The sequence below is a fragment of the Orcinus orca genome, chromosome 11 (assembly GCF_937001465.1).
Source record: "Orcinus orca chromosome 11, mOrcOrc1.1, whole genome shotgun sequence".
NCBI classification, from domain to species: Eukaryota; Metazoa; Chordata; class Mammalia; order Artiodactyla; family Delphinidae; genus Orcinus; species Orcinus orca.
In genome coordinates, this window is record NC_064569.1 from 52379547 (window position 1) to 52667904 (window position 288358).

The window sequence follows — 288358 nt, forward strand, 5'->3', positions numbered from 1 at the left end:
TGTAAATTTGTAAATTTGCCGCAGCTCACTTGTAAATTTGCCAGGGTGGCAGGGACACATGACTCTTAGCTGGGAGGCCTGCCAGCTATCAGAAGCCCCCAACTCTCTGGAGGTTGGGGATGGGTGCCCAGAGACCACCCTGGGTTATAATTATTTGGGGGGATGCTTGCTGGTTCTGATAGCAAATCCCCCTAGACAGATGCGGCTCACGTTGGAATGTCTTTTGGAGAATTCCACCAACTCCCCAGTATCAGACCTAGCACCTAACAAAATAAATCCTTACATTAGACCCCAGGTTAGTACAGACTTCCCTATCTAGCACTATATGTCACCTGATATTTCAGGTTCTTCTGTGTCTAAATCCATCTACCAGAAACCCCTTGTTTATTCTCGGTAGGCAGAAACCCATAATTCTTACTCATTCTATCGATTCTCCCTCTGGTCACAAATCCCCCTTGATTCCTCCTCGTTCCTGGTTACCTCATTGTCCCTTGGCCTCCAAAGAATCATCTCACACACGCAAGCCAGACAGATTAATGTCCCTAGTTCCCAAGGTGTGTGTTTGGTCTGATTCCAGGTGGCCACTGGGATTCTGAGCCGTGACCCTATCCTGAGGGGAAACTCCTTCCCTTTTCATACTGAATGTATGCATATTCTTGATCCTCAGACCGAGCCTGAAAACAAAAGTCTATCTAACTTCCTAAACATTGCTGAGAGGAAACTTAACACTGTCTTATCATATACAAACCTCCCTTGGACCTTTGAACCCTGAAAGGGAGGACAGGCCCTCTTAGAAATTTGGAATGATATGCATTATATTATTAGGGAATTTTATTTTATTTTTTGCGGTACGCGGGCCTCTCACTGTTGTGGCCTCTCCCGTTGCAGAGCACAGGCTCCGGACGCGCAGGCTCAGCGGCCATGGCTCACAGGTCCAGCCGCTCCGCGGCATGTGGGATCTTCCCAGACCGGGGCACGAACCCGTGTCCCCTGCATCGGCAGGCGGACTCTCAACCACTGCGCCACCAGGGAAGTCCTTATTAGGGAATTTTAAATCAGTATCTTTCAACTTGGGTGATTCAACCAGTGGGCATACTAAAATCAGGTACTGATGAGGTGAGCTGGCCTCCTCTGTCCCACTGTCATCACCACTGAACCCGCCACCTGGGATCTGCTGTAACAGGAACTCAGAAAAGCAAACCACCTGGCAGTGGTGGCTGAAAGACAGGCTAAGGGACACAGGGACATTGAGAAGTGTTATGTCCTCTTGAGGAAAAGAGGGGAGAGAAAGAAACAGTTTGAGAATAGCCTACTAGCATAACTTACTTTAGCCATGCTGCTCCAGCAGTCATAGTTTTACTGGGCTTATTCCTCTTTTTTTTTTTTTTCCCTGCATCCCTCCCTGGGATGTGAAAGTGGTGGGTTTTGGTGATGGGTGGCGCGGAGGCTGAGGAAAGCTCAAAAAAGAAGGGTTGGAAGTAACACCGTGTCTGGGGTCAAATGGTTGCAGCAAATGTTATCCTCCTGATTTATTGGGCTTATTTCTCCACAGTTTTTGAAGAAGCAGTCAGAGTTACGTGCTTCTTGCTTACAAAAAAAACAGCTACTCTTGGCCACTGTAGCTTTTAAGAATTCAGTACAGCTTTCAGAGAGAAAGTTGAATGAACATATTATGTGTTCGTTTTGTTGCCAATTGTGAGGCTGCAGAATTACATTCATGTCATGATATTCACCACATTCATGACTTTTATTCAGAGGAACACCAGAAATGAACAGTAGCGCTATGTCCATGTAGGGAGAATTCGGTGTCCAAATACCTAGGGCAGTGCCCCCGCTCCCATATCCCCGTGTTCTCCCCTCCTCTCCTTTCTCCCTTCCTTACCCCAGTCAACCAGAGGAAGCCATTCATCTAACAGCCTCTAAACGTAAAAAAGAATAGTTAGTCCTTGGCAAATCCTTGCCAAGCTTTGGAACTATTGTCCATTTACACTCATATGTACACATACGTGCACGCTGCAATGAGCTCAGTCATTGTTCAAAACTATGATGCGATTCAAAACAGTGTTTCGATGCTTTAATTAGACGGTAAGTTCTTGGTTTGGTCTGGCTTTCTTATTTCGTTGCCTGGGTAGTTTAGGGTGCGGCAGTGAAAGCAATGCAATGACTGGAAGGGAGCTTTAGTGGACCAGAAGAAGTGGGAACAAGCTAGTCAGAATCTTCTTTTCTTGTGTCCCCCGTGCTAATTGACACAATAGACTGTGGCCTCCTTGCTCTGCTGAGGACGCGTACAAAGCACCAGCCTATGCCCAACTATCTCCACACATGAGAGAGAAGAGGTTTTCTACAAGACTAGTGTTGACAGCGATGTTGTCATTTAATGTAGTCACAATGAACTGTTCATCAAACTGACGTCTGCACAAAGCTTTACCTCAAATTCAGACACCTGTATTACCTTCCTTCCATCTATTTAATAAAGTAGCCATGTCATCTTAAAAAAAAAACAAACCCTGGGACTTCCCTGGTGGCACAGTGGTTAAGAATCCACCTGCCAATGCAGGGGACACGGGTTCGGTCCCTGGTCCGGGAAGATCCCACATGCCGTGGAGCAACTGAGCCCGTGCGCCACAACTACTGAGCCCACGTGCTGCAACTACTGAAGCCTGTGCACCTAGAGCCTCTGCTCCACAACAAGAGAAGCCACTGCAATGAGAAGCCCGCACACTGCAACGAAGAGTAGCTCCCGCTCACCACAACTAGAGAAAGCCAGAGTACAGCAAAGGCTCAATGCAGCCAAAAATTAATTAATTGTTTATTTATTTTGAAACCTAAAGTGTTTTTTTTCTTTAAAGAGGATTCTGCCTCCTTTGATGGAGTATACTTTAGTTCTCACATACTATGGAGGCAGAAGGTTTTTTAAAAATAGATTTATTGGGCTTCCCTGGTGGCGCAGTGGTTGGGGGTCCGCCTGCTGATGCAGGGGACATGGGTTCGTGCCCCGGTCCGGGAAGATCCCACATGCCGCGGAGCGGCTGGGCCCATGAGCCATGGCCGTTGAGCCTGCGCGTCCGGAGCCTGTGCTCTGCAACAGGAGAGGCCACAGCAGTGACAGCCCCGCGTACCGCAAAAAAAACAAAAACAAAAACAACCTAAAAATAGATTTATTTATTTATTTATTTATTTATGGCTGCATTGGGTCTTCGTTGCTGCGTGTGGGTTTTCTCTAGTTGCAGTGAGTGAGGGCTACTCTTTTTTTTTTTTTTTTTTTTTTTTTTGAGGGCTACTCTTCATTGCAGTGCGCGGGCTTCTCATTGCGGTGGCTTCTCTTGTTGCAGAGCATGGGCTCTAGAGCGCAGGCTCAGTAGTTGTGGTGCACGGGCTTAGTTGCTCCGCGGCATGTGGGATCTTCGCAGACCAGGGATCGAATCCATGTCCCCTGCATTGGCAGGTGGATTCTTAACCACTGAGCCATCAGGGAGGCCTAGATTTTTGAAACCATGCATTCAAAGGTAACATCCGAGTGAAGATGAAGCATGTGCAATTTTTCCTAATATACTACAGGATGCAAAAAATCAAACTGAACAGGTTTCAGGTCTTCTTGTTTCCAAAAAAATCATCCATTTCCTGGTAGGCTGTACTTCCCAAGATGGTGGCAGTAAGATATCCCATCGCACATGGGCTTCTAACAACCCGAGGTGGACACTTCTTGGACAGAGAGGCAGAGTTTGTGTCTACTCCTCTCAAACAGGAGAGGGCCTGTGACTAGAGCAGAAGTGACACTGTGTGACTTCTAAGGCTAGGCCATAAAAGGGGATCCAGTTTCTATCTAATTCTCTTGAGACACTTGCTCTTGGAACCCTGCCACAACGCTGTGAAGAAGCCAGGCAGCCACAGAGAGAAGCCACACGTACGTGCTCTAGCTGACAACCCAGCTGTGGTCCCACCTGTCAGCTGGTATCAGTTACCAGTCGTGTGTGTGAGTGAGCCTTCAGATGACTCCAGCCCCCAGGAGTGATCCCCAGAATTTGAGCCACCGCAGCTCACACTTCATGGAGCTGTCCTTGCCGAGTCCTGCCCAATTTGCAGGTCTGTGAGCAAATCACAAAGATTGTTGTTGTTTTAAGTCACTAAGTTTGGGGTGTTTTCTTATGCACCAATAGATAACTCCAACCCTGAACTTTCCTCTCCCACTGGGAGTCTGTTGTTGGTCCTATAAGTATCACACATATAAATACCCACATATAATGAAATCATGTAAGCCAGAATCTTGAGTTTCTAAGATTTAGCCCCAGGAAAATGTGGAAGTTCCATGCAAAATGAGTCACCACCATTTAAGAAACAGAAGTTTAAGAGCAAATGCAGCCGTCACTAAAAATGCAGCAATGGTTACCATTCCTGGGCGCCTATGATTCACATCCACTGTACTAGAGCAGAGATGAACTGAGAAATGCTTCTTGACAGAGATAGTTGGTTTCAAAAGGTCAGAAAAAGAGGACTCTGAAGAAAGAAGGATGATAAGCTAGCAGCAGGCAACAAGTTAAGTCATGGACTTGGGATGAATCTGATCTTTGTATCACAGAATTTCAGAATCTCAAGATTACATGAAGCCAATTAGACTTGGTCTAATTCACCACTCTTGTCAAATCCCTGAGTCCCATCTGCAACATATTTGAAAAGTTATCATCTAGTTTCCCCTTAAATATCTTTGATGCCAGGGAGAGTCCTCTTAACTTCCCAAAGAAGTCAGTTGTTAGAGATTTCTTCTTTAGGCTAAGCTGAAATCATCTGCATGCAACTTTTATCTTTTGGTTCTGTTATGAAGTTGCATCTTTTGCAGGAGGTTTGGTTCTAAAGTAAACACAAGGCAACAACTGCACATAGCCAAACTTGGTCTTGAACGTTCTTCAGGAAAGCACCCCCATAGTCATCAGTCTGAGTCCTTAGCCAGCATTCTCTCCAGTGTAGGAATGAAGCACTGTGTCTTTAGTTGAGAACCAAGGAAAGTAGTTGGCTTGCATATAGGAGATATATGGATTAAAAAATAAAAAAACCCAACAGGTACTTTTCAAGGCTAGAGTCACACTCAGGGAAAATGCTCATGCTCTGAGAGGCCAACTAGTCCTGAGATGGGGGATTCAAACCTTTTGTCTCCTGAGCATTTGAGGGCATACATACACTCGTTAAGTGGATACATGCAGGAGCCAGCCACACTATTTAGGTTGTTATCCCCTTTAAAATGTGAATATTTTTGCAGAGCGCATGTAAATGTTGTATCCTTTAAACACATACATGACATGACATCATTGTAGCCTTGCCTTCTAAGGCTACATAAGGCAAGTCTAACATGTGTTTAATGACAGCCTTTGGAGACAGTTATTAGAACTCTCTAGACTGCTCTACGTGAAACATCATCTTCCCGCAAATGTTTCTCACAGAACGTGGTTTTGAGTCTCTCACTCTTTTGTATTTCTCCTCTGAACAGATCTGAACATATGTCCTTAAGCATAACTCCCAGTATTGTTCAGTTTGTCCATGTGTAGTCAGGTCAGCACACGACAGAGGAGACAGGCACACATACTGTCCTCAGTGCTGACTTTTGTTACTCCAGCCAAAAATTGCATTTGAGCTTTCGGCAGCTATGTCCCATTGTTGAATTATAGTTACCAGAATCCTAAATTTTTTTGGAAACTATGAAATATTGAAAGATGTAGAAAATAAAACAGCAGATACCCACAAACTCATCATCAAGATCAAGGGATGTTAGCTTGCCTTATTTACCTCTTTACGTGTGCTTTATTTCTCTAGGTCTCCTACATATTACATTTCTGCAGCCATATAACCACATCGTCAAGAGTTACTGATTCACAATTATCTACTGAATCCCTACTATGTCATTTCTGGGGTCTTAATTTTGCTATTCAAATGTATTATGTATTATCTCAGCCTCACATTATTCACAAATTTGATTAGGGAAACTTCATCCACAACATTTATTACAGCATTGAATGGGATAGGGTTGATGACAGAGCCCTGTGACCCCACCACTAAGGAAAATCCTCTCGAATAGCTGAAGCATTGTTTCTATGACCCCATGCCTTTGTTTATACTTTTCCTCCCCCCTGGAATGGCTTCTTACCTCCTTCCTCCATCTGACTAACTTATGTTAACTAACCGTTTGAGACTCAGTGTCACCTGCTCCAGAAAGCCTTCCCTCATCATTACCTGCTAAGTTAGGTGCCCCACCTTTGTACATTTCTCTACTGTAGTACTGTGCTCTATTGTAATTATTGGCAACTTGGCTATCTTCCCTTCTCATCTTTTTTTTTTTTTTTTTTTTTTTTTGGCTGTGCTCCGTGGCTTGAGGGATCTTAGTTCCCCGACCAGGGATTGTACCCGGGCCATGGCAGTGAAAGCACTGAGTCCTAACTACTGGACCACTAGGGAATTCCCTCCCCACCCCCCCATCTTTGTGCTTCAATTGAAAAATGCCCTCATATCTATCTTTATATTTTTAATCTTTTCAGTGTGCCAGAACTTAAAAAGTGCTAGCTAGTATTAGGTGCTCAAAAATGCTAGTTAAATTTAAATGTAGGAATAAAACAGTTCAGACTAATCTTCCTTCCTTTCATTACAGGAATACTTTCCACGACACCTCTAATAGATCATCACTTCTAAGCACAGAGATTTGCTACCACACAGGACAACCCATTCCTTATATGAACGGTTCTGGATTTTGAAAGACTTTTCTCATATTAAGCCCCAAGTCAGTTTCGTGTACCAACTCTTTAAGTTCTCACTATAAGTTGAATCTCTTCTCTGAATGTCAAGGATTCTTTTATGGCACTCACTTGGGTAACTAAATGGTTATTAGTGAATATGTTTTACATGGAGCTAGCAGAGCTAAAGAAATTATTTCAGTGCTCAGAATTGAGGCACTTTCTGGGGCATCCCATTAAGGATCTCTACCCTGAATTCTTTCCAGCAGCTAATGGGGTCTGTGAAGACCACAGAGCACAGGTGTTCCATGTTCTATACAGCTCACATTCCTATATAAACATGCCACCACTTTCTCGAGCATTGCAAGCTCCTGGGTGGTCTTAGGGCTGCCTTCAAAGGGAAACAAGTTGGATTGTCTCTCCTTGCTAAGCCTTTGAGGACCTGGTTAGAATAGAGCTAGACTGTATTCTGGAATCTCTGTTTCCTGAGTCCCTGCCGTTGACACCTGAGGAGAAACCTAAGTGATTAAATCTGGCTCCAAGCTTGACAATAACCAGAGCTATAGGCAAAATAAAACTGGGAGAAACAGGTAACGTCTGTGTGAAGTTCAATGCCTTTCTATAATTTCTTGATCATAACTGTCACTTAGTATGGTGGAAGCAATTTGACATTTTCCCCTGGAAATATGAAAGCAAAACAGTTCCTTAAAATTTAGGCTTTTGTCCCACAGGTGGCAGATTTTTCTAAATTGTGATCAGTTGGCAAAATTTTACAACAGAGCATTCACTATTCTCTCAGTATAAAATATCAGTGCTTCTTGTGAGTCAGGCACTGTGCTTGGAATGTCACAGACCTTACCGAATGGAACCCTTACAACTATCCTGAAAAATAAACATTATTATCCCCATTTTATAGATGAGGCACTAGACGCGTGAGAAAATTAAGAAACATGTCCAAAGTTTCAGAATTACTAAGTTGCAGAAACAATTCAAATCCAGATGCTTCTGACTCCAAAGCCCGTGTGCTTCATACCAGGCTATGTTGGCTCTCATTTTCAAAATCAGCTTCACTACACGATCCTTCATTTAGAGCTGGGCTGTGCTCACTTCCTGATCCTGTGTTCCTGGATCACCCCTTTTATCTGCACGTGGTTGCACTCCATGATAACAAGTGATAACATCTTTGCATTATCAACCAGAGTGTATCTAATTTTGTTTTAAAATAATGTGACCCTTAAGAATATCCAAGATATATGAAGGTGATTGCACGAATGTCTGCTAGATTCTCTTGTTTACCTCAACTTTGGGTTGGCCAGAGGGGAGGGGTAGGAGGAGGTAATCCTTACTGAAGAGGGCCTAACAAACGTAGTAAGAAGAAGCCAATTTCTTTTAAAACTCTTGAGTCATATGGACTGAGAAGTCAGGGAGAGCTTTTGTTGGTATTCATCATGAGTATTTTATTCATGTTATTTAGGCTTTTTTTTTTCATCCATCTCCATGCTTCATAGCAAATAGACCAGGGCCTGACCAAATCTGACCCACTGCCAGTTTTTGTAAATAGAGTTTGTTTTTTTTTTTGCGGTACGCGGGCCTCGCACCCCTGCGGCCTCTCCCGTCGCGGAGCACAGGCTCCGGACGCGCAGGATCAGCGGCCATGGCTCACGGGCCCAGCCGCTCCGCGGCATGTGGGATCTTCCTGGACCAGGGCACAAACCCGCGTCCCCTGCATCGGCAGGTGGACTCTCAACCACTGCGCCACCAGGGAAGCCCTGTAAATAGAGTTTTAATGGAACACAGCCACTTTCACTCGCTTACATATTGTCTGTGGCTGTTTTTGCACTACAAAGGCAGGGGTAAGTGGTTGCAGCAGAGACTGCGTGGCCCACAAAACCGAAAATATTTACTTTCTGGCCCTTTACAGAAAGTTTGCCTACCCCTGCTTTAGGCAGAACAAAAATGTATGGGTGTTGCAGTCCAGCAAGGAATCTCAGTGTCTAGACTAGAATGTGGAGAAATTTGGACTTGGATGGCTGGACTAGAGCATCTTTAAAGACTCTTCCAACCCTGCAGTTCGAAGATTTAAAAATTCAGCCAGGGCTTCCCTGGTGGCGCAGCGGTTGAGAGTCCGCCTGCCAATGCAGGGGACGCGGGTTCGTGCCCCAGTCCGGGAGGATCCCACATGCCGCGGAGCGGCTGGGCCCGTGAGCCATGGCCGCTGAGCTGCGCGTCAGGAGCCTGTGCTCTGCAACGGGAGAGGCCACAACGGTGAGAGGCCCGCGTACCGCAAAAAAAAAAAAAAAAAAAAAAAATTCAGCCCTATATGTGTGTGTGTATATATATATATATATATACACAAACATATACATATATATACACATATATATGTGTATATATATATATATATATATAATTTTTTTTTCTCCTGAAGTATATGAGGCAGGACCAAGATAGCAGATATAGACTTGGAGGACAATAAGCACGTTCACAACAAGCATTTCTGTTTTGCTGATTCTTACTATGTTGATGATCAAATGTGGCGACCTATGCATCCAGCACGTTAGTTAAATCCTGAATAGTCTCTCAAGCCACTTAAGGCTGGATACATGAAAGTAAGCCATGTCTGATTATATTGACATCAACAAGTATTTGAGAGAAGGCCATCTACATGATTGTATCATTTTGCTTGTTGGTGTTTGTAAAATATTATTTGTAATATTATTTGAAAACTCCCTCCAGTCAAGGAAGCTTATAACTGTGGGGATGTTTTATTAATTTATTTATTGACCAGCAACCTTATGCACACTGCTACATGAAACAGTAGAGGAAATGTGGTCTCTGCCCTGGAGGACGGCACTGCTCAATCCTTGGACTCTCTTATGTCTCAGGACCTGTTACAATGTTTTGGTTATTTTTCTTAAGGTATTTCCAAGTAATTAAGATGCATGTCTGAAAAATTATGTATAATGTCAGAGGCCCAAATCCTTGGGACCTAACGCTGACTAGATTTCTATATGCATCCCTGGGACCTCTGGCTGCATTTTCATCAGAAAACTCATCTTTTGAAATTACAGTTTTTTTAAGCCTCCTGCATTCTCTGTAGATCATCATTTAGCTCGTTGGTTAGTCACCTGGTCTTTTAAGTTGGGCCATACTTTCTCTGCATACAAGAATGATGTCAAAAGTAGATGTTTACAGACATCTGTAGATGTTTACAGACATCTGACATGTTTACATCCATGCTGTATTGCTTCAAATCATCACGCACAAATATTTTAAAAAATCTTATCTCGGTATATTTTCAAGTGTCTATGCTAGGAAATATAGACTGAAGTCAATTTTTTTCCAATTGAATTTAGAATCAAAACAGACTTATGTGAGTAAAAACAACTGAAACTGTAAAAGTACCTATTGGGTTGAGAATGATTTGCATGGGGAAAAAATGTCTTATGCTTGGAAAATTGGAAAGATGTCTGATCTGGATGGACAAAAAGACATCCTGCCAGAGGAGAGAAGATTTGCTTTCATGTGTGGACACTGGGCCTTGTGGGCATGACCCAAAAGGAGGACAGAGCTGTCTGCACATTACTCTTGTTTAGTGCCATTGTGAACTTGTTGATAGGATGTTTTTTAATTGTTCTCAAGTCAGCCAGTATATGAATATTTTGTTTGTGAGTCAGTAAGAAACAGAATTTTCATCGCATGTTTCTTTAGGATTTCCTCTCTTTTCTTCACCTATAAGTGTCTAATAAAATATTTTGTTTGGTACTTAAAAAGTATTTATTGATGAATGACTTCACTGTTTCAATTAGCTCATTGGTATATCTACTGAGAATCAAAAAAAATTGCATGAACTTAGGCTTATAAGCAAAAAAATTCCGGAGAGAAAATTTATAGCTTCTAGAATTGTTTAAAAGAGAATTTATATAATGTTCTAGATGAGTCCATTAGCATTTCCTTCACGTAATAACAATTTGTCAAGAAATCAATTGGCCCAGTGATCACTTTGTCCACTTAATGATTCATAACTTTTTAACAAGTAATAAAGTAACAGGAATGTGTGTTTCAGTCAGGCTGCTCAATATACAGCTTACTTAGGGAAGAGATAATTTCTCGGGTTTTTAAAAATTCTGGTATCAGGCAAGATGCTGTCAGCAATCTCAATGATATTTTAAAATTGTACGGTGAGTTTTTATCTTCCAATATGTTTTCATCCCAGTCTACAGCTTTTCCTATTGCTCTTGATTTACAGATTTTCTTTCTTGACCAAGAGGGGAAGGAGTTGGATTACGAGCAATTCACTGGGAATGTTTTTATACATGGATGGGGAGGGATCTTTGTGTGCATGTGATAGTGGGCGTATGCACTGATATAAGGAGAGTGTGAAGATTACAAGTGTGAAGATGCCCAACAGTGTTAAGCTTGGAATTTTTTCAAGCAATTATGCTAATAACTATAAAGCAACAAGTTCTTGGTGAATCAATAATGTTGAAAAATTGGTCTTTTGGCAAACTAGTTCTTTGATGGATTGGTAGTCAATGACTTACTACTTGGTTGATTTTCTGCACACTGGTCTACTTTTTATAAAATCATCTTCTGCCTCCCAAGAGAGACCCACTTGTGTGGAGTGCCAAAAACAGTCTCATCTAGAAGCAGGTGGAGGAAGCTTCTGCCATATTTTCCAGCCATATAGCTTTAGAATAATAAATTGTTGCACTCCACGTAAAAGAAAAATTCTCTTAAAGTGTCTTTTTGGAGAATATGAGAAAGCTTTTTAGTTACTGAACATTTCATGTGATGGCATTAAAAAAGAAGCCTTCATTTTAATCACAAAAATGGCTTTGCCACAACTTCCAGTACAGGTATGGGCTGGACGTGAAGGAGAAGAGAACTTGGATATGCATGACTGGAAGGGAGAGAGAAGAAGAATATATGTAGAAAAATGAACAATGCTTAAGGCTGCAAGGGGTAGAGGAAACATGCCTGAGGAAATAAAACAGCACAGGGCCATTAGACTTCGGTGGGTGCTTACGTACACGATGTGTGTCCTAATGTGAGACAAAGAAGGTTATGTGTATTAAAGAGATAAGGTTCATCCTCCCCAAATAGTCAAGCTTCCTGAAATACTCAGCAGCAAATAGTCAGTAACAGATGTAAGCAATTTCCAGGCTTGCTCTGTCAACCTCATCTTGTCCATATATTGATACCTTAGCAACTGAAATGGGACATGGGTCCAACTAAGATAGGACATGGGTTCTGACATTCCAATGACACTGCACAAACCACTCCACTGATGTTTTCAGTGGTGACAGCCAGAGACTAATGGTGAGAGGGTACCAGAATTGACTATTCAAATAATGAAAGGTACTAGGTGTCACTGTTGAAATATTGATCTACATTCTTTTCTCTGTTAATAGGATACTGGCATCCATGGAAGAAAGGTCTGTAGAAAAAACTCAAATATTACGTTACCAAGTTTCCCTTTGCAACATGTGTGAGGTGTCCAGGGTTTTAAATAGAACTTTCTGTTCTTTACATATAAAAGTGTTAGCTCTCTTATTCCAGGTATCACTGCAGAGCCCCAATTTCTCACCAACCTGTCTTCCCAACACAAAGGAACTAAACTTGAGATCCCTGGAAATTCTTGGTATGAGTCTTTGTCTTTCCGTTTCTTTCACCTCCTCTTGCTTTCACTGGATGGAACCCATGCCTCTCTTCAGGCCTAGGGGATCAGGAAGAGGTTTTTATCACCTCCATGATTTAGGTAGCAAGGCAGACATTGGGCAACAAGGAGTTATAGAAAACTTCTCCACCCTTTCTTTTTTTCTTTTTTTAAGGGAGCCATTACTTCAGGTAGAGGATATTAGCTAACATATTTCTGCAAGCATTGGGCTCTTTCAAGACCTCCACTGGTGATCAAACCAAATGTTTAAAAGGACATTTGCATAAACAAAAGCACGGTCTGCATTCACAAACCGTTTTCAATAAGATCTCTTTCCAGTCAAGACTCTGACCATCGGCTGCCTTATATTTTTAATATTATATTAAAATTATATATTTTAATATATATTTATATCTTTTAATATTATTCTGTCAAATATATGCTCTGCTAACGCAGGTAAAGGAATACTTGAAAAATCTGATCATACACAACTCATTGAGTCCAGATGACATGAATCCTGAAGTCTGGTGGGAATTAGTTAATGCGGCCTTACATATAGTACCCAAAGCAGAGCAGCTTCACAGTAATATTTTATCAAACCACCCTCGTTTCATGAAGTACACAGGTAGTAAAATAAATACAATCAACATTCTCTTAGGCTCTCCTGGAATAAACTGTTACCTTGGACAAGTTACTATTTACAAGGCCACACATAGGAGCTTACTCTATCACTAAAGGAAAGAAAAAAGTAGCACATCACCAAGAAAGAGCAAAAGATAAAAACAGATTTGCAGGATGGTATTTTTCTAAAGATTATAGAGGAAATCTGTAACATTATCTACTAAGGGTGGCTTTTCAAGATATAGAAAAGGATAAACCATATATGTGATGTAGCTGAGGGGGCCTACTCAGGACTGGAAGCCAGAATGACCCAGATTCTTATCCTGTTTGTCATGTGGCTGTATAATTACAGCTGTGGACCTCAATGGGCCAAAGGTAGGGATCTGACTATCTCTTCATTGAATATTGTGGTATATTAAGAAATGGCTTCAAATTCTCTGACATCCCTCTCATTGAACGCTGGGGTCTATTTCCCCTCCCCTTGGATCTGGCTGGCCTCTAACTTCCCTGACCAACAGAATCTGGTAGAAGTAACGCTATATACACCAGCTCCAGGCCTAGCCCTTAAGAAGGTTTCCATCCTGGCCTCCTGAAAGCCATGGACAAGTTGGATTGCTCTAAGGCTGCCATGTTGTGTGGAAGCCCAAGCTCCTGACCCACAGAGCCATGAGCTAAATAAAAGGGTTGTTATTTCACATCACAAACTAAGGATGGTTTGTTACATAGCAAGAGTTAGAAATAGCAGCTCCCCTTTGTACTTCAGGAAACTTTACTCCTTTTCCTTTCTGTGTTTTTCACTTCCTTTTTCCTCTTTTCCTTTTTCTCCCTCTATTCCTATATATTTTCTTATAGCCACCACACGAAGATAATTAAGCATATTTTTATGTTTGTTTGTTTGTAAATGAAGTCGATTTTGGTACTGTTTTTCCTCCTTGTTCATTATTTTAAAAGAAGGTTAGCAGTGCTTAAAACTTTCTCTCAAAAAACAAAATTATTGAGGGCAGAGTCAAGATGGCATACTAGGAGCACATGGAATATTCGTCTCCTCACAACTAGGGCACCTACCGGGCACTGGTGGGGGACCATGGGCACCTAAGGGGACAGGAGGAACCCCCAGCCACCAAGTAGGACGTGGGGTGTGGGGGGAGTGAAGGGAGAGCAGAAATGGAGGCGGGAGGGGACTGGCACCCCTGAGGGGCGGCTGGTGGAGGGGAAGGGATCCCACGCCAGAAGGGGTAAATTGGGGAACCATTGGGAGGGCAGACGATCAAAAGGGACCGTGGCCAGGATTCCCCTGCCCACTTGGGCCCCCACAAGCCTGCTGAGATCCCGGGCCTGATCCTCTGCCCACCAAGGCCCCCTCCAGCCATGTGGGTCCTGAGGGAGTGGGAGGGAGAGCAAAAGTAAAGGCCGGACCTCTGGGACCAGCACCCCAGAGGGGTGGCTGGGGGAGGGGAGGAGTTCCTACACCCAGTGGGACCCACCCACAGTTAGGGGTCGAGCGGTGACAGGGGAGACCCTGGGGGAGACAGTGGGGGAGGGACGGGAAGGAACAGAAGGGAACAGGGCCAGTGCTTTCCCTGTCCACTTAGGCACCAGGTAGGCTGTTGGGCTCCCAGGCCTAATCATCGGCCCTCGGAGCCTCCCTCGTGCCCCGCAGAGCCCAAGCCTCGCCCCTACACCCCCACCCAGGGCCCTACCTCGATACTCGGAGACCCCCACTGAGACCCCCTCCAGCGCCCTGCACCTAAACCCCACCCACACACCCTCACTCAGGGCCCTACCTCCAAACTCCCTAACTCCACACTCCAGACGCCCTCCATTCAACGTGCTGCCTCACCCTGTCTGGCAGGTCCTAGGCAGAGGTCCAACCCCATGCTTGAACGTCACCCCACGCTTGAACGCCGCCCCACCTAAGGCCCACCCCCAGGGCCTTTTCCGGCTATGTGGGTCCTGAGCTTACGCCCCGCCCCACACTCAAACGTCCCCCTGCCCACCTGCCTAGGTCCCATCCCACCCTAAACCTCGTCTCTGCCTAAGTTCCACCCAGGCCTAAACTCCACACCCATAGCCAAAGCTTTTTTTCTTTTTTTTCCTCTTTTAGATTGGTGTTCTGTTTTACCTTGTTGATTCATTGCTATTGATTCTTCTATATTTTCATTTCTCCTAATAAATCGTTTATTTTTCTAATTTTATTTTATTCTTTATACTTTGTTATTGTTCTCTCCTTTTGGCTTGTTCCCCTCTACCACCCCTCCCACCCCTGCCCTTGTTTTTTTCTTTTTTCTTCTTTTTTCTGTTATGGTTTTATTTTACCTTGCTGCAGTTGTTTCCATTATAGTTTTATTTTTCCTAATATATTTTTGACCTTTCTAATTTTATTTTTTTTTTATTCTTTGATATTATACTGCTCCTTTCTTTCTTTCTTTCTTTCTTTTTTTTTTCTTTTACTGCACCATGAAGCTTGCGGGATCTTGGTTCCCAGGCTGGAGGTCGGGCCCAAACTCCTGTGGTGGGAGCTCCAAGTCCAAACTGCTGGACTAACAGAGAACCTCAGACCCCAGGGAATATCAATTGGAGTGAGGCCTCCCAGAGGTCCTCATCTCAGCACCAAGACCCAGCTCTATCCAACTGCCTGCAAACTACAGTGCTGGACGTCTCAGGCCAAACAACCAGTAAGACAGGAATACAGCACTACCAATCAAAAAAAAAAAAAAAAATGAAACAACAAAAAAATGTGTTACAGACAAAGGAGCAAGGTAAAAACCTACAAGACCAAATAAATGAAGACAAAATAGGCAACCCTCCTGAAAAAGAATTCAGAGTAATGATAGTAAAGATGATACAAAATCTTAGAAACAGAATGGAGGAAATACAAGAAACATTTAACAAGGATCTAGAAGAACTAAAGAGCAAACAAACAGTGATGAACAACACAATTACCAAAACTAAAAATACTCTAGAAGGAGTCAATAGCAGAATAACTGAGGCAGAAGAACAGATAAGTGACCTGGAACATAGAATGGTGGAAATAACTGCCAGGGAGCAGAAAAGAAAAGAGAATGAAAAGAATTGAGGACAGTCTCAGAGACCTCTGGGACAAAATTAAATACACCAACATTCGAATTATAGGGGTCCCAGAAGAAGAAGAGAAAAAGAAAGGGTCTGAGAAAATATATGAAGAGATTAGAGTCTAAAACTTCCCTAACATGGAAAAGGAAATAGTCAATCAAGTCCAGGAAGCACAGAGAGTACCATACAGGATAAACCCAGAAACAAACACACAGAGACACATATTAATCAAACTATCAAAAATTAAATACAAGGGAAAAAATATTAAAAGCAGCAAGGGAAAAGCAAGAAATAACATACAAGGGATTCTACATAAGGTTAACAGCTGATTTTTCAGCAGAAACTCTGCAAGGCAGAAGGGAGTGGCAGGACATATTTAAAGTGATGAAAGGGAAAAACCTACAACCAAGATTACTCTACCTAGCAAGGATCTCATTCAGATTTGATGGAGAAATTAAAACCTTTACAGATAAGCAAAAGTTAAGAGAATTCAGCACCACCAAACCAGCTTTACAACAAATGCTAAAGGAATTTCTCTAGGCACGAAACACAAGAGAAGAAAAAGAGCTACAAAAACAAAACAATTAAGAAAATGGTAATAGGAACATACATATCAATAATTACCTTAAATGTAAATGGATTAAATGCTCTAACCAAAAGACACAGACTGGATGAATGGATACAAAAACAAGACCCATACATATGCTGTCTACAAGAGACCCACTTCAGACCAAAGGACACGTACAGACTGAAAGTGAGGGGATGGAAAAAGATATTCCATGCAAATGGAAATCAAAAGAAAGCTGGAGTAGCAATTCTCATATCAGACAAAATAGACTTTAAATTAAACACTATTACAAGAAACAAAGAAGGACACTACATAATGATCAAGGGATCAATCCAAGAAGAAGATATAACAATTGTAAATATTTATGCACCCAACATAGGAGCACCTCAATACGTAAGGCAAGTGCTAAAAGCCATAAAACGGGAAATCTATAGTAACACAATAATAGTAGGTGACTTTTAACACCCCACTTTCACCAATGGATGGACTGACCAAAATGAAACTAAATAAGGAAACACAGCTTTAAATGACACATTAAGCAAGATGGACTTAATTGATATTTATAGGATATTCCATCCAAAAACAACAGAATACACTTTCTTCTCAAGTGCTCATGGAACATTCTCCAGGATAGACCATATCTTGGGTCACAAATCAAGCCTTGTTATATTTAAGAAAATTGAAATCGTATCAAGTATCTTTTTGGACCACAACGCTATGAGACTACATATCAATTACAGGAAAATAACTGTAAAACATGCAAACACATGGAGGCTAAACAATACGCTACTAAATAACCAAGTGATCACTGAGGAAATCAAAAAATACCTAGAAACAAATGACAATGAAAACACGACAACCCAAAACCTATCGGATGCAGCAAAAGCAGTTCTAAGAGGCAAGTTTATAGCAATACAATCCTACCTCAAGAAACAAGAAACATCTCAAATAAACAAACTAAACTTGCACCTAAAGCAATTAGAGAAAGAAGAACAACAACAAAAAAAAAAACCCAAAGTTAGCAGAAGGAAAGAAATCATAAAGGTCAGATCACAAATAAATGAAAAAGAAATGTAGGAAACAATAGCAAAGATCAATAAAACTAAAAGCTGGTTCTCTGAGAAGATAAACAAAATTGATAAACCATTATCCAGACTCATCAAGAAAAAAAGGAAGAAGACTCAAATCAACAGAATTAGAAATGATAAAGGAGAACTAACAACTGACACAGCAGAAATACAAAGGATCATGGGAGATTACTACAAGCAACTCTATGCCAATGAAATGGACAACCTGGAAGAAGTGGACAAATTTGTAGAAAAGCACAACCTCCCAAAACTGAACCAAGAAGAAATAGGAAATATAAACAGACCAATCACAAGCTTTGAAATTGAAACTGTGATTTAAAATGTTCCAACAAACCAAAGCCCAGGACCAGATGATGGCTTCACAGGTGAATTCTATCAAACATTTAGAGAAGAGCTAACACCTATCCTTCTCAAACTCTCCCAAAATCTATCAGAAGGAGGAACACTCCCAAACTCATTCTACGAGGCCACCATCACCCTGATACAGAAACCAGACAAAGATGTCACAAAAAAATAAAACTACAGGCCAATATCTCTGATGAACATAGATGTAAAAATCCTCAACAAAATACCTGCAAAGAGAATCCAACAGCACATTAAAAGGATCATACATCATGATAAAGTGGGGTTTATCCCAGGAATGCAAGTATTCAATATATGCAAATCAATCAATGTCATACACCATGCTAACAAACTGAAGGATGAAAACCATATGATAATCTCAAAAGATGTAGAAAAAGCTTTTGAAAAAATTCAAAACCCATTTATGATAAAACTCTCCAGAAAGTAGGCATAGAGGGAAACTACCTCAACATAATAAAGGCCATATATGACAAACGCACAGACAACATCATTCTCAATGGTGAAAAACTGAAACCATTTCCTCTAAGATCAGAAACAAGACAAGGTTGCCCACTCTCACCGCTATTATTCAACATAGTTTTGGAAGTATTAGCCACAGCAATCAGAGAAGAAAAAAAATAAAACGAATCCAAATCGGAAAAGAAGAAGTAAAATTGTCACTGTTTGCAGGTGAATACTATACATAGAGAATCCTAAAGATGTTACCAGAAAACTACTAGAGCTAATCAATGAATTTGGTAGAGTAGCAGGATACAAAATTAATGCACATAAATCTCTGGCATTCCTATACACTAACGATGATAAATCTGAACAAGAAATTAAGGGAACACTCCCATTTACCACTGCAACAAAAAGAATAAAATATCTAGGAATAAACCTACCCAAGGAGACAAAAGATCTGTATGCAGAAAACTATAAGACACTGATGAAAGAAATTAAAGATGATAGAAACAGATGGAGAGATATACCATGTTGTTTGATTGGAAGAATCAACATTGTGAAAATGACTATACTACCCAAAGCAATCTACAGATTCAATGCAATCCCTTTCAAACTACCAATGGCATTTTTCACAGAAGCAGAACAAAAAATTTCACAATTTGTATGGAAATGCAAAAGACTGCTAATAGCTAAAGCAATCTTGAGAACAAAAAAAGGAGCTGGAGGAATCAGGCTCCCTGAATTCAGACTATAAAGCTACAGTCATCAAGACAATATGGTACTGGCACCGAAACAGAAATATAGATCAATGTAACACGATAGAAAGCCCAGAGATAAACACACACACATACGGTCACCTTATCTTTGATAAAGGAGGCAAAAGTACACAATGAGAAAAGACAGCCTCTTCAACAAGTGGTGCTGGGAAAATGGACAGCTACATGTAAGAGAATGAAATTAGAACACTCCCTAATACCATACACAAAAATAAACTCAAAATGGATTAAAGACCGAAATGTAAGGCCAGACACTATCAAACTCTTAGAGGAAAACATAGGAAGAACATTCTTTGACATAAATCACAGCAAGATCCTTTTCGACCCACCTCCTAGAGAAGTGGAAATAAAAACAAAAATAAACAAATGGGACTTAATGAAACTTAAAAGCTGTTGCACAGTAAAGGAAACCATAAACAAGAAGAAAAGACAACCCTCAGAATGGGAGAAAATATTTGCAAATGAAGCAACTGACAAAGGATTCATCTCCAAAATTTACAAGCAGCTCATGCAGCTCAATATCAAAAAAACAAACAACCCAATCCAAAGATGGGCAAAAGACCTAAAGAGACATTTCTCCAAAGAAGATTTATAGATTGCCAACAAGCACATGAAAGGATGCTCAACATCACTAATCATTAGAGAAATGCAAATCAAAACTACAATGAGATATCACCTCACGCTAGTCAGAATGGCCAGCATCAAAAAATCTGCAAACAATAAATGCTGGAGAGGGTGTGGAGAAAAGGGAACTCTCCTGCACTGTTGGTGGGAATGTAAATTGATATAGCCACTATGGAGAACCGTATGGAGGTTCCTTAAAAAACTACAAATAGAACTACCATATGACCCAGCAATCCCACTACTGGGCATATACCCAGAGAAAACCATAATTCAAAAAGTGTCATGTACCACAATGTTCATTGCAACTCTATTTACAATAGCCAGGACATGGAAGCAACCTAAGTTTTCATGGACAGATAAGTGGATAAAGAAGATGTGGCACATATATACAATGGAATATTATTCAGCCATAAAAAGGAATGAAACTGAGTTATTTGTTGTGAGGTGGATGGACCTAGAGTCTGTCATACAGAGTCAAGTAAGTCAGAGAGAGAAAAACAGATACCGTATGCTAACACATATATATGGAATTAAAAAAAAAAAAAGGTTCTGAAGAACCTAGGGGCAGGACAGGAATAAAGACGCAGACGTAGAGAATGGACTTGAGGACATGGGGAGGGGGAAGGGTAAGCTGGGATGAAGTGAGAGAGTGGCATGGACATATATACACTACCAAATGTAAAATAGATAGCTAGTTGGAAGCAGCCACATAGCACAGGGAGATCAGCTCAGTGCTTTGTGACCACCTAGAGGGGTGGGATAGGGAGGGTGGGAGAGAGATGCAAGAGGGAGAAGATATGGGAACATATGTATATGTATAGCTGATTCACTTTTTTATAAAGCAGAAACTAACACACCATTGTAAAGCAATTATACTCCAATAAAGATGTTAAAAAAGAAAGTATTGGTTTCTTTGTACACTTGAAACTAATAAATTATTATAAATCAACTATATTTCAATTTAAAAAAAAAGAAATACTAGTTGTCATTTCCTATCTCTAATCTAATGTACGGGAAGTTTCTCTCAGAGAGTTTTATGGTAGTCCTTGGGTCTATCTAGCTTTTGCATAAGTCTATCCTCTCCTCTCTACAGAAATCATGCATCCTAAGTTAAAAAAAAAAAAAAAGCTACTCCTCATTTTCCCCTTCCAGATCCTTTACTGAATCCAAGCATGATCCAAAGGCCAAAACTCTCTCAAAGTCAACAGTCAACATGGCTGCCATAAAATACCATGAAAATCTTTAGGGACTGTGATTGTTCTTCCAAGCTGCATCTGCTGACCTTGATAGAACCAGGTGGGAAGTGGTGGACCATACATCACCTCACTGTGTTCTCAAAGAGCAAGAGGTAGCCTATGCCACAACTTCTCTTTGGTAAACTTATTTCCAGACAGGCAATACCTTTTTACACTCACCATAAACTATTATGATTACTTGTCTGTGCATGGACAACTTATAGGTACCTCTTTGACTTATTCTTTAAATGCCCAGCAGCTAGCCTAGGGTGGGGGGCAGTGGACTTTAAGTAATATTTACTAAATTAATGAATGAATGATCCAGGACCAAATATCTGATTCAAAGGGCTCCTATCTAAAATGCATCAGGGAAAACACAGTGTCATTACTGTGATTATTTTCTGCAAGTCCGTTTTATTTAAAATAATAATTCCCTCCCAGTATAACAGAGGGAGAACTCTTTTTGTACAACAGTTCTGTGTGTCATAGACCTTTGTTTTTTTACCAGACTCCAAAGATATCTGATAACTTCTATTACAGTGAATGCCCTAATCACAAGGATGTCTCAGTTGAATCCGTGTCCTTAAAATAGTATTTTCCCTTTGGTTTGCATTATAACCTCAGGGAGATTTTAGTCTTATTCTAATGAAGCGGCTTTAGTTTTAATATGTTTGTCATTCTCCCAAGAAGATACATTCAGACTCTTTTTGTAATGCAAATTCTCAACCCCTAATTTATATGTTGTCAAGTTTGGGTGTTAGTATCCTGTACTTGACTTCCTTAAAGAAGGGCACACCTGAATTAGCTTTGGGGATAAAAAGAATACAAAGAAAATTGTAAGCAAAACATCTGATATAGTTTTACTTGCAAAGTTCAGATTTTCTGAATGGGATCAAGATGGCATGGCTTGAAATGTGGCTGAAGGGAATAAGAGAAATATGGTAAATATCTACATATCTGAAAGTGGTAGTGGTGAAGATCCTATACCGTATTTCCTGGTATATTTCTCCTTAGATATGTCCACATATGTACACACGCATTGGAGAAAGCAAATGGAGAATTTCCCTGTCTCTTCCCTAGAATCATTACTGTCCCATACATTCTTCTGTTATGTGATAATGGCTACTCTTGCCAGCATTCCCTTTTTAAAGTAGATTTTGCTTAGACTTTACCAAACAAAAAAAAGGATTGAATTTAAAAAGCAATGAAAGTCTGCTTGCTACTGGGGGAGGGACTGTCCTCAAAGCTCACCCCTCTGGTCCTGCAAAGGCCTCTCACTCCGCAGTCCAGTTTTGCTTTGTCTTTTCACCCACATAGCAGACCTTTATCCAGCAACTGCTAGGGGCTGGGGGCGCTGTGGTCAGTCTGAGTGGGATTGGGAATGGGCAATGCTGTCTCTGCCCTCACTGAGCTTATAGTCCAAGGAATGTTTGATTAAATTAACCAGTCATATCAGATAATACAGCCGATGATGGATCCAGATCAGACACTCACCTCAATTAAAAGTGATACTTATAATTTGTCCTATATTTTATCCATATCTGTCTTTCTAGAGTTTTCTTCCTTGGAGCCACACCGAATAAGGCTTATCTCTCTTCTGCAAGAAGTTGAAGGTTTTTAAAAACAGCCACCTTCTCCCTCTGAGTGATCTCTCCTCCAGGCTAAGGAGACCCAGCTCCTTCAATGCCCTGACATGATTATGAATTCCCCAAGCCTTTGTACTAGTTAGGCTTTGCTACAAGTGACTGACAACCTAACCAATAATGGTTTAGACAAGATGTGAGTATGTTTTTATGTCTAAAATTTCAGGGAGGTGATCTATGACTAGTATGACCCTGCACAACACCACAGACCCAGGCTCCTTCCAGCTTGTTCTTTTTTTGTACATAGCTTCCATCTCAAGATCTGAGTGATAGCACCCAACCTCTAAGCAGCAGGATAGAGAAGGGGGCAGAAAGGCCCAAGTGCGCCTGTGTGCTATCCATTAGGAAAGGTGTTCAGAAATCGCCAATCCTGCTTATATCTCATTGATCCAAACTCAGTTGCATGCCTGCACATCTAAGGAAGAGAGATTGGGAAATGGAATATTTTCTAGAGAGCCATATGCCCTGCTAAACCTTGGAGGTACTGCTGCTTTAGAAAACGAGTTAATGGATACTGGGGACAACCAACTGTATTTAGCATACCATCCCGTTTTTCCCTTTTGTCACTCACGAAGTGCTGTGGCCAAAGCTAGCAGAGTCATCCATTTCTGCCTTCATTATCCAAGCATATCCTTTGATTTCCTCACTTCTGGATCAGACCAGCATCATATCCCCTCAGGGGCCTTAAGGAAAATAATTTTTGCCTCTTTTGGGGGGCTTGTGGTAGAAGGAAATTTAGGCACCAATTTTTATTGCTGTTGTTCTGTTGTTGTCTTGCTTTGTGTAGTCTTACCCAGGCACAGAATATTTATTAATGCAGTCTCAGATCATCTGGACCATTTTCATAATCACATTGTACTGCTGACCAGTATCAGGAATTGAGTTTCTCTGCTAGTAGCAGATATCCAACTAGCAGGATAACTAGTTAAGGGTTTATTCTTTCATATAAAGGGAGTCCAGAGGTAGTACACTTCAGAGCTGGTATAGAGGTCCATAACAGCATCAGGGACCCAGTGCTACCTTGTTGTTTTTCTCTGACAGGCTTACTCGTGTCCATCATCAGTGATGATGGACACGAGCCACACAATGTGGCTGCTAGAGCCCCAGCCACTACATCTATTCTAGGCAGGAAGAAAGGGTAGGGCAAGAAGCAAAAGAGATATCCCTCCTACATGAGTCAGTACCCTTTAAATAGTTATATTAAAAATTATTTACAAAGAATCCCATTTATATTTCATTGTCCAAAACTTTTTTGGAGGGAAGCTGGAAAATATAGTCTTAGCTAGGCACTTTGTTGCTGCAAATAAAATTCAGGTTTTATTATTAAGGAAGGGAAAATAGAAATAGTTAGGCAACACACACACAGTCCCTGCCTACTGCACATTATTGCTAAGTCATGTGTCTGTCCTCTGTCTCGTACCTACAGTTAAATACTTGTACCCAAGCAGAGGACCCTAAACCTTATCTTATTAGAAAGTGCTCGTTTCAGCCTATGAAAATCTTTTTAGATCCAATATACTCATTATTCTTCAGAGCTAAATCATCTATAAATGAAAGTTAAGTGAGCCAGCTGCTGAAATGCTCTTTCTGACTTTATACCAGTTGGTGAAATGATGAAGAGATGGTAATAATCTATCTCCAAATATTTTTCTCTGATGCCTCAGCTTCAAAGATTTTCATCTCTTATTCCATAACTCTGAGATCTTTTTGAACGATTTTGCTTTTTCTTTTTGCAGAGACTTTTTATTGCTAGGAAGATGTAATTTTTACTTCAAAGAAAACTTTTTTAGTTTATAGTTTATCTTCCCCTTTTTTTCATTTTACCAAGTGTAAATGGCAATGCTATTAAAGTGTTACTGGCATCCACCTCAATACTGCTATGTTCTTAACACCCCCCGCCCCCCGCCTTTTCAGAAAACCTTTAAACTAAAGCAAGAATTTCTTTTTGCAGCATAAACTTTGCCTGGTCAATTATCAAGTCTCTGCTCCTTTCTGAGAGCTTTGGAATAATCTCTCTCAATGAGTATCTTTTTTTTTTCAATTAGAAATTTTAGTTCAGTGTATAATCCTCTGGGTAGGGAGTTGTTTCATTTTTTTCTTTTTAATTGAGAGTTAATAATGTCATTGATCTTGTTCCATATTTTGAGGTTTTTTTTAAGATATAGAAATAATGACATTGCAACAATAACCACAAAAACGAATGGATTATTTTGAACCTTAAAAATAGCCCTAAATAGTGGGAGAAACACTGCAATCACTAATTCCAGACCCTCTCTCTGGAGTCCTTATTTACAAAATATTCTTTCAGCTCCTTTTCTCTCACAATAGGAATTGATGGCCCTTTGCAACATTTTAAAATCTGTGTACTCTCTGTTGAGGGTAAAGGGGCCCAGCCTTCTCCCTGAGGGGAGGGGAAATTCTTTGCATTCCTTCCTGATGAATCACACACACACACACACACACACACACACACACACACACACACACACACACACACACACACACACACAAGGCATAGTTTCTCAGTGGCTCTATGGTGGGATACCCTGTTACAGGCTGAGATCTCCAGTCTTGAACTCTGCCACTTATTCACTGTGTGCTCTTGGACCTTAGTTTCCTTGCCTCTTCAATGGGGATGGTGATACCTACTGTGCAGGGCTTTTAGGGTTAATAAGATAACATAGGAAGCATCTAAAATACAGGAGATCCTCATTAAAGATGAGCTAAATAGGATGAGCTACATCTTTTTTTTCTTTCCATGTCCCATTGTCAACGCACCATGTCGAATATCGTAGTTTACAACACACTGCTTTGTAACTATTATAACACAAGAAATATTGAGCTGACCTGGTGTACCTGCACGCAGTGGTGCAAGCATTGGCAAGCAGGGGCGGGAGCAGGACAAAGCATTCACGGAATGAGTTTCTTGTGTCAAACACTGTCCAGGTGTTAGCACTTCTATTTCTCACAACCGTCTATGAATAGTATTGCCCTAATCTTGAGGAACAAGAGGCTCCAGGGAGTTAAGTCACAAAGCTAGTTAGTACAGAGTTGACAGTAAATGTCCTCTTTGTGTGTCAGAGGCTTATGCCCTATGGTAGGCAGAATTCTGAGATGGCCCCCAAGATGCCTACTCCTCTGATGTCCACATTCTGTATAATCCCATCCTCTTGAGTGTGGGTAGGACTGTGAATATGAGGGTAGAGTCAGTCTTGTGATTACATTATGGTGTTTAAGACTACTCCATCTTGGCAGAAATCAGGGAGATTCTCCTGCTGGCTTTGAAGAAATAGGCTGTCATGTTATGGCTAAGACCTGAGAGCAATCTCTAGGGCACTCTCAGCTGGCTACCCCTGGCCAACACCTACCAAGAAAAGGGACCTCAGTCCTACAACCTCAAGTTACTGAGTTTTGCCAACAATCTGAAGCTGGGAAGAGGATTCAGATGAGAGCCACAGCATGGTCAACATCTTGACTTCAACCTTGTGAGACACTAAGCAGAGAATACAGACTTGCCGTGTCAGGAATTCTGACCAACAGAAACTGAGTTAACCAATGGGTGTTGTTTTAAGCCTCTAAGTTTGTGGGCATTTATTACACAGCAACAGAAAACCAATACATACTCTTTCTACTAGGCTCTGCTGGACCCACAGTCAGGAAATGGGAGTTTCGGATTCTATCTTCACCTTCACTGGCTAGCAGCCCAGAGAGCTAGGTCAATTTATTTATTTATTTTATTAAATAAATTTATTTATCTTATTTATTTATTTTTGGCTACATTGCGTCTTTGTTGCTGCACTCAGCCTTCCTCTAGTTGCAGAGAGCGGGGGCTACTCTTTGCCGCGGTGCACGGCCTTCTCATTGCGGTAGCTTCTCTCGTTGTGGAGCACGGGCTCTAGGCGTGCGGGCTTCAGTAGTTGTGGCTCACGGGCTCTAGAGTGCAGGCTCGGTAGTTGTGGCACACGGGCTTAGTCGCTCTGCAGCATGTGGGATCTTCCCGGACTAGGACTCGAACCCGTGTCCCCTGCATTGGATTCTAAAGCACTGCACCACCAGGGAAGCCCGTCAATTGATTTTTAAAGAGGAGCCAGTAATACTTGTCTTGTCTCCTTGATATGTCTTGCCTTCAGTCCTCTGAAATGGTGGACTTTAATGTTCTTGGTGGGATATAAAGGGCTACCCAAAGTGATATTTGAAATGTTTAACAACCAGTCCAGTGCAGAGGGCAACCAATCAGAGAGGATGCTGGCCAGAAGCAAAAGGCTCGCACTGGTGCATGCTGGGAAACATACCTCATAGGGCAGGTGGAAAAGGTATTTCCAGGTTCAGATATTGATGTGTGGGAGGGAGGTTGAGCACATAAAGGAGACACCTCCATTCAGCAACTCTCCTGTTCTGTATGTCTCATAGTTTTGCTTTCACATTATTTTCTGTAAAGTCTCTCATATTTTCAACAACCATCATGTCAACATATTCCTCCTAGAATAGACTCCACTATTAGAGAATGAGCATCCCTTACCCTCGCCCCACTCCTGAGAAACGATGGGGTCGTTAGCTCTTCCCTGAGTCTGCTTGAGCAGACGGAAAGATTATTTAATGCTCGAATATATACTATTGAACAAGAAGTGAGAGGCTGCTTCTTTTACAGTGTCATTCATTTATTCCATTTGACTGCGTAGATGAAAATTCTGACCTCCAAGTTCCACCTTTTCCCTGTAGATACTTTGCTTTTTTCCTGCAGGTATTTTTGCCTTATTTCCTAGGCTCAAGCTTCCCAAGTATCTCAGTTGCTTTAGTGGCTTAATTGTGCAGTGGCATATTTAAAAGTCATTATTTTCATCATCTATTAAATGCAGCCCAGAACAGTTTAAAAAATTGGGTGAGGCATTTTTGCAAAAGCATTTATGATGTGGGCTGCCAAGGAATGTGCAGCTGCAGGAGCTTCTTTCTCTAATCTCAGACTTTTACTTGAAAAAGTATTAAGGGTGGATACCTGCGAAGAGGAACCAATTTGATCTCCCAAGAGCTAAAAGCACTGGAGAGAGACACACACTTTGTTTGAACACGCTGAATCTATTGATCCCGGGAAGTGTTAGCACTTACAAAGTAACCGTTTTATATTGAAATGAGCTGCCTTAACTTGGACTGCACCTGCTATCTTACTAGTTCTCAACAGCTTTAGAGTATATCCCGAGCAGTGGGGTATTGGCAAATGTTTAACAACAAGATGGGGAGTGGGGGGAGGCGCACCTGATTTGCTACATTTGCCAATTTCCTTGGTGCGAACCCTCCCACCATAGCTGATTTCAACCTGCCAAAGTGAGACAGCTGAACGCAGCACTGGGAAGAAATGTGCAGTGGCACCTCATCGTATAATAGATTTATCAAACAGATGCAATAGACAAAAAAAAAAAAAATCTCAAGAGCAGAGATAATAGTAAAATGAAGCGAAGTTATTAGGAAATGATGATCTTTAAGTATTTGTTACTTTCTAAAAATATATAGTTTATTTAATTGTAAGTTTATATCATTTACATTTTAATAATGGCCATGGTTAATAACCAGCTCCAGCATACCACTGAGCCAGAGTGAAGAGGATTGACTATGTAACTGGATGATAAAATTGGCATCATTCTGCTTCAGTGTTGGTAGAAGCACCAAACTCCAAGAAAAAAGCAATTGGTTCCAAGGATCCCCTGTTAACATACGAGGTGCTAGACCACCCATGTGGGATTTGCAAAGGGGCTGACCCCAAGTTGGCTCTGCCAGCATCACACCTTTTAGGTGGGTGGAAGAAGTGGGAGAGAATTTCTTTGGAAAAGTTGTGTGTGTCAGAACAAACAACAGGGACTTCCTGGGGATGTCTCAGAGAACTTATAAACGCCCTTGGAGTTTGGAAACATAAGGACTGATGTCTGACACCCACTAAGAATGGTAAGTGTAAAAGCTGTGGTGGTGGACACACCACTGTGTCTGGTTGCAGAGTAAGGAGGGCTGCAATGGGACAAACTTCACTTCAGGTGATGGTGGGAAAAAGTGAGTGTTTCCTGGAGCTCAGACTGGACCATGTAAAAGGGAGTCAGCCTCGAGTTGCCTTAGAAGGGGTCCTCCCCAAATAGCTAAGTGGCTACCTGGAGGGATGATGTGGCCCTAACAGAGGAGTAGGTGCCCAAATGTCCTCCAAGGGGCAGTGTTAATCAGACTGCTGACTATGGCATGGTGGTGGCAGTCAGAGGTCCCAGCCAAGGATCACTGTGGAGCCAGCAACAACCAGGCCTGAGAGGAAAGAATCAGCTTTGAGCACCTGCCTTGCCTGGTCCACCAATGCCATGTCTCAGCTCTTCCTTTCATCTTCTCTAGCCTTTGATCCAACCCTACCAGGGTCAGAAACAGCAGCTAGAGGAAAGATGAGAGGAGAAAGAAAGCAAGGAAGGGGGATAAAAACAGCGATGTCCATGTCCAAATAAATCTACACAAAAAGCTTTAACTTGGATAAAGATGATTTTTACAGTGCACTGGACTATAGTCATCTAATTATAGATGGGATTGTTTTAAATGCCAAAATGAAGGCACTATTCATTTATTATCCAAGAGCAATAGAAAAAGCTAGACAATATTTTACCTGGTGGAGGGAGGGAAGAAATCCAGAAATTAAATATGAAGAGTGGTGGAAGAACAAAGCTAGAGGTTTAGTGTCTCCTTACAACCTATTAATGTGACATCAGTCTGTCAACCAATTACAATGTATCTTTTTGAAGATTTTATTTACTATGTTAAGATCTTAGATACTATAACCAACTGCTGTTTAAAAGGATGATAAGTTAAGTCACATTTGTCAGTATGGAGCCTTTTTTGAGAACAAACGACAATAAAAACTTAGAGTAACTTTTGGAATTAAATATTGAAGTACTCCACAAAGATGAGTGCCAAACTTGCCATCCTCAATTCTAATTGTAAATCTTAGTCCCAAAAGGATAATAGGAAAAGATAAACTGAATTATAAAAGTTAGAGTGAATGTAATTTTCCATAGACTGTCTAAACACTACAGAACAAAGAGTTAAAAAGTGAAAATAAAAATACCTAATTATTTTCAATTACAGAACACTAAGTAACTAATTCCTTCTGAATTCCCTAAATTACAGTTTGTTTGGAACTGTACAGAATTACAGAATACACAGCCATAAAATTCTTGCTGAAAGGAATTCAACATTTATTTACTCAGTTTCATGAATGTAAACGTCATTTTAGGGTAAAAGAGTTATTTTGGGGGTATGGGCTGGGAGCAAATGTAAAAACTCCCAGGTTCCATGAAACAGTCTTATGTCTGTTCCACTCACTAGTAGAAATTATATTTGCAACAATGACTAAGCCCAGAAAATTCTGTGAGGTTACTGGTCACAGAGGCCACACATGGTCTTCCCAGGAGAGGTATGTTACCAGGTGAAAGCCTTCACTCAGACCATGTGGTCTAAAGAAGGAAGCAGGTTGGTAGTAACAACTGTGTAGTGACAGAAGCCAAAAGTGGAAGGAGAAAAAGTGATATAACAACACTGTGAGGTCCCTTTCAATTTGCAAATTGATGGGCATGCAAACTGAAATGCCCACATGGGCTAGGAACATTAAAAGAAAGACAAGCAGGCAGTTATGAGAAAAGACAACAGTACAAATGCTGCAAAAAAATAGCAACTGACACTCTGCTTCAGTGGCAGGGGCAGTAGGAAGTAGGGAGGAGTGTGGGGAACTGAAGACCGTGTGGCAGGGGACACTTGGTGACGGAGCCATAGGAGAAAGTGGATCCAGAAGCCGAGAATCCAAGATTTGTAATGCCCTGATTTTTTCAATGTTACCAACTGATTTTAAGAGTTGAGGGACTTTCCTGGTGTCTCTGTGGTTAAGAATCCGTCTGCCAATGCAGGGGACATGGGTTCGAACCCTGGTCCAGGAAGATCCCACATGCTGCGGAGCAACTAAGCCCGTGTGCCACAACTACTGAGTCTGCCCTCTGGAGCCCGCGAGCCACAACTACTGAGCCCATGCGCCTAGAGCCTGAGCTCTGCAGCAAGAGAAGCCACCACAATGAGAAGCCCACGCACCACAACGAAGAGTAGACCCCGCTTGCCGCAACTAGAGAAAGCCCGCGCACAGTAACGAAGACCCAACGCAGCCAAATAAATAAATTAATCAAAAAAAAAAAGTTGAAGATACCATGTTGACCGAATAAAAAAATGGCTGCTCTATGATCCGTGGTATGTGATCAAAATATTTTTTAGATAACAATAATGCTAATCATAACAATTTGGTATTGTTCAGATTCTTTTATAGTGCTTACTAGTGCCTAGAACTGTGCTTCACATGTTTTAATCTTTTTCATTCAAATTAACACACAGCACCACACTAACAACAAAAGTGTCGAATGTAAATTTCATGGCTTTGTTTTGTGTTTCAAGAGCAAAAATAGTTGACACATAAATAATTCTGAACATCTGTCCTCAGTCCCTGTTCATTATACCCTTAACCATTTGAGGAGGCACCTGGAATGGAGAATAGGTCAAACAGGGTCTTGTCTACCCTGATAAGATGAATATGGAGAACTGGTGAACACTTATGGAAATCCTGTGGAAATCAGACCTATTTATTAGCTGTCAGAACCCCGTGCCTTTCATCACCTTCTGCCAAACACTGCATTAGTTGTAGGAAGTACATAGGGATATAAGAAAGATACAATCTGTAATTTCTGAGAATCTTTTTCAATGCAGTATTGCCGTCTTGGTGTTTGAAGCAAAAACTCTAAGGAACCAAGTTCACTCTTGTAGAAAAGATCTATGGAGACTATTTCACTGAAATATCAAAAATCTTTATCCAGTGGGAATTAAAATGTCCCACTAAGTCATCTTTTCCCTAAATTTTGCCCATTTAAAACTCTTTTTACATAAAAACAAAAAGTGATTATTCTTTGAAAAAGATATAGCAAATGCTGAATATGATAATATGGCCTCATTTTTCTGGGTTCTCTGAGATATTATTTAAAACAGGCACATAAAGTTACTGGAGGCAAGTTAGGTTGAGAAAAGAAAAAGTTGAAGAGGTGAAGAGGAGAAGGGGGAGGACAGAGACTGAATGTATGTATTTTACTATTTTCTGTAAAGTCAGCCTTAGATTTCCTATTTTAGGAACTGAGGTCCTTATGGGTCAAAAAATTAATAAACACACACCCAGAGACATACAATGAAAATAGTTTTCTTTTTTTAAATAAAGGGCTTTTGTTTCCCAGCAAACAACTCTATAACTCTTTAATTGAATGCGTTTTCTAAGAGTACCCATAGAGATAGCATACAGAGGCAAAATTCCATTTTAAAAGTTTTTGTGGATTTTTCAAATCAGTTAGTCATAATGGAATTGGGTTTAATGGCTATAATGGAATCATCACTAGAAATAATTGTTTTCAATTTGGAGGCCTTGGAGATGAATTAGACTTGATGTCCAGTTGCTGAAGTGAGCTAGCTGGGAAGTATATTGATCTCAGTAGGAAATATACAAAGAATTCAAACATTCTTGCCCTCCCTAATTTCTGTCATTTCCCTGGGATACAATATTGCTTTTGATTTAATATTTTGGCTGGGGGGAGGGGCAGTCTCAGAGACTTCTACTTGGCCTTTCTCTGGACTCTTTGATAGCTCTGACCACACGGGCCAATGCAGAAATCAGCCAACTACCAAGTATATATCTATTCCAGTTACATTTGGGGACCAGGAAATGACCACTGGATGGGTCCATGGTCCCAGTGGGCTCACCGGTGGCCAGGACTCCATTCCTTACCTGGCCTCCATGTGACCACATGCTAAAAGGGAGCTAAGGGCAATGCTTTGGTCCCTGGGTATCAGTGTCCCTTCTCCGTAGTAACTGGCCACAGATTTCTTTAGGGAAGGACGGGGGAGTCATTAGTGTGTTCACTTGCTGTGGTGGTGTAGGGTTTTTCTTCCTGGGGACCGAGCCTCTTCTTTAGCCACTGGGTTCCAGATTTGAAAACTGGCTCAGGTTCAGACACATTTTATTGGGATGACTGCCCTTAGCTTCCTGATTATCCATCCTGGATTTCTTTTGACTTTATGTATTGAGTTGTACCCTCCTTGGCTGCCCATCTATTTTTCCATCAGAGATACTGTATTCTAACAGTACCCATAATACACTGAGCACTGACCCCTCTGTCTGCCTTTATGACTTTGCCTCTCATTACAATAATTGTGTCTACTTGGGGGGCCTATCACACCCATGGCTACCAGAGATGGCCTCTCCTACCATCAGTTCTGGCCTACAGGGGGCAGCCACCACTGAAGTTCTTAGGGGTGCTGGTGCCCCTCTCACCATCATATCCCTCTTGCTTGGCAAATGATGCTCTTCCCTTGTTCCTGTGGAACAAAGGCCTCTGGTGGTTTCCTGGTGTTACATAGCACACCCACTGCAGCATGCCCATTTCCCCGAGCTTTTAAACTCCTTCTCCCCCATCACAGCAACTCTGGCACACCTATCTCACTTAATGTGCTTCAATGCATTTTCCAGGAGGCATCCAGGAGCCATCTCGCGGGGGCCTTGCCAGGGTGTTAATCTCTATCCTGGGTAAACACTCCCTCATTCAACCTTCCATTCCACTACCCTTCAACAAGCACTCACAACATCCAGGCACGTGCACCTCTATCGGCCCCAGCCCGTTCACCTGCTCTTTGGGGGTCTAGTCCCTTTCCTCCCTCATCAAGTCCAATAAGCCCTTGGCAGGGTTATGTTGTGACTGAATTCTACCTACTGACCTCGTAGCAAGCCAGGGGAAGGGCTACCCTTAAATAAGAAGAGTGGGCCCCCTGTGCAGGCTCAGTGGGTTCGGGGGAATCTGGGAATTCATGATTCTCAAGCAAATCAATCCAGATGTCCTGTCCATGTGCCAAGGTCACTCCCCTCCTTCCCCCTCTATCCAGGGCCCTGACCTTGGCATAACAGATCTGCCTTGTTTGGGAGCTTAACCTCCTTTTGAGCTCTGCTACTGTCATGATTAAGTACTCTGGTCCTCAGCTTTCTCTGCCCTCCCTCCAAAAGATGAGAGCCACTTTAGGCTGCCACGGAGGCTGTCTCTGGCTTTCATTCTCAGCTTTTAAATGTCAGTCACTCTTGGTGTTTTGTCCTAATTGTTTTTTTCGAGAGTGTCAGTTGAGTGTGGGTATAGCCAACCAATTCCACCACCCTCATTGTTACCCTTTCTCACACATTTCTCAAACTCCTACTACACCACACCAATTAGTCACCAGTTTACCATCCTAGTTCACCACTGGCAAAGGTGTTAACAATTGCAGTGCTGCCTTGTACCAGAGGTTCCCTGGGTACCACCTACCCCAGTGATGGAATTCGAATTGCCAGCCAAGCACTCCAAAATTCCATCCCAGCCTCTGCTCTCCCGACAATTCCTGGTACGAACCGGCAATGGTTGGGTTCTCCAGGAAGCAAACTCTGAGATGGAGATTAGAATTCGAGCGTTTTACCATGGAGCCTCTTGGGATCACCTCGCAGAAGAGGAGAGATGAAAGCAGGATTGAGCAGGGAGAGAAGTCAAGCAACCACGTCTGCAGCTGACTCTACAGGGCTCTCTAAAGCTAGGATGACCTTTCTATGTTGTCCTGAGTCGACAGGAGAGGCCAGCCTTTATATCCCAACACTGATCAGTCATTGCATGCAGGCATCCTGGAAAAGGGCCTTGACCTTGGGTGAGGCAGCTCTCTTCAGCCCATGCAATCCCCAAAGGGGGCTGACCGTTGAGGGCTCTCTGCTGGAAGCACTCCCAGCATCTGGGAGAGTTAAGCCCTTCATCCCTGAAAGGGGTTCTGGGTGGTACGTCAAAGTGTCCACCACACCCCATATTCGAGACTATCTTAGACAGATATTCCTGGCTCAACGGATCACTCTTTGCAAGGTGGATATTCATATGAAACATTTGCAGATAGGAGCCAAATAACACTGTGGTTCTGAAGTTTACTTCCCAGGTAATTGCCATTCACTTTTTAGCTTCCTTTCCCAGAACCCTCTATCATCTGCGGTGCTCTCGATTCACACCAGCATTCTCTAAAACCCACAATTCAGGGGCAAGACTCTGTGCCTTTAGGCACACTAGGTCCTAAGGCTGAAACTGCCTTTCTTCCTTCTCCAACTGGTTACTCTTTAAGACCTAGCTCAAATGTCACCTCCACGGTGACACTTTCCTCTAGTCCCCTAGACCAGAGCTATTGGCAATCTTCTTTTCTACAAGAAAAGAAGCGATAGTATAGTACTTAGCGGGCCGTATTCATAGTGCAAAGAGCTAAACTTGAGAGCCAGACTCCCCCTCAATTTGAATCCTAGCTCTGACATTTAGTAGCTGTGTAACCTTGAGCAAGTTATTTAACCTCTCCCTGTCTCCTTTTTCTCATCTGTAGAAGAGGACTCTGCCTGATAGGGTTATTGTGGAGTTTAATGAGGTATAGGCACAAAGCACTTAGAACCGTACAAGGCACATAATTCAGGCTCTATGTCTCTGCTATTACCTCACTGTAACTATTCTAGATTGTGGGCTAATCGGGGCCAGGACCATTTCTTATTTGCCCTTTAGTAGACAACTCTTAGACAGCGCCTGGCACACAGAAGACAGCAATAAACACCGTTGACTACAGGTGACTATTTATCTAAGGCCTAGAAATCTGTATCACGCACCAGGAAGATAATGAATTGTCATCACTAAAAGCTGGCAATATCATACATCACAAACTCAAAGAAATACATTTACCTCGTGATGGCAGTGTTAAACCAGTGTCTCCCAAAGGGTCTTTAATGAAACACCAGTCCTGCAAAATAATCCACAAAAATGAATTCAGTGGGCAAATAAGCTTGGGAAATGGTACACACACAATTGGATTCACATCAGAATAATAAAGGCTCTGAGAAGTTCTGTAGGGATGTGGAGTGTTAATAGACAGGCACAAGTTCTTTGATATTTCTCCCTTTAAGAATTAGAGTTTATCTCCCCTCCTGTTGCATAAAGGTTGAACTTAGTGACCAAATTCTAATGAATAGATTATGGCAGAAGTGACAATGTGTTGCTCCCTGTCGTGAGGTGAGATCATAAAAGGTTTTGGAGTCTTCTCCTTGTTTTCTCGCTTGGATCACTCACTCTGGGAGAAGCCAGTTGCTGTGTGTCAAAGAAAAGCCCAGGCAGCAAAGAAGGAATGCCTCCCTCCAACAGCTTCATGAGTGAGCCTTATTGGAAGTGAACCCTTCAGTCCCAGTCAAGCCTTCAGATGACTGCAGCCCTGGGCTGCATCTTGACTGCAACCTATGAGATACTCTGACCCAGAACCACCCAGTGAAGCTGCTAAATTTGGGGGAAGTTTGTTATGTAGCAATAGATAATTAAAGCATAATGAAGCATGTTTAACTGTATATAATCCAGTGTTTGACCCTGGACCCTGTTCCATGCAGTACTCATCAACACTGCAGCCCACACACTTGTTAGAATGTTAAAAATCACTTTACAATTACATACTATCAAGTTTCTCTGAAGCTTGTTTTAAATCTTTTAGAAATAAACTTTTTTGTCTTTTTAAATTGTTCTACAATTGATACTTAAAAAAAAAAACCCACTGTCATACTATTCTCTCTAGGTTTTTCAAAGATCAGATTTAACATCTTTGCTTTGCTAAAATGCCACCTTCTCCTTGTAAGAATAGTTTACTTTACTTGCATTAACCATAAATTCATGTGTGGCTTTAAAAATACATTGCAAATTTTATTACTGAAGCGCATTTTAATGTGCCTTATTTAAATTATTTTCAATCAGATTCAAATCAAGTATTAAATATTTTATCTAAAATAAAAGAATTTGAGCACTTCCTAGAAGTGATTCTTTCTCAAAAGAAAAAAATCTTTCCAGTTTAATGATATTACTATATCAGCTTTTTAGATGCTCACTTAAAAAGAAATTAATACCTCTAAATAAATAATAACATCAATGGTGCAGGCTTTGTTTTAGTATGTTCAGATCTACGCCTCATAAATATTCAAAGGACCCTGAGGTTAATCAGTATTGTCCTTGGTTGGTTTATCAGTTTTAGGTTGTCTATAATAGGCTTGCTTTCAAGTTCAGTGCAGTCAGTGTGGCAACTGCTTAATTATAGCTTTTTAGACATTTCAATTTCCTCTACTTACTTTGCGTGAAGAGAAGCCCTTTGAAGCTCAAAGACTTAGCCACCTCCCTACTTTATAAAGCAGTTTTGAGAGAGCACAGATTTTCACCAGTTAAGGGAAAGCAGACATTTTCTGCCATTGCATTATGAGAAGAGATGGATAGAGAGGCTGAGTGGGGAGCCTGGGCATCTTTCTCTGTTCCTGAACTACATCTCCTCAGTTTGTCTTCATCATTGGCTTTGAAGTGAATATCTAGACCACCAGACGTATCAAGGTTCAAATGTAAGAACCAAACACATCCCAAAGCCAAACGTAAAGAATTTTTAGTTTTACTACTTAATCTCTGATCTTGTGTTTTACATTAACTTAATCTCTGATCTTCCCAAATAGTTTGAATAATTGAGAGGACCTAAATGACAGTTAAAGGGTACAATTTCTTCATAGTTGGTTAACTTTATTGAGCTACTTTTCTTCAGTTCCACAGTGAAACTAATGACAGTATAATATAATATGTATTTCTATTATTTATGGTTGTGGGCTTTAGAATTTTATGGAGTATCAGGGAAGAGGGATAAATTAGGAATTTGGGATTAACAGATACACACTACTATATATAAAATAGATGAACAACAAGGACCTACTGTATAGCACAGGGAACATATTCAATATCTTGTAATAACCTATAATGGAAATGAATCTGAAAAAGAATATATATATGTATATATATATATATATATATATATATATATATATATATATATGACTGAATCACTTTGCTGTACACCTGAAACACTGTATATCAACCGTACTTCAATTTTTAAAAAATAGATAAATAAATAAATAAGAACTGTACGGATTCTAAGACAGCACTACTAATAGACAGCAATGAGTTAAGCACAGTGTTAGACCATCCACATATATCATCTGTCTTTATCCCCAGCACAGTCCTAGGAGATGAGACATATTTTTAGCTCTGCTTTACAAGAAGGAAACTGAGGCTCAGAGAAGTAGCTTGTATCAGAGCTTATAGTTGAAAATAGATTTGTCTTGACGTCAGAATCACAAATAACTATAGGAGCTATTATAACTTTGTTACAGTAATTTTTGTCCCTTAAATTATAAAAACATCTGTTTATAGGACATCTTTTAATTCAATTTTTACCTATAACCACAGACTCCAATATAAAGACAGAAGGTGCAGCTGGCATTAAAGATTGTATCTGCTTTCCCATTATACCTTTAAGCACATCAGGTATATCAGTTCTACAATCAACTGTGATAACTAGAGAAACAACAAATGCCCCAGAGGAAGCATTTTCTAGTGATTATATCATAGATACATAATAATATCTTTATAAGCTAAGCAGGAAAACATTCTCAGAAGCATATTGTTCAGGTCAGTGATTTTAAAAGAATTCCATAGGATGAATAGCCCCTCTGTCAGAATAAAAGTTGTGGAGCAAATTCCATTATAATTCTCTTTTCTCAGTCACTTGGAACTTTCTCAAAAAGTCTCTTTCCAAGTGAAGCTGTCCCTGGTGGCTGCCTCCCAAATGTGATTTTTTTCTTTAAGTTAAAGGAAAGTTTGTTTCTCCATCCAAGAAGGAAATAGTTATTCAACCACTTTTTTCAAAGGCTTTTAAGTATAAATACCTCAAAACTCCCACTTTTAAATATTTAAGATTTCATGTAAAATTAGGTAGCACTCGATTATTCTTTTTGTTACGTCACATGAGAAATCAGGAAAACAATTCATCTAGAATTGTACAAAGTTCAGTAAATTGTTCCTATATTCAAATCTGGAGTAAAAGCAGGACTGGTTTTATAGAGCTACAGTTGGATTGAACTTCACTAAACATTTGACTGAAGTTTCATTCACAGTGGTTTATCTATATAACCAGTCATGGAGTCAAGATAAAGCATCACAGCTTCCTCTGTTCACATGCCATTAAGGCCTGTGACATAGCTGGCAAATCTATCCCTGTAGTATCAATATTTGCCTCTGTGCCTTTGGTAATATGCCTCTATTGAGAGGTTTTTTTTTTTTTTTTTTAAGGTGATCTCAGCAGCTGCTTAGGAACTCAGATGTCAAGGTCTCCTCTGGGCCTTCAGATTGACCAAGTAAACATCTCTACCCCACCTCCCTAACCAGAGAACGCAGACGCTAGGTCTCTGCATGCAAATGAATTCCCAAGTATCGTTTCAGAAAACTTTGTAAGGTAAGCACACACATGCAGCTATTTCAAAAAGCATTTCACTTGCAAAATCTTTTGAACTGGACATTGTCAGATATTATTCAGAACAAAGTTTAAAAAATCACTTTGTAGCATGTAAAATATAAGAAGTGTAAACCAGCCAGCAAATTCATAAACAATCCAAACTCAGCAATCTCCTGATCACCTGAGCTGTTTGCTTGTGCCCGCTACCAGAACTCTAAAACTAAACCGTGCTGCCATTGTTGTAGCACTTTATAAGCAATACAGATCAAATGGGATTGTAAATTGTATATTGCTTTAGATAAACTGGTTTGGCTGCAAATTACCAAAAAAAAAAAAAAAAAGTTGATTGAACAAGCTAGAAATATTTCTCTTGTGTTTAAAAAGTCTAAAGGCAATTGATCTTGGAATGGCATTCCCCAGTGGCAGGAACCACCTCCTTCCAGGTGGCTGCCTGGCTGTGTGAAGCTTCCATTCCAAGATCACTTCATGTTCAAAGATGGCAGCTAACGCTTCGGACATTGTATTTCCATTTCAGTCTGTGGGAAGAAAGCATGAAGAAGGGGCATGCATTGGCTCCTTTCTCCCAGCACTTGGACTAGAACTTACTCACATGGTCACACCTGGCTACAAGGGAAGTTAAGGAATGTAGCCTTTATTCTGGAAAGACATATGTCTAGCTAAGACTCAGGACTTCTCTTTTTGAGAAGAAGGAAAGAATGGTTATTTGAGGTAAAACTGTGATTAATGGATAAAATAAAATAATAAAGTTATAGTGATTACAGAAAATGAGGAGGAGTGGTAGGCTGAGATATTCGAATTGAATTAAGCAGGAACACAAAAATCTATGACTGTGGGCTACTTTCTTTTATCCGTTACTTTCACAAGGTCTTCTAAAGGTCTTGGAAGTCGAACATCTTGAAAGTTAAGATCTAGCTTAAAGATCTGCACATTCCAAAGCAAAGTGGATATTTGTCGATTAATGAGAAATTCAGATTGTGTAGTTAGCAATCTCAAGGTTGAGAAAATTCCACATTAAATCAAGAGTTGTCCTGGTTGCTACTCTATGGTGTGTTTATGCTTAAATATTTATGATCTCTCAGAAAGATCTTATTCCTAAGAAAATATGTGTCATGTCATCCTAGCTATTTAGCACTTGGCTTTAGTGTACATTGTTCAAATATTTTAACAATCTAAAATTCTCACTTTCCCTACATTTTTCTATTTAAACAAGAGAAAAGGTATTTTGTTCAATTAAATATAAAAAATAGAGTACATGCTATTTAAGAATGCAAGTGATTTCCTTAGAAAATACATAATGAGTAATTTGAATGGTCTTTAGATGGCTGTGGTTAAGAGTGCAGATTCTTCCATTAACTAAAGATGTGATGTCGGGTGATCTAACTTCTCTGAGTTTCAGGTTGTTTGTTTGAAATTTGGAAGAATCTATTTCAAAGGCTTTTCATGAGGATTAATGAGCTTATGTATGTATATTTGGCATACACTAAGAAGTCAATAAAATTTAAGGATGTATTACAGACCAATATTGTCTGTTTCAATCCAACTACTTATAATTTTATGCTCACGCTCAGCTTTTCCTTTCAAAAATTTCCAAGAAGTTGTCAGATTAAGAGTTTTCAAGCTAGGCTTATGTTTTAAAATTTGTTTAATATTTATGAAATATTATATAATTATATATAAAAGCACACATTACTATGCTCTAGTAACAAAGTAAACAGGTGGAGGTTAGAGATATATAATTATGGGGAGTGAGCGCTATCATTCCCAGAGCAACTAAAATATAAAAAGTCAAAATCAATATGCCTTTTTCTTTTAACGTTCATTTAATTTTTTAGAATTACATGTTTATAATTTTCTCTTTGCTGAAAAGGATGTTCTCTTCAAAGATACTTTAGTAGTTAGTGCATTGAAATATATCTATGTCTACATCGATATTTACATCCACGTATTTTAAAGATTTTGCCACTTGCATGGAAATTATGTCTTTTAATAACTCATCTGTGGTCCAAGACCTACAAAAGAGCCTTGTTCAAGATATAATGAACACAGGTACCAGGACTGCTTTAGCTTCCAGTTCCTAAGCCCAAGTTGTAACCGCATTTGCTATAATGGAGCAATATATTATCTTGGAATGAACGTGGAAGCACTTTTCTTTGTTGCACTAACATAAAATTTTAGAGAATAAATATATCACAGCGAAGAAAAGGAAAATGTGAAACATTGCATCATTTGTTTGCATTTTATATAAACATCAATATTGCTTTTTCCAAAGAAAATATGGAAGAATATTAATTCTGAAAAAAATAAGTATTGTTAGGGAGCCAAGCACATGAGATATTTGTCTTACAGTTTTATTAAATAAAAAGCTCCACTAATAAAGAATATTGTGTTACCTTTGGTTTCTATTCTGCAATTTTTTACATAGGCAAAACCTCCTCTGCTTTCCTGGAAACATGTTTCAATTAAGCACGATGAGCATATTTCAATTAAGGTTTATATTTCGTATGTAATTTCACAGATGTTAATGCCTACAACCATAAATACACTCAAGAGTCACATGGCTGTAAAAGAGGGTTCCATTCTCTGTTTCTGATAGTGCATATATGTAACCCCAAATGTGTACATAGCTAGCACTTACAATTGACAAGTATTTCTTGTTGAAGTCATGTCAACATAATGCCAAACCACTAAATGTTCTTGTCAAATTGTTGCCAGCTTTCCAGTCCAAAAATCTAAGCACTACCTCATCTTAAAAGTCCCTTTACATAAGAATTAACATTAAAAATCCCACTCCTGGGCATATATCCGGAGAAAACTCTTAATTCGAAAAGATACATGCACCCCAATGTTCACAGCAGCACTATTTACAATAGCCAAGACACGGAAGCAACCTAAATGTCCATCAGCAGATGAATGGATAAAGATGTGGTACATATATACAATGGAATACTACTCAGCCATAAAAAAGAATAAAATAATGCTATTTGCAGCAACATGGATGGACCTAGAGATTATCACACTAAGTGAAGTCAGAGAAAGACAAATATCATATGATATCACTTATATGTAGAATCTAAAATATGATACAAGTGAACTTACTTACAAAACAGAAACAGACTCACAGACACAGAAAACAAACTATGGTTACCAAAGGGGATAGCATGGGGAGGGATAAACAAGGGCCTACTGTATAGCACAGGGAACTATATTCACTATCTTGTAATAACCTATAATGAAAAAGAAGATATATATGTATAACTGAATGACTTTGCTGTATACCAGAAACTAACACAACATTGTAAATCAACTGTATTTCAGTTAAAAAAAAGAATTAACATTACAGCATCAATTTTAACCATTTTCTGGCTAATGGTTGTAGGTTGAAATGCTCCTAGAGATAAATGCAGAGAGAGGTAAAGTCAGCTCTTAATGATCCACTCTGTTGGAGGGATGCAGAGGCATAGGTCATCCCAAATGACAGACATTGGGAAAACCACTTCAGCAGCAGGCATTGTTGTGGTCATATTTGAATATGGGCTCTAAGAATCAAATTCCAAGTTAAGGTCCTATTAATACTACTTGCCCCAGGAACTTGAAGTAGTTGCCCAATGTCCCCAGGTTTCAGGCTGATGCTCACTCAATCATCTTCTTAAGTATTTGCTTTTCAAAGGACCTATTGGGACTTCACTGCATACAAAGTCAACAGCTGAGATGTTGACAAATATATTGGGAGGAAGATGTGGGTTTTCACTTGAAAGTAGCAAATGTGTTCCACTGGGTAATTGAATAGAAATGTCAACAACACAGGAGTCTGCAAAGACTGAGCCGTCCACAGTCATAAGAGTGTGCTGGCTGGCCTGTCCACAGAAAGGCTAATCTATTAGAGCTACTGGCTTATTTTCTTTTCACTCTGAGGCAGGGGTATAGCATGATCATAACATTAGAAGCATGAAAAAGTTATGGTCTAGCAAAAGCTTTCTGGTGATTGAATGAAACCTACCATTTGATTTTAGTTTAGGATTAAAACAATGAAGTTGACAGGTTTCTTTTTTTCCAAACTGACCATTTGACTTTTGTGTATTAAAACTGCTAAACTGATTTCATCACTACTACTCTTGACCTTCCTCTGAATGGTGTCTCTTTAGTGAAGCCACCCACATGATTTTTCTCGTGCCGTCTTTTTTTTTTAGTAAAACTTTTGGAAGCAACATAACAACCTTGTTTTCTTTTATTTGGTTTCCAAATGATTGTAAACATGACATCAGTGTTTAAGGAGAACACCCTTTACAAAACTCAACGGAAATCTTTGTAGACAAAAAGATTGTGGCAAAAGAAGTATGTTTTCTCTTTTGTTCAGTAACAAGCTCAAAATTTCTTTCTCACTGGCTTAAATGTTGATTTGGTTTGCAGTCACTTTACAGATTTTAATCTTTGATATTTTTGTTTTAAGGTACCAGTGTGTAGTGGGTTGTATGTCCCCAAAAAGATATGTTCCAGTCCTAAACCCTGGAACCTGTAAATGTGACTTGATCTGGAAATAGTGTCACTGCTCAAGTAATTAATTTAAGGATCTCATGATGAGATCATCCTACATTCAGTGTAGGCTCTAAATACAATGACGGCTGTCTTTATAAGAGAAAGGAGAGGGAGATTTGAGACACAGATACACAGAGGGGAAGATGGAGGCAAAGACTGACATGATGAGTCTGAAAGCCAAGGATTGCTAGTAGTCACCGGAAACTAGGAGAGAGGGATAGAACAGATTCTCCCAGAGTCTCCAGAAGAAACCTTCCCTGCCAATTTCTTGATTTCATACTTCTTGTCTCCAGAGCTGTGAGATAACAAATTTCTGTTGTTTAAAGTCCCCCAGTTTGTGATCATTTGTTATGGCAGCCCCAGGAAACTAACACACAGTGTATGCCTATACAGATCTTGGTACAGGTCTTTCTTTCCAGATGCAGTCAGAATATGTTAACAATTACAGCCACAGGAGGCAGAACAACTGATGCTTCACCACCAGCTGCTTTATCACAGAGATGAGTACCCATACAACCATTTGTTGGCATCAGTTGGTGGAAACACGTAGCCAGATAAAAAGCCAATGGTAATGAGGTGGATGGACCTAGAGTCTGTCATACAGAGTGAAGTAAGTCAGAAAGAGAAAGACAAATACCGTATGCTAACACATATATATGGAATTTAAGAAAAAAAAATGTCATGATGAACCTAAGGGTAAGACAGGAATAAAGACACAGACCTACTAGAGAATGGACTTGAGGATATGGGGAGGGGGAAGGGTAAGCTGTGACAAGGCGAGAGAGAGGCATGGATATATATACACTACCAAAAGTAAGGTAGATAGCTAGTGGGAAGCAGCTGCATAGCACAGGGAGATCAGCTCGGTGCTTTGTGACCACCTAGAGGGGTGGGATAGGGAGGGTGGGAGGGAAGGAGACGCAAGAGGGAAGAGATATGGGAACATATGTATATGTATAACTGATTCACTTTGTTATAAAGCAGAAACTAACACACCATTGTAAAGCAATTATACTCCAATAAAGACGTAAAAAAAAAAAAAAAGAAAAGCCAATGGTTTCCCTGAAAATATCATTGTTGAGGACTAACGGCACGATTTCTCCTATGCCTTCGAAGTACAGATTTCCTTGACCAGGTAAGGCCAACACTAACTACTACAGTTACCAACATGACTTATGACAAACCCTTGTTCACTGTGACAATGTAAGTCAGATGACAACATCTACCATGTCCTGAAGGCAGCACGTTGTTTGCCGAGCATAATATAATTCTTCTTTCAATTGTTCTTAACTTGCACGCTATGAAATGACTTACCGCCCCTGGAAAAGAAGAATAAAGTTGAAAGGAAGGAAAGAGAGAAAGGAAGAAAGAAAGAAGGGAGAAGAGGGAGGGAGGGGGAGAAGAAGGGAAGAATGCACAGAAAAAAGAAGAAAATCCGAGGGAGAGAAGGAGGGAAAAGGAAGAGTCCTACTGATATGTGGAATGTGGAAGATACCTCATTAAGCATTAAAATCACATTGCTTTGAATATGTTGTTAAACCAAACCTCTGCTGTCTTCTTAGTTGATTGCCAAATGAATTGGCACAGTTGGCCAATGCAAGATACAGGAGCCCCAAAGACAGCATTGGGAGGGAGGCCAGCAGCCCAGCCTCTTAAGAGAAGCAGCAAGTCATCACAGACTTTAACTCAGACTCAGTCCTGGGTAGCAAGGCAGGTGGGCCCCTTCCATCAGCACATTAGGCTGAGATTTAGTGCCATCACAAAGCACTTCAACGTGCTGTTGAAATTCACGCAGTCTATATTTCTCGTTGCATAGAAGAAGTGAGCCAGTGCCAGCTACCACACTGCAAGCTTCTGGCTAATCAGAAATTGTCTTTGTAGTGGTATTTACACTAACATATTTTTCTTTTATTTTTGGATGAGGTCTTTAGTAAAACAGAGGAACTTCCTCTGCCTTTTTCCTCTTCTCCCTCTACGCCGCCCGCCCCCTTCCCTCTTAATCTCATGAGTGGGGGAGGGGAAACCACAGGACAGGATATCTGGCTTTAGGCCACTATGTCCTGCAATTGAACAGTCAGCAGATGAGTCGAATGATGGTATTTAAGAACAAACAAAAGGAAAATATAAATCCTTTAGGCAGCAGATATGTGTAATTTACTCTAGTTTTCTGTTTCAACTTTTGCAAGAATGCAAGATCTTAGACAATAGCAAGTCAGAAATAGACCAGCACTAAATATCCCTCAATTAGGGTCATAACAAAAACACTATTTATAAACATATGGTGCAACTTGATAGGATGAAAAGAATCGTGGATCCAATTTGCCATCTTCATCTACAACGTCCCAGGAGTAGTGAAAACCCTCTTCCTTGCAGAGTGAGCCATCTGAAACATTTTCAGCAAAATGTTCGGAATCCCTGGGTTCCCCAGAATGACTAGATTTGCGGCTATTAACTTGGGCTTCAGGTTCCCTCTCTTCATTCTCCATCAGCCCCAATATTTATGCCTGCAAAAATGTCATTTAATGGCGCACCAGCGTTGGTGAAAACTGTAGGTATCTAAGGAAAATTAAATATCTGACATAACACCGTCAGTTATAGTGCCTCTGGTTTGTAAGCATTTGTATTCCATTCTGAGCAAATCTGCAAGATTAAAACCCCCCAAACCCAGATTTGATCCTTTGAGTCCCCATAAATAACCTTTGGCTTTTGTCAACCGTGAAATGCTTAGGTGTGGCCCAGCCTACTCTATGCCCTCACCTGCCACTGCTCCTTTCCTTACAGCCTTCTAGATGGAATAATTCAAGTCACACATAGGCACCCGGCTTTCCTACTTTCCTCTTTGACTAACTGTTCCTTGTTTGGCCTGGGCTTCTTCTCTCTCCCTGCCCCATATTTAGTCTCTTTACATTATATTTTAGAGTTATTTGTACATTGGGTCTGCTCCTAATCAACTGTAAGCTCTTTAGAGGAAGGGGCTTACTCACTTTTGTTCCCTTCTCTCCCCTTTAGCGGCACCTAGCACGCTGCTTTGCACATAGCAGACACGCCACAGTTATTTTTTGACTGCATACACAAGCAAATAAATGATGAGTTGATTAAAAGTCAGAAGATGAACATTAAATAATTGAAATAATGATTTGGGAAAGCAAAAGCAGGGAAAAGTAAATTTGAATCGTAAGTAGTTAGTACTTCGTGAGAAAAATACTTGTCCTGTGAATCACTCTACATCTTTATCCTGCGTTAAAATTTAAACTGGAGTGTTCCCACTTAAAATGTCTGTGTACATTACATGTTCCAAGGGAAGTCAAATTCATAATCAAGACTGTATTGTATTCATAAAAGGATATTTTATTATATCAGTATTAATGTCATTTTATGCTGTCTCTTGGAGAAATGTACATTTTAAGGCTAAGACTATACCACAAAAGAAATTCTATCCTACGAGACTTCCCTGGTGGTCCAGTGGGTAAGACTCTGCTCTCCCAATGCAGGGGGCCCAGGTTCAATCCCTGGTCGGGGAACTAGATCCCGCACGTATGCCACAACTAAGAGTCCACATGCCATAGCTAAAGATCTGGCAGGCTGCCACAAAGATCCCATGTGCCACAACTAAGACCCGGCACAGCCAAAAATAAATAAATAAATTTAAAAAAAAATAAAGAAATTCTACCCTAAAGTTCTGATGCCAAGCCACTAAAAATTCAGTCGTCTATACTGTGAAGCGATCCAAACACCTCAATGAATTTTTTTTCCTTGTACTACATGGTTGCTCATCTGAACAAAGAGGAATGCTTACACATTATAAACACTTGATGGAAAGATTTATTGGAAAAGGGAAGTACAGAAGAAAGTGTAAAATAGTATAGAGTCCTTGGTAAATAACTGAATCAAAAGGAAGAGTGATCTGCCTTTCTACTAGATGTCTTTTCAGGGAGTATGGGAGCCCTTGCATGCTTTCCCAAATAATGTGGTAAAACATGATGTTAACCTTTGATTTTTATTTGCTTATTAACAACAAAGGCTTTGGGTATCATGACTCTCAGTACCGAGAAGGAAGAGAGAGAAATTGAGTACGAGACAAAAAGAGATCCAGCTTAAAAAGGCACTGAAAGCACTTTCATCACCTCCCAGAGTTTCTCTCCCTGATTCTAAACTCTGCATCCACAAACCACTTCAAGTTTCAGGAAGGGAGAGAAGGTGAGAAAGATGAAATGATGGGGGAGAGGACAGGAAAATGGGAAGAAAGCGGGATGAGGATGAAGTGGGGATATTCAAGAGTGGTTAGAATCACACAGAAACGGGGAATGAAATAAAAGCTGCTGCGATCACCAGAGACGAACAAGATACACGGAAGATTTGTGTATCATGTATGACAGACTATGCCTACTATTTCTGCAGCCATAATCTAGTGGATGCCACGTACAGCACAATTCTAAGCATCTTACATATATTAAATCATTTAACCTCATGACAGACCTACAGGGTGAAAAGCACAGAAAGCCTGACCTAAACTATCTCAAACAAAACAGGGAATATATTGGGTCGTACAAATGAACGGTCCTTCAGGCAAGGCTTTATCCAGGGCTCAAAAAATGTGTCCCTCTCTCCATTTCTTTGCTCTACTGCCACTACATTGACCCCAACCCCTGGCAGGCTGCTCCTTCCTAATACCCCAAAAGCTGCCTACAGCTGTAAGTTTAGGTACATATTTCTTGCTCAGTCCTGGGTGGGGGCAATACAGTTCGAACAAAAGTCCCATAATTTGTTGCCCTGATTCACCAGATTTGGTCTCGTGATTATCCCGTGAACCAAACCCAGTTCTGAGGAATGTGCTGATTGTTTTAAGCCAAGTATAGATTAACCCTGAAAGCTGGGTGCGCCCAATTCCACCCAAACTAGATTGATGAGAAATTCATGGAACCATTAGAAAGGGGGCAAGAAAGGAATATTTATAAAGATAGACTCCAAAGATGGTAAAAATGGACATGAAAATAAATAAGTAGCTATTCAAAAAAGCAAAGACTCAGAATCTAAAATATTTTTATGATTCAATTTTTGTTAAAAGTATACATGGGGCTTCCCTGGTGGCGCAGTGGTTGGGAGTCCGCCTGCCGATGCAAGGGACACAGGTTCGTGCCCCGGTCCGGGAAGATCCCACATGCCGCAGAACATCTGGGCCCGTGAGCCATGGCTGCTGAGCCTGCGTGTCCGGAGCCTGTGCTCCGCAACAGGAGAGGCCACAACAGTGAGAGGCACGTGTACCGCAAAAAAAAAAAAAAAAAAAAAAGTATACATGTATTTTAACATATGTATATATGCATGTGCTTGTATCTATCTATACTGAATTGCAAGCAAGAGAAACCATCCCAGGCTAATTTAGGCAGAAAGGGGGAATCTTTAAAAAGGGTTTTGACTGGTTCAGAATCTCCAGGAAGTTGGTTGTCTCGGGTCAGACTGCTGAGAAGTGGACCCTGGAAGATTCGTATGCTGGTGATTTATTCAGTGATATCAGGAGATGCCCACTGGGAGTTGGGGAAGCAGGACAGGGAAGGGGGGAAAGCCCAGCAAAGGTGCAGTCTCAAGCAAAGGTCCCCAGAGTAGCTATAGCCTGATCCCACAGAGAAACTCTGTAGTGGAAGTTACACCTCAGTATGGCCCCAACCCAAGGCCTAGGGTTGGGCTTTCCAACTGTGCACCTCTAAGTCACTGGATAAGGGCTGTTCCAGGAAGGCAAACTCCCAGGACTTCTGGCTTTCCACACATTCTGGCAAAAGCTAATTCCAGGAGCTGCAGGACAGCCCTTGAGAAAAAGATGTAGGTGCTGCTTTTTGGAAGTGAAAGAGCCTCAAGATGCTGGGGAGGAGAAGCACACAAAACAGTAAAAAGGGATCCAGTGAGATCTGGGCAAAGCACAAACACAATGCACTCCTTTGGCAGAACCAGCTTTGAGCTACGCAGACAGTTACAATGCTGCAGACCACACCGTGCAGCTGCCCTGGGAAATCTTGAATGCTGCTGGTGCCCTGCCATTAACCCACTGCTGCTTCCAACTGCTGACTGCAGCCACTGCCCCCGTCCTCATCAGCATGGATTCCTTGTGGTTCCTGCTCTTTGAGTTCCTAACTTCTAAAGTCTAGGGGGCTAAGTGATGGAGGCTAGAATGTGTGTTTATACCTCTGCTGCAAGAGACACCAGAAAAGGGAATAGCTGGCATTTTTACCTTCTATATTGAGAGGCAAGATGTGCCCCACTAAGTATTAAGTGGGAGTTCCCAAAGCACAGGGAGAGGATGCTCACCTTGTGTAGCCAAAAAGAGTAAGAGGTGTTCTCTACACATAGACTCACAAAAGCATAAAACATTTAGAATTAACAAGACACTATTAACAGACATTACCTCTAGAGAATGAAATTAGAACATTTTATATCTTTCTGCAGTATTTGAGAATTGTATAAGGGGCTTGTTTTTTTTTTTTAATTTTAAAGAAGTGGTTTGCTTCTTAAAAGATCTGTCCCTTTATTAAGAACGGCTGGGCTTCCCTGGTGGCGCAGTGGTTGAGAGCCCGCCTGCCAATGCAGGGGACAGGGGTTCGAGCCCTGGTCCGGGAGGATCCCACATGCCACGGAGCAACTAAACCCGTGCACCACAACTACTGAGCCTGCGCTCTAGAGCCCGTGAGCCGCAACTACTGAGTTACATTTACTGAAGCCCGCATGCCTGGAGCCCGTGCTCCGCAGCGGGAGAGGCCACTGCAGTGAGAGGCTCACGCAACGCAAAGAAGAGTAGCCCCCACTCGCTGTAGCTAGAGAAAGCCCGCGAGCAGCAACGAAGACCCAACTCAGCCAAAAGTAAATAAATAAAATAAATAAATTTATATTAAAAAAAAGAATGGCTTTTAGGAGGCCAGAATGTTTTAATTAAATTATGTACTTTCTCCTTTCAGATTTGGTGGCAACCAATCTTTTTTTTTTCATTCATTTATTGAAGATTTACTGAATCTTATGCAAGGCCATGGGACATAAAGGTAAAAGACACAGCCTCTGCTCTCAATGAGGGAATGAACGGCTGTGACAAGGAGTGGGAATGACATGTCTTTGAATATTGGGGCTTTATTCTGTTTTATTTTCTCAAATATCAGCCAGACTTTAGCTTCAGATAATGTGTCTCAACTACGCAGCTCTAACTAGCTTTTTTTTTTTAATTTTTAAAATTTATTTTTGGCTGCATTGGGTCTTTGTTGCTGCACACGGGCTTTCTCTAGTTGCGGTGAGCAGGGGCTACTCTTCCTTGCGGTGCACGGGCTTCTTATTGCAGTGGCTTCTCTTGTTGCAGAGCACGGGCTCTAGGCGCATGGGCTTCAGTAGTTGCGGCGCGTGGGCTCACTAGTTGCGGTTCGCGGGCTCTAGGCGCGCAGGCTTCAGTAGTTGCGGCGCATGGGCTCAGTTGCTCTGCGGCATGTGGCATCTTCCCGGACCAGGGCTCAAACCCATGTTCCCTGCATTGGCAAGTGGATTCTTAACCACGGAGCCACCAGGGAGGTCCTTAGCTAGCTTTACTTATTTTTTTCCCTATAAAATGGAATTGGGGACTGTAAGTTGTATGTCTTCATGATGATTTCCAATCTAAATGCTGTTGGTATATTTGAAAGGAGTTGCTATGGAAGTATTTACACTCTCGAACTTCATTTTTTAAAGATTTCATAAGAATTAGGTAACATCACCTTACATTTTGTGTTGGATTGCAAAAGACTTATTGCTATCCAGATGTATTCCTTTAGCTGATGGTAATATAAGCATTCTCAAAGCTCCTATTTCTAAGCCTGGGATTTAACACAGAACCATAGGTAATAAAGATGTATAAAATCTAGCATCTGAATTATTCTGTCTTCCTGACATCTCATTTTGATTTATGAAACGTTTATGATATGGTCAAGCCAGTGGTAGCTTGAAGGGAGGTGCTTTATGCTACCACTCACTCTCAGCTTCCCAAAGCCAGCTTAGGCAGGCAGCTTGCCATGTGAATGCAGCAGCAGTACCCAGCCCCTTCCTGTAATCAGCTTACCTCCCCTAAGTCTCTCCTCTCTAGAAACTCTGAAACTCCATTGCTTTCAAAAGTCATCCTGGTTGACAATGGTCCAGCTGGTTGACATAAAATAATACACTACTCTTATAGGTTGCTAAAACTATATGATTTGGAATTAATTTGTTATAAAAACCACACTTGAAATCCATCCTTACAGTCTGAAATATTACATGTCAATTCAGTTGACTAAAGCAATGGTTTCCAATCTGTACTCTGTGGAACCCTAGGGTTCCATGAAGGTGCCTTGAGGCAATGAAAACCAGAGGCTGAGAGTGAGGCCGAGGGGTTAGAGCTTCAGAGCTCTGCTTCCCTGCCCAAGATCAATGCATTTTCTCTCTTAATTTTCTACATATTCGGCTTCCATGTAAAGGTTTATTTGGAAAAAAGGTTTCTACTAATTTTTTTTAAGCGACTTTAAATTTAAGATGTGCATTCTCTTCCACTCAGAAATGTAACTTTTAAAAACTACCCTGCAGAAAAAATCTCACACATGCTCAAAGATGTATATATCAAGAACTCTGTTACCATTGCTTTGTAATAGCCGTACATTGGGAACAATCTAACATTTTTCAATAGGGGAATAGATAATCAAGCTATGATATAACCATACTATAGAAAAACACTGTACAGCTGATAAAAATGAATGGAAAGATCTTCAAGACATGTTAAGTTTTTTAAAAGCAAGTTTCAGTACAATGTGCTTAGTATGGTCCAATTTATGTAAAAATAAGGCTGTATACTTGCCTATATATTTAAGCAAATGCTTAGAACAAAGGACTAGAAGGTTATAGTATGTCAATTTTTTCCAGTGATTATCTCTGGGAGGAGAATATGTAGCGTTGGTAGGCTGGTAAAGAAAGATTGTCACACTTTCATATTTTCCTCCAAATTTTTCTGAATTGTTTGAATGTTCTACACTTAGATTTTATTCCAGTATAGCTTGTGAACATTATTAAAGGAAATATTTTTTACAGAGCTTGAAACCAACTGGGTGAGATCATCATGGTGCTAATGAAACCACGAATATCTGCCTTTTTCCTACATAGGCAAGTTAGCGCCACATACAGAATATCTCCATTTGGCAAAGACTGCACCTACTAACCCCAGACCAGCTTTCACAACCACATATGCCATTGTCACAGTCAGATCAGGTGAGAGAGTGTGACTGGTTTATTGCCCTCAGCTTACAGCATGTATCTTATTGACAGGTTTGTGGCTTTGTCCTTTGTTCTTTGTTTTAAACCATACCGTACCATTTATCCATTTACAGTACACAACTCTAGTATACTCACAGAGTTGTGACACCATCACCACAATCGATTTTAGAATATCTTTATAACCCCCAAAAGACACCCCTTACCCATTAGCAATCATTCCTTATCCCCCTCCCCATCCTCTGTAAACCACAGGTCTATTTTCTGTCTCTATAGATTACCTATTCTGGAAGTTTCATATAAATGAAATCATAAAACATGTGACTGTTAGAATCTGGCTTCTTTCAGTTACCATAATGTTGTCAAGGGTCATCCATGCTGTAGCATGTGTCAGTATGTCATTCCTTTTTATTGCTGAGTAATATTCCCTTATGTGAATATACCACATTTTGTTTATTCAGTCACCAATGATGAACATTTGTGTTGTTCCCACTTTTTGGTTATTGTGAATAATGCTGCTCTCCACCTTCATGCATAAGTTTTTGTATGGACCTATGCTTTCATTTCCCTTGGTAATACATCTAAGAGCGGAATTGCTGCGTCATATGATAATTCTACTTTTAACATTTTGAGGAACAACCAGACTTTTCCAAAGAGGGTGTACCTATTTACATTCCCACTAGCGTATCCTTGCCCAAACTCGTTTTACCTGTCTTTTTGATCAGGGTCTTCCTAGTAAGGGAGAAGTAGTTCCCATATGTTCTTGTGTATTTGAGAATGACCACATGTATTAATTAGGTTTCTGCTACAATAGCATTTCATAATAAAAACAACCTCAAACTTCAGTGGTTTTAACCACAGGCATCTATTTCTCCCTCATGAGTTCACACGTTGCCTGTGGCTCTATTGGGCTTGGCTGGGCATTGGTTCTGATCCATTTCATGAGTCCTTATCGTAGGACCAGGGAGTGCTCTTCTCATAAGGGAGCTGAGAATCTCAAACAGCAAACAGAAATACCTCATGGCCTAAAACTGGCACATGTCACTTCTGCTCTCAAACCACTGTTGAAAAAATTCATGTCACCAAACCCAGCTTCAGTGGAGCTGATAAGTAAACTTGGTTTCCAATGGCAAAGGGTATGAATGTATAATTTTATTAAGTATAGAGGTAAAATGTTGGGAACAATAATCCAATCTACCTTACCACTCAACTCTCTATCTCCAGTTCTCTCCCCTTTCTTGTTTTCTAACATGGCTTAGCCATAATGTGTTATATGTTGCTGTCACTCAAAATTTAGTATGTCTCAAATCTCAGAAACCCTTTTCATTCCCCCAAAGAACTCCTCCTCCCACTCCATCTAGGCAACAACACCCAAATTTGGAATTACTGGAAGCTCAAATAATTAAGAATTAGAGTGCCCTCGTCTCATCAGGCTTTCTTCTCTTTTATATCAAACGCTGCTAGCTTCTACCCAATATTTCATTTTCTCTTCTTTCTTAAAAAAAAAAAACTGATTTTATTCAGAGTAGCAATGTGCCTTTTTCACAGCCTCCCTCATTTTGTAGCTGAGGTTGATCCTGGGACGAAAATCTGCTGTGGATTTCTGGAAACCTTTGGTTTCGTTGTCATTTTCTCCTTATCGCTGTTGTCTAGGACATGGATGTGAGACTAGAGGCAGAGTGGCAAAATTTTAGCCATAAGGGTGACCATAGATGAAAGCCACATGCTAAGAATCGGGGTGCAGAATGGAAGAAGGAACATGGAACACTGATAACCATCACAGAGTTCCGCCTCGCCTGGCCTGCCCACTTCTGGAATGTTTGTTATGTCATTCTCTTGTTGATCAAGCATCAGTGTCTCTACATGGACTACCAAATAATTTAGAAATTTTTAAAGTGGTAAGATTTCCAAAATTCTCTCTCAACTTCTAATCTTTCATGTCATGCTTATTCCTTGTTCTTTCGACCAACCACCCACCCAATTTCCATTTTTTGTCCTTCTCAGGCTTGCTTGTGCCCCACCTACCTGGAGGTCCATGCTGGTGGCTTAAGTCATCCAAGTTCCCTTGCTTGTTGGCTTCTTGTTGAGTTTGGCCACGGGAAGCACTGACATAAGAAAGCAGAGCAGAAGGAGAAAGAGGTCAGGGTATTTCTTCCCGTCTATTCGCTGCTTTGGTGCCGCTTCTCTGGCAGGGGTCACGGGCCTCTGCGACCTCAGCTCCCACCAGATAGCCCTTCCCCCAGGGCTCCAATGTTCAGTAGGGTCTTAATGTTTTTTCCTTTGCTTGCTTTGCTTAACCCTTCAGTCCTAGGGTGGTAATGGCTCCCCAATATTGCTAGTGTCTGGGGGCCTCAACATTCCTTGTTCGTTCCTATAACTCTGCCCAATCTCTATATGTGGTCCTTCCAGTCCAGTGCCTTCCCAAGAACCATCCGCAGTGAATTGTTTCCAGCTGGCCTCTGACTAATGCAGTAAAACCTCTCTTGGTATAAGTGCTTCAGTTTGCATTTCAGCAATATTTTCCATAATCTTCCCTTTGCTTGAAATCCCTTTCCTCCCATCTCTATCTAGCTGTCCTTCCAGGCCCTCTCAAACACCACTGCTCCCATGTAGCCTCCCTTAATTCCCATACCATGGAAATCTCTTCTTTCCTTGAACTCACTCAGCACATACTTGAAAGTGATTATCTTTTTTTCTGCTTTAAATTATAGTGATTTTTGTACATGTAACTCTGGCCAGTTTGTAAATTCTTTGAAGACTGAACCTACACCTAGGTCTGATTGTTTTTGTTTTTCTCTCTCTCCTGAATGTTCCTCCTTGAACTCTGCCTCCCTCCCCCCAAAGCACCTGAAACAAAGCTTGGTACCAAATGGGTGTTCTATCATTCATTTTTATTACTATTTATTACTACTTATTACTAGTATAATAGATACTAGTTACTAATTTATTACAATGTACACTTTACAAAAACTTATGGACATGATGGCACAGACTATAATTTCCCTTAGGTGGTAATGCAGTTGTTACATTTAAAATGCACAATAATCATTCACCTATGATACATATACGACAGGGAATTTTATTTTTATTTAAAAGTTTTCTGATGATAAATCTGGTTTTCTCCCAATACTTTTCTTGGGTATCAAAGACAAAAATCATGTATGGGCAAATATTCATTGGTAATTGAGGTTTTTTAACATTATGAGTTGGAATTGGAGTTACAGAGTTATCTTCTAATCCAGTCTTTTAAAGCTGTGTCCTGGGAAGTGCCAGAGAATCTTTCCAGGAGTGGGGTTATACTGAGAAGGCTTCAGTAGGCTTTCACTTGAAGAAGGATTCTGGTCTTCAAAAGGAGTGAAAACAATTTCTCTAATCTCACCTCCTACTCCAAATAGTCCCACAATGTACTTTGTTTAGTCGCTAAGTCTCTGCGTATAAACATCTCCATAACTCGGAGTTCACTGACTGTGCATTAAGATAATACAGTGTGGATTCAAACAACCCTAAATTTGGAAAGATCTAGCTTATATTTGGCTGAAATCTGATGACCCATCCTTCTTCTGCTTGAAGCAATAAAGAATATATCTAAAGTTACTTCCTCAAAATGGCAGTACTTTACAAGGGTGATCATCTTACCACAAGTCTTTCTTTAGGCTAAAAAACCCATTTCCTTCAAATGGTCTTTGTATGACTTATTTGGAATACCTACCTGGGTCACATGTTATTAGTCAAAATCGCTCTTAAAACACAATGCCTAGAACTAAATATAATTTTCCTGATGTACACTGACAAGGGCAAAACATAGTGATATTATTATCTTCTCTATTCTGAGTATTTAAAAGCCAGTTTTAGGAACTCTCGGTTTCTGAACTGGCATGTAAGGAGCTTATAAGTTGCTATTCTGTCCTAACAAGTAAAAAGCTGAACAAACTAAGAAAAAATTATTCTTAGATGCATAAGAGCAGTAAGATCACATGGCAATCACTACCTCAAAAACTGGAGACAGGTGAATATAGAGAATGACAACTTCCCAGAGCAGAAACCTCTGCAGAACCAGTACTGGGGTAAGAAAATCTGAAATGTAGTTGATGAAGTGCTAAAACAATAAGACAAGAAAAGGAAATTAAAGTATACAGATTGGGAAGGAAAAAAATAAAACTGTTTTTGTTCATAGATGATGTGATTATGCAGAAAATCTAAAACAACTGACAAAAAAACTCCAGGAACTAATAAGTGACTAGGGCAAGGTTGTAAAAACAAGGTTAATATATAAAAGTCATCTCTTTGGGGCTTCCCTGGTGGCGCAGTGGTTGAGAGTCTGCCTGCCAATGCAGGGGACACGGGTTCGAGCCCTGGTCTGGGAAAATCCCACATGCCGCAGAGCAGCTAGGCCCGTGAGCCACAACTACTGAGCCTGCGCGTCTGGAGCCTGTGCTCCGCAACAAGAGAGGCCGCGATAGTGAGAGGCCCGCGCACCGCAATGAAGAGTGGCCCCTGCTCGCTGCAACTAGAGAAAGCCCTTGCACAGAAACGAAGACCCAACACCATCAAAAATAAAAAAATAAATTAATTTAAAAAAAAAAAGTCATCTCTTTGTTATATACCAGCAGTGAACAAGTGGAATTTGAAGTTAAAACCATTTTACCGTTCATATTAGCACCCCCCAAAATGAAATACTTTGGTATAAATCTAATGAAATATGTACAAAATCTACATAAGGAAAGCTACAAAACTCTTCTGAAAGATATGAAAGAACTAAATAAATGGAGAGATATTCCATGTTCATGATTAGGAAGACTCAATATAGTCAAGATGTTAGTTCTTTGTAACTTGATCTATAGATTCAGCACAATCCCTATCAAAATCTCAGCAAGTTATTTTGTGGACTTCAACAAGCTGATCCTGAAGTTTATATGGAGAGTCAAAAGATGTAGAGTAGGGCTTCCCTGGTGGCGCAGTGGTTGAGAGTCCGCCTGCTGATGCAGGGGACACGGCTTCGTGCCCCGGTCCGGGAAGATCCCACATGTCGCGGAGCGGCTGGGCCCGTGAGCCATGGCCGCTGAGCCTGCGCGTCCGGAGCCTGTGTTCCGCAACGGGAGAGGCCACAACAGTGAGAGGCCCGCGTAACGCAAAAAAAAAAAAAAAAAAAAAAAGATGTAGAGTAGCCAGCTCAGTATTGAAGGAGGACTCAAAGTCAGAGGACCGACACTATTCTACTTCAAGATTACTGTGAAGTTACAGTTATCAAGACAGTATGGTGTTCACAAAAGAAAAGACAAGTAGATCAATGGAATAGAATAGGGAGCACAGAAATAGATCCACACAAATATAGTCAACTGATCTTTGACAAAGGAGCAAAGAAAATAAAATGGATCTAAAAAACAAAACAAAACAAACAAAAACAGACTTACAGATACAGAGAACAGATGGGTGGTTGCCAGAAGAGAGGAGGTGGGGGATGCAAAATAGCTGAAGGGGTTTAAGAAGTACAAACCTTCACTTATAAAATAAATAAGCCATCAGGATGTAATATACAGCATACGGAATATGGTCAGTAATATTATAATAACTTTGTATAGGGACAGATGTTTACTAGAGTTATCGTGGTGATCATTGCATAATGTATGCAAGTGTCAAATGATTGTGTAGTATGCCTGAAACTGATATAATATTGTACGTCAGCTATATTTCAATTAAAAAAAAGTACAATGGAGCAAAGACAGTTCTTTCCAATAAATGGTGTTGGAACAACTGGACATCCAAATGGAGAAACCTCTCAGTTGAGTCAGTCCCCTTTAAAGAGCTTTCCCAGAAGTACTTCTGAAGACTTCTGCTTATATTTCATTGAGCACCACAATCTAGAAGGGAGGCTGGGAAATGTAGTTTCATGGTTGGGCATGTTGCCATACTCAACACTGTAAGTGTTCTTTTACAAATTAGAAGGGCAGAATGAACATTAGGTGGGAAACTAGCAATATCTGTTTCTTAGTCTGATGTGTAATCCAAGGAATTGTTTTTAAATCACTTTTTCCACCCTATACTGGTATGGCTGATTTTTCCTCCTTTTGAAACTAATTCCCCTCATGAATACTTCATATTCATCATCTCAAATTATAGTATGGGTTGTTGAGACCTTTTTCAATCTTAAATTTGGGCATCAATAGAGTTAGCTATCCCTCCTACCTTTAGGATATCTGAAAATCTGTAAATTATGCCAGGATGCTGATAGAAAAGACTACCTTGGAAGTTGATGTCAGCACAAAGGAATACACAACATCCAAGCCATATTTCTTCATCTTTTCACAAGGATGTCATAAAGATTTTTATCAAGTGCTTACTTAATTCCAGGTATTCTAATATATATATACAGTAGAATACAGTGAAGCCATTAGAAGTGGTCTTGTAGAACATTCATTGACATGAAAAAAAATTCTTGATATATTATTTACATAAAAAATAGGTTATGAAACAGAATGTGCAACATGAACCTATAGTAGTTCATTTAAAGTCTAGAAGGATTCAAATGTTACAGGTTATCTATGAGTTGTGGGATAACTGGCAATTTTTTTTCTTTGCTTTTCTGTCACCTCCATTTTCTAATATAATAAATATAACTGATCCAAAAAAGAAATAGATCCTTCTAGAAGCATTGTAGAAAATGGATTTTTTAAATGTAAGACTGACCGTCAGGAGACCAGAAAAAAAGACATTGGAGTTGTCCAAATGAGAAATGGAGAAAGTTCTAGCTAGGGTAGAGACAGTGGAAGTAGAGAGTAGACAGATTGAAGGAACATTTAGAAGGCAGAAATGGAGGGACTTGGTGATCGTTTAATGTGCAAAGAGGAGGGTTTAAAGTGAGTCCCAGCTAACAGTGATTTCTAGCTAAGAAAATCACTCATTTAAAGTTATTAATTGGTAAATAAAAAAGAAATTAGCTTTAGGGGAAAAATCATGGGCCAGTTTCTATGGTTATATAACAAACCACCTCAAAATTTAGTGGTTTAAGAATAAAAACATTTATTTGATACTAATAAAATGCAATTGGGGCAGTGCTCAGCAGGGGTCTCTCCTCTCTGAACAGCTTCACATTAGTTTGGGGTGGCTTAGAGGCAGGGGTTGGGGGGGGGCCTAGAATTATCTGAATGTGTGACCTCTCCCCATGTCTCTCCACTATGGTGGCTTCAGGAATTCCAAGGTACTGAGAAGAGACAGAGATAGAGGTAGAGACAGAGATGGAGTGGGGGTGGAGAGAGGGAAAGAGGAAAGGATGGAAAGCAACACAGATGATGTGTTTCCATGCTGGACATTACTTCACTGTCAGCCCAAAAAGATACAGCAGGTGGGTGGCTTGGTAGGTGTAGTGCAAACACTTAGGACATACAGAGAAACTGTATGAGTAATTGTGTTTTTGAAGCAATCCATGGAATGGAGGAAGGGAAGTTTACCTGACCTGATCCCTCTTGTATCAGTTTTCTATTGCTGCACAACAGATTACCACAAACTTAATGACTTAACAGACCATTAAAATACCCACATACTAGCTCACAGTTTTGTAGGTCAGAAGGCAGGTATAGCTGGGTTATCTGCTTGGGGGCATCACAAGGATGGAATCAAGGTGTTGGCCTGGCTGAGTTCTCAGTGGAGGCTCTGGGGAAGGTTCACTTCCAAGCTCATTCTTGTTGGCAGAATTCAGCTCCTGGTGGTTTTACAAAGGAGGTCCCTGTTTCCTGGCTGGCTGTTAGCCTGAGGCTGCCTTCAGCTCTTAGAGGCTCCCCACATCCCTTGCCATGTGTCCTCTCCATCTTTGAACAGACAATGGACAGTCAAATCATTCTTGAGCTCCAAGTCTCTAACTTCCTCCCCTAAAGTCAACTAGAGAACATGCTCTGCTTTAAAAGCACATATATGATGAGGTCATGCTCATCAGGATAATTTCCTTATCTTAAGGTCAACTATACCATCTAATAGAATCTAATCTTGGGAGTAAAATCCATCAAATTATATTCCCAGGGATTATGCACAGCACGTACACCAGGAGGGCAACCATTCCTATATCTGACTTTAAAGCTGCTGGGTTGTATACCTAGACCAAGATTGTTTGGGGCTGACAGTACAATGTCAACAGATGAGACATGGAAATGAAACTATGCCACTTCTGTTCCACTTCCATGACTTTTGTCAAAAAGAATGTTCTGTGAAGCCTAGCGCTTTTAGGTATTCAATAACTGTTTGTTGAAGACACTATGTATTAGACGGAAGAGGATCAATGTTTGTAAGGGTAAATGAAAGGCTTAATGTAACAGGTAAATAGATTTTAAATGAGCACCTAGCTGTCTCCAAAGAGATTCTCTCCAGTTCTGAATGAATTACAATCCTGAGTCCTGAGAGAATAATAGGTGAGATTACTGCAAAACCAATTCAACATATGTTTGTAGAGTGAATGAGGGGACAAATTTATTTTGTTTGGTGACCCTTTGTCTATGGGACTAGAAGGCCTGTCCAAAACCACCATCCCGCCCTCCCCTACCAAAATGTTAACTTGGCCCTGTATATTCTTTCTTGGTGATTCCGTAGGGAAACTCCTAGAGATTATCATTCCTGCATTTCGTTAAATACTAAGCATCTTTTAAAAAACAAAATCACTAAAACTGTGAGTTTGAGCAGTACAAATGAGTTCATGTTAAAATACTGGAAATATTTTTCAGAAATATGTGTTTGCCTTGTGCTATACTAAGCTTCTATATGCTGAACATATATGTGTGTGTGTGTGTGTGTGTGTGTGTGCATGCTATTTCTGTTCAATAAACATTAGTTATATTTTTTCTGTGACCCTATATAGATTCACTTCCAAAGTATCTGGTTTTAATAAATCTCTGTTTAATTATCCATGATTAATTCAATCAGTTATAATTGAGAAATTCCTTTAATCATTCTTTAACTCATGAATATATTAAAGGTTAAATATGATAAAGTACAATGTGGGAACCCCAATATTTTCATCACAGATGCATTTTCTTTTAATCAAAATAATTTTGAAGTTATTTTAATATATGTAATGCTTTTCTCATCCTGTGGTACATTTGTAAAATAGTAACTTATTAAGAGTAACAGTTGGGCTTCCCTGGTGGCGCAGTGGTTGAGAGTCTGCCTGCCGGTGCAAGGGACACGGGTTCGTGCCCCGGTCCGCGAAGATCCCACATGCCGCGGAGCGGCTGGGCCTCCGTGAGCCATGGCCGCTGAGCCTGCGCGTCCGGAGCCTGTGCTCCGCAATGGGAGAGGCCACAACGGTGAGAGGCCCGTGTATCGCAAAACAAAACAAACAAAAAAAAAAGAGTAACAGTCACAGCAGTAAATTAGTAAGTACCGAAAATCTATTATGAACTGAACACTACCTACACACAACTGGTGCAGAAAAGAGGTGTTAGAAATACTACCTGCTTCCATGGAATTTACATGCAGTTTACATACAAACAGGACACAGAGAGCAAGATATTATACATTTTTTAAAGTCTATTAGAACTGGAAGAGCTCAAAGATGATAGTGATCTTTCAGTTGAGAAATGAGGACAGAAAACATACAGTAACTAGAAAACAAATAAATATAGCTTCCAGGAATGAAAATATATAAAACTGATATAGACAAAACCTGCTGCAATATTTGTTTCCTATCCTTCTGGTTATAAATTCAAAAAGGGTCGAAGAGTCTGATAGCAAAGTGACAGTAGTCTGAAAACAAGTGGCTCTCACCCCCATTTTTTTCTGTGCTGTTCTTCCAGTCAAGGATTAATGCAAAAATAAAATTCTGAAAACCCTTCCTTGCCGGCCTCTGCATATTTTAGAAAAATCCGAGGATATAAGGTACTCCAATTTCTAATTGGCTCGCTGAAATCTTCGGTGATTTCTCCTACATTCACCCTCAGAATTTTATCTCTAGTCCTTGCAAAAACAAGCAAACAAAAACAAACGAGAAGCCCGTTTTGTATGTGTATGTAAAATGTGCACACCACTGTGCGAATGTGATCACATTAAAGCATGTGCAAACTTGGCAGTTAGGAAACATCCCTGCAATCGTTAGTACGTGAAATTTCAATCTCTTTGATGAAGATACCATCTTTCAGCCAAGTCCTGGCAGAAAACCTTTGGTTCCTGTGAGACCCCTCCCTCCCCAGTCAGCGCAGGGCTCCATCCGGAGGGATGGGGGCTTTCCTTCTCCATCACTGTTAGGCTTTCCCAGACCCAGGAGAAACCCTGGGTTTCTGCAGGGCACTCGACGCGCAGCTAAGTGTCCCAGCTCTGCAAAGGGCAACTGGAAATGGATTTAAAATGGCAACGCGGACCAATCAGCGTTGCCGCGCCTGAGGCGGACGTTTACACGCGCCTCCTCCCTCCACAGGCACAGAGGAACCTGGCGGTGCCGAACGCCTTACTTAAGACTGTAAAGTAGGCGGTTTTTATTCCACGGTGGTCTGTATTTGGGGGAAGGAAAAAAATTCTTCCTCGGGTGAAAGTTTTTATTTTGGAATTGGTCCAAAATAATTTTGGGTGTGATGTGTGAAAATCTCAACCTAATTTTTTCAGAGCTTTTTGTTATTCAAGGATGAAAAGAGGTACATTTTAAAATGTACTCCACCTTTTTAAAACGGACTGTGGTCATTATGGTGTTCACATAACTCAGAAACAGTCCAGGCTATAAAATTAGGACTTGGCAGAAAGGGAGTTCCTAGGGAGAAGTTTAAATCGAGGTAAATTGAAGGGAGAGTTGGACAGTTGGCTCAACTGTGGAGTTAGGAAGCTATGGGGTCCCCGCGTTGGGCAACCCCTCTACCCTGCGAGCGTTGGAACCCGGGTGCATAGCGCCAGCCAAAGGGAGACTTCGCGTCGCCTCCAGTTTTTCCCGGAGAAAAAAAGCTCAGGAAAGAGGCTTGGCGCGCTCCGTGTGCCTGTGTGCATATTGTTTGCACGTGTGCCTGTGTCTGTGAAAGTGCATGTGTTTCTGCGTGCATGTGTGCATGTAAGTGCGCGCGTTTGTTTACATGTGTGTTTATGCCTGCATGTGCTGTGGGAGTGTGCACGTGTGTCTAAGTGCACGTGTGTGTGTGGATCTGCGAGCATGTCTGTGTATGAGTGTGTGTGTGTATGTGTGTGTGTGCGCGTGTGTGTGTGTGCGCGCGCGCGCGCGCGACGGGTCGTGCGATCTGCGAGGAAGGCATTCCAACGCAGAACAGGGCGGCGGGGGCCTGCTTCTACTCCTCTTCAGTCGATCCCCACTCCTAGGAAACGAGAACTCTGCCGCGCGTGCAGCCAGACGCTTCCTGCAGAGTGTTGGCTCCGCATCGTGGAGGTGCAGGTAAAGGCCAAGCCCGTAAACGCGGCTCCGGGGGCAGCCACATTTCCGCGCCTTCCTAGGACAGCCGGCCAGGGGCGACCTCGGGCGGCGGGTGGGGCGAGGCCGGCGGCGAGCTGGCCCGGCATCCCCGGCCTGTCCCTTTAACCCCGCCGCCGGGCGAAAGCACGTGAGCGGGGCTCCGGGTGGCACCCGGGCGCCGCCGCCGCGGAGGCAGCTGTATTTCGAACGCTGCCTCTGGCCCACGGCCAGGCGCCTTGGCTCGGCGGTCCGCCTGGCCTCCCTCCTCCTCATACTTTTCCTAGGGCGCAGCCCCCTCCCCTTTATCCGCCCACGATTAGAGGTGGGCACTCCCCCCCATCCCGCCGCCCCCTCCCCAAGCGCGCGCACACACACACACACACACACACATACACGCACACGCACACACACACACATACATACACACTCTCATCCCGCTTGAATCCTGGGGCAGGAACTCAGAAAACTTCCAGCCCGGGCAGCGCGCGCTTGGTGCAGGACGCAAGAGCAATCAGCCCGTCCCCCTCCGACTCCCCGGTGCCGCTGCCGCCCGCTCCCGCCACCCGAGGAGGCGCGGTGCCACCCACCGCTCCGTCCCCTGCCCGCGCTCAGTGCCCGACCCGATCCCGGCAGAATCTCCCCATCCTCCCTCTGCTTTCCGACTGCCCAAGGCGCTATTTGTTTTCTCTCTCTTTCTCTTTCTTGCTCTGCGAGCGCGGAGCGAGGGGGAAGAGGAGGAGGAATTCTTTCCCCGCCTAACGTTTCAAGGGACACAATTCACTCCAAGTCTCTTCCCTTTCCAAGCCGCTTCCGAAGTGCTCCCGGTGACCGCAACTTCTGATCCCAAACTGAGAGGGTAGCCTCCCAACTTGAAACCCTCTTTTCCTTCTCCTTCGCTCTCCGCCTCCTCTCGCTACCTCCACCGTCACCTCCACCTCCGGCACCCACCCACCCTGCCGCCGCCACCAGCAGCGCCTCCTTCTCTCCTCCTCCTCCCCTCTTCTCTCTTGTTGGCAGCCGCTGGACGTCCGGTGTTGATGGTGGCAGCGGCGGCAGCCTAAGCAGCAGCAGCCCTCGCCGCACGCCAGCTCTCGCCCAACCCGCCTCGTTCTCCAGCCCTACCTCGCAGTCTCCCGAAAGGTGCTGGGCAGATTCCGGGCGTCAGAGGCGAAGCGGCTGCAGCGGCGGTAGGAGCGGCGGCGGCAGCGGTAGCGGCGGCGGGAGGCAGGATGAGCGCACGCGGTGAAGGCGCCGGGCAGCCGTCCACTTCAGCCCAGGGACAACCTGCCGCCCCGGCGCCTCAGAAGAGAGGACGCGGCCGACCCAGGAAGCAGCAGCAAGTCAGTACGCGGGCGGGGTGCGGGCAGCAGCCCACCTCCGCTCCCTCCGCGAGGGCCCCGCGACCCGCGGCCACCCGAGCGCGGGAGTCCAGCCGCCGCGGCCGCCGCACGCCGCCGCGGGGGCGAGCTACGGAGTCCCGGCGCGAGTGCGCGGCAGAGCCCCGGGCGCCCGCGCCCCTCTGGGCCGGGAGGTGGGAGCCACGGCGGGCGGGCGGCCGGGTGCGGGCTGGAGGCGGGGTCGGGCGAAGCGCGTCTTCGGACTTTCGCTATTGTGCCCGGCCCGAGTGGCGCGGTGTCTCCTGGTGACGGGAAGCGGCCGGGTCCGACAAGTCGGGGCTCGCCAGGCACTTTCCGAGCCGCTTTGCAGTGGCCCGGCGGTTAGGGGTACTCTGGCGGGTCAGGGTTGGAGGGGCTGAAGCCTCGGGGGCCGGAGGCTCTTTCTCCCGCCAACTGGGGCTGCTCGCTGGCCGGGGACTGGCGCGCCGCAGCCGCCCCCTTGGCGCCCTCCCCAAGTTCTCGGTGGCCTGAGACTCGCGCCCTCCCGACAAAGAACTCGTGGGCCCGCCCGGTTCTCCTCGGGCTCTTTAAATGCGGCCGCTGCTGAGGTGTCCCAGGAAAGGGGCTGGCTACAGGAGACCCTGGGTCCCCACGGGATAGGATTAAGTAGTTCAGCCAAGGGCGCGGTGGCAAGCAGTGTCCGAGAGGGTGCACGGTAGCTAGGGTCACTTCCTCGCCAGGCGCCCAGTCCCCCTTTTGCCTTGGGTGCCGCGCCTCAGAGCTGCAGACCTGAAACGTCCTTCTCCAGAGCGAGTGACTGGGGGTTGGGAGGGGACGATCGAGGGGCGCCCGGGACCCCGCGGAGTGGAGGGTTTTGTCTGCGGATGCAACCAATTAAGCGTGTAGCCTGCGCTTGCGGAGCTGCGCGCAGCGCCCGGGGTGGAGGGGTTTTGTTCGCAGCAATTTCCAAGCCTCCGCGGGCAAGGATGGAGCGGGACTTGTCTATTGAGAACATTTAAACTCCGCTTCCGTGGGGTTTAAAGCTACTTCTTCGTTCTTTAGCCTTAAAGCGCTTCCTTCATGGCAAATAGGCCTATTAGAAAATAATCCTAGAGTCCCAAAGCTGCCCGAGAGCAAGGTGGGGAAGGCGAACAATGTTTGCTTGCCAGTGCGTTTTAGAAAAACTGCTGTACCTTTTTGAAATCATCAAAGGAAACAAGCCAATCTAGAGGCCCCTGAGTTTTCCCGCTCTGCCCGGGCGACACTTTACATCGCGTTAGGATCCTGTTTTACACCTCCCAGGAAGTCACTGCCCTTCCCCCCGCTCTTGTTTCCCACACGCCACCCGGCTCACTCTAACTACTAATTGCCCCCCACCTCCAAAAAATAATCCAAAAGAAATTGCAGTGGGGTCTGGAGGTGATTGGAGGTTTTACCTTTGAGTTAAGGCAGAGTTCACAAAGAAAGAAAAATGTGTCTCCTATGTGTTTGCTCCGGATGTGCCCACTGGAGCTAGTGGTCCCACAGAAGCTTGCAGGAAACCTTGCTCAGAATCTCTAAATAGGATGCGAATTTTCATTGAAGACTTTTATGCATTTTAAGCTAATTCTCATTTAATAACCGAATCTGAATGAGATGTAAATTGATGATTCACTGGATAAATATTTAGAATCTGGAATATTAATCATCGCATTCTCTTAACCACTTGAGTATTTACTACTTGGCATAGAAGCCGTTTAAAGTTTTGCTAAACCTATTGATAGTTTCAATTTCTCCTTCCCAGACACTCCCATTCCTCCTTACTACCCACCCCCCATCCCTTTTATTAGTTTTCTTCGGTACACCCCCATAAGGGTTTTCTCAAAAGAAAGTTTTGGAGAAAATATTTATTTTTATCAAAAGACATTTAAATCTAGACTGGAGACCATTCCTACATCTCCAATTGGCAGTGAAGAATTGAAGCAATTACCTAGATAATTCAAGCAAAGCCTCCCACGACAGATTTACCATAATTATTTGGAAATTTCAGGAGGAATGGAGTTATTTTAAGTTGAAGAACTTGGATAATTGCTCCAGTATTTCACTCAGTGTGTTGATTGAGTTATAACTGACCTACAATATAGATATACAGAATGATCAAAAGCCACCTTTTTCAATATGGGAGATTGTTGAAATATTTCTGATGTTAGCTTCATATTTCTGTTGTTTAAAATGCTGGTATAGTGGAGAGTAGTATTTGTGTAAAATGCTTATTATTTCTATGCGTTGCCAAATACACAGCCTTGCATATTTTACACCTTAAAATGTATAACTTTCTTTCTAGAACAAGCAACCTTTGAACAGTCAGCCTTTGTTACCTTTTTCGGGTTGAAATAGAATCTAGCTTTCATATGCGAAATAGAATTTCCTCTATGAATTCTTGGATTACAAGTATAGTTATTTCCCCTTTCTGTAAACTCTGTACCATCATCATCCGTTTATGCTTGAACTGAATGTGTTCCAACAGTTCTGTTGAGCAGCACAGGCAGAAAATACAACTATAGAGTCAGGGTCAATTTCTTTCAGCCATTCTTGCCACAGCAGCATTTTTTTTCCCCCCGAAACTAGGAGCCAACCGGTGAGCCCTCTCCTAAGAGACCAAGGGGAAGACCCAAAGGCAGCAAAAACAAGAGTCCCTCCAAAGCAGCTCAAAAGGTGAGATTTCTTACGTCCTCCCAACTTTCTCAATGCCCAGAGGAACCTCCCTGTAATTTTCCCATTCTAGATCCGCACCTAAGGATTTCTCCCAAGTGGGTAACCCAAGACTCATTTCCTACCTTTAATATTGGTGAGATTTTCAAGCAGATACTTAGTATAAAAAGTTCATGAAGATGCTTACAGTGCTGTTTTTAAACAATCACCAAATAATAAGAAACTTAAAACGGAGATGGGAGGGGGAGGTGGGGGAGTGGAGAATGAACAATTAAGATTTGCACCAGTTGTGAAATAGTTAAAAACAAATCAAAGCTATAGATTTTGTCTGGTGGTGAAGTTTTTGCAATTTCCTTAAAAAATAATAAAGATTAATTTACTTTGTGCTTATTTACATGATTATTGGAAAACCAAATCCCACTATTAAAGTTAAGTACTTTGCCAAATAGATGATAATTAGAAGTAAATCCAATTATGGGATTCTGGAAAAAAATTTTCACTAATTTTACTGCTTTAAATGTGCTGATAAAGTACCTTGTTTGTTTACAATAAACCTACAATATAATATATCATAATCTCTCAAAAGGCTTTCCACCTCAGGTGATAGAGAAATGTTCTGAATAGGACAATGAGAAATTTTTTAAACAAGTATTTGACTCATTTATTGTATATTTTTGGGCAGGATAGAACCCAACCAAGTGTAATTTCCAGTGTTTTTCTTTATAAATTTTAAATTGCAGTTTAAAAACTTCATGTTTGGTGGTATTTGAGCTAACAAAGAAGAAATATCTCAGGATCAATGCGTAGACAGAGAAGGGAAGGTGAAGATAAAATTCACATTTTTTAAGCTTTACAAATAAATCAGAAAAAAAGTTTCTGTATTTTATTTGTGGGTTTGTATGCTCGTTAAAAACAAAGGTTCAAAATTCAGAAGTAAGTTTTGATATATCTTTACAGTCGATTTGAGTACACCATGTACAGTATTTGTTGAAAATGACTGTATGCTCATCTCTTGAGGATTAATGTTTTGTGTGGTTTTCTCTGTGAGTGTGAGCACCTACCATATTATATTTGATAGTTTTCAGTGTTGTAGACTTCCATAGCAACCAGTGATACATATAAAGTTATTTAGGGAGCAACTATGAGTTCTTCTCTGTTTTGTTTTAACAGTCTTGAACAGAGTTGAAAGAACAGATTTCTGATATATTTAAATAGAACTGCTTCTCAGAGTGAAGATTTAATTGTACTCATATTTAATCACTAAACATTGAAGTAGCTCTAAATTATCTTGTCATTTAAAAGTGCCTGTGTAATCTGATATTACTAATATGAATACTTACTATTTGTTTTTTTACCTGCTTTATTCAATTTTAAAAAAGGGCCAATTTAACATAGGGGTTTTTTTTGTTGCATTAAGTTAATTTTATCTTACTTTTACTCTAATGGAATGGCAAAGAAATATCTTGGTAGCTAGCTGACAAACATTTAAACTATGATGTAATTGCTCTGAAAAATGCATCATAACATCTCCCAGGAAGAAATCTGTAAATCTCATCATAAATAAATTATTTAAAATTCAATACAAAAAAAGGGAAAATGAATTACCTCTCATATTTTACTGTATTACTCTTTTTTTGGAACGAGTAAAAAGGTGCTTCCATCACCTTCTCTTCAGTTTGAAAAGTTTGCCACTGACTAGCAAAATCTTTATTGACAAAAGGAAAGCTGAGACTTGTGCCTAATTTACCACCTAAAGCAAAATAACAAAAAGTTGGTTTCTTCCCAAGTAAGGTTTGACTTATTTTTAGTTACTTTGGTGATAGGCATTTATAAATGACCCTTTGGCTATTCATCTTTCTGATAATTCTTCATGTGTATGCACATAGTATTACAACTTCCAAAACAGAAGTAGGCTTTCTTTTTCCGAAAGAAATTTTTCTCTGAAATCTTTCATTCTTCCAGACAAAATTATTTCACACAATTCTGTTATAAAAGTCCCCTTTCTAATAAAAATGGATACGTATTTTTGCTCAGAACCTGACTGTTACATTTCTTCAGTTTTATAAATTACGCTTCATCTGGAGAAGATAACACTTTGCAAAATAATGAATGACACTGATGAATTGTTCATGGCATGTGTAAACTTAAGGTATTTTCACTTTCGAATTGGTATTTATTGAGTTTGCTAGTACCCTATGTAAACATGATTATCAAACATATATTTGTTTATTAAACATATGTTGTATTCTAACAAAACATATTTTTGTTAGGACTTTGAAAAGTTATCTTTTTTAGAAAAAGTTACATTGTTCATAACATGCTAGACTGACCAGAGTAGAGATGAGAAGTCTTCTATGATTAATAAATTGGGAATTCTCCTGCAAACTGAGACTCACCAAAATGGAAACTATATAACAAAACCTGGTAAGTATATAAGAGAACAGAACTCTAAAATTAGAGGAGATACAGTGTACACTGGGATACTGATGATGTTGTATGTTTAAAATTTCTTGCTGCTTGGAGTTTCTTTACTTACAAAGTTTGTGTTTGGACCCAGTAACTGGCCTTGGGGCATTTGAAAACAAAACTGCTTGTTGGAAAATTAGCAGTGTGACACTTGACAATGCATGAGGAAAGTTGCAAGACCAAGTGGAGGACTACTAAATTAGCAATCACTTTAATTTCAGGTCATATTCAATATAAACTTGATTTGTGTAATATATAAAACAAACATTTATAAAAACATAATTTGTTATGCCTGGAACTTTTGGAAGAGAAGATAATTATTCTTCACTTTGCTTCTATTCCGTTATGACAAATTCCCATGGATAACCATTATGTAGAAATTCTAGTTATTCCTAAGAACACCAATCTGAGTGCTCAAAGTTCATCCCTGAACCAGTTTCATATTGTTATCTTAATAAAAGAAATCAGAAGTTAATGTTTTCCTGAATAAATAATTTATTCGTGTGAGTATGTGTGTGTCTGTGTGTGTGTCTTGACCCTTTTATTTATGTCTTAGTTTGAGGTATACCTGTGACCAGTTGGCTCTTAATTTCCTTTTTGTTTTATTTTGTTTTCCTCTCCTGTTTGTGCTGGATGGAAATACTTTGTATTTTCACATTTCTCATGTTTGGAGAGAAGAAAGATACCATCTCCTTTATGTTTAGTTTAGGGCTTTTGTTGTGCCTGTTTAATGAGAGAACACTGGAGGGGTTTCTTTCACTAATTCTCCAGTTTTTAAGGTCACAAGTCAAATTCATCTGTAAGTCAGGCCAATTGTCATTCAGGTACTTTTAGGGAAAAAAAAAATTCTGAGATTGAATTAATTTTAATAGGAAGAATTGCGTATAAAAAAGATCTCAGGTGTGAGATAGCCCTACTTCATGATATCACAGATTTGCTTGAACTTCCTTTTGACTTTAGGTTGTAGTGAAGAGAAATAAAGAGCAAAGTACAAAATGAAAATACCATCTAGGTAAAGTATACTTCCAATAATGTGTTCAGGCAGACACCTAATTTATATTTTCCACTTGCCTAAACAAAGAAGACTTGATACGAATTGGATACTATAGAGGAAGATTCGTGCTCCTTTTCTAATCGTGTTCCTAGGAGGTTGGTTGATTTTTCACAAATGATTACTAACACCAAGCACAGATATTTTAGGATGAGAGAATGGGTTTTCCTCACCATTTCAGTTAAATATTAGCGCATAGATGCGGAGCAAGGACATGATTTTTTACGGGATATAGTAGGTCGAGCTGAAGAGGGGAACCAAAGGCATCGTTATAGGTAAGTCAGGGAAAGATGGTATAGGCAGTTGTCATACAATTCCAGCCTATGGCGTCTATGTTACTAGTACGAGTTATTTTGAGTTCCTCTGTGTTTTTATGGCAAGTAACTTCCACTGGGACTCAGGGCTCTATCTAAGCATACAGATAAATCCAGTCAGGTGGAATTATGTAAAGCCCAACTGTTGTCTCCATTATCTTGGTATTTTAGGCTGTCTTACCTAAACAGTTGACTCATTTTTTTTTTTTCACTTAACTTTGCCAGAGAGGACCGAGCCTTAATGTATCAGTAAATTCTCTCTCACAATGCCTTTGAGTCATCGTAGATTATGATCCAAATATGGAAGATTCAAATACATTTGAGTTATTTTCTGAAATCACTTTACTTCAAGGAACCCAGAGATCTCATTCTTTGCCAGTTATTCTTCTGAACTTTTTCATCGAAAGCCCCTCATTACTTTGACTGACTTCCAGCTCTGGTTCATTTTTATCTCAAGGTCTCAACAGATCATTTTGCTCAAGAGAACATAACAGATTGGTATTCTGTTGCATTTCAGTTCTTTTTTGAGACTAGATGGATGCTGAAGAGCATTTTATGTCAGTTAAATCATTCAGACCCATCTTATCTTGTTAGCTGACTTTCTGCAGTTTCCAGAGCTTGCTCTGGAACCATATAGCTTGGCACAAGGGTGGAACAATGAATTTTATATCCTAGATGCTGAGAATTTTAGCTCTGAATTTTTATAGTGCCAACCAGGAGAAAAAGGTGAATGGAGAACTGATTCCATTTTAGGCTGCTGCTTTATTATTCTATATTGCTTTAATCCACTGAACAACGCTGAATGGCATCTTCTAAATGATTTAGCAAGGAGTAGTCACAGCCATTTTTTTCTCCAGGATAATGTAGGGAGTAGTTTGCTCGGAAGGTCGCCCTTATGAACTCTCATATCATTGCTATTGATTTTTCTGATTACAAAGGAGGGAGAGGAACAGTTAAAGAGGAGAATCCTAAACTTTGAAAATAACTTTTCCTGTTATTTTGGCCTTGGCTTTAATTTCATGTTTGTATAGGTGAAGACAGGCATGTGTAAATAATGACATGGGAGTTGACAACAAGGACTTCCTTGGGGAAAATGAGCATGAACTACAATGGATGATAGAATTCACTTTTATTTCTTTTTTGGAAAATATGTAGCGATGGCAAACTTGTAATGTCTTTTAAAGACTAAAAATAGTTGCATGTACAGTTTGGAAGCCCATAGAACTAGATGAGCAAAAAGGTGAAGTGACAATTACTTAACATTTAATGTGACTGATTAGTCCAGTTGATTTTGATGCCAGTGCACATTGATTTACACTCTTTATATTTTTGAAAGAGCTACTAGAAGAAATAAAATGTGACTCTACACTGTTTTTCGATGGCTCCCTATGCTCTAAAGTCAGCAGGTCTTAGTCATATATACATATACATGGAAAGATACATGAAAACAAAGCCAGGTACTACTAAGCCCAAATCTTTTTCTAGCTCTTTTGTGTGTGTGTGTATACAGATGCACTGATTGATTTGGAGTGGGGCATTCTGGTTTTTATGCATTATCACAGTATGATGTGAGCATTTAGAATAGCAAAAAATTAATAGCTATCTAAATTTGACCCAGAAGTCAGAACTGGCTAATGCGCTTGGTTCCCAATCTCAGCTCTTGTCTATGTCTTTATAGGAAACTTGGAAATATTTTACTTTTAACTACTCATTTGATTTCCACCCTAGAAGTTTTTTAAAAAATTTCCCCATGGCTACTTCATTTTGTACGGGACTGTCTCCCAGAAGAACAGACCCTTTATTGCCTTGAAATCAGATGGGGTCTCAGTTCCACCACTTAAGAACATGGGCAGATTGCTTAATCGCCCATATAAACAGGGGTAGTAATAGCTGCCCTACTTAAATAAGATAATGCTCAGAAAATCACTCAGTACTTTGACTGGAAACTTACAAAATTGGGAGGTACTCCTTTTAAGGGTAACATTTTAAAATATGGCGGGAGTTAAGAAATGACATTTGACTACCTACTAAATGCTGTAGCTTTTGTCAGGCTTACCTTCCATATACATTAGTTCCTTTAATCCTTTGATGTAGGCATTATGGTCTTCATTTCACAAATGAGAAAACTGTGATTCAGAGATGTAAACTGTGACATGTCTAATGTTCAGCTCCAGTAAATGGGAGTACCTGGGCTTGAGTTCAAATCTAATTCTAAAGCTTATGATCTTTCCACTGTTATGTGGTGTCAAATATCTCATAAAGTATTTGCTACAAGGTAGATTATGTTTTCTCCAGTAACCAGAAATGTAGGTTGTAAGTTAGGTTTTGAGAAATCTTCGGAGGGGAGTTCTCTACAAGCTTATAAAGGGATTGGCAATATGTGCTTACTGCAACCCATTCCTGGCCCCCAAATAAACCAGAAGGCTATGACGTTGGAGATCATGGCACACCCAGAAGTTGTTTTATTTGTTAAATGAAGGGGCTGGATGAAATGTCTTCTAAAGCCCTACCAAGCTGTAGAATTCTAAAGGTGAGAGGGAAACAACAGGGAAACACACAGGTGATATAAACACCAGTGTTTCTTTCTTTCCTTCCTTCATGCAATAATTATGCAGTGAGCACATCTTATGCACCAGACATTAATGCTAAGCACTGTTTCCAAGATCAAGAGTTCTATTTGCTAGATGAATTTCCTTTTTTAATTAATTTTTTAGTGCTCATACATTTAAGAGCCTGGAGTACCAAAACTTCTTAGAGAAAGATATAATTACATTTCCCATTTAATAGTCTCCCCAATCCTCATGAACTTGCTTCTAAAGCATCTTATAAAATTAAATACACAGTTCTGAACTTACACTTTTTTTAAAAGGCAAAAATAAGAATGAAGACAAGCCAGGAGGGAATAATACTTTTAACATATGATCGTTGCAGACGTTAGTATAACAGGGCTGATAATAGTCTGAAATTCAGTTCTTACAAATGCAGAATTCCCACCCTCTCTCCCTACTCCCCCGCCCTGAGATAAGCAGTAAGTACTCAGAATAAGTTATTGTCTGAATTATACATGGGTTTGTAGTGTGGAACCAAATTCCACTCTGGCTAAGGAAAACCAAATATACACTTACACAGTATTGCATATGTTAACATATTAAAAACAAAACAAGCCCCCGAAATGTTTTGTTTTCTATTGAAAAATAATATTCCGAAGAGCATTAAACACAGGGAAAAAAGTTAAAGCCAGTGTTTTCCAATATGTAAAATTCCTGGATCTATGCTGGTTTACGAAGGAAAATCCTAACTGGTTTTGCAGCTTTTGTGAAGTTTGATCAGAATGATTAAATAATGTGGGTTTTAATGAAAACCTCCCAGATCGACGACACACAGCACAGCTAATGTGTTTCTTCTAGATGTCGTCTCAGAAGAGGGTTTCAGTTTACACGTAATACTGGCCCCAAGACCAAGGAGCAAGTTTGCTTTTAACAAGTCCAAGTGATAATCGTGATATTTTGCCCTTTAGTTAATGGTGCGAATTTTATTTTTGAATAGACTTTTTGTAAATGGGATGCTCGTTTTTAAGTCCTCTTGTTTGCAGGGCTTTCTCTCTCTTATGAGAGATTTGTTTTCTCTGACTTTAAAATGCAGTGAAACCCTCTTAGAAGACAACCCTCTTTTTAACAGACTTTAGATACACCCGGATCACATCATGGCCCCGGTACATAACCACCATACAGAAAAGCCTGGTGTAGCACTGTTAGCTTTTAAGATCAGCAGTCTCCTACTCTCAACCCCACCTACCATCCCCATGCCCATTAGAAAGGATTTCTATCTTCCATGTTTGTATTATTTACTACTGAGTAAACTGTGCAACCTTACAGTTGCTCCTAAAGGGTAAATCAGACACTACTTCTGTATTAGGGAATTTTGTACTCATATAACTCGTGATGTACTAGCCAGAGGGTCTCTTAAGAGCTTCATTCTTAAGGTGATCTATGGGTGTAATGGAATATTTGCATTGATTGAACCTTCTATGAGATTGGACTAACTTAAAGGAAAACTTCCCCTTTAAGAGTTCCATCTGGTTAGGAGTGAAAGAACATTTATTGAGCACCTCATTTACGGCAGCCACTTCACTCCTCACTCCTCACCGGAGGTGTTATCTCCATTTCACACCTGAAACCAAATTAAGGTTTTCAGGGACCTGCCCAAAGTCATAAAGCTAACATGGCGGAGCAGGGATTTGAATCTAAGCTTTCCAAAGTGGAATCTGTGTTCCTTTTGAGATCTCCCTCTCTCCCTGAGACAACACTCAGAAAGAGGGTGTGATTCACTGGGCCCTCCTGGCTTTCACTTAATTTAACTCATGCCCTTATGACCGAAGGTAAGACAGGACCACTAACCCTTGACAAGGAATGATTCCTTTGTGGAGCCATTCAAAGTAGTAACCCCTACTACTATGATTCAGAGTGCCCAAATCTGACTCTTAGGTGGAGCTGAGGCAGTGACAATTTTCGTTAACTAAAATATCTCCTCATAGCAGCAAATGCATGTAACCTAGAGGGAGGTAGCGTTGTCAGGACAGTGAGAGCCCTGGCTTCAGAGTCCAACAGAACTGGGTTCCAATCCCAGGCTTGCCATTTACCAGCTTTGTGTGTGACCTGAGTTATTCAGCTAGCCTTTCTAAGACTTAATTGCCCGTTTGCAAACTAAGAGAAATAATAACAGCTACCTTACATGGAGGGCTGTTGTAAAGATTAAAATAACACATGCGAATGACTTAGCCCAGTGCCTAGGGTATTTTAAATGCTCAATAAATGTGAACTAACATTATAATCATACAAAGTTTGGGTTAATTCATGGAACCTGTTAGATAGGTCAGGAAGATATTTGGTGAGAAATCTTGTGACATAAAAATCTTATTTTGTCTATGTACCTGTGTATCTTTGTATCTCTCTGTGTATCTATCAATCTGTCACCTATCTCCATCTATTTTTACCAGATTGAAGGGAGAAAAGAGAGTCATTTGGCAGTGTAGACAGTTATAATAGGTAATTTTAGTATCGTTGTACCAAGTACTTGCTGCTAACCCAGGTAACAAAAGTAAAATGCAAAATGAGTTATCCTGGCTCAGGTTACCTGTATTTTTGTGTTTATATAGCCTTGAGATGATTCTCATACACAGAAGAGGATGTACTAAGTTTTCTTTACTCTGAAAATGGAAATTAGAAACATGTATTTTTTTTTTTTTTTGGCTGTGTTGGGTCTTTGTTGCTGTGCGTAGGCTTTCTCTAGTTGCAGTGAGAGGGGGCTACTCTTCGTTGCGGTGTGTGGTCTTCTCATTGCAGTGGCTTCTCTTGTTGCAGAGCACAGGCTCTAGGTGCGTGGGCTTCAGTAGCTGTGGCACACGGGCTCAGTAGTTGTGGCACACGGGCTTAGTTGCTCCGCGGCATGTGGGATCTTCCCAGACCAGGGATCAAACCCGTGTCCCCTGCAGTGGCAGGCGGATTCTCAACCACTGCGCCACCAGGGAAGTCCCTATAAACGTGTATTTTTATAGAAAGTGCATGTGATATGTGTGTGTTGGTGTATTTGGGGATTGGAGTAGGCGTGATAAACACAGGGAAATTATAATATTAAAATTTTACTCAAAAGGGAAAAAAACAACTGTGATACCAGAAAAATCTTCTGTGAAGTAAAGCAATGAACAAACTGTTAAGATAGTTAGAAATATATTCATGTCAGGTTTGTGTTGAGTGTGGAATTGTTAATTGTTAATAATATACATTGTTTATTAATTATTATTTTTAGCATCCCTTGTTTCCATCTCAGAGAAAAACATTGATGATTTCAGCTAGCTTTTTTTTTCTCTCTCTGCTTTGGGTGAACTGATTGACAGGTGTTTGTTTGGGGCAAGGAATAGGAAATTAACTATGTAGAAGTGTGCTAATATTTGTTTTTTTGAGTTAGAAGCCTATATATTTTCACTCACATTTAGATTTGCTTTGCCTAACAATGTGGGTAGAAGTGGTTTGTAAATTGTACAGTAATATATCAATGTTAATTTTGGTAATTTTAGTTGTGATATGGAAAGAAAAATCATCATTTAAGAAACATTAATTTTCTAAAAGTCTACTTTACATAATTATGGATATGTGGGAATAATTTTTTTTAATTACAGGTAGAAATAAGGGCAAAATGGCTTTTAAAAAGCATTTTCATGCGTTTCAGAGATTACTCCAGGGGAGTCTGTTAGGGTGAGGGCTGCATAGATCTCTCTCTGCATCATGCAATGAAAAATGGAGAAGATGAACCTTCAAGGAGAAAGAGATTCTTAAAGCAATCTTAATACCTTATCTGCAAACCAGAACATTCTTACTTGAAATGTGTCCCTTGGTGCAGCACTTATAAGAAATGTCAGGTAGGAAACGATATAACTTCCTTTTTCATTTTGCAGAAAGCAGAAGCCACTGGAGAAAAACGGCCAAGAGGCAGACCTAGGAAATGGGTGAGTAGTAAGATAAAATTTCTGTTCTTTTTTAGTACTGAAAAATTTCTGTTTTTTTTTTAATAAATGACTTTTATTTTATCGATTCCATGAATTTCTAGCTTCTGATATGATGCATCTTTGAAAGGGTTAAGGCAAGAAGCATATTATCACCACCTCTTACCCTCAGGCTCCAGGAGTTTCCTCAAAACACTTTTCTTTCCTGGGAGTGTCTCCTTTTTCTATCTCTTATCAACATGAAAAGAGTCTCCACTCTTCCTTCAAATGGGGTAACAATGAGATGACTTGTTCCCTGGGTTGAGTAACTAAGGTTAAAGGGTATTATGAAACATTGGAAGTTGATTACAAATGGTGATAAAATTCAGATGAAATGTGTATGAGATAACTTTTTAACTCTTTCTTTTCATTTCTTTTTGTTGTTGTTGCCGGGATGGTTTGGCCTTGGAAATATCTCATTTTCTAGGTGGTTTGTGTTTTCCTTTTCCCGTTGCCTTTGTTAGGAAACCAGGTTTTACGCACCGGTTTTTCTTGCTTCCCTTAGTAGTGATTCTTACATACTGACGGTGGCTTCCATGCAGGTGTACCTGACCCCATAGGCACACAGATCCTGTATCTTTCTGAGGCCAGAAATTCACTGACCACTGAAGAGCTTTGTTAATTTTACCACTTGAACCTGGTTCTTTATGCTGCTACATTACCATGTTCTTCTGGTCTGTCTTTCCCACTGACCGAGGAAAAAAGTCTTAAAAACGAATAAAACCATTTCTCAAGAAAGATGAGGGCATCCTCTCTACCCTGGGTCATCTATGATGGCATCTTTGGCCTTGCTTTTCTCTCTTCCATGGTTCCATCTTCATGCTTCATCTTTTTCTGAAGTCCCTTTGCTGCTCTGCTGGATTGTATTTTCCTGTTAGTTTCCATTCTTCTCTCCTCCAGAGTTCTGCATCCCTTTCTATTTATACTTTGGTATTGCCTTTCATTCAATTTATTCATCTTGTATTTTTTTCCCTCTGCTCAACATGTGTTGGGATTAGATTTCTTAGCACAAGGAAATGGGGATGATCTTTAGATTAAAAACATCTCAGTGTTACAGTGTGACCTTAAAGTAAGAGCATTTTATTCAACCTTCTGGTCAATAAATGAATTCTCTCCAAACTTACCCACCAGGTGGTGATCATCTAGACTGCTTGATTACCTTTAATGTTAGGAAACTCACGTCCTCTTAAGGCTGCCTCTTCTTTCCTGGAAAGCTCTGAACATTAGAAAACACTTCCATCTGACTCCCTGTAACTTCTGTTCACTGTTCCTAGGCCTCCCTCCTGGGAATATACAGAGTAATTGTTATTACTTTTACTTGTGATAGCTCTTCAGATATTTGAAGGCAATTAACATATACCATTTGTTCTCTTTTCTGATTTGAATATCTCTAAGCCTTTCAGCTTTTTCCCACGAAGGAACATTCTTCTTCTTCTCCTCTGAGTATGCTTGTTTTTTTTTTGTCTTTTGTAATATGTCACCCAGAACTAAGTATCATATTCCAGGTGTGGGCTCCATAACCAATGGGTTTATTACCTCTCTTGTTAGACATATGGTTCCAGTTACCTATTACTGTTTCATCAACCACCCCAAAACTTAATAATGTAAAAAAACAAAACAACAAAAAAGCTCGGATTCTTTGGGTCAGGAATATGGACAGGGCACAACGGAAAGGCTTGTTTCTGCTTCAGGATGTCTAGGGCCTCAGCTGGGAGGACTCAAGCAGCTGGGCGTTACCTCTCATGCTTGGGGTAGAATTTGGAGGCGTCTTTACTCACAGGTGCTTTTGCAGAATTGGCTGGAAGTCTGGGTGCTTCTGGGGGTGTCCTCTGGAGCACCCACACACATGGCCTTTCTAACTTGGTGGTCTCAGGGTGGGAAGTCAGCCTTCTGACATACACTCAGGGCTCCCAGAGAGGGTGTTTTCCCAAATGAGGAGAAAACTGCAAGCAAGGCCTTTTTTGACCTAGTGTCAGAAGTCAAAAAGTCCTATTCCATTATACTCTAGTGAGCACAGTGTTGACTAAATTGGTATTGGCATACATATCAAATATAGGTCTGCCATTTTCTAAGCATCAGAACTAAAAGGACATCGTATGCCATTGAACTCATCAATAAGAAAAACCTATATAAACTCTCTTATAGGCAACAGAATAGGAAATAGGTAAGTTCTTTGAAGTCATGAGATTAATGTTGCTAAAATGAAATGAAACGCATTGTAAGCAAATACAGTGAGATTTAACCAGCACTCAGCTTCCATCAATTGTCCCCCAACCCAGCTTTATTGAGATGTAATTGACATATAACCTTGTGTAAGTTTAAGGAATACAGCGTGTTGATTTGACTTATGTATTGCAAAATGATTACCACAGTGGCATTAGTTAATACCTCCATCATCTCACATAATTACCATTTCTTTTTTTGTGGTGAGAACATCTAAGATCTATTCTCTTAGCAACTTTCAGGTAAATAATACTGCATTGTAAACTATAATCACCATGCTAGATCCCCAGAGCTTAACTTATGACTGGGAGTTTGCACCCTTTGACCAATATTTCCTCATTCCCTCCGCCCACCCCAACTCCCCCCAAGCCCCTGGCAACCACCATTCTGCTGTCTGTTTCTATACCTTTAGTATTTATAGATTCCACATATTAAGTGATAGACAGTATTTGTCTTTGTCTGACTTATTTCACTTAGCATAATGTCCTCAAATTTCATCATGCAAATGGCAGGACTTCCTTTTTTCTCTGGCTGAGTAATATTCCATGGTATATGTCCACCACATTCCCTTCAGGCACTTATCCGTAGATGGACTCTTAAGTTCCATATCTTGCCTCTTAACTGGTCTTCCTACCTTTCACCTTTTCTACCTTTGGCTCTCCGATGTTTGCCAGTTAACCTGCATAGGGTACAGTCACATCACTGCTCTTCCTAGAAACTTTCTACGGATCCACAGCTGGCCACTGAATTGACTACAACCTTCCCTAGCTCTTCGAAGTCCCCACAGTTTATACCCACCTCCCTTTATGCCTTTATTTTCCACCACTCATCCTCACACAGCCGATGTTTCAGCCAAGCTGGAATAAAATATGTAGTAGTTAAAGGATCTCTATGTGTTTAATTTTCTCAATGGATTCTTGCTCATTTGGGGGATATCTGGATTCCAGGCACCTGATCTTCATGCTGAATAAGAAGCCCACGTGAAGCACCCACCACAAATCCCTTGCCTTTCTGGGAATAATTGGGCCATCTTCATTGACCCTCATGATTTCTAGTTTTTACTGGCTGTGAGAATGGAAAATATTGTGTAGCTAATTGTTATAAGACCCCGATTTGTTCCCCAAAGAAGAGTTGTTCTACTTAGAAAAGGAAATAGAAGGAAATTGTGTATTTTTTTTCTAGACAGCGTGTTTCCTTTTTGCTTATATATATTCTGTTGGGTAGAGTGTGCGGCCAGTCACAGCAAGGCATTCAGTTCAAGGGCATTCTTTACTGGAAAGCTTGTACTAAAGAAATAAATTATTGCATTTTCCATAGGAAATGAGCCTTGTACTTTACAGTAAGTTCAATTCTTTCCAACAGTGTCATTCACTGATTTCCTTATATTAGAGATATATTTTTGAACTGACAGGATTTACTAGGTACAGGGCCTACAAGCCAAACTGGTCCCCTTTTATTCTTCTGGGTTGTTTTGTTTTATAAAGTTCTTTTGCTTTTAAAAAGAAGTCTTGTACATTTTATGGTGTCATGTAATAGGGCTGGAAGAAGATATCTGCCTTGTAACCCTCTCATCTGATGTGACTGGGATCAGTACTTGGTAGGTTACTCCAAAGTTGATTAACCAAAAGTATGTGGACATAGGAAAGAAGTTTGTGCCAGTCTTGCTTCTGCAGGGGATGGAGTGTTGACTAATCCAGTGAGGACATTAACTAGATTTTGGTTAAGAACACTTCTCTTATTTACTTTATTCCCCTTTGTTTTTTTGTTTTTTTTCTGAGTTTGAATCAGATTTCAGATCTATTATTTTGATGAGTTGCTTTGGACTTTCACATTTTTTTGGTCTGGACGAGGTGAGAGGTAAAGGAAGGAGAGAGAAGAGGGACGTAACTTTTCTACTGGTCTTAGAGTCGGGAGCTCAGGATCTGGATTCAGGTGGCTTGGGTTCAAATTCTGGCCCATCACTTGACTAACTAGAATCTTCAGCAAATTACATGACCTTTTTAAAAGCACTTTTAAAAATTATTTTAACTGAGGTATAGTTGATGTACAATATTATATAAGTTTTAGGTGTATAACATAATGATTCACAATTTTTAAAGGTTATATGCCATTTATAGTTATTATAAGATATTGGCTATATTCCCTATGTTGTACTATCTATCCTTGTAGCTTATTTATTTTATTCATAGTAGTTTGTACCTCTTAATCCCCTACCCCTATCTTGCCCCTCCCCCCTTCCCTCTTCCCACTGGTAACCACTATTTTGTTCTCTATATCTGTGAGTCTATTTCTTTTTTGTTATATTCACTAGTTTTATTTTTTAGATTCCACATATAAGTGATATCGTACAGTATTTGTCTGTCTTTATTTCACTTAGCACAATACCCTCTAAAACTTCATTCATTTTTATGACTGAGTGATGTTCCATTGTGTATATATAGGGGTGTGTGTGTGTGTGTGTGTGTATACACCATGTCTTCTTAATCCATTCATCTGTTGATGGGCACCTAGGTTGCTTCTATATCTTGGCTATAATAAATAATGCTGCTCTGAACATCGGGGTGCATGTATCTTTCTGAATTAGTGTTTTCATTTTTTTTTTGGATAAATACCCAGGAGTGGAAATGCTGGGTCATACAGTAGTAATGTTTTCAGTTTTAAAGGTCCAATTTCCTCCTCTTTAAGAAGGTGGTAAGAGTGGTACATTTCTAATAGCATCGTGTGAGGATTAAATAAGGCAGTGATGCAAAGGGCTTAATAGAAGGCCTGGCACATAGTAAGTGCTCAAGAAATGTTTAACATTATTATTAATTCCACTGTACAATTTCATGTAGATATCACTGACAGCCTAAACCCTAATAGCTTATAGCTACCTGTAGCTACACATGGAGTGAGGTGACAGTTGTGCATCAAACTCACCGAGTACCCTTGGCGGTATCATTATATCTTCACTATATCTATGCTGAATATCATCAAGTTTAAGACTTGCTTATAAATAATACGAAGGTACATTTTAAATCTATTTGTAATTAAGGAAAATTATTTATTTATTTATGGCTGCACTGCGCAGATCGAACCTGTGCCCCCTCCAGTGGAAGCGTGGAGTCTTAACCACTGGAGCTTCAGGGAAGTTCCCAAGGAAGAAAATTTAAATTGCAACTTATAAGCTTTCTAACTGTAGAGGTTCATGCCATGTGTTGTTCATCAATTTGGAAAGTAGTATTTCTGCTGTGTGCCTCAATAGGCACATGCAGAGATGTTCTGGCCTCTTAGAACCTATATAGATTTCAGTTAGTCAGTCCTTCTGCCAGTTGAAACTAGGCATTTCATATTTATTTGCATTTCTCGATTTTGGCTTTAGAATGGAGCCCATCACATAACTGATTCAGTGATGGAAAATATTTGGAAAAAGTTTTAGAGAGTAGAGCTAAGGCTCAAGAAAATACAGTGCAGTAATAACAATGTTAACCTTGTGTATGAAATGCTCCATCCAGATGTTGCTTAGTGAAGCAGCCAGTGCTTCTGGAGGAAAAGAAGGAAGGACAAAATAATAAAGAATAAATCAGTGGGAACCAGAGATGTTTTTAGGTGTTTTGTTTTCAGAATATCTTTATGAAAAAGGAAATTAACAACAGAAGGGAAATACTCCCCAATATAAATTAATGGTTTGTAAAGGAAAAAAAAAGAAATCATTCTGGAGATACTGAAATTGACCTAGAAATTGATCCAAGGACTAGATGCTGAAGCTTAACTTCAATGGGTCACTAGAAAGTTACTAACAAACCCCAGCTGTTTTCTCGGGTTGCTGATTCTCTTCATTTGGTAATGGGGTGTGTGCGGTCTGTTGATTTAAAAATATGCATGTCTATTCCATATCTTTTGGGGGACAGTTCCTTTATTAAAGAACTTGTGATACACAGGAAAGGATGTAATTTCATTTGTTAGTCAAACATTCTAGATAGGCAACAAGAGCTTTTTGTTTTTCTAAGTTTGTAGAAATCTAGAAACTTACATGATGATTTTAAAATCAAGTACGAACTAAATCGGAATAAAACCTGTTACAACTAGACTGGTTGAAACTCTTTGGATTTCTTCTAAAGCTCTCAAGCATTAATGTATTGAGGAACCTGGAAATCTAATGTTGAAGTTAAAACATTAGGTTTTCATTTCCATTACTTTTCCCCTCCAGATGTTTGTTACTTTTTTTTTTTAACTTTTAGCCATTTGTAATTTAACACTTGCTTTGTTTAAACTGAAAATATTTCTTTGATGTTTAGAGAGGAATATCCAATAATGCATATTGCAGATAATTGTAACTTTTTACTGGAGTCAGAGGGAAAGAAATGACTTTGATAGAATATCAGAAACTGTCTACTAATGGAGTGTGTGAAGACAAAACCATTTTCACTTAGAAACTTGGAAAAATAACATGCTTTAAAAACCGGGAGATGCTTCCTCTAAAGCACATGAGCTTTTGACATATGCTTAATAGTTAAGATATAAATCTTCTGATGCTTATAATGTGTTCAATATCGGTAAGCTATATTTTCTGAAACTATCTCCTTTGCAATATTTTGTGATAAAAATGGAGTTTTTTGCAAACCCTAATAGAACTCTGTGGGGAAAAGTGACTTAAGTTGATTTTCTTTTTTTAATAGCTCACTGCAAAATTCCCTAAAATGCTTATATAAAATTGCAAAATTAAATATGAAAACACTAATAAATATATCATACTCAGAAGGCAAGAATTGGATTTGATCATTAGCATTTTGATTTAGTCTCTTTTTTTCGCTTGTTTCAGTATTGAAGTCCTGTTCTTAATTATTCGGTTAATGATGTCTTTAACAAAGAGACTGATAACCAGCTCTACTTGGTCATCCAGTTCAGTTTGGTATTACCAGCTTCTACCAGATCCTGACCATTCAGGATTATTCAGACATCGACCTTGGGGTCCACTGCTCAAGTGATGCTACCACAATACCACAATAGCCAGGTGGTCTTATTAAACTATAATCAAGGAAGAATATGTTTTTCTCCCACTTGTGGATGAGTGGCAGATTATAGACAGGAGGCAGATCAAATAAATGTCCTGTTTCTCGACCCAAATAATCAAATCAGTAAAATCCTGGCCAAGACAGTTATCTCAGTTTCACTCTAATTAAATGACAAGTACTATGAAATTCAGTGACCATTTTATATGACAGTAAATGTATTTAAGACTTTATCCATACTACCATACACATATTTACCTATGTTCCCCCAAATCTGAGTATTTATAGATGGCAGTAAATATTTCTAAAACACTGGAAACCCTCATATCATATATAAATAAAACTAATATGCCATATATATATATATGTTTTTAACTAGGTAAGATAGGTAAAACTATTACTCCATATTTCAAGAGAACATTTTTGTTCTGTTTTTAAGAGTGGAATCTGTTTTTATTTTAAGATTTTTTTTTTAACCAAGGAATTCTTGATTCTAAACTCTTCCATATTTGACACAGATATTTCACTATTTTTTGGCAAAATTTCAATCCAGCGGGATTTAATCAAGCCTACCGTTTCTTCTCTGGACAGAGATAAAGACTGTTTTGATGAGCTGTGTACCTTTGGGCAGGTCGCTCAGTGTGCCCACACTTTTTCTCCTGATAGGAACATTCTATCTATAACTAATGGCTGTCAAGCATTTCGAGTTGTAAAATACAAAAACCTTTATTGCTACCACCAGCTCTATTGTCCAGGGACTGATTGTTGAGTTTGTAAAGGATCCAGCCTCCTGTCTCCTTTTTTGTGTTGTTTTCCCTGCTCCCCCCTGCTGCCTGCCCTTTGGCCATTTCACTGCTCATTAGCGCCTCTGCCAGATGGGGGGGCAGGCCCAGGAACAGGGGTCAACTCTGGTAAAAGGCTTGGTGGGAAGGAGGCTGAGAGTAATGGCATACATAAGGTTTTCAGATTATCTGTCGACTTGATACATCCAAGCCACCCCCAAACCCTGTCCTTAGGGGTAAATTCAGTGCAGCCATGACACTGAAATTTGTTTTTTAATTCATTATTTATTCATTCTTATAATCAGTGTGATTTTAGAAGTAAGACATCTTTTTCAGGATGCTATAGGAAGCAAAGTCTTTTTTTTATATTTCCTCAGTATTAATGAGTGGCTGCAGATCAGGCTTGATTTAGCAAGGCTTTGACCTTGTTCAAAGCCAGAAGAATCGCGCTGTCTGCTCTTCCATTAGACTCAGGTTGGGGAATGACAGTTCTTTAAATTCTGGCAAATGGAGATTGCCTTATGAAGCGGAAAGTGCCCTGTTGGGGTGTTAAAAGATCATAAAGCTCACCCTAGTTGTACGACCAAGGGAAGCCGTGTCATCACTTTGTGCTGTGGTTTCAATGCATTAACCCAGAAAAGGCACTTCGAGTGTCTCTTTGAACATAATATTGTGCAGAAGGCTCAGCGTGTACGATGGACACTGTGGATATAGAAGAAACTTAAGCACTTTGGTTCACTTGTTTGTTTGCTTGTCTCTTGCTTGGCCGGACCATTTAAACCCTAGGGCTCCAATTCCGAGACCTTTGATTCTGTGATTTTCCATTTGTCTAAACATTTTGCTAAAGTCTTCTGGCAATATTATGGATCAAGCCCTGTGCTAGGTCCTGGGAATGTAGAGGCCAACAAAATAGGTGGAGGCTGCCTTTGAGGTGCTCACAACCAAACAGGAAACCTGATGCCAGCCTGTTAGATTAACTACTCTGTGCTTCAGATGTTGGTGAGGGTAAATTAAATTCCATTTCAAGTATTTTGAGCTCTTCAGAATTTGAGTCCTTCTATAGAAGTGATTATGTTGCTTTCCCAATCCTAATAACTCTCTATATTATTATTTGAATTTAGCTGTATGTATAATTTATGAATTAGTTGTACTAGCGGGCCTAGAGTTATATCCTCTCATTATCACCATAGCAAATATCCAGGCTAATATCACATATAGACATGTTTGATTTATCAACCTAGTTCAGTTTTATCCAGTTAAGGTAGACTTAAAAAGATAGGTATTGGGCTTCCCTGGTGGTGCAGTGGTTGAGAGTCTGCCTGCCAGTGCAGGGGACACGGGTTCGAGCCCTGGTCTGGGAGGATCTCACATGCCACGGAGCAACTGGGCCCGTGAGCCACAACTACTGAGCCTGCGCATCTGGAGCCTGTGCTCCGCAATGGGAGAGGCCCGTGCACCGCGATGAAGAGTGGCCCCCGCTTGCCGCAACTAGAGAAAGCCCTCGCACAGAAACGAAGACCCAACACAGCCAAAGATAAATAAATAAATTTATTAAAAAAAAAAAAAAAAGATAGGTATTAAATTATTAGATACAGGCTCCAAAAAGCGGAGGAGAAATGGAATCAGAACGGCGAGGATAATTCTCTTGAGCCACCATATCAGCATATGTTGATCTTGTTTTTTCTCTTTGTTCATGCTGTGTGTGTCAAATAATTTAAAAATCACTAGGTGTTAAAACAGCTTGATTGTATACTTTAATGTTTCTGAATCGTGCTACCATTTGTATTTAAAAATTATCTCTGTGAGGTTAGAGAGCACATTGCATTTATCTTTTTTACCCTCAGCACCTAGGATATAGGAAGGAATTCAGCAAAGTGATTAAGAGTTCAGACTGCCTGGGTTCCCTTATCAGCTTATCAAGGCAAGTTGCTCGTTGTTACCAGCCCAGTCTCCCTGTGTGTAAAACAAAGGGTAATAATAGTTCTCATCTCATAGGATTATTTTGTAAGAATTAAATGAGAAGCCATCAAAAATTTTTATTCGTCGAGAGGCAAGCACTCAATAGATCATCGTCATTGATGTTAGTATAGTTTCAGACCCGTAGCTGGACTTAATAAATGTTTGGTGAATAGAATGACAGTATTTCATTAGTGTGTATAAAGCATGGCCTTTCAGTTTTTGTTTCCAGTAGCGAATGTGGATTTGAATTGCATTCTTTGGCTTTTTTTTTTTTAATTGGATGATTTGTATTTTCAAAGAGGCCACACAAGGGTTAAAAGTACAACCTGTAGGCATCAAAGCAGTGTTTATAATAATTTTGAATTCCAGCCTATGCCTTTCCACTTAAGAAGTATGCTGTGAGCCACTATCACCCAGGCCCAATGCAGACTTTGAATGCCTTGCCCTATGTTAATGTTTCCATTCCCTCACTCCTGGAAATAGCATTCTGCTTTCCAAAATAGACTCTAGTGCTGTACCTTAGAAGAATTTTTGTCACAGCTTTGGATCATCAGAAACACAGAAGAGAGCTTTGTTGGCAAAACGTCACAGGATAATTTTGAAAAGGTAGTTTCTCATTTTTTTGTATAAAAACTCATTTTAACTGCCTGTCTCCCATTTCCTTTGGTCCTAATTTTTAGTACTAACATGCAAATAAAGACAGAGGAAAATCCGTTAATAACTATTTGTTTCTTTGACTTCTTTCAAGGATATTCTGAAGCACTTAAAGTGACACATAAAGCCGTGGGGTTTATAGCTAGGGACTCATTGGGGGAAAATCTAATACCCTAGGTTTACGTCATTATAGGAATAAGGACTCTACAGTCGGAATAACATAGGTAGCAATGTCACATCAGAGAAGTTTAAGCACTAACATTACCAATAAAGGAAGTGCAGGTCGGCCAAGTTTCCAGACAATGCAAATATTTTCAGTCTTGAGGGAGCACCCTATTACAGGAAGCACCAAAGCCCAGGGAGGTGTGGAGGAGCAGGGAATCATAAGATTATAACTAATAATGTTCTATAAAATACCATTTGTTTTGCAGTCTTTTCTCATTCCCTGTTCCAAATGATTCTAATATCAGAGAAGACATCCATCACCCAGTTTGTGTCAGAAGCTGATCCCGGAGTCTAATTTCCTAATTACAGAATCTCAGTTTCAGCATTTTCTTTCCTGTCATTATTCTCTCAGACAACCCAAAAGTTCTTTAAATTCCCTAATGGATTTTGATGAAGGATTTGCAGGCCTGGGCCCCCTTCTCAGTTGGTAGATCTGGGGTGGAGCTGGAAAGTATGAACATGACCATCTCGGTGGTCTCTGATCCTCCCGAGAGACTGACATTTGGTGAGTAGTACTGTTCATGCCACTGAACTAACTGTCCATCCTATTACATTTTCATTCTTCTGTGCTCTTACTCAATTTTACATTTCTTTTCCGGGAATAAGTAATGTTTGATTTTTTTACAGCCTTGGTTCTCCTTTCTTAACTTTGGAATGTATATTTCCCACATGTATTGGATGAAAATGAACTCATTCCCAATCTTATTCTCTTCCTTATAATTCTTTTCAGAGCAATGGTATAGAGTTTACTGACGTTCCGTTTAGATTTGCCATTTAGAGTGCTCATTTCCAGCCTATCAAACCAAAACAATGGCTTGTTAAACCTGTGTTTTTATTTCGTCATGCTCCTCCTCCAGTGGTGACCTACTTCTTTTGTGGACATTAAAATCGATCAGTGAATCAGCCAGGCTTAGGGTTTTGTGCATTGCTTTGCCTGCTGTTTAGACAACTGATGAGCTACACAAAATTGTTTAAACTCTGTAATTTTATAAACAATAAAATGGTGACTTTGTCTAATACGTAATCTTAATCTGCTTTGCTGTTAAATCACTAATCTCAGTGGAGATCAATTGGGACCCTTTTTAGTAGTTATGGGAAGAAATTTTCTCTATTTTCTTACTTGCATTGTAGAAAACTTCTTAGGGTTTCCTTAGTATTCACAGGGAACTAATTCATGTCTTACTCATTGGCACCATATGGTTTCCTGCTGTGGTAAAGCGAGTGGGCTTACGTACATTATAGGATTAATAGGATACATGCATCCTGTTAATACATAGATTGTATAGTGTGAGAGGGTTTGGCTGTACATGGTCACGGTATGAAGAATTCCCTTGTGACTGACATTTGTTTTTTTGCTAAAAAAAGTTTTCTGCCCGAGATTATTAAAATGTGGTATGTATTCAGCACTACTATTTGCTGTTGGGTTTTTCTTTTTTTTTTTTTTTTTAAGATTTTTTGATGTGGACCTTTTTTTTAGCAATGCAGTTGGAAATTTAATTTTTTTAAATATCATTTCCAATATCACCAAAAATGAAATACTTGTGTATAAATTTAACAAAATATATACAAGATCTGTACATATGTTGAAAACTACAAAACACCAATGAAAGAAATCAAAGAAGACCTAAATAAATACAGATATACATATTTAATGATTGGAAGATTCAATATTCTTAATGTGTCAATTCTTATCAAATAGATTTTTTTAGCTTTATTTTTATTTATTTATTTTTTTAACTACTTTATTGGAGTATAATTGTTTCAAAATAGTGTGTTAGTTTCTGCTTTATAACAAAGTGAATCAGCTATACATATACGTATATCTCCATATCTCCTCCCTCTTGCGTCTCCCTCCCACCTTCCCCATCCCACCCCTCTAGGTGGTCACAAAGCACCGAGCTGATCTCCCTGTGCTATGTGGCTGCTTCCCACTAGCTATCAGTTTTACATTTGGTAGTGTATATATATCCATGCCACTCTCTCACTTCGTCCCAGCTTACCCTTCCCCCTCCCCGTGTCCTCAGGTCCATTCTCTACATATCTGCGTCTTTATTCCTGTCCTGCCCCTAGGTTCTTCAGAACCTTTTTTTTTGAGATTCCATATATATGTGTTAGCATACGGTATTTGTTTTTCTCTTTCTGACTTACTTCACTCTGTATGACAGACTCTAGGTCCATCCACCTCACTGCAAATAACTCAATTTTGTTTCTTTTTATGGCTAATATTCCATTGTATGCATATGTGCCACACCTTCTTTATCCATTCATCTGTCAATGGACACTTAGGTTGCTTCCATGTACTGGCTATTGTAAATAGTGCTGCAATGAACATTGTGGTACATGACTCTTTTTGAATTATGGTTTTCTCAGGGTATATGCCCAGTAGTGGGATTGCTCAGTCGTATGGGAGTTCTATGTTTAGTTTTTTAAGGCCCCTCCATACTGTTCTCTAGTGACTGTATCAATTTACACTCCCACCAACAGTGCAAGAGGGTTCCCTTTTCTCCACACCCTCTCCAGCATTTATTGTTTGTAGATTTTTTGACGATGGCCATTCTGACTGGTGTGAGGTGATTGTAGTTTTAATTTGCATTTCTCTAATGATTAGTGATGTTGAGCATCCTTTCATGTGTTTGTTTGCAGTCTGTATATCTTCTTTGGAGAAATATCTATTGGGCCATTTTTTAAAGTCGTTCTTGAATTTGTTACAATATTGCTTCTGTTTTATGGTTTGGTTTTTTGGCCCCGAGGCATGTGGGATCTCAGCTCCCTGACCAGGGATCGAACCCATACCCCCTGCATTGCAAGGCGAAGTCTTAACCACTGGACTGGCCAGGGAAGTCCCTGCTGTTGTTTTAAGTAATATGTTATGATAAGATTTTAGACCCCCATGTGAGAAGCTGACATTTGATATCCATAAGGCAAACACAGCTTTTTGAATCTGTGTGAAAATTTAGGTGTCTCTATTTTGTGGTTTTATCTTTTTAGGAATTTTTTGAGTCCGAGAAAACGTTTAGACTGATTTACTTACAGTATTGAAAGTCTCTTTGGGAGCAAATTTTTATATATGTGAAAAAGCCATCTAGAAAGGAGGTTTCATGAGTACCCTTGGTAATGGTGCAAGTTTAATCACTCTGCCTGTGACAGGAGGGTCTTAAGACATTCAACCTAAATTTCTCCTTATACGGTTTTCAGTTCATTTCCTCTTGTCTTGTTCTTAATGGTGATAGAGAACATCTGGTATGTCCCTTTTCAAAATAAACCTTCCTGCTTGGGGTAGCAGAAAGTATACACATGTTGGGTCCTAGCAGATCTGGGTTTGACTCTGGGCCTTATCACTTACTAACCTTAGGCCATTGTTACCTCTCTGAGCCTAAATTTCTTCTTTTGTAAAATGAGGCTGATAATCTTTCCCTTGCAGTTTTAGCTAACGTGTCCCGTTCCCGGTAAAGGCTCAAAGTATGGTTATCTTGTATCATTATTGTTCAAACCTGTGAAAATTTATTGTCAGCTTTTCATTTTTCCATAATAACATTCCCAGATCTTTCTGACTAGGTTCTTTTTTTCCAACCCACTGATCATGGTTCTAAACGAGACTTCTGATGGTATGGTAGATGGAACACTATGTTTGCGATGAAAGGCCTCTCTGACTTGTTTTCTGACTTAATGAATTTCTAGCTATATGACCTTGGACAAGTCACTTACATCCTCGAGCCTGTTTGCTCATAGGTAAGATGGGGATAATAATTATCATATCTTCTGTGCCTTCCTCTCTGAGTTGGACTGAGGATAACATAAAGAAGTAATTTGTAAGTCACAAAGCACCACACAATCTTAAAGTGATAATAGTAAGGGTAATCAGCAATTAAAATGTAATACTTTACAATAGGGTGAATGAAATTGGTCTTGTCATTTATGTAACTTTAAAAAGGTAGGTCACTCTCCTCAGCCTCACCGTTACCCTACATAGCAGTTACAGGGCATTTACTCTTTTTTCATTTCCGCTTTCATCAGCTCTTATGGTTGAGCTGACAACTTTCAGATGTATGACAGACACAGATGAAAACAGTTCCAGCATTACAGGGATTGAGTTTGTGTGCAGAGAGGCTGAATCAGTAAGCAGAGTTAGGTGAGTAAAGAGAGGGCCAGGTGGTCTAAGTGGGAATAAAGAGGTGATGTGACCCAGGAGGGGTCAATGAGCAGCAGAGATCTCTCCAGTGATGGACATTAAAGGAGAAGGTTGTTAGACTTAAGATAGTCACTGCCAAGTTCCAAACAAAAGAATGGCATGGTCAAGCACATCTGAATAGGAAGAGAACTCTGACTGGGATTTTGGGGATTGCTTGGAGTGGAAGTGACCTTGGAGAGTACAGCGATCCCAGACAGTAGAGGACATAGCAATGTTGAAATGAAGATTTACATGTTCTGTTAGTTTTTTAAATCTCTTGAATCTAAGGGTTTGCAGACACAAGAAGCCTTCCTCCATACTTGGATTCATCTTTTTGTTTTGTTGCCTCAATTTAGTTTGGTTTCAAGTTTAATTATGGGGCTGAAAGTACTTAAGTTTGGGTAGTAGAGAGTGGAATGTGGTTAAATACCCTGTTGATTACTTTACATGTTTCTATATTCTAAGAAAACTAGCCATAGTGATCCAGCTGTCCACTGAGGATTTGTGGATGCTGCCCTCCTGGAGCCCTTTCCTCCATGGCTGTCTGTGACCTTAGCCATTGAATCATGTAATCGTTTTTGGCCTCCGAAGTCAGTGCTTCTGACTAGGCAGAGTGGTGGTGTGATGTCATGTCTGGGGTGTGAGCCTGTACCCTCACCACACAGGGGTTCCACCCTTCCTGGTCTCGGCAGCTCAATACACAGTGCTTGGCGCATCTTGAGCGCTCAATAAATTTAGTTACTTTTCCTGTCTCTCTCTGGATCTCAAATAGGAATGTCCACATTTGAGAACACCCCCATAGTATTCGACTCTCCATTTAAAATCCATAAGAGAAAGCTGAGGCAGGTGTGTGGGAATGTCGTTCCAGACCCTTTCGTTAGTCTAGGAAAATGATTGCCCTGGTTTACAGTGAGGCTTCCCGTGTTCGTGAATCATAAAAAGACCTCTTCCAGGTTAACTTAACGCAAAATTGATAAGCTGTGCATAATAGTGTGACATCTGAAAGTATTCGGTATGAAAAATAGCTGATGGGCGTACATATTTTGAGATACTTGGTGTTCTACCAACGTTGTCAGGATTTTTATTGACCTCCCTCTGCCCCCCAAAAAAAGGTCAGAAGGAAGGCCCTCCACATTGTTTCCAAATTTCTAAATAGCAAAAACTTCGAACTAGAAAGGGAGCTTTTGATAGCCTTACACATTTATATATTTTTTAAGTAAAAAATCTCTTTCTTACGCTTTCTCTGGTAGAGAGAAAAATTAGACCCCTTTTTGTCTTCTTTCCTCCTTTACCTCAAACTCCACAAAATATATCCTTATTTTCCTTTTAAATTTAATTTTTAATTTCAGATTCACATGCCCTTATAAGAAATTCTAGAGAAAGTCCCTTTCACACTTTGCCCAGTTTCTCCTAAGTAGTGGCATTTTGTGAAACTGTAGTACAGTATCTCAACTAGGATATTGTATGAGTACAGTCCACCCATCACATTCAGTTTCCCCACTTCTATGTGTACACATTTGTGTGTGTATGTGTGTATTTTAAGCTCTGTACAATTTTACCACCTGTGTAGATTCATGTATCCACCACCAGAGGTATTCTTTCTGAAGACTGTAGGTTGCTTGAGAGTGTCAGCACATCCCGTGATGACAGACATTAAGATGTGTCTTCTCTTCTAAATACACAGGGACTTTGTGTGGCTGTAGGGAGGTGGAGAGTGGAAATCTGGCCCGTGGCTCCTGTCTGTGGCTGTGCAGTCACTCTTTCACGTTCCCTCATTAGAAAGGGCTGGCTGGCCCAGGCAGCATCATAGGTGGGCTAGGCGCACAGCTAACCGCTTGCCTGGAGGAGCTTATGCTTTTGTACTGTGTTAAGAGTTCTGCCAGTTTCAGAGGCCAGGAAGCAAAGAGTTGGCCTAGGGGTGTAACACACCTGCTTTTCCCGAGGCCACATGCAACAGGCTGATTTGAGTACCTGTTTGCCCTCTTTGGGTTATATTGAAACGTGTCTCCAGAGACCCGAGGTTGTGGATAAATGCTTTTCTCCCCTCCTAGAAATTTGTTTCACACAGATTTTAAATGTCCATGAGGACAGATATTCATTGGGGGAACTGTCCTGTTAATTGTACTTTGGCTATCTGGCTCAGACTCTAGAATGAACTATAGTAGAATCCTGTTATCTTGAGACCTTTAGGAATATCCACGTTTGAGAATGCCACAATAGCATTACATTCCCTAATTTTAAAAAAGATTGCAACCATCTGTCACACACACACACAGACACACACACAGAGCAAAGCTATACTGAGATGCAAACACTAGGCAGATGGCCAGGCTGCCTCACCAGCTAAGTATCCTGTACTCCAGTCTGAGAAAAAACTGGATTTGCAAAGAGCTCCAACTGTGAATATTAAAACTGAGAATGACAAAGGCCTGTCGTGCTCTACTAGTCACTCCTGGAATCTGAGTGTTTGATCAGATGACCAAAATTTATGATTATGATGATGGTGGTGGTGATGATGATGTTTGGGCATGATAACCAATGAGCAAAAAGCTGTAAACTTGATCACTGTGGCAACCATTTGGAGGATAAATTTACTATATTTGTTGCCACCGTCCTATTGGGTCCTAAACCCCAGCTATGGCACGGCATATAAAGTGCTTCTTTTCCTCTTTGGATGAACGCTTTTCCTATTGGCAAAATAAAATTTAAAAAATCATGATTTGCAAGTGACATCCTTTGTTTTTGGTGGTAACAATGATCTTATCTAAACAAAAGCTTACTTTTGAATCATTTTGAAAATCTTGAAAGGGCAGAAAAAACTATATATCAAAAGAAAGCATTATAAAAGAATATCAGGTCAGGCTGCAGTTACTTCCATAGCAAACTTTGGGCCTGACTTGATCCAAATAAATGTGGTCAAATTGCTGGTGTGACCATGGAAGTGGCAAATGGGAGCCTGCGGTTCTGATTCCTGTGTCCTGTTGTCTGTCACTGAGCCCTTTTCGAAGCAATGCCAGCAGAGTGATTTCTGTAAGTATGAAAATGTTCGTCTGTTTGGTGCTTGATCTGCCCATCAGTAACCCTAGACTTAGTTTAGAGATTAAGTAGTTGAATTTTCTCGTATTCTGCAGGTGACAAAATGAAAGCTAAGAACAGTTAAGTGTCCAGCTCAGGGTCAGACAACCTCATTAGCTGGGACGAGAATCAGGTTTCCTGACTCCTAGTCCATTGCTTTTTCATTGTAGGGGGGCGCTTCCTGTCACCCACCAGTCTTTTCTTGGTTTTCCATTTGTAATGTTGACGGTTCTTCTGACGCACCTCTTCCTTCAGGTCCTGTGTTCGTTTCCTAGGGCTGCCGTAACAAAGTACCATGAACTTGGGTGCCTTAACACAACACAAATTTATTCTGTAACGGTTCTGGAAACCAAAAGTTTAAAATCAGGGTGTCAGTAGAGCCATGCTGTCTCTGAAGGCTCTAGGGGTGAGTCTGTTCCACGCCTTTTCCTTGGCTTCTGGTGTGGCTGGTAACCCTTGATGTTCCTTGGCTTTAGCTGCATGGCTGCAATCTCTCCCTCTCTTGTCAGATGATATTCTTACTGTGTGTCCGCATGTCTCTTCTCCTCTTAAAAGGACACCAGTCATGTTTGATTAGGGCCCACCCTAACGACCTCAGCTTCACCTGATCATATCTGCAAGGACCCTATTTCCACATAAGGTCACATTCATAGGTGCACAAGGGGTTAGGGCTCCAACATCTTCGGGGGGAACACAGTTCATAACAGGTCTCGTTAGCTTCCAGATCATATTTAGAACCAGGCAGGTATTTGTAACACCCAATGAGAACTTGCAGTGAGTTTCATTAAGTGTAAAGCATCATATCCAACATTTGTAGTTTGTTACAGTAACACACTGAAAAAATTTATAGACTGTTTTGGGTGTGATTTTCTGGATTGATTCCCTGCTTTGAAACCATTTGTTGGGTCCTGTTTATTTAAAAGAGGGAATGAATAGACCTGAAAACACCTAATTTTCATTTGCCTTTTAGCCTGGAAGCCAGTAAAAAATTTTTTAGAGAACTGAAAACTATGTTGCAGAACATTAGCACTATATTTGTGTATTATTTCGATCTTATCTTCAGTTATTAGATGCTTATTTGCATGTGCTAAAGCCTCCAGCTAAGATAAAAAATCAAAATTTAAAAAACTTGTTTCGTGGTAGTAAAGTCTAGAACAAAATGTTTGCTGGATAATATTTCATGGTGTGTGTACAATTTTTAAGTAAAAATTAAAAAGAAAGAAATTCTACACGCAGTCAGCACTCTCAACTGTATGCATTTCCCTAAACTTTCCTAGTTGAATACAGTCATCTGTGTTCCTGAACATTCTTCCTGACCTCATTCTCTTTAGCATTATTTGATCAATTTGGGAGGAAATGTCCATATAACCATAACTTGTACCTTTTTAAAAAAATATTTTTTTAAATCAAGTAATGGGAGTGGATGCTGTGTCTTTTATTAACTTTTATATATGTGATTCTAAATCTCCCTTTAAATTAATATCTTTTAGCTTCGAATCTACTTCTTCCCATAAGGCTAGTCCCCGTTTCCTATAATCTTACAGACCTAGGAGAACAACATTTTCCCTTCTGTCGTTTTGATAATTATGTCTTCTGTGCTCAGTGGTGACCTATTAACTAACATGAATACCATGGGCTTGCAAAATAGCCTCAAATTTCCATATATTAGAACTGTGAGAATTTTCTATAATGGTGCTTTAGCAATAATGGTGGAGGTGCAGGCATTTCCTGAGGATTAATGACCAGCTGGGAGGAACCAGTGGCCCTTGGCTCTGCCTCCCAGCCAGCCATTAATTCCAAGGAAATGTCTTTTGCTGAGGTCGTTATTGCTATTACAAGCTTAAAATGGAAAAACATGATAGGCGTATGAGTTATTTTTATGGGTTGATGCAGTTTCCAATGGTATGTACTAATTCGAGAAAATGAATGTGTATACATACAATAGTAAGTCAGATTGTTTGAATCATCTCTCAGTATTCCATATGTTTTATAACTGACTTTACAGTTCCCTACCTTTCCCACTCAAAAAAAAAAAAATTGATTCAGTAATTTCTACATTGGTTCAAGGCTTAAAAGTGTTGTATTCACTGACATATTTAGAAACACCAGTTTCTGTTATCAATTTCAAATAATATTCAGGTTTCACATATGGGCTGAAAGGAAAGAAGTTTATTCTCCATTTTTGTGATAATACTTCTTTTAGAATAAAACACTGCAAGAAAAGTTTTTAAACCATGTAATAATTTACTGTGCTTCTTTGAGTTTTTTGTGTCATTTGTATAAGAGACAGCCTTATATTTATACTTTTACATAGTGAATCTACCAGAGAGCAATGCACAACTTAGTTTTTCAGGATTGCAGGGGTTTTTTTTTAGTGTATATTAAATACTGCAATCATGGGAAAACCTTTAACACAAAACACACACGAAAAACTCTTAAAAATGAAGCCAAAGTGTCAAAATGTTGCTCACCGTGCTCCTTTCTGATTCTTTTAAAAAGGCGGCACAATACCTGGCCGGTATTGTTATTTTTATCTCAATTATTAACAAATCTAACCTAGAAATATCCTGAAAAGTCATAATCAGGAAAACCTGGACAATCCTGGAACATTGTCATCCTTGCCCTGATGCAGAAGTGTGGACAGCATCACCCAGGCATGATGCCTGTGCACCAGTTTTATCTGTCTCACCAGTTAGTGACTCTCCACGTTTATCAAGCTTCAGATATAGGCCAGGCTCGGTGGGGCATCTGAAAACTTGCAGAACATACAGATCTGCACTAAAAGCAATAGGAAGCAAACTAAGAAATCTTGTCCTGTTTGGCTCTCAAGTTCCTGTCCCACTTCTCTTCTTTACCAAATTCGCTTACAGCCTTCAAGTGGTTGTTCACGTCGGTGAACTCATTTGCAATCAAACTTTCTTGAACCGTCTTTGTCAAAAGTGTCCCCATTCTGCTTCTCTCCATCTCCTCGGCTTTCGACATCCACGAAAAGTTTAGATGCCACTTTGCTTCTCAGACCTACCCCTCTGCTTTCTTTCACTTTTGTTGAAGGTGCTAGGATTCTCCCAGTTCTTCTGGAGTAGCGCTGCCCAACAGAACTCGCTGTAGTGATGGAAGTGTATTTGTGCCATCCAATATGGTAGCCACTAGCCACGTGTGGCTACTCGGACACTTGCAGTGTGGCTCGTGCGTTTGAAGAACTGAATATTTGGTTTTATTTCATTATAACGAATTAAAGTTTAAATAGCTACACATGGCTGGTAGCTACTGTATTGGGCAGCACAGTCACCTTGGGTCCATTATGTCTTTGCCTTGCCTCCATATCTGTCCTTTTCACCTTCATGATACCTTGTATCAATTCTATTCTAACTGCCTGTTTCCCCTGGAGGAGACCTTAATTCCCTTCAACTCAAGTTTTGCCATATTCTGCCTTTGGTCTCTTGCCTAGTTCGATATGACAAAAAAATCAAGTAGCTATTCTATGCAAGCCACTGTGCTTGGACCTGAAGAAGTAGAGAGATCAAGAAAACATAGTACGTTCCATTTCCTCAAAGGGCTTACAGGGTAAAAAGAACCAGAGTTTTCCATGTGACAGTGAACAGACAGTTTATGATTTAGCATTAACCCTGAGTAAGCCATCTGTGGATTTTCCTGAGTTTATGTCTTTGAACTGGGAGGTATAACAAAAAAGTGTGATTTTATTTCTAAAAAGGTTGACTTTCAAACCATTTTTAAATGAGGTACTTTGTAAAGTATAACACTATTATCTCTATTTATTTATTTATATTTATTTATTTTTGGCTGCGTTGGGTCTTTGTTGCTGCACGCGGGCTTTCTCTAGTTGTGGCGAGTGGGGGCTACTCGTCATTGCAGTGCGTGGGCTTCTTATTGCAGTGGCTTCTCTCATTGTGGAACATGGGCTCTAGGTGCGTGGGCTTCAGTAGTTGTGGCATGTGGGCTCAGTAGTTGTGGCTCGTGGGCCCTAGAGCACAGACTCAGTAGTTGTGGCGCATGGGCTTAGTTGCTCTGCGGCATGTGGGATCTTCCCAGGCCAGGGCACAAACCTGTGTCCCCTGCATTGGCAGGTGGATTCTTAACCATTGCGCCACCAATACCACGCTATTGGTGGGAATGCCAGTTGGTAACAGCCACTATGGCGCACAGAATGGAGGTTACCAGGGGTAAGGGGAGGTGGAAGGGATAAATTGGAAATTAGGATTGACATATACATACTACTATATATAAAAGTGATAACAAATAAGGGCCTACTGTATAGCACAGGGAACTCTATTCAATACTCTGTAATGACCTGTATGGGAAAGAAATCTAAAAAGGATTGGATATATGTATAACTGATTAACTCTGCTGTGCAGCAGAAAGTGACACAACGTTGTAAATCAACCATACTCCAAAAAAATTGAAATTGAAATGAAATGAAATAAAATAGAGCTACCAGATGATCCAGCAAGTTCACTCCTATGCGCATAGCTAGAGGAAAGCATAAATCGAAAAGACACATCTTCCCCAGTGTTCACTGCAGCACTATTTACAATAGCGAAGACATGGAAGCAATGAAAATGTCCATCAACATATGAATAGGTAAAGAATATGTGTCTTTTTGACACATAAAATAAAATAGAAGAAAATAATGCCATTTGCAGTAACATGGATGGACCCAGAGATGATCATACCAAGTGAAGCAAGTCAGACATAGCAAGACAAACACCGTATGACACCACCTATAGGTGGAACCCAAAAATTGTTGCAAATGAACTAACTTATGAAACAGAGACAGACTCACAGACTTGGAAAACAAACTTATGGTTACCAAAGGGGAAAGGTGGGGGGTAGGGATAAATCAGGAACTTGGGGTAAACATACGAATAGTGCTCTAGATAAGCAACAAGGACCTACTGTATAGCACAGGGGACTCTACTCAATATTCTGGGAATACCTTTATCAGAAAAGAATCTGAAAAAGAATGAATGTATGCATATGTGTAACTGAATCACTTGCTGTGCATCTGAAATTAACACAACATTGTAAATCAACTATACTCCAATAAAATTTAAATTAAAAAATAAAGAAAATCACCTGTATGTCAAAAGAAAAAAAGAATTCCCATATATTTTTATAGCTTGGTAGCTTACTTTTTTATTGCTCAATATTATTCCATTCCCAGAATATATTAGTACTATATTGTTTCATTCACCTGTTGGAGGACACCTTAGTTTCATTCACATTTTGGCAATATTGAATAAGGTGCTATAAATATCCATATGCAGGTTTTTGTCTGAACGTATGTTTTAAACTACTTTCAGTATATATCCATGAGAACACTTGCTGGATTGTACGGTAAGGGAGTGTTCAATATTAGAGCAAGTGTCAATCAGACTACCAAAGTAGCTGTAATTATTTTTCATTTCCACCAATAACAAATGAGATTTCCTATTGTTCCACATCCCCTGCAGAATTTGTTCCTGTCATTGTTCACGTTTCGGCCATTCTAAGTGTTAGGTAGCGGTATGTAATTGTATTTTTAATTTGCTTTTTCATGGCAGCATGTAATCTGGATTATTCTTCTGTATACTTATATGCAAAGTGTCTGTTTTCTTTGGTGAGGCGTCCATAACGTATATTGGTCCACATTTTATTTAGGCTGCTTTCATTTTTTCCTACCCAATCGGTATTTATTTTATTTATTTTTGTGCCTTACTGCATTAGCAAGGACTTGGAGTAAAATATGGAGAAGGAGTCATGAAAGGGGACATCCTTGCTTTTACCTGAACTTAGTGGAAAAGCTTCATGTTTTTTACCATTAATCATGGTGTAAGATAAAACTTTCTTGTAGATTTTTGTTATCAACTTGAGAAAGCCTCAGTCTGTTTCTTTAACTGAGAGTTTTTATGAAGAATGGTTGTTAGATTTTTTCAAAGGTCTTCTGAATCTATTGCTATGCTAATGATTGTCTTCTTTAGGGTGTTGATATGATGGATATAATGTCTGATTTTAGAATGTCGAACCAGCCTTGCATACCTGGGATTATTCCCTCTCATTCATGATATAAAATTCTCTCAAAATATTGTTGGATTCGATTTGTTAATATTTTGTTGAGGATTTTTGCATTGATGTTCCTGAGAGATATTGGTCAGTTTTCTTTACTATTCATATGTTCCTCGAGTTTGGATGTTGTGGTTTTGGTGTCGGACATTCATTTGGGGAAATTCTCAGTCATCTTTTTAAAATATTTTCTGTTTTTTGTTATCTTTATTCCCCTCTTGCTATACCCATTACATATACGTCATAGCATTTTTCATTGTTCCACAATTACTGATTACTCTGTTCTGTTGATTTTGTTCCTGCCCATTTTCTCTTTTCTTTTGAGATTTGAAGGTTTCTCCTGATATGTCTTCAAGCTCAGAGATATTTCTCCTCAGCCCAGCTCTTTACTGCAGCTGACTTAGTGTCTGGTGAGGGACCAATTTCTCGTTCATAATGTGGGTCTTCTGGCTCTTTTTTTTTTTAAGATTCCGCATATAAGCAACATCACACGATATCTGTCCCCCTATGTCTGACCCACCTCACTTAGCACAACAATCTCCAGGTCCATCCATGTTGTCGCAACACCCCTAATGGTTAAGGATAACTCTCAATTTTTTCCAGTGTCATCAGCAATTCTTTCTGGCAGACATGTGATAACACTTTTTAAGCAGGGATATCGAGACCAAGGCTCCTGACCTATTCTGTTTCATGAAGTCATATCTCTCACGGCATCTCATCCAAAACAACCAGAAAGTTCAAATGAACATGACAGGTATTATCCAGTTTGACAAGAACGTGTATAATCCTTGAATCTCATTCACTGCTGCTGAGGATGAAAATCCGTACAAATGTTTTGAACATATTTAGAAGTCTGTGGCTGTAAGTCCGAGGCCTCAGTTCCTTGCCGCATGGATCTCTCCTTAGGGCTGCTTGAGTGTCTTCATGACATGGCAGCAGGCTTACCCCAGGATGAGTGATCTGCCACAAGGTGGCCATCCCTGGTTTCACATCAACATGATCTCAGGCACAAACCTCCTTGTTTTTCCATTTTGTCTTTAAGTTACTTGTTGAAACAACTAGCCCGCGGTCCCAAGGACTGTCGTGGCCTTGGCTGCTGGGGCCCTTCCAGAGCCGGCAGCCTCAGTGAGGCCGCCCTCCCCTTGGGCTCCGGAGCAGTTCAGTGACGGCTGAGGGAAGAGACCCCGAGCCAGGAGTTCCAGCTCTATGGAAATGCAGGCTCCATTCTGGGCACAGAGGGTAACACTATTATCTCTTAAAATGTCACATTAGTGCCTCATAAGTAAAATGATGATATATCACGTTTATTTCAGTACAGTTGCAGTTTACGCCTGTTGTTCCAATGTAACTACCAAGAGCACCCCTGCCAGTCCCCAGTGTCCAGCTTGGGAGGGTAAATCCTATAATCCCCCTACCTACAGTCTGCCTAAATTTTCCACACACACACACACACACACACACACACACACACTCCTTGTACCCACCCTAATCTTGTTGCATTTGTGTTCTTAGGTTACTTCCAGATTATTCTTTCAGGTCATTTCTGTATCAGGTCATTCCTCTGTTCGGAAACTGCCAGTAGCTCCTAATTAGTGACTGAATCAATTATAAATTTTTCAGGTCTCATAAATAGAACTGTTGAGCTCTCCGTTTACCATTTTCCTCACATACATGTAGCCAAGTGAATAAGCTTCCTATTCCACGAACAAGACAGACACCTTCTCACCTTCACTTTGACTGGAATCTCTTTCTCCCACACCCAACTGCTGAAAATCTTCTCCAGTCTTCCACGTCCGGTCTAGACACCACTCTTTTATGAAGACTCCTGACTCTCCTGGTCAGAAGAGGGCTGTCTCACCCCTGAATATGAACATACATTGTTAGTGCCTTGCTTAGAGCATGACCCACGTTCTCTTGTACTGAGACTTTTTGAACAAATCCCATCTTTGTTTACCAGTTTTGTAAACTCCTTGAGAAGAGGTACCCCATGTTTTGCATTTTCTTCAAAACCTAGGACAGTGGTATACAGTAGTTGCTTAATACACATTTGTGGAATGAAATTTAAAAAGCATATGGCTAGGCTACTTAGGTCATTCCCACAAGATGATTTCTTAAAACTGTGTAATTGGAAGCTTTTTTTTTTTTTAAGTATTTCCACAGTATTATGTCATTAATTACAGCACCCTGAGGAATTACTGCTGCTGTTAATCTCTTGGATCCAATACTAAGAGACATAAATATAAGTGACATTAGCTCCACTACTGCGTTCAGTGAGATTACAAAATAGAAAGTGGACTTAGAAGCAGATATTGGAAAAATACCTGCAAAGATAACAAAATGTAGACAGTCTTGCTAAGTTTAGTTCAGGGCCTCAATCTAAGATGAAGCTGCCCAACAGGATTGATAACATGGTGGCATGCTCTTCTGCACTGTTGGAAAGAGTTGCGTCTATTTGGGAGAGTTTTCCTCCAAATAAAAACAAACAAACAAAAAGTGTCTGTGATTGATTTTTTTTAACAAGAATATTTAAAGAAATAACACTTGTTGATTGGGATGGACAAAACAGAGTTCCATGTGGCAAAACTTATATGTGAATGTTTATTATTTTTAATCCTCATTCTATATATATGATACACTGAATTCAGAAAAAAATTTATTTTTAAAATTTTTTTAGGTATAGTTGACATAAAACATTATATTATGTTTATATAATATATATAATATATTAGGTTTCTATTATGTTTCAGGTGCACAACATAATGAGTCAGTATTTATGTGTATTGCAAAATGATCGCCATAATAAATCTAGTTAATATCTATCACCCCCCCATAGTTACAGATTTTTTTTCCTTGTCACGAGAACTTTTAAGGCTTACTTTCTTAGCGACTTTCAAGTATGCAATACAGTTTCATTAACTATAGTCGCTGTGCTGTACAGTACCTCCTCATGACTTATAACTGGAAGTTCGTACCTTTTGACTTCCTTCTAGATATTCCGTATATTTAATTTAAACATCTTATATGTCCATGGCAAACAAAATGATAAAATCTTAAGAGTAAATTCAGTAAAGAAATATTGCAATTATTTTCTGAATAGACAATTCTTTAAAATTTAGTATGTTGACATATTTTTTTAAATCGATTTATACATGGGCACGTTCCTAACTCCACAGTGAGACGTTAGATTTTAAAGGAGGGCGACAAAGGAATAAGCATTGGATATGTTTACTTTTTCTCAGGCTCTTACAACAAACTTACCAACACACACACACACACACACACACACACACACACACACACCCCCTACACAACTTCAAACAACAGCAAATGGCTTTTTCTCTACCCACTTCTCTCCCTGCTTCCCACAATCAGTAATACCAACAGGCTTAAATATTTTAAATACTTTCACATTTTTATATTACACGAGAGGTGAGGAAAAACTGTTTCTGAAAGTACATTTAAAAATACTATGTTAGAACAGTTAATCTGCTGGGTGTACAAAATGGAAGGCAGTGGCTAGAAATCTCTTGTGCTCCAAATATTTAAAAAGTGGTAACTGTCAAGGACTAGAAGCACGAGTCACTTGGAGGGTGGCCATGCCCCCAGCTAAGAGAAAAAACCCAGGAAAGAGAAGAATGGGTTTAGAGTTCCAAGTAGAGATGAAATAATCATATCCTTAGTTATGTATGGATGACGTTTGGGAGAGGAAGCTGAGCTGCAGTTAAAGATACGAGGGCCATTCATGGTAGTAGTTGAAACCATGACTGTGGATAAAGATCTCTAGAAAATGTGGAAAAAGAAAAGTGGTGCCAAAAAAAAAAAAAGAAAGAAAAGTGATGCAGAAAGTGGAGAAGAAAGGGAATATGGGACCATTGCACACAAAGGAGATAAAATATGCTGTCAGCTGCTAGCTATGGTATGTGGACCAGTGGTCCCACCATACACAGGACCTCTATATGGCTCCCTGGCCCCTTCCTCACCCACGCTCAGTTCATGGTAATTGACTTCTCCACGAGCTCACTAGAATAAGCACAGCACAGACAGCAGTGAGCCCTACATCCTGACGTTGCAATCAGCACTCAAGGACAGCAGGGAGATGAGACCAAGGAGAATCCTTTTGGGGGCCAGATCATCAGTCTGTGACATCACATTTTCCATCTGGAAAAGTTAAAGTTTTCTTATGCACTTAGCTTTACAGAATGGAGCATTTTTGTTGGTTTACTGAAGCTGTTTAGCAAAGTGGGCACAAGTGCAAGTCCTGGCCCCAGCAGTTGACTGCACCGTCCTTTCTGAGGTATGATGTGAACAACTGTAAAGAAGAGTGAAATGTCCCTGGGGTGTTGATTAAACTGACAGCCTTGGCTTTAAGGATCATTAGATTTCAGAGACCAAAAAAAAAACCCACCAAGATGATACCCTTTGCATGAATCAGATGATGAGGAACTGAGTTGTAATTTGGGACTCACTCACAAGAAAAGGTCTGAAAGGTTTTCACATGAATAGGACCATACGGGTCAGGGATGCTAGGGTCGGTGCCCACTGCAATCCCTCTGACCTGCTAGTGGACTTTCACTTTCATCCAAGATTGGCCGAGCAGTTTCAGTAATGCAACGAAAATGCTGTATTCCATAAAGCTAATTGCAAAATTAACCTCTCCAGATGGAAAACGAGATACACAAATACACTGAAGGAAAGAAACGCACTGCTTCCCGTACCGCAGCTCTGCAGTCTTAGTTCCATGAGTCTTATGTATGTGCAGTAAACATTTATGATCACATTTAGGTCCAGGCAACATGTGGGATTTTGTGCTAGTAGCTGCTGATGAGTACCTCGAATAGGAATCCTTTATATCTGAGGTATCCATGGTAACTAAGTAGAGCCCATTTCCATTGTGCTTATTAGCTTCCAACCTGCTGGCCATGCTTTGACTCGATGGGCTCCAGGATTCCTAATTCCTATAACACCCCAGAGAGGTGGGTAAGTGCTTTTCAGAAAAGCAAACTTAAGCAAGGGATCTGAAGACATTTGAAGAATACCAGCCATGATGATAATTTTTGACTCCTGGGTTAACTTAATTGAGTAGTGCTCTAAAGTCAAAAATTCCATAGCTAGCGACAAAAGTATGATTATTAGGAAGATAATAGCATTTTCTTGCACCTCTTTGAAATCTTCTGTGATGTTACGGACTCCATCGATGGCTATTTTGTAGGTAGCTTGTGTTCGCCTTGCACTTGGCAGAAATCACTAACTTTGCTATATTAATAGCAATGTTCATTTTTTTAAATACAGGGAAGTATTTAACATACTAGAAAAAAATGCTTTAAACTAAAGACATTAACGTTAATATTGTAATGTTCATGTACAGTAAATCCCCTACATACAAACAAGTTCTGTTCTGAGAGCGCGTTCATAAGTCCAATTTGTTCGTAAGTCCAACAAAGTTAGCCTAGGTACCCAACTAACGCAGTCGGCTATATACCGCTGATTTTACACTTGGTTCCGGACATCCTGGCTTTGAAATAAAGATACTGTCCTACTGTACTCTATTCAATACTGTACAGTAAAGTACACAAAAGCACAACCACTTGTAGAGGATGCACGCACGTGACAATGTACGCCGGACACATGAACTAACTTACATGATGGGACATGCAAACGCATGTTCACATCTTTGAAAGTTTGCAACTCAAAGGTTCGTATGTAGGGGACTTACTGTATCCTCTTTCTTCCCTAAGACACCCTACAAATGATTCTATGCTGTTTACATTTAACACACATAGTAGATTTTCCTTTCATTTACATGTGCAATGGCCACTTGAGCACAGCATAAAATTTTCGGTGGCCTTATTTCTTATCTCACTTAACTGCGATTAGAAATAGTGGGATGTGTTTTATTCATTTCGGGTCTTTTGCACATTAGTGTATTTTTGTTTGATTTCATGAGGGTGAACTTTTTATACTAAACATTTGCAAATAGAAATGAAAGCGCTCTCTATTAATGAAATGCATATGTGCTTTTCATACACATACAAAATAGTTATATTAATTTAAATCTAAGTTAGTCCTCAGATTTTCTAAAGTTTTCCAGTTTGAATGGAAATACAATATGGAATTCACCGGAGTGACATTTTTCCATTTCTTCATTATCAAGTTGGGAAGACACTCGTTGTAAGCATCTGTGTCCACATATATCTTTCACTAATATTCAAACTGTCATTATTGGCTAAAATGGTGATGGATCAAATGTGCGAACCCTAGGGAATCACATAAAATATGTAATTCCTTTGGGTCTAAGGAGGGTGGGCCTCTATGTTGGAGAGAAAAAACGTTCACAAACATAGGAGAAAGACTGGAAACTGAGAATCCTCCCTAAGGAGATGTGCTCGCTCACTTAGCTGACCTTTCCCACACCAGTGCTAATCCCAGGCAACGTGCCAGATATTGGAGATACACTAGTGAGCACTTCAAGGCCCCTGCTCTCATAGATCTTACATTCTAAAAAGGGGCTATGAATAGTGGTCTAGCTACTCAAAAATAAAGGTGATCGTTTCCAACACTGATGAGAATTATGGGGAAAAGTGAACCAAGTTCACGTAATGGAGGGCACTGGAGTGAGGGAGGCTCCTTTAGATTAGGCAGTCTGGGTGGACGTTGTGGAGGAGGTGCTGTGTGAACTTAGAAACCCAAATGACAAGAAGCCAGCCTCGCAGCTGGTAGATCTGCTGGCCTGGCCTGCGTTAGTGGCAGATGGGAGCGGGGAGTTAGACGGGGCTACCTGAGCATTCAACTTTGTTTTTCTTCTCCTCTGGGTACTGAAGAATGCCACAGGCGGAACACCCAAGAATATGTCGCAGGTATCATAAGACGCAGGAAAACAGTGAGAGGATTCATTATATCTATTCCACCTATGTGACTATTTGTAAGCTTCAAAGTGAAATAAATATTACCTCTCCCACCTTAGCCCACCTTTCATTTTTCAGCACAGATCTAAGAAAGCAGTCATTAATTAAAATAGTCGTTCTTCTTTTTAGCAGTGAATACTCTGGCACTTAGCTGAGATGCAGCCGACGTGTATCCACGCTGCTTAGCCTTGTGCTCCCTTAACCCATCTGAGTCAAATTGTTCTTTCTGCTGCTGTTCCCCCTGTAGAAGTGAGAGACAGAAAGAGAGAGAGAGAGAAAGTGTGTGTGTAGGGATGGGGGAGAAGAAATCTGTTCCGGTTTTCTGGTTTCTAAACACTGCAGAAGAACATAGTAGAGGACGAAACAGAATTTGTGAGGAAAGAGGTGGAATGAGGTGCAGGAGACTCCTTAGTTGGTGGGTTAAATTACTAGCTTGTATAACAGCAAAAAGTGTGGACACTGTGAGCTGAGGACCTGCCCTTGTTCTTAGCTGGTGCTGCTTATGTAGTTAATGGCACAAACTGTGTAGAAGCAACCACTGGTCCTGTTTTGATGATGAGGAAAGTTCTAGCCCCTGAAGCACTGGATTCTTTTCCAACTTCTTCCTCTGTTGAGAACATCTTTGCTTTTGGATACAAAGGTAACATGAAAACCCGGAGACCTTCTCGGGAAGGGGAACCTCTAGGAACTCAGTCTGTTATGGGGATAGCCAGGACGCAGCACACTTGGAATGATATCTGAGCAGGAAGCGTCGGAATTGGCTGGCCAGTCCTCCCTGAGTGAGTGTTTATTATGCTTAAGCTACAGAGCTAATTACTGTGAACGGACACAAAGGAAAGAGAAGACCAAAACCCTATCCTCATGATACTGACAAATCAGTTAGACCGAGCACACAGAAATCAACTAAAGAACACTTCTGCCAAGTTCCAATTGTGTAAAAGGGGAGGATATGAGTCTTGTGGGGAACGCAGGGTTGAGGCGTGAGCGATTAGTCAGTAAAGCTGCCTGCTGGAGAAGAATTTTGGGTGGAGTTTTGGAGGGAGTGAGGAAAAGATTTGAGTCAGCATACATAAAGCTTGTCACCTGAACAAGACTGGAACCACCTGGAGGGTGAGGACGTGGTATCTCTTTCTTCTATGTTCCCTGAAGCCCCTTGTTACTCCTCAGCAGTGTTTACCAAGAGCTTGAATGAGGGACTGGAGTGCCATGTTGCTAAATTGATGAAGGATTGGCCTTCTCCTCTGCCACTGGTCACAGAAACAGATGTCACAGGCACCTGTAGGCCTGTCCCTTTTGTCTCCCTATGTCCACTCCCTGTTGAGCTCTTTCTCCCTCCAACGTTGCTCACAAAAGAATCTCCGCGTCCGAGAAGGAACAAATATCCAGTAAACCTTCTGCCGCTGGCCTTACTGAAAGGGAAGAATTCTGTTGAATGCCATTAGAAATGTAAGGATCTCTTGTGACAGTCAACTCTCAGGAGAAAACTAGTGGTTAAATTGCTAAGTTCTTTGAGTCTGAAGCTGTTTTCACTTGCAGTGCAGATAAGTGCCTGATTTTACAGTATCATGTTTCTGACTTCTTTGTGCTGGCTTCATTTTTCTTCAAAATGCCATTTTTATTTGTTCTCAGAGTTAAGAACATGTGAAAGAGCTTCTCTAGCGGTAGGTGGTTTTACAGAGCCCATAAAGAATGAAAACTAAATTATCATCTTGGAAGAAGCAGTCCACCAGGATCAGGGAGGTGTCCGATTTCCAGCCTTGGCTGTGTCTGAACATGAAACAGGAAAGGGAGAACTGAGGCAATGTCACATCATTTGGGCCCCAAACACCATTTACCTTGAGTATGGAGAAAAATTGAAGCAAAAGTTTCTTTGCTGTTTTCTCCATGGTTCTTGTGTAATTCAGTCATCCGGCATCCAACCAGCATCTTCAATGATGGTTTATGGAATGGTGATGTGGCAGAAAAACCCAGGTAGCACCATTCTTGTTCTCACCTAACTCTTTTACCTGAATCCTCATTCGAATCTATGGGAATGCTAGCATCAATTTTAATGTTATCAACTAGGTGATTGGTGGGTTTTATTGCTTATTCTTGGTAGAATAATAGAATTGTGGCATAGAAAGTAAAAAGTAAATCAAGAATTTGTGCCAAAAAAAAAAAAGAATTTGTGCCAAAACTCAGATTATAGTACTATCATTTTTTAAATGCTAATACTGCCCCAAACCACCAACACATTGTGTACAAGTGAGTCTAATAGATTACCATTGACTGATTTCCCCTGCCATATATTTTAAGAGATTGGCATTAGTAAGCTGCTTACACTTCCTTAATCAAAGAGTCAGAAACCTTTGCAAAACATTCAGTTGATGAAATGGTTCGCTAAAATAAGTCTAGGAAACTGTTAGAAAACTGTTAACTTGTTTTCTAACGGTCCTACTCAGTTCAACTCAATACCAAGTAGACTTTGATTCATTTTTGTGTAGGGTTCCCTGGGCCAGTTTAGTTTGGATATATATCATCAAATAGGGACTGCCACTCCCATAATCATGTATCTACAGAAATCAAAGCAAGACTGGAGGAGGAACGTGGTAGATCACAGAGCAACTCAGAAAGATGACAGCAATGACTAGAAAATGAAACACAATAGTTGTATTTCAGGGAGCTTACCAAGCAGATGGTAGTTATCATAGCTCTTAAACTTCCATCTGATAGGTTGATGGATCCTCAAGTCTAATCTGACATCATGGTCCACACTCCCCTCTTGCTATCCACTGAGGTCATCAGGGAGAAGTCAAAGAATGTACTGTCAATAGGGTGACTCCTCATGGATCATAGTAAGCTACCCTCCATTGCACCACTCCCCTCCCCCAACACAAAATGGGCTAGAGATTGCTGCTGTATTCCTCTATTTAAGAAAGAATGGTCAAACTCTATTTCGAAAAGATACATGCACCCCAGTGTTCATAGCAGCACTATTTTCAATGACCAAGACATGGAAGCAACCTAAATGTCCATGGACAGATGAATGGATAAAGAAGATGTGGCATATATATATGGAATGTTACTCAGCCATAAAAAAGAATGAAATAATGCCATTTGCAACAGCGTAGATGGACCTAGAGATTATCATATTAAGTGAAGTAAGTCAGATAAGGAAAGACAAATACCATATGATATCACTTATATGTGGAATCTAAAATATGATACAAAGGAACTTATTTACAAAACAGAAACAGACTCACAGACACAGAAAACAAACTCATGGTTACCAAAGGGGAAAGGGAGTTGGGGAGGGATAAATTAGTAGGAGTTTGGGATTAGCAGATACAAACTACTAAATATAAAATAGATAAACAGCAAGGTCCTACTGTATAGCACAGGGAACTGTATTCAATATCCCGTAATAAACCATAATGGAAAAGACTATGAAAAAGAATATATATATCATATATATATACACACACACACACACACACACACACACACACACACACTAAATCATTTTGTTGTACACCAGAAACTACCAACATTGTAAATCAACTATACGTCAATTAAAAAAAAAAAAAGGAAGCAAGAAAGGTCAAGAAATACAGTTCACATTTCATTCTGGTATATACTATTTTGAACATCTTTTCTCAATGGAGGTAACATAAATGGGGCATCTAAACAGTCCCACTTAATATTCATAATCAATACTTATTAAATGCCTACCAAATACCAGGCATTATTCTAGAGACCTCAAAATAAACCTTCAAAGGACACCTGATTGACATAATTTTATAAATGAAGAAACTGAGTTTCAGAAAATTTAAGTAATTTGTACGGATACACAGTTAGGGAGTAACAAAACCAAGTCTAGAATCCAGATATATCACACTCCCAAACCCATGATTTTTCAACACCATGTGGCCAAAACAATTAGAAAAATATGGACAGCTTACAATTTTCAGTCCTTCTCAGATTTAGCTTTAGGATTAAAAGCATTGGTTATGCTTTGCAAAAATGTAGTGCTCAATATTCCAATTATATTTAATAAACATTTATTGAGCACTTAATAGGTTTGTGAGTAAGAAAATAAACTATGGTTCTTAGCCTTTAGAACTTACAGCCTAAGGTAGATATGCATACGCTTGGAACTTCTGTTTATTTGGAACCCCAGTTATGGGCCAGGAGCGACGCTAGGTGCATTATCAACATTATCTTGCTTTATTATTATATCTTTCTAAGAGCCTTATGAAGTAGGTATCTTATAAATAGTTTTGCCAAGATGTAAATCATAAACAAAGATCAATGAGGCCTTTATTCCAACTAGGTAAAATAAGGAAGGTTTTTTGAAGATGAAAGGCACTTCAAGCTGAGCCCTAAAGAATAAATGGGATTTTAATAGGATGGCTGGAAGATGAAGCTCCGTTCCTGGTGAGAGCCTTCCATGCTGTGTGAAAAGTAGGAACGAATCAAGGGAGGCAGGAAACTGTCAGACGTGTTCAAGTGAGAGCAGATAGGTTGGGTTGTATAGTGTAAATTGGGGCCATAGCACGGGTAGGAGATGATGTGGGCAATAAGCCTAAACAATAAGTGATAATATAGGTCATGAAGGCCGTGTACCACGTGCCCGAGGAGATTGGGCATCATAGGAAATGGGAAACTGTTAAAGACGTCTGTGTAAGGGAAGGATCAGATGTGAATTGATTCAGAAAAAAAGTAGGCTTACTCAGAAGCATTCATCATAGCCATAGATCATCTCATGACCAATGCATTAGAATTATTTGCTACAATCATTTTCTTTAAACCATCAGTTTTTAAAAGAGGTATTTATAATACAGGTAATTAGCATTTTATGAGATGATTTTTACAGTTTTCTAATGTCAGGAGCTGGTAGTCAGGTGCTTTGATTAACTTGAAAGTGAAAGGACTTACCTCCTTCTAGCCACCTGGTGTAAGTATTAGCGATCTCAGACCTCTCTCTTTAATTCTGTGAACTTGCATTGAAATTATTGTATCATTATTTCAATGCATGAGTCTATTGTCTCTAATAGATGTAGACTTTGGAGGACTTGGACCCCGTTTTTGCCTTCAGTAATATCTCCCACAGCACTGGAGAAACCATTATCACTCAATGAATGCTTGTTGGATGAATGAAAAATTGAATGTATAGCCCAGGTTAACTGTAATTTGCATTCTTAGCATCAGGGTGATTAACCCAGGGCCACAGTGAGAAAGACTTTGGGACTTCTGAAGAACCAGATTTCTGTAAATTGTGAAACAGATCACTTCCATGGTCTCTACAGATCAGTGGGTTCCACACCCAGAAGTTCTAATTCACCGAGTCTAGGCTGATGGAAGTGGTTGACCTGGATGAGGGTTTTCTAGCACAGGAGTCAACATACGGTGAATTACAGTCCAAATCCAGCCCATCGCCTATTTTTGCATGACCTGCAGTCTAAGAATGGTTTGTGTATTTTTAAATGGTGAGAAAAGGAATAGTAATATGTTGTGGTGTATGAAAATCATGTGAGATGGAAATTTCAGTATCCAGAAACCAAGTTTTATTGGGACACAACCACTCATGTATTCACGTCCTGTGTCCTGCATATGGCGGCTTTCCCACTGCAGTAGTTGCCACAGAGACCACCTGGCCCCAAAGCCTAAAATATTTACTACCTGGCCCTTCACAGAAAAAGTTTGCTGACCCCACAGCTGGATTGTGTCTTTCTGGCCTTCTTAATCCGTTTATATGGGTTTCTTACTTGCGGGTACAAATGGAAAATGAGTTGAAGTTCATTAGTAGAAGCAAGGAACCTTTAGCTTTGCCTTCAGATATTTTTTTTCCTCCTTCTCTTGAGAATCTTGAATGTTCTCCATATATCTAGATTCTCAAAGCTAAAGAATAATGAGGTAGAATATGTTTTATCCATTAGTATATCCCTTTACTATGGGGATCCTTAAAGTACGGTTTTCTCTTTAGGTTAGAGCGCTACATTCCTTTTCTAATCATACCCCATTTGTAGTTCATACTCAGGCTGTCAGCTTCACAGAACAATGCCAAATGAACTTCTTAGCATCTCTTCAAAATCTCTTCCAGTTTGGTTTCTGCCCGTGTCTTACCGGGGTAGTTTTCCTCAGAAAGGCTCAGGAATAGTGGAATAACCTTGGATTATGAACCATATATTTAACCTCCCTCTTTGGTGTGTTACTGTCACGGTACCTACCAATGGCCGTCTGTGCTCTGCAGTTTTGTTTGTGCTTCTCAGCATCATAGCTTTCTGGGGTTTCAGGCCCTTAGGCTGAAACCATTCTGAAATATCAGGGAGACAACAGGATGCAAAGTGAAAAATATTCTCACTTCTTCACAACTATCCTTCACTCCTGAGGCAAATGTGACCTGGCTTCCACCCCCTTCATCCCACAGAAAGCGCTCCACGTCAGGTCACCGACAACCTCTCGACTGCCAAATCCTAGGGATGCATCTCAGTCCTCATCCTGATGTCTCTTCTGAAGAATCTGAACTTTGACCACTCTTCCTTGTATCACACTCTCCCTCCTTGGATCCCAGAACAAAACCTGGGCCTGACGTTTCTTCTCTTATCTGAAAGCTCCTCGGCGCAGGCAGGCGCTTCTCTTTCTACCTGCCCTTCTCACGTTGCTTGCTTGTCTCCAGGGGGATAAGCGAGGCCCACTATGTTTCATTCCGTGTGTCCATTCTGAGGCAACTCATGACATCTATGTTTTGGTTATTACCTCCATGTCAAGGACTGTATTCCTAGCTTACGTGAGCGTGCCGTCACTCATCCGGTCACCCTGAACTCCCTTCTTCCTCCATTTCAACACTTACAGAGTCCTGTCATTTATTTACTGTGCCATATGGTTTGAGTTTGCTTTTCCTCCATTCCCTCTGATGCTTCCTTTGTACAGGCCCTTATCATCCCTCCCTTGAACTATTTGCACTCGTCTCCTGCTAGCTTCCTTGCTGTCTCTAGTCTTCTGTCTCCAGCCCACCCTCAATACTCCCACAAGTGCTATCTCCAAGACCAAACGCCTTCAATGGCTTCCATTCGCCCAAGGGAGAAAGTTTACATTTCTTAGCTTGATTCTCACATTAGGCCTAGTTTCTAATCCTGCCTCTTATCGTCCTCCAGTTGTAATCTTCCCTCCATTAGTACAGAAAGGCTAGTCTGTCCGAAACCTCTATTGGTTATTTCACTCCTCTGCTCTCATTGTTGTATTCTTTACCTTTGTCTCCATCCGGACAAATCTCAACACATCTCCCAAGCCCCAGTTCACATTTGGTTCTCCCCCTCCCAAAATGAGTACCCCCTCCTCTTTTTTAAAAAAAATATTTATATATTTATTTTGGCTGTTCTGGGTCTTAGTTGTGGCACCGGGATCTTCGTTGCAACATGCGAACTCTTAGTTGCGGCATGCGTGTGGGATCTAGTCCCCCGACCAGGGATCAAACCCAGGCCCCCCGCATTGGTAGCACGGAGCCTTACCCACTGGACCACAAGGGAAGTCCCAGTACGCCCTCCTCTTTGCCATGATAAGATTTTGCACACACCCTGAGGAGAGCACAGTTCACAGTGTACTGTAATTGTTTGTTTACATTTTTCACACAGTGGACTGTATCTCCTTCCTCATTGTATTTTTGGTCCATAGCACACTGCCTATCTCATAAAAAGCATCCAAGGAAAGAATGTGTCCAAGCTATATGTCTGTATCTATACCATGAGCCCTCAGGATGCAGTTACCAGGCATGTTAGAAATGAATGGTGCTGTGAAAACCCAGTAGGGCAGTTATTGGCAAAAAAGGTTTATTTCCTTCTCTCAATATTTTATTTGTGTTGAATTTAGGCTGAGTGTACGTGGCTATACATAGTCACTCTAGAAGTCAAGTGTGGGAAGATTAGTATTTATTTTAACAGAACAGGGTGGAAGAGAATAGGAGAGACTTCCAGTGTCATTATTAGTGAGTCATATTCATTAGAGATAAAGTGTAACTTCCCATACTAATACAGAGACAGCTTGGTAGAAAGTTAGGGTCTTATTAGTCATATAAAGTACGTAATACATATTTGTGTAATATGAAATATATATGTACATATATATTTAAATATCACCATTATAACATTACTGAGTTACATTTTAGTATATTCATCCTCAGAAAATTATCATTGTAAGTCCAATAATAAAGACAGAGGACTATATAGGGTTAACCCATGGGGTTTGACATGTAGTCCCTGCCTTATGGAACTCAAAAATCACATACATAAAAAGATAAGTAATAACATAAGGTAGTTTGAGGTACGCCGATTAGTGGCAAATAATAAGTGAGCTTCCATTTTGTATCTCTCTATACCTTACTATAGCTCTTTGCACACAGTGGGTGTTTAATAAGTACTTGCTGAGTGAATGAAGTGACAATGGGACAGAGGCAAATTTGTAATAATTTTTCAATTGTTCTTTCTTCACTGTGTGCATTTAACTGGAGTTGGGTCTTGGTCTGTGTTTATTGACACTAGCCAGATGTGGATAAGAGTAAGAATTTATTCTTAATACTCTTCATAGATCTCAGATAAAACTTACTTTTATTTTGCACATTGAAAATCAAAATTAATAAATGTATAATGTGAATACTACGTGTATGTAAAACATATAAGTAATAAAGATATAAAAATGTATATCATTTAAAACTATGTAAAGTCTGCTACTTCCTTGAAGGCTTTGTCAGTCTTGCTGAGACACGTTGGGTGAAAGTGTAGATAAGTCTTTAACGACATGAGGCGAATATTCAGGAAACTTGAACTGTCATCTTTTCAATGGGAGAAAATTGCTTTCAGACAACAAAGCCATAGGTTTCCAATAGAAGGGAAACCAACTGAAAATGTGGTTCTTTCTAGTAGTTGTTTCAGTCTTTTTCAGAAGGAGGTGTAGGGTGATTCCAGGTGCCTCGCCAGCTTCACTGGAGTGGAGTACAGGTAACCCACGTGTGCTTGATCTTTGCCAATTTGTGAGATGTACCAGGCTGCCCACATTTACCCATGGAACCTCCTTGAGGCTTAGCAAGAGATCTTTTTTTTTTTTTTTTACAAAAGGATGGATGATCATGTTCTAATTCATCTGTTCTTCTGTATCTATATATGAAGGTTAATATTTTCACAAGTATGCTTAAAAATATTAGAGACAATTTCAAATGGTCATCCCCAATGCCCTCTTCCTTGCCTTTTCCAGTTTGGAGCTCCGTTTTGGGAAAATAGTCACATTTTGAAGCAGGTGTAGCTCTTTCTACAAGTTTCTCCAATGCCAGAAAATTGGAATCTCACAGATCTGCATGCACTCATTCTATCTTCTCTTTTCCCTTTATTCAACCAGAAAGAGGGTTTTTTCCCCAGTAATAGTCATGTAGAAATTCCATGGAGTTTGATGCTATTGCCATGGTGAGTTTTATTTTTCAAAACCACACATGTGTAAAAATGAAACATTTATATTTAAAGAGTTAATGCAACAGGTAATTCTTCCAAAGTAACCCCAAATTGGATTTTCTCCATTCTTAGAAGGCAACTGACAGTGGCTCAGCCCATACTTTCTTTGGTTGTCTTACTGGCAATAATACCAGATGGACTTCATTTAATTGAGTAGCTGCGTTCTTGAATGAATAATTTATATTATTCCAAGTTGACCTATTTACATGCTCTAGAAGAACACGTCATTTATAACAACCTCAGTTTGTTATTTCAACCATCATACTGGATTGCAGAGAATTCTTTATTTAAATTTTCATATATTTTGTTTTTTTTAAATACCAAGGCTTACATCAATCATAAGTCCTCTCTTTATGAGTTTGAACTACCAACGTGATAGAGGTTACTTTCCTTTTTTAAATTTGCTTTTCTTTTGAATTATTTTTACTATCGTTGAGAGAATGAGCAAGGATAGTCAGTAGAGAATGAGCTCACCCTGGCCCCTCTAGCTATTTTGAAACGCTTTAATTTTTAAAAAGTGTTTGGATGGAAGCAATAGAACTACATTCAAATAGGCTGCCCCTGACTTCTGTTAGTGTGGGCATTGGTAAGTTTATTCTCTTTTGTTATTGCTTCTCATTTTTTCGTAACACTGTTTCTTTAGAAGTTCCTTCTTTTTCCCCTAAACTACTTGTTATATAAGAATGTAGCAGCTACCAATCAGTCTACATTTTAATACGTTTGTAAATGATTTACCTTAGCTGATCTGAACTCTTAAGTATGTACTTAAGACACTTTTTTTTCAAAAAAAAAAATAGAAGTTCTGTATTATGTTTTTCATAGAATGAATTCTAATTTCTGCAAAATTCATCAAACACTTGTATGTAAATATTTTCAGGAGTCTTTACACTGGGAGTTTACACTGTATACTCTCTCCCAAATCATGGTGTCAAGTATAAGTCGGTTAGGTATGTTAAAACAGTGACGGAAAATATCTTCTTTGGTTATTCTATATTGGCCAGTATGTTACTTTGCATAAGGCAATGTTAAATAGTCCCATTCCCTTCCTAATTTTGGTCTGTACACAACTATTTGTCCAGTTTTTCTTTCAAGAAAGCCACATCCTAGGATCCCAGAAAGGGATGCTGGATGGGTAATTCTCAATTTCTCTTTGTGTCATTTACAAAGCAGGCAAAACAATTTCTGGCATCCGACTTTTGAAAACCATAAGATCATTTCACCACTGAAGCCCAAACTTTCTAAATCAAATTTTGACCGAAGAACAAATACTTCTGTCATTTATAAACCTTTAAAATTGGGGTTTCGTGTAGAACTTTCCAGACAGCCTTCAACAAAGCCACATCAACGCATGTCTCTAAAGCACATTAAATTATACGGTGCTCCCCATGTACGAACAGTATTTGCCACAGAAGGAAAAGAACTTAACCCTTGAGCAGGCCAGTTTGTTGGTGCAGGGGTGACAGGTGCACTCCAGGGAGGGCACTGGGAGAGGCTGGGTGTGGTGTGTGCCTGTTTGAGGGTGCAGGGAGCTGGCCCTCTGCACTCTGCTTGCAAGGCTCATTCTTTGCAGCTCTGGTTTGTGAAGTGATTTATGGGAGCTGCAGCCCAGGGGCCATACATCACCTTCCTGGTCGGCTTTGTTGACACCTTGTCACATTCTTGTGGGCTTGAGGAATTCATTGTTCTTATTTGAACTGATAAGAACCCAAAAAAAAGAAAACGGAAAAAAAAAAGTTTTCTCACTGAGACCTTGGGAAAGGCCGAGGGGGTGGAATGTTGACGTGGAGCACGGGGACTGTGCTTTCCCAAGCAATGCAGCCTTGCATCGCCACGTTCTCTGGTCCCAGGGAAGCCTCACCCTTAGGTGCGCAGCTCTAGTTGCCCCCTGGAAGTCGGTTTCTGGTTGTGAAGAGTTTCTTTTTGCCGGGATGGGACTGGAGAGGGGCTTTGGGAGGAGTAAAGAAGGGGAGGGAGTTGTCCTTCAAGAAATGGGAGCTAGATTGGCTGAGAGGAGCTGCCAGTGGAAGGTAAAATGACCCCGGGCACTGGGGGAATGTAAAACACGCGGTGACTTTTGATGTGAGCCGGTCTCTTCGAAGTTCATCCTTTGTACAGCGTGCTTTTCGGGCAAGCTGCCATGCCGACCTCTCCCCTTTGATGTGTAGCGCCCCATGCCTCACTTAGTATTTTGGCAGCCTGCACGCACGGGCTGGCATCTGACCCCAGCACTTGAAGACAGCAGAACGTTTCAGAATAGAAACTCATGGAGCCACTGATGTATACGTAGGGTATTACCTCCTGCTTCCAAAGAGCAAGTGAGCGATCTGCCTGCTGTTTTTTTTTTTTTAAGATCTTTGCCGAATAATCTCTCTGATAGCTTTGCTTCAAAAAAATATATAATGGATTAAACTTCTTTTCATCTAAGAAAAGTAACAAGTCAGATCATATAGACCACCTCATGGGATCGTTAACGCTCATACTTCCTAAGTGAAAATAGATGTTTTCTTTGAGAGCAGCTTACTACAGACATAGTCCATTCACTAATATCCTCTGTCATCAGCTTTTGCTGATTGGAAGGAGAAGAACCCATTCGCACCCCAGCCAAGGACTGGGTGTCCAGGGAGTTGTACATTTTTGTGTTATACTGTTAACAGGTTCACATGTCCTGTTGTAAATCACTTCACCTGGAAGCATCGTTCACACATCCCCACTAGGAACCTCATTTTGAACTGGAGCCACAGCTTCTTAAAACGGCTCTCACGACCACGTTTCCTGTAGAATGCATGTGTACAAACCCCTTCCGGCACTTGATTTACCAAGCAGTTACTGTGCTGCAAACAAGGAATGCTTGAAGAACTGCCAAGGTAGGTGGCCGGAGAATGGGATTCAAGAGTTGACATTGTGATAATACCGAAAGCAGATGAAAGTGACCTAATAAATGTATAATAATACAGTGATTGCGCGATTAAAATAAGAGACCAGTTTTGGAAGGCATACACTTTTTTTGTGGCTCATCTATTTTGCTCTAAAGCGCTATTTTGACTAACATTTAAGTGTGTAAATATATGCAGTGCTGTCACCATCGGCACCAAACCTCTACACACATCCAGCTCTGAAAATCTACAAGCCCAGTTTCCCCCATTCCTCACAACTCCGATGAGCTTGCCAGTTCTGCCTTTGCCTTCCTTTTAGCTTGGAAGCTACTCTGGTTTCCAGAATTAAGTTTATTGACAGTGTTTCACTGCTCTCTGCTGGAGAAGCCCAAAGCTAGGCCAGGCTTCTAGGGCTCCAATCACTTTCAAGGAATGCAGGTGAGATGGCTCAGCTGATAAACTCGCAGCCTCTGAAATTAAACTCAACACAAGACTTATTCATGCTTGTCATAGATCACAGTTGAAGAGGCGAGGCCTGCAGACTAGGGATGGGATTCTCAGAGAGGAGAATGGGTAAGATGAAAATAGATCACTGCCCACACTCCAGCTTCTTACCTCCAACTTCTTACCTATACAAAGCTATCGCATGTAGTGGTACACGGAAACGGAAACTGTGCGCTATTCTCAAGTTAACTCCCATCCTTCCGTTTTGACACACAGATATATACCTTATTCTGTCATATATTACATCTGAGACGATTATCCCCCAGCGCCACTGCCCCCCACACAAAAAAATTAAGTTCTTTTGACCAAACTATATATTTCTTCTAAACTCCTTCTTTAGTGTGTACCTGACTGGAGAAAAGGGATCAAGAGTGTTTAACCAAATAAGCCAAGAGTGTGTTAGGACATTTTTTCTAAAACTTTTCTAGGCAGGAATAAATGTTAATTTCCACCCTCATCTGCATGAACACAATCGTACCTTAACTTGGATGTTACACTTCTCAAGCATGAAACCAAAGTACAAGAGCAAAAAAACAAAAACAGCCAGCGCTTTCGATGAATATTGTTTTCCATATACATTTTGACTGTGTATATACACATCAATTTATGCACGTGTGCATGTGTGGTTACTGCGTATATTGTACGCATGTATATTTTGAAGGGATGGGGGAGAAGAGATAAGCATAGCACATCTCCAGATTGTTTTATGTTCTTTTCAGTCTGGCATCTTTTAACTTAAAAACAACTTGATGAATAGAAATCATAAAAAGCCAGCCTTACAAAAGCATTAAAGTGCTATTCTGTTCTGCAGCATTCCAAGTGAATTATTGCTGTGCTGTCAAAGAAAACAAAAACATTTGAGAAGGACTGTTTATTTTACAGTGGTTGACCAAAAGTATGCAAGCGGTTATAAAAAAATGTAGACAGCTAATGATGGGAGGTGCCACTTGCACATTCTGAAATCCATTCACAAACCTTTGACACTAACTCCCGATCACGAGAGATAATATTAGTGGCAAACACATTTTTCATGGGGAAAATCCTAGCACTTTCAGAGCATTGCCATTCAGAGCAAATAAATGAAACCACTATCCTCCATCCTGTATCACTGGCCTCTTCTCACAGAGCCTGATGGCGTGATATTTTTTTTCCAAGAAGAGCAAGGAAAATTTTGCAAAAATATTTCTGCGGGAGGTTATGGCAAAACCATCTTTTTTGTGCTATGTGGCCTTTGTAGTTAAAGATTAAAATTAAAACTGCCATTGACAGTGTTAATAGATTCTTTCATTAAACAAATATGTGATTTTAGAGCTAGATGGGAAATTAGAAATCCCTGACCCAGTCCCTTCGTATCAAAGATAATAAAATGCATACTCAGAGAAGATAAATGACTTGTTTTAAAGTTGCGTAGCTAGGCAGTGTGAAGGGATGAGAGTTAGAAATAGAAGGTCACTGTTTGTGTTATAGTAGGTTTTGCCTGAGAGTCAGCCTATATATAGTCAAGACCTCATTGATAAATGCTTATCAAGACCTCCTGGTAAATGCTTATTTTAATGTTTAAGGATTTCTCATTCACGAACAGATCCTTATCCCAGGAGTCTAGGTCTTGGGGTTTAAGTTTCTTTTACTTCTTTAAAAATTTCACTGATTAGTCAGGATCGATTTAACCTTCTGGTAGATCATCAGATATATTTTTGCGGAATGGAAATGATCATAACTGGCTCTAATTACCTTTATCATGGGGTGAAAGATAAGAAAATTCTTTCACTTCAAGCCGCTCAATAAATATTGATTGAAAGAGTTCCTTTCTGTCAAGGCCAATGCAGCTTGTTTTTTGGGTGGTGTGTACATTGTAGGAATACACCACATTGTAAGTGTATCATTGTGGTAAACAGACAGAGAGCTTGCCACCATTCACGTGTATTAGATGCTGTGGGCATCCGGCTCTCCTCAAGCTTTGCCCCCAGAGTGGAGAGAGTGAAAGAGAGAGAAGGAGACGGAAAGCAGAATCACTTGCATCTGGGTCCCTACCTCAGCAGCTCCTTCTTGTTTCTGAGGGTCTCCAGAGTCGGAGAGTTTTGTGTAGTGTTGGCCCAAGAGACGGTTGTCCTTTCGACAGCTCAGCTGTGTGTGTCTCCTCACCGAAACAGCATCGGCTTTTGTTCAGACGTAGCATTTGCCTTCCCTCCGTGACATCCTTGGGTTAATCACGTGCTTGCTGGCCAGGATATGTAAATAAAACTTGGCTGAAAAACACTTAAAGGATTATGAAGCAATCTTGCTTAATAGTAGCGAAACAAAACAAAACAAAACACCACTCCAGCAAATCCTCATGTGTGCTCCTAAGTGATGGAAAGATCCAGTTATGACTGGAACTGTCCTGGCCTGAGTATTGTCCTAGACCCAGAGAGAGAGAGAGAGAGAGAGAGAGGATGACAGGGAGAGGAGAAGTTGTGCTGCAGACAGCCCAGCACACGATCCCTGCAGGCAGATGCTAATGAGGACGCAGTGCTGGCGAAGGAAGCCTGCTAATCCAGGGAACCCACCTTTCCCGCAAGTGCAGGGATGGCTGAGTCACTGCGGTTTACGCGTCCTTGAACTGCACACCTTTGCCCACAGGCTCAGAGGTGGCCTGGGCCCGGGGAGATCCCCCAGGAGGTTGCAGGCTACAGAATAAGAGCTTCAGATTGGGGGGAAGGTGTTCCTGTGTGGCTTTGCAGTTGAAGGTCTCCATCTCTTGTCCCCGGCCAGTCAGTTGCTAGCACGGGACCGTGGAGCATCACCTCCGAATTGTCTATCAGCAAAGCTGTCTACTCTGACCAGAAGGAAATAAGCGTGGAAACCCCTGGTGCCTGTGCGTGCCAAAAGCAACCTTAGTCAGTGAAAGAGCTCAGCAGATGGCGGGGTCCTGCGTGCCGACCTTTCTCCTGCTCATAGGAGAATCATGCGCTGCTATTTCTGTGGCTTCTGCCAGTTGGCCCCTGCCCACCTTTTCTGTTCATACTAAAGAGGCCAGGAACCGAGCGAAAGAGGAAGCCTCCTCGGCTGCGCTCTGGGCTGCGCTGCCAGGAGTGCGTCTGTAGTAGGTCCAGCCGCAAAAACAAAACAGGGCAGAGCCGGGGGAGGCCCGGCCAGAGCAGCTGAGCGTGGAAACAAAGAAGCCCGCCAGAAGCAGCAGCAGCAGCAGCAGGCTGTGGAATGTCAGGCTGGAAAGGAACTTCGAGAGTGGCTGCATTCTCTCCAAGACTGGAAACTGAGGCCAGAGAGAATGTAGCCTACCTGGGCAGTGGCTGAGCCAGGTCTGCTGAGGACCTGTCCACACCACTGTTGGATTTTTAGTAGCTCTGGAGGTGATGATGTAGCCCTGGACAACTTACTTAGTCTCCCTGGCCTCAGTGATCTCATCTGTAAAATGGGGATGAGAATAGTACCTCCCTCCCTCTAAGGGTTGTGAGAGTTAAATGAGAAAGTGTAAGCAAAAGCGCTTGGCACTGTGCCTGGCCCTTAGGAAGTGCTCAGTGCGCGTTGGCTGGTCTCATATGAACGGGGACTTGACATGCCAGCGAAGCAGGAGAGATGGGGAATTGTTCCTACATATCTGATCTGTTAGGGAAGTGTTTTTTAATTTGAATGCTTTTCCCGAGGAGAGGTAAGCACACTTGATTAAGATCAGGCCGATTATATGATTTTGTTCAGTGTTGATGTTACTGGAATGTTTAATCAAACAGCAGACTCCCCTTTCCAGGAAGAGCCCAACTGGAATAACGAGGAAGCGGGTAATGTGAGCCCTGGAATTGTTGCCGGTCAGACTTCCTGAATCCATGTTTATCCCCTTTGTGAAAGCGAATTCTGAACTTTCCTGACTGAGAGTTTAGAATATTCAACTTCGAAGTTATATTCTGATGGAAAAACACCTCCTAAAAGCTGAAGAACTGTTTTAGGGGGTAAAAGAAGGGAGGAGGTGATGAATAATACTACATTTGCGGAAAAGACTAATGATAGATGATTTCGCCTCCTTAGGCCCAGGTATATGGAAGGAATTAGGAACCAGCTTATAACAACACTTGCTCCCAAAGTGCTTTACATCAAGTTCTGACACCAGCTGGTTGGAAATCATTGAAAGATAACAATACAAGAACAGTGACCATTTACTGAGCCTTCACAGGGTGTCAGCTATTACGCAAAGCACACTATATTTGTAATCCCACTTAATTTCCACAACAACTGCATGAAATATTTCCTTCTTTTGTGATGAGGAAAGTGAGGCTTAGAGAAGTTAAATAACTTGCCCAAGATCGTTCAGCTAGTAAACGCTCCTGTGCTCTTAGCCAGCGTGTCTTGCCCTTCTTTCCTCTTAATGGTAGCCTTTATTCTAACCTGAATCTCTATGGGTCGCTGTCTTTTCCTCTGTAAATTAAGGGCTGCACTACATTCTTGCCAAATCTACTTCTTTCAAAATTCTAAATGTCTCCAGGAAGAGGCACAGTTTATAATAAGGAATCTTACTTTCCAAATAAATTGTACCCTATTAAAATTAAAGCACCAGTTGCCTTTTTTTGGTTTGTATAATATGTCTCATTCAAGTTAGAGAATTCAGGAAGGGATTAAAAACTGGGAAAGAAATTTCATGGGGTATTTTGATACATGGGCAAGCCCAGTGGCTCTTGGGAAAAATTAGCATTTTTACCAAATTATGCCTGCTCAGTTGATACTGACTAAACAGTATTAATGCACAGGTGTATCTCCTTTTGCTGTCAAAGGCAAATTTTAAACTTTATTTGTGCTGGCCTTTATTTCTAAGAAAGATTGTGTGTTTATGGATACAATTTATATCCTCAAGTTAAGCTATCTGGATAGCTCAGCATTATTACTTTACTAAGTGAAATTTCTCAAAAAAATTTTTTATATTCTAATGGAATTATGCTTCTAAGTTCTCAATATTTATTAGTATCTTTGAAATTTTGTTAGTTAGCCTCATCTAGAATAATATGTGCTAATAATCACTACCTGTATGGTCTTGGACACATTTCTTAAGCTCTCTGAGCCTTAGTTGCTTCAGCCACAAAATGGGAATTTTTATGGAATCATCATATTATTATAATGGATTGTTGAGAGCATTAAATGAGTTAATGTCATAAAGTGCTTCAGACTGTGCCTGGCACACCATGCTATATGTGTTTACGAATATTATTAATCACTGATGATTTCCAAACCGAAATTTGCTAATAATTGTATCCATTAAGGTTTTTTTATATAAATTATTTATTTATTTATATAGGTATTTATTTATTTTTGGCTGCGTTGCGTCTTCGTTGCCGCACTCGGGCTTTCTCTAGTTGCGACGAGCGACGGCTACTCTTCGTTGCGGTGCGTGGGCTTCTTACTGCGGTGGCTTCTCTTGTTGCAGAGCACGGGCTCTAGGCGCACCGGGCTTCAGTAGTTGTGGCTCGCGGGCTCTAGAGCGCAGGCTCAGTAGCTGTGTCTCACGAGCTTTGTTGCTCTGCGGCATGTAGGATCTTCCTGGAGCAGGGCTGGAAACTGTGTCTCCTGCATTGGCAGGTGGATTGTTAACCCCTGGGCCACCAGGGAAGTCCCAAGCCTTCCAATTTATTCTATTTTTAATTGGTATTCAGCACTATGAAGTTTGCTTTTTTCATTTCTCACTGGTGTCTATAAATTGCATTTACACAGAAAGTCTCATAAGAAACTTTCATATTCTTTTACTTCATCCTCTCTTTAGTAAGTGGTGACTTACTGTTTATTTTTTCCTTCGAATTTTATCTAGAGTAGCTTTTGACTTTAAGCTGTGATAAATAATGCATCAGATTACACTCACTGAATTGATTTACTCTGAACTGAAGATGATTTTAGGTAGAATTTGCCCTCAATTTTTTTCTTGGTTTCCGAGTTTCAGAGAAACATGTTTTCAGTCCTAGTCACGGTAAATAGTGGGTTTTTAAATGACATCATGAGATACATATTTCTCAGATACAAAAGTTTGTTGTTATGTTCTGTTGGCCAGAAAAGATTCCTCTTCCTGGGAAACGTAGCCACAGAATGCTGGGTTTGAGTTTTATTAATATCCTTGTAGATTGAAAACAAAATGTTTTCCCTCCCCATTTCTGTTCTTTTCCATTTGGCAAAGCCAGTGATTTGCCACATGAGCCAATGTGTATCTCATTTGCTTATTTTCTTGTGCACCAGCAGCCCTGGTGATGTCATCTGGAATGTGTACAATCCCTAGGAATAAATAACGTGCTGGAAACACTTTGCTTTGAGGCAACAAGAGCATTCCTGCACCTTACAGTACACTCTAAGTACCTCAACCCAATTTCCTTGTTAAAAAATAATATCAAGGCCAGCCTGCTTTCCCATATTTCTTGGTTCAAATAATAATAATCACAACAATGATGTGAAAAGATTTTACACCTATAAATTATAGTTTGAGAGCCACATTTTAAAAATTATCTTAAAAGTTGATCTGATGATATCAAATATCTATGCCATGACAATGTCTTTAAAAAAACCAAATTGCTAGTTAAAAGATCAGACTACTTAAACTTGGCTTACATAAATATCTTTGTTGCTATATTGTAACCATTCTTAAAAATGGTTCATTGACTAAAAGAAGTGCAGTTTTAAGAGTGACAGTGCTGAGTGGAATTTAAACCGGACTGTTCTCAGACTGTTTTCCAGCTGACAGTTCAATTAAGGTTCAAGATTCTCTAGCATCCTTAGTCCCTGTTTCCTCCTCCTGGTGGGGAGATTCTTTGGATTCATCCTTTTTGCAGGGAATTACTGAGAAGTACATTGGCTAAAAGACAACACAGAGGTGTTTGGGGAAGGAGGCAGAAATCCAACCAGGGCACACCATTGAATTCAAGAGAAATGTCCAGACAAAGCTTACCAATTTGCCAACCAAGAGGCAACTGACAGTGGTCACTTTCACTCTCTGTCTTATCTTGAACACACTCTCGCTCTTTGAAGGCACAGTCCACTGAATTCCTCATTTCCGGGTTTATTCATTGCCTTCCTCCTGTGCCCCTTAATAAGTAAGCCAGACTCTCTTGAACTATAGGTTAGGTTATGAGATTCTTGTGATTTTTAATGACTTTGAGCTCATTTAGAAAGTAATGCGTGTTTCTCATGGCCCAGAATTATAGAAGGCCAGTTACCTCACTCTACTTATTTGGCAATTTAAGTGACGCCTTTTCTATAAAGAGCTCATTACACAAATGGCCTCTGTGCAATCAATGCTATTTTAGTGGGGAGTTTCAAAGACAGAAGTTTGATGACTTCTTCTAAGGCCAGTTCGAGGAAGGCAATGAAAATCTTAACTCTTCTTTTTGAAGTTGACATTCCAGTGAATCACCATATGGAAGAATATTAAGAAAAATATTTGATACTTAAAATCTGTGAAACTGTAAAAATCTTAAAGAACCATAGATCTTAACTTTTATGATTAAAATAAATAAACAGTGAAGATTCCTTGGAGTTTGATCCCTAGGACCTCTATAGTAAGATACCTGTACGCAACAAAACCTGACATAGATAAGCTTTAAAAAAAAAGTTTGAATTTATTATTCTAACTGCGCCTTCCTTGCATTTGACCCCAAGGTGTTATGTGACTTTTGGATCACACATTAGGTTTTAGAGTTTCTTCTTGATCTCTCCCACAGACACAGACACAGACACACCCACCTACACACACCCCTTCACAAAAGACTACTAGAAATAGCAGCTGTTTTTTCTGAGGTTATTAATGCCCTTTTCCTTAGCGGTTTAGGGGCATAAGATGTTATTTGTGAGTTAGGGAGGCACAGATATTTTGTAAAAAGAAAACTTTGAATAAAACTTTGTTTACATCTTTCACTCATTGATTCCTTCACCAATATATATAGAGAGACTGCCTCAGCACGCTAGGCATTTTGATCAGATTATCTCGCGCAATTCTTATAGCAAAGATGACTCAGGGACACAGAGACCATCATCCCCTTTTAGACGCACTCACCCCAGCTTATCTGACTTCAGAGCCTGTGCTCTTTCTACCAGTAGTGAGCTGCCCTCCACGTGCATCCGAGCAAGGAGGACTACACACCTGGTATCTTGTTTTATTACACTTCTGAATTCTTCTGGCACTCTCCTCCAATCTACACCAAAATATCCAAAGTATTAAACATTTTTTAAAAGAAACATTAAATGTGCACATTTTAATCTCCTCAACTTTTATTTTTATTCTTGTTGCATAAACTCCAGTATCCCAACTAGATATCTAAGGCTTCTTTAATTTGGACTTTGGTAAAACTGATTGTTGTAATTAATATAGTATCACCCTTGTTCTTTCCCCTCAAGTTCCAAGAAAGAAAAAGGGCTTTTTTCCTATAGATCAAACAATCCTCAGTGCACCATGAGTTGCCAGTGTTACCTGGCATTTGTTCCCTCTCTTTCCCAGCAAAATAATCTTAGATGCACTGGAGATGTCCAGACAACCCGTTCTAGTAAATACATGGGTAGTAAATAACAATCTATACACACAGATAAAAACAGATGAGTACTCAAGAAGGTTTCCATTCCAAGAATGCTACCTGAAAACCCAGTGCACAAGGCCATAAAAGCATAGGACAGAACATTCTAGCTTTGCAGAATGGTGAATGAATCGGAGTATGACTTTAAATAGGTTTGTGGGTAGTTGTTGACAAACCTTAGTTTGGAAGTGGTTTAGGTTGTGGGAAAGTCCATATCGGGGTTGTTGTAAGGATTGTCTCATTGTTTTTCTCACAATTCAATGAGGTAGTACTATTATCATCCCCTTTTTACTAATGAAGAAACCAAGGCACAGATGCGTAAAGTAATCTGCTGGAGAATTCAACAGCTAAGTAAATAAGTGATAGAGCCACAGGCAGAACAGGTTGGCTTCAGAGCCATCCTATTTGACTACCTATTTCTTTCTACACCTTTGTCCCACTTATATGGCATATCACTCTGAAAAATTCTTCTGTTTTCTTCACTAAAGAAAATCCAGGCTCTCTTCCCACCAGTTCTTACCCACTTTCATTTCCTCCACAATTACTACAAAAGTGGATCCATGCAACGACGTCACCAACTCACAGAGCAGTTAAGTGGTAAAAAATCATACAAATCCCTCTGGTTTAATTTCATCAGCAAAAACACTAAGCAAGATAAGAGTTGCCCAAATCTTGGAATTATTATACCACAAAGTTAGTGTTACAAGGACAAGCCACTGTTTAAGTACAGCACTTAAAAAGCACTGTATTATCCCACTGTATTCAACTCCAATAGGGCAGAGCACATGTCTTATTTATCTTTGTATGTCCAGGCCTTAGCACAGTGCCTGAGACATAATACCTGCACAATTAAATAAGTGATGGACTGATTCAAGTAATAGGTCTTGGTTTGGAGTCCTTTCAATTTCCTACTTAATCTTTCATTAATAGATTCTTGGGATTTGATCAGCGCAAAGAAGAGTGAGACCATCACCTGGTATTATTCTAAATATTATGTTTCTTAAGATGAAAATCTTGGACTTCCCTGGTGGTCCAGTGGCTAAGACTCTGCGCTCCCAGTACAAGGGGCCCAGGTTCAATCCCTAGTCAGGGAACTAGATCCCACATGCTGCTACCAAGAGTTTGCATGCGGCAACCAAAGATCCTGCACGCCACAACTAAGACCTGGTGCAGCCAAATAAGTAAATATCTTTTAAGAAAAGATGAGGGCTTCCCCGGTGGCGCAGTGGTTGGGAGTCCACCTGCCGATGCAGGGGACACGGGTTCGTGCCCCGGTCCGGGAGGATCCCACATGCCGCGGAGCGGCTGGGCCCGTGAGCCGTGGTCGCTGGGCCTGCGCGTCCGGAGCCTGTGCTCCGCGACGGGAGAGGCCACAGCAGTGAGAGGCTCGCGTACCGCAAAAAAAAAAAAAAGAAAAGATGAAACTTTTTTTGACAGACTTATTCTACTACCCACTCAAGCTAGCTAGCTAGATGGGCTGTGAACATCCACATTCCCTTCCCCCCTGCCACTGTGATTTCAGGTAGACCAGAACTCCAGGAAGGACTGTCCTTGGATTAGGATGTCCACTTTACTGTTTCTCCTATAGACCCTTGCATGCAAATTGGGCCTTTCTCTCCTTCCTCTCCCTCCTCTTCTGTATCTTCCTCTTCCCAGCCATTGGGACAAGTTGTCTTTTTAATAATGCAAAGCATAGAAACTTCCTCCAACCCTGTTTTTGATTCCAAACCTTTATATGTAACAGGCCATTTAGAAGCATTGTCACTCCAGGGAGCATCCTGGTTTCACAGTCCATTTCTGCCTCTTAGAGGCCAAACCATGCTAGGTTCACAGGAGACTCAGCCAGAAAACTGGCAAGTCAATTAATCTGTAGTTAACCACAACAATAAATGAACACAAAGGAAATGCAGATGTAAGTAAGGGATAAACTTTGAGTGGTTCCATCAGTAGTGATTCATGATGTTGAACCCAGTTCCCTCTGTGACCCTGGAGCAGAATTTGGGGTTGACTGGTGGGCTTGGGGTGAGTTCTGTGGTCATGGCTGTGAAGATTGGTCCAATGGATGTTAATCTGGCTGATACAGATTTTAATAAACATGTATGGTTGAAAGTGGCATTATGTTCATTTAGAGAACAGCAGTAGTTAGGAGAGTGGCTTAAATAGTAAGAAGCCCAAGACTGGGAATTCCCTAGCGGTCCCTAGTGGTTAGGACTCCGTGCTTTCACTGCTGAGGGCAGAGGTTCAATCCCAGGTCGGGGAACTAAAATCCCGCAAGCCACATGGCACAGCCAAAAAAAAAAACCAAACAAACACAAAATTAAAAAGTCCAAGACGGCAAAAAAGTTCCTGGCTTCTCCCAGTTTCAGCTGAAGAATCAGAGAAGCAGGGTAAAGAGAGGGAAGAGGGCAGGGCTGCTAGGTTGGGTTCCAGCCTAAGCTCTGCTTTCCTTGGCTGTATAATGCAGGAAGCCACTTCTCTGATACCCGTTGGTCTCTTGTTGCCTCACCCATGGTGTGGGCGATCATATCTCAGGAGTATTCCTTGAGAGCGTGAGTTTAAAGAGCCCAGCCCCACGCCTGACCCAGAGGCTACCCTCCAGAGCATCCGCCCCTCTTCCGTATGGCTCATCCGTTCCCTCCAGCCTCTTTGCCTCGTCCCTCAGCTGACTTCTGTCCCCTCCTGCCCACTCGGTCCATTCAGCAATTCCGATTTTTACAAGAATGTGCCTCCTTGTGTCCTGGTTGCTGAGTGTGGAGTGAAGTGCCCCGCCTCTGCACCGCCGCTCGCACTGATGCTCTTGGCTGGACGACAGAGGCTGCTGGCAGGAGCCTGAGAGGGAACGCACCGTGGTAGCAGCATGAAAGAATTTGGCAAGGAGGTACTCGCCACATGATCGTGATTCATACTGTACTCGCAGAGTGTGGCAAGAGGGCTAGGAAAGGCTTTTAATGCCAGCGCACAGAGAGCAGAGACACTCATTTTCAAACATCACATTCTTTTTATAGTACAGGCATGCCTCATAGGGAAAATATTGAACTTGGCCTGCCAGCACCACGAGAGTCGTCCCAACTGTGATTTTATTGCTTGAGTCACTCCCTGAATCAGATACTGGCTGCATGGAGGAAGTCTTCTATTAGGGATGCTTTGAAATTGTGTTTTTAATTAATTAACACCAACTCGGGGCTGGTTTTTAATTTACTTCTAGCTGACTCCTTTTTTTTTTTTTTCTTTTCTTGCCTGCAACTTTTTTAGACATTTCCTCACGGTCTCCGCCAGATCCTCTCTGAGTATCTTGGTGAAAGAGTCATCTGTGTCAGCCGAACAATGGGAGGGAACTCTTCAAAGTAGAGTTCACCATCTCTGAATGACTCTGCTACATGGGAACAGCATAGTTGGGGAAAGGGTCTCTAGAAAGTCTGGCATCATGCTTTTTGATCCCTTCAGTCGTCCTCAATTCATTCATGCTGTTGTTAAAACTTAAAACTAGAGCTGGCCAGCTGTTGGGGAAAGTCCTCCGTTTTATTTCAACCAAATGCTGCTGCCTCCTGGGGCTGGAAGGGGGCTGACTCCGAGCACAATTATAAATGTGTAGCTTTTTCAGGCGGCGGAAACCTACAAAACGGCCTTGATTCACAGGGCCCCTTTGCCTCAAAGGCTTTCTGCTTCCCGTGGGCCATAAATCTGTATCTGCATTAAAAAGTGTAAAGGCTGCAGTGTATGGAAGTCCCTCTTCCTCTGTGAGTGTGTCTATGACAGATTTATACTGATGGCTACCCCACTCCAGTCACAGATTCCTATTATAGTCATGCCCCACTAACTCAGCCCCCATTTCCTGGAGACAGGGAGACAGGGTCCTGCGTGAAGGAAGGAGGGCTGAAATTACAGCTCCACTCTCTAATTTCTGTTAGTACAGGAGGACGTTTAAGGGCCGCATTCTCTTCATAGCCCCATCTACCGTGTCCTCCCGCTGGTGTGGTCACAGCCTGAGATCCCAGGCGTTTACTGTCATGACAAGATCTGCCAGGACAGGGCACTCCAGAACCCAGCGTTGCCTGAGGACAGGCCAAACATACCTTTGCAAAGAACTAACCTCTTTTGTTATTGCTTTTTATATCTTCGGCGTGATGTCATTTTCTTCCGGAGAGCACAAGTGTAAAACGTGAAAGAAAAAAAAAAGGGGGGGGAGCATTGAGTCCACTTAGAGGTTTTGTGTATTAGTATTTGTAAATGGATGCAGAACTGCAGTTCCTTCAGCAGCCACCTCCTTGTTTGAGCTGTTCGTCCTCAGCGAACACTGTAGATCTCAGAGCGATGACTGCTTAGGACCAGCTTCTGTTCTGCCTGCACCTTCGTGGTGTACAGCTGGCCTGACAGTCCCTGCTGACAAAGAGCTAACTCAGAGCTGTAATTCCAAGTGTTAAGCAACTAAGCAGCAGAGAGTTTAATTGGTCTAATTTGGGGGGGGGACTGGGATCAAAAGGGAAAGATATTAGAACAGTTTGAGTCTTCTAAGGAAGAAGTCTAAAAGGCAAGACTGATGTCTGACTTTCTGGCTCCATGTAGAGTCTGGTCTGCATAGAATAGCTGTTCCTCAGCATTGTGTAATCATTGTTTTTGCTCAGAGTACCCAAATATATCACTAGCTGAAGTAGAAAGTTGCTACGGAAATTTTTTAATTCACTTTTTAAAAAAATTGTAGTACTAGAAAGAAATGATATAGAAAAGTATAAAGTTACATAGCTAACGATTGTCATGTTTTTTGAATTTCCATTTCTTATTCATTTTTCTTCTCTTCCTCTGGCCAACTTAACATGAGCACAGTTATGTACCCCTGGTGTTTGTATTGTATCCATCACATTTTTTTTTTTAACATACTGAAGATTCTGGTTTAAATAGAAAGTCAGATTGTCGTTTGAAAACTGAGTTTTAAAACTCCACCATCTGCTAGATTTGTGAAAGAGGATCTGGTAAATGAAAATTGTGTGTGTATGTGTGTGGTTTATTTTATAGGCACTGCATATTTCTTTCATGATCTATTTTCCAAGCTCATTCTTATCTTTCAGAAGATGTTTCCAGGATTTATGCATTTGGCAAGATTTCAGAGAAATCTACAGTGGTGGAGAGGTACACTCCATTTATAGGGAATCCTGAATCAGGGTCGTTGAGAGCATTTATTTGGTCCTGTGCTTAAATTTATTTCTGCTTTATATATTTCTTTCAAATGGATCTTATTTTTTATTACATTGGCAAAACAAAGCATTTTATTCATAAGAACTCTAACGATAAAGCTTTTTCAGTCCAGACATAGGAGGAAATATGCAAAATGCATCAGAAAGGTGCGCCAATTGTTTTTCAAGCCATCGTGTATGTTGAGAAAGTATTGTATTCATTAGTGCTTGCCAAACTCTATATTTAATGATGGACAAGTAAAATTGGCCCTCTCCCCTTTGGTGCACAGAGGTATAAACTTCGAGAGTACACCCTAAGGTAGAGAGTTAATTGGAGTAACTCTTAGGAAGGACAGGGTTGGTCATAAACAGTGAGGCAATAACCTCACAATTATGTATGCTCAAGTATTTGGAAGGGAAGTCAGGGAAAAGTGTTATATATGGTTACATGGGCGAACAGAAGTGAGCATGGAAAAGCACAATACAAAGGCTTGAATTTGTTGTGTATACCCCAAATAGCATCCTAATACAGGCTTTATAATGCAAACCCACTGGTACCAGTAAAATGGCATTTAAAACAAATAATTAAATGAACAACATTTGCAAAGCAATAAAGGCTTTGCAACCACTTTACTAGAGTTTTGGAAAATGTTAGTGAATGGCCCCCTAAAGATGCAAATAAATAATAGTTTATTATATTTCAGCCCAGGAGAAAGGGGAGGAAAACCTTCCACTAGAATTACATGATTATTACTTTGCTCCTCCCTCAACCCTGCAGACTGTTAAAATGGAACATAAAATAAGTCTACAACAAGATTTATGAGGGAAGGTATTACACTTAGGGGCACACTGTGCAGAAAAGTCATTAAAATTGTTTGGGTCTGAAGAAGCATGGGGGTGGGGCGCTTTTTAAAAAAAATGAGAAATTCAGATGTGCCTTTCTGACGTCTACCTCAGGTTGAAGGTTTAAAATACCCCTGTAACCAAAGGTTCAGATCCATCTTCTATTAGGCCAGCTTCTTTGCACCAAACGAAACTGAAAGATTCTGTTTTCTCCAGGAAAACATGCTAAAAGAAGTGTAGTTGGCTTCGCATTCCTTCTGCCCGCTCTGGTATAACCAAGCTATTGAGTGGTAGCAACGATATAAGGCTGTGATTTCTGCCATCCTTTAGTTCGTTAGGGGGCTTCAGTAAAATTTCGCTGCTGTGTACAGAATAAATGAGAATGACTGACGTCCAGGGTGCTTGTGCCTTAACGTCCCTTCTTCATCCCATTTAGTCAGCCTGGCAGATTTTCTTTCTGGTTGGCTGTCTGCATGTTTTCATAACGGTGATAGCTCAGCATATCCTTTATGTTTTGTTCTGGTCTGAGTTTGGTTGATATCCTCGATTCAGTGTTACACGCTATCCTCTTTCCTTGCCTGATGCTTTTATGTTATGCTAAATCTCAGTGGATTCTGTCAGTAAATGTGAAGGGAGTGAGGGAATGTGTGTGTTTTCTTATCTGTAAAGTTTTAACGTTGACTTACTGTTTAACCAGGAAACGCAGTAGGACAAAGGAGATCTAATGAAAACACTATTCCTGTTGAGAATCTCCAAGGTTATGCAGTCCTGTAAAATGGCGGTTTGGGTTGAAGTTCTGTAGTTCATCTTTATCAGAGTGATAGTTGGAGGGGTTTTTTTTTTTTTAAAGGAGTGTTTCAAGGAGGTCTTTGAAAAACATTTTCTTCAAATGTTCATTGCATCTAAGATCCCATTTTTGTCCCTTTATTTGCTCCAGAATACCGCCAGACTGCCAACAAAGGAAGGCCTGTGCTCCCAGGAATTTTCTGCATTCCTCTCTGGAGTAGGCATTTTTCTCAGCTACAAAGGCCCTTTGGCGAATTCCCTCTAATCATTGGATTTACCCTGGGCTCTGATAGGTGCCATTCATGGACTTGGTCTGCTGTTTGATGGAGCTGAGGCATTAATGGGATCTTTTCATGATAAAAAAAAACTGGGTAGCATTTCCAGAGGGGTCACAAAGCCGTTGTTGGAGGTGTACTGCTTTCTTTCTCTTTCTCTTTCTCCTTCTGTGTTTTTCCTCCTTCCTCTTAGTCTTTTCCTCCCCTTTCTTTTTATGAACGTACATTTATGTCTGTGTGCAGCGTGGCCACTTCTAGAAGCAGATCTTCTGACCTTCGCTGCTGCTCGCAAGTCAGTGGCCAACTGCAGGTCTTTGTTTGACATAAGATGATTCTATAAACTGATCTACAGTAGCCCCGAAGCCTGCGGGGAGGTCTGTATTTTCCTAATTGAATAAACATTGGAGGAACACCGCATGAAGAATCTGGTTTCAAGATCTTTCTTACTCCCTGACATTTACGTCCTGAAAATATATCTGGGACTTGTGCTGAGTGAGTCTGTGGGAACCAGCACTTAACGTAAGAATCTGACTCCAGGTGGTTGTTTTACTTGGTACATCTCTAGCTGAGTTGTCAGTGTCACACTTTATAGGACAGTTTCTTTTCTGCACTAAGAGGAGTGTAGAAAAATTAAAGAAAAAACGTCTTATTTTGAATGGGAATTTTTGTCATGTAACCTGGGACTAAGTTGAGTTTTAGGCATCCTAATAGAGGTATTCTACTATACTTATTTTCAATGCATTGTCTTATGTTACGTCTTCATGCTGGAGCCCAGGAAAAAGGACACACACACACAAAAAAACGGTCAGGGAGAGCACGGAGTGAGGAAGTGTACCAAACAGTGTTTTAAAATTCAGACCGGGGGAATTCCCTGGTGGTCCAGTGGTTAGGACTCCGTGCTTCCACTGCAGGGGCCGTGGGTTCGATCCCTGGTCAGGGAACTAAGATCCCACATTCCATTTTAAAATAAAAAATAAAATTCAAAAGGGATGTTAGGACGAGGGATGGTAGGTAAGGAACAATGCTTGCCACTTCTCCTGGAGAAATAAGAAAGGTAAATGATTCATCCATAGAAAAGGACAGCACAGTGGTTTCATGTTTCCACAAGCCATTGATGTTAATTCTTTATTTTAATTCTGATGTGACCTGGTTCAGTGTGGGTGTTGCATTCTGAGCCTCAGTCCCTACTAGGTAACAAACATGATACCAGGCTGCTTTCTAACTAAGATATGGTCGTGCTCTTTCATAGCCCCCCAAAATCCCTCCCTCAGTAAGTTTTTAATATACAGGTGCTACAGGTCGGGTGGGGAAAAGGTTTGCCAGCCTGCACAACGGGGTAGAAAATCATTATCGGCGGCAGAGCAGTGTTTTATTCATTTTCTTTCAGGTTTTGTCCTTTGATTAGTGCTATTTGTTACAGTCAGTTCAGTATAATCTATTGAAATGGTAAACCAGTGTTCAGATCTCTTTCTCTGTGACTCTCTCCCAAAGTGGAGCTTCCCAGTCTCAACAGAAACCTACAGTGGCTGGTGTTTCCTGCTGAGCCCTGTTACACCAGTGCCCAAAAGGCTAACTAGGTATCATTTTTTTTTTTTCATTAAGAAAGCTTCATGCGTTTTTAAATGTCTGTTATTTAATACTCTGTTGTTTTATACATATGGCTATTGAATATATTCAACATACTTTAAGGGCATAAATTGCATTTATATCTACCAGGATCCCAGCCACAGCAGCTATATTTTGAGCATCAACTGTATCAAGCACTTGATTAACATTATCCTTAATCCTCCTTGCAAGCCCTGCAAAACTTGTGGCACAATTACTCCCATTTTACAGGTGAGGAAACTGAGGCTCAGTGAGGTGACAGAGTTAGAGGGTACAGAACCAGATTCCAACTACATCTGGCAAACTGCAGTGGCTGTGGTTTTCCTCATCTGCCCTCTTGTCCATTTATAACTCATGCTTCCAAACAGATGAAAACCTAACGGTTTGGTCAAATATCTAAATGTTTCCAAATATCCTTATATTTCATAGGCAGTAGTTTATGACACGTTGGGGAACAAGTCCTTTTCAATGTTTATTTATTTTCTATAGTACCTACATTTAACTCCCCCTCCCCCGCCATAATGGCTCACATCCTACTTTCCCCTGCTTCAGAATTCACCCCATTACTTCATTGGCTTTCTTCCTTATCATCACAGGACATGCACGCTTGGGAAAATCTGCCTTATGATGTGATAATCACAAGATATTTTCTGAATTGCAAAAGGTTTAAGTAGAGGGGGATGAGGGTTTGAATCAAGTTTATCTCTGGATGACAAGAATTCTGGTCTAGGGAATTAAATGGAAGCGTTCTGGCCAAGTTTCTGAATGCTTATGGAAGAAAAGCCTAATTCACTATCTATAGCAAATTCTCTACATTCTAGACATTTTACCACGGTCTGTATACCCTTTAGGATTCTGTAGTTCTGGGGAAGAAAGTGATTATTTCCCAGATCGTGTTATTTTTATGATGAGAATTGAAGACTTTTTATCTCTGGATCGTTTTCATTGTAATTTACAAACACCCCACTGCATCTTAGGAAAGCTGGCATTTCTAGTTCCATCATGAACGATCACATTTCACCTTCAGCATTTTTGCCATCAAAGTAACTCGTTTCCTGACACTCGGGTTTTTCTACCTCTCACAAAGTCAGACATTGAGGCAGCTATGTGAGGACTACAATAAAATGATAAATAAATAACACAATCCGAGGAGAGGGGGAAACCTTTTGTCTCAGTCATCTGGCTATTCTGTGTTTCCAAAAACCCTGACTTACAGGATAATTATTTAGTCATTGTAGATTATTTTGTTTATGCAGTTTAGATTATTTTGCTAACTCTTGGTAGCAAATTAGGGCATATTTGCTCTGTTGACAATGAAAATGATTTGTTTGAATTGAGGTCCCTTTGTGTTATTTCAGTCATTGCTACCTCTGAATAAGAGAGAAAGAGCAGTCAATACTGCTACATTGAGCAGTCAATACTGCTACAAAGAGCAGTCTACATTCTCTAGTAGGGCTTTACTGCATTCCAAATTTTATATGGTGAGATTTTGCTGTGAAAGTACTAGATCTTCGGTTGTGAAATGGCTGAGCATTTCCCACACTACGATTCCGAGGACTTGTTTTTGTGCCCAGGGTAGGCTCAGGCTCTTCTCATCAAGATTCCTTCGCAGGGTGTTATCAAACTAGGTAGAATCTGTGTCTTGTTCCGAGCGTAGCTGAGCGCCAGAGATCAGAGCTTATCAGATGGGAATCTTGCGCGCGACTCAGGTAGGAACCAGACGCGCGTGGCGTTAACATTTACACAGCGAGCTCACATCAGCTGTCAGTCAAGGACCAACTGTGTCACATGAGACTGACTAACTCTGTGAACTGTAATGAATACACAGAACAGGGCATGGAGACCAAAGTCACAAGTTTATGGCTTCAAAAATTAGCCCCATTTTTGTAGTAGAAGCTCCACTCATTTCTGAGACTAATTTCAAGCTGCTTACAGATAAAGCTGGATAGATTCAAACTAGCCAGGGCTTTTGAGGGAGATTTTGTGGTGTGCTGGAGCAGATTATCAAATTTTCAGGAATTTCGTGAGCTGGTTGTTACACATAGCGATTATTAAAAAGTTAAGGTATATACACATATAATTAAATAAATTATGTTAAAAAGAAAGGTAGTACACAAAGCTCATCATTTCCAAATGATTTTTACTAAGTTTTGCTATTATTTATGCTCTCGAGGTTATTTATGTTTATTGCATTCGTCCAGAGAAAATAGTATGTAACGCATGTATCTCTTCCCAACTCTATGTTCAGTGATGACAGCTTGGTAGCTTGAAACTGACCGTAGTGGGAACATTTATGCTACAGAAATTGAAAAATGCTACAAATAGGGCTTGACATATTGTTTTGATGATTGTCCAGATTTAAGATTCAGTTATTGAGAACATTTTAACAGTTCAGGTTAAATTTAAGAATGCTATGTCTGTGGCCTTTATTGTGAATAGCAAGAAAAAAATTGAGGAAATGTTCTTCAACTCTTCAGAAACTATTACCTAATTCAGCAAAGAAATTACATTATTGATGACTGAGTGAAGTTCTGACTTCATTGTTTCACTTTGTCTTAACTTGTTAATATAAATGAAAATATCAACCTATATTTGTGTTGGAACTGCATTCGTTTGTTAACAGCATGGCTCTTTCTTTGCTAAATTGAATAGGAATCAAGCATTTCTTTGTAGCCCAATTTTGTGACACTGTATTTGGTGATATAATTATAAAAAGTGATTATGAATTTTGCAAGAAATAGCAAGTCAAACTGCAGTTACAGGTGTTTGGAATTAACAAATAGAGTATTGTATGTCTTATTAATATTCGAGATTGTTTGCAATACATTTTGTTTGTTTGTTTGTTTTTGTTTTTTTGCGATAACGCGGGCCTCTCACTGTTGTGGCCTCTCCCATTGCGGAGCACAGGCTCCGGACGCGCAGGCTCAGCGGCCATGGCTCACGGGCCCAGCCACTCCGCGGCATGTGGGATCTTCCCGGACTGGGGCACGAACCTGCGTCCCCTGCATCGGCAGGCAGACTCTCAACCACTGCGCCACCAGGGAAGCCCTGCAATACATTTTTTATATCACAAAATTTATAACCAACTTGTGTAAGTGTAGATGTGCACACAGTTTTTTCTCCTGGAGAGCCTGGTGTTAATCATTTACTAGATAATGGAAGACAATAGAAGCCTTATGACCCAAGTCCATTAATCCTCCACAAATTTCTCTTGAGACCTGTTTTTAGGTCCTTGTTATTTCGAGGACACCAGCAGAACTTTTCAAACAGAATGAAAAGTCACACACACACACACACACACACACACACACACACGCCTGGGGGGAAAAGCTATCACCAATAACCTACTTTGTCTTTGAAAATCTAATCCAAGTACTTACATCTGAAATATACTTTATTTCAGAAAACTAAGTGTTTTGTGTTAGGCCCATAGAATTGTATTTCAAGAACAGTAAAAATCGATGACGTATATAAACCTAATTTTTATATTCATTGAATAACTGAAACTTAATTTCAGTTTCTTTTTTGAGAACCAGGTGCCAAACTTTGTCTATGGCTCCACAGAGAGATAAGTTAAGACTCGGTCCCTGTTCTCTAGGTCAAGCTCAAATGTTTGTTCACAATATGGATCACCCCGCTTTAAAGATGTTTTTTCCATTCCAAATAAATAGTAAAATTAAAAAGCCAGTCTCAGTGTCTTTAGGAGAATTGGTATGAATTTGTGAAGGCCGATGATAATCTGAATTTGTTTTCCGTAGACTGGTAATATTAAGTCAACACTACTGACCACCTGTTAGGTGCTGCATTCTGTACCAGGCACATTCCTCAAAACTAATCTTTTAATGAACTCTGTGATCTAGGTTCTGATATCTCCATTTTATGCCAAAATGAGGCATTTTACACGAAATTTGATGGAGGTGGGATTTGAGTACAGGTCTCTCTGATCAAAAATTGTCTGTCTTTTCTGAAAAGGTTTTTACCCCGAGGCCCTAAAAAAAACCAGAAAACAAACAAAAAATATATTCTTTCTTATATCATCACTGAACACCCACTGAGCCCGGGGAAGTGCTTTTCAACAAGTGCGAGGATAAAACTAAGTGACTTCCGGATGACCAGATCCGTTTTCTTCAGTAGATAGCACAGCATGAGAAAACAGCTGTCTGGGAGTGAGAGAATGGAACAGGCAACAGAGTCTTGTGGTATCTTTTCTATTGAGAGGAAAGTAGAGAACCATATTCTGATCTTGTTGTTCATCTCTGATAACAACCAAGTCTTTGACCCACTGATACCACAGGATATAATTATTCAGCTCACAGTGTGGCCTAAGTAATCCCCCCCTTCCTCACTCTCCTTCCTGTCCCATGTAAAATGGCAATGTGCTACCTATCAGTATTAACCCAATATTTTATATCTCGTTTGTTTAGAGTAAAATGATCAGATAAACCAGGTAGTGCGATTAGAAAGAAAATAAAGCAAGCTGAGGTGTGATATAAAAGGGAGAGAGAATATGTTATTTATAAATATAGATCCAAGATATTAGTGTATACATATATTTTTTTAAAGAAACAAACATCAGGACATGAGATGTCACTGGAAATACCATCTCTCTTTAGTTGCTTTATATTTTATTGTGTATTGATCTAGGATTTTTTTTATTTATGTCTTTTCCACAAAACACACAGTTTGGAATCAGTGGCTTTGCTGATGAGAAAGGCCGAAACTTGGGACACTTCACTAAAGAAATGCCTGGAAAATCGTGCCATAAAGTTAAATGCATAAATAGTCAATGTACCCTAAGAAATGAAGGGAAATGTAGGATTGTTGGTCTTTTTAAATTATGATTATTAATTGGTTTAAGTCATCAGTTTGAGGCAATATAAATTGCAGTCTATTAGGAAACTTTGGAGAAATGCTGAAACACACAGGAAAGTTGATGGGGGGAGGGCTACCTTCTGGGGAAAGCTGGAAAGACTGTGGTCACAAGAGCAGACAGAGACTTTGGCGGGGGTGGGGGGTGGGGGGGGTGGGGGCGGGTCAGGGCAGAGCAAGGATCCCCGGTTAACGGGAGTCCCTGTAAAAAAGAGCGAGTATAACAGGTTCGAAGTGTCACAGTGAATATTTATTTAGGTCAAATGTTAGCAAAATGTTTCTGACAGCCCTGTCAAACACTGCATCGGTGGGCCTAGAGAGGCTGTTTGTGTTCCGAGGGCAGTGCTCCTTCATCTTGAAAATGAATACGGATTAAATGACAGAATGTCTGAACCCAAAGTTATGCCATGTCCTGTGGCTTCTGGATTTCTGAGGTGCAGCTTCTGTGGATAATTAGCAGAAAACAGATAATGTTCATTTCAGTTGCTGGAATGAAACAAGACTCACACTGACAAATTTACATTCCTGATAACTGCCTAGAGCACCTTGGTTTCCTAGTGGAAGTAAAGGGGAAATGTTTCATTTGAGGGGGGTGGTGTTAGACCTGCCAGTAATAGTAAATAACAAAACCAAGCATATCCCATTGTGATTATCATGAATAGTAATTATAATATCTTGAATGTGTTGCGTAACTTGGCAAAGCACCACTGAATCCAACAGATAAATCATTAGTTTCATTTTGCAGGGGACCCTGGGAGGTTTGGGAGATTTGTCCAAGGTCATTGTCTAGGACTAGAATCTGGATTTACTGCTTCCGCCCATTACTGTCCTTTGGCTGAGTGATCAAAGCATTGCAGTCACTATATCTGCTTCTAGATTATAAACTCATCTAATAAATGCAAGTTGCAGAGCAATTCATTTTAACACTGCTTCTAATATCAAACACGGTACAATTATCAGGTAATCTCTTTCACATAATTGTGGTTTATCCTATTTTTCCACAGTAGAAAGCATTCCAAATTAAGATGACAGTGCAAGCCACCCCTGACCCTCAATTTCTTAGCAATTGTTCCTTAACTAAATTTTGTTGCAGCCTTATAGGTAAAGTATTGCTATTTTATAAATGAATAAAGCAAGGTGCACAGAGAATGATTCCTATATGTTCAATTGGTTGGTCTGATGATTCTGAATGATATTGTTTATTAATTGATTCAAACAATTATTTGGCTATCTGGGGGATTACACTGCCTGCTAATTTGACTACTCTTAAGCATCTTGTATATATGTATAGCTTTATACCAAGGCATCTTCCGATTAGGTGAATTGTGGAGTGAAACAGCATTTTTTTTTAAATTTAAAACTTGCAGATAAATAGAAAATCATTTACATCAGGTTCTGAAGTGCACGTCCTAATTTTTTTTTTTTTAGAGGTTTGGCTTTCTGATTATTTTGGGAGGTGCTAACAAATTGACTGTATCACTTAAATACCTATATGTGTATAGATGACTGGGGAATAAGGATAAATACTAAAAATTATACATTTATTATTATGTGTAATTAGTGATGTTGACATATTCAGTTAAACCAGATGAAATTGCTGTTTTTGCAAGACAAAAACGATTGTATACTTTCTATTTCTTATGCTTCAGCCTACTGATTTTGTTTAAGTCTTTATCAAGCTTCTTGCATGTCATTTCACCAGCTTTTGAAACTAACTCCTTTTCCAGAGGAAAAAAAAGAAAAAGAAAAAACATTACCATTATTCTATTACTTTGCTCTTCCTACTATGGACTTCCTCTTTGCTTGTTCATTATTACTGTCTTCTACGTTGGGGAATAGAAAGAAAAACTAACAAAAGGTAAATAAAATACTTCACGTCAAAACCTGTCCTGTGCGTGGGCACCGCCTTTATCACATGGGCAGATAAGCCCTTGACTGCACTTGATCTGAGAAGAACCACACAAAGCCAATAATATGCATGTAAAGGCTTGTCTCTGTATATGCTCACTATTTTTTGCATGTTTCTTCTTACATAAGGAACATTTTTCTTTAAAAATGTATTTTGAAAACTTTTTTTTGATTATTAAAGTAATACATTTTCTTTAGAAATTTTGGACAATTCATAAAAGTACAAGAAATCAAATAAAATTGTTCCCTTAATCTTACTATCCAGAGGGAGTCAGCATTAATATTTTGGTATAATTCTTTCAGAGACGAAGGAAATAATTTTTTTTAAATAAACTGAATATAATATGGAGCCTATCTTACTTAGAAAATTTGGATTATACTTTACATATAATTTGTATTTGGCTTTTTACACTTCACAGTATATTGTGAGCATTTCCCACATCGTTAAATATTCTTCTGAGTAACCAGAGTAGATCAGCAATAGTTCACTTAAAACAGTGAACAAGCTGCATTAAAAACCAGCCAGAGCCTTACCAAAGAGCTGATGCTATGAATACCAATCATAGCTTAGTTGCTGTTCCATATGTTAATATAATTTGACAGAGTAAGAGTCTTTGAAGTCCTAATTCTCTTTTGCACCCAATAAACTAGTTTTTATAGTGCCTGAACTTTTAGACATCAGCCTGCAGCTAAACTCATGTCGGGAAGTTGCCATGAGGTCACGTGTAACAATGGATGGAGGGGGAGTTCCTCTGGAAGTCTTGTGAGAGAGGTGAGGGAGACTGGGAGGGATTACTCTGGGCGGGGGAGGGGGGGTCAGTGCCTCTGGCGAGAGCATCTTATAGGCATACAGATTTGTTGCCATCATTCATGAGCCCTTGAAGGGTGATTCCTACAGAAGTGTGTCCTCAGTAGCCCAGCAACATTCATTAATAAGTATTTATGTACATCTTTGTGTTTATTTGTGGGCTCCGTGGCTTTAGAAGGGAAAAGCTAAGCAGAAGTCTCAATGGTGTGTGGGTTTTGCTTCCCGTACTTGAGCGAGAAGAAAATTCTAGAGTCTTCCCCACCGTCAACACTTAGAATTCAAATTGTCACAGAATGTTTGGAGGAATATTTTTGTTTGAGTGCTGACTAGAGTTGGTGGAACTGATTAGAGAGGTGGAGGAGAAAAGGGCATTAAAGAAGAGGATGAAAATGAAAGAGCTTAAGAATAAATGATGCTGAACATTAAGTCCTATGGGGAAAGGATTTTGAGTTTTCTTTTATTATTCTTTGTTTAGATTGTAAGTTCTTTGAGGGCAAAAGAGCATGTTTATAAGGTTTTATATGCTTAGGAGTTGACTGTTAGAGTCTTAATAGTCATTCCAGAGGCTCAGCATTAAATATAGTGTTGTAATTGCTGCAAACGTTAAAGATTGGTACCTTTTCAAATCAGGCTTCACTCACAATGACTGCTCGTCTACAACGTGCCGCACCCATGCTAGCGACTTGTTCCAGTGGTGAATGGGCAGTCCCTGAGGCTTAAGACGTTGGAGATCAAGCATGTGAACTGTGCACTTCAATTAAACGGGGTCAGTCCTCTGGTGGAGTCTTGTGCTGAGTGTTCTGGGCCTCCCAGCATTTGTGTGAAGTTAGATCACTCAACGATTAACGAGCATGAGGGAAAATGATGGAGAGATTCAAATAGGAGTCTGTGCTCCTTTTGGAAGCACCTGGAAGGCCTACTCTTTGGGGAGTTCGTTAATGACAGCAATTTGGGAATAGGGAGCGGAAAGATAGAGTGGCCCCTGAGGAGACACACAAGCCAGCGTTTAGGGAAATTGGTCATTAACAGGAAATTATTGGACAAGTGCTTAATTTTTCCAGTAAGGATGTTTCTAGGTAACATTTCTGTTGTGGCTGAGTGGTTCTGGGATGTGGTAGACATGGGATTAGGCAGCTGCACTGGAGAGTCATGATGTCATTGGGTTTCCGACATAATTTCCGGTCCTCCTTCTGCCCCTGGGTGGTATCGACTACCACGGTGACTAAGTTCCATTTTGGCAGTCCCTTTCAGCTCCTACCACTGCTTCCCAGTCTTTACAAATGTAGCTTGACTACCTCTTGACACTAAATTACTCAATTTTTACTCCTTTAAATGACGTTGACACCATACCTGTCTTAAACCCTGATATAACACAATACCACTGATATAACAGTGCTGTGCTGATATAAGACAATACCACAGACTGGGTCGCTTATAAACATCAAGACATTTATTTTTCACAGTTCTGGAGGTTGGAAGTCTCAGATCACGGTGCCAGCATGGTCAGGTGAGGGCCCTCCTCCAGGCTGCAGACTTCTCGCTGTGTCTCCACATGGTGGAAGCGGCAAGCCAACTCTGGGGCCTCTTTCATAAAAGCACCAATCCCATTCATGAGGGCTCTGCCTCATGACCTAGGCACCTCACAAAGGCCTCCCTCCTAAAACCATTACTCTGGGGGTTAGGGTTTCAATATATGTATTTGGGGTCGGGGGACACATTCAGACCATAACAATGTCTACAGAGTCTTCCAATTAAGCATTTAGAAGAAACTGCATTCTCTCCCTGTGGAGGAAGAAGGTCACATTAGACAATCAAGTGGACCAAGAATTTGCCTAAGACTTGGTGTAAATACATATGTGGGCGCTTACCTGACTGTAATGGTGAGTTATGGTGCAGTATAAAGGGCACTCTGGAGTGCCCATGCCTGACTTTGCAACAGCCATTACATACAAATGGCAGCCTGTATATGACATGGACTTCCTCTTCCCCCTCAAGAACAGGTCCAGGAAACTGTTGGCCTGAGCCGTGAGCTGTTCCCCCAACCTGGATTGTCTCACGCACCACTGTAGTTCTATTCTTAAGTCTGTCTGGTCTCTTCTGTGCAACTCTTGCTCATACATTCCGGTACTTTTCCTCACGTCATTAAAGTCTTGTTCTCTTGGCTTCTCCATGTTTCCCTTCTCCACATCTCTTCTTCTTTTATGTCCATTGGCTTTCCCTTTATTCTTTCCCTCTTTGCATTCTCACTGTGAGGTGACTGATCCCCGTTGTTGCTGGGAAGCGGAGTTAGACGGTCCTCTCTCGGCTCATCCACAGCACCTCCTACAGGTCAGGGTCACTGCATTGCAGCTATTTGATTATGCACCTGTCTCTGCCTTGAAGGGACTTTCATCTTTAGCAACTTACCTGGCATCTAATGGGAACTTAATAAATGCTTCTGTTTTTAAGCATCATAATTTCAGTAAGAAAGTTTATTCTGCTTTCCAGATAGTTTACAAGCAGACTTTTGGAACCCAACTCCTGTGCAGGTTGAGGACTTCCTGCAACATAGTCAAACTACAGCAAAAGGCTTTTTGTTACAGAACTATAATCTTGCTGTACTTTGGCCCCACCTGAATTCCACTGTAATTGCCTTTACAACATATATCATGCTATCCTTTTTTAACACCTTTATTGGAGTATAATTGCTTTACAATGGTGTGTTAGTTTCTGCTTTATAACAAAGTGAATCAGCTATAGTATACTTATATCCCCCTATCCCCTCCCTCTTGCGTCTCCCTCCCACCCTCCCTATCCCACCCCTCTAGGTGGTCACAGAGCACTGAGCTGATCTCCCTGTGCTATGTGGCTGCTTCCCACTAGCTATCTGTCTTACATTTGGTAGTGTATATATGTCCATGCCACTCTCTCACTTCGTCTCAGCTTACCCTTCCCCCTCCCCGTGTCCTCAAGTCCATTCTCTATGTCTGCGTCTTTATTCCTGTCCTGCCCTTAGATTCTTCAGAAACATTTTCTTTTTTTTTTTAGATTCCGTGTATATGTGTTAGCATACAGTATCTGTTTTTCTCTTTCTGACTTACTTCACTCTGTTTGACAGACTCTGGGTCCATCCACCTCACTACAAATAACTCAATTTCGTTTCTTTTTATGGCTGAGTAATATTCCACTGTATATATGTGCCACATCTTCTTTATCCATTCATCTGTCGATGGACACTTAGGTTGCTTCCATGTCCTGGCTATTGTAAATAGAACTGCAATGAACATTGTGGTACATGACTCTTTTTGAATTATGGTTTTCTCTGGGTATATGCCCAGTAGTGGGATTGCTGGTCATATGGTAGTTCTATTTTTAGTTTTTTAAGGAACCTCCATACTGTTCTCCATAGTGGCTGTATCAATTTACATTCCCACCAACAGTGCAAGAGGGTTCCCTTTTCTCCACACCCTCTCCAGCATTTATTGTTTGTAGATTTTTTGATGATGGCCATTCTGACCGGTGTGAAGTGATACCTCATTGTAGTTTTGATTTGCATTTCTCTAATGATTAGTGATGTTGAGCATCCTTTCATGTGTTTGCTGGCAATCTGTATATCTTCTTTGAAGAAATGTCTATTTAGGTCTTCTGCCCATTTTTGGATTGGGTTGTTTGTTTTTTTGTTATTGAGCTGCATGAGCTGCTTGTATATTTTGGAGATTAATCCTTTGTCAGTTGCTTCATTTGCAAATACTTTCTCCCATTCTGAGGGTTGTCTTTTCGTCTTGTTTATGGTTTCCTTTTCTGTGCAAAAGCTTTGAAGTTTCATTAGGTCCCATTTGTTTATTTTTGTTTTTATTTCCATTTCTCTAGGAGGTGGGTTAAAAAGGATCTTGCTGTGATTTATGTCATAGAGTGTTCTGCCTATGTTTTCCTCTAAGAGTTTGATAGTGTCTGGCCTTACATTTCGGTCTTTAATCCATTTTGAGTTTTTTTTTGTATACAGTGTTAGGGAGTGTTCTAATTTCATTCTTTTACATGTAGCTGTCCAGTTTTCCCAGCACCACTTATTGAAGAGGCTGTCTTTTCTCCACTGTATATTCTTGCCTCCTTTATCAAAGATAAGGTGACCATATGTGTGTGGGTTTATCTCTGGGCTTTCTATCCTGTTCCATTGATCTATATTTCTGTTTTTGTGCCAGTACCGTACTGTCTTGATTACTGTAGCTCTGTAGTATAGTCTGAAGTCAGGGAGCCTGGTTCCTCCAGCTCTCTTTTTCTTTCTCAAGATTGCTTTGGCTATTTGGGGTCTTTGTGTTTCCATACAAATCCTGCTATCATTTTTAAAAGGTTTAGTTCTGAACACAACCGCTGGCAGAGGATTTGTTTTGCTTTCTTTTCTAGGAAACTGTAGCTTAGCAAACTCTTAGACTGTCTGACTTTTTCTTACTTTTAACTGTTGATTAATTTTTTACAAAAACAAGTAAATAGATTAGTTTTGTTTGTATATTATACTCAATAATTACATGTTAGCAATTTAATAATTTTAATAGCAGAGAGTACTTATAAATCTTCTACTCTTTGTTTGCATGTAAACCCTGTACCTAGGAGCTGCAATACTTTCAAAAGAGCACATCAAAGTAATTGTTTTGCCTGGCGCCTGTACAAATTTCTGCTGGGACCTGTCCCATTTAATATAAATTATATTACCTGTGGCATTTAAGAGGATGTAAGGTGTAGCATGCCCTGCAGGCAGGAAATTTAAACTCTGGATTGTCCTTTTTAGGAAACTTTGGTTTGTTCCTGTAATATGGGATACTTAGCATCCCTAATTTCTCTTTAATCTTTTTACGGGCATATTTTGAATTTTGCATTCATGTGGAAGACAAGTTCAAAAATCCTGTTATTCTCTCAGGTTAATCTGAAAATGAAAACAGTCTAAAGCTAGTGGTACTAAGGCTGTACCTGACTTGCTGACGTGGGGAAGAGATGCCATTATCTGAATAAACAGACCCCCCCCCAAAAAAAAATGAAAATAGGGGCCTTAGACCTAATTTAACCAAATCGTCATGCTTCAAGCCTGATGGCATGCCTCTGTTTTGCCTACAGAGACATGAATTTAGGGGTAGAACATCTGTGGGCAGGAATTATGGAGACATAAACCCCATATTCGTAAATCCATTGCACGTAATTTTATACCCTGCTTACAGGACCAAAATGTTAGACTCACACCATGTGGCAGGAACACATGCCTGCCCAGATATGCGCATGGAGAGCTCTGGCCTTCCAAATGCATTCACCTCTTCGGAGACTCCCTGACTGGCCTCCCTAGTGCCCTGTAGTCAGCCTTTTGGGCCCATGTGGTCCTAGAATGTGAGAGTGCTGCATATATATTGTCTTGGGTGTTGAATGTGTAGAAGAAACACTTTCACTAGGACAAAAAAAAAGGGGGGATCGATAAAAGTTAATAGTACAAAAGATAATATATTGAGAAGATGTAGAGAGGCAGAAAGGAGAGAGAGAGACAGAGAGAAACAGAGAAGGAGGGAGGGAGGGAAGACTAGAGAAGCTAAGAGCAAAGCTCTAAAAGTTCTAGGCTCCTATCCCCTCCCCTCTTTGTGCCCCAGATGGTTCTTACATTCGGTCATACTCAGCTCACAGTCTGGCCTTGAGCACTTATCCATGGGACACCATAGCTGAAAAAATTCTCCTTTCCTTCCGCCAGTGGGAGGAAGGGGCTCTGTTCAATCTTTTAATTCAGTCACTGTCTTACCATTCTCGTAAAACAGGTCTCCATCACCAGGAACAGAGACTTTCTTCAAATCTTTTTTCTCCAATAATCCAAGTATTCTCTCTAGAAGTCAGATATTACAGTTATGAACGATAGTTACCACATACTCAAGTACTGTGTTAAATCTTTTATCTCTTACTTAAAAATCTTGACGTTTTAGTCTTCACTCCTGTAAAATAGATACTGTTGTCGCAACTTTATTGATTACTGAATAAGATACGATATGGCTTTAGGCACGAATATAAACACATCTAGTTGATAATTCTACATAAAGCCTGATGTTTTCCCTTTGCTCCTGTCTGCATCTCTCTCTGTCCTGCTTCTGTGGGCTCTGATTTTCCATGGATATCTTCAGGTAGGAACTTTGGGTACTGGATCCTGGGCCACATTTTACAGTTTCCTCCTTTTTTCCTTTTTACAATCGCTCCTTATGAGTTCTCGGAGCACTTTCCAACTTAAACTGAAATGCACACCTCCATTTCTTTTGGTTTCTTACATGCGTCCCCTTTCCTTAAAAAACATCTAAGTACCCTTTGTTCCCTGGGTTGACTGAATTCGGAGGTCCCAAATCCAACTCTTAAGTTTTTGGACTGTATAGACTAAGAAGTAGCAATTACTAGTCACTGAATGTCAGTGGTTAAGAGACTTGATTTTCAGCCTCTCATAGACCCCAAACCCCACTTAAGTTTATTCCTTGCAGCATTGGAGTCCCTGCCAGACTCTGCAACAATGGTCAAGATCCTCATGAGTAACAGCATGAAGAAATAAGGCTTCGGAAGTATGACAGACATTTTCTCATCCTAAAAACTGATGTATATCTAATAGAAATTCCACTCTTCATTTCAACAGAAGACTTTGGATATCCAGCTCACTTGGAATACTATGATAACTTAGGCACAAGCAAGTTTAGAAGATGCCTCTGTGCTCAAATGTTGGGTCTGGGAAAGAGCTAGCTGGGTTTTGTTGTTAGAAAAACAGATATTCAAAGGTTGGGGTAGCAGACACACTATCTCTATCACTTCACTTTCAAGTTAGTTTTAGATAAAAGGATAACTTAATAATGGGGCTGGTTGTTGGGAGGATCAGGCTTCTAAAAACCTTAATATGCTTTCAACTTTCCCCGGAAGCAGGTGACGGGGTAGTTACCGTCCACATCCTCTGCTCAACAGAGCAGCTTCTCTGTTGGCACATTGCTTGGCAGAGCTCCAAGGAAAGCTGTGTGATGACAGCGGGATTAGGATGCAGGAAGCAGGGCTGGGTCAGAGGCTCTAAGCTGCCTATTTCTCCTAGTCCCTTAGTATGGTCAATTCCACTAATGCAGCTTATCCCTAAAGCCAAGCCTGCTAATGAGCACTTGGGCGTTTGAATTCCCATCATTATCAAACAATTTCATTTGAGACCCTTTTCCATCTGTGTCATACTTGTAATGATGGGATCCCTTACACTGTAGCTTCCTTGCCTCCCTTAAAGACCAGAGCATCTGTGTAGAAATAATACCATACATGGTGAAGGCTCCATCTTGTTGAATATCCAAGATGTGGAATTCATCACATTGAGCTCTATGTTTATCAATGATTTCATGCTTGAAATTGTTTTATAAGCATGGCCCAATAGGAATGAGGCTCTTGTGGTGGCATCTCTATGCTAAATTCTGCTCTCTGTGGATCTGCGTATATTTACAGTTACAGATACTCTATTATATAGAGTTTCTAGTGTGAATCAGGGCTTCAGACTGTGATTCCTGACTTAGACACCGTAGCTCTCTTCAAATTTATTATCTATAACTATGCTTTCTTCCCATTAGTTTTTCTGTGTATGTTCTCTTTATAATCCCAAAACACCCAATAATTGCAATCCTTAGCACATTTCCCAGAATGATTCTTAAGGTAAATAATAAATGTTTTAAAATCTCTTTAAATTTCTCCATATTATTTTGGAAAACTAAACAATGAAAAGTTTTCTAAATGTTAAAGTGAACTTGATATGTTTTTTATATTTTGTCATTTACTTCTCCAGAGGACACACTACTTTAAAATTTTTCAGTGCTGTGAAAAAAGAGATAAAGAATTATGATCTCCTCTGTTTCAAATGTGGATAAATGAATGAATAAACAAATGGAGGAAAGAGCATTCTCTGGGTTCAGCCTTCATAGTGGGCTTCCACAACATAAAGAACAAAAGCTTTTAGACATTGCTTCCCACTCTATAGAACCATGAGGAAGCCAGTCTCATCAGCGTGTCTGTAGAGGGACATGGGTGTCCTAGATACGTTGGTCCTTTTAATTGTTCTCTTACTCTGAATGATCAGTTTTGTTTAGCAATTCTTCTGCCCCACCTTGCAAGCAGTCTCTGGAGTTTACAGGTGGGTCACATCAAAGATAAGGGAACAACCGGAGGTGGTATGGTTCACAGCCAATGCTCAGAATGTGGTTGAAAATGCAGGTTAAGATTCTGGAAAGAATCCTGGACTGGAGATTCATTCAGAGACTTAAGTGTCGAGTCTTAGCTCTGTCAGTTAGGAACAAGATAAGTTCCTTAGACTCTCTGGGCCACAGCTTTCATAACTCTAAAAATACAAATTGCAATAGGATGATAAAGGCTAATACATAGGGGAATTTGAAAAGTAAATGAGGCATTAAATTTTCTAAAATGAGATTACTGTTAAATCCATATAAATATAAGGTTAAAAAAAAAAACAAAAAACTGCTCTGAGGATTACCAAAGCCCCTAAAGTGGTCATATAGCACTTATGTATTCCTGCTCTGAGGCAGGATCACACTTAAATTCTTCTCTTCAGATAAAATTCTGGATATATTCCTTGAAAATACCTTCAGAGAGGTGAGGCTGTAGAACTTGGCTCCACAGAAATGGTTACACTAGACATTGAAACAAAAGTGTTTTCAATATTTGTAATCATGATTCTCTTGGTTTTTATTTATTTCCCCATCCAACATTTCTTTCCTTCTCCCATTCCTTCTGCCATTTTGTGCTGCTTTTTTTTTTTTTTTTTTTTTTTTTGTCTGCCTTAGGCCTTTGTTGCTGCGTGCGGGCTTTCTCTAGTTGCGGCAAGTGGGGGCTACTCTTCGTTGCGGTGCGCGGGCTTCTCATTGTGGTTGCTTCCCTTGCTGCGGAGCACGGGCTCTAGGCACGTGGGCTTCAGTAGCTGTGGCTCGCGAACTCTAGAGAGTAGTTGTGGCGCACGGGCTTAGCTGCTCCGCGGCATGTGGGATCTTCCCGGACCAGGGCTCGAACCCGTGTCCCCTGCATTGACAGGTGGATTCTTAAGCAGTGCACCACCAGGGAAGCCCTTTTGTGCTGTTTTGTAGCATGCCATTCCATGGCAGTTCTTCTTTTCCTTCTCTCCGGTGAGTTCCTCCAGCGGTTTCCTTCATTTTAAGCAAACCCCACTTTTCGTCTTCTCCCCAGAGTCGGCCGTCTTGACTTCTAAGGAAGAAGATTCCACAGTGTTCCGCAGCCACTAACTCCAACGCATGTAACATTCTGAGAAGGAAGCTTTCCTTCGTGTTGCAGTTGAAGCCCATTTCCTATTCTTATTTCTTCAGAATAAGTTTCAAAACAGCTGGCTGCCATCCTTTAGGTCTACCCTTCCCAGACATTACTTCACAAACATCTCACTTTTCAGTCTGTTTTGTCAAGCGTGAGTTCTAGAAGTTCCTTTAACTTTTTCTCATCAGGTATATTGTTCAGCCTTTTGATAAGCAGCACGATGCGATTGAAAGAATATGGGCTTTGCAGTTAGACCTGGGTTTGAATCTGTGCCATGGGACTTGGAGTGCCTAACTTCTCTGAACTGCAGTTTCCTCAGCTGTCAGGTGCGGTTAATGGGACCTGTGTCACATGGTCCTTGTCGGAATTGATGTAATGTTTCTAGTGTATAATCGATGCTCTGATAAATATTAGTTCCCTCTCCCTGTGACTCTCCTCTACATCAGGTCACTATTTCCTACTAGTTTGGAGCCTAGGATTGATCAGAATTTGAAATAATTCTGCCTACCCATCCCCCCAAGACATTCTTTTTATTCCATCCATTATACTGTTTCATCACTAGATCTCCTCTGAGGTATTCATGCCATTTCCATATGCCCTCTGATGCTATGTTCACACGGACAAGCTACTTACAAGAATCAGCTCTGAAAAGAGAACACCCCGAGGAAACAATATGCAAAAAAGTCACTTAATTGGCTTTGGAGGAGTCCAGGATAGCTCTCTCTTTTTTTTTTTTTTTTTTTTTGCCATGGTTTCCTTTTTTTTTTTTTTTTAACATCTTTATTGGAGTATAATTGCTTTACAGTGGTGTGTTAGTTTCTGCTTTATAACAAAGTGAATCAGTTATACATATAAATATGTAGCTTCTGACCTCATTTTCACCTCAAAGAGTTGCCCAAGTTACCTCTGTGTGGCTTCTTGGTGGCTCTCTCCTACATAGGACCTGTCAGATGTCCTTCAGATCCTTTTCAGAACTGAGTTACTCATTCTTGGGTTTCCACCTGAGGTCTGGATGAATCCCAGGATGCATTTTCACTGCTGCTCTGTGTGGCACCCTTGTGCAAATTATAAAAGGCACCCATTCTCAGCAGGTGCACCGCCATGCCTGGGAGGATAGCCTGAGGGTTAAAGGGTGGACTGAACTTTCAGCACCCTTGTACGGATTTAACCTATTTGTAGAAACCAGAGTGTTGGCTCTGATGTGGTTTAACGTCAGAAAACAGATGCTGAAGAAGTACTCCCTGTCTTTGTCTCTGGTGTCATCCAACGTTAACCTTCCTTTCTCGTTCCATTGGCCTTCTTTTCTTGTATCTGTTATTCCCAATACAATGTGTAATAACATTTCATTCCCTGCTTCAGTTGGCCCCAGTTACTTCTGCTGATTCTAGCTGTTTCATTACACGCACTTTTGAATACCTGCCTTGATTTTTACTTTGTGTAGAGTTACTCTGTGTTTAAATGCTAGGCAATTTGGGATTAAGCCAAATAGATTTTCCTGAAATTTCCAACATTCTATTCACAGATTCTTTTTAAAAGCAAATGGGCAAAATCGATATAGTTAATTCCTTTCAGGGTTGTTTCTGCCTCTTCTCCACTCTTCCTCTGGAGATGACTCTAACGAGCATCTAAAATGGCCTAAACTGAGGTAATAGAAGGACAATGGGGAGGGGTTGCCAAGAGAATTCCATAATCCACACACTGAAAACTTTCACAGGGAGTGGGAGTTCAGTGGTTCTAAGAGGAGTCCTCTGCTCTCTTCCTTAGCAGGAAAGAAGATCCTTTTCCACTAAGCTCACAACTTTGCAAAAGTCCCACATAGAACAATAAGGAGGTGCTTTGAACACTGAAATTGTCCAAAACGTAGTCAAACCAGTTCTGGCAATCAGTGAAGTTATAAGTGTCAGCCAGCTTGTTCTCATATCCAGTAACTGATGGTTCTTCTTAAATTCATCTCAAGAAGGTAGAAGAAAATTTTAATGCAAAAAAAGGGATCAAAATTAAGAAATGAGCAACCAGAGACGAACTTTTCTGACAGTTTGACGTACTGCACTGCAGATAAGTCTTGTGACGGATATGCCTGGGAATGCCATTATCAAATTTACCTTGCTTCTATCTTTCTTCATCTATTTCTAATGTGCCCGTTAGGCCAGTGCCTCCCTGGGAACATAATAATAAAACAACTACTGAGTGAAGGAAATAGAAAAACCTAATAAGTATTCGTATAACTTCAGCTTGAAGCATTTCTTTCATGCTCTACAAATCACCAGAAGACATGTGACGGGAACCGTTCCTGATGCATTTTAGGATGTGCAGGGCATCCCAAGGAAGTTTTCCTGTTTATTACTTCTCTGAGTGTGTTAATACGTATATATTTTTACTTTTAGATCGTTAATATCTGGAATAGTTCTTCGGCAGGGAAAATAGTGGTGAAAGATTGGATCTGAGGAGATGCTGCAGAAAGAGAGTTAGTAGGGCTCAGTAGAAGACTTGAGGGAAGGGTGCCGGGCAAGGGGGACCATGAATGCAGAGGGGGCTGGTGTAAGATAGATCTGAGGAACTGGGGGCACCAGTGCTTCTGTGGCTGATGGGGAGATAGCCAGCAGCCGGGCCTGGGGAGGGGGTGGAGAGATGATACAGTCTGGTTTTGACATGTTGGTTTTAGATGGCAGTGAAATATCTAGTCTGTGTATTTTTTAGACATTGGGAAATAAGGGACTGAAGAGAAAGTGAAAGGTCAGGGCTGAAGCTGGGGATCTGGGGCTCCTCTGAGTACAGGTTCTGATTGAAGCCTCGTGGGTACCTCAAGGGAGTGAGCAGAGAAGGAGGAGAAGAGCCGGGAGCCTGGGGCTGAGCCCTCAGGGCACTAAGTGATGGTGCGTGGAGGGAGGAGGGGGGAGTTGAAGAAGAAAGAAAAAGTAAGTGGAGGTATTTGAGAGTCCTGTGGCCTCAGTCCCATGCCGCTGAGTCCATGAAGAGGTTGGGAAGCCCGTCGAGGTGTGGAAGGCAGCTGGATCCCTAGAACGGGGACGCTGCTAAGAAGTTCAGTAAAGTGCCGTTGGTGGTGTTTGATGACTCATAAAAGGGACAAACGAAAGCTGGGACTTTGAGAAAGAGGCACACTCGGGGCAGAATCTGGGTCTGATCATCTTGAATGAATGAGTGAGTGAATGAATGAATGAATCAGTCACATAAGCAGATATAGGTAATCATGGGGTTTTGTCCATAAAAAAGAGGATAATAGCATCAGTGCTAAACTGTGCCTATAAAGTCGCTGACAGGCCTAACACGTACGACAGGCAGAAGGGAGAAGAGGAGTTGAGAAAAGAAAGGAGAAGCATCACTGAGGAGGAGAGGAGAAGACAGGGGTGATGAGCAAAGATGACCAGGGGTTCCTGGAGTGGGAAGTCGGAGAGATAAACAGCCTCAGTGTACGGGGTTTGGCCTTTAATTTGTTTGACTCTCTAGCTGTTTCCCGAACATTCATCTTGTCCCTCGGATGGAATTTTAAGCTTCTTGGCAGAGACAAAAAACCTCTTTTGTATATCTCTTTGGTACCTAATGCAGTTCTACAGCATTTATTCTACACGTAATGACAGATTGAGAGAAAGAGAGGCACGTTTTCAGTCATTTCTACAAGTGTATAATTATCCAGAAATTTAGTCGGGGGAAGCCTCCTTTTTTTTTTTTTAATTGAAGTATAGTTGATTTACAATGTTGTGTTAGTTTCAGGTGTACTGTAAAGTGATTCAGTTGTATATATATATGTGTGTGTGTGTATATATATTCTTTTTCAGATTCTTTTCCATTACAGTTATTACAAAATATTGAGTATACAGTACTATATAGTACTATACAGTGCTATACAGTACATTGTTGTTGGTTATCTATTTTATATATGAAACCTCCAGTTTTGATAAATCAAACTAAAACATCCCTAATCGTCCCTTCTCCACTCAAAGGAGACTTTTAACTTGGATCTTCTAAATCATTTACCCCAACCTCTTCCTCTAAAAGAATGTCTAGATGCATTGCTTGTGACATGTCCTTCAGAGCCAGCTATCCAAACATCCTTCCTAATCTTAGCAAAATGCAGACACACGAGCCTCAAGGATTTGAAATATGCTTCTCTCACTTCCCTCACTCTGATTTTTGTTCCATTTTCATAAGAATACCTGTAAGTATTTGCAGATGAATTAAAGACAGCGTTGTTCTGGAGGGAAATCTGATGTCCATGTAATTTTGTGATAGGAGGACTTAAAAAGAGAGCTCAGGCTTGTTGACATTGAGTGTACACATGGGAAACAAAAGCAAGGCCGGTGAGAAAATTTGGTGGAGGTGGTTAATTAATTTTGAACCTGGGAAATGCCTCTATAGTTAGTCTACAAGCTCTCCTTTAAAGAATCCCAGACACCTGGGAAAATCACCATTTTTATTTTCTACCAGTTTATGTGCAGCAATGATCTGAATAAGAAAATGGTTTTGAAAGCATCAAAATGTAATTTTCTTATCATTTAAAAATGTCTGCACACATTTTTCTCAAACTTTTAAGAACAGAAGTAAAATTCACCTGTAGGTAGAGATCAAGATGGAAGTGTTGACAGATATCCAGAGGCTGGAGACTCGGGACATACTCTTAGGAATGGCAGCTGTATGTACCCTTAGTATGTTCTACCACCAGTGTTCCTAGAAGGGCAATGAATAGGCTGTTGAAAAGGCACCAGTGTTACTTGTTTTATTAAATCTATAAGGGTTGCTGGTATCCATTTCCTGGCAGTCATTCCTGTTTTTAGGGGTGATGTCAGTGATATTGCAGAGCAAGAGATACCAGTGGGTCAACCATAACAAAGTCCCTTTAGATGTAAAAAACATGTAGAACTACCATATGACCCAGCAGTCCCACTCCCGGGTGTATACCTGAAAGAAACAAAAACACTGATTTGAAAAGATACATGCACCCCAACAGTCATAGCAGCATCATTTACAATTGCCAAAATATGGAAGCAACCCAAGTGTCCATCAACAGATGAATGGATAAAGAAGATGTGGTACATATATATACAATGGAATACTATTCAGCCATAAAAAAGAATGGAATTTTGTCATTTGTAGCAACATATAGATGGATATGGAGGGTATTATGCTAAGTGAAATAAATCAGACAGAGAAAGACAAATACTGTATGATATCACTTACATGTGGAATCTAAAAAATATAACAAACTAGCGAATAAAACAAAAAAGAAGCAGCCTCACAGATACAGAGAAGAAACTAGTGGTTACTAGTGGAAATGGGAGGGGAGGGGGCAAGATAGTGGTAGGGGATTAAAAAAAGCATTATTATGGGATTATATGAAGTCACGTATGTGAAACTTTTGGAAGTTGTAAAGCACCTTAGAATTTAAAGAATCTTTCATTCGATTAAAAAAAAAAGTTTCTGCAGGAACGAAAGGGTACCACTCTGGTAAATCTCTCAGGAGGATAAGAAAGAAAAGGGAGGTCCAGACAGTCTTGGTTCATGCGATAGAACTTTCCCACAGAAAATGGATGAATATCAGATAAGAACTTTTATCAGACCTCATGGATTTTACAGCCACATCTCTGTGGGAACAGTATGCAGCATAGACTTGCTAAATCCCAAGCATGGATGACGGAAAGCACTATAAAAATATAGACTGGCACCCTGAGAAGAACAATAGCCAGTCTTTGTTAATCACACTGATATAAGCACTAGACATTGTGGTGTGCTTGTTAAATGACACATAAGATAGTATGACTAATGAAAGTAGAGCAGTAGCCCAAGAGCTCCTGGCCCAAAAGGAAGCTCAAATGAATTAGGCAAGATATCCAATAAAGACATGGTAGTGGTCCTAATGGAAAGCCAAATATATGCTAATCCACTTTTCTATGTCCGCTTTTGTCAGACTTTCTTAAGACTGTGGAGGAGCCTTGAGTATGACTGCAGAAGACAGGTACCTATAGTCAGTTAATTCCCAGCTTTAGAAGCAAGAGGAAGTTGGCAACCGAGGAGATGTTTTCACTGATAAGGGCAGTGTTTCCAGCACAGATCTTTGCAGATGAAATAAAATGTATGAAACAGAAACTAAACACTATTCAAAAGCTACTGCAATAATCCTTCAACATGTATGTAAATCAGCTGTTTTCCCAACTCTGGAAGACAGAGAACAATGTGGAAGGGTGTGGCATGTTCTATTACTTGCCATTAAACTGATGAGAATTAGAACATCTGAGAATCCATCCACACCACTGACAGACATGTCATAGAATCAAGTAAGGGGTAGAGTACGTATATAAATGACAAAATAGGACCAAAACATGTCACCGGGTGGTATTCAGATCTGCTCTGTTTATCTGTGGCCTTAGTTAACCTGTTTTACTCAATCTGTAAAGGATTCAGGCCATAAAAAAGAACATGAAGGACCTCGGACAACCCACGTTTTCAGTGACCAGAGGTGGACGCTAAGATCTGAAACATTGAGTGGTTGCTATTTTTCTTAGGCACAAAGTTGAATTCTGGCTCCTGGAAGCTGATGTTTGGGAGGAAACCTTTCAGTCTGTGGATGAAGGGAAGCAACACAAAGCCAGCAGTCCCAGCACAATGCGACCTGCTCGTCCCCTAGTTGAGGTTTACGTAGACACTCTCTGTAGGAGACTAAACAGTTGTTTTGGCTTCTCTGTGAAAAGAGCCATCACACGAGGGATGACTCCTGGGGAAAAGTTGGAAAGGCAGTTAACCTCTCCCACGGGAAAGGCTTGCCTCTCGATAGGAATACAGTTTTAGGAGCAATCTCCAAACCTGGGCAAAATATTTCCTGGATTTAGAGACTGAATTTGGGGGTTGCCAAATCCTCGTAAAACATCAAGGGTCTACTAAAATATAATAGGTAATGATCGAGAAAAGAAAAAAAGACAAGGAAAAGGTAGAAGATTTTACAGAATGTGTATTTTAGATCTAATTCTCCTACTGCTAACCACGTGGCCTTGGGAGAATCTGACCATTTCTCTGGTGTCTCCAATTGGAATCGGGGGGAAATTGCCCCTCCTCAGTAATTGGTGTGCCCTGGAGGAGGGTGGCTTGCTCTTCTGGCTGAATTAATTGTAAATTCGGGTCCAGTAAAAGAAGCAAAAATTCCCTACAGCCGTATGTATATGTATATATAGGAACCATAAGAAGGCTCCTCAGGGAATAAGAGGATGAGATTCTAGGTCCTTTCCCACTCCCAGACCAGAGCACCTCTGTCCTTATCATTTATACAAATTGCTGTTCTAAGACTGTGTGTGGGAAAAAGGGGAAGTGGAAGGGTTCTTTGATGAAGGAACACTGGTCCCCCACGATGGGCTTCCCTGTATTATATGCAGGCCACTGTCAGTTCTCTGCTTTCGGGGAATAAGCTGGTACCGTCATGGGCTCCGCATGCCAGCTCTGGCCCTGAACTAGGCAAACAGAATATGTCAGGATGCTGGAGAGCAAACAAGTGTCTGACTTGCCTGGTGAGTACCTTAAGCTCCTGTAGGTTCCTGTACCCAGCGGGAACCGAGAATAGCGTGTTAGGACACCAATAGAAGTGCTATTTTATGGCTTCAAATGGGAGCTCTAGAGGTTGTCTGATCAGAGATGCCAAACTTTCGCACCCCTCAGAAAGCTTTCCCCAATGGCAACCCCAGCCTGCCTGGGAAGGTACTACCTAAGAGCAACTAAAATTTCTCCTGCTGTTACCAAGATTCCTCTTGTCATGGTTTATTCAGGGCCGTGGAAGCTTTGCCTACTACCTACTGTCCTGCATGTTATTGAAGCTAGGTTTTAAATTCTTCACTTCAAATTAAGGTGTAAAATTATTTTCCTCTATCTTCATCTGACCTGCTTCTAATCCCATTGTTCTTTTTGCTGTCTGAAGATACTCTCCAATTTCTCCAACATGTTAATTCCTGGGCTGTAATTTGGACAGAGGGCAGGTACTCAAATTCTGTAAATGCCCTGTGGTTACAAATCCCAGGTGTCCTCTGTCTTGGCTCAGCCTATACAGGACATGCACACGCACACACACACACACACACATACACACACAGTTCAGAGGTCACTCTAAACAGCAGTATCTATGAGGTCTCTGGCAGAGGGTACTTTGCTGTGCACTGGAATAGAGTACTGTGTGGCTCAGAGGTTCCTCCTGCCTTTACATCTCAAGATAATGTCCTCAAGTATATTTTCATATACACAAGCATCCAATTTACTTTCCCATTCCTTCTCTCTTCCAACTCTTACAGAGTTTCAAATATTTATTTATTTATTTATGGTTACCTTGGGTCTTCGTTGCTGCACGCGGGCTTTCTCTGGTTGCAGCGAGTGGGGGCTACTCTTTGTTGCGGTGCGTGGGCTCAGTAGTTGTGGCTCGCGGGCTCTAGAGCACAGGCTTAGTAGTTGTGGCGCACGGGCTTAGTTGCTCCGCGGCACGTGGGATCTTCCTGGACCAGGGCTCAATCCCGTGTTCCCTGCATTGGCAGGCGGATTCTTAACCACTGCGCCACCAGGGAAGTCCCTCACGTTCTTTCAGAACATGTCTTCCCACTTTATTCCATGCCTCTTCTACCATTTGTCCCATTGCTAGAGTGGCCCAGGCAATACGTGTATCAGAGAAGAGAGAAACCATATGTTTTGAGGTAAAATTTAAGAGAATGAAGCAAGAACGCCATTAATCTCCAACCCTTGAAAACGCCTAGAAGCTCCCATTCAGACCCTCCTTCAAAGTTTCCATCTACTGTCTTTTATTAAAATCCGGTATTCCTCAAATGTCAGGTTCCAAAATAAATTTCGAAATTATTTCTTAGGAACTTTTAACTCCTTTAATTAACTGTGAATAGCTCAAGTGTTTCTTTCTGTCATGTCTGTTATAAATGTGCTACATTTTAGGTTGTAGACTTTTGTCCCCAGCCTGAGAATCTAACCACCATTTATACCTTCGTTCACTCAAGGGAAAGTATCTTACAAATTTGAAAAAACTTGACACCCAACTCAACTGTTGGACTGCTTCTGTTCTAATGAGGATTTGGTTAGCCCTGAGCAGGAGGAAATAGTCCTCTAGCTTGTGAAATACAGCTAAGGAAAACATCACAGGTATAGCAAGGAAATTTCATTTCTGAGACCTTGGAAAGTAATTGGGCTTGCAATTTAGGGGTGTGTTTAGGATCGATAATCAGTAGTCTGGATCCAGCGTTCTGATTCTGCTCCTGAGGCCATCTTTATCTTTAGGGAAGTGTACTGCTTGCAGCTCATCATATTTCGTAAACCCTTATTTGTCTTTGAGTCTAATACAAGACTTCATAGTAGGGCACTTAGTAATTGCTCCTTGAACTGAATTTCACCCGAAGCTAAGTTAATGGTTCTTCACCATCAGATTTGGAGTAAAAATGAAATGAAATGAAAATCATTCTAAAGTACTCAGGTTAAATCGTCTCAAATAACGATTTAAATTTTCAGTGAGTGTGAGGATGCAGATCTTGGGGGCATTTTCAGTGGCGTGTGCGGGAGACGGGAATGTGTGTGTCCACACGTGCATTCTTACATAGTAGAAGGAAGGAAGTTGTGAAAGGGAAGAAAATAGAGCCATTGACTGAAGAGCCATAAAGCTGTTTTTAGAATGACTGCTTCTGTTGTATTGGGGAACGCTTCCTTTGAGAAGGGGTATATTATGCATCCTCTTTCCATTAAGTCTATTTTGGGAAGAAATTACAGAGGATAATATATTACCAACTCCCAGGGTTCTCTTATCAACACAGCCTCTATTCTCATTACACACCTGCTTAGAGCAAAATGAATTAAAGCTTCTGCTGTCAGGGACACCATCGCAAGACCATCAAAATCTCCACTAAATCACTGTATTTATTAAAGCTTCTGCTCTCGGGGACGCCAAAACGCAAGACCATCAAAATCTCCACTAAATCACTGGAGCTTTTTATAAGGGAAGCCACTGATTTTTTGAAAAGTGTTAACTCCACCCCTAAAAGCCATGTGTGAGAGCAAGCACAGGGGTGCCGGTGGTTTGAGCATTCAGTAAGTTTCAACCTTGGCAAAGTCTAGGAATTGTTTTCTAAACAGTGTAGGGCTTCCTACGCCGGGTGAAGATTTATCTGCGTTTGGCAACTACTCCCGGTTACTGTGGAACCAGAAGTTTACTTCTCAATAGTTTTACAAATTCTGTGTTTAACTCTGTCTCTATAGAATTAATTCATGGGAGGTGGGAGGAGGGGGCGGGGCAGCGGCTTTCAAGGCGGGTTTACAGAGTTGAGTTTTTAAAGGAATAGAAGCCATTTTCCCCCCGACCACAACAGTGTGGTGAAGTTCTGTTTCAGCCTGAACGCAGTTTGCATCGGCATGTACATTGATGAAAACATGAAAATAAAACAACTTCAGTGTTGAGCAATTTTTGTTAAAAAAGTCGTTTAATCATTAGACAACCACCGTTTTCTTTTGCCTTTTAAACCTGCATTCAATCAGCTCGGATGCTGGTTTACAGCCTCGTTAACTGCTGAGATTACAAAGGAAAGGTTAGCAGGATCACCAGCAGCAGCAGGAAGCTCTGAAACGCACCCGTTGTCACATGAAACATTCAGCAAGGCGCGCCTTCAGCTGTTTCCCAACACACATGCGGCTCTGAGGGAGGTATGTGGCGAGAAAAATGCAACCTCCAACCCCAGAAGCATCCCTGTGTTCATTCAAGGAAAGAAAAAAATGTGTTCTTGCATTTAATCTTCTGCATGGCTCTGTTGAACATTGTTAACGGCGAAACACGCAGGGTTCTTCTTGCTGCTGAAATGTCATGTTGGGAGAGTGTGCCATTGCAGGCTTCTAGGGAAAGGCCTAGATGTTCCTTTTTTTTTTTTTGTAAAGGGAGGAGTTGCAGTGTTTTATGGCCGCCTTTCAACACATGGGAGTTTTGTTTTTTAGGGGGTTTATTTGCGGTACGCGGGCCTCTCACTGCTGTGGCCTCTCCCGTCGCGGAGCACAGGCTCCGGACGCGCAGGCTCAGCGGCCATGGCTCACAGGTCCAGCCGCTCCGCGGCATGTGGGATCTCCCCGGACCGGGGCACGAACCCGCGTCCCCTGCATCGGCAGGCGGACTCTCAACCACCGCGCCACCAGGGAAGCCCAACACATGGGAGTTTTATTACTCATTTTAAAAGTACAGCGTAACGCCATTTTCAAACCAGCCAGAGTTCCAGCGCTGGATTGTTTGCACAAAATGGCTCCTTTCTGCCTCCGAGCAGGATGGTCACAGGTGCCTGTTAATTGCTATACTTATAGGTACTGAATCCATTCCCTTCATGGTAGGAAAACCAAGAGCGTTTTCTGAAATGTAATTCTCTGAGCTACCATCCGTGGTCACGCCAGGCTGTGGGGAGGAATCACAACTTTCTGAAAAGACGAATTGCTCCTTCACTACAGACCATCTGCCTTTTGATTTCTCGTTCTACCTCTGCCGGGGGTTCATTTTTGCTGCCAAATATATTAACCACACTGGAAAAGACATTCCTTCACTTTTAAGTGGCCGGGTCATTATTTCAGTTTTGAAGAAGGCAAAGACAAACAGTTCTTTATGCGTTATAGAATTGTGACATTAGACGTTTGAGATGGAAATAATGGAAATCGTGAGAGTTCAAGAGACTGGCCCAAGATCTCATAGCCAGCTAGAAGCAGAAAACGAGTTAGAAGCCAGAGTCTTGATGTGTATAGTTTGTCATGCTTGCAGCTATCCAGATGCCTTTCCTAAATTAATACAAATATTTCCTGGTTTGCGCTCAGGGAAGAGAGAGGCTTATTCGTCCCTATCCTATATACATATCCCCAAGACAGCTCTTTTCTTTAAAAAATATTTATTTATTTATTTAGGCTGCCCCGGGTCTTAGTTGCGGCATGCATGCAGTATCCAGTTCCCCGACCAGGATTGAACCTGGGCCCCTGCATTGGGAGCACAGAGTCTTACCCACTGGACCACCAGGGAGGTCCCCCCAAGACAGCTCTTAAGTTACCAGCATCCTCATCTTCTTCGAACTAAACAATCCCAATTCGTTTTCATTTCCTTTGATATTTCCATTTTTTAATCTTTTCACCATTTTAACACGGTCTGTGCACAGCAGACTTTCAGATTCTGAACTAAAATATTCAGGGAATTGGCCAAGGTTTTGTATAGATATTTGGATATTGTGTCTACGTTCATGTATATGAGTTCTGTATATGTATATAAGAGCGGTTTTCTCTGCTCTCAAAACTGCTTCTTAGGTAAAGACTGGGTAACCTTTCGGCCAGTTTGTTGAACCATTTCTCTCAATAGCAAAACCCTCTGTTTTCCGTTCTTGTATTGCAGCGTTGTATCTTTAACAACGCTGATTTTTTGAGCCATATGCATTGTGACCACAAAATTTAAATAATTTTCATCTCTGAAGATGAAAGGAAGCTCTTGCTAATTTTAAAGACCTATATAAACTCACCTTTGTTTTAAAAGTTAAAAAAAGAAGCTTACGAACTTGATCTTTCCTGAGGACATACATATTTAAGTAGTTAATTTGCACAGGTAGATAACCAACTAAACCTTACATCAGTTCTTCAAGTACCTTACATCAGTGACTTCAAAGAATACACCTTTACTCAATTTTAAACTAAATTCAACTGAAAATCACTCTATACTTTAAAGAGGATAGTCAGTCAACTCAGTGGGGAAAAACAGTTGATCAAACTAGTTGTTTGCCCTTACCCAGATCAAATCACTGATCCACTGAACAGATCTTTGTAATGTGTCAAGATACAGGTTTCTTTAACCACCATACACGTTAAGTATGGGGTATATGACAGGGAATAGCAGGTTTTTGTAAATGGTGATAAGAACTGTAGAAGGAGGAAAACCATGAAAAATAGAAAAGGATGAGAGGGAAGAAGAGAGAAATGATACCCTCAAGAAAAGCTGAAAAATTATGGATTACTTTCAGAGTAAAATATATTGGACACCTCAATATAGTTGAATGCTTATAAGAGGAGACGCTTTCTGCAATGCCTTTGTTCCTTCATGTATATCCTATACCTGAGCAAAATGCTTCTTCCCTGTGAGCTGGACAGTAGGAAGTCATCTATCTTCAACCTTGTTTGGTTTGTAAATAGCTCTGTAGAAAAGATCTGTTGCACTCTGGAAAGACCTTTTCCATGTGTTCCCTCTCACTCTCAGGGGCCAGATAAAGGGCACAGCTGTGACCACCACCTTATTCCTTCAAGGATTGTTTACAAAAGATTGAAAAATGTGCCCAGGGCCCATCCCCTCCCCTCTGTGGAACTAGCCCCACTCAGGTGGGCTGGCTTTAACAGAAACAGAAGAGAGTGTGTGGGTGGGCCTGACATCTTTCAACACATGCTTTTTGCTTTCTCCTACTGAATTTTTAATTTCCATGAAGTGTCAGTGGAAAAATGGACACTGGTCTTCTTTCTTTTTTTCTGCTCCTTTGCAGGGATTGGGATTCCGTGCTTTGGGATAATGAAGTAGGTTGTCATTTCCTCCCCTGAATAATACACTGCAAAGTGGAAATACAAATTTCCTATGGAAGCTCTTAGTAGCAGGTGGTATTTCCTTAATATATTGTTTTTGACCTTTGGGGAAATTGGCATTATGAGCTGACTTTGGAAAATTAAAATAGCATCAAAGTCCTACATTTTAAATGAAACAATGTCTTAGTTAATTTGAAAACATTAGACTGGAGTACTACACCAGGAAAAGACGTAACATGTTTCGCTTTTCTGTGTTATTTTAAGGTTTGAATTCGTGGAGGACAAGAAAAGGGATATGGCAGAACTGCATTTACTAATTCATTAAGAGATTTTTTAAAAGAAGGAAAAATATGTACTTTTAAGTTTTGCTTGAAACCTTTGCTGTTGACTAATGCTGTGATACATTTAGTCAGTTGTACAAAGAGTTAGGCGTGGGACGATTCAGATGGCGACTCTGAGTTGAGCTGAAGGTAAAGACATCTGTATTTTTCATTCATTTGCTCAACAGCACTAAACTTCAAGCTTGTTTTTTGTTCAGCATCAAAGAAAAAGTTGCTTTATGGTTATTGAATATTTTTTTAACTTACATATTTCATGAAAGGGACTCAAGTCACTAGATCTTTGTATTCCTTACAGTTATTTTTCTGCCCAACAGCCCTTCTGCATGCCATCTTGTCGAATAATGAAAACATAATTTTATTCTTTTTCTTTGCCTTTGAAGAAAAAAATTTAAGAAGTCTAAATACCATTCACATTTTGGAATTTCCTACTTTACTCCCTCCCAAAACCATCATCTTACAACCGTGTAAAGCGATCCAATGTTGAAAGACTTAAGAGATTCTCGCTCCTATAAATATCCTTTATATGGTTATAACTTCTTTGTTTATCAAGGGCAACAAGAATGAAATCCAGGAGCTAACAAAGTTATAGATAGATGTATGTGTGTGCACACGCGTGTGTAGGCAGATTGATAGATATCCAAGGCTTTGTGTGTCCATATATGCATGGTATTTTCAGCATACAAGTTGCCGATCAGGCATCTGTATTCTTTTCCCTCTAAAAATTCTGAGTGTGTGGACCTATTAGTAGCTAGAGGCCAGATCACCGCAACCAATGGAGGACCAAAATATTTATCAAATTCAAGAAATGGGAGTGCTTGAATAGTTTAAACTAATAAATTTGGCTAGTTTAAATAGTTATCTTTGTTCTTCAGTTGTACACAGTTTGTAGCACAATTTGACTTCAAGGTCCAGGTTTTTGAATGCAAGAAATCTACATTTTCATCCTATGAAGCGTAAGGCAAGATACTTAGATTTCACTGAAGGTTCACATTCATCGTCATTGCACGACTCTTTCCCAGAAGAAAGGGAAAGTGAGAGCTGGGGTCAAAACCAGATACTGTAGAAGTTCAGCTAATCTTTGGACTCTCAGAAAGTATTAATTTTCCAGATAGTTGAATATTAACATCTTTAACTTTTTAACTTGAAATTTTGATAATGTTGTATGTGAAAATCTGGCTAATGGATATGGTTCGTGTGTCTCTGGCTACATCTATAAATGCACTGAATGTCATTGTTTGTGTTTCTTGATGACACTCGGTCATTATCGTGAGCATCACTAGACTTGCCAAGTGGCAAAGATCATATTCTTTCATCCTTTCTTCCTTTCTCATTTCTTGAGACGAACCTATGTGCCGCCCTGATCCTAGAAGGCACTCAATGAATGTATGTTGAAGGAATGAAAAAAATGAATGAACAAACAAGCTCAGTGGGAAGTTAGAAGGATAGATTCAGTTCATCAAACCTCGTTCTGGGTGTAGGACCAAGCACAGTGCTAGCTGAGACTATAGAGACACTTATATGATCATAAATAATATGGTATATAGGGGTGAATGTATTCCCCACCAGACGTGGTGCCCTGTTGCATGTTTGAAAAGTACTCCTAACATGAGAGCAACCACTTTCTCATGAAATGAGAAGAAACCTGTGCATCTGCTGGACTCTCTGGGCATTGTGACATGGCTACTGTCTGCAAAATCCTAAAGCAGCCGTCTCCTCCAAGGGTTTCCTCACTTTCTAGAAAACAATTCTTGTAACAACTACAGTCAATGAACTTTTCTTCGCCACTGCCCTTCAAAACAAACATGATTTTAGCATCCTCAGTGCACATCACAAACACCAACTTGCCAGTTTATTTCCTGGGCTTCTGTCCCATGTAGGCTAAGTCTGTTCTTGGGCTGTGACAGAGGAACATTCCTCACCACTTTGAGAATTGGGGCTAGGGTGTTTTGGGAGATGAATTGGATTTGTACAAATACTTTGTCATCGTTACACTCCTATGCAGCATAAGTGGAGGGAAAGTGTGCCCTTTGGAATAGACTAGCATAGATTTCAGTGTCTGTCTCATCCATTATTAGCTGCTTGGGTGACCTTGGGGACCCGAGGTCCACTGGTCAGTCCTCATAAACACGGTGATATATATAGGAAAGACCTTTGCAGAGCTCCACAAAAGCTTGTTCCTTTATTATTGTCACCTTTATCAGATTATATATACCCGACCAGACACAACTCCGAGCTAGATGTCTTTTTTTTTTAATAAATTTATTTATTTGTTTATTTATTTTTGTCTGCTTTGGGTCTTCGTTGCGGTGCGCAGGCTTCTCATCATGGTGGCTTCTGTTGTTGCGGAGCATAGGCTCTAGGCGCACAGGCTTCAGTAGTTGTGGCTCGTGGGCTCTAGAGCACAGGCTCAGTAGTTGTGGCGCACGGGCTTAGTTGCTCCGCGGCATGTGGGATCTTCCTGGACCAGGGCTCGAACTCGTGTCCCCTGCATTGGCAGGCGGATTCTTAACCACCGTGCCACCAGGGAAGCCCCTAGACGTCTCTTTTAAACTTTCCTTGATGTTTGTTCTTTAAGCATAAGCAGTACTGCAGAGTTGCCCTTTAGTTTACCCCTGTTCCCACTGCTGGAAGCAGTGGCTCGACTGCTGGTCAATAGCAGGGGACTTTCAGAGTGTGCACAGCTTAGCATCCTGAAGATGCTACTGTAGTTGTGGAGTCTGGGGGGAAACATTAGGAAAAGTAGATTGTGCACATAGCCAAGCTTTCACATCAGTTCTGCATTCTATGGATGTCGAACAATAGGTTGGAAACTTAGCTTGATTTTAAGATTATACAGGGAATATTATCAATTATTAGACCCATTAGAAGAGTTACTAAGCAGTAAACGTGTAGTGGAATGTCCTCTTTTGGATGCTTGCTTAGCAGTTGTTTGAGAATAGTCTGGTAGTCATCTTAGCACAAAGTAGCTACTCAAAATTTTGTCGAATAAATGAAATCTCTTTGACAGAAATATCTGCGTAATGGCAGTGTGGTATATATGATCGTTATAGCCTAAGGGCATCTGTTTGATTTGGGGGTTTTTTTCTGTCTGTGTAACACTCATGCAGATGTAATGTGAATAATGCTGCTGTGTCCGAAAGAAAAGTGTTATCTCTTGACTCTTTTTAACAGCCTAACCATTATAAAGGTAGTTTTCAAGCAACACATAACTTTGAAAAAGGAGAATTAAATTTGAATTTAATTGAAATTCTAATTTTGTAACTTGCTGAAAGTTATTTTTGGAGAGAGGTAATTTTTAAAGAAAATAAAGCGTTGGGTTTTTTTTTTTTTTTAAATCCTGCAGTCTAATTGGTAGTCACTAATTAAATTTAATAAAATATAGGTTCCTCTCAAAAGAAATGCCTGACAATAGTACATTTTAAAGCCCGGCTGTCTTTCCCAGCAGCCCAGGGTGTTCTGAAGACAGGAGAACAAGGGAAGTACTTTAAGCCGTGAAGTCTTGCAGGGTTGCAGTTAAGTGCTTTAGGCGCTGCATTTCTGATGCAGCGTCATATTACAGTAATATTATGAAAAAAAGCTACAGGGAATTCTCATACATGCCTGACACATATAGCTTAAATGTTCACAGGGTCCATTCAACAAATGGGATTTGTGGGTCAGATGCAGTTTGCAAGCCACTATTATTAAGCTGTTTTACCATTAAGTAATGGTTCCTGGTTAATATTGTGAATGCGTGTGTTCTTTGCTCCTCTCTGTAAATCTTTTGTTCCATTCCTTTTTTTTTTTTTTTTTGGCCTTATAAGAACGTGGGGGGAGGACATCCCAATCCACAAATCAAGTGCTTTAAATAGCCAGGAGAGAGCCGAATGAAGGAAATCGGGCTAGATAACATCTTTGTAAAATGTATGCCAGTGAACTCTGCATCACACAATACAAAGGAAATTACCATTGTCCTGTGCAAGTTAGGTGAACAAAGCACATAAAAAATCCTGCTCTGGTTGCCATGCATATTCCTGTGCAGGCAAAATCGGAATCTTGAAGGCCACAGAAGTGACACATGAGGGGGGGGGGATTTTAAATTTATATTGCAGAGACTCCAGTAATCGTTCACCAGAGTGAAACCCAGTTCTTTGATGTTGCACGATGCAAATCACCAGCCAGGAGGGATGCTGCCCTTGCTGCCGCGGCTGCTATCGCTGTTACTATTACTACTACACCACCCCTACCCGCCTAGTGCTATTAAATAATGATTAGGAAGTTTTTACAGCCAGCAGTGTGCCACATGCGTTAGAGATGGTAATCATTTTTAATCACCGCAACAGCCCCGCGAGGTATCCACATTATCCGAATTAGGAAATTGAAGTTTAATTTGCTACCAAGTCACAGGGCTTGTGCATAACTGGTCTAGACCTGAGTTTAGAAGCCATTCTGGTTCTAAAGCTTGTTCTCCACCACTGCCTTAAACTTCCTTTGTGTGTGTGTGTGTGTGTGTGTGTGTGTGTGTGTGTGTGTGTGAAGGGACCAAAACTCTGCAGGTACCAAGACGTCGCCTGCAAACCTTGACAAGGTAAATGGAGTTTCTTCCGGGAGAATTTCCTCAAGGCCGAATAGCTGCCTCTGTAGTACTCCAAAGCAGTTTCCACATCCTGGAAAAAGCAGCTACAATCAAAGATAGCACCTTACAAACATCCTTCCTTTATTTAAAAAAAACTACTACCACCAACAGTCCCTCCTAAGATCAGAGGTGCACACACGGATCTGGCAATAAGCCCAGACATACCAAGACATATATTATCTAGAGCTCTAGGCAAGTCATTCACAGAGTAGGGACAGCCTAAGGTCTAAGCCTGGGCAGCCAGAGGCCCCAAGCACACTCACAAGAACCCTAGCCCAGGTTCTGCTCTTCTACAATTTAGCAAAGCAGAACTCCCGGTTGACTCCCGTTAAAAGTCAATCGACATTTAGTCGACTTCCAGATGATGGGCAGAAGCTCCTGTTAGTTATTTCCTGCCCATCTCTGGAATCTCTTTTGGACATGACCAATGAGTTACAGCTGGATTCCAGGCAGCGTGGCACACTCATTTAACTAACTGTCAGGAACAGCTACACCCTTCGGTCCACGATGAAGTGAACTCCAATCTGGATTCACCAAAGGAAAATTCCAAACAGTCCGGGAAAGCAAAACCCCCATACGACCATCTCCATAATAATCATAACACTGCAATGCGTACATCCTACGAAGAGGCCTGTTCTTCTACCTCCTGTGAAACAGCTTGACAAAGACCAAAGCTTTATGCCCTAGTGCGGGACAAACAAGGCAGAGAAAAATCTTGTGCAGGTGATCTCAGAGTCAAGCGCTCAAAGACAGAAGGAATGGCACAGGGAAGAGTATCAAAGCCAACTGATGGCTATTCTAGATCCATCCCCTCTTCTGCTTTGTTCACAGAAGGTGACCCTTTTCCTAGCCCAGGGGTAAGTCTGATTTGTCTGCGCCAGTCATGGTGATCCCATTCTTCTTGCAGGGAGAGGAGAGCAGAGCAGTCTGCTTGGGACCAGAGGAAGTGACAGATAGTCTCTCCTCCCGGAGACATTGACTTTCCTGGAGGCGCCACCAGGAACAGCCATACCCACTTTGTGACTCTGGGGAAGATAGGGGGAGAACAAATGTAAGATGGCAGAGCAGAGAGATAGAAAGAATCTGAAACCCCAAGGATGTAACCAACTGCATTTAACCTGCTGAATTAACCAGTTCTGGAGGGGCATCATCTCCAGGCTTTCTGTTTGTTTTTTGTGGGTTTTTTTAATTCATAATAATAATATCCTTATTAAGACAGTTTGAGTTGGGGTTCCCTGTTGTACCCAAAAGCATACAAGAGGAATTTTCTTTGGTGGGATACTTGAGACTCATCAGAATTCATTACCTACATTTTTATAAACTGGTTAAATTTCTGTTACCCTTCCCCACATACACTGATCTGCAGGAAATAGAGGGAGATAAAGTCGTATTTAATATGTCTTCGCATGTTTTAAAAATATACCCGTGTCCCTCTCCCCACTCTTGGATCCCTGGGGAAAATACCTCCCTCGTGTCAACTACAGTCTTGCTGGTTTTCCTATGACGATGTTCCTCAGAGTAACGTCCAGAGGCCCAGCTGCTTATTTATAAGGCGGGTTACTGGTCCCTCCTGAATCAAGGAGTGGACTCAGGAATCTGCATTTCTTCAGCGTCCTTTTATGAAGTCTATGAAAGGGTATCACCACAACCTGAGGAAAAGGAACTGGAAGAAGAGGAGGACTTCCTCCAGGCACGAAGAGGGTGTAGAAATCAGCTGAAAACCTTTTTTGAATATTTACTCTATGGAGAAGACAGGAAGTGTGCTAGGAGCTGAGTCAGGTGGGTGGGCAATTTCCCTGGGAATTTTCCATTGGTGGCGCGGTCTGCTTAGGGTTTGCAGATACAGCTTCTCTGAGACTGGAGCATGGAGTGGTCCACGTCCATAGCTTTGACTAGTAATTGTGCCTTAATGTAAATATATATATATATTACATATATATATATATATGCAGGCTTTAATGGAGTGTTTTAAACGACTCCCTCTCTATGGCAGTGTGTATTTATATATATCGTGGGTAAAAAATAAGTGTCATGGGTGGTCACATTCCAAAGAAATGAACACATTCACAAAAGCACCAGCCAGTGAATGCAGAGGCCATACAGGACAAGGGATTAAAGGCAAGAGACATACAGATTTCTTGAGTAGAAAGACACAGGGAATGAGGAGAGATGTCTGATGATGTAGATGAAGGGTCTGTATGGAAGGATCTGTATGGCATCTGATGGGAAGCAGGCATCGTTATTCTTCCTCACGTTGTGCTCACAGACAATAATATATATAATACATGAAATTATAAGCACCACAGATACGGGAACTGTGTCTACTATTTCCTATGTCATAAACACCATGGAATTTAGAGCTAACATTTTTTAACACCGTCACATGTTAGAGCAAGTGATAAACAGGGAAAAAAACAAAAATAATTTATTAGCATTTACCACAGAAATCTTAGCCTTCACAGACTTGCCTGAATTTTTTTCCATAAACTTTTCAAAGGGAATAAGGGAAATAAAAGAATAAAGGAAAGCATATATATACATAGCAGCACAGGATTTCTACTTCTATAGAAATCTGGTATGAAAGAAGATGCTATTTATATCTCTTGACAAGAAAACTTTTTCCAGAAGAAAGCTGTTACTATGAAAATAGTTTCCTAATACTGATTTTTCCTTTAAATATATTAGAAGCCTTCGTCTGAACTAAGATCTTTTAATATCATTACATTAAAATGCAGTTTTTCTTATTTGATCATTTTTCTTCTTAGTGAAGTCATAATCCTAGAAAGCTAGACTTTTATTATCTTTTTAAACAGATGCCCTTTTTATGGAGGAGAGGAGATGCTGCATATAGCACTGATTTTTAATAAGAAAATAAGCACAGAATAAGCTGTTCACTGCAGCAGTGTGGCATAGTAGAAAGAGCAAAAGCTGTGGAACCATGTGACCTGGGCTGCAGTTGTAGCTTCGCTGTATACTGGCCTTGTAATCCCTTGTAAGCCATTTACTGTCTTTAGGGTTCCGCTTGCTTGTGCGTAAATCTGAACAGCAGATGGCTGTTGTGGGGTAAATCAGACAGTGCACGTTAAATCACTTTGTAAATGGTACCTTGCTCTGTTACTCATATATGATCAACAGAAATACAAAATGAAGAGTCATGTCACCTTATCCTGAATTGTAGTTAAAGAATGTTTGATTCCATGGGTGTGATCACGAAACGGAGTTCAGAGAGACGTTTCTGGAATAGTCTAAACAAAGACATGTAGTTTTTAGGATGACAGTATACCGATGCTAGAATCATCAGTTTTAGAGCAGTTGAGCTGAGTTAGAGCTGAGTTAGGTAGTGCAGGGGGTTGGTTGCCTCAATCCCGCTTGAGTTTGAAATAGAGATTTCGGAGACAAGCCTAATGAAATGTGAGGTTCTTCTGAAGAAGGAAGGGAGATGTTTTAATTTACAGATTCTGAAGAAAGGGACATTAATCCAGAGAAAACCTCCAGGGAGGGTCCAGGAAGAAAGTATTCTCTGGAAAGACAGGCGTGCTGGGTACACTCTGGAAGTTTGAGAACGTGCAAGGAAGAGAGCCTACTTCTACAACTGTTTAAGCGTTCAAGGACGTAAGCTAATGTTCAGGAATAGTTAACATTTCTCGGATTGAATATTAAACCTCCTCCAAGAAAAACAACTCAACTGCTAAAGTCAGTCCCAGGCTAAGGCCAAGAAAATACTGCTAACTTAGGGTTCTAGGAGAGATATGACTCAGTTAAGTACCATAGAGCTCTCAACCCATAAACTATCCCTTTGTAGTCCTTAACAGTGTAAGAGATTACAAATAAATTTACTGACTCTTTCCTTAAGGAAAGGAAATGCCTAAAATCATGATTCAGCTTTTTAAATTCGGTTTCCATGTGTAACTAGTATAGCTGCTGGGAAATACTGGCTCCTCAAATCATTTTGTAAAACCATTTAAAAAAAAATTTTATTGGAGTATAGCTGATTTACAACATTGTGTTAGTTTCTGCTGTAGAGCAAAGTGATTCAGTTATACATATACATATATCCACTCTTTTTTAGATTCTTTTCCCATATAGGTCATTACAGAGTATTGAGGAGAGTTCCATGTGCTATACAGTAGGTCCTTATTAGTTATCTATTTTATATATAGTAGTGGTAAAACCATTTTTAAGTGTTTTAGTCTACGACCCAGTCAGATGTTCTCAGCATCAAAGAAGTTTTCTAAGTATTGATTCTAAATCTCTTTCATTAACATAAAAGTAATTAGAACTACTTAAAAATCACACGATTTCTATCCCATGCAAATGGGCAAACACACAAAAAAGGGTATTACATGTGATACGAAAAATTGTGTCTCTAGTTCATCAAGTCCAAATCCAGTTTCATATAACCACTCCGAATAACCCATCAAATGTTAAGATGTTGTGTCTTAAATGGACTTCCAAGTATGTCCCCAACAAATATGGAGTATTAATTATTGCTCATCTCCTATAGTATACAATTTAATTTCCATTATCTTATAGATGTCTCCTTTTATCCATTATTGACCATTAGTCTTTCTGTCTGGCTAAAGTTGGCATGAGCTAAAGTTTGAGTTTAGTCCATAGCATCCATGCACATGTGTTTGATTTGTCAAAACCCAAAGCATAGTGTTCCACATATTTATTCATTTCACTTTGGTGCTGTTAGCCACGTGTGCATTTGCAAAGTGAACTAGCTTTGTGAATCGTCATATACAGAAAAAAGAAATATGTAAAGAGAATAAACAAATAATTTGCATCTTTAAAAAATACCAAAAAAATGCATAGTGTTTCTGTTTAAAGACCTGTAGGATGAGTACATAGGTCTGAAACAAGATTAATTCTTTTTCTATGGAGTAACACTAATCTCACAATTTTTACTCAGCTCCTTTGCCTAAGGGTGAATTCTTCCCCCCAAATCTTGGAGATGAAATTTTTTCATAAAAATTGAGGTGAAGTCTACTCGTGAGACAACATATTCTTTACCCGACCTGTGTGTGACTGTTTACTTCGGAATGCTTTATATCCCCAAAGTACAGCCATCTTCCGTAAGATAAAAATCCCTATTAAATGCTGTAGCTCAGGAGCTGCAGCTCAGGAGCACAATTTTAAGTTTAAAATTAACCGTGGTAGGGCTTCCCTGGTGGTGCAGTGGTTGAGAGTCCACCTGCCGATGCACGGGACACAGGTTCGTGCCCCAGTCCGGGAAGACCCCACGTGCCGCGGAGCGGAAAAAAAAAAAAAAATTAACCATGGTTTTAGCAACACTACTGCCATAGCTGCATTTTTGTTTTGTTTCGTTTTCTGACTTTTTTAAACTTAATTCTAATCTTTAACTTTCCAGAGTGAAAAAGAAAATTTCTTTCTACCTGTATTTTTCGTGATAGGGATGAATGATACTTTTCCTCTATATCAAGTCTTCAAATTTCTTGTATTTTTTTTCTTCAGTGAACTTACCTCTACCTTCTCATGTTCCCTATTAGAGGGAAAATAGCTCTTCTTTCTTATGATTATTCTTTTTTTACTTTGATGAGCATGCCTCTCTACACGTAAGATTACATTGAACATAGGAGAAAATTAATCTAAAATTGCACGTTATACTTTTTAAATATTTTATTTATTTATTTATTTTGTCTGCATCAGGTCTTAGTAGTGGCATGAGGGATCTTCCATTGCGACGTACGGGCTCTTTGTTGCAGCACTGGGCTTCTCTCTAGTTGTGGCGTGCGGGTTTTCTCTTCTCTAGTTGTGGCGCGCAGGCTCCAGAGTGCATGGGCTCTGTAGTTTGTGGATGCAGGCTCTCTAGTTGAGGCACGTAAGCTCAGTAGTTGTGGCATGCGGGCTTAGTTGCCCTGCGGCATGTGGGATCTTAGTTCCCCAACTAGGGATTGAACCTGCGTCCCCTGCATTGGAAGGCAGATTCTTTACCACTGGACCACCAGGGAAGTCTCACGTTATATTCTTAATATCCTCATTTGTCTCCCCCATTAGACTCTAGGATCCTTGAGACTAGGAAACATTTCATATTCATTTTGTATGCCCAGTGCCCATCTGATGTGTAGTTTATCAAATATCAATTCAAATTTAATGAGCCAGTGAATAACTTCATCAGGTCAAATTGTAGAAGGTTGGCTTTGGAAACTAATCAGGACGCTGAGGGTTTTTTTAAGGATTTCTCGTTGATCTTTCTCCTCCATTCTGAAGGTGTCTGAAAGGTACCAGAGGGAAGGCAAAAACTCCAAAATATTGGCTCTCAAATCTGTTTTCAGGAGAACTACTGTGGCTCGTTGCCATACACATTCAGGCTGATGTTAATAAACACTAACTAGAGTAGATTGTGACTATTCTCATCCTTGAACAGATTAAACAAGGTCAGCTGCAGCGAGGGCACTTTACTATAATAATCCAATAAATACTTTTGAAATGATGCTTACTTTTGTCTTTTGCGATAAGTCCAAGAGTAAAGCCAAGTTGAGTAGAAAATAAAGAACACCTCCCCTTCTCCCCAATACCGAGCAAAAATTCCAGAGATTTTGCCAAAACTCCCCATAGATTTATCACTTGATAGGAGACATTGTACAGAGAACTACAAAATCTCCTTTACTCTCTAAGGGCCAGATGTTACTGTCAAATTGTAACCATTTGAGGCTCCACGTGAACACACGTTGCACAGTCAACTCTAAGTGCACACAGAAGGTGCAAAATATAGAAGTTGTGACCCAACCCAGGCTTTTTCTAAGCTGGAGAAAAATTAGCACTAGCTACTTACTTATGATGGATGGTTTCTCCTCTTTACTAAGGCCTCCCACCACAAGGGGGCAGGATCATTCTCAACTGAGGAAGCCATTAAAACAGGAAGACTCTCAGCCCAGTAAGAGTGGTATATGCAATAGGCGTGAGATTTGTATATAGCTACAGCTGAGTCTCATCCTCACATTGTTGAACCAACATTTGATCTGAAATTCTTCAAACTTCAGACACACCTTCCTATCTAATTACCAAAAACATTCCTTAGGGAGATCAAATAATTTTTTGACCGCTTGGTGTTAGAGACTGCTCTGAACTCAACCTCCGTATAGGTATGTCACGAACTGAGAGTTGACCGTTCATTTTAAATTGAACTAGAAGTCACAGTTTTCATAGAAAGCCACCCTGAATAACCACCAAGAATTGTTATATGCCAGTCACTCCAGCCATTCAGTTTCAATGAAGAGGTCGAGTTCAGAAGGGCTTGGAGTGGGTATGAGAAGTTAGCTAGATGGTCACAAAGACAGACATGGTGCTCTAGAAGAAAGGCTGCAGAATAAATGAGAACACCAGAACATCACACCTGGTAAAGGCAAATCCCTCCTCTCACCACAGAGTCTGGCAGAAAACTTTGGCAAAATAACTTTAAGCGTCAGGACGCGGGGTGGAGAGTCATAAGCAGGGAGATTGAGTGCAGGATCGAGGTTCATAAAAAGTACAGAAATCTGTTGGCTGATACAGCCTAACGACAAATCACAAAAATTATATAGTTGTTAGTGAGAACGGCCACCTTTCCTTGATTCTATTAGGTTAAACCATATGAAATTGTTGCTATTTGACTGGTTTTGACTGACAAAAACTCAAGTCCATATGGTTCAACCTAACAGTATACACCACACTGAGTGAACGCTATGAAGATGCTCTGACTCCAGCTATCCTGGTGATACGGGTATGATGGAGGATTTGCACCTAGAGATCAGAGACTGTTATTTTACATTTCCTGGAGCTCTTGGTGTTGCATTGAGGGCCTCAGGGACATCCTGGGAAGACAGGGAGTGGGTTGGGAGGCCATGTGAATGAGGCATCGGCACTCCAGTTAGAAGTACCATTTTGTCTGCTTCCTGTTGTAGGATTCCACGTGGATAAGATCTGATTTGTAAGAGAAGAGGGAGAGGGTCTTAGCCTTTTTTTTTTTAAAGGTTCAAAACCTATAGCACATACAGTTCATTTTTTAAAGGGACCAAATATAAATCTTGACATTCTGAAATACTGAAGTTTTAAGACTAAATCTAGAGCACCATGAACAAGTGTGTTGATTACCTCATTTCATGAAATGCAAGAAAGAATTTTCATTCTTGATGATGGTAGTCTCCCTCCAGTTGGGTTAATGTCATATTCAAATATATATATATATATATATATATATTCAGAACTGCACTGTGAAATTTCAGAGACTGAAAATGAAAAGCATATTTCTCAGCACATAAATGAAAGTGAATCTTGGTAAATGGTTATATACAGAGAAAAAGGTCATCTTTTGAGACTTTAAACTACTTGGGACAAAGGGTCAAAAAGGATATCGTTCAAATCACAAGTAAAAAGAATTCCTGTCAGTTTGTACAGTACATGACATGAAGTTGCTGCTGGCCTTCCTGGTTCATGGCTGTATTTGGAGTGTTTACATAGAGACTGGACAGTTTATATAATCGGAGTTGTGTCTACTTATTCAATTTGATACTTTTTAATGAATTTGGTTCAGAAAGCAGTTGAGGTAATAGAGCAATAGGTTGACTTGTTTATTGAAATTTTCTCCAGATGGTGGGGGAAATTCATCAGTCAGCTCCGGCAGAAGATGGACCTGGTTGCACTTGTATGGATACAAGCATAAACATAAGTGCCCCTATCTCCATGAGCTGACTTAGGCCATAAAGGACTCTTTGGGAAGTTTAAAAACAAATATCTTTTTAGCAGGATACCATATTTAATTTTAAATTTTAAATGACTGAGCTTATCCTGTGAGCTGTTATTTTGTGAGCTGTGAAATGCCCCTAAAATGTTAACTTTCATTTAGAAATGAGAGTTAACATTTTAGGGGCCTTTCATGTCTCACAAAGAAATGAGGGTTTTAAAATTCTTTTTTAGTAAACAGCTAGGAGATCTGTCTTGCCCTATACTGCTATGAGAATGCAAAAACGATCTACATGAAGTTTGTGCTAGGGAACAGAAGTACCTCTTGACTCAACAGTGGTCTTATGATTTTAAAACCAAGGGGACAAAACCACCTATTGCTAGCTGGCAGTAAAACAAAAAATATAATTAGATTAAAAGTCTACTACTTACATAAAACCAAAAGACCCATCTGCACGGAGATCCAATGAAGGACTATTTTCTTTCAAAGGTCAACGTAAGACCCTTTGCATAATGATCATCCTTACTTTACTATACATTGTACCTCATTTTTTTTTTTAATTGAGTGGTTAAGCCCAGTTCAAGCCTCTTTTCATTTAATGTTTAAATTAGTATTAAAATGAACTACTAATGGTCAGGTTCTTTGTTATGAAGGATTTTCTTTCAGTACCTACTAGAATGGGTAGCTTAGCTGTCTAGGCATCAGCTTTGAAATACCTAGACTCCCTGGAACCATAGGCTGGATTCTCAGGAGGGCTGGGGAGCCCCTTAATTATACTGAAATAAATTTCCTACACCAGTGTCTTTCTACAAAATCTTAAAAACCAAAATACTCTGTGGACATTAAAAATTCAGTAACTTTTTCCCTTTCATTGCGAGAAATACTGGTTTGCTGTATGATCTCAGAAATCCCAAAATAGGTTCTTTCCTTTTTCATATCCTTTGCACTTTCTTAGCATGCTGTATCCTAAGCTATTTACAGACTTTAACAATAATATTTATTTGTTCAAAGATTGTACTTTCCATTTGTCTGAGCTAGTCCAGTATAAGGGTTAACCTGCAGAGAACTGCACACTGAAGTCCCCGTGGTTAGAGAGCGCCCTTCTTAATCTTTTCATGATTCATTCAGCTGATGGGTTTTTTAATTCTCTTCACAGTTTTATTTTAACATTATATTAATTCAAAGCATTTCTTCAAAGTCCTTTGTTGTTGATGTTCTTTTGTTCTGGGAGGAAGCTCTCTTCCACCCATTGGATTTTAGAAGTTAAACTGCAACCGCGGAATGAGAGATTTTCATTACAAGCTATTTGAAAAGTGTACCAATCTTATAAGGAACTCAAAATCTGAGTGCTTGGAAAGGTTGGCATGCCAGGTCTACAGAGCACCTAAACTGTATCAATTCCCCGTGTGCACAGACTTAACTAGAAATGGAACCATCAGAAGTGTCTAAATCAGGGGACTTCCCTGGTGGCGCAGTGGTTAAGAATCCACCTGCCAATGCAGGGGACACGGGTTCGATCCCTGGTCCAGGAAGATCCCACATGCCGCAGGGCAACTAAGCCCGTGTGTCACAACTTCTGAGCCTGCGCCCTAGAGCCCGCACACCACAACTACTGAGCCTGCGAGCCACAGCTACTGAGCCCACAAGCCACAAATACTGGGCCCTCATATCACAACTACTGAAGCCCACGTGTCTAGACCCCGTGCTCCGCAACAAGAGAAGCCACCGCAACGAGAAGCCCGCGCACCGCAATGAAGAGTAGTCCCAGCTCGCCGCAACTAGAGAAAGCCCGCGCGCAGCAACAAAGATCCAACGCAGACAAAAATAAATTTTTAAAAAAAAGTGTCTAAATCAGGAGCTTGGAGGGCTTTGCTATCTGTTCAATAGAACAGTCGTTGTGAAACCCACGCCTTTAAAAGGGACGTCCTCAGACACTCCACAGCAGGTGATGAAGGCAGAATCTCCAAGCGGGGAGGGGGAACAGCTGGACCTTGCAGGCCTGCCTCTTGCCCCCCAGGGTTCACTCTCCATCAGCAGCCTAGGAGAATCAGAGCTAGCCCTGCTCACAAAACCATGAGGCTTCCTGGCTGTGGTAGGAGTGGGGTGGGGAGGGGAACCCTGAGACATCCCAAGGAGAAGACTGAATCTGGAGGTGGAAACCAAGGCTGTGAAGTATAGCTTATCCTCCTGGGTTGAATCGGATTTGACTGTTTTTAAAAGGTTGAGAATGGGTTTCCTCAGAGCATTATATGGGAGATTAAGAGAATGAGGAGACCCTGGTCGTTTCAGCTTTAGAAAATGATCTCATGGAAGTTATCTAAATTCCCTCTGCCTTAGTTTCCCTGTGAGCAAATGAAAATAACAAGACCTGGGTCCTTCCAGTCACAAAGGGGCAGATGTTGAAAACAGAAAAGATTTTAGCTTCTATATGGGAGATGCATGTGTAAACTATTACTCATTTATTAAGGCACAGGCAAATATACAGCTAACCACACTCAAGATTAATATGCACAGTTGATATTATCCGTTTTTTCTTAGAAAAATGTAGTGGTCGACCATGCTTCTAATGACAAGAACCCTGGGGGGCAACTGGTTTCTAGGTATCTAAGCTAGCAGATGCCCCAAGGAAGATAAGAGATTTGCAGTTTGTTTGGTGTCCCCCCAAAACTTCCAGACAGCAGTTTGTTTCGTTTCCCATTTTATGAATGGCAGTAGTATTGTGCTTCCATCTGCATTTTCTACCAAAGCCATTCATAAGAATAAAAGCAACACAAAAGAACAACAACAGAAAACGTTCTCGGCACAGTCTGGAGCCATTGGGTGCCAGGGGCTGGGAAAACATCCTGGCAGCCAGAACCCCAACCAGCATTGAAAGTCCTCAAGGGTCTGTTTGTTTGGTGGTCGGAAAAGTATGAAGTGCTGTGTGGAAGGGCAGCTGGTAGAAGTTCTGTGACACGAACTAGGCCGGGAGCCAGGGCTGGCAGGGTTTCAGACATTGTCTTTCCCCTCATTGAAGTGTCAGGACCTAATTCATGGAAAATTGGGTGAGCTGGCAGCCCTTTCAGAGGATTTCATTGAGACCCGCAGTGTGCAGGAGTCACATGAATGTGGGCTCCTAGGCCAAAAAGGGAGGGGGACTTCTGAGCAGTAGGAACCAGTCAGCCTGCAAGAATGTGTGAGGATTTGAAATGGTTTGGGAGTAAACATGTGTACAGGTGTAATCAGCAGGAAAAAAGAGAGGGGAGAAGAGTGGTCTGTTCTTACAAATGACTCTTTTGAAATGAATACTCTCTTAGCACACACATTTGAATCCTAAGAGGCAAGGAGTCCTAATCATCCTTGGTTGGCTTCCACCTGGAGAAAACATCATCTCAAAACCTGGGCTTTTATGATGTCATCTCTACTGTGGTTTAAACTCAAACTTTTTTTTTTCAGTAAACAAAAGTATTTTGCCATTTCTTTTATTTTTATCTTGTTCATTTAAAAAAAAAAAGCTCTGATGATTTTTATAAAACACGTTTACTATAGTGGCAATAAGACATCACACCATCACTGAAATTCTGAAAGAAAATGAATAGAAGCTCTACCCCTTCACAATATAGTGAATTTACCTTAACTTCTGTAGCAATTTTATTTCTTTCATTTGTACCACAGAAGCATGTCACTGCCCACATCAAAGTGGTTCAGTTGTATTTGCAAATCTCAGGGATGTGTAGATAGAATAAATAAGGCTTATATTCAGACATGAGAGTGAGTACTGGAAGTAATCCATTAAAAAACTTGGGCTTCAGATCCACCTTTTACAACACCAAAGAATAACTTAAATATTTTTCTAATACTCTAAATATTGGACAGTTAATTTAGGCTGAGTAGAAAAAAGTTTCCTCAGGTATTTTACTCAAAAGAGGGGAGTTGCACTACATCCAGAATTAAATACATATAGATGATAAAGATACACAGATATAGGTGTAACAAAATATTCTGCAAATGGTAACATCAAGAAGGTGAACAAACCCACAGAATGGAAAAAAATACTTGCAAATCATATTCTGATAAGGGATATGTATCCAGAACATATAAAGAACTCTTATAACTCAATAATGAAAAGCCAAATACATTTTGAAAAGATTTGAATAGACATTTCTCTAAAGAAGATATACCAATGGCCAGAAAGTACATGAAAAGATATTCAACATCACTAGCCATTAGGAATATTCAAATTGGAACCACAATGACATTCACCTTCACACCCAGTAGGATGTCTATCATTAAAAAGACAGACAATAACAAGTGTTGGCACATATGGGGAGAAATTGGAATCCTCATACATTGCTGGTGGGAATGTAAAATGGTGAGGCTGCTTTGAAAAACTGTCTGGCAGCTCCTCAAAAAGCCTAACGTACAGTTACCTTTGTGACCCAGAAATGCCACTCCTAGCTATGTACCTAAGGGAAATGAAAACATGTACACACTAAAACTTATACATGAAGTTTTCTTATACAGAAGGTTCGTAACAGCATTATTCATGATAGCCAAAAGTTGGAAACAACCCAGACGTTCATGAACTGATGGATGGGTAAACAAAATGTAGCATATCCGTACAATGGAATATTATTTGGCCATAAAAAGGAATGAATTACTGATGCATGCTATAACAGAATGACCCTAGAAAACATTATGCTAAGTGAAAGAAGCCCATATATTGTATGATTACAAAAGATACAAAAGACCATATATTTACATGACATGTCCAGAATAGGCAAATTTATAGAGAAAGAAAGTAGATTAGTGATTGGGTAGGGATGGGAGGTTGGCTAGGGAAGCAGGAAGGAATGGAGAGTAGGTGATAATGGATACAGGGTCTTTCACAAGAGGTGAAATTATTCTAAAATTAGATTGTGGTGATGTTTGTACTACCCTCTGAATATACTAAAATACTTTGCTGTTTACACTTCATATGGGTGAATTTTATGGAATATAAATTATATCTCAGTAAAGCTGGTTTTTTTAAAAACCAAAATATTAATAAATTAGGCCCTTTCACTTCCTAAGTTTTGTGATATACAGGCTAAAACAAAGTGAATAGAAGAGCAAGTTTATTTTGATGTAATTGGTATGTATTGCAGAACCTTAGTTGGGAATTGTTTTAATGGAGATAACCTGCATTGTATTTCTTTAACATGTGAAGATAATGAATAAACACCCTTTAACCTGAAATAAACCATCTGAACCTTGAAATTTTTGTCTTTGCAGACAAGTGTCTATGTTTAAAACATGTATACTTGATTATTTTCATTATGTGTGTTTCCTTTTAAATTATAATGATTCTTTTCTTTCTTTCTTAGCCTCAACAAGTTGTTCAGAAGAAGCCTGCTCAGGTAAGAGATGCTCATTATGCTTTTTTTCCCCAGTTAATATAAATAGTGAAAAAAATATGACCCCAAATTAAATCTTTAATTAGTATTTTTCTAGTCTTGTGTCAGCATTGTAGTATTCTTGAAAATTGGTTGTATCCTTCAGACAAAGTCAAGAATACATAGACTGAGATTTTTAAAAATTCTAAAAGATCAAGGCCTGAAGTATACAGAACAAATAAAAATACTTAAAAAAATAAAACCTTTTAGTGCCTCATATAAAACAAATACTTAATCTTATCATGTGTTTTGCCAACTCTTAAACATCAAGTTTTGTCCTTTCCATCTCCCTATCCATATTCCGTTGACCTGATACAGGACTTATTAGCCACAAAATATATCATGATCCATGACTGGAAACATATCTATTCATTGAATTATTCCATAACATTTGGTGATCCCAAAACACTCCCAAAGAAGACTGGGAAATTGGGAAATGGTTATACTAATTTTGCTATTGACGAACTCTCAGGTCTCACTTCAGTTAGGCTGAATCACAGTTTCTGACATCTTTGGCAACATCAAAATTAGGAACCAGCTTTACTTCTCTTGTTCCGTATGCCTGGAGTTCCTTGTCCCAACTATAATCTGTACATAGAAGCATAAGAATCATGCTTATTGAGGAAGTATATCTTGAAGAATAAATTAACCATGATTGCTAAGTATGTGATCTTTATTAAAATGTGAAAATATCTTGCTGTTCTCCCTTTCTGGGTTGAAAGAGATGCCCGGGAGATCTAGGTGCGTCATGCAGAACCTGCCGAAGTTATTAAGCAGTGTCATGGGTTACCAAGTTCTTTGTAGATTTTTCATATAATTTATCCCTGGGATCTTTTCCTTAGTGGTCTCTAAAACTGTACCTTGCACCCTGTTCTCTTGGGACAATGTTGCCTTGCCTGGGAAAGACCATTCAGACAATCTCCTGTGTCTACTATTCTTTACAAATGCAGCTTGAAAGAGAAATGAAGCTTCTAAACAGATATAAAAGCACACAGGGGAAATGCATCTGAATAATTACACGTGTGCTTTAAATAGAATAAAAACAGAGTTTCCATGAAAAAAAATCCTCCTCATAGCTGTTCCCTTTCCCAAAAGCCAAGAGTGTTGGGGGCACTAAAAATAAGTACACTGTGTTCAAGTGTTTCTATGCAATATTAAACAAAACAAAATGTAAACCAAGCTTGACATTTTTAAGTAGGAGATCCCAAATATATTTAGCTTCTCATGCTTCATCAGTAAGGAAATCAGTAAGGAATTTTTTTAAAAAAGAGCAAATGAATTTATAAATCTGTGCATTGGGGTCAAAGGAGACTGCAGTGTTCGCTGTTGCATCATGGGCTGTGAACAGTAGATTAATAACCTTATGTGGTCTGTTAACAACTTTGATTCAGTCTCTGTTCTTGGGGTTTAGGGAAGATAAGGCGAACGAAAACTTAGTCACGTGCATCTGAGAAATGTGTAGTCTGGTTCAGAGGTTCTTACCCTTGGCTGCATATGAGAATCACCTACAGATAATATAAATATAATTTTATATATATATATATATACACTCATATACATATATATATATATATATATATATATATATATATATATACAGTTGTATATTATATGCCATATACAGTTGACCCTTGAACAACATGGGTTTGAACTGTGATGGTCAACTTATACGTGGATTTTTTTCAAAAAATACTACAGTACTACACAATCGATCCATAGTTGGTTGAATTGGTGAATGCAAAATCACAGTTACGGAGTAAAGGCCAACTGTGAGACTTGAGTGTCTGAAGAGTTTGGTATCTGAGGAAGGTCCTGGAACCAATGCCCCTCAGATACTGAAGGACAGACAACTCTGTGTGTGTGTGTGTGTGTGTGTGTGTGTGTGTGTGTGTGTGCCCATGCGTGTGTATGGACCCTACCCAGTGATGATTTTGGTATCTGTGGTGGGTCCAGGAACCAATCCCCCACAGATGCTGAATTGACTGACAGCTCTGTGCGTGTGTGCGTGTGTTCGTGTGTGTGTGTGTGTGTGTGTGTGTGTGTGTGTGTGTGTACATCCTGAACCCTACCCAGTGGTATGTGCTGGAACCAGCCCTTGTAAGGCAGCTGTGAGTATCTCTTCCAAATTTTATATTTACTGATGGCAAGTAGGTAACTTGAAATCCACTATGGTAGGAGTATTTACACCATGGAACTTGGAAAATACTACAAATCAGGACGTTTTTTTTTACTGGAGAGCAAGTTGTTGAACATTTACCTACACACCACTAGCCCCACCCTTCAGTGATTCTGATTATTTGGTCTGGAAACCCAAGCATTAGTATTTTTTATGAACTCCTCAAGTGAATGTAATGTAGAGCCAGGGATGAAGATACTCAGTGAACACACATAAGAAGACATTTGAACATTTGTTGAGCAAATGAGCACAGAATATCAATCTATATGACGCACAATGGGATACAGATGAATGAGTGGAATGCCATGTGTTGCTTAAAGGGATGATCCCCAGAAGAGTTTCAATTTTGTTGTTGTTGTTTAGCTACAGAAGAAAAAATAAAGACATAGATTAGGGAAAGAGGGGAAGATGTTACAGATGAGATGAATGGCATATTCAAAAGTAAAGAGCCAGAGACAGATAAATCATTGGTGGAGATTATGAATGTGTCTGAAACTGACTGCAAATTGGGCAGTAATATACCAAGAAATGATGTGACATCATAAATTTTTGTCCTAAGAGAATCAATCATATCAAAGAAACCACAGATGGATTGGGTTGGTTCTCACTGATCAATCTGGCTGTGTTACAGACCTACAGACCCTGCTCCAGATTTGCCCTTGAAAGGAGAGTTCAGACTCAGAAAAAAGAACATGAGCTCATTGGGCTTCCTAATCTATATTGTCTAAGGACACAGTGATGAATTATATAAACATGGGGACTACACAGAAGTTCATGGAGGATAATGTAAATTTTACATCACATTCAAAAGAATCTCTTCCTTTTCCATCTGTTTCTTTCAAAATACCCTCCCAGATGGCTTTTCCATGTAGCAGTCTGGATTAACTCAGGCTCGTATCCTTTCTTCATCAACACTACTTTGAAGGGTTACATTCAGGTCCTGTTTTGAGGTGGTGAAAATTTTAGCACGATTAAATATTTTACATCCCAAGAAAAGGACTCAGCAGTGTCTAAGCAGACCTAGGTTTTGCTTTCTGGCCCCATCAATGGGTGAATTAATCTCTCTGTTCCCTATGTATCCATCTATGAACTGGGATAAAAACAATGCATCTTACCTTACTCCCAAGAACATTTTGAAGAGACTTGTATACATTCCAGGGAGTATTATTACATTCTGACTTATTTTTGTATGCTAGGTTTTTTATTTCCAGAGATTTGTATTCTCAAAAACGTTAGAATTCTAATTAGTTCAAAACTACTATCTTTTTGACCTCAAGTGTTTTTCACTGCACGTTTTTAAAATAAGGATTTTTTTAACTTAGGGGTAATTTTACGGTGATCGCTACATCCTATCATTAGGACTAAAGCAGTTAGAATCACTTGGCTTGTATGTAATTCCATATGTGTGGAAGTACAAAGACTCTCTTCTGAAGTATCCTCATGCCATCAAATTCTGAAAGCTCAGAACTTCAAGGATGCCACTTCTCGAAACTGGGTTACAGAAAGTCACAGTTCATTCTAAGGAGACAAATTCAGGATTATGATAAATCTTATTCATGTGCATTTGTGTATATAAGTACATGCATCTTGTGAGGAATAAAAATTTAAGGAAAACCCTACCACAGGGGTTTGTGCTTGGGAAGTCCACCAGGTACCATCAGCTGCAAACCTTAATAATCTTAAAAATCTAAAGGGGAAAATCTCTAATATTTATGTTAACTGTTTTTTTTTAAATTCCCAAACCAGTGAAAACAAAGCTTACTGGAGAACTCTACTATATTTTCATTTAAAGTGATAAAGTAAGAAATTAGCTAATTTCCTAGTTTTTTAGCAATTTGAAAGTTGATTTCTCAGCCACATGGATTACATTCTCAACTTGAGTAGGCAACAGTGGTAGGTTTTGTTTCTGCTACTGTTGTTTTTATAAGAGAAATCCCATAGTGTATCAGGTTATTATTATTGGTAGAGGGGGCTTTGTTTCTCAAGTTTTCATTTTGATAAGAAAAAAATCTCACTCCATCTCAGACTTCTGAAAAGATCTTGCTGGTTTATTAGATATCTTATTGTCTCTTGATTTCCCCCTTTTAAGGCTTTAAACTGAGATTAGAAGTGAGTCCTTATATATAATTCAGACATATTTTCTCACCTGAGCCCTACCCAAAGGGTAAAAACAGCTTTTAAAAATCCTAAGTTCTCCTTCCTTTCAACCCAATTTCCTCATTGTTGTACAGCCCTGGCAAGCTACACCTCTAGCAATTAAGACAGGTAGAAACCTGCTCCTTTTCAACTTCCCAGTGAGAGAACTGGAAAGTTTTCAGTTTCTAAAAGACTGGAAACAAAGCTTTCTGTTTCGAAATAGAGCTTTTACCTGGGAGTAACATCTTCTGTGGGTGGTGTGTATCGGAGCAAAGAAATTTCAGTAAGCCTTGGTTATCATGGGATTTTCCCCCCTTAAAAAAAAAAAAAAAAAAAAAGCTGAATGTTTTTACAGAGACTTCAAGGGCAGTTTTAAGGATGTTTATATTTCAGACAACCTAAACATTGTTTAGAGCAAAATGAGAGATTTCATTTTGGGACAAGCAGGTTGATGAATTGCAGTCAACATCTTGTTCTCAAAGAAGGCATTTTTCCTGGGGGCTTTCAGTCTAGACGTACAAGGGAGGAAGGAGGAAGAAGGGAGAGTTCTCACTCTCACACTCATCCTTCACGTGGTATCTTGGCCAGTACAGTCAATAGTTCATCATAAATCAGACTTGAAGAAAAGAGGCACTCTCTACTCACTCAGGGAGAATAGTGATTTATACCGCTTAAGTCATAAAGAGTACTGATTTAGTTATTTTCTAACTTACGCCCTTTCAAGCTGGTAAAATATTTTGTGGGCCAATAAATGTTTGGTACCAACTGGCAAAACATGAAGAATTGTATCAAAGCCTGCCCTGAGTGGGACTGTTTTGTTGTATAGGAAATACTTTTTGATTTAACCTCTGACCTCTGACATTGCAAAGGTCAAGGGAGGAGGAGAGCCAAGTAGAAAGCAACATTTAACCCCTGTAATAAAGTAGCTCAAGGATCTAGCAGCACGGGGGGAGGGCAGAGGAAGCATATCAAAATGATTATTAACCGTAAACATATGAAGTCATTAGCTTAGTTGTAATAAAGGAATATTGGCAAGATGAAGTCAGCTGTTTCTTGGCAGGGAGTGTCTTACAGAGATGACATAAACTTCTAACGGAAGTGAAAGGACATCACTCAATTTGGGGCAAGATATAAAACTCCAAAAGGCAAAATGTAGTATTTCTGGACTTGACGGATTTCCTATAGGAGTTTTTTGTTGTTTTTTTTTTAAGTGTGATTGTTTTTAACTGTGTGGTAAAGCCTGTGGATTAGGCTAAAAATAAAATGGCCATGTCTGCCTGCTTTTCTAGGCATGTTGCAGAATGCTTTTCCTGTGCATTTTGATGTGAATTGGATTAAAAAAAACGATTATTTATTCAATATGTAAGCTTTCTTCTTATTATCCAAACTTGCTGACCAAAATTAATATGAATAATTAGTAACGGATTTAAAACATGGCCTTTCTAAGAAATTCCTTAATGTTTGAATAGAAATATGTTGCTTTCTCCAAGAAACTTTCAGTACCTTCAGAGAATGTTTGCTGGACACTGAAATGTCTTATTGAAGAATTATTTGTTAGCTTAGTATTATTACTGATATTTTCATAATCTTATTCAAAAGTCCTATCTCAGGATAATGAAAAATGTTTGGCGCAATAAGGATTAAAATCCAGAAATGTTCTGTTCCCTGGCAACAAATACAAGTTAGGAAAAATTTTTTACACATGGAAAACAAAGAGAAAAGGTTCTCCTAATCTGTGCCATTCATAAACATATCCAGAATATAACCACTAAGCAGCCTTTAATCTAGCCACTTTTATTTAAAACTACTCTGCATAAAAGGAAGGACATTCCTCAACAATTTGGGAAATGTTGAAATGAATTTCCTTCTTCTGAGTGCTTCCTTCATGCGAAAATCTTTAGCTATTTTTTAAACATGAGACTTCTCAGCACGAATTAGATCTGGCATGGAAAATTGATCAAGCTTGTGATCCTCAGAAATCATGACTTCCAGGATCCTGAGACTTGCAGTTAGTTTATACAGAAAATGAATTCCCCATCTGAAAACTGAGACTCCCTCCTGAAGATATTTTTAAATAGCCTTTCATCCCAGGAAAGAAATTCGTAGTATCCCAGGGATAAATATTACCTCTGTTTACAATATTTTCAGTAATGGAACTCTGACCAGAGGCATGAATGAGACCAACAGGAGTGTATTTTACAAATCTAAGATGTCTTATTTTGTTTTATTGAGGAGGCATTGTTTAATAATAGGGTTTTTTTTTTTCCTTTCTTTCTCAACAATCTATCATTGAATCACAGGTAAAGAAACACAGAATGAGTAGCTATAATTAATCATCATAGCTCCACACCGTAGCCTTACAGGATTTTTACTCTTTTTTTCAAAGTTTTCCCATTTGGTTGTCACATTTTTTCTCACACCCTGCTGGGCAGCGAGATGAGTATTCTCATTACCGGTCTGACACAGTGAGAATAAGGCACAAGTTATACACCCATTAATGCCAGGGTTGGTGCCTGTGGTCAGTGACATCTAGGATCAACCTTCTTTACTTCAAATATCCCCCAATAAGACCTTATACTGGCTTTATTACATTGATGGTAGCACATGCAAGGTAGATGCTTGTATATTTGTATACATTGGGTTGGCCAAAAAGTTTGTTCGGGTTTTTTCCGTAACATCTTACAAAAAACCTGGGCGAACTTTTTGGCCAATCCGATACATAAAACTAAAATAAAAAAAAAACAAAAAAAAGATCAGGTACAAATACCGTAAATATCCCAACTTCTAAAGTCTCCTTTTGAAAAACATATTTCCCCCCTACCGTTTCTACCAGAATCCCTTGCACTTGCCTGATCATGGGGTTTAAGTAGGTTCCAGTGGATATGTTTTTTAAAATGCAATATAAAGTTTTCCTAGTTGGAGGAAATAATCACTTTCCATTAAGTTAAACAGCCCCAGTCCATTTAAAATTAAAATATCTGACCCAGAAATAGAGAGTCCGCTTTGTGGTCTTGAGGGTCACTTAGCTGCAGATGGAACTTGAAAACTTGTTTCTGGTCACTGCTGCTGAGGAGAGCCCGTAATTTCTGTTCCGGCGGGATTGGCTCGAGATAGTCACGACGAACATGAAACACTCGTGAGTGTGGCATTCCAAGTGCTTAAGGAACTGGACATACTAAGATGACAAAAAGAACGTCATTAAACCATAACTACGCTTTCTAAATTACCAGGTATTGGTAGGTTTACTGGCAAGACAGCTTAAATTACAGATGTATTTGTAGCCTGCAGCATTTTATGATGAGAGTTACAGAATTCTTTGCAACCAAGGGGAAAAAATAAGGATTTATTAAAGCTGGCGTGGATGTCTATGACTTTGCACTCCTTCTACACACAAAGAGGGGCATCATGGTGACAGCACTCCTAAAGTTTGAGGGGAGAGTATTTCCACTTCTCGGTTCCATTTAAAATTCACTGGCCTCCTTTCCACTGCAGATCTGCTGTTTAGTCTGCATCTGAAAATTAAACCCAGAGCTTCAGCTGTCACATTAAACACTGAACCTTCCTCCAGCGCACACCCTCACCCGTGCCTGTGTGGTAACATCTATGGTTAAACGCCTAAGACATTGAAAAATTCCATCCAACATTAGGGGATCAGGGTGGCTATTGGGATGTCTTCTTCCTCCTTTTGAATAAGTTAGCAGAAGTGTACCCAAGGGTATACGCCACATGCAATGTGCTGAACCAAATTAAAAGGATGGAGATAGGTGCAAACTATATATCTAGGTTTCAGTGGGGGTTTTCTTCCACAAGCGTAATGAAAGCAATGAAAGAGTTACACTTAATTAAATTCCTTTTTGGGGGCAACAAAAGAAAGACTAAGGCAAAATGAGTGCAATTTTTCCGTAGTAGTAATAAAAATATAGTTCTCCAACTCTGCCCATTTTCTTTTCCTTCTCTTCAGTTTTCTGCCCAAAAAATCCATGTTTCACCCCAGTGTGGTACAGCCTCAGCGGTCTTTGTAAGGTAACTGAGTGGATGGCTGGGGGCTGTTCTGTGTTTAGAGGCCTTAGTGGCTGGTACTCATAAAAATGTCACTATGCACTTTCACTTTGAAAAGTCCTTTTATCCTACATTCGTGAAGCCCCATTCCAACGGTAAGCCTCCTTACCAGACTGTGGCTTCTTGGCCTTCCCATCTCACCAGCCAGCGCCTAATGAGATGTGGAGGATGCTTGGCTATGGTCTCTCCACCTCCTTAGTGCCTCAGAGCTGCTCTTGGGGGGCTACCCAAGGTCAAAGATCCTTTGGGCGTATGTTGCGAACATGAAGCAATTTAAATAAATATCTCAAGTTGCAAGCTATCACCTGCAGTAATGGCAGTGTCTTCTAAGTTAACTGCAGAGGATTGAATCTCAAGGGTCCCTACCGACTACTCTGCTATGAAAGTAAGATCCCTGGGGGACGTCAGAACCTGCCGCTTATTCCCTCCGTCACCGGGTCCTGTCCACTCTTTGCACCGCAGAAGGGCCCTGTGTGAAGTCTGGTCAGCCGTGACAGGGCAGCTGAAGGTGGATTTCCCGACTCCATCTTCATGCATCCGTGACCCACATGGCTCCTGGGAGGGAAAGCAAAAACTCTTCTCTCCCAGCCTTATCTCGCAATCTGCTGTCAAATCACCTGCCCCAGTTCAGTAAATGAATCGTGGAACCAAAACAAAACAACGAAGAGGGTTTTTCTTCTCTTAATTACACGCACACTTTTGTCACAGCAACCATACATGTAGCAAAAGGCCAAGTCACTGGGTCTTGCAGAGGTGAGAGGTGCCACGTGCCCCGCCAACACCATCCACCTGGCAGCCATGCCGTCCTTTGGAGGATGGCCAGTCAGGGCTATGCCAGGAAGAGAGAGCTCTCCAAGAACCAAACACTGAGAAAACCATCGTTCTGAGCGTGTGAGAGCTGCATGACCTCCAGAAGTTTGACGGAGTGAGGCTCCCACCCTCTGACATCCTAGTTATGTACCCAGTACTAACTGACAGCTACTAGTAGAAGCATTTCAGTGTCGGTGGAAATAAAACAACTCTCCATGTTGTGTTAAGAACCGTTAAATAAAGGAAACAATATGAGGATGAGGGACCATCATTTTCAGCTGAGTTGTGTCTAAGGGATTTGAATAAACCACTTACATATCAGGAGTTTCAAGAGCTCAGATCAAGCAGAGTTTCTGGGAAGGTTTTGAAAAGCTGATCACATTCCATCTACTACAAGGTCTTTGTAAGTTCATGGCCTGAAAATTGGACTTCCTTCCGGATTTGGAAGTACTTTGGTTTCCAGATAGTCTAGAAAAATCGAGCAGTTAGAAATGGAATAATTACAGTTCCATCCAGGGGGCTTTCCAGCTTGACTGCGTTCTATTAATTTGTTAACCAGGAGAAGAAGGAATCACATATATCTGCCGGCGTGTAATCTGTGGTCTGTTTCAGGGTAGTTACCTAAGTCCACACCTCCTGTCATAATGAGAAGTGAGTCATTTGGGGACGGTGACGAGCATATCTGCCGAACAGCTTAATGACTTTCTGGAATTTAAATATTAAGTGAAAAAACAAGGTCAGAGGGCAGCTGAACCTTGGCTTGTCTCTCTCACGTCCGTCCGTGGCTTTGATCCTGCTACATCCTCCTTTGTGGCCGGGACTCCATAGAGAATCTCAGGGTCATGGCCTGTTGCCTGTCAAGAGGTATAAACGTGCTGCTTAAATATGTGAAGCCTGCCGTTTGGGGGTTGGGAGCAGATGCGAGGTAGCTTCAAACGTTCCACGTTTCCCACATAACCCAGAGCAGACTAAACAAAACCGGTGTGAAATCTCATGACTTGATGCTGCGGTGGTTATATTTTTTAAGCTGTAATCCATTCATTTGTGTGTGTGTTTATTCCCAGGATTTACAGCTCCTTCAGTCTTGGGGGAAGAGAACGTTTGAAACCTTTTGCAAAGGGTTTGCAGTAAGCAGTGGCCTGTGGTTAAAGCCCAGGATAGAGTGTGTGTGTGTGTGTGTGTGTGTGTGTGTGTGTGTGTGTGTGTGTGTGTGTGTGTGTGTGTGTGTGTGTGTGTGTGTGTGTGTGTGTGTGTGTGTGTCCGCGTGTGCGCATTCATGTGAGCATGTGAGTACCCGTTCATGTGGGTTTTTTTCCCTCCCGTCTGCTGCTTTTACGCAAAGGCGTCACACATGGTAGCATTTAGGAGTTCCTTCACAGCTGAAGTGTTTCAAACACTAATGAATGGAAGTTTGGTCATATAATGCAGACAAGCTTTAAGGCATGCTTTACTGAATGGTGTACTGTAGTGACCTGGGAAAGGAAGAGAGGTATAAATTGTGTCAGTTAGCCACCCAGACAAAATGAAGCCATGTGGAAAATCAAATCTATTAAAGTATGAAGACTGTTATAAGCTGTTTTAAGCTGGCCATTCTTAAAGTTTGCTGCAGGAATGAATGTTTACCTCTTCTCCCAGATCTTTTTCACATGCCGTCTTATGAGACAATGTACAGCATTTGATAAAAATCATCCTCTCACTAAGGACGCTTTTATCAGAAATGTTTATTGTCTCCGCTTTACCACCCATGTCCTGAAAGGTACTGCACGTTTGTTAAACAAGCAGAAGGAAGGAGAACTTTGCAGCTCAAGCCGGCTTGCAGAAATTCCAACAAATTCCAGAGCCATACGGAATCAGAAAAAGGAAAAGAGAAGGAGAAATTAGATTTATAGGAAGAGGAGGCCCTGCAAAAACATATATATTAGATTTTCTCTGCTTGGCCAAACCACCATTAAATGTTTGGTCAGTGTGGATTCAGTATTGAGATTGAGCAGTTAATGCCAAGCTTTGGTCATTGTCTTAAAATGCGCTTTAATAAATACAAGAAGAAGGAAATCCATTTGGAAAGGAAGTGAGTCGTCAGCTCTTGCAGCCCTTTCTCAGGCTCGAGTCTGCCCTCACGCTGCCTCTGGTACATGGCAGTGGCATCCTGGTTACACACAGCTGCCAACACCCGTCTGACTCTGCCCAAAGCCTGGCTCGACTTGCTCTGCGACTTCGGGTATACGACCTACTGTGCCTTGATTTTCTCACCTGTAAAATGGGAATAATAACAGCCAGTCCCTAAGAGCATCGGCTATGATGACCAATGTCTGCAGGACGCATTTTCTTTGTCCATTAAGAACAGATCCCCTGCACTTGATTTGCTGGTTTTTAAAACTGATGACTGGGATGCTGTCGGGAAAAATTTATCCATTTCTTTTTCCCTCTGATTGGTGAGTAAGCTCACACGGGCCTGACATTCTCTGGACGGCAGACAATTGAATTTGCTGAGCAGCCGCCATGATGTCAAGCCTTAAGTCAACAGTGGCTAATGACTGCTCTGGGAAAAAACAACACCTTGATTCCTCAATTACGGTTTAAGAAGCCCTGGGAACGAGGGGGCTTGCCAATCATCCGCATCCTCTTTTGAAGCCAGCATAATGTGCTGTGGAAACAGGTCACCTCTGAACTGTTTGTCTGAACAGCCCACACAGTGTAATGGTTGTGCCCTTTGTGTGTTCCAGGAGGAGACTGAAGAGACATCCTCACAAGAGTCTGCGGAAGAGGATTAGGGGGCGCCAGCATTCAATTTCTACCTCAGCAGCAGTTGGATCTTTTGAAGGGAGAAGACACTGCAGTGACCACTTACTCTCTGTCGCCATGGTCTTTCCACTTTCATCTGGGGTTAGGGGGCGGGGTGGGGCGGGGGAGGGTGGGGGTGGGGGGAGAAGTCACGTAACCTTAAAAAGGACTATATTAATCACCTTCTTTGTAATCCCTTCACGGTCCCAGGTTTAGTGAAAAACTGCTGTAAACACAGGGGACACAGTTTAACAATGCAACTTTTAATTACTGTTCTCTTTTTCCTTAACCTACTAATAGTTTGTGGATCTGATAAGCAGGAGTGGGTGGGTGAGAAGAACCTCTGAATCGGGTTTAGTCAATCACTGCACTGCATCCAAACCAGAAACGTGTCACCCGCGTGACGCTGGGCATTCCGAACGCTAGGAGAGGCGCGGTGGGAAACACTGACTGCCTCAGACACCACCCAACCCGCTCGCAGTAGTGAAGCTTCTGTTTAGAACACCAAAGATAGGACTAGATACTACTTCTCTCTTTTTCATATAACCTTGTAGACACTTACTTGATGATTTTTTTTTAATTTTTACTTTTATTTCTAAATGAGACGAAATGCTGATGTATCCTTTCATCCAGCTTAACAAACCAGAAAAGGTGATGTTCACTTTTCAAAAAGGGAAGTAAGCAAACTCAGATTGCCAACTCCTTTATTTATGGATGCCACCCATATCAGCAGGAGTAATAAATTTACTCACGGCCCTCATTTTTTTTTTCAGGAACCCTCATCCGGGTAGAATCTACTTCCTACAGAGCCAAATGCCATTTAGCAATAAATCACACTTGTCAGCCTCAAAGCATTTTAAGGAACCTAGACAAGTAAAATTATCCTCTTTGTAATTTAATGAAAAGGTACAACAGAATAATGCATGATGAGCTCACCTGGATTATGAGGTGAGAGGGGCGAAATCCAAATTTCTTTTGCTATAGTTGATACTACAATTTAAAGAACAACGGCAACAAAAAAGCAGGCTCGCTCTCTCTCTCTCTCCATTGTGTATCAGTTTCTGTGAAAGACCTAAATACCACTTACCTCAAATGAAGCTTATGTGTTACTTCAAGTAACACGTTTTGACATAGGATGGTTGGCTGAGGTGCTTTACTTTGATTTCAGCTCACCATCTCTTCACTCAAACTGCACTTTTAGCCAGAGATGCAATACAACCCCACTGCTCAATACTACCTCTGAATATTACAGTTAATTTACAGTTTAGTACTTACTACATGCTGCTATACACAAGCAATGCAAGAAAAAGAAAAGTAATGGGTAGGTGATGCTAATCGCCTACAGTTCTTTGTGTACACTTAATTACAGTTGAAGAAGCAGTCTCCTTACTGTGTTTCAGCATGGCTATGTATTTTTCTATGGGATTTTTTTTTAATTAAGATTTTACAAATACTTGTTTCAGCTTCTCTGCTAGATTCTCCACATTAACTTGAATATTTTTTAACCAAGTCGCTCCTAGGTTCTTAAGGATATTTTTCCTCCTTACACTACACGTCACACAAAATCTGACTGTAATGTTTAAATATCACCCTCCAAGTTTGTACCTCACATGAATTGTTTAAGGAAATGGACTCATTGACTTGCAAAGACCTACCTCCAGACTTCAAAAGGAATGAACTTGTTACTTGCAGCATTCATTTTTGTCAATGTTTGAAATAGTTCAGACTGCAGCTAACCCTCCTCAAAACTATTTTTGTAAAAGGCTTTTGATAGAAAGGAACATGTTTTTACATACTTTTTGCAAATAAATAAAATAAAGCCAACCTTCAAAGAAACTTGAAGCTTTGTAGGTGAGATGCAACAAGCTCAGCTTTTGCATGATGCAATCAAAAATATGTGTTTTGAAGATTAGTTGAATATGAGAAAATGCTTGACAGATATTTTCATGTATTTTACACAAATGTGATTTTTGTAATATGTCTCAACCAGATTTATTTTGAACGCTTCTTATGTAGAGTTTTTATTCCTTTCTCTCCTAGTGAGTGTGCTGACTTTTTAACATGGTATTATCAACTGGGCCAAGAGGTAGCTTCTCATGACGGCTTGTGTCAGTCTGGCTTTTAGTACTGATGCCAAATGAAACTCAAAACCATCTCTCTTCCAGCCGCTTCAGGGAGGTAGTTTCAAAGGCCACATACCTCTCTGAGACTGGCAGATTGCTCACTGTTGTGAATCACCAAAGGAGCTATGGAGAGAATTAAAACTCAACATGACTGTTAACTGTGCATTAAATAAGCAACTAAACAGTGGCTCATAAGAAGCCCCGTTCCGTATCTTGGGTTGGGCCTTTTGAAACCTCACTGGCCGGCTCAAAACTAAAGCAGTTGCTCGTGTTGGCCAAACTCGGAGCACCCGGCAGTTTCCATCTCTGATGAAATTACTCTCTTATTTCCTATACGTTGTACAATCAAAACACACTACTACCTCTTAAGCCCCAGTATACCTCATTTTTCATACTGAAAAAAGCTTGTGGCTGATGGAACAGTAAGAACATCATAAAATTTTTATATATATAGTTTATTTTTGTGGGAGATAAATTTTATAGGACTGTTCTTTGCTGTTGTTGGTCTCAGGCTAAGTAAGACTGGACATTTAACTTTTCTACCATTTCTGCAAGTTAGGTATGTGTGCAGGAGAAAAGTATCAAGACGTTGAACTGCAGTTGACTTTCTCCCTGTTTCTTTGAGCGTCTTCTAACTTTGTTCTTCATGTAGAGTTGCTGTCTATGATTGTACTTTGAATCGCTTGCTTGTTGAAAGTATTTCTCTAGTGGATTATCACTGTCTGTTCTGCACAATAAACATAACAGCCTCTGTGATCCCCATGTGTTTTGATTCCTACTCTTTGTCATGACTCCATTAAATGAGTAATAAAGTTTGGTCAAAACAGGTCAAGGAGAGAGACATTCACAAGTCGTTTTGTTGTGTGCACCCACACCTCTACACACACGAACATGAAGTTTTAAAGTACAGAAGGCCCTCTGCGGGTTCCGAATCCGTGGATTCGACCAACCACGGATTCCCTAGAGCCGACTGTACTGAGTCATTTCATATAAGGGACTGGAGCATCCTTGGGTTTTTGTATTGGCAGGGGCTCCTGGAACCAATGCCCCGTGGATTCTGAGCGAAGGCTGTATCATACTTCTTAAATCAACTGCCCTAAATTCACCTTTCGTAGCCTGACATTTAACGCTACAAAGATGACCTTAAAGAAATGTAAAGGAAGAATGGTCTACAGTTTAAAACTAGAGAATTTCCATTGAAGGCCTGCATCTACAAAGTTTGTAATGGGAGTAACTGATATGTCAGTTATCTTTGACTTAATATCTGTAGAGGTCCAACCGTTTGGTGAAAAGAATAAGAAATGAAAGTCACAAAGTGTCTACTGAATAGGAATCTTTTTACTCTGTAAAACCTATAAGCAGAGTCAGAATCACTCCACCAAGTTCAAGATCATCTTTATAACGCTGCTGGTGGTTAGGAGTAGATCCAGGATTTTTTAAAGCCAAATCCTCTGGGTTGTGCTGCCACCACTGTCACTAAAACTCTCTGTGTTTAGTTCTTAGGAAGCGCTTGTTCATTTTAAGAAATCTCCTGTCAGGAAATTTATTGTCAAATTTACTACTTCATTCCTTCATTTATTTATTTTCACAGCCTATATTTTGTGAGTGCCTACTTTATGCTTTAAGTCCCAGACCAAGAGGGCTTTCAAAATATTATCTCCTTGGAAAAAAAGTATGCAGGTGCAAAAATACAGGCAGCATGCAAAAAGAACCGAGTAAACTGTTGAGGCAACAAGTTGTAAGAATTTAGAGGAGGGAAATCTGTTTCCTGCTGGGGTGGATCATTAGTTCAGTCTAGTAACAGACAGGCCAAATGTATTTAATGTAACCCATATTTAGTCTCTTCATTTTCATTAATATAGAAAAGCACATGAGAAGAAATTACTTCTTGAAAACAAAGAAACCAAGAGAGAATCTTTGGCTTGAAAAAGAAAGACTGAGAAAGGACATACTATGTCCAGAATAGGATAAGTAGATAAATGGGATAAAAGGACTTCCCGTATTTTAGAGTTAATGCTCATTAAATGATCTCTGAGTAAGCTTTTCTTTCCTTTTCTTCTTAGAAAAGTTAAAGTATTGCTTTCAAACAATAAGTAGTACACTTGTGAAAGTTATTAAGAAATCTCTTAAGTTTACACCTAAGTTCAAGGAGGGTGTCCAAATGCATTCAAATATCAGAGGAGCCTCTAATATGTACTGGATATCATTTGGGGCAATAAAGGTAAATGAGATTTCCTACCTACAGAGAGTCAAAACTTCTCCTGAGGGAGCTGAACTCAAGAGAGAGCTCTGTAAATAGAACCTTATCGAGTTACCCTGAAAGTGGCTCGACGCATCTTGAACTCTCTGCCAATATCAGAGGCAAATCGCAGATCCTCTCACACAAGGGCTGTAGCGCCGTCATCAGAGAAGGATCCTGGGGCTGCAGGGACACCGAGTCTCAGCCAGTGTAGCATTTCATAAGCGGGGGCCGGCGGTGGAGGGGAATGTTCTAACAGGACTAGGGGTGCTCGACTCTGGTGAATTCATGGATGGTAAGTGGTTTAGGTGTCTGGGCAGCAATAAAAACAGTACTACAGAATGAATAACAATCTAGTCAGTGGGACGTGATGCAAGCTGAGATTAGAGACCAGTGAATGAAACTTCAGAAAAGGGAAACAAGAAGCCCAAGAGAGGGGACCAGGGCAGCATGGATGCACTTCTTATCAAGTTTTATTTACATAAGATTAATGTTTTATTGAACAAGTAATTCTTCAAGTTAGGCAAGGTCATCCTTGAGCAATTGCTCTTCAGCTCTAAGAAATCTGGCCTAAAAGAGGAAGAGAAGTTGAAAAGAATAAAAATTACTTGTGAAATAGGGAATGCAGATAGATAACGACCAGAGTCAGAAGGCAACAACAGAGGTCTACACCCACAGTCTGAGCTTAGCCATCTGTAAAACTTGGCCATCTGGTCTCTTCCTCAAGGAGGTGTGAAGTAGCTGCAGAACGACCCTCTGCCCCCCGCTTCCTCCTCTGCGTTCGGGACTCCATCCATGCTGAGACAGCCATGCCTCTGTCCTACTCTCATACCCAGTCCCGGTAGAGCCTATGGGAAAGGCCTCATGTCAGTGAGCAGCACCCCACTTTGTGTCCACTTTATAATACTTGGGTTCTTGTCTCCCGCCTCTGAGCCTGATTCACAACCTTAATACCCGCCTCTACCCTCATTCATCCAGGGGTCGTCCCTGCCTCACTCCTACCAGCCTTCCAGGACCCTAATCCTACCCCTGTACTTGATCCAACCCCTTGTGATCTGTCAGTCCCATCTCCCCTTCTCTCATCTGATTATTTTCTCACTTGCGATTCCACCTGTTTTGCGGCTGCCCTAATCCTAGATTAAGCAGACATTCTTGGAAACATGGAGTAACAACATTTGAAAATGCTTCACTGCCAGTACCTAGATGTGGAGGGCGGGTGGTGGAGGGAGGGCGGGGTACCTACCTAGGAAGAAACTTGCTGCAGGAGAAAAAATAGAAGATGCAGATCTAGCCCTAGTGGTCTGCTTCCTCTGAGAAGCCAGAGAGGCAGGAGGAAAGAGGAGTCCTGTAACTCCCGGCCACAACTTCTCCCTGAATATTTGAGATCCCAGGAGCTCTAGTGACCTCCCAAGCCATGTCACTGACTGGCGTTTGCTGGTTCTGCAGGCCATGTCAGCTATGTCACAGAGGAATCTAAGGACGAGAGTTGCCATTTAAGTGGCATCACTCCAAAAGATGCAGGTCGTTCAACCCCCTTGCAAAGGTGGTGATGACCAGGGACACAGGACAAGACATCCCGTTGCCCCATATGGTGCAAAAGGTGTGGACTGGAACTAGACTGCCTGGGTTTGAATCCTGGCTCTCCCACTAACTCGCAAGTCACATAACTATTCTGGGATCGTTTTTTTTTTCATCTTTAAATAGAAATAATAACAGCATCTATCTACAATCGTTGTTGTGGGAGTTCCCTGGCAGTCCAGTGGTTAGGACTGCTGTGGCCCCGGGGTTCAACCCCTGGCCGGGGACCTGAGATCCTGCTACAAGGTGCATAGCGCGGCCAAAAAAAAAAAAAAAAAAGGCGTTGTTGTGAGGATTAAAGAAATCAATATAGGTGAAATGCTGAAAAGCACTCAGCATATAGAAGGTGCTATACAGCGTTGGTTATTTCTGTTATCTGGACTCCGGCTGCAGGGTGGGCTTAAAGCTAGCATGTTTTCCTCTAGTTTCTACCATTATTTGATCTTTGCACACAGGGATATCCACAGACGTGGTCCAAAAGGTATCAAGGTTTTCAAACCCGAGTTTGGTTGTACATTCCATGCATGGAAATCATTAATATAGGTACAGACTCCTTTTTCCCACTGTGGTTTGCATTGTGTTTGATCTCAATGGATTTGGTTACTAAAAGGAATCACCCCTGAAAAATCAGCAAAATGCACATCACCTCCATTACAGCAATGGTCTTAGGGGTCCCTGATGCCCCGCAGCTTCATTTGCTTGTGGGGTCTCTTCCTTTCTGCCATTCAGTCCAGCCCTCAGCCCCGGCCGCTCCAGGCTCCTGACTTTGTTCTTGGTTCAATGTATCACAGTGTTGGAGGAGGGGGGTTTCTCGGGGGTCTTCCTCCTCCCAGATCCTAGCACCTAACTCCAGTTCTCCCTCCAAATTCCAGCCTCCAGCTCTAGCCCCCCGGCCTAACGAGGCTAAGCTAAATGCACTTCTATAGCCAGTCTTTGCCCCTCACCTTCTCATTAGCATTCTTCAGGCCACCTGATAGTTCTCTTCTGCCCAGTCCTCTTCCACTGAACTCTGCACCCCCTTTAGATTTCCCTTTGGTCACCTAAGGATACTAGTCTCCTTGGACCAGTCAGGAATAAGTGACTGCTTATTCCAGAAGAGAAAAAGAGAGGAAACAAGGAGATTCTCCTGTGTGCAATTTCCCCTGGTGACTGAACTGGTGGTGTGGAGAAGAGCCAGCCCCGTGTAAAACATGAAATGGGGGCTTCCCTGGTGGCGCAGTGGTTGAGAGTCCGCCTGCCGATGCAGGGGACGCGGGTTCGTGTCCCGGTCCAGGAAGATCCCACGTGCCGCGGAGCGGCTGGGCCCGTGGGCCATGGCCGCTGAGCCTGCGCGTCCGGAGCCTGCGCTCCGCAGCGGGAGAGGCCACAACAGTGAGAGGCCCGCGTACCGCAAACAAACAAACAAACAAGAAAAAAAAAGAAAGCATGAAATGGCTGATGGTCCAAAGTAAAATCCAAACGCACTTGCAGAAGGGAAAACAAACCCAGGAGAGGGGGAAAAGCAGCAGCTGCTTTTTACAGTGGTCCAGCCAGTGGGGCCCACTGCATAACCAGAAAGTGAGGTGAGGTCAATGTGAGCAAGGGTCCCTAAAAACATGAATGGGAGAGTGATACCCTAAGAGTTGCCAAGCGGGCAGTGGACTTTGCCGGAAGGAGCAAGAAAGAGACCTTGTTTTAAGGCAAGATGTTGCTATTTCTGACCATGGTACAATTTGGCCTATCTTGACTGGAACAAATAATGACAATTCTTTTAGCATCTTCATTTTTCGCTTACAAAGCACTTTCACAAATTTCGTTTCTTTTCATCTTCATTTCGTCATCTTCATCTTCAGCACCATGCTGGGTGACATAGCAGGTATTATTATTATTGTTATATTTACTTTAAAAATAGGTTAACTGAGGCTCGGAAACCGTTAGTGACTGGCTTGGGAGGCAGAGCTGGTAAGTGGCAGAGCCGTAAGTCCCTGACTCTGGTTCCACACTCTGTTCTCTAGACTATTGTACAACCGTAGACTATCCTATCAGTCACTGCTCAGGATACACTTTCCTTCGGGTGCACATCCCTAACATATTTAATTCTAGCTTCCCAGGCTCAAATTCATTTTGGCAAAGCTGGTTTTCCAGAAGACCACCATCATTACGGCACACCCAGTCTTGGAGTCTTTGCCCCACATCAACTGGAATTCTTCCATGGCACTGCAGAGCATCTGAACCTGGCTATTCATCCCATTCATCAATCCAAGAATATAGTTCCAGAGTCTACATATATGAACTCTTACAGATTTAAGGGATTATCTAAACTGTAGCAAGCAAGACCGTTAAGACCCAGGACATTCTGCGGGGCTGCCAGAGTTTAAGGTCCCATTCCTTTATCTTTAGTCAGCAAATCTGTAGACTCAGAGAAGTTCCCTGTGGCCTTGTACTCTTAAATCAGGCACTTGGCAGGCTGATATATGGTCACTATTACAATGGGATCCATTTGGCCATTAAACAATTACATTCAGCCTAATCCCCAGCCAATTTAATACTGTCATGGAAAATAAAACCTGCTCTTCAACCAGCTAACGAAAATGTGAAACTTTCACAAACCCATGGGTATATTGCACTGCCTGTCCAACTATTGCTGAAGTCACCTTTCCAATACTAAGAAATTCAAAGACCTCTTTTTGTTTTGTTTTGTTTCAGATGTTTTTCTATTTTATTATTTTGTTTTAATAGATCTTTATTGGGTATAATTGCTTCACAGTACTGTGTTAGTTTCTGTTGCACAACAAAGCGAATCAGCATATGCATACACACGTCCCCATATCCGCTCCCTCTTGCGTCTCCCTCCCGCCCTCCCTATCCCACCCCTCTAGGTCATCGCACAGCACCGAGCTGATCTCCCTGTGCTATGCGGCTGCTTCCCACCAGCCAGCTATTTTACATTCAGTAGTGCATATATGGCAATGCTACTCTCACTTTGCCCCAGCTTCGCCCTCACACCCCACGTCCTCAAGTCACCTCTTGACTGTGATTGCTTTCTCTCCAACTCTGTTGCCACTTCTACACTATCCCCTCTTTAAGCCCTGGCTGTGTAGTCTCACCCGCCCCCCTCAATTCTTTCTCCACCCTCAGCAAGTGGGATCTTTCTAAAAACACAAATCTGATCACAGGCCGAATGTCTGCAAATAAATTTCAAAGTCTTTCCAGTGGCCCGAAGCGAGTGGCATGGTCTGGCTCTTATTCCTCTTCCAGCCTGAGCAGTCACTGGCCTTCCCCACTGTTCCCCAACAACGTTGAACCCCTTTGCACAGGCTGCAGTACCCTCTGCCTGGAATTCCTTCTCTTCTCCCGGTCTCTCTTCCGCCCTAGCAAGCCTCCTCCAGTTCTTCAGTATTACTCTAGGGGACCTTCTCTGCCTTTCTCCCTGCCCACATCCTGCACACAGTCAGGTCCTCTGTATATTCTCTTGGAACGCTCTGGACTTCTCCCTGGTAGCAATTCCTGCAGTTGTCACAAAGCTTTGTGTAGCATGCCCCCGGGGGATGATGAGGGAAGATCCGTCTTACCACCTCTGCCTCCCTAGCACCTGGCACAGCAGCTGGCCACAGAAGGCCTTCCCAAAATGCATGCGCAAATGAATGAATCAACCACGCCGCATCTCCACGGGGTTATCTGCTCAGGGAGCAGAGCTGAGACCGAGCAGATAGCCCAGTGGAGACCGGCAGCCTCTCATAGGCCTTTTCCAAGGTCTCTCCTGTACTCTGGATCCCCGCTGACCTTCATTCAGACCTCACTTTTCCTCCCCTGTGCAGGATTCTGCACCCCAAACCTCTCCCCTTTGTCTCCCCATCACCCCCTCAACACATCCAATGTAATCTCTCCTTGACTCCATTACTGTCAGTTCAGCTTTCGGCCAGCATGTTCATTTTTAAAAAAAAACAACCGGTAGGCAAATGAACGAACAACAGATGCTACCCAGACAAACACGTAGCACGGTGTCTGAGATACAGTATGGACTTGAAGCTGATAGTGGTTGCTTTAAACGGCTTGGTCTCTATTTTACTTTCCTCTGCCACAGCACTCCGATTTTTATTTGCTTTTTAATTTTTTGGAGGAAGTTCCTCTCCCTCACTCTCAGCCTATGAGATTCCCCTGGTGGCAGGGGAGAGCATGTGACTTAAGCTAGGCCAGTTGATCTATTCTGACCCCCTGATAGCTTCAGGCACATGACCCAAGGCAAACCTGTGAGATTTCATGTCACCACTTTTCCGGGACTAACTAGGAGAATGAGCCTTTCTCACTCTGGTGGAATGAAAGCTGGTAGGATGCATGCCTGCAACTTCTGAGGGGAGGGTGGTGAAGAGGAAGGCGTGTTGCCACAGCAACGAGATGAGCTTGCCTGAGGATGAAGCCCACACAGACAGGAGGCAAGATTTGGAGACAGTCCAAGTGTGGAAGACATTATTTGAGCCTATCGTGCCCAGAGGCTAATAACGTTTCTTCTTTCCTTGAAGTATGTCAGATTTGGGTTTTTCTCACTTTCACCCGGAAGAATCCTGACTATGCCGTAAATTAAAGAGCGAAGAAATGAATGAACACAGTGAGAGTCAGCAGAAGTGACCTTCAGAAGGCCTTGATTCTAGTGGTTCTACCACCCTCAGAGTGTAAAACCTTGGACAAAATTCTGAATTTCAGTTTCCTTATCTACAGGCTTAGGAAGGTGGTTGGATCAGATCTTTAATATTCCTTCTAGGTTTAAAATTCTAGGATTCTGTGATACCAAGATGCCCACAAAACCTAAACACAAAGGAATCAGTTCCAAGTGATGAGAATTTAGAATAAGGAAAGAGTAACGGATGGGGGGAACCCTTCCTGGCTCTCCCATAGCTCACGTGTACATGGCTTCCTATTATATTTCCAGGTTAGAGAAACAAGGAACTTCCTGGACTGATAACAGAAGCTACTGGAGTCTGAAACCAACAGATGGCAAAATAGCAACCTCATAGTCAGCAGTGGAGTTTCACGAGAGAGCTTGTCTATTTCACAACCACTGCAGTTATATGTGTATATATATATGTAACACATATACATACATGTATGTATGTATAAAATATATATATATATTTATATATTTAACTTAATATAATTTAAGTTAAATAAATTTAACTTAATTTAATATTTATATTTTAATTTATATATTAATATATTTATATATATATACTTAACTTTAAATATGTGTGGGAGATATGTCCTTCCTCAAATTTAAGATAACATAAAAAGTAATTCATAATTAAGCATAAATAATAATAATAACAATATACAATGGCAACTAGGGTCTAGTAAACAAAGTAGAGCTAGTGAAGAAAGTAACTGAAACATCACATATTATCACCCATAGATGAATGAGAGATAATGTGACTATTATTCTGGTAATAGATTTGGGACCAACACTGTTTCAACTTGTAACTAAATATGTCTCTGGAACACCATTCAGGTCAATGATACACTCTGTTTAACCAAGGTACTTTTCTTACAAAAGAAAAAACTGCCGAATGAAAAGAGACAATGGGCCAGAGTCTGATCTCACATAAATCAATGAAAAATTTCCCACAATTATTATTAATAGCATCCTGATGTATCCATTTTCCCTCAGAGTTACATAAACTGAAAATCTAGCATCACAGATAAAACACATAAGCCATCAAAGTAGAATAATTTTGTTCTTCTATTTTTCTCTTTGATTTGCTATTTCTTCGCCTGTCACATACTTGAACTAAAAAATGAAATCTTGCCCAATTTCCCAATAATCACAGAACGACCTTAAACAATCATCTTTCAACTAGCCTTAGATTAAAATTTTAAAATCACCTTTAAAGTTCTCTTTCAACTTTTTCCTGTCATTTGGAAGGGCATTCAGCGCATATTAGCTCTGGTCAAATGAAGAGCAGCAGTAGAAAAGGCATGAAGTAACTACGATGCTTCTCTCATGCCAGCTGAGGGGATGGAGGGATTGGTGGCGGAGGGGACTGTATTGGAAACTTTTTTGCTTCACATAATTCAGAAGCTGATCTCATGAGTGATAAGTTCAATTTTCAGTGTGGTCTTTGTTAACTATTATTCAAAGGCTCTGAAGAAATAGGAATATATAACAACTTTCCCTCACCTATTTTTCAAGCCATAAATAAGAGGCTAGGTTACAGCATGTGGCACAAACCATTTTGAAAGCATTTTACTTTCTTCTTTCATGGGGCTATAAAATTATATGGTGCATTCTCAACTTCGGAAATTGCTGGAGGAAAAGAGCTTAGGAAATATTTATTTCCTACAGAACACAGGAAGTATGCACAGCCTTCTCGTTATCTCTTTTTCCCTTAACTTCTGGATTTAGGCCAAGATTATTTAACTCATTAGCCTTTCACTCAGAAATTGTTAAGCACAGCTGTCCAGTTGTTTTGGTTCTTATTTTTCATACATACTCAGTATGTGAAACTAAAGTGGAACTGTACACAGTGACAGTGGCTTTCATTCATTCATTCATTCATTCATTCAAATGGTTACTGAGCACCTACTACATACCAGGGCACCACACCGTGTGCTGGAGGTAGCAAGGCGAAGAGTTCAGTCTCTGTGCCCAGGGATCATGAGGTCCAGCACAGGAGACTGAAAATAAATGGCAGCAACAAGTCAGTCTATGAAGTCAATGTCAGAGGGATACTCCGGGAGCTGCAGGATCCACATTCAGGTGGGGTCATTGTCGAGAAAGGCTTCTCCAGGGGCACATCTCAGCTGAAGCCTGAGAAATGAGGAGGAGTTTAGTCAAGCAAAAAGGAAAGGGAAGAAGGGGCTGCTCCCAACAGATCCAGAGCACAGTCTAAACCCCAGAAGCGTCCAAACGACAGAACTGTGCTAAAAGGATTTTTGTTAACAGCTATCAATGTTTCAATTTCACCTCTGCAATGATGGAAGAATGATTTGCCGCGGTGATGGCACCATGTGTTCCTGAACCAGTGATGGATGGCGTCACAGCAGAATATCCGGGCACAGACAGGAGGAAGCAGATCAGAGCTGAGGCCCAAAAATGACTCTGTCAGAAGCCATTTCATGTTGTGAAAATCCCATAAATTTCCTGAAACAAAGGTCAATTACACTTCAGATGAACCGACTGAAAGAGAAATGTGGAAAGAAGGGTGGTGGGAAAGCAAGCAGATGACACAGACAGATGTCTCCAAAAGAGCTTACGCACAATTTTTCCTTCAGTTTCTATAGTTCCTGTTGACAGGTGCTTTTGCAGTTCTATGAGGATTTCCTAATAAATAAAAACTTTAAAAAATATGGCATGATGCTTTGTTTCTTGCATTTTAAGGAGAGGAAGAGGCATATCAAATTCATATCTTTGTTATGAAGATTGAGAAGCAGAATTTATTCGATTGAGTTTAAGCTTACTAAATATTTACATTTGGGGATTGAGCGAGTTTTTTTTTTCTATTTTTAAGTTAAATCCAGATGTTTTCAATCCATGTAAAATGACAACAGATATGTAATACATTCCTCAAGAATCCATATAAAGCTTAGCACAATGCCTAGCATGTAATAAGTGCTCAATAAATGTTAGCTATTATTATTGTTGATATATATTTACAGAAAATAAATACAAAATGTTTTCTAAGACATATACACTCTTAAAAAAAACAGTGCACGGCTTCCCTGGTGGCGCAGTGGTTGAGAGTCCGCCTGCCCATGCAGGGGACACGGGTTCGTGTCCCGGTCCGGGAAGATCCCACATGCTGCGGAGCAGCTGGGCCCGTGAGCCATGGCCGCTGAGCCTGCACGTCCGGAGCCTGTGCTCCGCAATGGGAGAGGCCACAACAGTGAGAGGCCCGCGTACGGCAAAAAAAAACCAAAAACCAAAACAAACAAACAAAAAAGTACAGTCACACGGTGAAAAAAGCAAATAGTTTGCAATAACTTACGATGAAAATCAACAGCGACTTGCCCCCTCCCACTCCTACTCTCCCATCTTATTCCTCAGATGCAGTTAAGTGCCTTTGACTGTTTTAGTAATTGCTTCAGGGGGTTGTCTCATATTTCTAAATTATAGGCCTATATATCATTTTATTGAGAAACCAGTTTGAGGTGTTATCAACTGAATTCTTTCCACAGCAGATGAGGGTTTAGATCTCTTGAGTCATTCTATTATTCATTCAGTCAACAAATAATTATTGAACACCGACTGTACCAAGCACTGAGTAGGCGCTGAGGATGCCCCAGTGAATAAAACTGACCGAATGCCTTACCTGCAGGGAGCTTACATTCTAATGGGAAGAGAGACATTAAACAAACAAGTAAAATACATTGTATGCCAGGTGGTTATAAGTTGAAAAGAGAACAATTAAGTAAGGAGGGGCTAGGTGGAGGGACTACAGTTTTAATGGGCTAGTCTGGGAATGCTTCACTGAGAAGTTGATTATTTGACTCTAATCTTGGGAAATTTTCTTATGTTGTTCCTTTGATAATTTATTCACCTTTGTTTTCTCTATTCTATCTTTTGGATGCCCTGTTGATCAGATAGGGCTGGTTTAATCCTCTACACTGCTTGGATATTTTAAATATATATTTTTAAATTTCTCTCTGTTTTGTTTTCTGGGGATTTTCTTGATTTTATCTTTTCAACTCTTCATACCACAGGTATATGGAGGTCTTCTTTTTTTCTTTCTTTTTTTTTTTTAAGACACTTGAGGTCTCCTGGGAAGTCACCTCTGACTTCTAGGCTCAGGAGAGAAAGCAAATTGATGACATTTTATGCCCAGAGAAATGGATGGCAGTCCACTGACCCATGTAATCACCCGGATTTCAGCCCTAAGCCTAAATACCACCCACTACTCTACTTGGACTTCCAGAATCCTAAGTCTTTCTGGGATTCCTCTGGGCAAATCTGATTTCTCTTGTCTCTGTCTTCCTCTGTGTGCAGTGGAAGAGGCAGCTTCTTCTGCTCTGCAAAATTTGCTGAATCTGTATTCCAGAAATATGTGGAAATCTCTTATTTTTTAATGATTCCAATCACATTCTTTGTGTACTCATGGATTTATCGCTTTTACATGCCTTTACTAGGATTCTGATGGAATCTAGGGAAGAAGAGAAAATTAATGTATTGTGTAACCTGCTGTCTATAACTGAATATCCATGTACAATTTTTAAAAGCATTTAGTGATTGCTAATTTCCATCATATATGCATACACTTATGTACATTTTCCATACATTTATCCAAAATATATATTAATATATGTGTCTATATACACAAATGTATGTGTATATCTGTATGTATTTGTGTGTGTGCGTGTGTGTGTGTTAATCTTTTTTCCATCATTCCACTCTTTTGGAGTTAAGATGTGTAAATTCAAGAAAGATCATCAATCTCAAAGACATAAAGTCCTATACATTATGTTTCAAGGTGAACAAGCATAGCATATTTTAGGGCCTGTAAGAATGGCTAGAGTGTAGGTTTGTTTTAGGAAGAGGGAAATGATCACACAAGACTCTGGAGAGAAATTTTTTAAAACAGAGCCAGATCCTGAAGGACCGTGTAAACAAAGTTAAGAAGTTTGAAGTTTATTCTATGATCTATAGGGAACCACTGAATGAGTTGAGCAGGGAATGATGTAATCAGATTTATACTTTAGAGAAATCACTGGCTACAGCAGAAAGAATTAAGTAGGGTGCAAAGTGGAGATGGGGATCTGCTCTCAGGTGATTGCAATGATAGAAGCAAGCGATAAAGGTGGTCTGAACAGAGGCAGCAGCAGCAGAGATGGAAAGAACTGAACCAATTTGAGACATATTTGGGAAGCAGAGTTGATGACTCTCGGTGTTTGTTAGAAATAGGAGTGGAAATGGGAAGAGGAGTCCGGGAAAATTGCCAGTTCTGACCTAGGCAATGGGTGCTGGTGCCATTCACTAAGATAGGAAGCTTAGACACACAGAGCAGCAGCTTAAGAAGAAGCCGATGGGGGAGAGAGAAGAGGCTAGGATCCAGAAGCCAGCCGTATCCCCCGAGGAAGCCCACAGCCATCCACATGCAGGGAGGTACCATCTCACCTGAATGCAGACTGAAGCACTGATTGATATATCCTGCCAGACACTCACCAGAGATGGTGATTTGGGGACCAAAGTGAGAACAGGACTGTTTATTACTTCAGAGTCCGCAGAACTCCACAATTTCCAGAATTTATCCCCAGGGACAGAGGAAGTCTACTCCCACTGAAAAATTTTTAAATTGTGTTTTTGTGGCAGGCCATGCATCGTGGATTCAACATGCTAATTACAGCTACATGAAAGTGTACTCTCCAAATCGAAGATACACGTTCTATTCAAGCACACATACAACACTTATCCAAATCGATCCCATACCAGTCACAAAGACAGCACGAAATTTTTCAAAAGTCTGATGTCATAGAATACATTTTAACCACATTATCACTAGGTTAGACAACAACAGCAATATAGAAAAGGGGGAATACCACATTTTGATTAAAAGCACCTCCAAACAATTCATGAGTTAAAAAGGAAATGATAACGGAAATTACGAAATATCTAGACCTGAACAACCATCAAGGTGTTACATATCAGAACGTATGGGGAACAGTTAAAGTGGTTCTTAGGTATAAGTTTGTAGCCTCAAATATTTCTTTAAAAGAGAATTGAAATGAGTAAGCATTCACTTCAAGAAAGTGCATTAACTCACTCAAAAAAATTTAGACACCAAAGTCTCATCTTTTTTAATACAAGACATTATTGGGTATATTTTACCATAATAAAAAACGGGGGGAAGGGGAACATTATTGGGTAAATAAACAAACACCTATTGGTCCAAGTAAAATTTATATCAGCCAAGTAATAAAAATGCTGATTTCATTCAATCTGCCTTATTTGCTTTTTTACATCTATATTGATCAAAAACTTCAATGGGTTAGTAGGCATTTGGCTTTTTCATATGTATTAGTATATATAATATCTATATGTACATGCAATATGATTCTCCGTATGTATATATCATAGTCCAACTAGGACATTTTGCCTCTAAATAGAAAACAGCTCTGAGAGAAGTAAGATGAAGGAATAAATAAGGACACGGGCCCAGGGTCAGAGACCACTGAATTCTGTCTCCACCTTAATCTTGTATCATCTGGGTGACTTTGGCACATCTACGTAACCTCCGAAAACTTCAATTTCCTTCTGTGTAGAATAGAGTTGCTGTGACACCGGTACCAGCCACAAATGATTGTTACAGGTTACTGAATACACAGTGCCGGTATGGTCAGGGCAGGGGGGTGGGGAGGCACTTGTGGGTGTTTTTGTTTGTTTGTTTGTTTACCATTCTAACAAGTATTAAGTGACATTATGTTTTACTAAGAGACTGCTATAAACTGAAGGTTTGTATCCTGCAAAATTCATCTGTTGAAAATACTAACTCACAATGTGATGATATTTGGAGTTGGGGCCCTTGGGGGTGATTACGAAGGTGTAGCCCTCGTGAATGGACTAGTGTCGTTATAAAACAGACCTTAGAGAGACACTTCACCCCTTCCTGGAAGTTCATAGCGAGATGGCCGTTTATGAACCAGGAAGCGAGTTCTCGTCAGACACTACGAATCTGCCAGCACCTTGATCTTGGATTTCCCGACCTCTATAATTGTAAGAAATACATTTCTGTTGTTTACAAGCTACCCAGTCTATGGTATTATGTTATAGCAGCCCAAATGCGCTAAGACAGAGACATTCATCTCTGTCTTAGGATCCCTATTCTAGTTGACAAGGGAATAAATATAAACAAGTCCCTAATCAATGACTTCACTAGTTGTTTTTCTTTCTTATCCAACTGGGTGAATTGCTGAAATATAGGTATGGGTGCACAAATATACACAGACACACAAGCAAGTCTCACCACTTTTGTCAAGCGCACCCTTTTGGACTATCACGGGAGACTTTCTTCTAGGACTTGAGGAGTAGCATGTACCCTTTTACACTTTTCCAAAGAGGAATAAGCAAGACTTGTAAGGTTTGGTCGGCAGAATAATGACTCCCAAAGATGCCCATGTCCTAATCTACTGAACCTGTGAATTTGTGACAATACATTTCATGGCAAGGGGGATTTAATGCTGCAGATGGAAGTAAAGCGGCTGATCAGCAGGTCCTGAGATGAGGACGGCATCCTTGGTTATCCCAGTGAGCCCAATGGAATCGCAAGGCATCTTTAGAAATAAAAGAGGGAGAGAGGAGACTCAGAGTCAGAGGGACGCAGCAAGAGAAAAACTCCACCTGTCATTTGCTGGCTTTGAAGATGGAAGCAGGTCACATACCAAGGAATGTGGGCAGCCTCTAGAAGTCAGAAAAAAGCCAGGGAACAGATTTTCCCCTAAGCCTTCAGAAGGAACGCAGCCTTGCCAATGCCTTAATTTTAGTGAGACCAATTTTGGACTTCTGACCTCCAGAAGCTGAAGAGAATAAATCTGTATTGTTTTAAGCCACTGAGTTTGAGATAATTTGTTACAGTGGTAGCAGGAAACTAATACATAAGAGTTCCTTACAAGGAAAGAAAGATGAGGTGGCCCCTCACTGGATACATTTCTGAAAGGACTTTCTTCCCATTAATCCACAAAATCCAGACTATGTTTGTGATCCCTGCCTTGGTTACAGTTTCTCAGAATTCAGTCCTGGGACATCTCATCCCTCTGTGTTCCCTGACTCTGTAACTTCATCCACATTCATGGTTTTAGATGCCTTTTTGTTTGTTTGTTTGTTTTTTTGCGATACGCGGGCCTCTCACTGTTGTGGCCTCTCCCGCTGCAGAGCACAGGCTCCGGACGCGCAGGCTCAGCGGCCATGGCTCACGGGCCCAGCCGCTCCGTGGCATGTGGGATCCTCCCGGACCGGGGCACGAACCCGTGTCCCCTGCATTGGCAGGCGGACTCTCAACCACTGCGCCACCAGGGAAGCCCCTAGATGCCATTTTTATATAGGGCTGATCCACAAGTTTGAATCTCTCACTCAGCCCTCCTTTCAGAGCTCCAGGCCAGAATATCTTCACTTGGGTATCTCACAGGGATCTCAAGCTACAGGGATCCAACACTGAACTTTTCATTTTCTACTCTCCACTCTCCATCCTCACACCCCCAGCCTGCCTTTCCCTAGACTTCCCCAATTGCTCATGATAGAAAGTAGTCAGAAAACATTTGACACCTTTTCTCAACCTCCGATTACCGAGTCTTGCCAAGTCTGTCCTCAAATATGTTTCTAATTCACTCAGTTCTTGCCACGTTTTGTCACCACCCTAGTCCAAGCTATCATCGTCTTTTCCCTGAACTACTGTAACAGCCTCCTAACACCCCTGCTTCCCCCAATAGCCCTCCAGTTCATTCTCCACACTGCAGCCAGAGTGATTTTTTTTTTTTGGCCCGCCTCGCGGCTTGTGGGATCTTAGTTCCCTGACCAGGGATCGAACCTGGGCCCTCAGCAGTGAAAGTGCAGAGTCCTAACCACTGGACCACCAGGGAACTCCCAGAGTGATCTTCCAAAATATGAATAAGATGATCCATGCCTCTGCTTAAGACCCTTTCAGGGCTTCCCGTTGCTTGTACAAGAATATCCAAACCTGCTCTTTTCTGGCTGGAATCATGGAGGGTGCAGAAGAGGAAAAAAAGAAGGTTCCTGCTGTACCAGAAACCGTTAAGAAAAAGCAAAGAAATTTCACAGAGCTGAAGATCAAGCTCCTGAGAAGTTATCCAAAAGATGCTTTGAAAGGCAAGGAGGAAGTTTATCAATGAAAAGGCTAAGCACTGTTACAGGGAGTATAGGCAGATGTACAGAAGCAATATTCGAATGGCTAGGAGGGCAAGAAAAGCTGGCCACTTCTATGTGCCCGAGGAACCCAGATTGGCACTTGTCATCAGGATCAGAGGTAGCAATGGTGTGAGCTCAAAGGTCCGAAAGGTGCTGCAGCTTCTTCGCCTCCTCCAGGTCTTCAGTGACACCTTTGTGAAGCTCAACGAGGCTTCAGTCAACATGCTGAAGATTGTGGAACCACGTATTGCATTGGGGGTACCCAAACCTGAAGTCAGAGAATGAACTGATCTACAAGTTGGGCTACGGCAAAATCAACAAGAAGTGAATTGCCCTGACAGATAACACATGGATTGCTCAATCACTTAGTAAATGTGGCGTCATCTGCATGGAGGATCTGATTCATGAGATCTGTTCTGTTGGAAAACGTCTCAGAGAAGCAAACAACTTCCCGTGACCCTTCAAATTGTCTTCTCCACTAGGTGTAATGAAGAAAAAGGCCACCCATCTTCTAGAAGGTGGAGACGCTGGCACCAGATCAATAGGCTTATTAGAAGGATGAACTAAGGCATCTACCTTGATTATTTCTGTAATCTGGTCAGTTAATAAACAGTGACTGCTTTCAAATTGAGAGAAAAAGACAATCCAAACCCTTGAGCTTGGCTTAAAAGGCCCCGCATGATCCTCATTCATCTCTCCAAATCTACCTCATGCCACTACCCCTGTGCAGCCGCTACCCCTGTGCAGCCGCTACCCCTGTGCAGCCACACTGACCTGCTTTTAATTCCTCGAAGATTCCAACCCCCCTCCAACCTCAGGGCCTTCATACAAGCTATTCCTTCTGCCTGGAACACGTGTCTCCTAACTTTCCACATGACTCTTCAACCATCAGGTTTCATCAGAGAGATCTCCTCCAACTTAAAGCAGTTCTCATAACATCCTGTTATTTTCTTCCATAGCTCTTATCAAAATCATTAATTACACACACACTTAATTGTTTAATGCCGGTAACCCTTACTGGTCTGTACACTCCCCAGACCATGTCTGCTGTGTTCATCTCTGCATTGCTCACCCCAGGCACAGAGTCTGACACGTAGTAAGCGCTCAGCAATGTTTGATAAAGGAATAAATTAATAAATGAATGATGAATTTGGATGGAGTAAACAGAATTTTTAAAATCTTATGTCACCTTTTAGAAATTATTTCTTCCTCTGTCTCCCACCAGATTCTCTTTGCCACTTACTCTTCCCTTCCCTAGCCAGTGCCTATGCTCCAAAACCTTTCTGCAGTATCAAAATACATCTATCCTGCCACATTCCCACAGGGACTCTGCCCTCTTCTGGCCAATATGGGAACTGATTCCACTTTACTGGAGCTTAAGGATTTATTTTCCTTCTCGGATATTTTTATCTTAATCAGCAACTTCTGGAAAACCAAGAGCCTGGCCCAAAATAAAGTCTTCAAATCCATTTGTTTAGTAATGTGTATAAATAAAGTCCATTAACATATTCACAAGTGATGAATCCTAAATATAACCATGGCAGATGTCACTCGTTAATCCAGCACCTGTTTATTAACTATCTACTCTGGCTGTGAAACTTAGAACTTTCCAAGGAGCCCCAGACCCAACAGGGGAGAAAGATATTGTAACTAAGTTAATGAAACTGTCCCCTCTGTAGACAACTTCCCATCTCACTTGCCCCAGACCAGGACACTGGGGAGGAAGATGATCCCTGGGCTAAAAATTTCATCAGCTCCTATACATTATGGCACATGTAAGACCTTCTCATGCTTCCATCATGACTGAGAGAGTATCATTTCTAATAAAGGTTAGAGGTAGGATCAAGAAAAAGAACTGACACAACTCTGCAAGACTCCAGGAGGGTGCTTAGAAAATCGTTGCTTTCTAGACGACATTGCCTTTGAGAATTGTTAGTGCTTGTATGTGTGTGATCCAACAGTTAATTGTGGGACCAGAGGAAATACTTGTTGGACAAAATGTCTGCCACTCCCCCTAGCAGGGAGACCTGAAAAGCAGTCTGGATTTGGGACACCCACGGCCGCCCTGGGCTACTCTGAGGTACTTGAAATTCCAGAGCCCACCTTGGATTGGCCTGCTGGTGCCACCCCTTCCCACCACTCTCCCTCATTCCACTCCCAGCCCTGCGCATTATTATAGGCTGAAAAACTCAGACTTCGGGAAATGCAATGCTAGGGAAGAGGGATGGACCCGGGAATAAAACCAAATCCTGTGTATAAGGGTAGGATTTCCCAAAAGGTGGGTGGAGTTTCTCCCATGGGAGTTTAGAAACAAGAGGCATTTTTTTTAAGAAAGGCACATATATGAGGACAGAGGTGTAAGGCTGGGTATGGAACACTGATGAGAAAACACCCTGTGAATTGTTCAACTTCTTGGGTTGTTTTCTCTTAGACTATGGGAAATGCTGTATTTAGTGTATAACATTTAGGGTATTTATTTTTATATTATAGATTATTTATAATTATATTAGATTATTATTAGATTAGATTATTATTATTATATAACTGGTATGTTATATTAAGATAATAATATTAATATACTATGTCATATTATTATTACAACCCTCCATGTGGTAATTCTTTTTAGATACACCAACCCTTCAATAAAATCTGATTTACCCAGAAATCATTGTATGAGAATGTTGAGGTAAATATAGGTATAATGCGGTGTAATTATATTCGTCAGAATCTTTTGGTGGCTGCAAATCAAATTGGCTTAAGTGAAAAGATGAATTCATTGGATCATTGAACTGAAAATCCAGGTGCTCAAACTAAATATTCAAGAATCTCTCTTTCCTTCTCTTAAGAGTAATTTCCTCTGTGTTGTCTTTATTTTCAAGTGGTTACTCCCATAGATGGGTGGAATGGCTACTAGTAGCTCCAATTTAGCAACTCCAACAAAATCAGAACTTCTATTTCCAAAATGTTTCAGAAACTGTATTAGGCAGATACCTATTTGCTCCACTTGTCCAATCTCAAACCAATCACTGTGGACAGGAATGGCCAAACCTGGGTAAAATGTCCATCTCCAGAGCAAGGGGATTAAGTCAGGTCCTTGAACCACATAAACCAAATCTAAAATGACACATCCAGATGAAAGATACATAACATTTTAAAATAGATATGTTATATCAGGTACTGATAAGTCTTCTAAATAAAAATTTTTATTTAGTTTCAATATAAAAATATAGCAACGTAGAAGAATAGAGGAGTGATCCAGCCATCCCACTCCTGGGCATATATCCAGACAAAACTATAATTCAAACAAATACATGCACCTAAATTCACAGCAGCACTATTCACAATAGCCAAGACATGGAAACAACCTAAATGTCCATTGACAGATGAATGGATAAAGAAGATGTGGTACATATATACAATGGAATACTACTCAGCCATAAAAAAGAATGAAATAATGCCATTTGCAGCAACATGGATGCAACTAGAGATTATCATACTAAGTGTAAGTCAGAAAGAGAAAGACAAATACCATAAGTGAACCTATCTACAAAACAGAAACATGGACATGGAGAACAGACTGGTGGTCGCTGAGGAGAAAGGGGTTGGGAGAGGGATGGAGTGGAAGGTTGGGTTAGCAGATGTAAGCTTTTATATATAGAATGGATAAACAACAAGATCCTACTGTATAGCACAGAGAACTATATTCAGTATGCTACGATAAACCATAATGGAAAAGGATATTAAAAAACGTATACATGTATAACTGAATCATTTTGCTGTACAGCAGTAATTAACACCATATTGCAAATCAACTATACTTTAATTTAAAAAATTGCTAAAGAAAAAAAAAGTAATAGAGGAGGACAAAGTTTGCTTTTTAGAAAGGGTCAGCAGGGAATGAGGTCAGGACTAGTGGTTGACTCTGGCATAGAGGGTTTCAGTTATGGGCAATGAGAAGGACAAAAGCTCCGAGGGTGACATGTGCTGGGAGTATCTGACAGTGGAAGGCCCCTGTGGCTGAAATACAGCAAGCAAAGAGTAAACGGCAGGCAATGAAGAAAGAGAGGGGGAGAGGGGGCAAATGAGGGACCGCCTTGTAGACCATGGCAAAGACCGTAACCTTTATTCTAAATGGAGCAGGAAGGCATTGAAGTAATTTGAGCTCAGGATCAACATGTTGCTACTTATGTTTTAAGAGGATGACTGCCTACTGTTATAGACTTTAGGAGGCATCAGGGGAGGGAAGAGTGGAACCAGATGACTGAGGAGGCACAGAGCACCAACAAAAGATGAAAGATAACAGTGGCTTTGGTTACGATAGTGGTGGTAGAAGCTGGATACATGGTCAAATTCAAGAATTATCTTTGAAGTCAATGCCAATAGGATTAGGAGATGGATTTGATAGAGGATGTGAAAGAAAGGGGTCCAGGATGATTTCAAGGATTCTTGCTGGAGGAAGCAAGGGCTCCATGGAGGTAACACTATGTAAAGAATACTGGCAGCATGTCACACCACCACACACACACATTTTATTGAAGAGCTCATGAACTCTATTACTTACGATCTGGCACTCAAGGCCTGCACGTGTCTGGTAATCCCAAACACTGCTCTCAAGACTAACATCCTTCAGGCCTGCAGGGAAACACCTCTTGCGTCATATCCTTGAACTATACGCATATGACTGTCCTGAAGGTATACAGGTTATGCTATTCCCAGTGCTGGAGGTGAAACACTGCTTTGAGCGAGAAGAGGATTGGAGCAGTGGAAGTTCTCAGGTAAGAGAGACAAATAACCTTGTCATACCTTTCCTCTTACATAAATAGCATCATTTCCCAGCAGTACTGAGCATCAATTTTCTTGCTTCTCTTGATGCTCCAATTTGTGGCCTGGAAGATACCCACCAACTATCTCATTATTCAAAACTGTTGCATATGGTTTCTGAAAAAACAACTGGCAATATTTTAAACATTGTCATTACTCTTAATTTTTTTTTTTTTTTTTTTTTTCTGTACGCGGGCCTCTCGCTGTTGTGGCCTCTCCCGTTGTGGAGCACAGGCTCCGGACGCGCAGGCTCAGCGGCCATGGCTCACGGGCCCAGCCGCTCCGCGGCATGTGGGATCCTCCCAGACCGGGGCACGAACCCGCGTCCCCTGCATCGGCAGGCGGACTCTCAACCACTGCGCCACCAGGGAAGCCCCCAAACATTGTCATTACTCTTAAACTTACAGATGTAGACCTAGATCTAACTAATGCATGAACTATGATACTGATTATTTACATTGGTAATTAGATGAACATTGAACTCTAGATTTGCAAATGGTTTTACTTTTATGAAAATACCTAGTAAGATTTAATTAACTTTTCCAAAACATTTAAATTTAAATATATGTAAATTAGGCACAGAGCCCTGCAGAGAGGTAAGCCTTGAACTTTAGCTCTGTGAAGGGATCAGCTGCATTTCTTTATCCCACGGTCAAACTGCCATGGGTATCCCAGCACCAGTCCACTGGTATGAACATTTTTTGGAGATGGACTAGTTTTAGTTTAATAATTTTGATTTAAAATTTTGATATGCATTAATTATCATATGTATTTTTGCCTTTAAATTTTGTAGACAATTTAAACTATTTAGAAGAAATAACTTTCGTGAAAAGACAGAAATAATTTTAACTTTTTGACTTTATATTTACTCTAATATGCACTCATGAATAGATCCAATTTTGTATCCACTGAATACACCCACATTTTATTGTTTAATCCTTTAGAGCCTAACTGCCAATATGACACAAATTAAATGAAAACCTTTATTACAACATGATAAATGACTTTGCTAAAGTCAAGAAAAATCTGTTTTATGGAATAACTATATAAAAATATACACAATAATATGTATTGATAATAACATGTGAATTATGCATATCTTTTATTTATTTATTTTTATAAGCAAGTTCTTATTAGTTATCCATTTTATACATATTAGTTATATACGTCAATCCCAATCTCCCAGTTCATCCCATCACCACCACCACCACCACCACCACTTTCCCCCCTTGGTGTCCATACATTTGTTCTCTACATCTGTGTCTCTATTTCTGCCTTGCAAACTGGTTCATCTGTACCATTTTTCTAGATTCCACATATATGTGTTAATATATGACATTTGTTTTTCTCTTTCTGACTAACTTCACTCTGTATGACAGTCTCTAGGCCCATCCACATCTCTACAAATGACCCAATTTCTTTCCTTTTTATGGCTGAGTAATATTCCATTGTATATATGTACCACACCTTCTTTATCCATTCATCTGTCGATGGGCATTTAGGTTGCTTCCATGCCCTGGCTATTGTAAATAGCATTACAATGAACATTGGGGTACATGTGTCTCTTTGAATTATGGTTTTCTGTGGGTATATGCCCGATAATGGGATTAATGGGTCATATGGTAATTCTATTTTTAGTATTTCAAGGAACATCCATACTGTTCTCCATAGTGGCTGTATCAATTTACATTCCCACCAACAGTGCAAGAGGGTTCCCTTTTCTCCACACCCTCTCCAGCATTTGTTGTTTGTAGATTTTCTGATGATGCCCACTCTAACTGGTGTGAGGTGATACCTCATTGTAGTTTTGATTTGCATTTCTCTAATAATTAGTAATGTTGAGCAGCTTTTCATGTGCATCTTGGCCATCTGTATGCCTTCTTTGGAGAAATGTCTATTTAGGTCTTCTGCCCATTTTTTGATTGGGTTATTTGTCTTTTTAATATTGAGCTGCATGAGCTGTTTATATATTTTGGAGATTAATCCTTTGTCCGTTGATTCGTTTGCAAATATTTTCTCCCATTCTGAGGGTTGTCTTTTCGTCTTGTTTATAGTTTTCTTTTCTGTGCAAAAGCTTTTAAGTTTCATTAGGTCTCATTTGTTTATTTTTGTTTTTATTTCCATTACCCTAGGAGGTGGGTCAAAAAGGATCTTGCTGTGATTTACATCAAAGAGTGTTCTTCCTATATTTTCCTCTAGAATTTTATAGTGTCTGGTCTTACATTTAGGTCTTTAATCCATTTTGAGTTTATTTTTGTGTATGGTGTGAGGGAGTGTTCCAATTTCATTCTTTTATATGTAGCTGTCCAGTTTTCCCAGCACCACTTATTGAAGAGACTGTCTTTTCTCCATTGTGTACACTTGCTTCCTTTGTCATAGATTAGTTGACCACAGGTGCAAGGGTTTATCTCTGCATTTTCTATCCTGTTCCATTGATCTATATTTCTGTTTTTGTGCCAGTACCATATTGTCTTGATTACTGTAGCTTTGTAGTATACTCTGAAGGCAGGGAGTCTGATTCCTCCAGCTCCGTTTTTTTCCCTCAAGACTGCTTTTGTTATTTGGGGTCTTTTGTGTCGTCATACAAATTTTAAGATTTTTTGTTCTAGCTCTGTAAAAAATGCCATTGGTAATTTGATAGGGATTGCAATGAATCTGTAGATTGCTTTGGGTAGTATCATCATTTTCACAATATTGATTCTTCCAATCCAAGAACATGGCATATCTCTCCATCTGTTTATGTCATCTTTGATTTCTTTCATCAGTGTCTTATAGTTTTATGAGTACAGGTCTTTTACCTCCTTAGGTAGGTTTATTCCTAGGTATTTTATTCTTTCTGATGCAATGGTGAATGGGATTGTTTCCTTAATTTTTCTTTCTGATCTTTTGTTGTTAGTATATAGGAATGCAAGAGATTTCTGTGCATTAATTTTGTATCCTGCAACTTTACCAAATTCATTGATTAGTTCTGGTAGTTTTCTGGTGGCATCTTTAGGAATCTCTATGTATAGTATAATGTCATCTGAAAACAGTGACAGTTTTACTTCTTCTTTTCCAAATTGTATTCCTTTTATTTCTTTTTCTTCTCTGATTGCCATGGCTAGTACTTCCAAACTATGTTGAATAATAGTGGCAAGAGTGGACATCCTTGTCTTGTTCCTGATCTTAGAGGAGATGCTTTCAGTTTTTCACCACTGAGAATGAGGTAGGTTCCTCAACATAATATGCCCACTTTCTGGAGAGTTTTTATCATAAATGGGTGCTGAATTTTGTCAAAAGCTTTTTCTGCATCTACTGAGATGATCATATAGTTTTTATTCTTCAATTTGTTAATATGGTGTATCACACTGATTGATTTGCAAATATTGAAGAATCCTTGCATCCTTGTGATAAATCCCACTTGATGATCGTGTATGATCCTTTTAATGTGTTGTTGGATTCTGTTTGCTACAATTTTTTTGAGGGTTTTTGCATCTATATTCATCAGTGATATTGGTCTGTGATTTTTTTTGTAGTATCTTTGTCTGGTTTTGGTGTCAGGGTGACGGTGGCTTCATAGAATGAATGTGGAAGTGTTCCTTCCTCTGCAATTTTTTGGAAGAGTTTGAGAGAGATGTGTGTTAGCTCTTCTCTAGATGTTTGATAGAATTCACCTGTGAAGCCATATGGTCCTGGATTTTGTTTGTTGGAAGATTTTTAACCACAGTTTCAACTGCATTACTTGTGATTGGTCTGTTCATATTTTCTATTTCTTCCTGGTTCAGTCTTGGAAGGTTATACCTTTCTAAGTATTTGTCCATTTCTTCCAGATTGTCCATTTTATTGGCATAGAGTTCCTTGTAATAGTCTCTTAAGATGCTTTGCATTTTTGTGATGTCCATTGTAACTCCTCCTTTTTCATTTCTAATTTTATTGATTTGAGTCCTCTCCATCTTTTTCTTGATGAGTCTTTAGGTTTATTAATTTTGTTTATCTTCTCAAAGAACCAGCTTTTAGTTTTATTGATCATTGCTATTGTGTTCTTTGTTTCTATCTCATTTATTTCTGCTCTGATTTTAAGACATCTTTCCTTCTACTAACTTTGGGTTTTGTTTGCTCTTCTTTCTCTAGTTCCCTCAGGTTTAAGGTTAGATTGTCTATTTGAGATTTTTTTTCTTGTTTCTTGAGGTAGGATTGTATTGTTTTTGCTGCATCCCATGCGTTTTGGATCACCGTGTTTTTGTTGTCGTTTGTCTCTAGGTTTGCTTTTATTTCCTCTTTGATTTCTTCAGTGATCTCTTGGTTGTTAAGTAGTGTATTGTTTAGCCTCCATGTGTTTGTGCTTTTTACGTTTTTTTCCCTGTAATTTATTTCTAATCTCATAGCATTGTGGTTGGAAAAGATGCTTGATATGATTTCAATTTTCTTAAATTTACCAAGGCTTGATTTGTGACCCAAGATATGATCTATCCTGGAGAATGTTCCATGTGTATGTGAGAAGAAAGTGTAATCTGCTGTTTTTGGATGGAATGTCCTATAAATATCAATTAAATCTATCTCGTCTATGGTGTCATTTAAAGCTTGTGTTTCCTTATTAATTTTCTGTCTGGATGATCTGTCCATTGGTGTAAGTGAGGTGTTAAAAATCCCCCACTATTATTGTATTACTGTCGATTTCATCTTTTATAGCTGTTAGCATTTGCCTTATGTATTGTGGTGCTCCTATGTTGGGTGCATATATATTTATAATTGTTATATCTTCTTCTTGGATTTATCCCTTGATCATTATGTAGTGTCCTTCCTTGTCTCTTGTAACATTCTTTATTTTAAAGTCTATTTTATCTGATATGAGTATTGCTACTCCAGCTTTCTTTCGATTTCCATTTGCATGGAATATCTTTTTCCATTCCCTCACTCTCAGTCTGTATGTGTCTCTAGGTCTGAAGTGGGTCTCTTGTAAACAGCATATATACAGGTCTTGTTTTTGTATCCATTCAGTGAGCCTGTGTCTTTTGGTTGGATCATTTAATCCGTTCACATTTAAGGTAATTATCAATATGTACGTTTCTATTACCATTTTCTTAATTATTTTGGGTTTGCTTATGTAGGTCCATTTCTTCTCTTGTGTTTCCCACTTAGAGAAGTTCCCTTAGCATTTGTTGTAGAGCTGGTTTGGTGGTGCTGAATTCTCTTAGCTTTTGCTTGTCTGTAAAGCTTTTGATTTCTCTGTCGAATCTGAAAGAGATCCTTTCCAGGTAGAGTAATCTTGGTTGTAGGTTCTTCCCTTTCATCACTTTAAATATATTGTGCCACTCTCTTCTGGTTTGTAGAGTTTATGCTGAGAAATCAGCTGTTAACCATATGGGAGTTCCCTTGTATGTCATTTTTCCCTTGTTTTTAATAATTTTTCTTTGCTTTTAATTTTGTCAATTTCATTATTATGTGTCTCAGCGTGTTTCTCCTTGGGTTTATCCTGCCTGGGACTCTCTGCACTTCCTGGACTTGGGTGGCTATTTCCTTTCCCATCTTAGGGAAGTTTTTGACTATAATCTCTTCAAATATTTTCTAGGGTCCTTTCTCTCTCTCTTCTCCTTCTGGGACTCCTATAATGTGAATGTTGGTGTATTTAATGTTGTCCCAGAAGTCTCTTAGGCTGTCTTCATTTCTTTTCATTCTTTTTTCTTTATTCTGTTGTGCGGCAGTGAATTCCACCATTCTGTCTTCCAGGTCACTTATCTATTCTTCTGTCGCAGTTATTCTGCTACTGATTCCTTCTAGTGTATTTTTCATTTCAGTTATTGTATTATTCATCTCTGTTTGTTTGTTCTTTAATTCTTCTAGGTGCTTGTTCTTTAATTCTTCTAGGTCTTTGTTAAACATTTCTTGCATCTTCTCGATCTTTGCATCCATTCTTTTTTTTTCTTTTAACATCTTTATTGAAGTATAATTGCTTTACAATGGTGTGTTAGTTTCTGCCTTATAACAAAGTGAATCGGCTATACATATACATATATCTCCATATCTCCTCCCTCTTGCGTCTCCCTCCAGGTGGTCGCACCTCTAGGTGGTCACAAATCACCGAGCTGATCTCCCTGTGCTATGTGGCTGCTTCCCACTAGCTATCTATTTTACATTTGGTAGTGTATATATGTCCATGCCAGTCTCTCACTGCATCCCAGCTTATCCTTCCCACTCCCCGTGTCCTCAAGTACATTCTTTGTCTGCATCTTTATTCCTATCCTGCCCCTAGGTTCTTCAGAACCTTTTTTTTTTTAGATTCCATATATATGTGTTAGCATACGGTATTTGTTTTTCTCTTTCTGACTTACTTCACTCTGTATGACAGACTCTAGGTCCATCCTTTGCCTCCATTCTTTTTCCGAGGTCCTGGATCATCTTCACTATCATTATTCTGAATTCTTTTTCTGGAAAGTTATCTATCTGCAGTTCATTTAGTTGTTTTCCTAGGGTTTTATCTTGTTCCTTCATCTGGTACATTTTCTTCTGCCTTTTCATTTTGTCTAACTTTCTGTGAATGTGGTTTTTGTTCCACAGGCTGCAGGATTGTAGCTCTTCTTGCTTCTGCTGTCTGCCCTCTGGTGGATGAGGCTTTCTAAGAGGCTTGTGCAAGCTTCCTGATGGGAGGGACTGGTGGTGGGTAGAGCTGGGTGTTGCTCTGGTGGGCTGAGCTCAGTAAAACTTTAATCTGCTTGTCTGCTGATAGGTGGGGCTGAGTTCCCTCCCTGTTGGTTCTTTGGCCTGAGGAGACCCAGCACTGGAACCTACAGGCTCTTTGGTGGGGCTAATGGTGGACTCCAGGAGGGCTCATGCCAAGGAGTACTTCCCAGAACTTCTGCTGCCAGTGTCCTTGTCCCCATGGTGAGCCACAGCCACCCCCCACCTCTGCAGAAGACCCTCCAACACTAGCAGGTAAGTCTGGTTCAGTCTTCTATGGGGTCACTGCTCCTTCCCCCGGGTCCTGGTGCACACACTTCTTAGTGTGTGCCCTCCAAGAGTGGAGTCTCTCTTTCCCCCAGTCCTGTCAAAGTCCTGCAATCAAATCCCGCTAGCCTTCAAAGTCTGATTCTCTGGGAATTCCTCCTCCCGTTGCTGGACCCCCATGTTTGGAAGCCTGACGTGGGGCTCAGAACATTCACTCCAGTGGGTGGACTTCTGTGGTATAATTGTTCTCCAATTTGTGAATCACCCACCCTGCGGTTATGAGATTTGATTTCATTGTGATTTTGTCCCTCGGACCATGTCATTGCAGCTTCTCCTTTTTCTTTGGATGTGGGGTATCTTTTTTGGTGAGTTCCAGTGTCCTCCTGTCAATGACTGTTCAGCAGTTAGTTGTGATTCCGGTGCTCTCACAGGAGAAAGTGAGCTCATGTCCTTCTACTCCGCCATCTTGAACCAATCTTTCTGCATATCTTTTTTTACTACTCATCTAAATATTTCCAGCCTATAAATTAAATGGTGCTTAGTAATGATGGTTAAATTAAATTCATCCATCTTCAATATTTTGCCAAATTTCAGTCTTATAAAACTAATGTCTCATATTTTTTATTCTGTTACTGTATACCTTTGACAAGAGAAGAAGATAGAACATATTTTATTCAACCATTGATTGGTTTGATTCATAACTTAAACATTTGGACATGTGGTATGTGGATGTCCATTTGTGCTCTTGCCTGAGCCCTGCAAATGATAGGGGCAGCCTCATTCAAAATATCAAGAGAGTACCAAGAAGAGTGTGATTAACTCTGGAAGGTCAAGGAAGGTTCCACTGAGGAGCTGGTGTTTGACTGGATCATCAAGGATGGTTAGAAGCTCAACAGGCAGAGGAAGGAAGGGCATTCAGAGAGTAGGAACAGCACGTGCAAAGCTGAGTGATCATGCACTGTGAAATGCAGTATGTGTGACACATTTGGGCATAAAGTTGTGTGGAGATAAGAGAATGGTTGGGCATGGAGCTAGAGATAAGACTTGGAGAAAGACATCTAGAGCAGATATACATCATCTACTGCTTTTATTCATTCAGAAATATCTGTTTTGAGTACTTGCCACTTGCCAGGCACTAGGCTAGATGCTGGAGGTACAACCACAAACCAGGCAGCAATTTTGCTCTCTAGGAGTTTATGTGGAGAGTGTAGTGGAGAAAGATGTTGTGTCACAGTCACTGTGCATGTCTTAGGAAGTACCTGGAGGAAGGGATCCTGGGACAAATATCTTTGCAGTTCTAACCAGCCCAGCATCTTAAACCAAGAAAGTACTCCACAAATTCAATTGCTGAATTAAAGTGAAAAAATTACTACTGGCATATTTGAATTTATCCTTAAGGCTATATTGCAGGAAGCACAATTGTGAACTATTCCCGAAGGTCTCAAGTCTGAGGGATGCAGGGAATCCATTAGCTCAGTGTTAGAAATGCTTTGAGGGAGTTGAAGCCTTGCAAACGATAAACTATTAATGAAAATTAAAATAATAACAAATTATTATTACCACAAGGGGGGAAAGCAGGGGGTGGGAAGAACCAGGAGATTGGGATGGACATATATACACTAATACGTATAAAATAGATAACTAATAAGAACCCGCTGTATAGCACAGGGAACTCCACTTCACCTCGCTGTACAGTAAAAATTAACATTGTAAAAAAAACTATACCCCAATTTAAAAAATATTGTGAATAAACAACCCAAGGGTGTTTAATTCCTATTTGAAAAAAATATTATTACCAATAATAACAGCTGCCATTTATCAGTCATTTAATATGTGCTGATCACTATGTTAAGTGCTCTTCATGAATGGTCTCTACCATCTCTTGCTTCTCAAACCAACTCTTTGACATAGATGGAGATACTGAAGGACAGCAACATGAATTAACCAGCCCTGATACAGCTAATAAGCAATAGATCAGAAGTTCAAATCCAGGTCTGCCTGGATCTAGAGAGACCTGGAAGGTGTCCTTTACACACACACACACACACACACACACACACACACGGAACAGACAGAGCTTTTAAAATAGTCCAAAGAACTGTGATCACCCTCAAAATGCACCGCCTTGTGATTTTTTTTCTCTCCTGGCAATTCTACAAGATTTGGACAGTGGCCACATCTATATAATAAACAGATGGAATCTGGACTTTTTCCATCTGGCCCATCTCTAAAACATGCTCATCTCAATGGATTGGTGCTGGGGTTTCTGTGGTGGTTTAAGGGAATCTCCGGCCAACAAGGAAACACAGTTACTCAACTGACAGAGCTAAGAGATAAGGGTTTCCTTTTGTAGAGTTCTTAAGTACTGTTACTGTGAGTCTACTTGCCCCACCAAGAAATCAGTTGAGAGACACACTTTTCTTTTCAAATTAGAAGCATTTGCTTCTATTAGAAATGTTTAGAAGAATGGAAATATTCAGAGAAGGGAAAGAATTACTTCTCAGGATACAAAAGCTTGACGAAGAAATTTCCCTACAGATGAATCTTAGTCACTAAGAGCCAGAAGATGATGGGAGAGTTTGCTGAAGAAAGTTGAAGCAGCTAGGCTGCCACGTATGGCTGTACAGGTTGCTCACTGCGGAAAGGTACCAAGCTGAAGTGGCAAGTAAGACTAAAATCTAGCAAGCACTCTGCTTGCCAAATCATGAACACTGGTACAGGCCTGTGTCTGCTCAGGAGGGGAACTTTACTTGAATCTGTATATATTCACCAACTGTACGAGTGAAAGCCCTGCCCTAGGCTCCCTCCACTTTAAGGGTGCTAGTGGTGACACTGGGTGTTCATCTCCACTCTTCTGATCTCTCCCGCATTCTGGTGCATTTGAGAGGCAGGTGGGTATCCCAGCGTTCCAAAGCACAGGTAGAAGTTGGTGCCAGATTGAGTCACAGCCTCTAGCCAGAGAAAAAAGACCTGGCAAAGGATATTGCCTTTGAGCATCATCTTCATTTTTCTGAAATCCTGCCTTTGTTTCCAAGAAGCCTGCTAACACTAAGGAACCATTCTTGCTGGAGATGTCTAGGGCCACCTCCCTGCATCACACTCCAGCGAGGGTGCCACAATGATAAGGTCCTCAGGCCAAGATGCAGACCAATTCCCTTCCCCAGGGTCTCCTTTGGTGCTCACTTGTAGGGTATGTGTTACTATCAACACTATTTTTCGTACCACCAACATACTGCTCTTTTCCTCTTTGGGGAGACTAGAAACAAACAAGCAAAACCCAGCTCTTCTGCAACCACAGCACTCACTGCTATGCTTGTATCCAGCTTTTTCTCTGGCAGGTGAAGGTAGGAGGGAACATTCATACTTTCCATTTTTGAAAAGGCCTCCAAGAGCTTTCTGTCTTGGTCCAGACATGTTTCCCTGTGTGTATGTTTACCATGTTTTTATTCATAAATTAGAAAGCTAGGACAGATGTGTTCTATGAACCTCAGCTTCTGAATGAGACTGAATGTTCGTCCGTCTACTCACTCCACGTTTCTGAGGGGTTGACACCCAATATCCAGGAGCCAACAAGTGGAAACTTGAGTCAATCGCCTGTGTTACAAACTGCATTTTTCTCTCAGCCACAACCTCGGGTGCCTCATGGTGGCTAGTTTAGTTCACTTTCCCACTAAGGCTTGTCCCTGGAAGGCCACAACTGCAGAGTTTCCCACTATAAAGAAGTCTGACTAATTGGTAAACTCAAAACCAACGATAAAGAGGACAGCAATTTTTTAATAAGTCAGTGTCTGCTGATTGGATCTGTACTCAGAGAGCCATGTGGCTTTCTAAGTTGTAAAATTTTCTAACCCAAATCAGAGAGAATTGTGTTAAACTATGTGCTTTGCGGGGAGAGGGGGGAGAAGGTGGATTCAAATAAAAAGCAGGTAGCAAATATAATTTATTTTAAGAAATCTGGACTCAGTTGATACCCCCTACCCCCAATCTTTGAGAGTTCCGGAATTACCTAACACAGGGCCTAGCGCATCATACTTAGTCAAAAGGTTTTTGCCTTGCTCCTATTTTCTCTCTCTCCCTTCATTCTCCCAATCTGTTTCCAGTATTCTCTCGGCTAAAAAATACTTTATTTTTGAGTTCTGATAAAACAGGGTGGCAGGGACTTAAGCCATAGGTTGTTTTTTCCTAAGAAAATGTTTAATAAATGTTTAATAGGTCCAAGACATTGTCCAGAAATCAAAGGAGATACAAAGATAGAGGAACCTTGAATGTGCCCTCAGGGAGTTTCGGCCAAGAGGGAGACCTTGGATGGGTGTTAATCATTGAACAAACATTTTTTAAGTGCTTACTATATGCCAAGCATGTTCTCAACATTGGGGAAACCACAGGGAACAAAGTAAAGACGTGGCTATCATGCTCGTATTCTGGAGAAGAGATTGATGAGAAAGAAATAACTCTTTAATGTGTCTGCTATTATAGTACCAAATAGTGAGTACTGTTCCCCAAATATTGCTGGTTGTCTGCCTGTTGTCTGTGCACATGGTGACAGCACGCTTCCCTTCCTCTTTTGGATTTAGGTATAGTCGTATGACTTGTTAGTGCCGGTGACACAGGAGCAGAAATTACTTGTGTCACTTGCCGGCAGAAGCTTCAGGAGCCTGGGCACAGACTACTACATTCCCTTACCACTGCTGTGGTCGTTGTGGAAGCAACATGTTACATGAAGCCTCATCACTCTGAGACCCTGAGGGATTACCACAAGTGGAGCCCCCTGCTGGTCTGAAGTGGACATGTTGCACGAATCAGACATTTTTGTTGTGTTTAGCCACTAATGTTTGGGGATGATCATTACCACAGAATAATCAGAACTTTTCAGGAAAAAGGGAATGGCTAAGTATTCTGTGGAAAAATCAAGCACAATTAAGGGTATTTTTTAAGTGATATGGGCGGAAGCTGTTTCTATTTCAAATAGAGTATAGTTACAGGGGTCCTCTCTGATCAGTTGATATTTGGTCAGACACCTGAAAGAAATCAGAGTGCCAGCCATGAGGATATTTGGGTGAGGAGCATTACAGGCAGATGGAACAGGTAAGTGCAAAGGTCCTGAGACAGGAGCATGCTTGGAGTATCTGATGTGACCAGTGTGGCCAAAGCACAATGAGCAAGGGTAGGAAGTGAATTTGGAAAGGTTAGTGGAGGTTGCAGGTAAGGAGGGCTTTGTGGTCCACATGGACTATATGTAAAGGTCAAGTGCAAAGGAAAGTTAGAGGCATGGGAGATGACAGCAGATGGATGAATGGCACTTGAGCTGGTCATCTTTGACCCTTATCTCTACCTCACCTCTTATATCTGAACTCATGATCAAGTCTTAATTATATATTGGATCTGTTCCCCATGCCCTGCCCCAATCCCACTGCCACTACTTTTGTTCTAGACTTCTTAGCCTTGACATGAACCACTGCAGTAGCTTTCTAAATGGCCAAGTCCTTTCACTCCTGTAGCCAAAATGAATATTCTATGCTTCAGACTCCAGAAATTTATCCTTCAAAAACTCAAAAGTGATGAAGTCACACAGCCTGGTTATAACCCAGCAGAGGCAACTCCTTAGCATGGAATTTGAGGCCCTCCATCATTATGCCAGCCCACAGGTCCTCCTTTCCAGTCTTGACTCACACACTTGCCCTCTCTTCCTCCCCTCCAGAATGACCTCACTCCTTATGGCTCCCCACACGCCATGTTGTTTCATACCTGGGTATCTTCACACAGCCATTCTCTTGCCTTTCCCACATTTATCTGCCAGCATCACATTAAACCCTCTTAATTGTGACCTCCTCTGCAAAACCTTCCACAACACTGCCCCCAAAATGGACCCAGTCAGGTTCTTCTCTCTTTTACCTTAGCATTTGGGAGGTTATATGCACGATTGCAGCTGGGATGAAGTGTAGGTTTATCTGTTTACGTGACTATCTCGTCTTCTGGTGTGGTTCCTTCTTTGAGGATGAGACCTTGTGATTCCCTTCTCTGATCAGGGCTGGGCTGCTCTCTCTGCACCATGGGGTCTCCCTCCTGGGATTTTTCCAGGCCTTGCATTCTATACCTGTTCTGGGCCCAGTTGCTCACTGTGCTTCCAACTCCTGGGTTTTATTCTTTGTGATCAGCTTTGGGCTTAATAGTTTATTGCAATCCCTGTTTCCAGCCCCAGACTTTGCTTTGAATACCAAAACTTACAATCTTAGGCCTGTTTGGATCAGTCCTGGTACCTGGACAACCACTAAAGCCAGGGTCCTGTCCCCTAGTTCAGCTAGCGTGTGGGCATTGCTTACCTCTGTACACAACAGCTGTTCCACGCAGGATGGCAGAATGAGCTGACCTCCCCTTGCCGAAGGGGATACTCCTTCCTTCTTCTTCACCGTGTACCCTCACCCCCGCCAACCTCTACCTCAGTAGGAGCAAAGTTTCAAAACGTTTGTAAGGTGAGTGGCAGCAGCTTCCCTCAGTAGTTTGGGTGGCCCCACTGGAGCCCACCAGGCTTATTTAACCCACTCCCCCTCTCCCACTCCCTCCCTACCTCCTTTCTCCCTCGAGTTGCTGGAAATGCTTCTGGAGCCATCACTTAGCAATAGAATTAGTAGAATTTGTCCAAGCCTGTCTGAAATAATGGTACAAAAACCACAAGAATGAAGTTGTGTGCTTTTTTAATTTAGTATTTGGCAATTCTTCTCAAACATGCATCCTGATATGGGTGAGGGGCCAGAATGAGCTGTACTCCTTGTCAGACTTTGTTATGTTAGCGTGAATCTCCTCCTGGGGCCATTTTGCCTCAAAGAGTGTGTTTTGAATCTTTTCAGTCTTGGAAAACCCCACAGGAGCTGTGAGTAAGGATGGCGGCGTGCAGGGGCCCGGGTGTGGGCTGGGATGGCTCTTGCCTGCCAGCTCCAGAGTTTCTGGGAAAGCATAATTGTGGCAGGAAGAATTTCTAGGCAATACTGATTTCAGGGAATAAAGGTGGAAGTGAGGAGAAAATAAAGCTCGGAAATGAGAATGAAGGATCAAGAGACCCTCCTTTTCAATGACCCGATTAAGGCCATTACTTACCATTTGACGCAAAGAAGATCCAGCATAGGGATTTTGAGCTGTGCTGTCCATGGTGGCTTCATACCTAGATGGAGGTTCTCAGGTCCCTAGTTGGAAGGAAGGGCACCTAAAGAGATCAGAGATGACACATTTAGGTCTAGATCTCACAAAAGCAAGGGAAGGCCTGACTGTGTCCGTGCAGGCCTCTTCTATTAGATGCCTTATGGTGCCCTAAAAAAATCAACAAGGAGCCTTCAAATGGTAGATGACCAAGCACTTGACACCTTCTCTACTTTCTTATTTTGGCATGGATTAATGGTTCATGATATTGTTTGACAGTGCTTTATTAAAACCAGAACTAACTTCCATTGAATTTTTGCTATGGGTGAGGTTTATTCAGAGACCACTGGGAAGATTCAGTTGGAAAGGTGTACAAGCTTGTTTTCACGTAGAATTGTGTTACTCTCAATGTTCGAAATTAGATCCTCACCCCACCGTAAGGTGATTTCCAGGTCACCCCAGTGAGCAATGGAGAGACAGGAGACACCAAGGAGACAGTCCCTCTGAGAACTGGTCAGAAGGCTAGGCCTGTTTTCTCAACACACTGAGATCACGTGGAAGTTTTTAAGTTCCCAGAGAAGGAAGATAAGCTCAAAAGGTGCCCAAATGGAAATTAGAGCAATTACCAGAGTAGCTGTAATACAGCTGCTACCTCAACTGTGAGGTAAAGGGAAAATACTAAATACCAAACTTTAATTTACATTCATTTAATATAAGAAATATAGTCAATTAATAAGTTATATTTTAATATATCATTATTAATACACTGTCTTAATAATTACACTAAATCATTATTTTATATTAATATGCTATATTAACATAATTGTTGTATTAAGTATGCATTAATTTAATTATTATTAATATTCAATTTAGTAGATATATGTTTAATCTAGTATACATTAAAGGTACTGGATCAGATATCACCAAACCTTCAAAGACCATATAACAACAGTTCTAACAACTAAAAAAAGGGAGATGATCCCCAGTTCCTTTTATGAAACTAGCAAACTTTTGATATTAAAACTCCACATAGACAGTACAGCTTGAGAAAAATTATATGCTAAGCATAGCTATGAACATAATTGCACAAACATTTGGTAAAACTTAACATTTGTTCATTAATTTTTTACAAAGGAAAGTAAGGAAGAGGAAGAGAGAGGGAAGGAAGAGAAAAAGAAAAAAGAGAGGGAAGGGAGGGAAGGAAAAAGCAAGCAAGAAAGAAACATTATAAATTTGGAGTAAAAAGAAATGTTCTTAACCTGATATAGCTACCTGCCAACAATCTAAAGCAAACATCATTCTAAATGTGAAACATTAGAGGCATGACTTTTTAAAAATTGAGATACAATTGACATATAACATTATATTAGTTTCAGGTGTACAACATCACAGGAGCATTACCTTTAAAGTCAGGGACAGAGGAAGGATGCTCACTATTACTGCTTCTATTCAGGACAGAAATCCATAACAGGAAAAAAAGAGAGAGAGAGAGAAAGAACTGGAAAAGTGAAACAGGGTGGTCAATAGTAGCCAATGATATGGTTATTGACATATAAAATTGAAGATAATCCATAACTGGTTTAATAAAATTAATGAGAGTTCATCAAAGTTGCTGGAAAGAGAAACAATATATAAAAATAGTAGCTTCATTATACCTAATAAACAACTATTTAGAAAATGTAACTAAAGATCCCATTCACAGTGGCAGCAAAAAGATATAAGGCAGATGATGAATTTAACCAAAGATGTGCAATTCTTAGTGGAAAATATTCAAATGTATTTAAGGACATAAAACCAATAAATGGAAATGTATAGAATTTTTGTTTGTTTTTATAAATTTATTTATCTATTTTTGGCTGCTTTGGGTCTTTGTTGTCACGCACGGGCTCTCTCTAGTTGCAGTGAGCGGGGGCTACTCTTCGTTGTGGTGCGCGGGCTTCTCATTTTGGTGGCTTCTCTTGTTGAGAAGCATGGGCTCTAAGCACACAGGCTTCAGTAGTTGTGGCACACAGGCTCAGTAGTTGTGGCCCGCAGGCTCTAGAGCGCAGGCTTCGTGCTCTGTGGCATGTGGGATCTTCCCAGACCAGGGCTCGAAACCGTGTCGCCTGCGTTGGGAGGTGGGTTCTTAACCACTGCACCACCAGGGAAGTCCCTGGAATGTTAATAGATGGAAAGACTCCATGCTGTAAGAATGTTAATTTTTTCCCAAATTAATCCATAAATGTATCGCCCTTCTAATCCCACTCTTAACAGGGTTTTTGACTAAATTTGACAAGCTAATCCTAAAATACATATGGAAGAATAAAGGACCAAGAGTAATCAAGAAAATTTTGAAAAATAAAAATAAGGAGGGGGACATCTTGCCCTCAAGATTTATTATAAAGCTTTGGTCCTTAGAACAGTGTGATATTAGGACAAATAGATGGACTAATGCAACAGGATAGAAAACCCCAAAACAGACATTCACATATTTCCCAATATGTACTTCTGGTATATGTACTTCTGGTGTCAGGGGGCCCCTGAAAGTGGCATAATAAATAGCGGGGAAAGAATGGGCTATCTAATAAATGAGGCTGAGAAAATTGACTACCCTTATGTTTAAAAAATGAATTCCACATATAAAAATGAATTCCAGGTTTATTCAAAGTCTAACTATGAAATTCAAAACTTTAAAATTATGAGAAGACAATGTGGAGAGTATCAATATATATAGGAATGTCTCTATAACCTTGTAATGCTAGGGAATTTCTTAAATAAAACACAAAATTTACCTCATGAAAGCAACTGAAATTTTCCATATGGCAAAGCTCATCTAAAAATGCAAAGACACACTATTGGAGGAAGATGTTGACGATACAATCAAGAAAATATTATTATACAGAATGTACATGTTTAAAAATCTATAAATTAATCAGGAAAAGACCATCAAATAGAAACCTGGAGGACTTCCCTGGTGGCACAGTGGTTATGAATCCACCTACCAACACAGGGGGCATGGGTTCGATCCCTGGTCCGGGAAGATCCCACGTGCCACAGAGCAATTAAGCCCATGCGCCACAACTACTGAGCCTGCGCTCTAGAGCCCGCGAGCCACAACTACTGAGACCGCGTGCCACAGCTACTGAAGCCTGTGCGTCTAGAGCCCGCACTCCGAAACAAGAGAAGCCACCACAACGAGAACCCTGCGAACCGCAACGAAGAGTAGCCCCCGCTCGCCGCAACTAGAGAAAGCCCATGTGCAGCAACAAAGACCCAACACAGCCAAAAATTAATTAATTAAGAAAAAAAAAGAAAGAAAGAAAGCTGGGTAAATGATCTGAACAAGCAGTTCACAACAAAAGGAAACCAAATGGCAAATAATCACACAGAAAGATTTTCAACTTCCCTGGTAATTACGAAAATGAACATTAAACGAAAGTGGAATAGCACATTATGCTAAGTAATTTGGCAAAAATTAAGAAGTCTGACAACACATGTTATATAAGCTCTGATCAGGCATGAGTTATAATGCTGTTGCTGTGAGTTCAGTGTTAGTGAATCAACAATATACATTAAATAAGATGTCTTTAAACAGAAACATATAAGACAGGTTATGCGTTGTTCGGCAGAAATTTAACCCTATATTTCTCCTAGTACTAATGGTCTGATATTCACTAACTCAGTGTTCCCTGGAACTTTATAGAGCCTAACTACCGTGAACAATGAAAATTGACTCTGTGTGTGTGTGTGTGTGTGTGTATATATATGTATATGTATATATAAAAAATATATTTATTAAATATATATATTTTTTGGCCGTGACGCTGGGCTCACGGGATCTTAGTTCCCGACCAGGGATTGAACCCCAGGCCCCAGCAGTGAAAGCACCAAGTCCTAACCACTGGACCGCCAGGGAATCCCCAACTGTATATTTTAAATCTAAGTTATGGGTATGTGAACATATTTTTAAAAATAGTTTCTTAATGGGCTTCCCTGGTGGCGCAGTGGTTGACAGTCCGCCTGCCGATTCAGAGGACGCGGGTTCGTGCCCCGGTCTGGGAAGATCCCACATGCCACGGAGCGGCTGGGCCCGTGAGCCATGGCCGCTGAGCCTGCGCGTCCGGAGCCTGTGCTCCGCAACGGGAGAGGCCACAACAGTGAGAGGCCCGCGTACCGCAAAAAAAAAAAAAGTTTCTTAAAAGCACATGACTTTTTGTGTGTGTAAGAAATAGTTCACAATTGTAAAGCATTAAAAAAAATAAAAGGCCAGTGGGGCTGATGCTTAGTGAATGACAGGGAGGAGGCAGGCAGGAGCTTGGTCACGAAGGAGCCATAGGCAAATGTAATCTGTCTGAAGTTCATTGAGAACTAGAATAAGTAACTAATACTAGCAAAAGATTTTGCAAGGTTATTTGTTCTTTTCTTCTCCATCCTCTCTTCATCGTGCTTCCTGCAACTTTCCCACCCAGCTCTCAAGAGGTCCAAATAGCTGGAATATCATCTTCAATAGGACTTCACACGGATATCTTATTTTAATGAGGATTCTGACTCCATTTTTTGCCTTAACTGCTGACAGCTTGTAAGCCTCACCTCTCTCTTTCCCTTTTCCCCACATCTGGGCAAACTGATAAAATCTGGGTGTTCCCTCTTTTGGCACTGGTGGGAGTTAAAACCACACAAATCTCCACTCATGCACAGGAACCCTCAGCCTGGACCCACCCTTAAACACCATTAAAACCCCAAGTTCATCTCCTTTCCTTGCTCTCTCAAGCCATTTTCAGACCCACTTGGGGTTTCTGCCCTGCCTTCCCCAGAAAATCCTCAGTTAGGTGAATAATAAACCTTTTCATACCCTCTTGGTGTGTCTCTATATTGGAACCAAATTGTGGATGGGAGTCCATCTTATTTTTCAGAATGGCTATAGCACTTTCAATTTAGAAAAATTATTCCAGGATTAAGAAGGAATTAATATGATTGAGGGCCTTGGAGAAATAAATACATTGAAAGACTACTAAGACTAAGCATAAATTTTAGAATAACTAAAGTATAATTGATGTGCAAACAGAAAGACTCATTTGTTTTTTGGTTCTATATTAAATGCATTGCACTTTAACCTGAGCAGTGTCTTATTCTTATGTTATGGCTGAAGATAAATAGGAGGTTATTTCTTGTTCAGTGCTATTACTTTTCTTATTCATTGCAGAGTCCCACAGCTGTGGATGGAAAGACAAACACCAGTCCCTGAAGAGCTCTGTTAACTTCCCTTGCACCTCTTTGGCCCTCCATCCTCTACAGCTGTGGCTCACCTCAATCAGAGAGGACTATAGGACCCTCCTCTCTAATGGGAGAGGCTTAAATTGCCATTTCTGCCATACGACCCTGGCTTTTGCTATCACATAAGAGGTGCTCAGCTAAAGGCCTGTCACTCTGCATTTCAGCAAGAAAACACTTCCCTATCTTCCCTCAAAAATGGAAAGTGCAGTTGTAATAAAGGGCCTGTCATTAGAAAAAGCCATTAGCTAAATATATTATAAGAATATATTTGTGGGTTAACAATAGCTACGTATTCTGAGCATCTACCAAATCCAAAATCATCTCCTCTATCTTCCTCAGGTGGCGTTCTCCATGCCCCCTTCCTGGGCTTCAGTAACAAAATAATGAATGCCAAGGAATATTATTTAACATGGGAGGGAGATAAATATCAATATTTACAAAATATTATCCCCTTTGTACTTTCCAAAGTTCAAGATAGATATGTCTGACTGCAAAGCTTGTCCTCTTTACACCTTATCACTCTACCAGGCACAATTAGTCAATCACTTAACAGCTATCCCTTACATTTTTATTTGCTAGTAATAGAATCCTGATTTTGCTCAGCTACCAGGTGGCTATCTGCTTCAGAGGAATTTGTTACCCTCCCAGACCAGAGGTGAATCTTGATGTTACATCAAACATGGTAGTTCCATTCCTATTTAGCAACTGGGCGTGTGATCCAATCCTGCTAAATAAGACATATAGGAAGTCTTAATGGGAAGCTTCTTGGGATATTTTTCTTTCTCTGAGCAAGTAATAATACAAAAAGGCCATTAATTTTATTTATATTTTTATGTGCTTTTCTTCTCTTCTTTGGTAACTTCAGTAACCATCTTAGAACATTGGAGGAAGTTACCATAAAAGGACACAACAATATCCTGAGAATAACAGAGTAGAAAAGAGAAAGAACCTAGAACCCTAATAAAATTGTTGATGTGATTTAACCTTTTACCTCTATTTTTCTCTTCAAATGAGATGATAAATAACTTTTGGTTTCAATATTTGAAGTTGGATTTTCTGTTACTTGAGGTTCTAGATGAACTAACTGATATTTGGTCTATAAAATAAGATTTACCTATAGATGGTTTGAACACCTAGAAATGAATTTTCTTATGTCAATAAATAGGTTTCTGGCTTCACTATGGGATGTAGAAAATAGGAAAGAACATCACCCCACACTCACAACCAGAAAAAAAAGGTAGATAACTTACAAAATTACAACTTTTCTTGAATCTATCACAGAGATGTGGTCACAGGTCAGAAAATTAACTTAAGAAGGACAGATGCCTCCAAGGAGAGCACTTGCTGAGCTGCAGCAAATACCAAATGCTATACAAGCTAGTAAGAAAAATTTGGCTAAAATATTTAACAAACCCTTAAAGGGCAAGTGTAAGAGTATAGGGTATAGAGTTTAGAACTACTGAGAGTCACAGATGTAGAGGAATTCACACCCATTTACAGGCTCTTCTCCACAGACTTTACTGAGTGTGAATAAGAAAACTGGAGACAGGATGGGAGCCTGGAGAAGCATCCCTTGTGGTGCAGACCTGGGGAAAGGAAGAGCAGGCACTGAGGTGAAGGCATGAAGATCTGCCCATTCCTTCTCTCCTATATTTCCTACAGAATAAAAGCCTTATCCCACTGGGTAAAAGACATTAAACCCTGCCACCATCAGAGTACAGATGAAGATATATTGCAGCTGGGGAGAGGAACAAAAATACCCTCTGAGAAAGATCAGGAATACTTCCAAAGCTCAGAACATTAGAGATACCTAACTGCTGGGTGAGCAGAAGGATCACTGTGAGGGCTCCACCTGTAAGACCCAGGGATGCAGTATCTATTTAAACTGGGACTGAAGCAGAACAATAGAAAACAACTCCATTCCACTCCCCAACACCAAGCTAGCAAACTCAAAAAACAAGTAATAGCAGTCTTTGAAAGTATGGGGAGAGAACTTTCTGAAGCATAGGCATAAGGGGAAGATCTAAATCTGAAAGTGAAGTAGACATTGAGAAAAACCTTCTAGCAAACCACTCCCCACCCTAAACACAAGGTAATGCTAGAAGTTGAAGCTTGTGGTACAATGAGGGCAACCATAGCAAGAAAATAACCCCAAACCCAGCCCTACCATCTAGGATGATAATCTCACACACTAGCAAAAATAGGAAGCATGCCCATTTTCAGGCATAAATACAGTTTACCTTAGTCTATACTGCTCTATATAAGATGTCCAGCTTTCAACCAAAAATTTCAAGACACACAAAGCAGCAAATAAAAATACTACACTATTTTAAGAGACAAAGCAATCAACAGAATCACATTCAAATAATAGAAAGATGTTGGAACTATCAGACAGAGACTTTAAGCTCCTTCAAGAAGATATAGTTAAACTGACTAGTCCCATATTTTTTAAAGAAATTGAATTTCTAATTAAAAACCTTCCATAAAAGAAACTTCCAGGTCCAGATGACTTCATGGCAAATTCTACCAAATGCTTAAGAAAGAAATAAGAACAGCTTTGTACAAACTCTTCCAGAATATAGAAGAGATGGGAAAAATTCCCAACTTGTTTAATGAGGCAGGCATTTTTCTGATATCAAAACCAAAGATGTTGTAAGAAAAGTGCAGACAAATATCCTTCTTGAACAAAGATGAAAAAAATCCTCAACAAAAACCGAAAACTAGGAATAACAAGAAACATCTACAATCTGACACAGGGCATCTATCAAAAACTTACAGCTTATATCATAACCAATGGTAAGAAACTGAATGTTTTCCCCATAAGACTGGAAACAAGGCAAGGATGTCCTCTTCTACCACTCCTTTTCAACATCATATTAGAAATTCTAGCCAATGCAATAAGGCAAAAAAGGAAAAAAGATGTGTATGGATTGGAAAGGAGGAGATAAACTGGTCTAAACCCATATAAATGGTCTGAAATTTTACCCTACTTGCAAATTAACAGGTTAGCCTGCCCCAGTTTATGGATGCTGGCAGAGGGCACAAGATTCCTGGGTCAGAGAAAAGGACTTTATTACTTACAACAATAGCACTCATCAAAATATCAGTATTTTCTTGTGCTAGTAACTCTAACCCCAGTTCCCACAGAGCAGCCTGAAGAGGGCCGGATGATATCTGCAAATGGTTAGGGAACCCAAATATTTTATACTGGTTGTCACTGATTTCCAGAAACTGAGGTTAAAGGGATAATTTGACTACAAGGAAGCACAGAAAATTTTCTGGTGTGATGAAACTGTTCGATGATTTTAATGTGGTTGTAGGTATATGACTTATAGGACATTATACTAAAAATGGTAAATTTTGTTGTATCTAAACTACACTAATTTTTTAATGAAAAAAAATTATGGAGAGGGATACAGACAAAAGTGTTATCTAAAAAAATATGGATCCCAGTTCCAGAAGTTGTTCAATTATTTCACCTTAATGGTCATCTCTTTCTACATTTGCTTCAGTTTTGATTCTCCATTCTGGGTTTCATAATTATTTGATTTTGTATGTGAAGATTGTTTTTGTGGTTATACCTCTATAATTATATTTAAATATAACAACATAAATTTAATAAAAAATATTACTATACTACCTGGAATTCATGAGCATTTTTCTATCAATGACTTTATAAGCACCATTACAGCTGTCCACTCAGCTCCATGAAGAAGGAAGGAAAATGTAATCATGAGACACAAAAGTTAAATAACTTTCCTGGCCTCATGCTAAATTGACCAGTTCAGATCAGTTCAAATGTAATTCAAAGGCCTTGAGTTTTGTGTGCTGCACTCCTATGGTTGGATTAACTGGGTCTGGCTACTGTTCAAGGTCAAAACTACACAACCCCAAATTGCCAGGCTGGGGGAGAAATCAGGAGTTGGAGTAAGATTACCAGGCCAGAGCTAGACATACGAAGATGAAAATCTGAGACAAGGCAGACACAGCCAAAAGGAAGCAAGGAAGGCCAAAAGCTTTGGGAGTTTGACCAGGCTTCAAGCCATAGGGGAACAAACCAGAGGTCAAAGGGGATTCCCAGAGAAAATTCAACCCTTTAGACTTTCTAGCTGAAAAATGATGGGGTCAGGGAGGCCAATTGCCAGGTGAGAGGAGAGAGCCTGAGGCTGAAAACCCAGTTTAACTCAGGGTATCTCCTATACCCTTTCTGGTCCATGTTCACAGATTAACTCTTGCATGCTTACTTCACCCACCTTGCCCCCCTGCAAGATCCAGAACTGATCAGTCAATTCAGCCGAACAGCTAATTTTGTGAAATAAGAATGCCAAGCCAGTTGGTTGAACCAATAATACCATCAATTGTTCAGGTGTTTTGGTGCCTTTTGGACAGAGCCTACACACCAGTAACATTGTTGGTATTTCAGCGTAATCTCATGCTACAGGAGTCACAGACCCACATGCCAACTGAGCTCCACCAGTGAGATGAGCAGCCCAGTGACATGGTTAAAGAGTGGGAAAAATTATAAAAATTGAAACTGTCTCTATAAAATGCTCAGCCACTACTATTTCCACTTGATGCTGCTGGAGAAAATGCCAACGTAGTCAGATCTGATTTTTCAAGAGAAGCTGAAATCTGAATTTTTACATGAAATTAAGCGATTTTCCGAATAAAATTCCTCAACGGTACTGGTTCTGCCCAGGAAACATCATTTTGCAACTCCTGTAGAGCTTTAGGAGACTCCATTTTTAAAAAGCAGTAGCAGAAACGATCTTTAATTGTCTCTCACTTTCTATACTGAAGATACTTTGAGAAATGCAAAATGCCACATGGCAAAGATTTCGAACTTTGTTCGTTTGCTCGTTTTTTCTGAAGCTACAGCTGTTATCCCACATCTAAGAGTGTAGAGCTCAGCTGGTGGATCCCATAATTCATGGAGAAGCTACAATAAGGCTGGAGTAAGGATGGATTACAGGGAATAGGGTTCGTTCACCCTGACGGCTTCTAGCCTATCTCACCGGAGCACTACCGCACGCGGGGACTCGTTGGAAGACGCAGCTTTTGTCTTCTCTCTCGACGCGGCTGCAGTGAGAGAGCACATCTGTGAAGTGTTTGCCACCATGTCAAGAGTAACAGGACTCTTGAAGCCATTTCAAACGTCATGCCAATCCTTGTGCATAACATCTTTAAAAAGATTGTTGCTTTAGAGATCTTAATATTTTTTTTAAAAAAATGAAATGCAATACTTTCAGCCACTTAAAAGTGGAGTTCTTTTTCACTAAGCAAAGTTGAACTTTTTTAACTTCTTTTTACCAAACAAGCTCTTTTTTTTTTTTTCTGCTAGGGAGCAAATAAGTTAGCATGGGGGTCCTAAGTGCTCTTAAAATCATTTTGCTATAGATCTGTGCACTGTTTATAACTCTTGAATAAAGCTAAAAGTAAAGAAAGCCTTTCTCTGAAGGTTTATGAGCATTTTTCCGTGAAGCAGAAGTCAAACAGATCAAAGAGATCTAACAAAATGCTTCAAACTTGGGATAGGGTGGGCTGAAGGCCTGTGAATAGAAACCAACCTCTCCAGATAGTTTGGAAGATATCTCTTGTTATTTCAAAATAAAAACAAAACTAAAACATGATAGTCTGAGTGTATCAAACTGACATTTTCTGAACACTTGTTAAAAGCATCAGTCTTTGATATTTAACCCACAGTATCAAAGACATTTTAAAAGTGGTTAGACAACTGTTTTACCAAGTGGCAAAAATGAAAATCAGGTGAATTTCCTAACTCTCTTTTCCTCATAGCCATTCTTCTCTGGGCTTCTCTGAGTCTTTCTACAAAAGGCATACTTTTCCAGGTTCATGAAGAATTACTGTACACTCTCGGGCCTCCCTGGTGGTGCTGTGGTTAAGAATCCGCCTGCCAATGCAGGGGACACGGGTTCAAGCCCTGGTCCGGGAAGATCCCACATGCTGCGGAGCAACTAAGCCCGTGCGCCACAACTACTGAAGACCGTGCGCCTAGAGCCCGTGAGCCACAACAAGAGAAGCCACCACAATGAGAGGTCCGCGCACTGCAATGAAGGGCAGCCCCCGCTCCCTGCAACTAGAGAAAGCCTGCGCGCTGCAACAAGACTCAACGCAGCCAAAAATAAAATAAAAATTTTTTTAAAAGCCCCTTTTGTTCCACTTAAAAAAAAAAAAAAAGAATTAAGGTACAGTCTTGAATTGTCTCAAGCAGTAAAATGTATTCTGTATATTTTGAATGCTAATTAACTGAAGCTTTTGCTTTCGATACACTACCAATTTAAATGCATACTAGCCATTTACTTTAAAATAGAAAAATAAAACAAAAGAAATAAAATGAATGTATTTATTTGCTGGAAAGTCATGAATCTGTCCAGCCATGATTAAACCCTCAATAAATCTGCTTCTAATCATCCATTGGTATTTAAATATATAGTAACTACTCTATTAAATTTAATTCTCTCTATTTAATGACAGTTATTCTAAATTTAATGGCAGTTATTTGAAATATATACCCACAGATTATTAACAACATTTTAACAAGATTTTTAAACCGAGGAACGTGAGTGTGAATCCATCAAATGTCAATAAATCAATTACTGTTTAATGTAGAATGCCTGAATTGTTAAATCGAAGCATACCCGCCAAGTGAGGATGCTTTGAAAACATTTCAATGAAAAATAATTTGCCGGCGGGGGTGGGGAAATCCATCTGTGAACTGCTAGTACTATTTCAGCATAAAATTAAGACTATATAACTTTAAAATACATTTATTTTGTATGAAAATATGCATTTGGTGAAGCACATTAAATTTTCTTGATTGGGAGTTAATTTTAACCAGAGTACCATTTTAACGTTATAAGTCAAGTGGTTTTGATTTTTCTGTTGCCAATTAAATATGTGCTAAAAATATTACATACTATTTTATCCCGGGGATTCACAACCAGGTTTTTACAAAACATGCCTTTATATTGAGTATAAGAAAACGCTTTTTCAAGTTATGGTGCCCACCAAATCACCATCCCTCAAACGAAACAAAGTCCTTAATCCAAATAAGTCTGTTTCTGCCTGCTGGCAGGGTGTGCTCCCTATCAGAAGGACTCCGGCTGCCATACCTTCCTGATGAGTATGAATGACCCATGCCATTCTTGCATGGCCCTGCCTTTCCAGCCATCCTCTTCCACATCACTGGGGCACTTATTGGGATCAGAAACATAGACTGGCAAGTTTGTGTGACGTAAGAATTCCAGCCTATAAAGCACATCAGTAGACACTTTGTAGCATGTGCCGTTTGTTAGGGTTTCCATTAAAAGTATAAGGTTTCCATACTTTACAACCACAAAAGAGTAAATAATTTCAAAGGACTGCTTGATAGGAGATTTCTGTTTTAAATGGAACTTGGAAATATCTGGGAAATCACTGGAGTAAATGTACTTAATAGACCCAGTGCTGTGAAGTTCTTTTTAACTGTTTTCTTAGGCACATAAAAAGATATACCATTTCCTCCAACATTTTTTGAAATAGGTTTTGGTTTAGGGTTTTTCTCTGTAACATTTGACTTATAAATATTTCTTACAATGCTTCCATTGTTTTCTTTCTTTCTTTCTTCCTTTCTTTCTTTTTCTTTCTTCCTTTCTTTCTTCTAGTGCTGAGGCTGACTTCTTAACACCAAAAGATTATGCCCCCCTTCACTGCTCTAACCTACAGGATAAGTTAGAACTTTAAACCAGAAAGTAACATTACATACCACTCAGGAAAACCTGCTGGACCACTTGATAAGTTGGAAAACGTATAACAAATGCCCCTATTGAGATATCTCCTTTTTTAGAGGAAACAAATTCCATCCATGGGACTAAGCAAATATTTCATCAATCTGGGCTGTGTGGGAAGCCAATACACCATTCATTGCATGGAAGAGATTAGATCAGGTCAGTTTCAGAATAAAATCATTTTTTAAAATATTGCTCATATCAAACATTTTAAGAAAAGTTAAGTAGCCTATAAAATATTAATATGTTATAATCCAAGTGGAATCATCCAGTTTGGCTGTCTCTACAATCCTAGTCTCCAGAAATCACATGAACTTCTGCTGGATTTTGTCTGTGTAGACATGGCATTAGATAGAACACTTCCTTCTTTCAGGGTTTTTACTTAAAGGATGAAGTGAAACATTTCTGAGCCCCAGCAACACGAGCCATCAGCTGATGAATAGATAATGTCGAGAGTGAAAATCATTTGATTATCTAACTGTACAAATGAGGTCTCAAAAAGGTGGAGATCAACTTTTTTAAACCCAAAATGTAAACCTTCAATAACAACCTTGAGAACTAAGAAAAAGAGGAAGCATAACATTTTCAGGTGGGTTCCCTAGACTTGGTAAAGAGGGCTCCAGTCACTGAGAACAGCAACTTCTAGACTCGCATGCCAGGCTCTACACTGAATTCTTGGCCCATATTACATCTTTTAATTCTTATCACCCCTCCTCATCTTCATTTGACAGATGAGAAAATTGAGGCTCAGAGAGGTTGAGCAACTTGCCCAAGCTCACAGAGCTAGTTGTGTAGCTGGGATTTTAACCCAGGTCTGGCTGAGTCCAAAGCTTATTCCCTTTACTGCCGTGTCCAATGGCTCTCCTGCTTCTGAGCTAGGTAGGGCCAGAGGACAGAAGGCAGAGCCATATCTAGAGGAAAGCTTGATTCTTAGGAGGTAAGAATGCCCTGAAGTGAAGATGGAATTCACTCAATGGCTGTTCACAGGGTCAAGGCCTCCTGCTGCAGAGCAGGTCTAGTTGGCAGGGAAGAATAAATGGGTGATGGATGCGTGAACAGCCTCTTGAATCTGGGCACAAGACAATTTCTGCACTCAGTCACGTGGGAGATGAATCAAAGCTACCAGCCTCCCTCTGGTACTAAGCCTGGGTGGTGGAGAGCTGGTGGATCCATCTAGCCAGGGGAGGCCAGTAAAGAGGAATGAAGTCTGGGAATGACAACCCAAGGCAGTTTTAAGGTGACCAAGGCCTTGTTTTTCCCATCAAAGCCACGCAGCCTCACTGGATGAGGACATATTTGGGAGAGGCTGGGAAAGGGAACAGCAGAAGAGGAATCCGGAGCAATTAATCACCTTGCCTGCCGAGGTGGGGCAACTCAGAAACCAAAGGGAAAAACAGGGCTCGCTTCCACAAAGCACTCAATCTCCTGAAAGAAACAGCACAAATAGAGTCATATTTGCCAATGAAGGTTTCTAAATGTTTAAACTAGCCAGTAACGCCACCCAGATGGAGAAACTAATGCTGGCGGAAGTTCATGATTTGTACTGTAGTCACTCAGCAACTTGGAGATAGAGCAGATGTGAACCCCCAATCTCTTGACTCCCAGATCTGCACATAAACCATCAAAAATACAAACCTAGCCCTGAAATCTGCCCAGCCCTTTGTCTGCTGTGTGGTCCTCTGTCAACCACCAACATTGCACTACACAGAAGGGATTTCTTTCCCCTTACATAGTCTGTAAGTCTTGGTGAGCTGCATAACTGGGTCTTCATGTTTTTCTTTTATCCTTTCACTCATTTGACAAATATTTATTGAGTGCTTACTATGCATCAGGCAATGCTCTAGATGCAGGGATACAGTGGTGAACAAGACAAAGAGCTTGTTTTTCGGAGTGCAGATCTTATGAGGGGCAGGCAGACAGTGAATAACAAACAAGAAAATATCAGAGAGTGAAAGTACCATATAGAAAATAAAGCAGCGTGATGGGATGGAAAGTGACAACAGTAAATACCTTAGATTGAGTAGTCAGGGAAGGCCTCCTAGGCAAGAAGACTTTTGAGCTGAGACATGAATGACACGAAAAAGCCAGCCATGTGAAGACTGGAGGAACGCAGATTTTTCAGCCAAAACTTGCTCCTATAGACTTCCCCAGTTTTGCTTTTCTTTAACCTGTTTGTTTCTTCTACCCAAGATAACTTATTAAAGTGCAAGTGAGGGCTTCCCTGGTGGCACAGTGGTTAAGAATCCACCTGCCAGTGCAGGGGACAAGGGTTCAAGCCCTGGTCCAGGAAGATCCCACATGCCACAGAGCAACTAAGCCCGTGCACCACAACTACTGAGCCTGCACTCTAGAGCCCATGAGCCACAACTACTGAAGCCCACGTGCCTAGAGCCCGTGCTCTGCAACAAGAAAAGCCACTGCAATGAGAAGCCCATGCACCGCAACGAAGAGTAGCCCCCGCTCACCACAACTAGAGAAAAGCCCACACACAGCAACAAAGACCCAAAGAAGCCAAAAATAAACAAATAAAAATAAATAAAATTTATTTTAAAAAATTGCTAGTGAGTGCAAGTGTCATCCTACTAAGAGTAAAGCAAAGTATTTTATTCTGAAGTTTAAAGTTTCATTAGTAAGATTTGACATTTTAACTATTATTATTAATTTTGATCAAAATGAAATTCCCTACACATTTCACAACAGACTAAGACACAGCAGAGTCTTATATCAGAGAGGTTGATGCACAAAGGAATTGAGAGGTTGACAGAAGAGCTCAATGGAAGGACAAATGTCACATCCAGATTATTCTCAAATTCACCTGTACAGTAGATCCAACACGTGGTTCACCACTGTCACCGTCTCTCCACATTTTATGTGGCAGCCTTCTAACTGGACTCCCAGCTTCTCAGCAACCAAGGTGATCCTTTCAAAAGGAAAGTCTGATCACGTCTTTCTACTGCTCACCTCACTCTGACAACTGTCTGTGATTGTTATGGACTGAATTGTGTCCCACCCAAATTCATGTATTGAAGCCCTAACCCCCAATGTGACTGTAGTTGGTGATAGGTCCTTTAAGGAGATAATTAAGGTTAAATGACGTTACTAGTTCACGTACAAAAGACACTATACTTTCATCTTTAGGACTAAGAAAACTCAGTATCTTATGTGGTAAGATAGGAAGACATTACCACAAAATGTAGTAATAGCAGTTCACAATATGCAGTGGACAAGTTGTACAAGACATACAAAGTACATCTACCAAAACTTTGTTCTAAAACTTAACTTTTTAAGTGAAAATTTTTTGAAATTAAAATTTAGCTTATTTTTTTGTTTTTCTTTTTTTCCAGTTTTATTAAGTGAATTATTTTTTTTTTTGAATTATTTTTTAATACAATAGAAAAGATTACTGAGTTTAACAACAACAAAGAAAAAAGATTGAGAAGGAGCCTGGGATAAAACAAAAACTCTATCTGCAAATAACCCTCCCTTAAAGGTTGGGACTGGGGAACATTTCTTTTGTTGACTTATTTTGTTTTTATTGTTGTTTTATGTAAGTGACTTTTTAATTGAGATATACATATAACATTGTATTAGTTTTAGGTGTGCAACATAATGATTTCACATATGTAAATATTGCAAAATGATCACCACAATAAGTTTACTTAACAGCCATCACCATACATAGTTATAAATTTGTGTGCATGTAATGAGAACTTTTAAGATCTACTTTCTTAGCAATCAAATATAAAATACAGTTTTGTTACCTGAAACTAACACAATACTATAAGTCAACTATGCTTCAATTAAAAAAAAAAACTACTATGAGCAAAGAGAAAACAATTAAAATTCAGCTTAATGTAAATAATAATAATAATAAAATATAGTGTTGTTAACTATAGTCATCAAGCTGTACACCCTGGGACTTATTTATCTTATAACTGGAAGTTTGTACCCTTTGACAACCTTCGTCCATTTTGCCCACCCCCAATCCTCCACCTCTGACAACCACCAATCTGTTTTCTGTATCTATGAGTTCGGTTTGGTTTTTTTTTTAAGATTCCACATATAATTTTTTTTAAGACTACACACAGTATTCGTCTTTTTCTGTCTGACTTATTTCACTAAGTATAATGCCCTCAAGGACCATCCATATTGTCACAAATGTCAGGATATCTTTCCTTTTTGTGGCTTAGTAATATTCCGTTCCACATTTTCTTTATCCATTCATCTACTGATGGATAGTTAGGTTGTTTCCCCTGTCTCATTTTTGTAAATAATGCTGCAATGAACATGGGAGTGCAGATATCTTTTCGAGTTAGTAATTTCTTTTCCTTCAAATAAATACCCAGAAGTTGAGTTGCTGGATCACATGGTAGTTCTATTTTGAATTTTTTGAGGAAAACCTCCATAGCAGTTTCCATAGTGGCTGCACTAATTTACATTCCCAACAGTGTACAAGTGTTTCCTTTTCTCCACATCCTTACCTACACTTGTTATCTCTTGCCTCTTTGATAATAACCATTCTAACAGGTGTGAAATATATCTTAAGTGGTTTTTCTTAGAGCAGAAAGTTTAACATTGGAGTCACCTTTGTTGCATACATCATAGTCAGTTTTCAGATAACCGCCTGTCTCTTGGTTTAGGGGTTTTTGTTCTCTCCACAACTATCTGCCAACCCTACCCACTGCCAACTTCTGAGTATATTCCTAAGCATCCCCACTGGAGAGCAATGCAACAAGTCAACCCAAGTCCAGGTTAGTAAAAAGTATAGGGGTTGGCAGTCAAAACTGCTGACCAGAAATGTCATGCTCTGATATTTCTCTGTGGATTCCCATGAGCCTGGGGCTGTAACCCACTGACCTGGATAATTGAGTCATATTGTTATACACATCTTTGCAGAGGGTAGAATGGTTTCTCAGTAAATCTAGTAGTATTACTGAATCCTCAGTACAACGAATATAACAATTTTATATTTTTTTACTTTGAGAAACTACAGGTTTAGATATTAATGTGTTTCCTGTTTTGTTCGTGGTTTAAGCAAAATCAATAAACTGATTTTATCAATATAATATTTGTTGGACTTTTTATTTGCCCCAGAAACATTTATTCAGTGGTGTGTTAGTATTAAAACATTAAAAAACCAAAATAAAAATATATAAACACTCATCCTTGAGACATTGGTTTCAAGTGATAGAAAAAGCCAACTTCCACACCTAAAAGCAGTGAAATGAAGAGAGGAAGTAACAGAAAAGTGAGTGTGGGCTGAGACCTCTTTAGGGCACCTATACATTTTATGCTAGGGAAGTGGTGGAAGTTAAAGAATGGGCCTGTCTTTTTTTTTTTTTTTTAATCTGAGAAAGTCTTTATTTATCCACTTTTTTTAAAAAAGATCTCTATTGGCATATAATTGCTTCACAGTACTGTTAGTTTCTGTTGCACAACAAAGCGAATCAGCCATATGCATACACATGTCCCCATATCCCCTCCCTCTTGAGCCTCCCTCCCACCCTCCCTATCCCACCCCTCTAGGTCATCACAAAGCACCAAGCTGCTCTCCCTGTGCTATGAGGCTGCTTCCCACCAGCCAACTATTTTACATTCGGCAGTGTATGTATGTCGCTGGTACACTCACTTCGCCCCAGCTTCCCCCTCCACCCATGTCCTCAAGTCCATTCTCTATGTCTACCTCTTTATTCCTGCCCTGCCACTAGGTTCATCAGTACCTTTTTTTTTTTTTTTAGATTCCATATATATGTGTTAGCATATGGTATTTGTTTTTCTCTTTCTGACTTACTTCACTCTGTATGACAGACTCTAGGTCCATCCACCTCACTACAAATAACTCAGTTTCGTTCCTTTTTATGGCTGAGTAATATTCCATTGTATATATGTGCCACATCTTCTTTATCCATTCATCTGTTGATGGACATTTAGGTTGGTTCTATGTCCTGGCTATTGTAAAGAGTACTGCAATGAACATTGTGGTACATGTCTCTTTTTGAATGATGGTTTTCTCTGGGTATATTCCCAGTAGTGGGATTGCTGGGTCATATGGTAGTTCTATTTTTAGTTTTTTAAGGACCCTCCATACTGTTTTCCATAGTGGTTGTATCAATTTACATTCCCATCAACAGTGCAGGAGGGTTCCCTTTTCATCACACCCTTTCTAGCATTTGTTGTTTGCAGATTTTCTGATGATGCCCATTCTAACTAGTGTGAGGTGATACCTCATTGTAGTTTTGATTTGTATTTCTCTAATAATTAGTGATGTTGAGCATTTTTCTTGTGCCTCTTGGCCATCTGTATGTCTTCCTTGATGAAATGTCTATTTAGGTCTTCTGCCCATTTTTTAACTGGATTGTTTGTTTTTTTGATATTGAGCTCCATGAGCTGTTTGTATATTTTGGAGATTAATCCTTTGTCTGTTGTTTCATTTGCAAATACTTTCTCCAATTCTGAGGGCTGCCTTTTGTCTTGTTTATGGTTTCCTTTGATGTGCAAAAGCTTTTAAGTCCCATTTGTTTATTTTTGTTTTTATTTCCATTACTCTGGGAGGTGGGTCAAAAAAGATCTTGCTGTGATTTATGTCAAAGGGTGTTTTTCCTATGTTTTCCTCTAAGAGTTTTATAGCGCCTGGTCTTACATTTAAGTCTTTAATCCATTTGGAGTTTATTTTTTGTCTGGTGTTAGGTAGTATTCTAATTTCATTCTTTTACATGGAGCTGTCCAGTTTTCCCAGCACCACTTATTGAAGAGGCTGTCTTTTCTCCATTGTATGTTCTTGCTTCCTTTGTTGTAAATTAGGTGCCCATATGTGTGTGGGTTTATCTCTGGGCATTCTATCCTGTATCATTGAGCTATATTTCTGTTTTTGTGCTAGTACCATACTGTCTTGATTACTGTAGCTTTGTGGTATAGTTTGAAGTCCAGGAGCCTGATTGCTCCAACTCTGGTTTTCTTTCTCAAGATTGCTCTGACTATTCAGAGTCTTTTGTGTTTCCATATGAATTGTAAAGTTTTTTGTTCTAATTCTGTGAGAAATGCCATTGGTAGCTTGATAGGGATTGCATTGAATCTGTAGATTGCTTTGGGTAGTATAGTCATTTTCACGATATTGATTCTTTCAATCCAAGAACACGGTATATTTCTCCATCTGTTTATGTCATCTTTGATTTCTTTCATCAGTGTTTTATGGTTTTCTGAGTATACCTCTTTCACCTCCTTAAGCAGGTTTATTCCTAGGTATTTTATTCTTTTTGTTGCACTGGTGAATGGGATTGTTTCCTTAATTTCTCTTTCAGATTTTTCATCGTTAGTGTATAGCAATGCAAGGGATTTCTGTGCATTAACTTTGTGTCCTGCAACCTTTCCAAATTCGTTGATTAGTTCTAGTAGTTTTCTGGTGGAATCTTTAGGATTTAACATGTGTAGTATCATGTCGTTGGCAGTGACAGTTTTACTTCTTCTTTTCCAATTTGTATTCCTTTTATTTATTTTTCTTCTCTGATTGCTGTGGCTAGGACTCCCAAAACTATGTTGAATAACAGTGGTGAGAGTAGGCAACCTTGTCTTGTTCCTGATCTTAGTGGAAATGCTTTCGGTTTTTCACCATTGAGTATGATGCTTGCTGTGCGTTTGTCATATATGGCCTTTATTATGTTGAGGTAGGTTCCATCTATGCCCACTTTCTGGAGAGTTTTTATCATAAATGGGTGTTGGATTTTGTCAAAAGCTTTTTTCTGCATCTACTGAGATGATCATATGGTTTTTATTCCTTAATTTGTTAATGTGGTGTATCACATTGACTGATTTGAGTATTTTGAAGAATCGTTGCATTCCTGGGATAAATACCACTTAATCATGGTGTATGACACTTTTTTTTTTCAACATCTTTATTGGAGTATAATTGCTCTACAATGGTGCATTAGCTTCTGCTGTATAACGAAGTGAATCAGTCAGTGGTGTATGATCCTTTTAATGTGCTGTTGGATTCTGTTTCCTAGTATTTTGTTCAGGATTTTTACCTCTATGTTAATCAGTGATATTGGTCTATAATTTTCTTTTTTTCTGATATCTTTTCTGGGTTTTGGTATCAGGGTGATGGTGGCTTCGTACAATGAATTTGGGAGTGTTCCTCTCTCTGCAATTTTTTGTAAGAGTTTGAGAGGATAGGTGTTAGCTCTTCTCTAAATGTTTTATAGAATTCACCTGTGAAGCCATCTGGTCCTAGACTTTTGTTTTTTGGAAGATTTTAAATTACAGTTTCAATTTCATTACTTGTGATAGGTCTGTTTATATTTTCTAATTCTTCCTGTTCAGTCTTGGAAAATTGTACCTTTCCAAGAATTTGTCCATGTCTTCGTGGTTGTCCATTTTATTGGCATATAGTTTCTTGTAGTAATCTCTCATGATCCTTTGTATTTCTGCAGTGTCAGTTGTGAGTTCCCCTTTTTCATTTCTAATTTTATTGATTTGCATCCTCTCCCTTTTTTTCTTGATGAGTCTGACTAAAGGTTTATCAATTTTGTTTATCTTCTCAAAGAACCAGCTTTTAGTTTTATTTATCTTTGCTACTGTATTCTTCATTTCTATTTCACTTATTTCTGCTCTGATCTTTATGATTTTTTTCCTTCTACTGAGTTTGGGTTTTCTTTGTTCCTCTTTCTCTAGTTGTTTTAAGTGTAGGGTTAGATTGTTTATTTGAGATTTTTCTTGTTTCTTGAGGTGAGATTGAATTGATATAAACTTCCCTCTTAGAACTGCTTTTGCTGCATCCCAAAGGTTTTGGGTTGTTGTGTTTTCGTTATCATTTGTTTCTATGTATTTTTTAATTTCTTCTTTGATTTCTTCAGTGATCTCTTGGTTATTTTGTAGCGCACTGTTTATCCTCCATGTATTTCTGTTTTTTACCGTTTTTTTCCTGTAATTGATTTCCAATCTCATAGCATTGTAGTCAGAAGAGATGTTTGATATGACTTCAGTTTTCTTAAATTTTCTGAGGCTTGATTTGTGAGCCAAGATGTGATCTATCCTGGAGAATGTTCCATGTGCACTTGAGAAGAAAGTGTATTCTGCCACTTTTGGGTGGAATGTTCTATATATATCAATTAAATCTATCTGGTCTATTGTGTCATTTAAAGCTGTGTTCCCTTCTTTATTTTCTGTTCGGATGACCTGTCCATTGGTGTAAATGGGGTGTTAAAGTCCCCTACTATTATTGTGTTACTGTCAATTTCTCCTTTCATGGTTGTTAGCATTTGCCTTATGTATTGAGGTGCTCTTATGTTGGATGCATACACATTTATAATTGTTATATCTTCTTCTTGGATTGATCCTTTGATCATTATGGAATGTCCCTCCTTATCTCCTGTAACAGTCTTTATTTTAAAGTCTATTTTATCTGATACAAGTATTGCTACTCCAGCTTTCTTTTGCTTTCCATTTGCATTGAATATCTTTTTCCATCCCTTCACTTTCAGTCTGTATGTGTCCCTAGGTCTGAAGTGGGTCTCTTGTATACAGCATATATATGGGTCTTATTTTTGTATCCATTCAGCCAGTCTGTGTCTTTTGGTTGGGGCATTTAATTCATTTACATTTAAGGTTATTATTGATATGTATGTTCCTATTACCATTTTCTTAATTGTTTTGGGTTTGTTTTTTGTAGGTCTTTTTCTTCTCATGTTTCCCACCTAGAGATGTTTCTTTAGCATTTGTTGTAAAGCTGGTTTGGTGGTGCCGAATTCTCTTAGCTTTTGCTTGCCTGAAAAGCTTTTGACTTCTCCATCGAATGTGAATGAGATCCTTGCTGGGTAGAGTAATCTTGGTTGTAGGTTTTTCTCTTTCATCACTTTAAGTATATCCTGCCACTCCCTCTGGCCTGCAGAGTTTCCACTGAAGAATTAGCTGGAGAGGAGAGCAAACATCCTCCTCTCCTCTCCTGCCTCTTGCCTGCCTCTCCTGATCTCCCCAGCCTCAGGGGCGCTGATCCTGTCTGGCCTCCACTTCTCCTCCCCTCTCAATCCCCCCACATCCTACTGGTTCACTTTGGGGTTCCTCCCATCTCCTTGGGCGTCAGAGTCCCACACCAGCGTACAGCAGGCACCCTAGTTGTGGGGAGACACTAACTCCGCAGTCTTCCCACACTGCCATCTGACTCCTCCTCCTGGCCTGTCTTTGAAGACCAGAAAACCATATGAATAGAGGAGGCACCTTTTATATCTGTCAGAGTTCATTTTGGAATTTTTTTACATTCTTCTGATAACAGTTTAGAAAGAGATCAAAATTGAAACTATTAAGTAAATAATTAATTAAGCCAGGAAGTTATTAAATATCACATCCAAATTATTAAAATTTAAAATACAGAATTTAAAAGGAAAAGAGATACCATATACAATGGGATTATATGAATCCCCAGACCCCTGTGTCTGCAAATATCTCTCCAAATATTCATGAATCTAAGTAACTTCCTAGCAGGACATCTCCCAAACAAAGTGTGACTGAAAACAGAAAGCTGAACTACATTAAAAAAACAGGCTTGGGTATTTGCCTTGTCTGGAATTTATTAAGAATCAGAAATGCCACCAAAATGGAAATTGCACACGGGGGAAAAAATCCCACCATGCTTTTATCCAGATAGGTTGGAAGTGATGTAATAAAGGCACCATAATTTGCGTACATAAATGTGTGGGCAACTCGTTCAGGGAGTGACAGATGCAGAATTCTAGTGGAAAAAAAAAATAGTGGACATCAAAGAAATTTGACGAGCTGCCAACAACCATTAATCTCTTCATGACCCTTTTAATATAGAGATGCCAAATAGAGCTTGTCATTTTATTCAAGCCTCAAAGCAATACATTCTTATTTATGAAGTTATGAGCGAGTATAACATTAAACTTCATCTGATACATCCACAAAGTGTACGGCAACCTTGAGAAGATTTCATTCTTAAAAATGAGGACATTGATTAACAAACAGCCATACAACTCAAGGAAAATGGTTTAAGTCTGACCAGAGTCCTCAACTTGATGTGACTGTGATCTTCATTCATCTTTCCGTGGTCAGCAAATCACATCACAGAAACCACTGTATGTGATACATCACTAACAGTCAGCCCGATGACCAGGAGAGACTTCAAATAAATACAGCATTGAATTGTTTCAGATGCAGAGGCATGAGAAAAACCTTCAGAATTACGATAGAAGATGTTAAATATCACACTAAGAGAAAACATTTGTGTAGTTGTCCAGAAAACCTAGGAGGTGTTGGCTGCAGTTACCACAGAATTACAGCATTCCATGTGCGAACACTGTTAAGTGATAAACGTCTCCAATGATGTGGCTTTACCAGAAACCACTTAGCACTCTTCAAATTCAGAGCTTGATAGGTTTCCATGGAGGGCTTCCCTTAAAGACACTTCCTTCTTTGGACTTCTATAATTCTATGTCTTACACACCTCAGCAATAAAACATAACGTGTTACTTATTACTTCTTCTGAAATGAGTAACCAATATTTTCCACCTTGAAACATTGCTTCAACAAAGTCTAGATCAAATTATTTCTGCTTCTCTGGACATGAATGAAAGAGGCCTCTCAAATAATCATTTTAAATTCACTCAAGTAATGGTATAGCTATATTACTGTTCCTCCCACTGCAACCTTGATAAATATTTAGAAGGAGAAGTGTGTATGGGTGGGAGTGTGTGAGAGAGAAAACAGAGAGAGACAGAGAGACAGAGGCAGTAAATCATTAGATCAAGATTTTGCCCACTGGGGGAAGTTCTACTGAGTGCCTTTGATCAAGTTCCCTAGATGTTGACTTATAAATGCTAATAAAATAAAATAACAAAAATGACTTTAAAGAGTTCACAAAGCAATGAAAATATACTACTCCCCAGCACCTGGCAGAGGGCCTTTCACAAAGTAAAGGTTCAATATGAAGTGATCGGTCACTGTTACTATAACCATCTTCATAATCTAGTGACCCCCTCATCCTTCAACTACTATCCTCTGATTATGGAAAAGTTTTTCATCATCTGGAAACTTCACAGGTTGAGGAGAGCAGGGTGTGTGTGCAGACATCAGTCTGCTCATAGCAACCAGCCCTGCTGGCCTTGAAAAATGAATTTCCCCATCTTCAGAATGGTCCCCAAACGATGTTACTTAGTACCTTGTAAGAAAGTTAGGAAGACAAATAATGTCCATTCTCACCTTGTGTTTCCATTTGGAGAATAGACCAGAGTCAGAGTATAGAATCTGAATCAAGCCTCCTAAAACACTCTAATATTGGGTCCACAGAGAACAGACGAGGTGACGGAACTCAAAGTCATACTTCTGGGTTTGACGATGCTGGAGTCTCAACCCATTCTCAGTGGTCACTTTGTAGGACTGTATTTCCCAGGAGGCAAGAGGAAAATGAAACCGGCAAAACCAGGGTCGCCTACCAATTACTCATGCCTAGTCCTTGCTCTCTTTCTCTTAGTTAGTGGCTATTTCTGACAGTTCCTAAAACTGAAGCAGCCAATGTCATCACTGTGGAAACATGGATCATAACTGACACTCAAAAAGCAACCAGATGGATGGACCTAGAGATTATCATACTAAGCGAAGTTAAGTCAGAAAGAGAGAGACAAATACCATATGATATCACTTATATGTGGAATCTAAAATATGACACAAATGAACATATCTACAAAACAGAAACAGACTCACAGACATAGAGAATAGACTTGTGGTTGCCAAGGGGTGGGGGGATGGAAGGATTGGGAGTTTGGGATTAGCAGATGCAAACTAGTATATATAGGTTGGATAAACAACAAGGTCCTACTGTACAGCACAGGGAACTATATTCAGTAGCCTGTGATAAACCAGAATGGAAAAGAATATGAAAAAGAATATATATACATACATATATGTATAACTGAGTTACTTTGTTGTACATCAGAAATTAACACAACATTGTAAATCAACTATACTTAAATAAAATTTAAAAATAAATAAATAAAAATATTCACCACACACACAAAAAAGCAACAAGCTGGGGGCTATATATTAGCAAGCACAAGGGACGGAAGACAGAGACCCAGAATAGGCCAAATGATGGCAGATCATGCCCTGGGGTCAAACATGGATCTAACCAAGGGACAGAGAGAATGATGATCTTCTCCTGGATGCATCCTCTCTCAGAACACAGAGCCCCTCAGATTTATGCATGTGTTTTGACAAAACTGGATGGTTCCTGCTGTCCAGGGCACTGGAAGGGTCCCCTATGGGAGGCAAACAACTTACATTGGGCAAATTGTAAGAGGTTTCAGCAGCCTGAGGTGTCCGAAGTGCAGAGTCAACAGTCACACTCCAAGCACACTTAGTGCACCTGGACCCACAAAGACCCCCATACAAGCTCTGACATTCTGTCCCCACCTCTAATTCAGCCTTGGGAGAGCCAGCTCCTCTCACTGGCCACAACAAAGCCTGTTGATGTCACTTTGTTGTCTCTCTGTGGTTTTAGTTCCATGTTTAAATTACATATTTATGTGAACTCTGTTCATGCTCACCACCCAAAATTTACTTACTCAGTAATTTCTTAAGACCCAAGACTTAGAGACCATTGAATTCACATGGTTCAATTACTGAGTAATTCTTAAAATCTCATTACTAGAGTGCAACATTTATCTAAAATTAAATCTACAAAGGAAAAAAAAAAGATGTGATGGTAATAATCTACTATTGAAACAGAATCGTAGAGCTGAATGTCAAACAATAGGGTATTGTAAATGACACTCTCCCAAAAAAGGTTCTCTCTGATAGCCACAGTTAAGGAAAACATATGATAACAATAAATATGATTTCCACAATGCCACAGTCCTTTCACCACTTGGTCCATGTGGGGATGATAATCAATAGTTCTGCTCTGCATCTTTTGTTAAAAAAGAAATTCTTCCTCTCAAATAATAAATTTATAGCAAGAGAATGTCTTTGTGACTCAAGCTTCCATTTCTTTAACTTACTGCTTTTATAGACATAAATTCTATTAGCCTGTGTGTGGAAAGTTCATTAGGGCAACTCAGGATCGGTGGGAATTGGTAAATGTCTTACAGTTTAAGAGGAAAACATACAATTCACTTTACAATCTTTTCAGCTCTCCACAATATTCCTGGCATTTCAACCCAATATGTGAATTAATACTACTTCAGTCAACACTGGATTAGGCAATGGTCCACGTTAATTGATTATATTTGGGTAAAGAAAGATCAATTGAAAAAAACAACATGGCATACATGAATGTGTATATCATGTCAGCTGTATATGCATTTCAGAATACCATGCCCTTATTTACATTTTAGAAACTGTTTCATTCTTAAAACAATTTCAGTGTTAAAATAGATTCATTCTTCCAGTGTCTGAGTACAAACAGGACCCATATGATACCAGAGATACTCCATGTATATAGTTTATTTTACTTAAGCAAACACTTCAGTGATTTTTATAAATCAACAGTGCTCAGGCAATTAAATATTTACTTTCAAAAGAAAAGAATACATAATTATACGAGACCAAATTATTTGAAAAATACCAGAATTGATCTCCCTGTCTGTATTTCAAGAGTACGTTAATGGCTCTGAAGTTTAACAAACTAAACTATTATCCTTTTCCTTTCGTACTTCAGCATAGAAACCATCTAAACTGGTGCTACTTGATGAACAGTGCCCGCCCCTGAGCTGTCACCATACGACAAGTTAAGCACAGAAACTGAGAGGAAGCATTTAGATACTTTTAGAGTAATTTCACAGGTAATTTTTTTGCCTGCTAAATCTAACATTGGAGGCTTGCATTGTGCATGATTTGAAGGGTTTTCTTAAATTTAATTTTTCTTGTAATTCATTTTTGTTATATTTTACAAAAATATCAGTCATGACTGATTGGAAATTCTCACACTGGACCTTTGTCACAGGTAGTTTGAGAAGCATCGTTTTAAACTACAAAGTGATCTGGATAGTCAGGTAACTGCCTTGTGAATTAAATGTACAGCTTTCACGTATATATATATATATTTAAAATATGTATGTACACAGGCCTTATCTATATGACAGAAAAATCAACTCAATAAATACAAAGCTCAAAACTCTGTGAACTCATTTCCTCAGTCTTTCCAGATGTGCCACAGCTGAGGAGATTGTTCAGAAATAGGATGGTTTGATTAGATGATGAAAACAAATGGACTTGTTATGCTTTGATTCTTTTCCTTCCCTTTCCTTCCTTCCTTCCTTCCTTCCTTCCTTCCTCCCTCCCTCCCTCCCTCCCTCCCTTCTTTCTTTTCTATGTAGAGACAGTGTCATAATCTTCTCTCTCTTTAAAGAGTGAAACCAAGAGCCTGTGTTCACACACATCAATAAAGTACGTCAATAAAATTCACTGAGGTGGAAGAAGGAGGAAAAGACTGTAGGAAAATACGAAGAAACAAAACTACGGATGGGAAACATGGGTACATTAGGATCCAGAGGAGCGTCCACAACAAACAAAAGAAGCATTCCTCCATGAAGCCCTTTTTTTCTGAATTAAGTCACCTTTTACTAACATGTTTTAATTGTCTAGAGAAGGGATTTTCGATTTGAATTTTGGAAGAACTGTTCTTGGCCGTTCACCCATGAAAATCCAGAGAAATTTCTTCTAAGTCATTAATAGAGATTCCTTTAGACTCTTCTGCAAAGAAAATTGGTGAAGCCATTCCCTCTGCCGCTCCCGCCTCCCACCCCGCCCGCAGCTGAGCTGTTCAGACCACAGAACTTTCATTGGACCCAAGTCATTTCTCCTAGTTTCTGAAATACTGAAGGTTAAAACTAGGACGCCAAAAACAACCATACTTCCTCCCACCAGGCCGCTCCTTTATTTGTACTCAAAACGATGCAGATTTGCTCTGCCTCACCTGTGTCTAACGTCAGACACGTGCCCAAGAATCTCTGACAACTTTTGGGCTTCATGTCACAGTCAAGGAAGTGTACTGCCCAGGCTCGCAAGAAAACACAGAGAAATGAATCTAGGTCCCTTAAGCTTTCCAATTCGTTTTTCTTCTTTGCCTGTTCTGAAAACTGAATTCCCTGGGTTGGAGTTTCAAGCTACAATTTTGTCTTCTGCCCTTTCCTCTACTTCCCCTCCCCCACAGCGGGGTCCTTGGCTCCAAATCAAAACAGCTTTCAAGTGGCCAGGACCAAGTTCCAAAGCTCCTACGCTTCCTAGAGATTTTCCTTCTTTCCCAGATTTTCCTAAGCCCCAGTCTTTGTAGGAGGGCATAACTCCAGGTGGGGCTCTGACTGTACGTATTGTGCCTGGGCCCCCATCCTGACTGCAGAAGTTTATTTGAAGTATGTTACTCTTTGCCTGCTTCTTAACTTGAGGCCTGATAGTCTTACAATGTCATTTTTTTTCCCCTACTGTAATTCAAGAGACAGCTGTCTTTGGAATAAATTCCAAATAGTTGGTCTGGAAATGAACTTCGCAGTGGGTCCCTCCTCCATTCTGGCTGACATTTCCCCATTAATTTCTTTTTATCTTTCATCCATTCATTGGCTGATGAGTCTATAAATACACCTCATCTGCTTTTACTTTGCTTTTTAAGAATAAACTGATACCAAACACACTGTCTTAATTACATCCACAAGCAAAAGCATAACAAGTTTAAATGTTGTCACAATATAGTTTAAAAACTTGACATTGTTAATTATGCCAGCTGTGATAAAACTGGCAAATGAAAATTCTAATTTGAATGTGTAAATGAGTAATTCATCTGAAAAGGTATTTTTAACATGAATAAATGAAAATATCCAAAAACCTACTAAGCAAAAGAAGAGAAGTGGACAGGAAACTGGTAAGTGGATTGGTAAGGAAGCAGGAAGACATGGCCTCCATGTCTCCGGGTCACCACACTTCTGAAACTAGGCAAATCAGTCCTCCCAAGTTCAAATCATACCCGAGAAAACAAGGTCTCTGTTCCCTTAAGTGTCCACATTATGAGGTAGCTCCTCATTCCTGAGGATCTGAATCCTAGGGGCACATCAGAAGGCAGGCCCAGGACAGACCTGATTCATTCCCAGAAGATAGTAAGTTTTCAGATGCAGACAAAACTAAACAAAAGGATAAGGTGAAAATCTTGGGAAGGTATTTCCAAAGGATCTGCCCTATTCCCAAGCCAGTGTCCCAAGCCATCTTCTTTGTGTGATTATATTTCTTTTCTATTCTTTCTTAAAGTGCCTTCTATAAATTCACCTATGAAGTCATTGTCTCTTCCTTTTCTCTCCACCAGATGCAGAAAGGGGAGATCTCACCACCAGTCCAGAAGAAAAACTACTAACCTTCGATATGGTTAAATAATTGCGGTTTATTGTATGACCTATTTTTCACTCAAGTCAAATACCTTTCAAGTTATTGAACTCATCAGGATTTACTTCTTTTTAAAATGTTCTGATATAAATAATGATCATAATAGCAAGTATCGCTCATATGTTCTTGATAGAAAATATCGTTATGCTGGTATGGCTGACAATTTTCAGATAACAGTAGCCCACTGCAATAAATTAACATTCTGAATTTTCTAAAGAAATCTTTGTCTTCCTGATGTGTTCTCATATGATATACAGTCTTATTTGATAAAGAGCTTTGAAGAAATGAACATCCATTTTTGAATGGGAAATAAAAGTCAATGGAAATGTTCTCAGGTATGAAATTATTATAATGCTCCATATTTCACACCCCCAAAGCCACAAGAAAATAGCAGTTAATACACTTTGAGTCATAATACACTTGTGAGTCATAAAAGTTTTAAGCGAACCTAAAGAAGAAAAGACTTACAGCTGGCCAAACGGTCTTGACATTGATGGAGAAGTACAGGAATAGTGATGATCAGATGTTTTACTCTTTCTCTGAGGACAATTCAAAATGAATATGATGAAATGTAGAAGAATCAAGTTTGGCAACCTATAAGAAATTTCAGAGTAGCTGGAACCCATTCATCACTAGAAAAGTTTACTAAAGGAGACTGTGAAAGCATCTATTTTCTTCGAAAAGAATATTTCCCTTCCTTGAAAAAAAAAGAAAACCGATGTCTCAGCTGGTAGTTCTCAAACTTCATTGCATTAGAATCACCTGGAAGGATTTGTAAACACACAGACTGTCGGCCCCACCCCCAGAGTTTCTGATTCAGTAGGTCTGGGGTGAAACCCAATCACTTATTTCTGCCAAGTTCCAAGGTGATGCCAATGATGCCGATCTGGGTGCTGCACCATGAGAACCGCTGGTCAGGGCTAACTCGGTGTCAGGCACTGTCACTTAACTCTCTCCCTCCCTGACTCTTTGTAACAACTCAGAAGTAGATGTAACTCTGAGAGAGAGACATCCAGACAATTCTACAACGTTCATACGTTCAGCTCTCATATACCATGTGTGGATGGCTATAAACTGCCTACTGTACAACCAAACCACCGTTTTGTACATCAGTTGATGACTAAACTTTTTGAGAGATCACCTGCTGGCTGCCTGAAGCTATGATTCAGTGTGGTCAGCAGTGCCGTCAGGCAGAGGCACTGTGAGGGGTTCACCAAAACCATTTTGTTTCCCTCTTGGAAAACAAAGACGAAAACAACACCTCTCACTCCTCTTGCATCTAGATGGGATCTTTTGACAATTTATGGCCAATGGAATATGAGCAGATATTATATACCTACTTACAGGCCCTTAGAAAGACCCATGAGATTCTCCTCATTCTTTCTCTTTGCACACCAGCTGGCTGAATAGAACAGATTCAGCAGAGGCCTCCCAAGGAGGCCCTAATGGGTGACAGAGCCACCCAGGGAAGATGCCAGGAACCCTGAGTCCCATCTTGGAGAAGAACTGCTCAAGCAAGATCAGCTCCATTGGACTCTACGTGAGCAAAAAAATAAACCAAGCCACTGAGGTTTGGAAGTTCTTTGTAGCAACAGCTACCAGCTACCAACTACCCCAATAAGTAACTTCTGTGAATAGAGCAATCCAAACGAAGTTCAATATTTCTGCAGTTATTTGAATATTTTATTTCAATTTATCATTATTTTCTATTAAAAGGGCGAAAAATAGAAAAATAAAAGATACTAGTAAGTAATAGGAGTATCACAAACTTAATACAATCCAGAAGAGGACGAAAAGTCACTCAGCATGTTAAAAATGATAAATCTCTAACCGCACCAGATTCTCACTTAAACAGGCTTACTACTTGTTCAGCTGTGAAGAGAAACAAAATTAAAGAACATAGGTGAGATGCTAGAATTTAAATCATTAAAATACTGTGTCTAAAAAGCAAAACTTATATGGAAACAGGATCCCTCACCCGTTAAATCCATTGTTTCGCTGCCTTACAATCGAAAGTACAAAAGCACCTATTTCCTCATTTTTGAATATGAGAAAATTAAAAATCAGAGAGCGTGGACAACTCCCTCAAAGTCATGTTAATAAATAATATGACTAAAATTCATTCAAATATTTGGAACAGCCTACAGCCTAGCTTGTTTTCATTATACCTCACTGCCTCTCATCTCTGTAAAAATTTGGATGTTTGCCTATCTTTGAAGAGAATACATAAAATGATCTTACAGCGCCTCCTTGGAGCACTTTGACTCTATGGTAAAGATATTCCCATAACTTCCTAGTCTTGCTAATGCAAGAACCCTGTGAAAATGTCCCTTTGCTACCCAGGTGGATTAGTGTCCAGAGGCAGGGCTCTGGTTGGCTATGCCATGCTATCTGTACAAAATGACATTATTTCTATGAAGTGTTTATGCTCACTTAATGTGGAAAACAAAGTTACAACAACATCAATGAGTATCCTACGGTTTCATGCTCTACACTGTTGGCAAGAAACTTGGCCCCTGTCCCAGCATTCTGCCTCAACCACATCTCAGGAGGAAAGAATTCCTCCCATCACTCCACAGCAGCCCCTTCTGCTTAACTCAGACCCCTACAGATGGCTGGTGATGAAGACAAAAGGCTTCCTAAGACAGAACTGGCAAACAAAAAGCTTGGGGGGAAAAAAAAGAGGAAAAAAAAAAAGTTGGAGACACCCTAGCTCTTGAAAAGAAGAAAATTAATTATTTATTTATTAACATCATAATGGCTTAGAAGAATGTCATAAAAAGCATTCTTTGTCACCAGTGCCATATCAAAGCAAATGTGTATGAAACACCTTAACTGGAAAAACCATTTTTCATTGACCACCCAACAACTTTGATTCACATAGTATTTTGAGAGCCCACTTTTACAATAAGTCAGTTCCACACTGTTTTGGACCCAATAACATGTGTATGTAATGGTTAGACTTTTGCTTGTGAGTGGTACTGATGTAAAAATAAGCTTTAATAAAGTTATCAGCATCCATGTACCTTTGTACCCATAACCGCTTCTATACCTCTAGTTCTGCCAAGTTTCTTGTTTGAGGGGTGTTTCCTGTGAGGGTTCCCCTGCCCTCCCATGCATAGCACTTCCCTATGACCTGCACAGGGACAGAAGCAGCCACTGGGAGAAATTATTAGTTAGGTGGCCCTCCAGAGTCACTCAGAAGTTGGGGCCATACACTGTTTAGGGCATCAGTGCCACAAGCAAGCCCAGTGGCCCACCCACTTCTCTGCAAGCCTCCTGGCCCTCCCTGTTCACATCTTTGAGCTAAGTCCAAAAGTGGAAAATGAAACATGATGATGGATGGGAGGAAAGGAGAGTTCTTGGGGTGAGTATTCATATCAACACAATGGGATTCTACAAGCAACAATCTTGCTGCTCAAATCACTCCTGAAGAGAAAGTTGGGCACACCAAGAAGTATGTTGGAGCTTTCAGCCACAGAGATCATGGACCCTATCAGGAAGTGTGTACCCAGCAGGAAGCGGTGCCGTGTAGATCAGTGTTTCTCAAAGTTTACCGTACATACGAGTCACCTGGGATCATACTAAAATGCAGATTCTGACTCAGTGGGTCTTGAGTGAGACCCAAGATGCTACCTTTCTAACAGACATGAAGGTGATGATGCTTTGAGGAGCAAGTGAGGACACAAAATCCAATATCAGAACATATGAGCTGTGAAACCTTGGGCTTCAGCCTTCTTATCTGTGAAACAGAGATTATTGTGAGCATTAAACGACATGATATCATCTACTTGGCACATAATAAGGACTCAATGCGTTGACTACTATTAATATTTTATTTTTACTGCTCTGAGTGTTGGGACAACTTCCAAAAAATGACGCTCATTGTCAATTTGGTTTTTTAATGGTGAGACCAAGGTGTGCAGGATGAGGTGAAATGTGTATGTGTAGGGAGGCTGGGTGGGTGGGTAGAGGAGGTGGGCTAAAAAGAAAACCTGGGGTGGAATAAAATGAGAGATTCCCACCCATACCTCCATTCATGCTTAGATAGAAACCAGCCCAGTAACAAATGCACCTCTGTGCAATTACTTTAGGAGAGGTGTTTCCTGGAGAAGGTGAGGGACAAGCTTTGTGGTTTCTGTTTTTTAGTCCAAAAATAAAGGCACTGAAGTAAGACTGCAGCTACCAAAATGCCAGATTGCTTTAATCCTCGTATTTGTGCTTGTCACAGAACATTTCCACAATAAGGGCAGCATAGAATTATCAACTGAATGGAAGAAAGTAAACCAAATTATTTTGATGCATTCCCAGAGTACTGCACCAAACTTTTAGTCAAGTGCTTAACTCCTAAACTTTCCTCAGTTCTCTGAGATGCAGACAGTATGAGCTTATCTGTGAAAAAAATACATCGAAATGATCTCCACTTTAATAAGCATTTCTGAAGTGCTTCCTGTACCAGGCTGTGTGCTAATCACTTGGAATATAAAACAAATAAGACATGGCTCTTTCCCACGAACAGTTCTAATCTAGTTGGGAAGACATATATATATATATCAACAAAACATTATAATACATTTTAGTAAGTGTAACAGAGATACCCACCGAGTACTCTGAGAGTACACGTGAAGAATAGCTAACATACTAGTTGTATCCTGGTGGTCCAAAGGCTAAATATAGCCCATGAGTATAATATGGAGAGACAGGGCTTTTCAGTTTGGGTTGAGTTTGATTAGTTGACTACATTAAAATAAAGGAAGAGTTGTGCTCAATTTCCTCCCAACAAAAATGAGCCAAAGCTGAGTAACAGATGTTCCCTTTAGATGAGGCATACGTTCTTGAGTTTATCACTGTCCCCACTATTTCCTGTCATCATTCACAGGCTTCCCTCATTTACCTAATCAATCTGGCTCATCTAGGGTGTTGAGTTTGACCTAAGGAGAGTTGCTAAAGAAGTATAGGGTTTCTCCCCAGAAGGATGGATAGGTGTGAAAGAGATGAAAATGAGGAAAAAAACATGTTTTTTTATATCTACCCACATATTTATCATTTGGGTTGCTCTTTACCTCTTTCTATAGATCCAAATTCCCATCTGATATTATTTTCCTTCTGCTGAAAGGACTTATTTTGGCATTTCTTGGGCTTCCCTGGTGGCTCAGTGGTTAAGAATCTGCCTGCCAACGCAGGGGACATGGGTTCGAGCCCTGGTCCAGAAAGATCCCACATGCTGTGGAGCAACTAAGTCCGTGTGCCACTACTACTGAGCCTGCGCTCTAGAGCCCGTGAGCCACAACTATTGAGCCCACGTGCCACAACTGCTGAAGCCTGCGTGCCTAGAGCCCATGCTCTGCAACTAGAGAAGCCACTGCAATGAGAAGCCAGCGCACCGCAATGAAGAGTAACCCCTGCTCTCTGCAACTAGAGAAAGCCCACGCACAACAATGAGGACCCAACGCAGCCAAAAATGAATAAATAAAATAAATAAATTTATTTAAAAAAAATACATTTCTTACAGTGAAAGTCTCTTACCTTTTATTGCCCTGAAAAGGTTTTTATTTTGCCTTTATTTTTAAAAGACATCTTCTATGGGTATAGAATTCTAGGTTGGGAATTTTTTCTTTCAGCACTTAAAAGATAACAGTCTATTGCCTTTAGGCCTGCATGGCTTATGATGAGAAGTCTGCTGTGATTATTATTTTTGTTCCTCTATAGCAGGTATCTTTTTTACCTGCTAGTTGCTATTTAGATTTTCTTTTTGGCATTGGTTTCAGAAATTTAATTACGATGTGCCTGGGTGTGGCTTTCTTTATGTTCCTTCTGTTTTGAGTTTGTTGAGGTTCTTGGATCAGTGGGTTTATATTTTTCATAAAATTTGGATAATTTTTAGCCATTACTTCTTTTTTTTTTTTTTTTTGCCATGCGCGGGCCTCTCACTGCTGTGGCCTCTCCCATTGCAGAGCACAGGCTCCGGACGCGCAGGCTCAGCGGCCACGGCTCACGGGCCCAGCAGCTCCGTGGCATGTGGGATCTTCCCGGACCGGGGCACGAACCCACGTCCCCTGCATCGGCAGGCGGACTCTCAACCACTGCGCCACCAGGGAAGCCCCTAGCCATTACTTCTTCAAATAGTCGTTCTGTTTCCCCAACACCACAATTCTAGGACTCCAATCACACATATATTGCATGGCTTGATATGGTCCCAGAGCTCACTGAGGCTCTGTTGTGTGTGTACTTGTTTTTGGTTCTGTTTTCGGTCTCTTTTTAAACTGTGCTTCTTTTTGGATAGTTTCTGTTACTATGTCTTCAGGTTTGGTGATCTTTTCTTCTGTATCATATAATATGCTGCTAATCCTAACCAGTCTTTTTAATTTCAAATATTTTCATCTCTACAGGTTACATTTGGGTCATTTTGATATCTTTCTCCTTTTATCATGTTATGTTTTCTTTTTTACATCCTTCAGCATAAGAATAAGCTTTGTACAGTATTCTCAAGGTCCTTATCTACTAATTCCTTTATCTTTGTGAATTTTATTTTGTTAGATGCTGGATTTTATTGTCTTCCTTTAAAGAATATTGGATTTTATAGCAGCTCAGTTTGATCCATGAGAGACTAGCTTTCAAGCTTTTTATGGTGGGCCCACAGCAGCTTTTATTCTAGGACTAATGTAACCCCACTTCTAAGGCTTGACACTTCTGAGAATTCCACCCAAGGCCCTGTGGATGTTGAAGTTTCTTCACATGAGCTAGGGAGACAGAAACTCTTCCCAATTCTGTGTGAGCTCCAGGTATGGTTCAGCTCAGTGCATTCTTTCCCTAGTCTTGGTAGTTTCTTCACATGCATGTGCAGATAATATTCAGCCAAACACTTTGAGTAAGCTTTGCAGCTCTCCAGAGTCGCCTTTGCATTTAGTGCCCTCCTTTCTGGCGGTATGACTTGCAAATTCTTGCCTCCTTGGTCTTCCCAGATTTTGATGTCTGCCTCCTCAACTCAGTGAGATCACTGGGCTCTGCTTTCGTTCCCCCACCCTGAGAAGTGGCTTGGAAACTTTCTCCAAGCCCTAAGCTCTGGCAGTCATAGAGCTCACCTTATTTGCTTTCTCATTGACAAGAATAAAGTCTGGGTGTCCAATAGCTGACATTTTGTCTGATTCCTAAATGTTTACGGTGGTATGGCAATTGCTGTAGTAGCTAATCAACAGCAGAAGCAGGAGCTAGTGCAGTTGGTAGAAAATAAAGACAAGGAGAGCATTTCAGGCAAGAATGATCGCATAAGCCAAGGAAAACAGGTGAGAAACAACAAGCACACGTTTCAGGAAGTAACAATTTGGTGTTGAGGCACCATAAAGCCAAATGCAGGAAGGGACTGTCAAAGCGTGAAGCTGAAACTGGGGTCTAGGGCCAGAATGTGGGGCCTCAGAGATATGTGATTGAAAACTGTGGAACAGGAAGAAAAACCATGAACAAAGATTTAGGAGACCTGGGTTCAAGTTCTAGCCTATTATTAGCTGTGTAACCTGGAGCAATTTTTTGTGTTTTCGTTGTCTCATCTGTAAAATAAGAGGCCCTCTTAACCAGTTCTTAACCATTTTCACGGCAAAGTTTCTATAATTTAGCTTAGTGGAGGTGGAGGACACTTCAGGCTGAGCTCTTTAGAGAAAACAGGTTATTAACTAATTGTATTTATTGATAAACTACCACATGCCAAGATTCATGATCAGAGTTTTAAACACATTATCTTTAACCCTTACGACAGCCCCATCTCAAAGATGAGAAAAGAAAGTGGTTAATAGCCTGTCAAATGTTATATATCTAAAGATAGTAGAGACAGAATCTGAACCCAAGTCCGGGTGACTACATTTTTTTTTTTTTTTGCGGTATGTGGGCCTCTCACTGCTGTGGCCTCTCCCGTTGCGGAGCACAGGCTCCGGACGCGCAGGCTCAGCGGCCATGGCTCACGGGTCCAGCCGTTCCGCGGCATGTGGGATCTTCCCGGACCGGGGCACGAACCCGTGTCCCCTGCATCGGCAGGCAGACTCTCAACCACTGTGCCACCAGAGAAGCCCCAAGTGACTACATTTTGCTTGGCCCAATGTCTTTAAAGCTCTTTGGGTGATTCTAATGTGCATCCAGGTCTAAAGCCACCTATTAGAAAGGTTAAAAGCAGGTCCGAGATATCCACCGTAATAACAAGTAACGCCTTCCATAATGTTTCTCCTCCCCTGTTACTGTTACACGAGTCCGGACACATTATACCTATACTACACCCCAACCCTATAAGGGGCTGGGAGGTGGGCAGATGAGTAAAGCTTTAATTTTCTAGAAGAGGATGCATTCAAGAGGTGACCTTTGCATGGACCTTCACAGTACAGTGATAGTTGTAGTATCTAGTCTTCTTGGTGATTTTTGAAACAGCACAGATTGACTGAAAGTATATTATTTATTAACGTTGGAGTAAACTGACCCCATATTTTATGCGATTTAATTTTTGGAGCATATTGATGGCATCAAGGCAAGATTTTTACTGGACTCACAGCAAACAGTTGAAACCTTCCTCGGGTTTAGGTACCACGCTGAGCACTCTACTTGTATTATCTTGGTTAATTCTCACAACAATCTCATGAGGTAGGTACAGTGATTATTCCTGTTTTACAGGAAACTGAGGCCCATAGTTAAACAGTGGATCACTCAGAAATGAGGCCAAGTAGTCTGGCTCCAGAGCCACAGATCTTAGCCCTGCATCAGGTTACTCCTCTCCTCACAAAGGTTACTGGTGGGAGGGAGATGTTCTTTATTTCTTTTTCAGCTGTAAATAGCGAGACTAGGACAATCGAAAGGGTTAAAAAATGTTGTCCTACTGTCCTTTTAAAAAAAAGACTAGAACAGAAAAGGAAACTCTTGATACCCTGAACCCAAACTCTTACATTCTTCTGGTCTCTTGTAGGTGAAACCTCATTTCTGGCACACGGGTCACTGCTCAAAAGCAATGCGTGCCTTTATCTTTTAGATCTGTGTGTGGTCTCAGTAACGTATGTGTGTTATGGGCCATGCCACAAATCTGGCTCTCCCTTCACTGGCAAGGATTTTACTACGCAGACCACGTTAACATAGAAAACCTGGAACAAAGAAGAACTTTGACTAGCAGCATTGTGTTCATGGCTAAATGGGCGAATGATGTATCACCCATTGATAAGAAAAACAATTTTAAAACATTTTCTTTCAGTATGGGAATCACCAACATCTACCTCAGAGATGAGTGCTTAAAAGATCTAGGAAGGTAGGAAGCCAATGAGCACAAGTGTGTGTCCATATGTAGGTCTTTAATATGAAGCAAAATGTTTTCTAGAAAGCAATTTTACCTGAGACAAGTCTTGATCACCCAGCAGGGAACAGGCTTCTCCGAGCTTACCCACTTTTCACCACGTAAAGTGACTTTTCATACGTCTAGAAGAAAAAATAGGGGAAGGAGCTGCATTCCGAGTACCCACCAATCATAGCTTTCCCCCCTCCCCGGCAAGATTGGCAGTGAAGACACTAAGCATAAGAAAAATGCATAGATGACACTCTTGTTTAATTTAGGTATTAGTTTCAACTTCCCTCAAACAAACAAAACTCTCTGATCAAGCTTATTACAAAATAGGAAAATTCACGTAATCATTCCACACAGACACCAGCTCCATATGGAGGAGCTAACAAAACCATCAGAAAGGGAAGCCAGTGCCACCATAATGACAAATCAGATATTAGTCCAGGATATTAGCTGGTCAATCTTACATTTCTATCATTTTCTGTTTAAGAAGCCTCTGACTCAGTGTAAAGATGATTTCTTCCATCAAACCCTGAAAGTAGTGCCTGCGCTGTCCCAGGGCATATTCAGTGTCAGGAGTGTAGAAGGATTTCCCCAATGGGCAGGAGTGTGGACTCAGTGTTTCCAGATGTTGAATAGCACATGCTGTTCATTTGCTGATGAACAGACCCATCCAAGGACAGAGGGAACCCCGCCCCCGAGAGAGAGCTGCTGAAATACTCTGACATGGTCTCCCCATGGCCACTGGAGATAGCCTAGTTCCTTCTGAAGTGGAAATATAACACAGCCCCTGGGTATGTGCCACAGAACATTTGCTTTATGCAGGGGGTGGGGGGGTGGCAGATGGGGAAATGGGGTTTAAACACCTCCAGAGACTGTGCTGTAGCTTCTTCTAGTGCTCTCTGTGCTCACTGGCAAAGGCCAAGTTCCTGGGCTCCACTGACGCATCAATCCCTTCAGTAACTCAAACCTTTAAGTCCTGGTTTCCCACCCAACAAGTGGGAGGTCTTCTCTGGGTCTCTAACCTATGGAGTCTGAGGCAAAGCAGTGGCCACTTGCAGGAGAACGCTGTGATGCTGCAGGCCCCAGAGAAGATGTCCCCACGCTGCTAGGCAGGGCCCTACCTGCCTGCACCATTTTAACAGAGGGGACTTCCATGGCGCTGCTTCCCACCCACTACTGGACATCAGAAAAGCCTGCCAGCAGGACCAAATCAATTCAGATTTCCCGGGTTAAAACTTGCAAACCCCCTGAATACAGCCATGTGAGTACTTTGTTTTGGTCCTAAGTTTTTAAAAACTTAACATCATTATTAAAATTAAAAGCCTAATAACTGCTTTATTCCTCTAAACTGCTAGCTTGAGTTTTACAATTTACTCTGTTACAGATTCAGGCTCTTCAAATCCTACTTGAAATCTGACTATGACCTGCAGAGAGCCTAGGACCTTGCTGCCACCAGAGCACGGCTGGCAGCTGCAAGCATAAGAGGACACAATACATTCTCCTTTCCCTGTGCAGACAACATGCAGGGCTGTGAGGAAAGCAGTATGTGTCCAAGCCGATGATGAGAGCTTTCCTGTGTGTTTCATCCAAACTGAAGCCAAGTCCAAAGGGTTGTGTGAAGGAAATCACGTTAGACAGTCCCCTTTCAACATCTAAATGCCTGTGCCTTTAAAACACTGAATAGAGACAAAATTGAGACAGCACAAAAGTAAATATGTTGTGCTACTCTTATTTTTGGCTGTCAGTGGGAGCAATCGGAAATAATAAAAATAAAATAAATACAGTTGGTGGTGGTGAGAGTGGCTGAGGGTGGAGTGTGGAAGGAATTGTCTTTCTGCTGCTTCACTATTGCTAAACAGCTAGAAACTGCTCCAGAGCATTGCTTCTGCCTTTCCTGGCTACATCCTCTCTTCTTCTATAGGCAATAGAGTGAGATGGTTAAGGGAAAAGCCACTTCAGGCTTCAGAGAGACCTGAGTTCTAGGCGCTGTTCTGCTATCACAGCTGTTCATAGTTGTGCTTAAAACCTTGGGCAGTAATAAAAATAAGGCTATTCCCTGGTGGTCCAGTGGTTAGGACTCCGCCGTTTTCACTGCTGGGGCCCAGGTTTGATTCCTGGTTTCGGAACTAAGATCCTGCAAACTGCATGGCGCGGCCGAAAAAAAAAAAGTAACGTTTACATAGTACCTACTATGTGCTGGGTACTCTTCTCAATGTTTTGTGTCTATTAATTTAGTTAATCATCATAATGGTAGTAAGTACTATTTTCACACCACTTTATAGATGAGACAGTAATTAAGTCACTTGCCCAATGTCAGGCAGCTCAGAAGTAGGGGACCACAAGCTCTTAACACCTGCACTGTCTCACCTATCTAAGCCCCTGTTTTCTCTTCTTAAAAAATGTAGACCATAAACTTCACAGATATATTGTGTTAGTCAAATGAGATATTGTATGCTCACCACAGGCCTGGAGTATAATAAGCAATCAAAAATGCCAGCTATTATTTTTTGCTTTTCTTTCCTCCTTTTAGCCCAGATCCAAAGAGGTGGGACCAGCAGGAAGGAGTTGAAGAAATCATGCCAGTTTCTAGAAAAGAAACTCCCCATCCAGGGAGTCCTGTGTCCATATACTATTGTGCTACATCAACCAGTACTCACAGGCATAATAACGAGGTCACTGGGTACCACGAAGATGTGAGGCATTACACAAAACCCGTCATTCTACAAAACCTGCTTGCTTCCAAGCCTGCCCAGTCTCTGCCTAGCAGGTTTAAGATTACTAGCAATATATACATTGCAAACCCTTTTAGTCAAGAGGGTCTGCTGCTTTGTCTTTAAGGCTTTGTCTCTGCAAGAATACAAGACTCTTTTGTTTCAGCTGCAAGGGTGTTTGGGTAGCAGCCAGAGTCTGTAACATTTGGGGTCCTTAAGCCTTTATGTGTCTGTTGTTTGGCCATCACAACTGACTGCATTGACTTGGTTGGAATTACAACTCAATTTACACCCTATATTTCCCCCTTATTCTGCATCATAAAGGTCTCAAGATTTAACAGCATTTCTTTGCCTTTCTGGCCTCCTCTAAAGACTTTATTTGATTTCTACATAATGGGGTTCTCGGCAGCCAGTAATAAGTCTTCAGCTGGACACTGTAACCAGGCTGTTTTCCTTGGCAAGAAGCTCTAGCCGCCTCCTCTTCTGTCCTGCAGGCGAAGAGAGACAGCTCCATTTCCAGAGCAAGGCAAAAGCTAGCTCAACAGGTGAAAGAAAGCCGACTTCTATCAAAGCGGGAAGGGCAGTTCCTCCAAGAGAAAACTCTACCCCTGTAGGAACTTGATTCCTTAGGAAGCGATAAGGCCAAAATAACCGCTTGTAATCCAGGGCACCGAGTGCAGTTCCTGATGCTCACTTGTCACATGATTTAAGGCAAGCCTGTTTGTTTCTGTGGGACTCAGTTTTCACATCTGTAGAATAATATTCTCTGGCATCCTTACCACAGAGCTTAAAGCATTTCACCATATGTTACCTCTTTACTTCTCACACTCCCGTAGTCAGGCACCAGATACTTTGAGTTAGGACCTAAAAGGAAACAGAGGAGCAAAGAAATGTGGGGACCTGCCCACACTGCAATGTAGCTGGGATAGGAATTCACATTGTTTGTCTTGATGCTAAGTGTTATTGTTTCTAGAAATGTCTTTGCCACAAAATGGAATTCTTAACATAGAAATAAATCACCTTGCTTACATATCACTTGAGTTGAGTATTTAAATGAACTTAGGAGATTTGAAAACCCAATCTAATAGAAAACAATACTGCTCAGCCATGAAAAAGAAATAGGTCCAACAGAGTTTCACATTATAGAAATATTTCAATACTCAGAGTCTACCACCTTGAAACACTGACCACTTAGTCTTCACACTTACCTTGTGAAATACATTATTAGTCATTATCAGTTCCATTTTACAGCTGGAGGAACTAAGGAAGAGTATTCAAATGGCTTCTCTGGGGCCTCAGAGGAAGTCAGTCCTACAAGGGAGAAATTCTTGTATTTGCTCTCTCTCTCTTCCTCAGGCAGATAGAGAAAACAGGTTGTCTGGAGAAGTCCTCACAGCTGAACTCATTCCTGCAACTAGAGGCACATTCACATCACACCAGCTTTTGGGTTACAGTAGCAGCTATAGGATTTCACAAATACAGAATAAAAACAAGCCTAAGTTCCATACTGGGAAAATACCCTTTAAGTTTTTTTCTTTAATTGGAGTCACTGGGCTGCCAGGAATTTGGGGGGGACTCTCAATCATTCACTGACTAAGACACGTATTCTCTTATTCATGAATTAACTATATATTTGTTAATTCAATTAAAAGCTGATAACTTCTTATACGTTTCTTAACCAAAAATAGTGCCAGGCTTCCCACTGGGTTTCAAAAGGTGGGGTATTTGTGTGTGGTGGTGAAGAGTGTGTGTGTGTGTGTTTGTGTGTGTGTGTGTAATGTCAACTAGGCATTTACTGAGCATTAACTACACATCAAGCAGAGTGCCTACTTGTTGGAAAAGAGAAATAAAAATACTCTCTAAGGAATTTAAAATTTAGGCAAGGAAACAAAACACAATAAACTAGGCTCTGGTAAAACCTGGAGTTTAAAGATATGTTATTTTTAATTTTGCTGAACCCCATATTTCTTTAACTTTTTGAATCCTGAGAAAACTTTTTTTTTTCAAGAAGCACCTAATAATGCCACTCTAAGTCATTCCTTTACATTTGAAAATTAATTTTTTAATCTCCCAATCAATGTTCAGGTTTAGAATTTCCTACAGGGTTATTCACTGTACTTGAGCTCTCTTATAAAGCCATTATATAACTAAAATGCAAATAAAAATGGCTTCATTTACATTTATATTCCATTATTTTAGATTACATTGGGGCCTTCTATCTGCCAGGCGCTATGCTGTGGGTTGAACGTAAAGGAATCCAACACGAGCCAGACTTGAGAGTACAGTGGGAGAGAGGTGAGTAAACCACTGATCATAGCACAGTGAGGTATCTGGTTGACAATATACGACCAGTGCCTGTAGATCAGCCACACTACCACGTGGGGTGCATGTGGGTGTGCCCGGGGGAGGGGAGGCTTTATGGAGGAAGTGATGTTTGAGCGGCTCTGAAAGAACAGAAGGTCCCCAATGGAGGATGAGGACTTTTCCAGGCAAAAGGCGAAGCAAGCTCAAAGCCGAAATGGCATGATTTGGGAGTCTCCCGGGGGTCTACCGATCAAGAGAAAACTTCCTGAAAAAGGTTGAGAAGTGGGGCAGTGTTTGTAGGGGGCTTTGCACGGAGAGCTGAGTCAGACACCAGACCGCTTCAGCTCTGACATCTGCTGCCAGCATCTTCTCCCCCTGGCCCCCAGCCTGCAGTCTCCTAGACACTCCTAACTGCTCTCCCGTCTCCCCTTCTTTTTCTGTCAAATAATGGTAGTGTCTGCTCCTAAATTCTCAAGCATGTGATAGAAGACCTGAGCAACACCAGTGGGAAGACCAGATAAACAGCAATAAGTCGCATCCTCGTTTTTGTCAGTCTCACAAAAAGAGCTTCTTCAAACAACCATTTGTAGTCTAAATTCCAGAGCCTGGTTGCTTAATATGTGTATTAGCCGTGCTTTCAATAACTCTTTCTCTGTTGTTTACCATTTGGCTATTTTCACTGTTTGTTGACTTTTATGCCCACAATTGGTTGTGTGATTCCACTCTTTCAGCTACTGTTATTTCTTCCCCCCCCCTGCACCGTTAGTGAATTTAGAAGATCCTATCAGCGTAGCTTCAAAATGTATTATTCAAAAACCAATAGAACTACAGGGAGAAATTGACAAACACCCAATTATAGTAGGAGATATTAACACATTTCTTTTGGACTAATAAAATAATCAATGGGTTAATACAACTAAAAAGGTTATGACAAGTAACAAGCCTAACCTAAAACTCTACCTTCATACAGAGAAGGTTCAGTATTTTGACCCCAAGGGATGCCTCAACAAATTCTGGAACAATAATATTATACAAATAATTTTCATGGACCACAATGCAATAAAATAAGGAATCAATCCATCCAAAAAAAGTAGCCAAACCTTCCATTACCCCTCCTCATAGTAGTAAAGATTTATTTTATAAACACTAACATAGCACTTATTATATGCCATCAGCTACTGTTACATCTTAGACCGATAAAAGTTCAAATTGAGGAGTGCAATAAAATTGGAGAATAATCTGTGGACTTTCTGTTTTTGGTTTATTTCACAGAAAATCAAGATACTTGTGTTATTTTATGAAAAAATTATGAAACTGTCAAAATGTTCTTTTTGGTGAAAAACGTTTTTCGCTAGTCTCCAAAATTGTTGTACGACTATAATTCTGCTGAATTTCTTGAGCACTAGGAAAAGTCCGTATAGCAAGTGTAGGGGTTTGACGTTATTAGCAAGGGAGTGCACTGTATAAAGATAATTATGTTGTGACTAAAGACCTGTCTTAGGCTAAAGTCCTTGAACAGAGAACAGTTATAAGTATCTTTGTTTGAAGTTTTGTGGTGAAATAATCATTGGAAACTTATGTAGCTATGCCTTGATTGATAGCTGTCTTACAAAAATATTTTTAAAAGGCTAAGCATTTGCTAGATAATGCAAAGTACATTTTAAAAATTCCATATTGGTTAAGGTTATATATATTCACTCAGCAAATGTTTACTGAGTTATTTCATTTGTATAGATACTATCAGCTACAAATCCTTGACATGTCACTTTTTTTAAGAGTAATGATTATAATTACTCAAGGAGAACTTACAGTGACTACCGTGGGCAAAGACAAAATCATAAAATTATATTACTACGTACTGAGCAATTACAAGTGCCAGGCACTATACTAAGTGTTCAATGGAAATATTACCAAATTTAATCCTCTTGGTAATCCCTTGGGGTAAGTTTATTATCCCCTTTTTTATAGGTGAGAAATCTGAGTCTGAGGGATCAAGAAGATTTGTCAAAGTTTATTAGAGCTAACAACACACAGAGCCAAGTTTTGAACGCAGGAATGTCTAATTCCAAAGACTTGTCTCTTAACCACTATCTCCCCATTGTCTTAGGTAATAAACATGCTAATTGGAGAGCTACTTATAGCAGATACTCATCCCTGGTTGGTAACGTGGTTATATATCACCTTACAGTTTACAAAATGTTTTTACATATGTTAGAATTTGTCATCTCTAACAACAATCCTTGAGGTAGGTGTTATTAATTCCTCTTTTTTAGAGCTGAGTACATTGAGGCTCAAAGAAATTAAGGGACTTTCCTAAAGTCATCCAACCAGCAAAAGGCAGAATGAAGACTGGAAAGCAGGCCTTCTTCTGGTTTCAAATCCTCTGCTATAATTGCTCTGCCATAATAGGCAGAAAGAGAAGTGATGGAAAGTTTGCTCTACACAAACATATATGCACATACACTCAACAAATAAGGAGATATTACTATATCTCTTTATGCTGCTAAAATGATCATTTGAATTAAAACACGTCAATTTTAATTTTTTTACAAAAACTTAGTAGCAATTGTAACTGTTAACAAGACTAATAATAAAGTCCAAAAGGATCAAATATTTATCAGTTCTCATGAAACGTTGAGACTTTACTGATTATAAGATGTACTTTTCTTAGTCTACTTAATAACCTTTCGAAGACTGGAGATTTCTTTAAATTATAGATAATGATTTTAAATCTTTTTCATTGTAGGCAAAAAACAACATCAACAAAAAAGGAGTAACTCATTATCTACCTGTTTTAATCTGAAAAAGGGGAAATTTTTCTAAAATGAATTGTTAATGAAAACTCTGAACAGATAATGAACCAGGAGACCTTTGGATCTTGTTAGCTCTTGAAGTTGAAATTTTTACATTTAAAATGGAGAGGAAAGAGTAAAAATTTAGCCCTCTGAAGGATGCTTAGAGGATAATATCATTCAAAAAGTCGGTGCCAACAACAATTTATACACAGCATGAAGAGCAACAAATTCCACTTCTGTGGTTTGTATCTGGAAAGGAAAACAAGTCAAAAGGAAAAATTCCAAAGAAGGTTCAAATTTATTCTCCAACCTCAGAGCCTAGTTCAGGTTTGCCTGTGTGGTTTTATTGCTTAGTTCACACACACAAATTAGCACTGGAGATCCTAAAAGCCAGCGTAAAAAAAAAAAAAAAGAAAGAAAGAAAGAAGGAAAGGAAGAAAGAAAGAAAATCTTTTGCTCCTGGTGTTGATGAAAGAAAACACTCTTTCTCAAAAATGTGATTATTTGGTTCCTCACAAGTTCAAGATGTGTAAAAAGAGAGAGGGGAGTTTCTTTAAAAGAACTTCCTTCTACCACATTTTAAAATGTTGCTCTTTCGTCAATGATGGGCGATCAGGGGCTTCCAAAAGCAAAGAAACATAATGGTATCTTTCAAATTAGTCAATAGGGAACCTAGTGTCAAATTATGTATATAACTAGAATACCTTGGGGCTGCTTTCTGTAGCTATCCCTCTATAGGGAAAAAAATAATACAATTATTTACATTTTAAATCACTGGAATTTAACAGTGACCTTTACTACAGTAAACTCTCATTGAAAAAAAAAGTCTTACTACAACATTCCCTCAAGAATAACTTTTTATAATTATAGCCAGATAAAATATGATTTGCCTGTAAGATGAAAGCTACTACTATGCTCTACCAT

At 40.4% G+C, this 288358-nt stretch overlaps 1 protein-coding gene, 1 non-coding gene and 1 pseudogene across 2 annotated transcripts; 2 read left to right on the top strand and 1 right to left on the bottom strand.

Moving 5' to 3' along the window:
• The first annotated feature begins 64832 nt into the window (after window positions 1-64832).
• HMGA2 (high mobility group AT-hook 2) lies at window positions 64833-204534 on the top strand. Its single transcript, XM_004276598.4, has 5 exons — window positions 64833-65712; window positions 68317-68403; window positions 78683-78733; window positions 189248-189280; window positions 201221-204534. Exons 1-5 carry the CDS (start codon window positions 65602-65604, stop codon window positions 201266-201268), a joined length of 330 nt encoding a protein of 109 aa, XP_004276646.1. The 5' UTR covers window positions 64833-65601; the 3' UTR covers window positions 201269-204534.
• Window positions 204535-219808: 15274 nt separating this feature from the next.
• Window positions 219809-221604, top strand: LOC101271200 (60S ribosomal protein L7-like; annotated as a pseudogene).
• Window positions 220679-220751, bottom strand: TRNAE-UUC (transfer RNA glutamic acid (anticodon UUC)). Its single transcript has one exon. It is a non-coding gene; the product is annotated as a tRNA-Glu (tRNA).
• Window positions 221605-288358: the final 66754 nt, after the last annotated feature.

Excerpts from the sequence above, each read along its gene's own strand:
- HMGA2 (XM_004276598.4), top strand. The coding sequence starts at position 65,602 with ATGAGCGCACGCGGTGAAGGCGCCGGGCAGCCGTCCACTTCAGCCCAG. Across the intron at positions 78,734-189,247 it reads GAGGCAGACCTAGGAAATGG|CCTCAACAAGTTGTTCAGAA; the intron begins GTGAGTAGTAAG and ends TTTCTTTCTTAG. Across the intron at positions 189,281-201,220 it reads TTCAGAAGAAGCCTGCTCAG|GAGGAGACTGAAGAGACATC; the intron begins GTAAGAGATGCT and ends TGTGTGTTCCAG.